Raw genomic sequence first — 288,358 nt, 5'->3', positions numbered from 1 at the left:
CTATTTACAATAGCCAGGAGATGGAAGCAATCTAAATATCCATCAACAGAGGAATGGATAAAGAAGATGTGATACATGTAAACAATGGAATATTACTCAGCCATAAAACAGAATGAAATAATAATTTCATTATTAAGTAAATAAATAAATAAGTAATAAATAAGTAAAGTAATAAATAAATAAATAAGTAAATAAATTAATAAGTAAAAATGAACTTATTTACAAAACAGAAATATTGTCACAGATGTATAAAACAAACTATGGTTACCAAGGTGTGGAGGGAGTGTGGAGGGATAAATTGGGGGATTGGGATTGACATGTACACAATACTATATATAAAATAGATAATAATAAGGACCTACTACACACAGGGAACACTACTCAATACTCTGTAATGACCTATATGGGAAAATGATCTAAAAAACAGTGGATATTTGTATAACTGATTCTCTTTGCTGTACAGCAGAAACTAGCACAATGTTATAAATCAACTATACTCCAAAAAATTAATTAAAAAAATAAAATTAGCTTGTTAATATCTACCAAAAAAATCTGCTTGGGTTTTGATTGAAATTGCATTGAATAAATAGATCAATTTGGCTAGATTTTACATTGATATTATAAAATATTGTCTTTCAATCTATAATCATGGTATATATCTCCATTTACTTAGGTAATTCTAACTTTACCAAAGTAAATTTTTGTCATATTCAATGCAGATATTTTGCATTTCTTTTGTCAAATGTATTCGTATTGTATGTTGACACTATTGTAAATGTAATCATTTCATTAATCTCATTTTCAATTGTTTGATCTAGTATGTAAACATACAATTAATTTTTGTGTGTTAATTTTGTAGTCTGTTGCTACTAAACTTAGGTATTATTTCTAATTATTTCTTTGTATATTCTTTAGGATTTTTTATAAAAACAATGAAGTCATTTGTCCGTAAAAATTTTTACTAATTCTCCTTTCTCATTTTGATATCCTTTATTTCTTTTTGTTGCAATGCCTAAAACTTTCAGAAATATATTGAATGAAAGTAGTGAGGATGGCATTTGTGCATTGATTCTGATCTGAGGAAGGTCACATTAAATATTTCACACTCAAGTATGATAATATCTGTAGGATTTTCAAAAATTCTTTTGAGGAATTTTCTTCTGTCCTTAGTTTTCTGAGCAGTCTTATCAAGAATGGTTTTAAAATTTTTCAAAACTTTTGAGTATCGTTTGAGATAATCATATGGTTTTCTCTTTATTCTAATGTGGTGAATTAAATTGATTGATTTTTGAGTGTTAAAAGAACTTTACCTTCTTAAAATGTATTATTCTTTTATATGTTATTGAATTCTACCTGGTAATATTTTGTTAAGGATTTTCTTCATCTACATTCATGAGAGATATTGGTCTGTGATTTTTTTGTCTTGTAATGTCTTTATCATGATTTGGTATTAGGTTATATTGGTCTCATAAAATGAGTCAGAATGTGTTCTCTCCTCCTCTATTTCTAAAAATATTTGTATTATTTTTTCCTTAAATAATTGATTTAATTTCCCATAAAACCATCTGGGCCTGAAAATTTATTAGTGGGAGTGTTCTTAAATTTAACTTTCTTCTTTAATAAGTATAAGACTATACAGATCTAATGTTTCAATTTTTGTTAAGTTTTATCTTTGGTAAAGGATTTTGAAACAAGATGAATTTGTTGGCATAAAACTATTAATGATCCTTCATTATCCTTTAATGTCTATAGAGTCTTTAGTGATAGGCCATTTTTTTTTTCTCAAGATTTGTAATTTTTATTTTTTTCTTATTTTTTTGATAAACCTTACTAGTAACTTGCCAATTTTATTAATTTTTTTAGAAGAAACTAAATTTTGCCTTTGTCAATTTTCTCCGTTTTCTATAGCATTGATATCTATGCTAATCCTTCCTCCTTTTTAGTTTGTATTTAATTTGCTCATATTTTCTAGTTTTAATAGTTGATAAAAGAATCATTGGATAAAAAGCATTGGGGCTTTTTGCTTTTCAATATTTCCTTTTGCTTTTTATTTCTAATTTAATTATATTTTTGTCAGAGCATATTGTCTTCAGAGATAGAGGATTTCAGTGTTTTGACTCTATCATTAAGACTTTTGTTCATTTTATAGTCTTTATGATGAACAGACCACGTGTATTTAAAAAAAAATATGCATTCTGAAGTTGTTGGATGTAGTGTTCTATAAAATCTATTAGGCCAAGGAGGTTTTAAATGTTCAGATTTTCTATATTCTTGACACTTCTGTTTGGTAACATCTTCAGCTTTGATTGTAGATTTGTCTATTTCTTACAATTTTTTTCAGTGTTTGCTTTATGCATTTGAAGCTCAATTATTTGGGCACATATTTATGACTATTAAGTCTTCTCTATGAATTGATCTCTTTATCTCTTGTATTATTCTTTGTCTTGAGAAATTGCTCATATTAATATAGCTACTCCAGCTTTATTATGCTTACTGGTTGCTTGATGCATCTTTTTTTCAACTTCTTACTTTATCTTATATTTCAAGTTTGTTTCTTTTAGACAACATATAGCTGGCTTTCAGTCTTTCATCCTTTTTGACAATCTCTGCCTGATATGTTTGCCATGTGTACTCTATTTTTTAATCTCTTTGTTTTTTCTCTGTTCCTTCTGTCCTTCTTTCTTTTGGGTTTGTCAAGTATCTTTAAAATTTTTTTGGTATTAATTTTTTTTTCTAATGACTTTTGAGCTGTGCTTCTTTGTATTATTTTGAATGGTTGCCCTAGGGATTAAAATATGCACTTTTAACTCATCACATTCTACTTAAGTTTACCATATATTATTTCTCTCAAAATGTAAGAAGCTAGCAACAGTATAGATCCTTTTACCCTTTACCCCATTCTTCTTGGTAATTTTGTTGTAGATAGTATATTTATATTTATTATCAACTCTAGAATATAGTGTTACAATTTTTCTTTATAAATCACTCATCTTTTGAAATAATTATGAGAAGAAAAATAATCATTTATATTTACTAACATATTTTTCAATTTAACAGTTCTATTTTCCTTCCTGTAGACTTTCTTTCTTTAGCATTTCTTATACAACAAGTCTTCTGCTGACAAATTCACTTCTAGTTTATGTGAAATTGGTGGTTTTTTCACCTTAAAAATTTAGGGGATATTTTTACTGGATATATATCCTGGCAGGACAGTTTCCCCTCTCAGCCTATTATTTTAAATGTCATTTTGTTGTATTTTGGCATTCATAATTTCTGACAGGAAGTTAGCTATACCTATCATGCCATACCTATTATCCCAAATATATCATACATCTTTTTTGCCTAGCTGGACTAAAGATTTTCTTTTTCTGTTTTGCAGAAGTTTGATTTTCTTCCTTTGAAATTTTACTGAATGTTGTTTGCTGATTTTTATCTCTGTAAGTTTATGCTTCTTCACTAAAACTGAGGAATTATTTGGCTGTTATTTGTGCAAATATTTTTTGCCCTGATAATTTTTCTTTTACTGGAAGTACAATTGAGTTATGCTAGAATGATTTGCATTGAATCTCTATTCATTATTGTCAATTTTTTTCTATTCTTTAGATTGGGTAATTTCCATTAATATGTTTTTCACATTTTCTCTTTTTTCTTACTGCATCTCCAATCTGTTACTAAACCCACCCAGTTAATTTCTTATTTCAGACACTGTAGTTTTCAGTTTTATAATTTCCATTTGATTCTTACATATATTTTCCATTTATGTATTAATACATCATTTGTTCATTTCTGTGAGCATATTTTCCTTTATCTCTTGAACATATGCATGACAATTAAATCTTTTCTTTGCTAATTCCAAAACCTTTGTCTCGTCGACTTCAGTTTCTATTTTTCTTTTTTTTGCTTGACTATGGATCCCATTTTCCTGTTCCTTTGCATGTCTAGTTATTTTTCATTGACTCCTGGACATTGTAAATGATACATTTTAGAGATTTTAGATTCTGTATCTTCATCTAAAGATTGTTGGTTTTGCTCTAGCAGAAAACTTGCTTGCCTGGACTGAATCTACACTCTATCTCTCCTTTAGTGCTTGAAAGCTCAGCTCACTTCTGTCACCCTTTTATTTTTTACCTTCTTGTTGGTCATTGTGAATGCAAAGATCAGGGATCAACTAAGGCATTTGGCAGAATTTTACTCAGATTTTAGTGCTCCCCCCTCTATAGTAAACCACTTTCTGTGCTCCCCCATTTCAAATCTCTCTTGCAGACCTGAAATACATCCTTTTACTTCCCAACATATTAAGACTACGTCTTTCTTTCTCCTTAAGTTCCAGCTGCTCCACACCAGGCAGACTGGTTAGTACTTTTAGGTGAAAAGCTGTATAAATATATTTCTTACCCATTGAAGTCCCTCTCATTTGAGATTTAGCTCCTCTCCATTTTTTACCCTGCTTTTGGTTACTCTCCAATGTCTTTAAATAGTAGTCTTTATATATATTTTCCACATTTTATAATTGTTAATTGTGGGTGGATTAGTCTACTACATACTACTCTGTCATTACTGGAAATGGAACCCAGTCTGACTGACTTTTAACTTACAAACTTTAAGAATAATTTTTCACAAATAGCTGAATACTCATCTCAATATTATAAACTTGAATTTTGTGTGTCTGAATATGTGGGTTTGAGAATGTATCTCCGGAGAGGTAAAAGAAAGTTCAGAAAACAGAAAAGGAAATATATGTTGTTAAGAATATTTGCCCAAAATTTTGATTAATAAAATTATTTGTTCCTTTGGGCCCTAGAACATGTCTATCTGTCCCAATATTCTATCCCATGGTAATTTCTTGGGAAAATGATGGACTAGAATTCTGGAAATCTGGATTCTATGGTTGCATCTGCAATTAACTAACTCTATGACATTTGTCAAGTTAAGATACTTGAACCTCAGTTTATATTTTTATAAAAAGAAGGGATTGAACTAAAGAAACTTAAAGTCTCAACTCATATTCACATAAGTTTATCAATCTCATCCTTTGACTCTATCTTTCTGGGTAGGTATCCTAGTGTCATTTAAAAATGTTTCCAGGGCTTCCCTGTTGGCGCAGTGGTTGAGAGTCCGCCTGCCGATGCAGGGGACACAGGTTCGTGCCCCGGTCCGGGAAGATCCCACATGCCATGGAGCAGCTGTACCCGTGAGCCATGGCCACTGAGCCTGCGCGTCCGGAGCCTGTGCTCCGGAACGGTAGAGGCCACAACAGTGAGGCCCGCGTACCGCAAAAAAAAAAAAAAAAAAAAAGTTTCCATTGTACTCTTCTTTGGTGCTGATTGGGTCTTCCCTGCCCATGCCTTGCCTGGCACTCCATCCACCCTCCTTTTTCTGCTGTTTATTTGCAGGACACTAGCTTCTTCTGCGCTCCAACCACTATTCTGAACTGCAGATACTAATTATTTACTTAATCTGGTGTCTGTTCTACTCATGTCTAGAGACCCTGTGTCTTCCCAGATGCCTGTTAACAATACTAGTTAAGATTGCGTGCTAACTGGAGAGCATAACAGCAAACTCTGCTGCTTAAGAATGTGCATTATTATTTTTTAATTTAAAATTTTAAAAATTGAAGTATAATTGACTTATTGTACAATATAATGTTAGTTTCAGGTCACAACATAGTGCATTCAATACCACAAGGATGTGTACTAATTTTTATCATGTAAAAGAGAATATTAGCCTATATCATCTCATCCAAATTTGAGTAAAAATAACATATATGGAATTTCCAACATTTTACTTTAAAAATTAATTATTTTTCTCTTTAATTTGGGATCTGCTGCTACCTATATACAGTTGAATTTAGTTTAAGATATGGTAGAATTCCATGTTTGATTATTTTATTTTTAATATATTGATATTTTATGGTATTCCATAAGAAGAACTATGAATTCCAGGGAGCCCACAACCTAAAAATATCAGGAGTCCCTAGGTAAGAATTGACAATTTTTCAATGGCTTTCTTTAAAAAACGGAGAAAATCTTTTCAATTATATTTTAAAGTTTATCTATACATGTTAGATAGTAATTTTTTTTAAAAAAAGATCTATTTGGTTGACTGTAGGAAATTTAGTAATTGAACTAAACTTTTAGTGATTGAACAGAACTTACAGCTTAATTTCAGCCTCTGATGATTTTTATCATTTTGTTTGTGAATCAAATGTTTCTATATTGATTGTCAATGAGTCCAGTGGACCCTGTTGTTATACTGAGTTGAAAAAATTAAGAATACTGCCCTGATATTTGTATTGCTTATAAGGAATTGAGCTTGCTGAAAACTCCTGCAGAAAAATTAAATTTCTCCCAGATCATATATAGCTACCAGGTTAGTAATGATGCTAAAGTGATTTACCAGAGACCCAGTGGATTTACTTACTTTAAGGATGGAAATTAAAGGAGTAGAGAATTGTTCAGTATACTTACACTTACCTATGTTCAGTATACTTATACTTACCTATGTCCCATTTTTTGTACATGTTATATGTGTGCATATGTTATATATACATACATAAATATGTATGTATTCTGTATACCTTCTATTTTCTACTTCTAGAGAAAGAAATATAATTTAGAGCCAAGATGAAAAGAAACAAAGTCTCCTAGCTGCCAGTCAAGTACCATTTCATAAATTTAATCTCTACTTTTCTAAACATTGGCTTGTTTATCTTTCTTCTACCTGTCAACTGCCATCTGCCCTTTCCATAGCTACAAGCACTTTCTCATATTTTCTGAGCCTTAATTACCTTATTAATATTTTCTAATATTCTGAACTTTTTTCCAGTCTAAACTGTGTTTCCTATCATTTGAAGAAACCATGGCATTGTCAATCTATATTCTGTAGGGCTCAAGGAGGTAAGTAACATGGGTTATTTAGTTCAGCTATTCTAAGTTAACTCACCAAACATGAATGGCTTTTTATTTCCTGTAAATTTACTAAATAATTTTTTGAAACCTTTAAATAAATTTAATGTAATCTTAAAAGGGTTAGTTGTAGATAGTTTCTGTACTTGGTTCTTTCATTTTCTCATTTGCTGTTATTTTTAATCAATCCTTTCTCAATAATTATTTACTCAAATTTATAAATATTTATTCTTCAGGAAAAAATGTCAGTAAAACATTCTATTGGTATTTTGGCTATTTTTATAGAACTAGAGTGAATGGATGAAATTCTGGTGTTTCCTTTTTTGGGTCATAACTCAAATCTCTATATTGTGTTTAATTAATCAATAATTTTATCCCTGTATTAGTTTAAGCATTTAACTATCTACTATATGTCAAATACCTTACTAGATAGAGGATATGAAGATCCATAACACATTCTCAGCTCTCAAATAGAAAAATGTGGACTACCCTGGTGGTGTAGTGGTTAAGAATCTGCCTGCCAATGCAGGGGACACTGGTTCGGTAAGATCCCATATGCCACGGGACAACTAAGCCCATGTGCCACAACTACTGAGCCTGTGCTCTAGAGCCCGTGAGCCACCACTACTGAAGCCCATGCACCAGAGCCCATGCTCCGCAATAAAGAGAAGCCACCGCAACAAGAAGCCTGAGCCCTGCAATGAAGAGTAGCCTCCACTCGCCTCAACTAGAGAGAAAGCCTGCACACAGCAACGAAGACCCAATGCAGCCAAAAATAAATAAATAAATATTTTAAAATGCATGAATAGTTCTATGTACCATGAATAAACATATGTGTTGGTTGGTTGAGTCACTGACTGTTTACACCTGTTTCCTCATCTACTTATTTATAGTTCCCCTTACACTTTTAAGAGTGTCCTTTTTTGGAAAATAAATTACAGAGTCACTATTATATTTGAACTTAAACAACCCTGACTAATTTCTAAATGAAACTTGACTATATAAACTTTTAACAATGTAAATGAAATAGCCAAAATATCTGCCTATAATGTTTGAGTTTATCAATTGAATTATGAATTCATGTTTAAGATTTTCTTATATATAATGTACCAATTTAGATTTTTTTTCATTTTGACATTTTATTAATCAAATTTTTAAACTATCCACATGCATATTTAACATTTATATTTTTATCTTCAGATTTTTTTCAGTCATCTAACATAATTTTTCAAATTGTACAGATAAATTATTTGAGATGCATTATTTTGGGGGGAATTTATGCATGAGGCAGAAATTTTAACTTTTCATATAACAGAGTGACAATTCACCACCTCCATTCACTACATATATATATATATATGTGTGTGTGTGTGTGTATATATATATATATATATATATATATATGATCTTCATGCAACCAACTATTCTAGTGTTATTAAAAGGTAACTTTTTTTAAAGGGTAAAGTTAAGGGCTTTTTTTCTTTTTTAATTGAAGTATAGTTAATTTACAATGTTGTGTTAGTTCAGGTATACAGAAAAGTGATTCAGTGGTACATATCTATCTATCTATATTTTTTCAGATTCCTTTATAGGTTATTACAAGATATTGAATATAGTTACTGTGCCATACAGTAGGTCCTCGTTGTTTATCTATTTTATATATAGTAGTGCGCATCTGTTAATACCAACCTCTTAATTTACCTCCCCCCTTTTCCAATTTGGTAACCATAAGTTTGTTTTCTATGTCTGTGAGCCTATTTCTGTTTTGTAAATAAGTTCATTTGTATCATTTCTTTAGGTTCCACATATAAGTGATATCATATGGTATTTGTCTTTCTCTGTCAAACTTACTTCACTTAGTATGATAATCTTAGTCCATCCTTTTGGGGGCAAATGGCATTATTTCATTCTTTTCTATGATATATATGTATACCACATTTTCTTTATCCATTCATATGTCAATGGACATTTGGTTGTTTCCATGTCTTGACTATTGTAAATAGTGCTGCAATGAAAATTGGGGTGCCTGTATCTTTTCAAATTAGAGTTTTCATCTTTTCTGGATATATGCCCAGGAGCAGAATTGTTGGATCATATGATAACTCTATTTTTAGTTTTTTAAGGAAACTCCAGACTATTCTCTATAGTGACTACACTAATTTACATTCCCACCAGCAGTGCAGGAGGGTTCCCTTTCCTCCACACTCTCTTCAGCATTTATTATTTATAGACTTTTTGATGTTTCTGACCAATGTGAGGTGATACCTCATTGGCCATCTATATGTCTTCTTTGGAGAAATGTCTATTTAGTCTTCAGCCCATTTTTGATTGGGTTCTTTGTTCTTTTGATATTGAACTGTATGAGCTGTTTGTATATTTTGGAAATTAAACCCTTATTGGTCGCATCATTTGCAAATATTTTCTGCCATTCCATAGTTGTTCTTTTCATGTTGTTTATGGTTTCCTTTGCTTGCAAAAGCTTTTAAGTTTGATTAGGTGCCATTTGTTTCTTTTTGCTTTTGTTTCCATTACTCTAGGAGATAGATCCAAAATAATATTTTCCTCTAGGAGTTTTACAGTATCTGGTCTTACATTTAGGTCTTTAATCCATTTTGCATGTTTTTTTTAATATGGTGTTAGAGAATATTCTAATTCCATTCTTTTACATGTAACTGTCCAGTTTTCCCAGCCCATTTATCGAAAAAACTGTCATTTTTCCACTGTATAGTCTTGCCTCCTTTGTTGTAGATTAATTGACCAGAAGTGCATGGGTTTATTTCTGGGTTTTTTATCCTCTTCCATTGATCAATATGTTTTTGTGCCAGTACCATACTGTTTTGATTGCTATAGCTTTGTTGTACCGTATGAAGTCAGGGAGTGTTATTCTTCCAGCTTCGTTCTTTCTCTCAAGATTGTTTTGGCTATTCAGGGTTGTATGTGTTTCCATACAAATTAAAAATTTCTGTTCTAGGTCTGTGAATAATGCCATTGGAAATTTGATAGGGATTGCATTGAATAAGTAGACTGCCTTGGGGAATATGGACATTTTAACAATATTGATTCTTCCCATCCAAGAACATGACATATCTTTCTATCTGTTTGTGTCATCTTTAATTTTTTAATTTCTTTCATTAGTGTCTTATAGTTTTCAGAGTAGAGGTGTTTTGTCTCCTTAGGTAGGTTTATTCCTAGGTATTTTACTCTTTTTTATAGGATGGTAAATGGGACTGTTTACTTAATTCCTCTTTCTGATATTTTGTTGTTACTGTATAGAATTGCAACAGATTTCTGTATATTCATTTTGTATCCTGCAACTTTACTGAATTCTTTGATGAGCTTCAGTAGTTTTTTGGTGGTGTCTTTAGGATTTTCTATGTATAGTATCATGTGATCTTCAAACAGTGATGGTTTTATTTCTTCCTTTCCAATTTGGATTCCTTTCATTTCTTTTTCTTCTCTGATTGCTGTGGCTAGTGCTTCCAAAACTATGTTGAATAAAAGTGGTGAGTGTGAGCATAATTGTTTTGGTTCCTGATCTTAGAGGGAATGCTTTCAGCTTTTCACCATTGAGCATGATTTTGGCTCTAGAATTGTCATATATGGTCCTTATTATGTTGAGGCACATTTCCTCTATACCCATTTTAAAGCATAAATTTAGGAAGTTCCCTGGCTGTCCAATGGTTAGAATTTTGTGCTTTCACTGCCAAGTGCCCAGGTTTGATTCCTGGTCAGGGAACTAAGATCCCACAAGCTACACAGTATGGAAAAAAAAAAAGGTAACTCTGAGGCTTTTGAAACTTCTAATATTTGTACTTGCAAAGTTTTACCCCTCAGGAATAATTAGTAATTCTGAGTTAAATTTCTTTCTCTTCTTTTTTCTCTTAGTCAGCTGGTATATAAACACTCCAAATTAGCATCATTTGAGATATTTCAGACTTGTGTGTTCTTACCAAAGAATACTTTGTCATTTAAAATAAAATCTGAGTGTTACTTAGCAATGAAAGACTTACTAAGGACTTATATACAAACATCAGAAAAATGTGGATGCTATGATGGAGAGGACTGTATGAAATTTTGGGAGAGAGTAATGGAAAGAACTGTCTTAAAATTTCTTCAAAAGACAGAAGAGGAAAAGACAGGAGAGTGTTCCAAGAAGAGAGAAGAACAAGGAAAGTAAGAGAAAAATGGTACTTCAGGGTCTTGCCAATGCCTGGAGCCTAGAAATCATACAAAGAAAAAGTGGGAGACAGGCTCAGTGAGACTCAACCCAGGAGTGGCTTATGGTGATCATGCTTCCAAACCTCAAACTGAGACATATGGTCAGACAACAGATACTTCCTGATTTGTGACTTTATTTACTAGAACATTCTGACAAGGCATAGATTTTTAAGCCAGATTTGATTATTCATTTAACAAATTGCTTTTATTAAAGGGATAAAATCTTTATGATATTAGACTATTGGCTATGTGAGCCATCACTGCCTATCTTATGTGAAGTCATTTGTAAAAGACAAAATGAAAAATCATTTTTCACATTTATAATTTATAGTACTTATCTTAGGAATGTTAGGAGGCTTTTCACCTAACATCCTCTGAGATATGCCAGTCCATAGTCAGCAGTAGAGCATATAAAGAGGAGAGACAAGTAATTTTCAAAAATTCCTGTATGGTGAGTTGGAATTAGGCAACATGAGAAGAACATGCAAAAGAAATATTGGAAATGCCTACTAAAACCTATTTCAAATAGGGACGTGCTCTAAACCTCTGGAAAATGCCAGCAGCTTATACAGAACAACTCAGGATGGGAGCAGTTCTCTTGAGAAAAAGTCTCATAAAATCAATCAGTGAATATATTTACTGGAAGACCACGTGGTTCAGAACTCCAGGGGGTGTTGTGTCAGGAATAGCAGAGAACATTGTCCTTGCCTACAGTACAGAGACAGACTTTCAAGAAATATTTGGCTGAGAAGATTCAGTTTCTTCCTGCATAAGACATTTTAGATCATAAAGGTTAAAGCACTTACTATAAAAAAACAGAAAAAAATCTAAGTACACATTAGAAAAAAAGAGAAATCAATATAATCCCATGACCCAGAGTTATGGGTCATGGATCAAAACCCATATTATTTTGTTCTCCTAAGATTTAAATGTAATGAAGAATTTTCAAACCAATAGTGAAGTCTTGAATCTTTTACCTGTGAGATCCACTAATAAAAATGGATATGAAAAGAAACCAGAAACTTCTTATAAAATGTACCTTTCCCTTATTTAGTACTTAAAGCAAACCTATACAAGTAATAGGGTACTTCTCTACCAATATCTCTACCACTGCCCTGCTTTCTGTCAGGTAAGTTTTGCTTGTGTGTGTGTGTGTGTGTGTGTGTGTGTGTGTGTGTGTGTGTAGATGGGGAGAGTGAAGGCTTGATCTGGAAAGAACAGTCTAGAGGAGAAAGACTAAAGGATGGAATAGGTGGCACAAATGCAGTTGCCTCATAGTAAAATCTGATGCAACTAAAACAGAGCAACTTCATAAGACTTTGGGTACAAGAAGAACTCTTTGGTGCCAGATGAAGAAGCCTCCTCCTGAATCAGGCAGCCACTCTACCTGCCAGAACTTATACCTATTGTCATAAGTTTCATTTTCCTAATCCATGAGGCTCTTCTGTCTCCATTGCTTCACTGCTGCATTTAGGGAATAGAAATATTTCGCGATGTTGCAAAAAATTTTCTATTGGGGTGGTCTTCTCTCAATTACTCTTTTACAAAGCCAGGTACAGTGTGGACCCACAGCAGGCTCCAACATCTCTGCCTACCTCTTCTCACCCAAGAGGGTCTCATTCTAGTCAACAAATGGGGTTATGTTTGGAAACATCTTTCCTCTTTCAAAATATTTTGTCTAAACATTCACCTCTCTTTGTTCATTAGAGAAACAAAAGCCACAAAAACTTACAGGTCTTTCTATCTTTTCCCTGACACATACCTTTCCTAAATCAATGAATGCAGAACCAGTATCAAACTTAAATATGGGGGAAAATGAAAGGGAATATTCAGAAAGACAAAAATAATTAGTAAGTCATTAACTCAAAATATATTTCAGTTACAACTATTGACCCATGTAATTATTTATTTTAGATTTCTAAGCAAATCTTACTGTTGTATTTAGCAGTTTGATGGGTGCCCAAGCAAGTCCTACAAAACTAGGCTTAGAAAATATAGATAAATGTAATATTGGAGCTGTCCACATCCTCAATTTGGACATTGTGAAAGAATGTAATGGAGAGAAACACCAAGTTTCTTCCTCCTGATATGATGGTACCAAGAGCACAAGTGTTGCAGTTAGGAAAACCAACATCCAAATCCCTTTCTACTCATGACTTATGTAAACTTGGATGGATCACTTATTTATGGTTATCATACATTTGGACAGCAATTTTCTTGAAAGAAGGAATCACATTTGATTGTTTTCATCTTTATATCTTAGAGAGAAGCACAGTAATGGTACATTCTTGGTGTGCAATATATGTAGAATAAATGTACATATTTTAACATTTCAGAACTTCAGCTTTCTTTTCAGTATGAAGTGATAATATCAGCTGCTGCAAAGAAGATTCAGTGAACCTCCATATGTAAAGAAGTTTAACAAACGCTGGAAGAGCAGGCATTCAATAGATTATAATTCCTCCCTCCCTTGTTCTCCCCTTCCTTTCTCTCTTTTCTCTCATATTTCACTACTCAGTGGATATTCATAATCTATTAGGTTTTTTTCACAATATGTATAGTATCTGTCTGTTGATTGACCCACAAGAGATAGTCACCATTATCAACAGTATCAGCATAAATAGTATTTGAGGGTCTAATCTGCTAGACATGAATCTGCTGAATTTGTCAACTTCTTTGGAGGAAGAACACCACCCACCCCCTCCCCACCACATCTCCAACAACCTTTTACTTCACTGGTAAATTAACATTATCTGTCTCTCTCCTTCTTTGGAACAAGGACATACTTCCTTTAATGAAAGCTATTTCCCCACTAATGCTTCTAATCTGTAATCTGTCTACATTCAATCATTTGATTTTTTTTCACAACCTAACATTTACCTTTTTATAGTTCCTCAGTTTTGAAAAGTCATCAAAAGAATGTTACTTTGTCAATAAGCATATATGGATTAAGATTTTTATATATGCATTTCCTTTTCTCATAGCAACTGAATTCTAGAAGGGGTGAAATATCAAATAAGCAATGTCCATTTCTATACCTTAGAACAGTGATTATGAACTTTGTTTTACAAATAAAACTTTCCTTTGCCTTCAGATAAATACTAAATATAATTATATTTGTGTAAGGTCAGTTATAAATATAATTCAAAATCATATTTAGCTTGTTATAAAATCAGTTAATAAGACAAATAAGACTTTCTTTGATGAGTACAAAAATTTGCAGGTGGGAGTTATGATGCCAGATTTACAATTTTATATATGTCTCTGCAAATTGTTTATTTCTGTATTTCACTTGGCTCAGAGTTGGAACAATCTTGATTCTCACAGATAAGTAATTTCAAAAGGTACTACTTATGTCTTTGTACTCATCTTGAACTCAGAGATACTCTTCAAGTATTTAAAGCTGAAAAAGCAAATATAAAATCTGCACACAGGGCTTCCCTGGTGGCGCAGTGGTTGGGAGTCTGCCTGCCGATGCAGGGGACACGGGTTTGTGCCCCGGTCTGGGAGGATCCCACATGCTGTGGAGCGGCTGGGTCCGTGAGCCATGGCCGGTGGGTCTGCACGTCCAGAGCCTGTGCTCCACAATGGGAGAGGCCACAACAGTGAGAGGCCCATGTACCGCAAAAAAATAAATAAATAAATCTGCACACAAACCAGTTAATCTGTTTTCATAAACTAACATACTGGTGTCCTCTGATATCTTTTGAGGAAAATTTTGCTATAGCTTTATAAAATATTTAAAAGATACTTAATCTAGAATTGGAAACAAATATTGAAAATAATTTTCTTACAGCATCCTGAAGAAAAATTACACTTAATGTCAACTTAAAACTCATTGCTTAGAAAAAAAAAGTAAAAAACACAATCACATGGAGGCTAAACAATATGTTACTAAAAAACAATGGATCACTGAAGGAATCAAAGAGGAAATCAAAAAGTACCTAGAGACAAATGACAATGAACACACTACAGTCCAAAGCCTTTGGAGTGCTGCAAAAGCAATTCTAAGAGGGAAGTTTATATCAATACAATATTACCTCAGGAAACAAAAATCTCAAATAAACAACCTAACCTTACACCTAAAGCAACTAGAGAAAGAGGAACAAAAAAAAAATCAAAGTTAGTAGAAGGAAAGAAATCATAAAGAACAGCATAGAAATAAATGAAATAGAGATGAAGAAAACAGTAGCAAATATCAATGTAACTAAAAGCTTGTTTTTTGAGAAGATAAACAAAATTGATAAACCTTCAGCCAGACACATCAAGAAAAAAAGGGAGAGGACTCAAATCAATAAAAATAGAAATGAAAAAGGAGAAGTTACAATGACACCACAGAAATACGAAGGATTATAAGAGACTACTACAAACAACTGCATGACAATAAAATGGACAACCTGGAAGAAATGGACAAATTCTTAGAAAGCTATAAACTTCCAAGACTGAACCAGGAAGAAATAGAAAATATGAGCAGACCAATCCCAAGTAATGAAATTGAAACTGTGGTTAAAAATCTTCCAACAAACAAAAGTCCAGGACCAGATGGCTTCACAGGTGAATTCTATCAAACATTTAGAGAAGAGTTAACACCCATCTTTCTCAAACTCTTCCAAAAAATTGCAGAGGAAAGAAAACTCCTAAAATCATTCTATGAAGCCACTATCACCCTGATACCAAAACCAGACAAAGATACCACAAAAAGAAAATTATAAGCCAATAACACTGATGAACATATGAGAAAAATACTCAACAAAATACTAGCAAAACAAATTCAACAATACATTAAAAGCATCATACACCATAATTAAGTGGGATTTATCTCAGGGATGCAAGAATTCTTCAGTATCCACAAAATCAATCAGTTTGATACACCATATTAACAAATTGAACAATAAAAACCATAAGATCATCTCAGTAGATGCAGAAAAAAACTTTTGACAAAATTCAACACTAATTTATGATAAAAAGCTCTCCAGAAAGTGGGAATAAAGAGAACTGAGCATAATAAAGACCATATATGACAAACCCACAGCTAACATCATTCTCAAGGGTGAAAAGCTGAAAGTGTTCTCTCTAAGATCAGGAACAAGGCAAGGATACCCATTGTCACCACTGTTATTCAACATAGTTCTGGAAGTCCTAACCACAGAAATCATAGAAAAAAAAGAAATAAAAGAAATCCAAACTGGAAAAGAGGAAGTAAAACTGTCACTGTTTGCAGATGGCATAATACTATATATAGAAAAATCTAAAAATGTTACCAGAAAACTACTAGAACTCATCAATAAATTCAGTAAAGTTGCAGGATACAAAATTAATGCACAGAAATCTCCTGCATTCCTATACACTAACAATGAAAGATCAGAAAAAGAAATTAAAGAAACAATCCCATTTACCACTGCATCAAAAAAAATACCTAGGATTAAACCTATCTAAGGAGACAAAAGACCTCTACTCTAAAAATTATAAGATACTGATCAAAGAAATCAGAGATTACACAAACTGATGGAAGGTTATATCATATTCTTGGATTGGAAGAATCAATATTGTGAAAATGGCTATACTACCCAAGGCAATCTACAGATTCAATGCAATCCCTATCAAATTACCAATGACATTTTTCACAGAACTAGAACAAAAATAAAAAATGTATATGGAAACACAAAGGACCTTGAATAGCCAAAGGAATCTTGAGAAAGAAAAACAGAGCTGGAGGAATGAGATTCCTTGGCTTCAGACTATACTACAAAGCTACAGTCATCAAAAGAGTATGGTGTTGGCACAAAAACAAAATATAGATCAATGGAACAAGATAAAAAGCCCAGAAAAAAACTCATGCATGTATGGTCAATTAAACTATGACAAAGGAGGCAAGAATATACAATGGAGAAAGGACAATCTCTTCAAAAATGGTGCTGGGAAAACTGGACAGCTACGTGTAAAAGAATGAAATGAGAACACTCTCTAACACCATACACAAAAATAAACTCAAGATGGGTCAAAGACCTAAATGTAAGGGAAGACACTATAAAACTCTTAGAGGAAACAATAGGCAGAACACTCTTTGACATAAATCGCAACAATATCTTTTTTTGATCCACCTCCTAGAGTAATGAAAATAAAACAAAAATAAACAAATGGGACTTAATTAAATTTAAAATCTTCTGCTGAGCAAAGGAAACCATAAACAAAATGAAAAGACGGCCCTCAGAATGGGAGAAAATATTTGCAGACATAGCAACAAAGGATTAATCTCCAAAATATACAAACATCTCATGCAGCTCTATGTCAACAAAACCAACAACCCAATAAAAAAAAAATGGGAAGAAGATCTAAACAGACATTTCTCCAAAGAAGACATACAGATGGCCAAAAATACACGAAAAAATTCTCAGCATCACTAATTGTTAGAGAAATGCATATCAAAACTACAATGTGGTATCAACTCACACCAGTCAGAATGGTCATCATCAAAAACTCTACAAATAATGCTGGAGAGGGTGTGGAGAAAAGGGAACCCTCCTACACTGTTGGTGAGAATGTAAATTGGTACAACCACTATGGAGAACAGTATAGACATTCCTCAAAAAAATAAAAATATAGCTACCATATGATCCAGCAATTCCATTCCTGGGCATATATCCAGAGAAAAACATAATCCAAAAGGATACATGCATCCCAATGTTCATTGCAGCACTATTTATTGTAGTCAAAATATAGTAGCAACCTAGTTGTCCATTGACAGAGGAATGGATAAAGAAGATGTGGTACATACATGCAATGGAATATTACTCAGCTATAAAAAAGAATGAAATAATGCCATTTGCAGCAACATGGCTGGATCTAGAGATTATCATGCTAAGTGAAGTAAGTCAGACAGAGAAAGAAATATATATCATATCACTCATATGTGGAATCTAATTCTTTTCAAAAAAGAAAAGAAACAAATGAACTTATTTAGAAGACAGAAATGGAGTTACAGGTAGTGAAAACACACTTATGGTTACCAAAGGGGAGATGTGGCAGGGGAGCGATAAATCAGAAGCCTGGGATGAACACACACACTGTACTATATATAAGATAGATAACCAAAAAGGACCTACTATATAGCACAGGAAACTCTACTCAGTATTTTATGATAACCTATATGAGAAAAGAATCTGAAAAAGAATGAATATGTGTACATGTATAAGTGTATCACTTTGCTGTACACCTGAAACTAACACAGCATTGTAAATCAACTATGCTCCAATAAAAAATAAAAATAAACACAAGAGAAAAAAATAGGACTCATTGCCTATTCAATGTTATTTACTTCAGATTGTTAAATTGAAACAAATTTTTGAAAAAGAACTGGTCTTCAGTTGTCTTTGGTAGATCTTTATATGCCCATAAAGGTACCATGCAGTTATCATGATAAATAATTGCTATCTCTTATCAGGAATGCACACTGTGACAATTATTTTAAATTTATTCTCAGTTAATCATTTATAAAAGCATTTCAATGTAGATATTTTATTATTCTCAAACTAAATTTGAAGAGAGGATTATTAAATTGCTCCAGATTAAACTACTAGTTTCAAGTTAGAGAGTCTACATGTATTTGAAGTTCACAATTCTGGTCTGCATGACACCAGAATTGTAGCATTTATGAAGCCAAACCCTGTTAAAATGGGAGCCTGTGTTCACTGAACTGATGGCATACGATGTCCTGTTTATCCACTGTTTACTAAAAATGAATGTTTAGTATTTATAAATATAAGAATACAGAAAACACTTCATTATGAAAATCTTTCTTTGGGAGGATGTAGCATTTTTTTTAGGTTATATGACATGGAAAATCTCAAAAGAATAGAAGAACCCCTCCTAGCGTCTGGCTGGGCTATCTCCAAATTTTCAGGGGAGGAGAAAAGCAAGTCTATATCACTGATGGGGAATTAGGAGGTGAATAAGTATAGAAGGATTTTTTTAAAATCTCAAAGCAATAGTATTTGATAAAATTAATATTTCTATTCCTGTTTTCATCCTTTCTGCCACAAATGCCTTTTTAAATAAAACATAAGATGACCTGAGCCATCATTATTTATGGCCTTTAAAATATACTGTGATGATTTAGGGTTTAGTAAAGTTTAAAATGGTAGAGGTCAGTATTTGAACCCAGGTAGTCAGATTCTATAGCTTGTCTTCTCAACTTCTCTACCCAGTTGCCCTCTGTGATGATAAATGTGGTATTCTTAGAGCACTCATTTCTTAAGAGTTATCAGTTCTTCATACTATAAAACACTTTCAGGATTTTCTGGCACTGGAGGTGTCCATGCTGAGGTTAAAAGTTGAATGTTGTAGAGCAGGGGTCCCCAACCCCTGGGCTGTGGACTGGTACCAGTTAGGAACCGGGCTGCAGTTCCTAATATCATCCATATTTTTAATTCTTTTAACATAACAAATCTTTTTGTTTCTGGTGGTTTTTAAGATTTTTATCTTTGTCACTAGTTTTGAGAAATTTGATTATGATAGGACTTGGTGTAGTTCTTATACTTCTTGTTATTGGGGTTCATCAAGTTTGCATCAGATATGGAAAATATTTGACCATTATTTCTTTGAATATTTTAATGTCCCCCCTCCCCTTCAGAGATAGCAATTGCATGATGTTAGGCTGCGAGAAGTTTCCCCACAACTCACTGATTTTTTAAAAATTCTTTTTCATCCTTGTGCTTAATTTTTATAATTTCTACTTCTATATTTTCAAGTTTAGTAATCTTTTTGTCTGCAAAATGGCTAATCTGCTACTCTTTCTATCCAATGCATTTTTCATTTCAGACATTGTAATTTTCTTCTCTAGAAATTTGAGTTTGCCATTTTTATATTTTCCATGTCACTACTTAACTTCTTGAATATATGTAATACAATTATAAGGACACACTTAATGTCCTTGTCTGCAAATCCTAATATCTGTGTCAGTTCTTGGTTGTTTTAGCTGATTGATTTTTCTCTTCTTCATGATTCATATCTTCTTATTTCTTTGCACTTCTGCTGATTTTGACTGGATGCTTAGCATTATGAATTTTACCTTTTAGGTGCTGGATATTTTCATATTGCTATAAATATTCTTGAGCTTTGCTCTGGGATACAGTTAAGTTACTTGTAAACACACTGATTCTTTTTGGTCTTGCTCTTAAAATGTGTTAGGTAGGATAAGAACAGTGATTTATCTAGCTTAATTATTCCCCAATTACTGAGGCAAGACAATTCTGGTACAGTTCCTAATACCCCATATTATGTACTAGGTATATAAATTATAGTCTGGCTGGTGGGAAAAATCACTATTGCTATCCTTCTGTGAGTGTTCAGCACTGTAACTTCTAAGTATTTTGGTTTTCCCCCCACTCATTTGTGTAGCTTTAGAATATACATTAGTTTATTAATATTCTGCTGTAGGCTCAAAAGGACTCTATGGAGACATCTAGAGTTCTCTTTGCAGATTTCTCCTCTGTAGTACTCTGTCCTGCCTACTCTAGCTGCTTTGATCTCTCTGAACCCTCAGGTCCATCTTCTCAACTGTGACCAGGCTCTGACTAGGTTTCCCTTCTCTCTGTTGTAGCTTACTAGCTAGAGGTAGTAAGTTAAATAATTTAAGAATTTGTAGGACTAACTTCATTTGTTCCCAGTCCTTCATTGGGACTGGTTTTCTGTCCTTTGTTGCCTGGTGTTCAATGCTTGACCATTGAATAATGAAACAATTGCTTTATATATTTTATATATTTATATATTTTGTTCAGTTTCAGGTTATTTCAGACAGAATCCAGTCCCAAATACTTTATCTTATCCAGAAACAGATGTCTCTTTTATTGCTTACTTTTGCCAACTCAGAATCAAAAATATATATATTGAAAAGTATGTACCTTTTTGGCTTTTTGCTAATTTGTATATTTACAACATAACCTTTTGGATGTAGAATTTTTATATGTTGGAGCAAGAACTACTATGTCCTCTCCAATGCAGCAATCCCACTGGCTAACACAATTACTAGCAGACAATATTCACTCTATAAATGATAGATTGAATAAATGAATAAATGAACAGATATAAAAAGTCCCAGCTGTACCGGGGGAAAGAGATACAAATAGCATGTTTGTATAATGCACACTAATTTGAAAATTCCTTTCATACAATAAAATTGAGATAGCTGTGAAAAAAGGAATTGAAAAGGAAATGCAAGAAAGACTTTGCAGAAGCAATTAGTTATTGCTTAGAAGTGGGGTTTGGAACCTGGGCTTTCTCAAAATACATAGCGGATGCTGTGGACAAGAATTTTGAAGATTGCCTCCTGGTCATTGTCTATCCCAAAGGGAGAGGCACATACTTTCAAGTGCATCCATTTTTTCATTTCTACCTTAAATCTTACATGTTGAATATTACATGTGCTATATTTAGGGAACCAAAAACTCATTAGCCAAATAATTGTGTACTTAGGGTTTGGTGGGGACTAGACAGGTTAAGTACAAGTCTAACAAGAGCAGAGTGTGCTATATTTAATTGAAAAGCTGGACAAGATTACCTCTAAGGTCCTTCAAGGTCTGTGTTTCTCTTACCTGAGGGATCCAAGGAGAAGTGAGCAGTACTGTAGATCACATTCATTTACTACTTAGTATTTACAGCAGCATAATTTCACACTATTTTTTCCCTTAATTTTATGTTCCTCCAAAGGATTACTTTAAGATATCATTAGTTTAGAAGCATTTCATATTTTAAATGTTGTATTTATTACTTTTTAAATGTTAATTTTCCATGGCTGCAAACAGAGGCCATATTTAAAGATAAACAAAGCTTAGGAGCAAAATCACATTACCAAAATAATAGCTGAACACGTGAAATCTTGTGGTCTATGTTTTATTTCTCTCAATTAATATAGCAGTGTTCCCAGAAGACAAAATGAAACAAACCACAAAAATCATTTCCTTTTTGAAGTTAATTCTTCCATGAAAACCATTATGGGTCAGGACACCCTTGTGTATTTTTATACGTGCCCATCTTGATATATGTCTAATATTTTCTTCTGCCTTAATTCTGTAAACATTCTATCCTCAGTTATTGCTTATTTTGATGCAATCAAATCCATGGCACACCTGTCTCTGTGGATGAAAAGAGAATGAGTCATTTGGGAGGAGGACGGTCACATTAACTCTTGGAAGACACAAAGGATAATTTATGAAATTGTGTTTTTGAGGACATAACATGATGCCCTCATGACTGAAAGGAACTCATGGGTATCCTGAAAGAGGTCATCTCTCCTCATTCTTGCTAAGGATTTGCAGGACCATTAAATGCCAAATTAAACTCTAGAGTTAGGGCTGTAAACTTTAGTAAAATAATTATAAGTAGTTGCAATGAGTAATTGTAAAAACTACCATTCAGATTGTTTATTCTCAGGCTGCTTCTTTGTGGCTGCAAATCAGCCCAGTTGAACACATTTGTACCTTGCTGTTCTGCTTCACTTTTAGAAATGCACTTTTATCTTTAATGTAGATCCCATCTGTGTTTTAGGGACACAAATTCTAAGGAATAAGCAAACCAGTATTACTCCATTGAGTTGTGGTCTTCGATTTTCAGTGAAAACAGCACTGTTCATTTTGTCACTGAGTTCTTTCCCTAGCTGTACTCTGAAAAGGAGAAAAGTAAAAATATGAATGATAAAAGCCAGCCCTCTGATGGACCAGGGCAAAGAGAACACTGTGTCAGGATGGTATTTCATAATGATAAGGAAAAAGCAATTTGCTCATCTAGGTGAGTGCTTTATCCTCTGGGAGTGTGTAACCTGAAGAAGGTAAATTATTTTTTCCTGGTACCACTTAGTATCCAAGAGGAGGTAATTTACCTCATAATGTCAAGACACCCTGCTGCCACGAAAGTGGTTATATCCCTAGCTTGTTACAAGGAGAGTGCTTGGCTCACAGGCGAGCTGATCCCTTCATAAATCAACCAATCCAAGACTGAGATGTTTCAGAGCATAAGAGCAAATGTACAAATGAATAGATGCTTTTTTAGGAGGTAGCTGAAAGTATTTTTTTGGCCCCTCCAGTGGTTGCAATTTAACTGCACAGTTCCCTTGGAAAGAAAGTTGTTGGGTTTTTTTTTTTTTTTTCATTCTAAAATGGTTAAAAAGAAAGTAAGTATTCCTCACTGGTCCATAGGACAGCAGTTCAGTCTTACACATACTTCACAGCTGGATGCTGTGGAGATGACTTCCTCTGCTTGCTTTTCTGAGACCCCACATGTGGAAAAGGGAGGGTTGTTCAGTTGAAGACCCTGAGATAAGCCTGCCTTTTCAGGAAGAGTTATTCAACTCATTGTAAATTGACTGATAACCAGAGAGCATCTTATAGGCAGAACATTATTTGAACTTTTTCTTTATGACTAAGGAAATAAGTTATCATTGGGCTGGGGATTTATTACTTTTGCAACATAATTTGAGACAGAAGTTTAAGGAGAGTAACACTGAGTGTTAATATTCATATTAAGACATCTTTAAACAACTAGTCACATTGCACAAAGCCACTCAGACTGAGTGTCTAAAGCTCAGCTTTGGCACATCTCTCTTTCATAAACTGACAAGATTAAACTTCCATTTTGTTTCAAGGTAGGTATGAAACTCAAGGTGAATTGGATTGCATACAGAGATGGGGTATCATTTCTTCATTCACTGTTTATTTTTTAAATGTTTACTGGGAGCCTACCATGGACTAGTTACTGTGATAAATGCTGGGATTAGAACATAAACAATGCACACACAATCCTAATGCTAACATCCTGAGGCTTCTAGTTCAGTTAGGTATATGGACATTAGGGAGAAAAACACACAAATAATTAGAATTATGATAAGTCCTACAAAGGAAAAGTAGAAGGTGCTTTAAAATATGTACTTGGGGGACTTAATTAATCTGGAAAGTTGGGGGTGTCAAAAAAGCCTCCCTGGGCTTCCCTGGTGGTGCAGTGGTTGAGAGTCCGCCTGCCGACGCAGGGGACACGGGTTCGTACCCTGGTCCGGGAAGATCCCACATGCCGCGGAGCGGCTGGGCCGGTGAGCCATGGCCGCTGAGCCTGTGCGTCCGGAGCCTGTACTCCGCAAAGGGAGAGGCCACAACAGTGAGAGGCCCCGCGTACCGCATAAAAAAAAAAAGCTTCCCTTTTTAAACTGGGCAGTAACAAGGATGAAGTGGGGACTGAAAATTCCTGGTAGAGAAATTTAATTGAGCATAAGGCCAAGTGGGGAACAAGCTTGGAGTAGTTAGAAATTAAAGGGGGGAATGTGATGGAGAAATCTGAATAAGGGAAGAATAGCTGATGATGAGATTTATTGATTTGTTCATTTAATAAACATTTGTATAGCATTTATTCTGTGCCAGGAACAGCTGTGAGTGCTTTACAAATATGTATCCATTTAATCCTTATAATAATCCTATGACATATGTACAATTATTATCCCCATTTTATATGTGTGGAAACTAAGAGACAGAGTTTTATAATGAGATTAGGGAACATATCATTGAGGAACTGAAAAACCATGCAAAACATTAAAATTTTTGTCCTAATAGTAGTAAGAATTTATAGAAGGGTTTTAACCAGAGGAATGTCTTCAACAAAATTTTTATTTTAACTAGATATCTCTGATCAGTACCTGAAGAGAGATTGAGAGATAAGGAGTCTAGCAAGAATGGATGAGAAAATAGGTCAGCAGGCTATTGCAGGACCTCTGGAGAGAGATGAAAGTGCTAAGGTGCTGACAATGCAAAGAGATGGATGGATTCAAGAAATATGTCAGAAATAGAAGGGATAGGAATCAGAAATGGAGTAGACTGTGGCAGTGGGAAGGAAAAGTCAGGAATGATTTTTCATGTTTCTGTCATAAATAGATACAGGACCATTTATTAGGTTAGGGAACACAGGCAAAGAAGCATATTTGGTTAGTGTGGATAGAGAAGGACCTTAAATTTTGTTTCAGCTATAATGAGTTTGAAGTTCCTAGGACATATTTATATGGAGATGTAGAGAAAATATTGATATTTGGACTTGGGAGAATGAAGCTCAGAAGCAAGATCTGAGAAGAAATATGTATTAATTTGGAAGTTATTTGATATTTATTTATCAATTTTTCAATTTGCTTGTTTCTTCTCTAGACTCTAATGTAAATACAAAGAAGTATAAGACAATATTTAAGAAGTACCAATGTAATGATATAGTCCATAAAAGTAGTAGGAATTTTGAGACCACAGAAACTTTATACAGAGATAGCATTGAGGATAGTTACGCTACTTCTGCATCACCTCTGTATTGTTTAAGAAGAAAATATGTAGGAGGAAATGGGGCTGGAGAGAGACAAGGTGATGACCAAAAAATTCCTACTCATCATTTCTTTTTTTTTTAATAGCAGAAATTGTTGGCAACTTATATTCTGACTTCCAAATATTACAACAGAATTGTAAAAGACCTTCATTTCATTCTTATCTTGAACCTCTTGGGGAACACAATCTCTAATATGATTCACCAAACTCCCACTAAAAGCTTTCTCCTAAAACCAATATCCTGAGAAGAGTGATGTATTATTCACCATGCATATTTAACATGTGTTAAATTGTGAGGCATGCTTTTACTGGACCAGATTCCATACTGAAGAGCAGTTTAGGTCCTTTTTTTCACCATGCCAGGCTATGAAATGAGCATCAAATAAATGGATCCGTAGAAAAAGTAATTCCACCTAAATCTGCTTTGTGATAAGCTGTTCCCTTGCAATTTATGGCATCTAATAGCACCATCCGAGAAAAGAGCAAAAGCGTTGAAAGCCACTGTTCTTCCTTAAATCCTACAGTCTACTTGCTTTATAACCTTCTTTTCATTTTTTCCCTCCTGCTTTTCTATATCTTCCATTAATTTTGGCTTTTCCTGTATCTTCCCTCAAGCTTCCTTTTAATTTTCTCCTCCTAGTCCATTAATGGCTGTGTGACATTTTATTGGTGTTGAAGCTGAAGAAATCTGTGTTAAAAAAATGGTGTGTGTATGTGTGTGCATGTGTGTATATATGACTGGGTATCACACATTTATTTAGTAAAAAACAATAATAGACAAACTATATTTCCTCTTATTTAATGAACTCTATTCTTCTAATCAACATGGAATCTGAGGGCAGATTCTCAGGGTCTGGAATATGTGTTCTGTGCTCTGTGAAGTAGGCAGAGGGCTATGTAAGAAGTTAACTATACTTTTGACTCCATCAGGTGACTTTTGGGACCTTTGTTGAGTTCGGCCAAGAAGATCTGCAAAGTTCCATCTAACTCTAACATTCTATGATTCTTTTTCTGAGTAAAGTACTGGTTTGTGATAAAAGTAAAATAAGAAAATCAGCTTCCAGTGGTGGAAGGATGAGCCTTAGAAGAGATGAGGGCTAACCATTCTTCTGAAAGGACATATTTGGAAGTGAGAGTTCCAGATAGAACAAGAAGGACCTCTAACACTCTCTGCAGTCTCACATTATTTTCTAAGTCACTTTTTTCTCTTAATAAACTATAAGCTCCTTGAGAGTAGGGGTTGAAAATAGGAGTTAACCATCTTCATCTTTGATCCCCAGATTATCACAGTGACTGATACATAATACATGATCAATAAATATTTGTTGAATGATCAGAGTCAAGTAAGTAACGCTAAATACATAAAAGTGACAAAGGCCAGAAGGAACTAGAACTTAGTAGATTTTTTAATGAAAGTACAAAAGGTTTGGAGATTAAGGAAGTGCAAAGAGGCGTAGAGCCATAGCTGGGTTAACAAATGACAGACAGAATGATAACTACCTCTCCCTTGTTGATTAATCTCCATCAAGAGCTTTATAATTGGAAAGGGTAAAACAATCACATATTGTTGGGTTTCCAACGATATGAGAACACTTCACTTATTTTGAAGTCTTGAGAAAAGGTACCATTGTTGAAGTACTTGAAGAATCACAGAAAACAGAAGTGCCAGATTTCCGGAGGTGAGAAAATACTAAACAATTACTGTGAAGAAATGAGTGTTAGACATTATGATCTAGATACCAAACTGGACAATTTCAGCAGAATTTTAGAATGGATATTAAGTAAAGCTAGACTGATTTGGTTGCATGCTGGCTTTACCACTTTCCAGCTGTATGTCTTTCAGTAAGTTACATAACTTCTGTGTGCCTCAGTTTCCTCAGCTGTAAAATTGGAGTACCTATCTTACAAGAACGCTGTGAAGATTCAGTTCTCTTAAGCCATGTCAAAGATTGCAGCTGCATACTAAGTGATCTATGAGATTGTTATTATTATTATTCCTATTACTTAAAGGATGTGATATCACCAGGGGATATCTCCAATAAGAATAAAGCATACTTTACAAACCCACTTTCGATTTTTTGGAAAAAGTTTTTAGATTGCTTATGCAAAGTCACTTCAAGGATATGTTTGGATGACAGTAAAGCCCCTTGATAAATCTTTACTGCTCTTCTCATAAAGATAATGATGACATCCATTTGTGAGAGATGTTTAACTAGGAGAATATAATATTAAGAGGGCAGATGAGTTAGTACACTTTCTACTTTTAAAAACTGTACAGAATACTGGAAGAAATTACAGTTAAGATTTTTGCTCATTATAAACAGCTTTATAATAATTGAAATTTCCCTAAGATTATTAACTTTCAGAGTCAAAAGGAACCAAAAAAAAAAACCTTTCAGCCCAAATGTTCATACTATAGCTGAAAAACTAAAGGTAAGAAAGTCCAATGAATTGCCCAAAGGCACACAACTAGTCTGTAGCATAGCTGAGGTTTGAACATTTTTTTTTGGTGCCAAATATGTTTCAGGCTACCTCCTGGTAAGAGGAAAGTTAAGGTATAGATCATATTTGTTTCTCCCTCTAGGGGACTATTTCCTTACCACTCAGTAATACAAAATCAAGCTGCTGTTAATGTCCACTGACTGTACTGGCAAAGGTAGTGAGGTGATCTGTTCTTATTCCAGGGACTGTCTTGCCCATCTTCTCAGCTGAAATGTGACCTGGACTTCAATGTTACTCACTAACAGATTTAGGCAATTTTCTAGAAGCTACATAGAAATTTAAGGTTTGGGGCATGTTTGTGGATCAAGTGTATTTCCCAGACTAAAAAAAAGCACAAGGCTTTGCTGCCTGGGCTAAGAGCTGAAAACTTGTGGTCAGATTTTTTAAATTTAAATGTCTGTAAGTTATGTAAGCTTTCTTTGATCTGATAGAGAGTCCCGCACTCCTTTCTGTCTCTTGAAGTCATTTGAGTTGTGATCCCGGACACAGATCTCCAAAGGTGTTCCACATGGGCATGTCTTCATCTCCAGAAACTCTCCTTCATGTGCAGTATTTATTAATTTAACTGTCTCATGTCAGTTTTCCTATCCTCAACCATTATTCCCAGCAAGCACCATTCCTTTTCACACTATGTGCTACTTCCTTTCTCTATGGGATTCTGAAAATGTCATGGACTGTCTAACTGCAGAATTCAAATGCTTTTGAGGAGAAGGGTGGGTTCTTGTTTCAGTGCTTGTTATTTTGAGGAGGAATAGGGAGTCTTATAGCTAGTAGAGAGGGCCATAAAATAGTGTGATGGCTTCAACTCAGGACTACGACTGTACTTTTCCTTCAATATCTAAAATCAAACACACTTTGCCACAATACAAATTACTTTCCCTCTGAAATTCCATCGATTCTATATGAGGCACTCAAATTTTTAAAATTAGTGTAATGTTGACACCCCTTCTTGGGATAAAATAACCCTGTTTTTTTGTGTTAAGAGTACATTAACTTTCCCACTGCATTGGATGTATTTGTAAATTTCTGTATGTTAACAGCCAATGAATGCTCCTGGGCCCAAGCTGCTTTTCTCTAATCTTAAATTTAGCTCTGGACTACAGAAAATGATGAAAGAATTTTTATCTCACCCTAACTCCACTATATTGACTTATTTAAAAATAAAAAAATAAAAAAATTGAATGCTGATTATGCTTTGGGCGCTGTGTTATTTATCTCTGTATTCCCAGTATCTAAGACAGAGCTCTTGCCCTAGAGGAGTTGACAATATTTCTGTGGTTTTTAGATTTATGAAATCCAATGAAGAAGCTCAACAAGAGCTGGAAGAGTCTGGGAAAGGAAGCCTCATGAATCAACTGAGGACTTCATTGGATTCTCTGGAATTTGGATGCACAGAGGAGATAGGAAAGGTGCTCTAGATAATGAGAACAGCATATACGGAGGCATGGTGAGGCAACTCACAATGGAAGAGGAGTATAAGTTGATTCTAGAGGAAGGTAAGCACAGTATTAATTAATAATAAAAAAGGTAGGTAGGAAAGGCAGATTCAGAATTCTATTTTTAAACAATTTATATGACACTAGGTTTAGTGCTTCAGGAAACTAAACTCATTTTTCTATTCCATATTTCTTGAAAATTGTCTGCTTGCTAAGCTCTTTGCTAGCATTTTGGAATAAAGAGGTAAATGAGATATAGTCCATTCCATTAAGCAACTTGCTGTCTGGTGATCTTAATTCAAGTTCTTTCCAAATGCAGTATCGAGAACCCTCCACTCCCATTCACAGCACTATTTTGGAAAGGTGATGGAAAATGACTTGGAGGAGGCTAGATAAGGGGTAGATTGCAAATGTCCACCTGGTGAGAAAAAATTGCCCCAAGCCTACATCATGTTCAAGCCTGTGCTAAGGATCATATAATAAACAAGACCACCCAAAATATCTTCCATTTTGTTAGCATTTGCACATTCATTCATTTTTATTTAAAATGGCATCCTTAGTGTGTGAAGTATTATGCTAGATTCTGGGGATTCAGAAATGACCAAGATAGACTCATTCCATATCTTCCTTGAGTTTATAATATATCATGACTGGAAGATGTTCAGAGTGTTACAGGAATACATGAGAGAGAGTGACACATAACATAGATTTAGAAGGGCAGGGTAGGGAGAGGTCTGAGAGGGTTCCTGGAGGAACCTCAACTGAGGATAAATTAGAGTTTTCTAGACAAAAAAAAAATAAGGTGAAAATTGTCCTAAACCTAGGGAACAGCATGTAAAAAGATCTGAAGAGAAGGTAAGGTACGTTTGATGGAAATCAGAGAAGTTCATTATAATATGAATAATCTGGCTTTCTTGCTTTTGTCCTCAAGGCTATTTCAATGTAGTGATATATTCAAAAGAAACAGAATGCTAGTATCAAGAAACTTGGAATTATGGTAAGTCAGACAACATATAGCAAAATTCCTAAAAGTCCTTTTTAGACATTGTTCAGGCCCCTTAAATGCAGAACCTGAGGCAGGGATTGGGGTGCATGTGATTCATTCAGGGAGAGTTTTTCAAGAAGAACCAATAAAAGAAAGCAGGAAAACAAAAGAGATAGAGCTGAACAAGGATGTGGTTTCAGATAAGATCTAGCCTTGACCTGATCTACTTGCGGGGAGGGCTACGTAGCATAAACCACACAGAGTTACCTCCCCACTCTTTGAAAAAGAGTTTTTTTTTGTACCTGTCATACCCAGCCATTGGCACAGGTATGATGTTGGAAGCATAAATTTTTTTGTTTTGTTATATATATACAATATATAATAATATAACATATATATATATAATTTTAGCCCTTCCTAGCTTCTTCCTTTGTCTCTGTTTTCTTGACCACACAATAGTGTTCAGAGATAAATAATACAAAAGCTCAGTATTACAAATAGACTTCTTAGAAAGTAGAGAGGAGAAGAAAACAAGGATGCTTATGTTGTGATGTTTATGTCATCCTTGCTGGAGTACAGAGTGTGAGGGGTGAAGCCTAGATAGAAACTAAGACTGGAGAGGTAGGTAAGAAGCCGGGTGATGGGGAACATAGAAAAGCATCCAGCTAGACTTGGGATGAACTGAGTAAAACAGAGTTTCTCAGATGGAGGTCTAAAAATGTGGGCTGCTCTGTCCCAGTCAGAAGCAGAAGACTTGACAGTTTGTGTTGGCCTCTGATTCTTCCAAAGTGAATCATGGATTCCTGAGAGAATCATAAACTTAGTTTTGCAGCTGTCTGGAGGTTAGGGCAAGGGAGAGTATTTTTCTGTCTTGTGATTGGGGTTAGAATGACATACTCCTACAATGATTTTGTAGGGCCATAAAAATAGCAAAACTGCCTGGAATTGTGTCCTCTACATGTCTCCCAAATCTCCCTCACCCCCTCAAACTTGATATTTCAGAAATAAATCACCTTATTTTTGTATTTTGAATTTTGTATTTTGTATTTGAATTTCCATATGTGTTTTATTTTCTAACCACGCCAGTTGTTACTGTCTTTATGGTTTAGAACTTTACTCAAGATAGGGAAGTTCTTCTGTTTGGCCTTAGAGTTGCTTACTTTTTATGATGATTGTTAATTAATAAGACATCTTTCTTTATGGATAGTACATAGAGAACCTAATTATGCTGTTTATACAACTAACTCTTAAAAATTAATAGTGATTTATTCAGTTTCCTGATTTCTGGAGCATGTGGTCAGATATGGATTATGTTTATAAACCACCTTTCAATATTGTTCTTGACCCTTTTGGATGTTATGATGGCAAAAAAAATTTTGAAATGATTCCCACTTCTGAGAAAATAACAAACTAGTGGGAAGAAACAGAACAAAAGCAAGTTAAAATACTCCATATTCAAGAACAAACAAAAAAATCTTACAAACGTGAGATGTGTTATCACAAGACACCCTTAATTATTTGAGGGGCAAATCTTAGTGTTTCATTTCATAAAGCTGAATGACTAAAAGCATGTACACTCAATTTTATAAAATATTTACTACTCAACATTCTTACAAAAGATGATTAATTAGCCCATAATAGTCAAGTGATCTGAAGTTGTTTTGGAAATAGAACAGATATGGTAGATATGTATAGACCATTGGCGTGATATGAACTTGATGTTTGCAATCAGACTACCCAAGCATGGATGGGCACCAGAATCACCCATTTGGCTTTCAAAATAGTTTCCAAGGCTCGCCCATTACTTAGTGAATTACAATTTCTTGGTTTAAGGTTTGCATTTTCAGAAAGCCATACAGGTGATTCTGATGCCCTGTCAGATCTGAGAACCATGCCCTAAGGGCTTATCTCAAAGCTGCTGTATGCCATATCTAAAATACACCTAAGGAGTTTGTAATCCATGCAAGCTTCTGAACTATCTGTTCTCCAAAGCCTTGAGGGATCAGTTCCTCATTGTTTTCTGCATTTCCTTGTCATATAGCTTCCTGGAATCTTAGGAATATGTGGGAAGGGAGGAATTTATGACTAACTCATTCACTAAACCATTTCCAAAACCACCCAGAGGATACCCTATAAATACATCCACTCTGAGGTTATCTCTGAACCCCATTAAATCAATCCAAATCTCATTTCTTCATTGCCTGAAGGGAAAATAACTTGTATCCAGTGTATAGTTGTGGGGTTCATTGAGCAGACCCATTTCTTGGAAAGGCTGACAGCTGCTAGTGGTGATTCCTGAGTCCTGCAACTTCCCTAGGATATGGCTGTAATAAGTCAAAGAGTTCCTGCAGGAATACCAGAAGGGTCGGGAGATCAGTCAGAAATAAGGCAGTTGAGGGTAATTTATCTGGAATGATTATGACCTCTATTTTCACAGGAAAAATAAAAGTGACTTGTTCATGAAAACCTTCTTCCACAAGACACAAAACTTTAAAACTCCTGTTCACAAAGAACAATAAAAGAAGCACCAAGTATGGAATTCTAGTAAAAAAACAAACTGGGAGAAAATATTTGCAACATAAATAAAAGATTGAAGGATGACTAGCCATAATATACTGAGTTCCTGTTTATTAATAAGAAAAAAATAATAACCCTGTGGGAACATAGAGAAAGTGTATGAACAAGTAACTCACAGAAGAAATAACAAATGGCCAAGAAACCGAACATGTTAAGCCGTTTTTGCCGTTTTCATGTTTGTTTTTCATGTTCTGTTTCTTCTTCTTAAAACCTTATTGCCTGAAGATATTCACATGACTCATCCTCTCACTTTCTTCAGGTCTCTGTTTTAATGTCTTCTAGTCAGAGATATCTTCCCTACCCACCCTATATAAAACATCACGCCCCCACATGATTCCCTATCTTCCATTCCCTACTTATTTTGACTCAGAATTTATAACACCTGACACGTGTGTTTCTCTATTTGTGTATTGCTTGTTTCCCTGGAGTAGAATATAAGCTCCATGAGAATTAGGGCCCTGTCTGTCTTATTTACCAGTATATACCCATCTAATGAGTTAGTCTAATAAGAACACTTAGAAGAGGTATTGCATGTTGTATATACTCCAAAAAGAGTTGTTGATTTGATTTTAAAAACTTATCTAACTAATAATCAAGGAAAATAATATTAAAATTACAGTATGATATATTTTTGCTTTATAGTGGCAATTTTTTTAAGATTAATATCTAGGGTTGGTAAGGATATGGTGAACTAGTGCTCCCAGATACTACCAAATTGACCTCCAAAAAAAAGACACCAATTTTAAATTGAATATATCAAATTTAAAATCCACATAACTTTTTAAAAACATTTTTATTGTAGTATAATTATTTTACGATGGTGTGTTAGTTTCTGCTCTATAACAAAGTGAATCAGCTATATGCATACATATATCCTCATATCCCCTCCATCTGGCAACTCCCTCCCACCCTCCCTAACCCATCTCTCTAGGTGGACACAAAGCACCAAGCTGATCTCCCTGTACTATGCAGCTGCTTCCCACTAGCTATTTTACATTTGGTAGTATATATAAGTCCATGCCCCTCTCTTACTTCATCCCAGCTTACCCTTCCCCCTCCCCATGTCCTCAACTCCATTCTCTACATCTACGTCTTTATTCCTGCCCTGCCCCTAGGTTTTTCATAAACTATTTTTTTAGATTCCATATATATGTGTTAGCATATGGTATTTGTTTTTCTCTTTCTGACTTACTTCACTCTGTATGACAGACTCTAGGTCCATCCACCTCACTACAAATAACTCAATTTTGTGTTTTTTTATGGCTGAGTAATATTCCATTGTATATATGTGCCACATCTTCTTTATCCATTCATCTGTCAATGGACACTTAGGTTGCTTCCATGTCCTGGCTATTGTAAATAGAGCTACAATAAGAAAAAACTTAAAAGCAAACTAAATGTGCACCAATGAGAAAATCGTTAAAATTATTACATCCATATAATGATACATCAGGAAGCTATTAAAATAATGAAGTAAAAATTGGGTGGGACAAGATGGCAGAGTAGGAAGATCCAGGGCTCACCTCCTCCCACAGACCCACCAAAATTACAATTACATGTAGACAAACTATCTCCTGAGAATACTCTGCAGACTAGCAGAAAATATTTTACACAACTTACACAACTGAAGGTAAAAAGAAAAACCCATATTGAGATGGGTAGGAGTGGAAGAGATGCAGACTGATCAGGACCCACCCCTTACCCTGTAATGCTGTGACCCGAGCCTGAGGGATATTGCTTGGAGTTTCCCTGTGAAGACCAAGGGCTCCAAACCCCACATTGAGCTTCACAGCCCATGAGACCTACAGTGCAAAGAAGAGCCCCCATAATATCTGGCTTTAAAAACCAGCAAGGCTTAAGTCCAGGAGAGCTAGAGGGCTATAGGAAATCCAGACTCCTCTCTAAAAGGACATGGGCACAACCTCACATGTTCTGAGTCCAGGCACAGAGGCAGCAGTCTGAAATGCACCCAGGACATATGTGAAGAAGGTTCATTGACCATTTTTATTATTATTTATTTATTTTAAAAAATGTTTATTGCAGTATAATTGCCTTACAATATTACATTAGTTTCAAGTGTACAACATTCTAATTCAATATTATTATACATTACAAAATGATCAATACGATATGTCTAATTACCATCTGTCATCATATGATGTTATTAAAATGCTATTGAACATATCCCCTATGCTGTATATTACATCCCTGTGCCTTATTTTTTATCTCAGTGTTTGAACCTGTTAATTTCCTTAACCTATGTATCTCCTCCCCCCAGTCCCCACCCTTCTGGCAACCACCCATTTGTATTTACGAATCTGTTTCTGTCTTGTTATGTTTGTTCATTTGTTCTGTTTTTTAGATTCCACATATAAGTGAGATTATATGGTATTTGTCTTTCTCTGTCTGACTTAGGGCTTTCTATATCCATCCTTCTATGAGATATATATATATATATATATATATATATATATATATATATATATATATATCTCACATATTCTTTTTTGTTGATGGTAATTAATTTTTAGTAAATATAGATATGGAAACTACATGATGTCAGAATATGTAGTGAAGTTAGTAATAATTATTTTACATGAATTTATTTTTTCATCACAAAAGATGTGGAAAATAGTACATACCACATATTCTTTATCCCTTCATCTATTGATGGGCATTTAGGTTGCTTCCATATAGGAGAGCACCCATAAGATTATCAGTTGACTTTTCAGCTGAAACTTTACAAACCAGAAGAGAGTAGCACAACATATTCAAAGTACTGAAGGGAAAAAACTTACAACCAAGAATATTCTATCCAGACAGTCTATCATTTAGAATTGAAGGGGAGATGAAGAGTTCCCCAGATAAGCAAAAGCTAAAGGAGTTTATCATCACTAAATCTACCTTACAAGGAATGTTTGACTTCTTTATTATTTTTATTGATATATGTATATTTTGGCTGTACCTTGTGGCATGTGGGATCTTAGTTCCCCTTGACTTTTTTAAACAGAAAAGAAAACACCATAATTAGAAGTATAAAAAGTATGAAAGAAAAAAATCTCTCCAGCAAAGGCAAAAATACAGTAAATGGATCAACTAGTTAGAATGAAGGTCAAAAAAAGAACTAGTAAAATCATATATATCTACAATAATTAGCTAAGGGATACACAAAATGAAAAATGTAAAAGATAATGTCACAAACATAAAATATAAAGAGGGTGGGATAAAAATATAGTGCTTTTAGAATGTGCTCAGTATTAAGCAAGCACCACCTTAAAATAGGCTCCTATATACATAGTTGGTTATATATGAACCTCATGATATCCACAAAACAAAACAAGACAGTAATAGGTACACAAAAAGTAAAAAGGAAGGAATACAAACATAATACTAAAGTCATCAAATCACAAGGGAAGAGAGAAATAGAAGAAGAAAGGAACAAAAAGTAACTACAAAATAACCAGAAAACAATTAACTAAATGGCAATAAGTACATACCTATATACAATTACTTTAAGTGTAAATGGACTAAGAGGGAAGTTTATAGAAATACAGGCCAACCTTGGGAAACAAACAAACAAAAAAATCTCAAAAAAGAGGTAATCTTTTACCTAAAGGAATTAGAAAAAAAAAAAAAAAAAAAACAAAGTCCAGATTTAGTGGGAGGAAATAAATAATAAAGATTATACTGAAAATAAGAATGAAACAGAGACTCCAAAAAGAAAATAAAAAAGAGCAATGAAACTAAGAGCTGGTTCTTTGAAAAGATAAATAGAATCAATAAACCTTTAGCCAGAATCATAAAAAAAAGAAAAAAGGTATGAGAAGGGACCCAGATAAATAAAATCAGAAATGAAAGTGGGGAAGTTAAACTGACACCACAGAAATACAAAGGGTCATAAGAGATTACTACAAATAATTATATGCCAATAAAGGCACAGCCTAGAAGAAATGGGTGAATTGCTAGAAACGTAAAATCTCCCAAGACTGAATCAGGAAGCGATAGAAAATATGAACAGACAAGTTTCAAGTAATAAAACTGAATTAGTATCAGAAAACTCTCAACAAATAAAAGTCTAGAATCAGATGGCTTCACAGGTGAATTTTACCAAATATTTAGTGAAGATTTAACACCTCTTCTTCTCAAATAGTCAAAAAAAAAAAAAAAATCCAAGTGTAAGGAATGCTTCCAAACTCATTCTACAATGCCTGCATCACCCTGACACCAAAATCATATAGGGCATCACAAATAAAGAAAATCGCCGGACAATCCTCAACAAAATATTAAAAAACCATGTCAACAATACATTAAAAGGATCATACACCATGATCAAATGGAATTTATTCCAGGGATGAATAAATGAATAAATTTATTCCAGGGATGGTTCAATAACTGCTAATCAATCTATGTTATGCAGTTATTAACAAACTGAAGAATAAAAATCATATGATCATCTCAATAGATATAGAACAAGATTTAGACAAAATTCAAGACACATTTATGATAAAAATCTCCACAAAGTGCTTATAGAGGGAACATACCTAACATAATAAAGGTTTATATGACAAGTCCATAGTCAACATCATTCTACAATGAAAAACTGAAAGTATTTCTCCTGAGATCAAGAACAAGAGAAGGATGCCCACTCTCACCCTTTTTTTACAACATATCCATAGCAATCAGACAAGAAAACAAAATAAAAGTCATACAAATTAGAAAGGAAGAAGTAAAACTGTCACTATTTCAGATGATATGACACTAGACATAGAAAACACTATAGACTACACCAAAAAACTATCAGAAATAATATTATAAATAATAATAAATGAATTCAGTAGTTACAGTATACAAAATAAATATACAGAAATCTGTCCAATTTCTGTACTCTAAAAATGAAGTATCAGAAAGAGAAATTCAGAAAACAATTCCATTTACAATTGCAGTAAAAAGAATAAACTATCTAGGAATAAATCTAACCAAGAGGTGAAAGACCTTTACTTTGAAGACTATGTCATTGATGAAAGAAATAGAAGATGACACAAACAAATGGAAAAATATACTGTTCATGGATTGGAAGAATTAATGTTGTTAAAATGACCGTACTACCCAAGGCAATCTGCAGATTCAATGCAATCCCTATCAAATACCAAGGGCATTTTTTACAGAACTAGAAAAAATTACACAAAAATTTGTATGGAAACACAAATGTCCCCAAATAATCAAGACAATCTTGAGAAGAAGAACAAAGCTGGAGATATCACACTCCCTGGTTTCAAACTATACTACAAAGCTACAGTAACCAAAACAGTATGGTACTGGAACAAAAACAGACACACAGCTCAGTGGAACTGGATCGAGAGCCCAGAATACACCCACACTTAGATGGTCAATTAATCTACAAAAAAGAGGCAAGAATATGCAATGGAGAACAGACAACCTTTTCAACAAGTGGTGAAAATTGAACAGCTACATAAAAAAGAATTAATCTGAAATACATTCTTACACTATATACAAAAATAAACCCAAAATAGATTAAAGACTTAAATGTAAGACCTGAACCCATAAAACTCCTACAAGAAAACATAAGCAGTAAGTATGCTCTTTGGCATTGGTCTTAGCAATATTTTTTGGATCTGTCTCCTCAGGCAAGGGAAGCAAAAGCGTAAATAAACAAATGGACTACCTCAGACTAAAAAACTTTTGCACAGGGAAGGAAATCATTAACAAAATTAAAAGGCAACCTACATATGGGAGAAAATATTTGCAAACAATATATTTGATAAGCATAAATATCCAAATTTTCTAAAGAAATCACACAACTCAATATAAAAAAAATCCAGTTAAAAAATGAGCAGAGGACCTGAATAGACATTTCTCTAAAGAAGACATACAGATGGCCAACAGACACATGAAAATATGCTCAACATCACTAATCATCAGGGAACGGCATATCAAAAACACAATGAGATACCACCTCACACCTGTCAGAATGGCTATCATCAAAAAGACAACAAATAAAAATATTGTAGAGGATGTGGAGAAAAGGGAACCCTTGTACACTGTTGGTGGAAATTTAAATTGGTATAGCCACTATGAAAACAATATGAATGTTCTTCAAAAAATTTAAAACGGAATTACCATAGGATCCAGCAATTCTGGGCATGTACTCAAAGAATACAAAAACATCAATTAAAAAATACATATGCACCTCTATGTTGACAGCCACATTATTTATAATAACCAAGATATGGAAGCAATCTATTTGTCTATCAACAGATTAATGAATGGATAAAGAAGTTATTTATATATATATATATATATATATATATATATACACACACACACACAATAGAATATCACTTTGTCATAAAAAGGAGTGAAATCTTGTCATTTGTGACAACATAGCAACATAGATGGACCTAGAGGGTATTAAGCTAAGTGAAATTAGTCAGACAGAGAAAGACAAATACTGTATGACCTCACTTATATTTGGAATCTAAAAAAAAAAAAAAAATGAACCAACACAACAGAAATAGACTTTAGATGCAGAGAGCAAACTTGTTGCTGCCAGAGAGAGAGGGCTGAGGAAGGTTGTGTTAAATAGTTAAAGGGATTAAGAGATAGAAGTTTCCAGATTTAAAATATATGTTACAGATATAATATTGATATAAGGAATAATACTGTAATAATTTTGTATGATGACAAATGGTTACTGGACCTGTATGTTACAAAAGGGTGATCATTTTGTAATGTATTTGATTGTTGGATCACTGTGTTGCACATCTGAAAATAATATAATATTGTTCATCAACTATACTTCAGTAAAAAATAAACAATAAAACTCAACAATAAGAAGAAAACTTATTTTTTTAAAGAAATGCCAAAAGATTTGAACAGATGCTTCACCAAAGAGCATATACAGAGGTCAAATAAGCCCATAAAAAGATGTTCAAAATCATTGACCATTAGTAAAATGCAAATTAAAATCACAATCAAATACTACTATAGGGCTTCCCTGGTGGCGCAGTGGTTGAGAATCTGCCTGCTAATGCAGAGGACACGGGTTCGAACCCTGGTCTGGGAGGATCCCACATGCCGCGGAGCAACTGGGCCCGTGAGTCACAACTACTGAGCCTGCGCCTCTGGAGCCTGTGCTCCGCAACAAGAGAGGCCGCGACAGTGAGAGACCCGCGCGCCGCGATGAAGAGTGGCCCCCGCTTGCCACAACTAGAGAAAGCCCTCGCACAGAAACGAAGACCCAACACAGCCAAAATAAATTTAATTAATTAATAAAAAACTCCTACCCCCCCCCCAAAAAAAACCCTACTATACACCTATGGGAATGGCTGAAATAAAAAACACTATATATAAGAAGTAGCAAAGACACATAGCAACTAGAATGCTCATACATTCTGGTAGGAATGCAAAATGCTCTAGCTATTCTGAAAAATGTTTGGTAATTTAAGTTTATCATACATCATTATATGATCTAGCAAGCCGACTCCTAGAGAAATGAAAACTTATGTTCACACAAAAACCTATGCACAAATGCTTATAGCAGTATCATCAAAAACTAGAAACAATGTAACTGTCCTTCCACAGGTGAATTGATAAAAAAATTGTGGTTTTGTCCATACAGTGGATGCTCAGCAATAGAAAACAAAGAGTTCCTGATTCAGGCAACAAAACGGATGATTTTAAATGCAGCTAAGTGAAGGAACCCAGTCTCAAAGTTTACATATTGTATGATGCCATGTATATGACATTCTGGAAAACACTAAACAATAGAGACAGAGAACAGAAGGTAGTTCTCAGGGGTGTAGTAAGGAGTAAAGTTGACTGCAAAGGGGACAACATGAGGAGATTTTTTTGTGATGAGGGAGCTGTTTTGTGTCCTGATTGTGGTACATCTATGACTCCATACGTTTCTCAAAACTTACAGAAATCTGTACACCAAAAAAAAAGTGAATTGTAAAAACAATTTTTTAAGTAAATTGTACTGTTTTTAAATTAAAGGTAAACTTAAGAATTATATACACAGTACTATCTTTCCTGAAGTGTGAACTTAGAAACTATATAATAATCCATTTTAAATATACAGTACTTTACAGTTTAAAACTCCTTTATGTATCATCAAATCCTGTAATTTAAATTGTACACCTCCATTTGTCTTTCTTTAAAAAGATTAGGAGTCATATGTTGGTATAAAGATAAATGTTTAATAGATGTATTGGGACAAGAAAAGAAACATAATGAGGTAAATCTATATTAATAATGGAAAGTTCTCTGAGAGATATATGTGAAATAGCAAATGCATAAGGTTGATTCTATTTCTGAAGAAATTATATACTTATATGTAATATATGAATGAATTCCTCAAGAAAAATCCAAGAACAATACACACTAAACCATTTACAGCAGTTCCCTCTGGGGAGGAAAAGATTTGGGCAGGGTGACTGTGGAGTGGGTACTGTACTTGAAATTGTTTACTTTATATACTTTCTTATTTTTAATATAATTAGAATGTAAGTATTGCATTACTTATTTGAGATCTAAGATAAAAGGGAAATTGAATCAAACAAGTTAACAGAAAATCTTGAGCTAATGAAGAGTGTCTTCTACAATTTTTATTACCACACTTTCAGGATGTGGGACCAAAAAAGTGGGACTGCCAGTTCTGCTGCATCAAAGAAGGATTACAAGATACAGTCACTTACTAATAACTAAGGGAAATTGCCTCTTCTCACTTTGATGTTTGAGACTTTCACGGCTCTTCATAGGGAATTGCTGGGTCGTTATGCTCTCCTCTTGCCTCTGAATTGCCCTGATCCTTGGTCACTTGAGCATCTCTGTGAATCAGATTTTAATTGCAGTGGAATTTATTTCTTGCCAGAGAAAAGATTCTCCAACATAATTCTAGTCATATGAGGGTAGTGTTAGTAGATTTTTGGGAATAGTCTGAGAAAACAGTCTCTTTTGAAAGAGTTCTAGTTAGAATAGTGTCTAGGGAGAAAACTCATAATAAATACATATTTATTATTTATTACATTCCCATCAGAGTCTCAGCGTATGTGATTTTAGAAGACATGTTTTTCACAAGTTAACCAGCTTGTGAACTCTTATAATAGGGTGACCAACCTTCCCCATTTTCCTGAGATTCAGGAGTATCCTGGGATACAGGACTTTTGGTGAAAAAGCAAGAAAGTCCTCAGTAAATTGGGACAAGTTGGTTACCATATGGGGGAGGAGCAAGACTAACTGATTCAACAATTAATTCAATAAGTATTAATAAATTTTTACACAAAATGTGTAATGTATAGACACTAGAGATTACAGCATATAACAAAATATATGCCTATACAGTTCCCGCCTGTGCAGAGTTTAAAGTCTTGAAAGAATGAAAGAGTAATACTGATTGTGCCACAGGCTTTTCCATTATTATATGTGGTTTAAGTGCTGTTGTCACTCAGCAAGAGAGAGCTACAGTATCTGGGGAAGATTTTTGTGGAAAAGAAAGGACTTGAGCAGATTCTCAAAGATATGACTGAGTTTCCATGAGCTCAGCTCCTTGCATATAGTGGATCCTCAACAGATGTTTGTTGAATTAAACTAACATGAATTTTGGAGTAAACTTTTTATTCATTGATAGAAACCAAAGAGGAGGAGAAAGCCATATGGATTGGAGTCTGGCTTCTGTTGTGGGCAGACACTCAAATGTTACTGTTGTTTATAAGCACTGAAGTCCAGTCCTCTTACTCTCCAATTCAAGAAACAGAATTATATTTATTCATTTACTTAGAGATATTGCACTCTGGGGAACTGATTAAAAATAATTTACATTTGGGTATGTAGCTATTAGGTAGATTGAATATTTATGCACAATAATCATGGCTACCTCTTTCTGAAATGAGAGCCCTGTGTAAACTGATTAATAACCAGAAAGACTTGGGAGAATAGAGAATGCCAAGTTGGAGCCCTTAGTGGATATTTTTCATCAAGCTGTGGTGGTCTGATAATTCACGCTTTGTTCTGTGTGCCAAAACTGTCCAGTGGACAGCGTGTTGATGTCACTGGTCAGGATAAGTATTGTGATGTACAAAACACAGTGTTGAGACTTGGGCAGAGCCTGAATGCCAATTAAGCTTTGCCATCAACTGACTGTGTGGCTTGAGAGAATTCACAACTTCTCTGGCCATAGTTTCCTTATATCTAAAATGCAGGGTTGAACAAAACCATTTATAAGGACAGTTCTAGCAATAATAGTCTGCATTTTTACTCTTTTTTATGCTGGATACCTGCTCATCATTGCTTCTTCATTAAAATACCATGCTTTCTCAAGTTTAATGGCCTTCATGATGTGCTACAGCATAATTTATGCTAAATATACTTTATGATAGTGACTTCTTAATGACATGTTTGGAAATACTTTAATCTCATCAGTAATGTGCCTCCCTTTACACTACAGGGAAGCAGGGAAGGAGTAACGCAGATGAGAATGTTGATTCCAAAAGGCAATCGTTAAGAAGCTATATAAACTGCATTTCAGAATAGTACATCTGTGGGAATGAAGGACAGAGAATTATCTATGATATTTTTCCATTGGTTAAAGGTGTGTTCCGCAGAGCATTGACACCCTTGTTTTTCTGTGTTATGCATGTGTGAAAATCATGTGTGGTCCCACTGCATCCTACCCCAGAGAGGAAGTGAGAGGTACAGTGCACCTGCACCAGCATGAGATGAGGTGTTTGGAGGCTGCCTTAAGAGCTGGTCACTGTGACAGCAGCTGGACCAAGGAGACAACTAGAGGATTGAAGTGATACTTAAGAGGTTGCTGATCCATCTTTTTTTCTGGGAGCTAGATGGGGAGATGTTCATTTTAATCTTCAGAGGGAAGCTCTTCCAAGCAGTATGAAATGGAATGAAGCTACCCAATCCATCCATTAGACTCATATATGAAATTCCACCATGGAATCAGAGAGATCTGGGTTTGATCTAAGGTTCATGAGTACTAGTTTTTTCACCATGGACAAGTCACTTAGATCTATAAAAATGTTATGGGAAGGTGGAGGAGAAACCTTTGGATTTGCATACCTAGCTCCTTCCCCTAACAAATTAATATGTAGTGGCTATAAGTTCCTCATTCTGTAAAAAAAAAAAAAAAAGGGATGGATGTGTGCCAGTATTCAGGATACATAAGAAATAAATTTAAAATCATGTAGACTGCTGAGTTAATTTACACAGTGTAAAAGTTTTCCTGGTTTGTCTAATAGATGAACAAAGTGGATGGGCCTAAAATTTGTTCTGATTGGTGTGTCCTTTGTGAGCAGTAAGGGGTTCAACTGCAAGGGCATGATAAATTATCCTAAGGAAGAGAAAATACTGGCTGCAGAGAATGGTCAGCATGATGTTGCTGTGAGTAGAGACTTCTTGTTGTCCTTGCACTCAAGTTCCCTAACTTGTTCTTATCTTATGCTTGTTTGTCCATTGCCCAGAGGAGCTAGCCAGGCTGGTGCCATTCATTCTTGGACAGGAACAGGCTTTACTACCAACCTGATGCTTACCTCCTACTGTCAGTGTCGTGTGTTTACACTGTGATGAATTGAATGCTGTACTTGTTAACTGATCCAGAGCCAGGAAAACTTTTAGCTTCTCTTACCTGCATCTCTTGGTGAAAAGGAAGCAGGAATTGAGATGAAAGCAAACATACCCTTTCCATAAATGTTTCACTTGTCCTGACACTTGTAACTTGTATATATGTTTCAAGGTAGGAAGCATCAACTAATAAAATAACGTTTGTGAGTCAGAAATCACAGATTAATCCTAGTCTGTTGTCATTGCTGATTCAGATGTTTCTAATAACTGATAGGGTGGTCCAACAGATGTCTGTTTGTATAAGGAGCTTGCTGTAAGAAAACTGCTGCTTTACTAAAACTCTGTTGGACATCAATGAAAATAAGTGTGTGTGTGCTCCAGTGTTTTATAAACTGGAGTAGAAACTGTCATATAGCATTGCAACCAGAAGATTCCAGTTATAAGAAGCAGTGTGCAGCAGGAAGAAGCAAGAGCATGGAAGAGTCAGAGGTGCCCAGCACCTATACTGTTAACACCCTCAGGCTGTTCAGATGGGATTAAATTCAACTGCATATAGTGGAGCACCTAAAATAATAGTTGCTTAAGTAAGATAAAAATTATTTTTCTCTCATGTAGAGGAAACCCCAAAGTAGGCAGCCCAAGGCTGTTAGGGCATCTCGGTGGTCATCAGGGGCACATGTTCCTTCTATCGATCTGCTTTACTAGTCCTTTTGTTTTCACAATGACCTCATGGTCCAAGATGGCTACTGGAGGTCCAGTCATCATATCTTCATTCTAGACAAGAAGCTGGAAGAGGAAATAAAGAAGAAACAAATCCCAGATGTTTATCTTCCTTTTCAGAATGCTTCTGAAAGTCCTACTCACAAAATTCTGCTGATAACCAAAATGCTATCACAGAGCTCTATAAAACTGATTGAGAAATGTCACGTTTTATTGGGTTAGCCAAAAAGTTTGTTCAGATTTTTCTGTAACATCTTACGGAAAAACCCGAATGAACTTTTTGGCCAACCCAATAGCTGGGGTCATTGCTGCTCTAAACACAACCAGAGCCCTCTTAATAAAGAAAAGGCAGAGACTGGATATTTGGAACAAGTTAGTGGTCTCAATCACCCTAAGATCCCCTCCAAAAACACTTAGTATTTATAATTATGGATTACATATTTTTCTGCCCTTTAGCCTCTATTGAAATTATTAATTCTTTGTGGGAAGGATTCCTCCTTAATCCTAACCACAAACTGCCAGGACACGTCCATTGCTCTGTATTCCAGACCATCATTCTCCTAGGATCCAAAAATAGAAGGATTGAGCAAGTTGTGTTGATGTGTTAATACATTTTATGGGTCATCATGTGTGGGGGTTGTGTGTGTCCTTGGGGGACAACTAATTTTCAGGTAGAGTAGAACTTTCTATGTATTATACCATGGCATACAAGTGTGCCATTAATTTGGGTGCTGGGAAAACACAGTAGAGGCTAGGTTAAGTCAAAGAATCAGTCAAGTTACTTCATATATATAAGAAGTTAATGAAAAGATCTCCATAAGCTGAACTAGGCTGAGGAATTCAAATCCAGCAACAACTTTCCTTTGCTCTCTTATGGGCAGCACAGGCTCTTTATTTTGAAGGCTCACCTTCTCTATACACATTAATTCTATTTTTTTCTCTCTCTCTACCACTCCAGTTTCCTTATAAATTCTGTTACCTCATTACTTTAGTAGTACATGACCATCATGGTCACACCCTTTTCTTTCTATATCATGACTTATCATCTTTAGCTTTTTCTTTTGACATTTTTGATGTTCATGGGCATCTTGGTTCATTGTTTTGCACCAGACCACATCACTTTCTTAAGTCAGGTACCCAGACGTGGTTCAATCAACTATGGAAGGGGAAATCTGGCACAAACGCTACAAAAGTTAGCCTCCTGGGCCTATCCCTTTAGCCATCCATGGACTGATGAGTTCTCATAGATACGATTGGTCAAGCTTGGACACTATATTAGACCAAGAAGAAATGCATTAGACAACACAAGACAGTTAAATGGAAATAATTTTGCTAATGCAGACATTGACATGTTGACAGGTATTGCCAAGGAAAACTAAATTGGTCCAAAATCAGTACAGAATTTATGGGGGTTGGGGGAGAAAGTATTTTCCAAAATCAAGAATTCCATTTAGAAATAACATGAATTGACTAAATTAGGAGAGGCCCTTTGAGATGGTGGAGGAGTAAGACATGGAGATCACCTTTCTCCCCACTAATAAGTCAAAAATACATCTACATGTGGAACAACTCCTACAGAGCATCTACTGAATGCTGGCAGGAGAACTCAGACTTCCAAAAAGGCAAGGAAATCCCCAGGTACCTGGCTAGGGCAAAAAAAAAAAAGAAAAAGAAAAAAAAGGAGACAAAGGAATCAGAATGGGACATGTACCTCTAGGAGGGAGTTGTGAAGGAGGAAAAGTTTCCACACACTAGGACGTCTTCTCACTGGTGGGGATGTGGGGGGAGCTTCGGAGCCTCAGAGCAGAGCACAGCAACAGGGGTGTAGAGGGCAAAGCAGAGATTCCTGCACAGAGGATCAGTGCCAATCAGCACTCACCAGCCTGAGATACTTGTCTGCTCACCTGCTGGTGTGGGTGGGAGCTGGGAGATGAGGCTCAGGCTTTGGAGGTCAGACCCCAGGGAGAGGAAGGGTTGGCTGCATGAAGACAGCCTGAAGTGGGCTAGTGTGCAACAGCTAGCCAGGAGGGAGTCTGGGAAAAAGTCTGGACCTGCCAGAGAGGCAAGAGGCCATTGTTTCGGGGTATGCAAGGAGAGGGGCTTCCTGCTCTGTGTGCACACAAATGGCAGAGCACTGCCTAAGCAGGCTCCAGAGACATGTGCAAGCCACAGCTATCATCTCAGACATTGGAGGCAGGCACAGACTGCTACCACTGCCGCCGCTGACACCAAGGGTCCTGTGTGCAAGTGCAGGCCAGTACCCATACCCTCCCGGGAGCCTGTACAGCACGCCACTGCCAGGCTCCCTTGATCCAGGGCCAACTTCCCTGGGAGAACACATGTTGTGCCTCAGGCTGTTACAACTTCACACCGGACTCTGCCACTGCAGGCACTCCCCACATCCCAATTGTGACTACCGTACCCCTCCCTTTCCCCAGCCTGAGTGAGCAAGAAAGCCCTAATCAGCCGCTGCTTTAACCCCTTGTTGTCTGGGCAGGGAACAGATGCCTGAGGGAGGCCTACAAGCAGAGGCAGGATCAAAACCAAAGCTGAACCCCAGGAGCTGTGTGAACAAAGAAGAGAAAAGGAACTCTCTCCATGCAGCCTCAGGAGCAGTGGATTAAATCCCCACAATCAGCTTGGTAAACCCTGCATCAGTGGAATACCTGAATAGACAAGGAGTGTACCCAAAATTGAGGCTGTGGACTTTGGAGACAACTGTGGACTTGGGGTTTGCTTTCTGTGTTTGATTTGTTTTTGGTTTTTATCATAGTTTAGTTTTTAGTGCTTGTTTTCATTTGTGGGTTTGTTTATTGGTTTAGTTGTCTCTTCCTTTCATCTTTTTTCTGAGCGTGTGTGAGTATGTTCCTTTTTGTGATTTTCTCTGTTTAGCTCTGCTTTTACCATTTGTTTTGGGATTCTGTCTGTTCAGTTTTTTTTTTTCTTTTTTTCTTTTCTTCGGTGTCATGTGGCTGACAGGGTCTTGGTGCTCCAGCCATGTGTTGGGCCTGAGCCTCCATGGTGGGACAGCCAAGTACAGAATGTTGGACTGGCAGAGACATCCTGGCCACATGTAATATTAATCAGTGAGAGCTCTCCCAGAGATCTCAGTCTCAACAATAAGACCCAGCTCCGCCCAACAGCCAGTAAGCTCCAGTGCTGGACTCCCCATGCCAAACAACTAGCAAGACAAGAACACAACCCCACCCATTAGCAGAGAGGCTGCCTAAAGTCATACTAAGTTCACAGACACCAAAACACCCCAGAACACACTGCCAGATGCGGCTTTGCCAACCAGAGAGACAAGATGCAGCCCCACCCCCCAGAACACAGGTACTAGTCTCCCCCACCAGGAAGCCTACCCAAGCAACTGAACAAACATCACCCACAGGGGGCAGACACCAGAAGCAAGAGGAACTATGAATCTGCAACCTGTGAAAAGGAGACCCCCAAACACAGTAAGTTAAGCAAAATGAGAAGACAGAGAAAAACACAGCAGATGAAGGAGCAAGGTAAAAACCCACCAGACCAAACAATTGAAGAGGAAATAGGCAGTGTACATGAAAAAGAATTCAGAGTAACGATAGTAAAAATGATACAAAATCTCAGAAATAGAATGGAGAAATTACAAGAAATGTGTAACAAGGACCTAGAAGAACTAAAGAGCAAACAATGATGAACAACACAATAAATTAATTTAAAAATACTATAGAAGGAATCAATAACAAAAAAACTGAGCAGAAGGATGGATAAGTGACCTGGAAGATAAAATAGTGGAAATAACTGCCACAGAGCAGAATAAAGTAAAAAGAATGGAGGACAGTCTCAGAGACCTTTGGGACATTAAAGGTACCAACATTCTAACTATAGGGCTCCCAGAAGAAGAGAAAAAGAAAGGGTCTGAGAAAATATTTGAAGAGATTATAGTTGAAAACTTCCCTAACATGGGAAAGGAAATAGTCAATCAAGTCCAGGAAGTGCAGACAGTCCCATACAGGATAAATCCAAGGAGAAACATGCTAAGGAATATATCAATCAAACTATCAAAAATTAATACAAAGAAAAAATATTAAAAGCAGCAAGGGAAAAGCAACATATACTCTACAAGGGAATCCCCATAAGGTTAACAGCTGATCTTTCAGAAGAAACTCTCCAAGCCTGAAGGGAGTAGCATATGTAAGGGACATATGTAAAGTGATGAAAGGGAAAAATCTACGACTAAGATAACTTTACCCAGCAAGAATCTCATTCAGATTTGATGGAGAAATCAAAAGCTTTACAGACAATCAAAAGCTAAGAGAATTCAGCACCACCAAACCAGCTTTACAACAAATGCTAAAGGAACTTCTCTAGGCAGGAGCACAAGAGAAGGAAAAGACCTACAAAAACAAATCCAAAATAATTAAGAAAATGATAATAAGAAAATACATATCAATAATTACCTTAAATGTAAATGGATTAAATGCTACAACCTAAAGACACAGACTGGCTGAATGGATACAAAAACAAGATCCGTATATGCTGTCTACAAGATACCCACTTCAGACCTAGGGACACATACAGACTGAAAGTGAGAGGATGGAAAAAGATACTCCATGCAAATGGAAATCAAAAGAAAGCTGCAATAGAAATTCTCATATCAGGCAAAATAGACTTTAAAATACAGACTATTACAAGAGACAAAGAAGGCCACTACATAATGATCAAGGGATCAAGCCAAGAAGAAGATATAACAATTGTAAATATTTATGCACCCAACATTGGACCACTTCAATACATAAGGCAAATGCTAACAGCCATAAAAGGGGAAATTGACAGTGACACAGTAATAGTAGGGGACTTTAACACCCCACTTACACCAATGGACAGATCATCCAAAATAAAATAAATAAGGAAACAAAAGCTTTAAATGACACATTAGACTAGATGGACCTAATTGATATTTATAGGATATTCCATCCAAAAACAACAGAATACATGTTCTTCTCAGGTTCACATGGAACATTTTCCAAGATAGTTCATATCTTGGGTCACAAACCAAGTTTTGGTAAATTTAAGAAAATTGAAATCGTATCAAGTGTCTTTTCCGACCACAATGCTATGAGACTAGATATCGATTACAGGAGAAAAGCTGTAAAAAATAGAAACACATGGCTAAGCAATATGCTACTAAACAACCAAGAGGTCACTGAAGAAATCAAAGAGGAAATCAAAAAATACCTAGCAACAAATGACACTGAAAACATGATAACCCAAAGCCTATGGGATGCAGCAAAGCAGTTCTAAGAGGGAAGTTTATAGTAATACAATCCTACCTCAAGAAATGAGAAAAATATCAAATAAACAACAGAAATACAAAGGATTATGAGTGACTACTACAAGCAACTATGCCAATAAAATGGACAACCTGGAAGAAATGCACAAATTCTTAGAAAAGTACAAACTTCCAAGACTGAATCAGGAAGAAATAGAAAATATGAACAGATGAATCACAAGCACTGAAATTGAAACTGTGATTAAAAACGTTCCAATAAACAAAATCCCAGGAACAGATGGTTTCACAGGTAAAGTCTATCGAACATTTAGAGAAGAGCTAACACCTATCCTTCTCAAACTCTTCCAAAATATAGCAGAGCGAGAAACACTCTCAAAGTCATTCTATGAGGCCACCATCACCCTTATATCAAAACCAGACAAACATGTTACAAAAACAGGAAACTGAGGTCAGTATCACTGATGAACAGAGATGCAAAAATCTGCAACAAAATACTAGCAAACAGAATCCAACAGTACATTAAAAGGATCATACACCATGATCAAGTGGGGTTTATACCAGGGGTGAAAGGATTCTTCAATATATGCAAATAAATCTATGAGATACACCACATTAACAAATTGAAGGATAAAAACCATATGATAATTTCAATAGATGCACATAAAGCTTTTGACAATATTCAACACACATTTATGATAAAAACTCTCCAGAAAATGAGCACAGAGTGAACCTACCTCAACATAATAAAGGCCATGTACAACAAACCAACAGCCAACATCATTCTCAATGGTGAAAAAGTGAAACCATTTCCTCTAAGATCAGAAACAAGACAAGGGTGCTCACTCTCACCACTATTATTCAACATAGTTGTGGAATTTTTAGCCATGGTAATCAGAGAAGAAAAAGAAATAAAAGGAATCCAGATCAGAAAAGAAGTAAAACTATCACTGTTTGCAGATGACATGATACTATACATAGAGAATCCTAAAGATGCCACCAGAAAACTACTAGAGCTAATCAATGAATTTAGTAAAGTAGCAGGATAGAAAATTAATACGCAGAAATCTCTTGCATTCCTATGAACTAACAACAAAAATCAGAAAGAGAAATTAAAGAAACACTCCCATTTACCACTGCAAAAAACAGAATAAAATACCTAGGAATGAACTTAACTAACGAGACAAAAGACTTGTATGCAGAAAACTATAAAACACTGATGAAAGAAATCGAAGAGACAGAAACAGATGGAGAGATATTCCATGTTCTTGGATTGGAAGAATCACCATTGCGAAAATGGCTATACTACCCAAAGCAATCTACAGATTCAATGCAATCCCTATCAAACTAACAATGGCATTTTTCACAGAACTAGAACAAGAAATTTTTAAATTTGTATGGAAACACAAAAGACCCTGAATAGCCAAAGCAATCTTGAGAAAGAAAAACAGAGCTGGAGGAATCATGCTCCCTGACTTCAGACTATACTACAAAGCTACAGTAATCAAGGCAGTATTGTACTGGCACAAAAACAGAAATATAGATCAATGGAACAAGATAGAAAGCCCAGAGATAAACCCACGCATGTATGGTCACCTTATCTTTGACAAACGAGGCCAAAATATACAATGGAGAAAAGACAGCCTCTTCAATAAGTGGTGCTGGGAAAACTGGACAGCTACATGTAAAAGAATGAAATTAGAAGATTTCCTAATACCATACACAAAAATAAACTCAAAATGGATTAAAGACCTAAATGTAAAGCCAGACACTATAAAACTCTTAGAGGAAAGCATAGGCAGAACACTCTATGACATAAATCACAGCAAGGTCCTTTTTGATCCATGTCCTGGAGTAATGGAAATAAAAACAAAAATGAACAAATGGGACCTAACGAAACTTAAATGCTTTTGCACAGCAAAGGAAACCATAAACCAGATGAAAAGACAACCCTCAGAATTTTAGAAAATATTTGCAAATGAAGCAACTGACAAAGGATTAATCACCAAAATATAAAAGCTCATGTAGCTCAATATCAAAAAAACCAACAACCCTATCCAAAATGGGTGGAAAACCTAAATAGACATTTCTCCAAAGAAGATATACAGATTGCCAACAAACACATGAAAGGATCCTCAACATCACTACTCATTAGAGAAATGCAAATCAAAACCACAATGAGGTATCACCTCACACCAGTCAGAATGGCCATCATCAAAAAATCTAGAAGCAATAAATGCTAGAGAGGGTGTGGAGAAAAGGGAACCCTCTTGCACTGTGGGTAGGAATATAAATTGATACAGTCACAATGCAGAACTTTATGGAAGGACCTTAAAAATACTAAAAATAGAACTACCATGTAACCCAGCAATCCCACTACTGGGCATATACCCTGAGAAAACCGTAATTCTAAAAGAGACATGTACCACAATATTCACTGCAGCACTATTTACAATAGCCAGGACATGGAAGCAACCTAAATGTCTGTCGACAGATGAATTGATAAAGAAGATGTGGCATATATATACAATGGAATATTACTCAGCCATTAAAAGGAATTAAATTGAGTTATTTGTAATGAGGTGGATGGACCTCGAGTCTGTCATACAGATTGAAGTAAGTCAGAAATGGAAAAGCAAATACCATATGCTAACACATATATATGGAATCTAAAAAGAAAAAGTAGTTCTGATGAACCTAGTGGCAGGACAGGAATAAAGATGCAGATGTAGAGAATGGACTTGAGGACACGGGGAGAGGGAGGGGAAGCTGGGATGAAGTGAGAGAGTAGCATTGACATATATACATTACCAAATGTAAAACAGGTAGATAGTGGGAAGCAGCTGCATAGCACAGGCAGATCAGCTCCTTGCTTTGTGACCACCTAGAGGGGTGGGATAGGGAGTGTGGGAGGGAGACGCAAGAGGGAGGGGATATGGGGATATATGTATACATATAGCTAATTCACTTTGTTATACAGCAGAAACTAACACAACAATGTAAAGAATTTATACTCCAATAAAGATATATATAAAAAAAAAAGGACAGCAAATAGCAAGTGTTGGTGAGAATGTGGAGAAAAGGGAATCCTAGTACACTGTTGGTGGGAATATAAATTGTTACAGCCACTATAGAAAACAGTATAGAGGTTCCTCAGTAAATTAAAAATAGAACTACCATATGACCCAGCAATTCCACTCCTGGGTATATATCTGAAGAAAAAAAAGCACAAGTTTACAAAGATATATGCACCCCAATGTTCAACGTGTTCATTGCAGCATTATTTACAATAGTCAAGTTTTCATCAACAATGAATGAACACAGAAGATGTGAAATATATATGTGTGTGTGTTTGTGTGTGTGTGTATATATATATAATGGAATATTAACCATAAAAAAAGAATGAAATTTTGCCATTTCCAGAAACATTGATGGTCCTGAGGGTATTATACTTAGTGAAATTAGTCAGACAGAGAAAGACAAAAAAAAGAAAAAAAGAAATAACATGTGTTGTGCTCAAAGCCAGTTAAAATATAAACATACCAGGCATAACTGTCTTTTTCTTTAGCGCCCTCCTTTGGAGTTAGAAAATATTTGCTTTAACAAAATCCCTCTCTCCATTCATTATTAGCAATTACTGTATATTTGCCTTATGCAATACATTAAAAAATTTAAAATATTCTATGTATTAATTAATTGATGTGAAATTTAGCAAGTTGTGGTTGTTACACAACAGTTTTGACCTCCCTTCAAGGCAATTACTAGATCTCATAATTCACGTTTTATTCACACATCTAACTCTAATAGTTTATGTGACAACAGGGAGCTTTTTTTGTGCCACATCTTTCATATTTGTGAAGTAATCATGTGAAGATATCCTCGGAAAGGCTATCTACATTCAATGTTTGACTAATATATTTATCATGTGTTCCTTTTAAACTCTGCTGTTCATTCAGTAAATATTTATTGAGTCTTCAGTGAGAGATCACTGGACTGTGCATTTGCAATTTATATCATTTTATGGGATTACTGGGAATTCTAAAATCTGGGCTGCCATGCTATTGCACTCATGGCTTTCTGACTAGATGCCATGAAAAGAAATTCTTCCGGCAAAGTCAAATCCAACTCTCTACATAAGTTACTTTCTGATTTAATGTGCAAAACATACTAAAATGTAAGGTACCATTTTATAAATAATAATAATTTAGAGGGTACCATTTTGTAAACCTAAATTTTAAACTCTCTAAACCCCAATTTCCTTACCTGTAAAATGCGTTGTCCAAAATACCACAGCTAAAATTAGTGGGGTGGGGGTTTGAACCACAGTTTATCTGACTCCAATGTCTAGGTTGTCAACTACTATCAAAACAGTGTGCTTCAAGTATATGTTATTATGCAGATTTTAGTGTCAAAGGAAAGGAGGTGTTAATGTGTATTCAAGATCAGGAATGAATCATTTTGATTGTTTATTGTTCTGGAGCAGAGATAGCTTCAGAACAACATTCTAAGGGTAGGAGAAAAACTAGTTTGGGTGTATTTCTTGGACTGAATTCTTATGCCAATATAGTCAACTTTTTGACACATCCTATTGTAGCAATTATTGTAATCTAATCTTTTCCTCATCTCTTGGAGAAGTAAGAATGAATTTTCATCACAGCCAGACAACTGTGGATGACTAGTACACCACACGGAAACTCACACACTCCTTGTATCAGATTTAGGATGATGCAACACACTATGAGTGATGTTTAAATTGTGATCATATCCTTAATTCCATTATTATTTAATTACATAGACTAGTCTACTTATCTTTCAGTTATAGGCACTGAAAGCAAGCAGTTTGGAGGTGAGCAGCCAAAAATAAGATATTCTTAGACTTTATCCATTTAATAATTTTCAGGTAAATGGTTAGGCTTATGAAGCCTCCAGTTTATAGTTTCAACTTTATGAGGAAAAATTAACTGAGCCCTAAATCTTACCTCTACTGTTTTAACCACTTGCAAAGATAACTAATTACATATTATCTATGAAGTTAAAACCATAATCCATCAAGCTGTTTCATTTGTCTTAAAAGATCACTTTCTTTCCTTAGACCCTTTGCCATATCCAAATGTCAAAGTCTTACCCTTCACTCATTGAATAAACATTTTTTTATTAATGATGAAAGACTAATTTATGCTAGGCATTGTGTTAAATACTGGGCAAATAAAGTCAATTAAAGGAAAAAATATAGCTTTTATCCTCAAGGAGCTTACTGTTTAAGAAGGGGCACTTGGTCTAGAGTCCCTGGGAATTTATTCATGAATACTTGGATAGATATCTGCACATCACTGGAAATTGTGAGAAAAATTTATGATTCTACATTTTTCTAGAAAATAGTTCCAAATTATTTATTAGAATCTCAAAGATATAAGTGTAAATGACTCTCCCAAAAGGTTAAAACAAACATCAGCCTAGTGAGAAGGGAAGACATATAAATAAAAAAGCAATATTGATAAAAGTATGCATTTGTGCTATGAAAGCAGAGAAAGGTCATATAAATGAAATTGTGGGCAATGAAGGAATATATTATAATTGAGCTGAATTTTTAAGACTGAATAACTACACCAGAGGACAGAATAAAATTCTAGGCAAAATTGTGCTTGTAGGTACAATGGCATTAAACAGCACAATGCTTTTGTTTCTCTGAAAATAATTCGGTGTATTTGGGTTGGAGGCTGGGGGAACGGATGAAGAAGCAGGACATGAAGGAGGAGGCTTGAGTATTGACCCCAGAGAGATAAGCAGGAGCCTTTTGTGCAAAGACACCCAGAGTTAGAAATCTCCCTGTTACTTCACACAATATTCAGGATAAATATTGGGTAAAGATAGATGGATTTTAAACTTAGAAGTCTTACTCTGTAGCAAGAAGATAGATGAGGACAAGCTGGATACAAAAAGAAGCCTACTTCGAGGCCTGAATTGAAGCTGTTACTGAGGTTATAACCAGGATGGACCCAAGGAATACAGTATGCTGATGAAGTAGAATCCATAGGCCTTGTTAACTTTCTGAAAAGAGGAATGAGTGAGATCAGGTTAGGATACTCCAATGTCTCAGTGGACTGCAATGTCACTCATGGGGTAGGGATTTCAGAAGGAGAAGCATGTTTGAGAGAAATCAAATGTGGTTCTGAACATACTGAGTTTAGACATCAGTGAGATAACCAAGTGGTTGTATACAGTCGATGGTTAGATGTACAGGTTTAGCATTCAGACAACAGCTAGAACAGGTGACGTAAGTTGGGAGACATAAACATATGGTGGAAGTATGAAGAATGCTGTCACCAGAGGAAGTGCAAGGCATGGTGAGAGAGACGCTTATAGGAACTCTGGTAGGAAACATTATATGGAAGAAAAGGAGGAAGAAATTGAGGATAAAGAAAATGAGAGAGAAGGAAAACCAGAAGAGAATTTAAAGAAAGAAGAACAGAGTGGTTAAAAGTATCAAATGCTTCAGAATGGTAAAGTAGAATTAAGGCTGATAAATACTCTACTGGACTGGCATCCTGATTGGCGTGGACGCAGATTCCCCCCCACTTTGTTTGTTAAGTGAGAAGGAAGCACATCTCTAATATCTTCTGCAAGGATCCATTCCAGATTTTCCTCCCTGGAATGTATCTCTTTCAGCCTCATAACTCCCACATCATGTTATTTAAACCATTACGTTCTACTTTATCTTTTCTAGTATATTTTCTAGTGTATTTCGTTTCCTTCACTAGAATGTAATTTCCAAGATGAGAGAAACCATATATTATTCATCATTGTATCAAAGACAGGATCCTATATAGTTTTGGGCATAAAATTGATTCTTAAAAAATAGTTTCATAATTGAATTAAATTATAGTTTTTATGAATATATCCCATCTCATCTATTTTACTAAATGCTGATGGAATAGCATTTGTTTGAGGAATGATATTTTTGGCCCTTTGCTTCCACAAATCAACTTTGCCATTATTGACTTTTTATTGAAATTATATAGCTGGGGTTTTGGGTAGTACTTAACAAGTGATTCCAAATTCTTGTTTTACAACATGGCACAACTGTGTCAGGTATCGTCATTAATTTTTCAAAAAGATCTTAACATGAAATTCACTCTAAATTTAGAAAACTTGCACACATTTCTGTATTACTTTTGAAGGAGAAGGGAACAGATGTTTTGAAATCTAAAAAATTGCACTATGGAACTTCACAACTCCAAAATGTTTGGGAACCACAGTTTTTAGGTGTTCCTGTCTGCTAAAGGAAAGGACAAATTTGTAATTTACATATGGATCTTGAGATCATAATCTCATTTGTAAGGATTTTTCATTCCTCTCAGTCTTCTTTACAAAATAAGCACAGTCTGGGTGATTCCTGCTTACACATAAAAATGAATTTAATGTCTGTCAGCAACTACTTTGATGTTAATGGGGAATATGAAGACTCTGCAAGTTTGTGGTATTGACCACAGAAAAATAAGAAAACAAATGCGAGTCACAAAAAGCAGAATTTATGGTTTCTTTTCATTTAGAGAATTTCTACGAGACCAATTTTGAAATTTTGTTTTATTTATATTGAGTACTAGATTCCTATAGATCATGCAATAGAACAAAGATTTTAACAGTGTCCAGTTGTTATTATACTTCAAGCCTTCATGGTGCACCTAGTTACTCAGGAGGCAGCACAGTCTGTATGAAACAGAACGGCCCATGAAGTCTGAGGTTAAATCCTGACTCCAGCTGTCACAGGCCTATGAGCCAAGGCTTGTTCAGCAGAGGAAACCCGGGCTTGTACAGTGGAGAAGGGCCAGAATATAAAAATTTGCATCTAAGTCAGCTCTGTGTCTGACCCAGGGCAAATTGCGTATCTTCTCTGAGTTTCAGTTTTCTGTAAATGGGAAAGGACTTGTCTGGTGGCGTAGTGATTAAGAATCCCCATGCCAATGCAGGGGACATGGGTTCGATCCCTGGTCCGGGAAGATCCTTCATGTCATGGAGCAACTAAGCCCATGTTCCACAACTACTGAGCCCGTATGCTACAACTACTGAAGGCTGCACCCCTAAATCTTGTGCTCTGCAAAAGAGAAGCCACCACAATGAGAAGCCCGCGCACCGCAATGAAGAGTAGCCTCCACTCGACGCAACTGGAGAAAGCCTGCACACAGCAGTGAAGACCCAATGCAGCCAAAAATAAATAATAAATAAGTAAATAAGTAAAAAATAAAATAAAATGGGAAAAATTGTGAGACTACCTATCACATAAGATTCTTGTGAAGATTAAATGGAACAATTATGTAAAGCAAATTACATATGCCAGACACATAATAATATCTCCATAAATTACATACCTAAGCATCTCAAAAATTCATTGTTTTTTTTGCCCCTGTAAGATGCAGATGGCAATAGTAGCTGCCTCATGGGGTAGCTGCGAGGATTAAATGAGGTTCTGTGTGTTAGGTACTTTAATACTCTCCAGACTTACAGTAAGTTTTCTTCTCCCTCCGTATAATAGTCTTTAGTTAATTCCACAAATATCTATTAAGAGGTTAATGTGTGCTTCTTAATATATGGATAATTGTATATATCAGCATCTCATAAGTGGAATAAGAGAGACAGGAACCACTGGTGGAACAATCTCTGGCTCTAGAGACAGAAAGCAAGGATTATCATCTTATCTTCACTATCCTTCATTTTTTTAATGAATTTGATTAAGTCGTTTAGCTTTTTTGGTAGCCAACTTCCTTATCTCCTAAACTGGGGTAGTAACAACTGTCCTATCTGACATCAGGGGTATTGATAGGACCAAGATATTGCATGTAAATGTTCTATGTAAAGTGCCAAGTATTACTGATAACAATTTGCTACTACTTCCCAGGATGAAGGGACAGAAGAGAGGAAATTCCTTGGTGCGCTAAGAATTCACTTCTAAGAAGGATCAGATGAGAAATGTCCTGGCAGGAGATTCTTATTCAGATTTCTCCCTCTTAGCTTTTATAGTTGTTATTGCAAAATCCTAAAGGTCAAAATCATCTAAACTCCCAAGGGGATAATTCCATAGAATTTAAAGGTTGAACTTAATGTAATATGGGCAAAGAAGTTTGTTTGTTGCAAGGAATAGTTTCTACAATAATTTTTATACTCCTGGTGCTGCCAAATAAGTTACCATTCCACTCAGGACTAAAACTTAGATGCCCAGCCCAAATCTAGGTATCTTAGAAGCTGATTTAATGCCACCAGACCTACAAGGATTTGCTTCTGTTATTGCCGCACACAGAACACACCTACAGTCAATGTGTGCTTGCCTGGCTTGCAGAGAATTCTCCAGACTAGCAATATGCTTCTTCCTGCTCCCTTATTGGAAATCTGTTTTCTTCAGTCTTTTTCAAACAGTATCTGAAGGCTTAGGCAGCCTTAGAATGGTTCCAATTTAAAACAGGCATTATTGGCTGCTGTAGCCACATTCTGTCCTGTTCTGTGTTTATAATCCAGAAACCTTAAACCTTAAGTCCAAGAAACTGTGTAAGGCGGTCAACAGTAGAGGCGCAAAGTGTCAAGAAGCCCTGGCTCTTAAACAACTGGGAAATGAAGAATTTTCTTCCCAGCATTTTTTAAACTTTCTCCCATGGAGAGAAACAATGTAGTTTTCTGATACAAGATCTTTTTCATGTTGTTTGCTCTAGACAGAATTGTCAAAGTTATGTCTTTTTATAAAAAACACCCATGTACAAATTTGAGAGTTAAAACATAATAATCTCAGAAGTATTTTCCAAAATCTAGAAATTTCAGACAAATATTTATAATTAGTGAAATAACCTTTCTCTGAATTAGAGATATTTTCCAGAGGAATAACAGTGATCATACCAATTGGCAGAACATCAAAGCCCATACATTTCTGAAAGTTAAGTGTCATAATGCTACAACAGAGCGTATGTGTTGATAAAGCAGGCAGACCCTTTGTGGTATGATTTGGACAGAAACCTCATCTACCTCAATGCCTAGATTGCCTGAAGTCACTACTTTGGGAAGCTGGTGGGGAAATGTGAGCCACTATTAGACAAATGGGCATGTAGATCAAGACTCTGATAGATGAGATCATGAAAGGATAAATTTTAATGGGGAAGAAAAACAGAAAAAAATGATTTAAAGCACTATGAAATTCACTAGATTTTCTCATACTTTACATGACAGTATGAGGACTGTGAGATGGGAAGAGGAAAAAGGCAAACCATACTTCCTTCTTTTATGAATTCAACAAATATTTGAGTAAAAACATGTTAGGCTCGAGGAATACATAGTTTTCACCCTCAGAGAGCTTACAGTAGAGGGAAACATAAACGTAAACAGGTAAATTTAATAACTTTTAAGGCAGGCTACAGTAGGAGTAGTATAGGAATGTATAGGAGGACAAGAGGAGGGACACTGAAACACAACAGTTTCCTGGATGAGGTGAATTCTGAACAATGGCATCTTTGTTATCCAGGCAAAGAGAAGAATATTAAAAGCAGAGGAAACAGCATGCTCTCCCTATCACCTCAAGGCTGCATTTCAGAAGGGCTGCAATGAGTTCAATACAATTGCAACAGAGTATTGGGAAGAGACATGACCAGGAACGAGGCTGTTAAGCATTCAAGCTAGAACACTGTGCCCAGCCTTTAAATAACCTCCCCAGGCACTATCCCCATGTTATTGAAAGATTTTCCTGGATTTTGTTTTCCATCTTACTTTTCAAAAGATGAAAGGAGCTCTCTGTTGAGGATATTCTATTTTCCAATTTCTGACCAAATCCTTTAAGCGAAGTGAAAAACAAACTACCCTCTTGAGTGCAAGTGGGTTGTTAGGGATGGAGACAACCTGGGAAATGTTTGTTTCACAGACAGCGTCTCATAATATACCCTTTTAAGAATGGCTTCAAAAGCAGTATTTTTCACTGTGGAAAATGGGGAGCAATTTTGATGCTGCTTCCAATCAAGAAAATTAGAACAAGGAAAGCTTTTAGGGTCTCTGGTTCCATCTCTCTCCACTGATGCATTGTTTATCATAACTTCACAAATGGCCTCATGTGTCTCTATGTTGAGTGGTGGAATCATGGGACTTGGTGCCAACATTGTTCTGTATCTGTGAGCAAATGATTTGACCCCCTTTTTGATCCATTTATGAAATAAAGAATAAGTGAGTGTTTTATAAACAGCTCTCTAGAGTGAAATGACATAAAGCACTCAAAAGACTTTTAACTCAGAGAATGGAACTCAAAATAGTACTTATTATATTATTTTTAAATACATTAAAAAAAACTGATTGGTTGAAAAGAGTGTCATTTTTGATATTTCTTAGGGTTATTAACATGTAGGTATATAATATTTATTATGTTAGTCTACTCACATCTATCTCTTGCTACTATCAGAAATATCATGTTGGGGAAGGGCACTAATAAAAATATTGCATACCAGAGCAATTAATATCAACAGAATCCCCTTCTCTAGAATCAAGCAGACTGATAAGCAGGGTTGGAATAATGCAAAAGGACAATGGGCATTTGTCTTATAACCTTACCTACTTGATCTGTACTTACCTCCTCCATTTGTGGGAAAAGGTACAAATAGGGCCTGCTGCCCCTGGAGATGGGTCCTCCATGTTACCCAGTGTTCATTAAGGAACTCTCATTTTCAGCATCCACCGTAGATTTAATAAATAACATTCTGAACCAGGCCCAGTGCAAAGTGTGTGATTGTTTTCTTAAGGAGGGAGTTCAGGTTAACAGAGCTTATTTCACATGTGTGTAGAAGTAGAAGCGAGGATGAGGAGAAGAGAGCATTTTCAGCAGAGTAGTAGACATTAGCAAAAAGTTGCTGGGAGTTTGAGGAGTCTAAAGATATTATAGAACTAATAGTTTCATCATCTGTTATACTATTATTATTAAGCACTTCCTGTTTATAAATGTATAAACCATCATTATACATTGAAACAATGAAACCATTGTTTCGTTAAGATTTTCTTAATGTCTTGCTGGGCATAGCCAGGGAAGATTAGTAGTAGAATCCTGATGGTGACAAATACTGATGGATGACATCCATTACCTAAATACAGTATACAATCTGAAAGTCAGTCATTGCGTTACACGTTTGGTCATTTTGAGGTGGAATGATTCCTTCATTTAAGAAAGATCCTGGGAAGAATCTAGAATTAGAAGAATGAATCACTGCCTTTGACCAATTTTAATTTTGGTAGGGAAAACAGTCCTCTCCCACATTTTATCCACTATGAATTAAATTGAATAAATTGTCAGTGTGACTGGAAAAACCTGAAACTTACCATTCTTGTCTTATTGCACTGAGTTGGGTTCTACTCATCTTTATAACTATAAACCTTGTGACTTTAGGCAAGACACTTAACTTCTTACTTTCTTAGGTCTGTGATGTGGGACACAGGGAGGGCTTGTACACAGATAATAGAAGGTCTTGGAGAGCCTTTACAAGGTTTTAAGCCTAGGAATGACAAACTTTTGCTTACTTTTAGAAGACTCACTGTCTGTTATGTTGGAGGCTATTACAAAAATTCAAGTAAAAGATGACGAGAGCTCAAACTAAGGTGGTAGCAGGAAACATGGTGAGAAGTGGTCAGATTCTGGATATATTTTGAAGGTGGAGTCTACTAGGTTTCCTTGTCAGATCATCTGTGGGACATAGCTAAAAAAGGAGCCAAAGATACTTCCAAAGTTTATGACCTCAGCAACTAAAATTATTGGTAATAGCAGGTCAGATGGAAAGGTAGCAGGTGAAACAGAACTGGTGTGTGCATGTGTGTGGTGGGTGAGAGGGCAGGGTTGATTTGCAGCTCAGCTTTGATATATTAAATTTGACATATCAACTCATTTTTTTCTTATTTTGGAAGGTAGTCTTAGCCAAATGACCTCAACGCTGTTAAACAGGCAAAGAAGTAATGAAGAGAGTATGGTCACTAGACTCCTACAAATCTGGACTCCAGGGTTAGATCCTCCACATTTTGGCTGTTGGAACTTGGGGAAGACACCTTAATCTAGTGAGTTTCAACTTCAGGATCTATAAAATGAATATAATGATATCTACTAAGATATATAATTTCTTGAGGATAAAATGAAATGCCATAAGTGAAACAACTGGCACATAGTGTATAATTAATAAATATTGTCTATTATTATATTATTATTATTAATACTAAGTATTGTTCCAAGCATAGCTAGTGAGTCATGACTATCAAGATGCTGCTCTGAACTCTGCTCTCAATCTCCCCTCTGGATTTTGGATCCCAGATTAGTGGTTCCTGTGCCTGCCTACCTTCCTGCCTTAATTAGTACACTATGCTGTTCCTCCTCTTTCCATCCATAGAGTTACCTCTATCCTGATTCAATACCCCCTTTTTCCTCAATGAAGACCAGGTCTTAAAGTCCAGATCTTTTTTCTTTTTTACTTGCAGCTATTTAATCCAATACATTGATATTGACTCATACCTGATAGAGAGAAGGCTAGAAGAATAGGGTGAAGCCATATTCCTAATGTTATTCTTTAAGAAAATATGATAGTAAAAGTGGGGCATTTATACCTAGAGAATAAGCTGTGAAGCTAGACCCAGCCCTTCTGGTCTGAAGGAGTAGAGAAAAACCACCAGGGAAAGCAAGAGTAAATTTTAGGAGGTCCACATGAGTGGATTTCTCTCATCTTTTTAAACTAAGTGCTCACCTATTTGAGGATCATGGCCTTATGCAAAAGTCTTAGTTCCAATTTCTTCTTTCTTATAAGACCAAATCAAGTCTGTAGCCAAAACCTGTATGATAAGCTCCCATCCCCTTAATGCTGGGGCTTCCATCAACATCAGACTTCTAGGATTTTTTTTTTTTGGTACCTATGGATTTTTCCATTCTATTTGGAGAATTCAATTAAGAATGTACAGTATACACATGCACATAAACACATTCTTATACATCTATATATAAACTTTATATATGTCATACTTACAGAAAATTCAGCCTCTGTAGATGCTTGGTGGGAAGATTTCTGCATTATTAATCTGCCTTTTGCCTGGAACATCAAAATAAAAGAATTCCTCCTCAAACAAACATTAACATGAATTTGCCACTCACTTGTTTTTTCCTCCTTCATTGTGTAAAGCTTTCTATTGCAACAAACCAAGGAAACTGTGTATTCAAGTGTCATAGTATGCTCCATGTTGAGACCATAAAGAGACATCCATGAGACATGTACAAGAAGTTTTCACCTACCAAAACAGAAAAAAAAGTGATTGAGCGGGAAATAATCAATCCAATTCTATGAGAAAAAATAACAAAAATAGTAACATTTTTCATTTGAGGTTCAGGTTTTCTTTATCTAAATTTTTACAATGACAAGTAAAAAAAGGATTAAATATATTTAAATTGCAGAAAGATGACGATAAATTTAGTCTTTGCATTGGTATACTTTTTACTTTTTATGGATTTAAAATATTACTGGCATGTCTTAGAATGTAGAGTGATGAAAAACAAACAAAAAACAATGGGTCAGTGATAAAATCCAAGAAATCAGAAAATACCTCAAAACAAATAAAAATAAAAACACAATTTTCCAAAACCTATGGGAAGAAGGAATAGCAGTTCTAAGAGGGAAATTCAAAGCAATAGAGGCTTTTGTAGGAAACAAGAAAAATCTCAACTAAACAACCTAAACTACCACCTAAATGAATTATTAAAAGAAGAATAAACAAAACCCAAAGTCAGCAAAAGGAATGAAATAATAAATATTGGAGAGGAACTGGCTGAAATAGAGATTAAAAAAATAGAAAAGATCAATGAAAACAAGATCTGGTTTTTTGAAATGATAAACAAAACTGATAAACCTTTAGCCAGGCTCACCCAGAAGAAAAGAGAGAGAGGACTCAAATAAAATAAGAAATAAAAGAGGAGAAATAACAACCAACCGATGCCACAGAGATACAAAAATATCATAGGAGTATACTATGAACATTTATATGCTAACAAATTGGACAACGTAGAAGAAATGGACAAGTTTCTAGACACATGCTGCCTGCCAAGATGGAGTCAAGAAAAAACTAACAGTCTAAACACACCAATCACTAAAAGTGAAATTGAACCTGTAATGAGAAAGCTCCTTGCAAACAAAAGTCCAGGACCGCATTGCTTCAGAGGGGAATCGTACCAAACATACCTATGCTTCTCAAACTATTCCAAAAAACTGAGGAGGAAGGAAACCTCTCAAATTCATTCTGCAAAGCCGTCATTACCCTGATACAAAAGTCAGACAAAGACACTACAAAAAAAAGAAATTACAGGCCAATAACTTCAATTAATATGGATAAAAAACTCCTTAAAAAATATTAGCAAACTGAATCCAACAATATGTAAAAAGGATCATACACCATGATAAACTTGGATTTATTCCAGGGTCACAAGAATGGTTCAACACATGCAAATCAATCAATGTGATATATCACACTAATTAAACGAAAGACAAAATCACATCGTCATCTCAATAGATGCAGAAAAAACATTTGAAAATTTTAACATTCATTCATGATAAAAACTGTCATCAAAGTGGGTATAAAGGGAACATATCTCAGCATAATGAAGGCCATTTATGACAAACCCACAGCCAACATAAAACTCAATGGTGAAAAGCTGAAAGCCTTCCCACTAAATTCAGGAACAAGAGAAGAATGCCTACTCTCACTGATTCTATTTAACACAGTATTGGAAGTACTAACCACAGCAATCAGACAAGAAAAAGAAAGAAAGTGTATCCAAATTGGAAGGGAAAAAGTAAAACTGTCACTTTTTGCCAATAACATGATACTCTATACAGAAAGCCCTAAACTCTCCACCAAAAAACTGTTAGAACTAATAAATGAATTCAAGGTTGCAGGATACAAGATTAATATACAGAAATCTGTTGCATTTCTAAACACTAATAATGGAATAATGGAAAAGAGAAAGTAAAAAAGAAATTCTATTTAAAGATGTATCAAAAATACCTAGAAATAAACATAACCAAGGAGGTGGAAGAACTATACTCTGAAAATTATAAAACATTGATGAAGGAAATTGAAGATGATTCAAAGAAATGGAAAGATATCCCATCCTCCTGGATTGGAAGACTCAATATTATTAAAATGGTCATACTACTCAAATCAATCTACAGATTTAATGCAATCCTTATCAAAATACCCATGACATTTTTTCACAGAAATGGAACAAATAATCCTAATATTTATAAGGAACCACAAAAGACCCTGAATTGCCAAAGCAATCCTGAAACAAAAGAACAAAGGTGGAGGAATAATCCTCCCAGACTTCAGACTATACTACAAAGCTATGATAATTAAAACAGTATGGTACTGGCATAAAAGCAGACACAAAGATCAATGAAACAGAATAGAAAGCCCAGAAACAGACCCACAAACCTACAGTCAATTAATCTACAAAAAAGGAGGCAAAAATAGACAACGGAAAAAAGACAATCTCTTCAAAAAGTGGTACTAGGAAAAATGGTCAGTCACATATAAAAACAATGAGATTAGAACATTCCCTCACACCATATAAAAAAATAAACTCAAAATGGTTTAGACCTAAATGTAAGACCTGAAACCCTAAAACACCTAGAAGAGAACCTAGGTGGAACACTCTTTGACATAAATTGTAGCTATATATTCTTGGATCTGTCTCCTAAGAAAAAAGAAATAAAAGCAAAAATTTAAAAAAATAGTACCTAATTAAGCCTAAAAGCTTTTGCACGGGAAAGGGAATCATCAACAAAACAAAAAGACAACATACAAAATGGGAGAAAATATTTGCAAATGATGTGACCAACAAGGGGTTAATATCTACAATATACAAACAGCTCATACAATTCAATAACAACAACAACAAAAACAACCCAATGGAAAAGAGGACAGAAAACTTAAATAGACATTTCTCCAAAGAAGATATACAGATGGATAACAGGCACATGAAAAGATGTTTAATGTTACTAATTATTAGAGAAATGAAAATCAAAGACACAATGAGGTATTACCTTACCCTTTCAGAATGGCTATCATCAAAAAGTTTACAAGTAACAAATACTGGGGAGTATGTAGAGAAAAGGGCACTGTTGTACACTGTTGTTGGAAATGTAAACTGATGAAGCCTGTATGGAAAAGAGTATTGAAGTTCCTTAAAAATTGACAAAGAACTACCGTGTGATCCATCAATTACACTTCTCTGTATATATGTGGAAAAAATGAAAACACTAATTCAGGAAGATATGTGAACCCCAATGTTCATAGCAACACTGTTTACAATATTCAAGACATGTAAGCAACCCAAAGGCCCATCAACAGATGATTGGCTTAAGAAGATGTGGTATGTAATATTACTTAACCATAAAAAAAAGAAATTCTGCTATTGACAGCAACATGGATGGACCTAGAGAATATTATGTTTCATTAAATGAGTCAGGCAGAGAGAGACAAATACTGTATGATATCACTTATATGTAGAATCTAAAAAAGAATACAAATGAATACATATGCAAAAAAAATACAGACTTACAGATACAGGAAAAAAACTTGTGGTTACCAAAGGGGAGAAGGATGGGACAGATTAGAGGTATAGGATTAACAGATACAAGCTCATATTTATAAAATAAATAAGGAAAAAGCATATACTGTATAGCACAGGGAATTATAGACATTTTCTTGTAATAACCTATAATGAAGTATAATCTGAGAAAATACTGAATTGATATGCTGTACACCTAAAACTTACATAATATTGTAAATCAACTATACTTCAATAAAAAATTAATAAGGGGAAAATAAAAATAAAAAGAGAATATCAATATTTTAGACAATTTTCTCTTAAAGGAAAGCTAGTTGATGCTGTCCATTTTTCTCTGCACCACTTATTGAAAAGACTGTCATTTCTCAATTGTATATTCTTGCCTCATTTGTCATAAATTAATTGCTCATATAAGTGTGGGTTTATTTCTGGGCTCTTTCTTCTGTTCCATTGATTCATGTGTCTCTTTTTGGGCCTGTACCACACTGTTTTGTTACTGTAGCTTTGTAGTATAGTTTAAAAGTGGGGTGTTTTTTACCTTTGTTCTTCTTTTTCAAGATTGCTTTGGATACTTAAGCTCTTTTCTATTTCCACAAATTGTTGTATTATTTGTTCTAGTTCTGTGAAAAATGCTCTTGGTGTTTTGATAGAGATTGCATTGAATCTGTAGATTGCCCTGAGAAGTACGGCCATTTTAACAATATTAATTTTTCCAATTCATGAGCATGGTATATCTTTCCATTTGTTTATGTTATCTTCAATATCTTTCATCAGTATCTTATAGTTTTCAGAGTAAAGGTCATTCATCTCCTGGTTAGATTTATTCCTACGTATTTTATTCTTTCTGATGCAATTGTAAATGGGATTGTTTTCTTAATTTCTTTTTCTAGTACATCGTTATTAGTGTATAGAAATGTAACAGATTTCTGCATATTAATTTTGTGTCCTGAAACTTTACTGAATTCATTATTTCTATTAGTTTTTTGATGTAATCTATAGGGTTTTCTATATATAGTATTGGGCTGGCCAGAAAGTTCACTCAGGTTTTTTTTGTAACAGTTTACGCACAAACCCGAAAGAAGTTTTTGGCCAGTCCAATATTATGCCATATGAAACGGTGATAGTTTTATTTCTTCCTTACTATTTGGATTCAGTTGATTTGTTGTTGTTGTTGTATGATTTCTATGGCAAGGATTTCCAATACTATCTTTTTTTTCTCAAAAAAAATATTTATTTATAAAAAATACAATGGGATAAGTTTATGCTGAGAAATGCAGCAATAAATACAGTGGAAGAAAACAGAGCAACTCTACATCCATACATTGACACGAACAGGAAGAGCAAACACACCCCCCAGACATCGATGTCTGCAGGCCAGCTTTGTACACACTCCTTTCAAAACACCAATCGGAAAAGATCTTGTCGGCTTAGGTAAGAATGAGTACACATATAATCACAAAGGCACACTGATCAGGACTTTATTTAAAAATTAGCAAACAATACTGTAAACACATTGATATATAAATTTCTAAAATGTTGCATCTTAAATTTAGTTGGCAAAGAACACATTTAGCTATAAGCATGAGTTTAGTCTTCCATGTAGAAACCAATACTAAACTGTAAAAAAAAAAAATACTTACTATTGTTTGAAAATACCAATTAAATTAGAGGATTGTAAAAATGCATAGATCTTTAATAAAAGAATTGACTGTGCAAGAGTACTCCCCTTTCACCATATTCCTTTTTACTTCATATGTGAGTTATTGGTTATGCTGTAGGATTTAACTGTTACAGCACTAAAAGGCAACTATTTAGGGAAGAGGAAGAAAAAGGAAAAAGGAATGTATGTAAGGCAGTATTTCCTTTAGGTACAATAAGCATAATAGTGTTTTAGGAAGACAAGGTAAAAATTACTCAAGGCTAGCTTGGTTCTCACTGAATAAAAACAACAGGCTAAATACTGAGCTCCTCTGTGAATCTAATAATCAATGCCTTGGTCTCTATATTGGTAATCTCTGGGATACTTGGTCATCTTGGTACTCATCATGACATTCATCTGGGTATTCTGCCTGATAATCACTATCACTGATTTTTGACCCATTTGTTCCAGTTCCTTGGCTTCCATTGTGAATGACAGGTTCTGTGGGAGGAGCACAGTATTTGGGATCATATAATTGCTGCCCAAGCCCATATACACTCATTCCTTTCTGGGAAGCGACTTTGTTGGTACTCATCTGTAGAGAAATTGTCGAGTTGTCCACGGGTTGTAATGTTAGCTTCTGATCGTAGATGTCTCTTTGGGTACCCGGTGCTAACATCCCCGCCTGACTGGCTCCTTTGTTGGTGCCCATCTGCAGACTAATCGTGGTCTGATCAAAAGGTTTGTCAGTTTGCATTTTGGGATCATAAAGATGCCTCCTAGTCCCATATGCTGTCATACCTGCTTGGCTGGCACATTTGTTGGTTCCCATCTGCAAACAAATTACACTTTGGCCAGCTTTTAATTTTCCTTCATCAAAACGTCTTGTTTGTTTTTCTGCATACTTAACTCTAATGTCAATGGTTGTATGGAATCCTTTTGTTTTAGCCAGACCTGCTAGGGCCACCACTGTAGTCTGAACCTGGGTCATGTTTCCATTTTCAAAAAGATCATTTGCTTCAAATATGTCATGTGGCTTCATACCATAAGCCTGAATAGCTTTGATAAAGTTGCCAATATTCTCCAACTGAGGCCAGTTTAATGAGGACTCATTGACCTTTTCACTGAGCCCGGCTATAGCTTGTTTATGAGTTTGCAGAGGATTATGCCATCTTTTAAGCCCAGCTGAAAGTTGGTGCCAATGCTCATGCCGGTCACCTCTTCTATCCAATTGCGAAGATCTGCTGCTGCTTGATGATCATACTTGGAAGCAATCTTGAGCCCATAGGAAGGGCCCTTGTTGAAGTGGGTCATGATGATTCGGTCGGCAGGAAGAGGCTGAGCTCTGGTCCGGGGGTTTCTCGTGCTCGGCTTCCCCGCTCCTGGCCCCGAGGCGTGGCCGCACCACAAGATGATCCGAGCTCGCTCTCCTGGGCGGCGCATGAATCGCCTTGACGCGGCGGCGGGTTGCGGGCGGTGCCTCGGCTACCCAGTCGGACGAGGTCCCACAGAGCGTCCCGGTTGGCTCCGGAATCCCTCAGGAACTCTCCAATACTATCCTGAATAAACATGGCAAGAGTGGGTGTTCTTGTCTTGTTCTTGAACTTAGACAAAATGGTTTCAGCTTTTCACCATTGAGTATAATGTTGGCAATGGGTTTTCATACACGGCCTTTTTAATATTATGTTCCCTCTATACCCACATTGTTGAGAATTTTTATCATAAATGGATGTTAAATATTGTCAAAAGTTTTTTCTGCATTTTTTGGGATGATCATGATCACTTGATTTTTTTTTTCAATGTGTTAATGTGATGTATCATTGGTTGATTTGTAGATAATGAACCATTCTTGCATCCCTATGATAAATCCACTTCATCATAGTGTATGATTTTTTAATGTATTGTTCAATTTGGCTAGCTTTTTTCCCTCTTAGTCTTGTGTGATTTCCACTGCTGTGCTTCCAGTTCACTCATCTATTCCTCTTTCTTATCTAATCTACTCTTGATTCCTTCTAGTATAGTTTTAATTTCACTTACTGTACTATTCAGTGCTGTTTGGTTCATCTTTATAGTTTCTAACTCTTTGTTGAACTTCCCACAGTGTTCAGCCATTCTTCTCCCCAGTTCTTTGAGCATCTTTGTAATCTTATCTTGAACTCTTTATTGGGTAGATTGCTTATCTCCACTTCACTTAGTTCTTCTTCTGGAGTTTTATCTTATTCCTTCATCTGGATCACATTCCTTTGTTTTATTTTGCCTAATTCAGTGGTTTTATGTCTATGAAATTAGTAGATTGGTTACATTGCCTGATCCTGCAAAAGTGGTCTTATGTAGGCAATGTCCTATGGAGCCCAGCAGCACACTCTCCTCTGCTAACCAGAGCTATATGCTCTAGGATAACCTCTATGTGGGCTGCATGGGTCCTTCTGTTATGGTAGAGCTGACTGCTGTGGGCATGCTAATAAGCATGGCTGACTCCCGGCCTGGTTTGTTGCCAGGCTCTGCCTAGTGTGGAGGCTCCAACCAGTGGTGGGTGGGGCTGAGTCTTGTTGTCTGGCTGCATAACCCAGGTAGTCCCAGTCCTAGTGCCAGCCCACTGGTGTGGGTTACAGGATAGCAGGCTGCAGGGCCAGGGGTCCCAGAGCTGGTGTTGCCTACTGGTGGGTAGGCCAGTGCCTGGGCTTGTGCTGGCCCACTGCTGGGTGGAACTGGTACCTGACATGGCCGGCTGAAGGCCCCAGGGTGTGCTGTAGCTAGGGTCTGCTGCTGGTGGGTAGGGAACATACCAGGGGGTACCAGGACTAGAGCCCACCCACTGCCGGCTGAGACCAGATCCTAGGTCTATTGCCTGCTCACTGGTGGGTGGAGCCGGGTCCTGGGTTCTTTCACTCTGGGGCCCAAGATTGTGAGCCAGCTGGTGTGTGAGGTTGGATCCTGGGTTAATCTTGGCCCACTGGTGGGTGGGGTCAAATCCCAGGGTGGCTGGCTCTGGGGCTGTGGTGGTCCCAGCACCACCACCAGTCCCAGGACTGGTGTCCACATGTTGGTGGGCAGATCTATGGCCCAGGGTTTCTGGCTTTGGGGCCCTGGGGCTCCTGGAGCTGGTATTGCCCTGCTGGTTGGTGGGGCCAGGTCCAGGGCCCTCTGTTGTATGGTGTTGTGTCTCAGGAGACTGGGGTGCTCAGTGGAGGTCTATGGAAGCCTGACTTCTGGTTGGGAGAGCTGTGTATCCATGTAGTTAGCTGCTTGGCTTCGGGGTTCCAAGGACTGTTCCTTACTGGCTGGTACCTACTGACTGGCAGGGCTGGACTGCAGCGCTAATAAGCTAGAGGGAGGACTCCAAAATGGTGTTCACCAGCATGGTAGAATGCGTTCCCTAAAATTGCTGCTGCCTGCATCTATGTTCTGAGCATGAGTCCTAGTTGCCTTGTCCCTCTCCAGAATACTCTCCAAGATCAGCAAGTGAGTCTGACCCAGGCACTTTTCAAATTATTTCTTCTGCCCTCGGTCTTGGAGCATGTGAGATTTTGTGTGTGACTTTTAAGAGCAGAGTCCTGGTTTTCTACAGTGCTGGGCCTCTCCTGAAAGTAAGTCCCACTGGCCGTAAAACCAAATGTTCTGGGTGCTCTTCTTCTTAGTACAGGACCCCCAGGCTGGGTAGTCCAAAGTGATATTTGGACTCCTCACTACTTGGGGAGATCCTCTGCAATTGTGATTATTCACCCATTTGTAGGTTGCCTACACAGGGGTATGGGTCTTGACTATACCAAGTCTCTGCTCATCCTACCTGACTCATTGTGGTTCCTTCTTTATATCTTTAGTTGTAGATGTTTTCTGCTAGTCTTCAGGTCATTCTCATCAATAGTCACTCTATAAATATTTGTAATTTGGTTGTCCCCATGGGAGGAGGTGAGTTCAGGGTCTTCCTACTCTCTCACCTTGGCCAACCAATTTCAACTAAAAAAAAAAAAAGAATGTGTCTCAGCCTCTCCTACCACTTCAGTGTGGGTTATTTTCTTGCTTACTGGTGTGTAGGAGTTGATCAGCTAGTTTTAGTATTTTTTCAGAGGTAATTGCTCCATATGTAGCTATAGGTTCTGTATGTCCCTGGGATGAGTTAAGTTCAGGATCCTCCTGCATCACCATCTTGAACTGGAACTAGCTTTGTTTTTAATCCCTGAATATTTGAGAGTTGAGTTTAAAAAGTGGAATTTCTATGTCTTTAACATTACCTTCTATATCCTGAAAACTTATCTTATTTTTCTATAAATGATTTTTTAAAAAATTATCTTTCTCCTGAACTCTTTTGCATATTCAATTTTACTCTAATAATTTTTTAGTTTCACAAGGAAGAAGCATCCATGTGTGATTACATATTCTTTAGGATTCATTGAGCAATTTTGCTGTCAGAAATTAACATGGCAAAATAATGCATTTCTATTTGTTTCTTCATTGTGTATGATTAGACAGGCATGAAATGTTTCATGAAAAAACCCAGTATTTATGTAAAATTATTATTTACTGGACATTCCCTTGAACAATTACTGTTTTCCTCCTCTGATAAAGTTTCTCTTTCAAGATTATTTTGTTAAAAGGTAGAGACTGCTCTCTGTTGAGCCTTGTGTTACCCCAGGTAAAGCAATCTAATCTATATGTTGGAAGACTGCTAATTTTTCTCTTTTTTTGAGTGGACTTTTTTTGTTTGTTTGTTTGTTTGTTTGCAGTACACGGGCCTCTCACTGCTGTGGCCTCTACTGTTGCGGAGCACAGTCTCCAGACGCGCAGGCTCAGCGGCCGTGGCTCACGGGCCCAGCCGCTCCGCGGCATGTGGGATCTTCCCGGACCGGGGCCCGAACCCGTGTCCCCGGCATCTGCAGGCGCATTCCCAACCACTGCGCCACCAGGGAAGCCCTTGAGTGGACTTTTAAGGGCACTGGATTTTGATTTGATTCTACAAGTTATTCATAAATCAACAAGCAGAGCACATTGAAACCAGAGTTTATACGTTGTAAAGTATTACATTTCATAAATCCCTGCTTTTTACGTGCATTAAAGTAATTGTTGGGAAAGGATACACACCTATATCATGATGAAAAATAAAGTGAATTATGAGAAAAAAATCACAGATGCAACTCAGTAACATGCTGATGAAGTTGTTCGTTTGAAATATATCTTCATCCTATATTTGACTATTTTTTTGGAATAGTCAGAACATACACACTTGCCAAGATTTCTTAGGTGTTCTTATGACAACTCAAATTAACATGTTTGAAATGGAATCTAGAAAAAATATGGACTCTTAAATGCAAGACCCAATTGAAATCTCAGTTTTATATATATATATATATATATATATATATATTTTAATATATATATATAAATATGTGTGTGTATATATACACACACACACACACACACACACACACACACACACACACACACACACACACACATATATGCTAGCTTTGATTTGGTTGGTTAATAGATTTGAAGCCTCAGCTTAACTGAGAATATTAACAGGTGCAGCTCAAAGAGCAGTCATGAGAATTAATAAGACCCAATATGTAGAATGGCACAGTACTGGTAATGTTTGCATTAAACATGTGTTTCCTATATTTGACCAAGTTGTTCATCAATTCCCAGTGGAAACGAATTTGAATTAATCCCAGAGTGGGGAATACACCTTAAAATCTCCCTTCTCCTCACTCTTCTATATCATTTGATTCACAGAGATTTTTTTCCTGCCTCATGCTATTTCTTTTTTTTTTTTCATTAGAGTATAGTTGCTTTACAATGTTGTGTTAGTTTCTACTGTACAGCAAAGTGAATCAGTTATACATATACATATATCCACTCTTTTTTAGATTTCCTTCTATTTAGATCACCACAGAGCATTGAGCAGAGTTCCCTGTGCTATATAGAAGGTTCTCATTAGTTATCTGTTTTATATATAGTAGTGCATATCTGTCAATCTCAATCTCCCAGTTCATCCCATCCCCCCTTCCTGCCTCATATTATTTCTTGATTTAGTCTTCTTTTCTCCATCTCCAATGTCACTAAAGAGATTACTTCCAATTGAACATTTCACTAATCTTTAACTGGTTTCCCACATCTGCTTTTATTACTTCCTTCTACGTATCCATTTTGGGGGGTTTATTTTGCTCTTATTTTTCTAATTTCCAAAGATGAATGCTTAACTCAATAAATATTAGCCATTTTTCTTTTCTAATATAAGCTTTAAGTCTGTAAAAATTATCTCTATTTCTTTAATCATATGACACATGTTTTAATATAGTGTCTATTGAGTTCTAAATACTTTCTAATTTTCATTGTGATTTCCTCTAGACGTATGAATTATTTGGATGTATATTTCTTAATTTCCAAACATACAGAGTTTATTTAGCCACCTTTTTATCAGTATTTCCAGCTTAATGTTATTGATATCAGAGAAAAATCTCTATTGTCCCTTTTAGAAATATGCCTTGTTGTATTGTCCAGTCTGCAGTCTGTTTTTGTAAATGTTCTATGTAGGCTAGACAAAACAAATGTATATCCTGCTGTTCTGTGGTTTAGTGTTTTATGTTGTATTTATGTTGTGTTCATTAAATTAGCTTATTATTTTATTCAAATATTTTATACCTTACTGATTATCTGCTTAATCTACAAATTTTTAGGCACATATAAATTACATTCTCAACACATATAGACCAAAAACTCACAGAACAAGGGAAATAAATATGTGTGTAAAAAACTTACACTGTTCTAAGTGACCAAATTATTTACATAGTTAATTGTTGGTGAGTTGAACTTATAATTTGTATCAAGTTCTCATCTACATCTACATCTATGAATACCTTGCCTCAAAGTCCATTTAACCTAATATTTACAAAGCTTTTGAACAGTTTTCTTTTGGTTATTATTTGACTAAAATATAATTTTTATTCTTTTACTTTTAACCTTTCTGTATCCTTATCCTTTTTTCTTATCTTTTAAATCATTTTTTCATAGAGTTTATACCTAGGATTGATTTTTATATTATTTAATCTGTATTTTTGTTTTGTTTTTAAACTGGGGAATTTAAGTTATCTATATTTGTTGTGATAGTGATTATTTTGGTTTGTAGGAACCAACTCATTGTATGCTTTCTACTTGTTCTGTCCTTTCTATGTTATATTTCCTTTCCTCACTAGTTTTCCTTTGGACTGATTCTTTTTTCCTATTTTCCTCTACTAGTTTGGAAGTGTTACACCATTTTTATTCTGTAAGAGTCTAGGCTAGAAATTATTACATGAATCTTAACTTTTCAAAAACTAAAATTAATGTCCTACTTGCTTTTCAAACAGTATAAGAATTCAGAAAACTTCAATTCCATTTAAACCTACTCCCAAATTATATACTATTGTTTAATGTTTTATTTTCATCTTTTTAAAAACCAAATAAGATATTATTATTGACTCGATAAACATTGATTTACCTTTATCTGTACAATTAATAATTTATTTGTTCACTATTCCTTCTTGTATCACAGACATTGTATTTGATATCACTTTTTGCATAAATTACATCATTGAAAACTTATTTTAATGAGTCTGCTTTAACAAGCTCTATGCTGTTATATTTGTCTGAAAATGTCTTTATTTTGCCCTTACTTTTGAAAGATATTTTCACTGTGTATAACCTTTTAAAATAATTTTTATTAAAATATGACATACATGCAGATGATTAATAATTCATGAGTATTCAGTTTGGTGAATTACCACAAACTGAACACTCCAGAGTAACCACTACTCAGATTAAGACAGAAAACATTTGGAGCTCCCTAATGACCTTCCTCTCCCCATCCTTCCTAGAGGTAACTTCTATCTCGATATGTAAAACCATGGATTAGTGTCACCTGCTTTCAAATTTTATATAAATAATTTTACATACTATGTATTCTTTGGTTTCTACCTTATTTTGTATAATATTATGTTGGTGAGATTCATCCATATATGTAACAATAGTTTGGTCATTTTCATTGTTTATGGTGTTCCACTGTATGGATATACTAGAAATTACTTATCCTTTCTATGGTTGATGGATATTTGTATTGTTCTAGCTTGAGGCTATTCCAAATAATACTAAGTGACATGCCTACATATATCCTTCTATGTACATATACTGATATGTTAGCTATGTACCTAGGAGTGGAATTGTTTGGGAATAAAGTATGTGCATGTTCTGAAATTTAATAGATTCTGCAGAACAGCTTTCCAAAGTGTTTGCACCAGTCTGTACTCCTACCAGCAACACATGACAGTTTCACATCCTTGCCAACATTTGGAATTATCAGTCTCTTTAATTTTTGGTATTCTGATGGGTATGTAGTAGTATCAAATTGTGGTTTTAATTTGCATTTCTCTGATGGCTAATCTGTTTTTTTTTTTTTTGAAGAAAAATCATTTACTTTGCTTCTGTCAACCAGTTAAGGTTGGAACAGATTGTTTCAGTTTAATTAAAAATTAAAATTGTTTCCAAGCTGGGCTTCAGGGTTTGTATTTATTTATAATTTTCCCCTATTCTTAGAGTGTAGACCTTTGGGAGTTCAAACGGACAGTTTGAGGTGTTTATCAGGCCCCCCACTCCTTCTGGCCCTGAGCTCTATTTTGCCCCAGCCCTATAAGACCACTCAAAGCTCTGCTCAGTTTCTCAGTCTTTAATCATCTAAAGTCAGCAAATGCCTCAGAGAGAAAAGTGACAGTGGATGTCAAGATCAATTCCCTGTGCTTGGTCCCTCAATCCCTTGGTGCCTGGGTAGGTCTTTGATACCTTCAAACAGATTATTGTTTTACTTTGTATTTGTTTAGCCTTTCTAGTTGTTTCTAGAAGAAGTATTTACTTACAAGAAGCTGATTTGCAGTTACCAGAAACATCTAGTTAAATATTTTAATTGTTATTTTTTTCAACATATTGAAGATTTTATTTCACTATAATATCCCTTCCATTGTGTTGCTATTGATAAGTCAATTCTCAGTCTATTATCCTTTTAAAAAGTGTATTTTTGTATGATTTTAATATATATCTTTATGTTTGGTGTTCAGATGAGTGCCTAAATATAGACTTGTTTTTATCCTACTAGAAAATTATTAAACTTCTAGTATTTGTGAATTGGTGTCTTCTATAAGAGTTGGAAAATTCTCAGCAATTATTGCTTCAAATATAGCTTCTGTCCTATTATTTTTCTGGGAGTCTGGATTGATATATATTAGGCTTTCTTATTCTATCCCTTATGTATGTTATCTCTCTTGGTTTCCATGTATTTGCCTCTTTTGTTACAATGAAGATTTCTTTTTCTGATATATTTTCCAGTTCACAAATTCTTTACTTCTGTCTAAGTTGTTGTAACAACCATCCATTGATTATTTTAAATATTAGTTATTGATTTCTTTATTGAATTGTTACTTGATACTTTAATTTTTTCTGTCATTTTAGTTTCCTGTTCCCTGCATTGATATTTAAGTTTTTTTAAATTACCTTAAATATAGTAAACAACTATTCTATATTATCTGCCAGTCTGTTACAACTCTTTGTTATTTTGGCTGGTCTTCACTCATGATGGCTTGTTTTATTTAGTGTCTAGTAATTTATTTTTACCATACTTTTACTGTGAGCTGCACATTTTCATCATATGTTTTTGTGGGAATTCTTTGATGTGTAGGATAAAGGCAATTTACTTCAATGCAGATTTGTTCTACTTCTCTAGCAGCTAGAGGCACTACCTGTGTGGGATCATTTTAACTAAAATCACAACTTAAGGTATTTTGCTTTACCCAGGCATGGGAATTTGACGTGCAAATCCATGAGAAAGTCAGCTTACGTTACATTTCACAGGGGTGTTTTCCCCCTTCACTCAGTGCCATGGTTGAAAGAGGCAGTTTTCCTTAACAAGAGAGGGGCTAGGAGGAAATGAGTTTAGGTACCAGCTTCATGAGGGTAGAGTCTCTTGTTATCTTCTTTACTATGGTTGGATTTGCCCTGTCTTATTTTGCCTGTACCCAAAAAGAATGAAGAACGAAGCTCAAGTTCTGCAGGTTTAGCTGAACCCAGGCCAAAAACTTGTTTCTATGTCCCTTTATCTATCTGGGTTCTTGACTTCATGTGAATTTGACTTCAATGTTGCATATATTCTTTCTAGTTCATTTGATGGCTTTATATTTTATCTAGAACTTTTAAAAACTTGAAGTATAGTTGCTGTACAATTTTATATGTTACAGCTGTATAATATAGTGATTCACAATTTTTAAAGATTTTACTCCGTTTATAGTTATTATAAAATGTTGACTATATTCCCTGTGTTGTACAATAAATCACTGTAACTTATTTTATACCTAATAGTTTGTACCTCTTAATCCCCTACCCTTATATTTCCCCTCTCCCCTTCCCTCTCCCCACTGGTAACCACTGGAAAGTTTTCTTGGTTACCAACTCTATCATAACTGGAAGTGGAAAGTCCCTCCAAACTAGTTTCCACTGGCAGCCATATGATCTGTTTTGTTTTGTTTTTTAATTTGTCATGCTACATCAAAGATGAAAACCCTTTAACAGATTTCTGTTTCCCTTAGGATGAAGTTAAAATGTTTTCTTGGCCTACAAAGTGCTGCATGATCTACTTTCTTAATGCTCCAATATCATCTCATGCCATGTTATTCCTTGACATTCTGTTATTTAGTCAAACTGTTCTTTTTACAGTTCCTTGCATATGTTGTTCAGATGGCTGGTGATTTTGATTGTGATTTTTAATCTCTGAATTTAAGAACTTCTGTTTTCCTTTTGCTAGGTGCTGGTTATGTGATCATGGTAAAGTAAGAGATGGGCCACTAAGTGTGGTGTCCCTCAGCTTGACTCCTAGGAGTGTGTGATTCCTACTCCTCCAAGAGCTCTGTGCTGCCCTTCCCACCCCTGTGTCCCTGCGGAGCTGTAACCTGTGAGCTAATGTTGCTGCTGCCCATTGCTCAGCTCAAGTCAGGAAGGGCAAGGAGCCAACTGGTCTACCAGCTTTGAACATAGTGATCAAGGTAATAATCCTGTTTTCCTAGGGCTTCCTTCTGCTCACTCTCTCTTGGTGCTAATGTGAAGAAGAAAGTGGATCCTGGAACAACCTCAATCTCACTCATTTCCCCCATATAGTTTAGACTATAATTGCCTATTTTCTGAGTGAATAAGATTGCTTTTATTTATTTAGAAATTTCTCAAATATCATCTGTGATGATTAATTTTGTGTGTCAACCTGGTTACACCCAGATATTTGGTTGAATATTATTCTAGAATTTTTTGTGAAGGTATTTTTCAGATGAGATTATGAGTAAAGAATATTACCCTCCATGATATGAGCGGGTCTCATCTAATCAGCTGAAGGCCTTGATGGAAAAAGACTGTATTCCCCAAAGAAAAGGGAGTTCCCCCAGCAGACTGCCTTTGAATTAAACTGCAGCATCTACTTCCTGTGTCTCTAGTCTACTGGCCTAATCTGCAAATTTTGGACTTGCCAGCCTCCACAATTACATGATTGTGATTATATAATTATAATATATATAATTATGTTATTATATAATTCCTTATAATAAGTCTCTCTCTCTCTCTCTATCTCTCTCTCTCTCTCTCTCATATATATATATATATATATATATATATATATATATATATATATCATTGTCATTGCCAAGACCAATAAAAATGCCTCGGTCCTCCTTTGTAAATAATTAAATCTATGTTTCACAGGAATGCATTCCATGTCATTAATACTTCCGTCATTTTTGATTTTTTTTTTTTTTTTTTTGTGGTATGCAGGCCTCTCACTGTTGTGGCCTCTCCCATTGCGGAGCACAGGCTCTGGACGCGCAGGCTCAGTGGCCATGGCTCATGGGCCCAGCCGCTCCGCGGCATGTGGGATCTTCCCAGACCGGGGCATGAACCTGTGTCCCCTGCATTGGCAGGCAGATTCTCAACCACTGCACCACCAGGGAAGCCCTTTGATGATTTTTATTCCTTCTGGATTCACAGCTTTGCAAGTCCTCTCAATTTGGGATTGCATACTGATTTTTCTCCATTTGGTAGTATCTTCTTGTGAAAGCTAGACTGGAAGAGTATGAAAACTCTGCTTAACTTTCCATATACACTTTGAATATAATGTGTCTGTGGCAATATTCACTTGTCTTTTCAGACTAGCCACAAATCAGATTGCCACTTTCAATGATATATTACAAAAACCATTGCACAGTACTCAGACAGCCGTTTTATTCCTGCCCTGATCAAATACAAAATGACTGTCAGATTTTCTAGCCTGCTCCAAACTTGAAATGTGATAGACAAGAACATAGTGGACTTTTATCAAATTGCTATACTGGCGACAGCATGATTTTTCTTCCAAGGGAAAGAGTGATTCTTTTTCCATTTGCTTTAGTGGAGCTATCAAAGGGTAAATTAGCACAAGATTCTCTTGCTAAGATTGAATGATAAATGGTAAGAAAAACATTTGGACTATGTACAGGTAGATTATGAAATAAAAAATATGCCCCTGCTCTGTTTTTTTTAAAAGAGGAATGCCTAGAAGACAGGGTGTCTTTTGCAAATAAAATAATAATTAAAAGGAAATGTTTTATTGAAATTGAGGAAAAAGTAAAAGAAATTAATTCAACAAACATTTATTAAGTGGTTTCCAAGTGCTAGGCATCATTCTAAGTACCTAAAGATAGTAAAATCTGGTATCTGTCCTTAAAAAAGCTTATGGCCCATTAGAGGAGACATGACACTCAGTTTCACTTCACTTGGTATGTGAATTTGATATTGCACTTGGACATGTAAATGAAAAATGAGGAAACATAGCAGAAAGAGTGATTATCTTTATTTAATGAGGAAGGGTCCAGAAAGATGTTCTTGATGATGTTATATCTGAGCTACAATGAAAAGGCTGAACTGGGGTTCATCAAATTCCTATGGTGAGGATATGTTGTAGTTGAACAAGGATTTCAGGCAAAATGATATGTGCAGAGGCTCAGAATTATGAAAGAGTCTGGTACACTTATTTGTTCAGAAACAGGTTGGTACTTTTAGAGTATAGAGCCCCAAGGGGACCCGGTTAGAGAGGCAAAATACTCACTGGTGACACAGGATGGAGAGGTCAGGTCATGATGAGTTTTGTTTCAAGATAGAAGCTTAGATTTTATTTTTAGGACTATGATTCACATCTTGGATGCACATTAATAATCTGAGGGAGCTTTTAAAAAGTCTATATCCCATTTCCAAAGATTTTTATTTAATTTTATGAGATGGGGCATTGGCACCAGTATTCTTTAAAAGTATTTATTTGTTTGTCTTATTTTGTTTTGCTTTTGTTTTAGTGAGCAGCCAGGGTTGAGAACCACTACTTTAGAAGTTGGTTAGTCAATAAAGAGTAGGAAAATATACACACATACATGTATCTTCAACAGTTCATTCTGGCCATAAAGTTGAAGAGAAAATTTGGATTTGGGGGTCATGTCTTAAAATAAAAGGAATAACTCTATCACTAGCTGCTAATCCCTGCCCATTCACTTCATGCCTCATTCAATGTACTAGCATTTTCACTATGGACAGACACTTACCCTCTCTGAGCCTCAGTTTCTACATCTGTAGAACTGGGAATCAAGTAACATCCATCTAACAGCATTGTTAAACAGTTATATACGTGAGAGCTATGGTTAGGTGTGAATCATCCTGGGTAGAAGCAGTCTACAAGTTGAAATGACAATGTTCTTGACTGTCCAACATCTATACACCCAGACAATCATGAGAGTTCCACCTTCATTCTACAAGTTTTACTGCTCCTAAGAGAGATCAGTATAGAGAGGTGGTTCCTCTTCTTCCACTAGACCCTGTTATTTCTGGGGGCAACTCCTGGAACTGCTATAGCCACTTTGCTATTGAGAAGAAAATGCTTATTCTGTATACTTGAAGACAGTGTTGAGGATGAAATGACTAACCCTGGAGCCCACATTACTTCTGGGTTCATTGTTATGTGAGATAACACATTTCCTTATTGTTTTGTCAATTTGGTTTGGGCTTCTTGCAACAAAAAGATGTACAAACTATGGATCAAAAAATCAGAGCACTCATGGAGCAGATACTTAACTTGTTGAAAGCAGACTTAATTTTATCTTCAGTTTGAACAGTTTGGACTAAATGAAAACAGGCCAAAGAGGTATGCTTTAAATGTGATTTAAACTTACTAAGAATGGAAAATTAATTCCAGTTAGATGGGAGAAGTTCCAGGACTATAATGGGGCATTAAGGACACATGGGGGAAACTGTGAAATCCATTTAATCCTAGGTCCCTGGAGGCAATATGGCTTTACTTTCCTGTGTATCCTTGGAATACCAGCCTCCAAGGAAATCATATGATACAATGCAAAACACAACTCTAGGGGATCACCGATACACTTTCATTTAATTACTTTCTAACTGTGGGACCTCTGAAAGGTTATTTAACCTCTCTGAGACTCATTTTCCTTAAATGTAGCATAAAGAAAATATTACCTACGTCAAAGAGTCTGCTGTGAATATTAAATGAAATATTATAAAGCACTTAGTACATTACATGGTAAATAATAATAATGATGGTAATGATAATGATAACAAAACAACAGCAGCAACATTGGTGAGCATATCCATTTGTTGAGTATTTAAATAGAGAGACAGGAACCATGTATGGCAGTGGTGACTAACACAAGACTTGTTCCAGACTAAAGTTAGTAACTGGAGTTATGTCTAAACACACTCAATCCCCAGAAAATATGGTAGGGAGCATGAGCTGTCTTCTTCTTTCTTTAAAAATTGTAAATAGCTTAAGTATAGGATCATCTCTTTATTCAGTGTAGAGTTTTTACAGGGAGCTTCAGCAATCCACTAGTTACATAAAAAACAGAAATTTCAGTAAGTAACATGATAACCTCACATAGGAAAAATTTGGTACAAAATTAAAATGCATGGATGATTACCCTTCGACTTGAATTTTGGCCTCTTTCCTTAGACTAACAGCCTGAATTTCAGGAATTAAGGAGTTATCTTGTAGTAATTAATGTCCCACATGCTTCAAAGATGTTCAGACTCTGAGAATTCAGATAGAAAAATGAGATTTTTCTGGGAAAACAGAACATAATTTTCTTTAGAGTAAAATGGCAAAACTGTACAATTTGGAAGGATGTTAGGGCAGATGAAAGAAATATAAAATATGAATACTCTTTGGAGTAAGAAAAGATGTTTAGAAACACGTACTATTACTTAGGAATTAGGCTAGATGACAAATCTTTCAGGAAGAGATGCAACTGAGCTTTAAATCAAAACCAATCAAAGTTTCAAGAACAGAAAAGGCTGGAATGAGGGGTTTTGATGGACCGTTAAAAGGAAAAGATGAAAGTAGCAGATTTAAGGAATGAGTTTCTTCCTTTCAGGATTGTTTCCAGGCTTCTTTTTCATTGTCATCAGAAATCTAATCTGATCAAAATCCTTACTCAATTTAACTCCTGGGTCATGCTACTCAGCCAACTGTATAAAAATCTTCAAATTATGTTAAATTGTCCTCGGAGTCCTGCCTCTGCCTAGCTGTGTGCATGGCAGTGCATAAACTCTATCCCGCTTTTGCTGAATGTACTTTAACGCTGCTCTTTAGGATAAAGAATCTCATTGTGTAAAACAAACAAAAAAAATGAATCTGGTATTTTGTCTTCACATAGAAAGCAAATATAAAAATAGAAGATTAAGAAAATATATATTTGGCAAAATGTATTATGATTATATTACAGGTGGTTTTGGAGGGGGTTGTTTTGTTTCTTTGGCCACAACACGTGGCATGTGAGATCTTAGTCCCCCACCAGGGGTTGAACCCGCACCCCCTGCACTGGAAGCATGGAGTCTTAATCACTGGACCGCCAGGGGAGTTCCTATTACAGGTGTTTTTTTACTGCTATAATTTAAAATATCTTGTCCTTGTTGGAATAAAGTTCAGGCATTATTAAGTAGAACAATTATACCTTTTAGATCAATAACATTTTCAACTGCCTATAGGAAAGATGCTGTGATTAAGATGAATATCTACTGAAAGACTGTATCAAAAGAAGCCTGTGTGACTTAGCTAGTGTGTCAAAAATTGTATGTATTTCATGGACTCATAAGTAATACAAATCATACATTCCTATAATCCCCAAAATTATATATCTAGTTCAACTCCATCAGTTTACTAATGAAGAAAAAGACCCAGAGAATAAAGAAACTGCTCAAACAGGATCATACAGATCTTGAGTGAATCAGTGGCCCACATCTTCTCTTTTTTTGACCTCACAGTCACTTTTTTATTTTATTTTATTTTTCTTAACATTTTTATTGGAGTATAATTGCTTTACAGTGGTGTGTTAGTTTCTGCTTTATAACAAAGTGAATCAGTTATACATATACATATATCCTCATATCTCTTCCCTCTTGCATCTCTCTCCCTCCCACCCTCCCTATGCCACCCTTCTAGCTGGTCACAAAGCACCGAGCTGATCTCCCTGTGTTATGCGACTGCTACCCACTAGCTATCTATTTTACATTTGGTAGTGTATATTTGTCCATATATACACTACCACTCTCTCACTTTGTCCCAGCTTACCCTTCTCCCTCCCCGTGTCCTCAAGTCCACTCTCTAGTAGGTCTGCGTCTTTATTCCCATCTTGTCCCTAGGTTCTTCATGACCATTTGTTTTTCTTTTTTAGATTCCATATATACGTGTTAGCATATGATATTTGTTTTTCTCTTTCTGACTTACTTCACTCTGTATGACAGACTCTAGGTCTATCCACCTCACTACAAATAACTCAATTTCATTTCTTTTTATTGGCCCACATCATCTAATGCTTAAAAACCATTCCAAAATAAATTCTACACTAATTATACAAATATGCTTGATATTTGCTAGAATCAAGCTGGGCATTTAGATTAAGAGTTAATTTTATTTCATTAAATTCATCTTTACCTAATAGAATGTTTTATGTAAATTTGGAACTGGTGATTATGAGGTGAGACAGTGGAATCAAAACTTAGATGAGTGTCTGAAATCTCTTCAGTAGTTCTTAATCTTTTATTGAACTCAGCTAAGTTTAATATACACAAAGTCAAAGTTACCTTTTCTAGGATTTTACCATCAGAGAATTATTATTTTGTGAGGTATTGGACTGTTCTCCAAAAATGGAAATATCTTTGGGAGGTATGAAGTGGAATCTCAGTAAGTTATTTACAACTTAGTGTGATTCTTTTTAATGATTCATCTCTCCACTCCCATCCCAACATCAAGCATAAGCTAAAATTATCTTTTTCTTTTGGGAAAGAGTTTGGATAGTAATGTGGCCAGTAGGAATGGATTGTAGATTATTGAAAATTGTCAAGTGATGGCATATTTGGGTCATTGCAAAGAGCAGTCAATTACAGAGTAGATGGGGGAAATTGGGGCATATGGACATGAGGAGAGAACTTCAGGTAGAGGAGAGGAAGAGCTTGGGCTCCTTGACAGCTCTCTAGAAACGGTCCTTAATCTCCTCAGTCTAATAAATTAGACTCCAATATTCCTTTTAAGCCAAACTAGTGAATAGTTGTCCAACACTAAAACATTCCAGTATTATCGCTAATGTTCCTAGGCTTAGTATGAGCTGTGGCAAAACCCTGGTGGGTTGAACAGAAAAGCATTTTCAAGAGGTCAGGCAAGGTCTTTGAGATGAAGGGGCTCCTTCAGGGAATTGAGTAAGGAGTCAAGGCAGCTTATTTCATTCTACCTGCCCTCTGGCAGGTTCAAGGGAAACTGATGTGGCCGATGGCACTGTAATCCTTTCCCCTCTGAAACTGAACCTCAAGACAAGAATCAGGTGTCCTGATGTTCACGTGAGGATATCTTCATCTAGTCTGTTCCATGAAGAAGGGGAAGAGGGCTATGAGGTACATGCTCTCTCCCCTGGTTTCCATTTTCAAACCACTTTTCAGCCTCCTCCCCGAAATGTCCTTCTCTGGGGCTGCCCACAATCCCTTCAGTTTCCTCTAAACGCACCAAGCTTTTTTCTTCCTCAGGGCCTTAAACCCACTGGCTCCCCAGGTAAATTACTCTTTCTCCAGCCCTTTGCATGACTTGCTTTTTTTAAGTTGAAATATCATTTTTTCCTGACTGCCCTATTATAGAAAATGTTTTCTCCTTATTTTCTTTCTCCGCCCCTTTTTAATTATTTAAGTGCCTCAAAGGAAGTAAATCTGGGCTCTAATTGTTTATTCTCTGGCCTCTTCTCACTAGAATGTGAGCTGCCTGTAAGGCAGGCTGTGCCTTGTTTTCTATTTTTGTCTTACCTACCACAGGACTGAATTTCTTAAAGCACGGATACTGTGCTGGTTTTAGTGAGAGTTAAGTGGTGTAGTTCTCAAGTCTGGAAAGGGTCAGGCTGACGCTATGTGGGGAAGATGGAGAGCGGGGTTTGTAGACTTGCCTTGACAAACGGGCAGGCAGGCGGGAAGCCCCTTCGGCATGAGGTGGAGGGAGCAGCAAGAAGGGCTGCAGCAGGAGGAAACAGCATTTTCCTCAGGAAAGAGCTTGATCTCTTCTCCAAAACTGGTACAAGCTTTGGGGTGAGGCTCTAGAATTTTGCACTCTGTGAAGGGAGAAAATTTAATCTGGAAAACCTGAAGGAAACATGGTTTAATCAGATGCTACCTCCTGATTACTATGTCCATAAAAAACAAACAAGCAGCCTTGTATAGCCTGTGTGAAACCTGAAATTTAAGAATTGCTATCTCAAGACTGGAATCTCCTTGAAGGAAGGAATTCTGCCTTATTCATCTCTATAGTGTAAAGCCCTAGACAAAAAAAAAAAAAAAAAAAAGTGATCCATCATTTTAAAAATACTAACTGCTAATTGTCCCTAAATACTACTGCTAATTCTAAATTAAATACTAACTGCTCCCTCCAGCATGAGAAGTCTGCCTATAGCTAGAGTAATAACCCAAGGGAGAACATGTTGTCTAAATTTAGTTAAAACTGGCATGACTATTCCTAAGGTGATAGCCACTTCTAGCTTCCTACTTTCCTTTTCCTTCCATCTCCCAGACATTGGAATTGAATAATCCTGGGGAACAAAGGTGGCGACAGGGCAGGAAACAGTTTACCAAGTGTTTCCTGTATAACAAACCCAGATCTACATGCATTTCTTCCAGTATCTATCTAAGAATTACATGAAATAGTCTACAAAGTTGTTATTATTTTTACTGTTAGATCTAGGACTAAATTGAGTTGTAGAGTGCTTATGTAACTCACTTACAATCACAAAGCTAGGAAGTGGCAAGGCTGAAATTTGACATGACTTAATAGTTTGACTTAGAAACAAGTTCTACTTCCATTACAAGACACTTAAGTAAAATACTCTGAGAAACTGAAGAAATCACTCATGCTAGTAGTACCCCTGGCCTCCCTTCATAATGGCTTCCCCTTTAAAAAGGAAGGATAGGTTTAAAAGAGTGATACTTAGAACAAAGAAGGACTCTCCAATAGCAGAATCTCAGGCAGAGTTAAAAAGAACACAGTTTGTTGTACAGGTAGCTCACATCCTAGCAAGAGGAGGCCAGAGAATAAACAACAACAACAAAAATACATTAGAACCTGGAATTAATTCCTTTAAGGGATTTAAATAATAAAATGGGGGCAGAGAAAGAAAATAAAGAGAAAACAGTTTCTAAATAGATCCAACAGGGAAAAAGATATCTGTACTATACCAATTTGGGGGAGGAGAATGCTTCTGTGCTTATAAAGTGGCATTCACATGATTTTCCTATGGGCCATCCTCAAACTTCATCATTTCTTTTCAACCACTCTTATTTTACATTGTATTTCCCTTGGTTATCCAATATTTCCAGTATCTAGTAGTTTTTGCAGCATTCAGGATATGTTAGTATCCAGTTTCTTGAAATGCTATTAAATAGCATTAGTTTTTCTTCTGCAAGTACAAACCTTGACTGAAGCTCCAAGTTTGTTTTGACCATATGACTGCCCGTGATAAGCATGCCAGATGTTGTCCCAATCTTTGTTTGCTCTTTAAGGATCAGAGTGACAACCTGACAATTAATCCAGGTTGGCAAAGCCCAGGTCAAAGTGTTTTGTTTGAAACTCAACTTGGCCATAAAATGTAAGTCAAACTGAGTTTCCAAAAAAATCGGGGCACAAAGATAGAGACATACTCCTTTAAATTCAGTTATGAAAAGCATCTCTTGGAAGTCAGTCCACAGTATTACCATAAGTTCCACAATGCACCACATCCTGTTATAACAGTGACAGATCCTAAAATCTAAATATTTTCACTTCTAGGTCCATTATCTCTGTCATTTCCACAAAGGTCCTCTGAGATAAGTGTTGCTGTACCATTTACTTTTTTTTTTAACTTATACTGGCATTTTTTTTAAAAATTTTTAACATCTTTATTGGAGTATAATTGCTTTACAATGGTGTGTTAGTTTCTGCTTTATAACAAAGTGAATCAGTTATACATATACATATGTCCCCATATCTCTTCCCTCTTGTGTCTCCCTCCCTCCTACCCTCCCTATCCAACCCCTCTAGGTGGTCACAAAGCACAGAGCTGATCTGCCTGTGCTATGCGGCTGCTTCCCACTAGCTATCTATCTTACGTTTGGTAGTGCATATATGTCCATGCCACTCTCTCACTTTGTCACAGCTTACCCTTCCCCCTCCCCATATCCTCAAGTCCATGCTCTAGTAGGTCTGTGTCTTTATTCCAGTCTTACCCTTAGGTTCTTCATGACATTTTTCTTTTTTCTTAGATTCCATATATTATGTGTTAGCATACGGTATTTGTCTTTCTCTTTCTGACTTACTTCACTCTGTATGACAGACTCTAGGTCCATCTACCTCACTACAAATAACTCAATTTCGTTTCTTTTTATGGCTGAGTAATATTCCATTGTATATATGTGCCACATCTTCTTTATCCATTCATCCAATGATGGACACTTAGGTTGCTTCCATGTCCTGGCTATTGTAAATAGAGCTGCAATGAACATTTTGGTACATGACTCTTTTTGAATTATGGTTTTCTCAGGGTATATGCCCAGTAGTGGGATTGCTGGGTCATATGGTAGATCTATTTGTAGTTTTTTTTTTTTTTTTTAAGATGTTGGGGGTAGGAGTCTACTAATTAATTTATTTATTTTTGCTGTGTTGGGTCTTCGTTTCTGTGCAAGGGCTTTCTGTAGTTGCAGCAAGCAGGGGCCACTCTTCATCGCAGTGTACGGGCCTCTCACTATCGCGGCCTCTCTTGTTGTGGAGCACAGGCTCCAGATGCGCAGGCTCAGTAGTTGTAGCTCATGGGCCTAGTTGCTCTGTGGCATGTGGGATCTTCCCAGACCAGGACTCGAACCCGTGTCCCCTGCATTAGCAGGCAGATTCTCAACCACTGCGCCACCAGGGAAGCACTGTATTTGTAGTTTTTTAAGGGACCTCCATACTGTTCTCCATAGTGGCTGTATCAATTTACATTTACAGTGCAAGAGTGTTCCCTTTTCTCCACACCCTCTCCAGCGTTTATTGTTTCTAGATTTTTTGATGATGGCCATTCTGACTGGTGTGAGATGATATCTCATTGTAGTTTTGATTTGCATTTCTCTAATGATTAATGATGTTGAGCATTCTTTCATGTGTTTGTTGGCAGTCTGTATATCTTCTTTGGAGAAATGTCTATTTAGGTCTTCTGCCTATTTTTGGATTGGGTTGTTTGTTTTTTTGTTATTGAGCTGCATGAGCTGCTTGTAAATTTTGGAGATTAATCCTTTGTCAGTTGCTTCATTTGCAAATATTTTCTCCCATTCTGAGGGTTGTCTTTTGGTCTTGTTTATGGTTTCCTTTGCTGTGAAAAAGCTTTGAAGTTTCATTAGGTCCCATTTGTTTATTTTTATTTTTATTTCCATTTCTCTAGGAGGTGGGTCAAAAAGGATCTTGCTGTGATTTATGTCATAGAGTGTTCTGCCTATGTTTTCCTCTAAGAGTTTGAACTGAGGTAAACAAGAGGAAGTCACAGCTAAGTTCCAAAACTAGGACTATTATGAATCTATGTTCTCTGGAGCATGAGAGCATGTTGGCAGAGAACAGAGATGCTGGAATCACAGAGCTGCACTTGAATCATGCCTCCATTAAGTATTAGTCAGACAGTAGGTAAGTTCCTTAACTATTTTATGCTTTGGATAAAATAAGGATAATAGTTATACCTATTTTAAAGGATTATATGAGGATTAAAAAACATGATCTATGGAGTTATTAATTATTATTACTAGTCTGTCTCCAGATTCATCATTCTTTCCAGTTCCTTTCAGCTGCAACTAAACAGTCCTGCCACAGTAAGTAACTTCAGTCCAGCTGCTGACAAGGGACTATCTCGCCATTTCCCAGAATGCCTAGTGCAGACATCTTTATTGTTACCACAGACAGCATTGACAAGGAACAGCACTGTTTTTTTCCAAAACTATATCCCAAAATAAGAATGGTATTTGGTTCTGCCTTTAAGCTTAGATGAATGTGAACACAACTTTGAGTCCTGATGCCTGTAAAACCAAGGTATTAGATTCTTACTACCTGCAAAGAAAGGTATATGCCTTAAGCATGTAAGCCCCCCTATATGGTTCCTTTAGGATTCTTCCAGAGGAGTAAATCCTCAATCACAGGCAACTGTGGTCCCTGTGCATACAGAAAAAGAAAATTAGGTTTCTTTATAAGAGTTGCCATGAGACATGATAAGTCATGGTCATGGGGATGCTAGACTGCAGGGACTAGATCTGAAGCAGTGTCTGGAGAAGTGGTGGAACTGGGAGAGGAAGGGCTTGGTCCCCAAGCCAGCCCTGAATAATGAAGAGGGAGACATTTTTAAGGCACCTGCACCAAGGCCAGGTGTGGAGAGCTGGGAACTGGGGGGCTAGGTTGGTGGTAGAGTCAAGACCTGATCATTCAGATGATACTTTTGCAAGATCGGGTAGCCGTCTTTTAGACTATGTACTGCCCCTGTCTCAAACACAATTCTCATACAGAGAAGTCCCAGGGTAGTCAGACTTCCAGGACTCTGTGTGGGCTGCTTCCAAAGCCACGAGGAATGCAGCAGGCTTGCCAAGAGATGAGCTGCCCCTGCCTGAAAGCAGAGGAAAACAGTTCTTTTTATTTTTTCCTTCTCCCATAGCAAAATGAAAGTATACCCAAGGCCATGGAGACCTGTTCTGCAGGACAACATGACCTTACATGTTCAAGTCTGGGCCAGGAAATAAGGCAGAATCTGCCACTTAAGCTATATATCCCATTCGGGAAAATATTTTCTATTCAGGTTTCTAGAAAATGCCATGTTGCACACTTGTGTATTTTTTTAGGCTTCTCCTTGTTTAAGATTTGATTAATGCAAACATTTGGATATGAGATGATTTGTCAATAAACACATGTAGAGTTAGGTTTAATTCCTCTCCTTAATTCCATTTTTATGTCAGAGTCAAAACTAAAGATAGTTAAAGCATTCTAGAAAATTTAGAAAATCAGTATTTAGATTCATGTAATGACTTTTGTCAAATGTTGACTTTGGTGATAGTGAGGCTCCATCTATGTCAAAATGAATTTTAATAGAGCATGACTAAATTAAAATTTGACTAAAGTGAATAATTCTATAAAAAATTCTATAAAAAATCTATAAAAATTCTATTAAAAACTATCATTTTATTTTTTTATAAATGGTAACATAAGATAAAGAGGTGAGAGGATTCCAAATACTAAAAATAGGCCATTTCAGCCTTTTATTTTGCATGTCAACAATGTTCTATAAATAATGTTGATAGAAATAATATAATCCTTCCTTTGGAAATTGTTCTAAATATGAAGACTGTCATGTTGGTCTTAATTTATTTTTAAGTGGAAACTTTACAAATAAAACATCATTCACATGCCAATGGAGCCAGGTTATTGCTGACATTATGAACTATCCTGAAATAATTAAATTGCTAGCGGGCATCTCTGCCCCACTGTATGCAGGAGTTTTACCTAAGCACACTGGTAGACAAGCATGATTTCTGCATGGGTTACTAATGCAGCAACTGGAGTGGACATGTGAGAAAAGATGGAAACTAGAAACACTGGAATGTGAAAAACACCACTAAAGCAGCCAAACATGCTGACAGCAAACCCAAAATGACTTTGTTGCCAGTTTTTGCTAAATTACACCTCTTTCTAAAGACATCCTACATCAATCAGTATTCACATTCAACAAGTGATTCCCATGGCCAATATGAGCCAAGAAAAGTATGTCAGGCATTCTTACACATTTTATCACATGTAATTCCCACCACAAATCTTTAGAGTAGGCTTTATTCCCATTGTAACTCAACTGAGGATTGGGTTTGCTCTCTCACTTTGGAGTCATGTAATTTTGTACATGCCAACTGACCTTAGACAAGGATTTGTTTTGTTTTGTTTTGTTTTCCTTACTGCTTTGTACCATAAAGTCCCAGTCAGATACAAGCAGTGGTTCACAACCTAGGGTGATTTTACCTCACAAGAAACAATCAACAGTGTCTGAAGATTTTTTTGTTTTGTTTTGGTCGCACCACACGGCATGTGAGATCTTAGTTCCCCCACCAAGGATGGAACCCACGTCCCCTGCAGTGGAAGCATGGAGTCTTAACCAGTGGAACGCCAGGGAAATCCCTGAAGACATTTTTCACGATTACAACGAGGAGAGAGCTATTGGCATCTAGTGGGTAAGGCCAAGCGTGCTGTTGGACAACCCGTAATGCACAGGGAAGCCCCCTGCAACAAAGAACTACCTGGCCCCAAATGTCTACAGTGCTGAGACTAAGAAACCCTGGACAAAAAGAAGAAATTGGGAGACTAAGTCATGAAATAGTAAGTGTTGAATTGGCAGTAGCTCATGGTAAAAAGAACAGAAACATTTTTAAACTGCATCTCTCTCTCAACTCATCCATTCTTTGACAATCCAAAGATATTTTTTGGAGGGAGCACTGACGCAGAGTTCCATTTATTCAATATTTATTAAACCTTGATTGTATGCTAAATACTATCCATGAGGACATAAAAATAAATAAGCCATTATTGCTGTCCTTAGGAAGTTCAAACTCAAGTGAAAGTAGGCTGACTAAAAATCCAATTATTTTTATGTAATGTAAGTGCTGTAATAGAGGAAGGGAAGTCAAGGAACCCTGTCTGGGGCAAGCAGAAAAGGCTCTTAGTTATGAAAATTAAAAAAAAAATTTTTGAATATTTGGGAATTTTGACTACAAGTTGAGACTTATTGTATGCTGGCAGAATAACAGTCTATCGCATTTTCAATATGCTTAGTTATTATGTACTTTCTAATATGCTTTTAAAACCTCAGATTTCATTTCAAATTCATTCATATGGGCTTATGTTTTATCAAGTATGGACAAACCAAAAGTTGTTCTCTACTATCTTTGTGAATAGGGTCATAAGTTGATAGTCTTTTTCTGTGGAAAATGGCCACTCTAATGCCAACCCACACTCTTCAAATTCTTAGAATTTTGATAATGCATTCACTACAGTCCTTTTTAATGAAAATCAAGAGTGATGGTCTGTTTATTAAAATTTTTTATTTCCTTAGCAATTTTTACATCTAGATAATTTTTATAACACTTATTGTCTAAGTTGAAACACCCAGAAAATAGATCAGCATCTCTTGAGTGTTATTTGAGAATAAATATGTGTTGAGTAAACCAATGAGCAATTCACACAATATCTGTTATGTGATAGACGTTATGCTAGGTATTGGGGCTATGAAGACAATCAAGGGAAAGAGACAAGTGAAAGAATGAATATGATCAATTTGCTGTGTGCAATCCCCATTCCTCCCCTTCATCCACTTAATCACCAATCATGTTGATTCCGCTCAATACCTTTTGAATCTGTGCACATCTCTTTAACTTCACTGCCACTACCCCAGTCAAAGCCACCAACATCCTTCTTTGGTGTTTTGCAATAGCTTCTTTTCTTTTTTTTAATTAAATTTTATTGGAGTATAGTTGCTGTACAATGTAGTGTTAGTTTCTGCTGTACAGCAAAGTGAATCAGCTATACATATACACATATCCCTTCTTTTTTGAATTTCCTTCCCATTTAGGTCACCACAGAGCACAGAGTAGAGTTCTGCCAACATTCTCTCTGGCTTCAGAATAAGGAATGGCCCAGTTGGAGGGAGGGAATAATCTCTTAAAATACAATTCTGATCACTTCACCTCTCTGCTTAAAACACTTCAGTGACTATGTAGGCCTTTTGTGAGAAATTAACTCTTAGAAAACAGATCAATGCTTTGCAAGAAGTCAAAGTGTTATCAAAATAACCAGAGATAGATAATTCATATTTCCTTATGAATTTATACATCTCATTTATCTCTTCAAATCTGTTGCCATATTTTTCAAAGTACTCAATAATTTCTGATAGAATACATTTTTTCTTTTAGTGTTCAACCTTTTTGTCTTTGAATCTTCTTTCTTTTTTTCCTAATTAGGTTAGCTATGGTCATATATTTTAATGTGTGTACCTTTAAACACATCATATATGTTTTAGTGATCCTATTGTTTTCCTCTTTTCTTTTCTTATTGAAGTATAGTTGATTTAAAATATTAGATTAGTTTTAGGTGTACAACATATTGATTCAGTATAATTATAGACTATACTTTATTTAAAGTTATTATAGTATATTGACTATATTTCCTGTGCTGTACAATATATCATTGCAACTTATTTATTCTATACGTAGTAGTTTGTACCTCTTATTCCCCTAGCCCGAACATCCTCTCACCCCCACCTCCCTCTCACCACTGGTAACCACTAGTTTGTCCTCTATATCTGTGAATCTGTTTCTGTTTTGTTATATTCATTCATTGCTTATTTTTTAGATTCCACATATAAGTGATAACATACAGAATTTGTCTTACTCTGTCTGACTTACTTTGCTTAGCATAATATCCTCCAGGCCAATCCACATTGTTGCAAATGGCAGCATTTCATTTTTTATGGCTGAGTAATATTCCATGGTGTGTGTGTGTGTGTGTGTGTGTGTGTGTGTGTGTGTCTGTGTGTGTATGTGTGTGTGTCTGTGTGTATCACATCTTCTTTATCCATTCGTCTGTTGATGGACACTTAGGCTGCTTCCATATCATGCCAATTGTAAATAATTCTGCTATTACATTGGGTTGCATGTATCTTTTTGAATTGTTGTTTTCATTTTCCTCAAATATATACCCATGAGTGGAATTGTTGGATCATATGGTAGTTTTGTTTTTAGTTTTTTGAGGAACCTTGACACTGTTTTACATAGTGACTGCACCAATTTACATTCCAACAGGAATTAAAAGGTTCCCTTTTCTCCACATTCTCAACAACAATTTATTTTTTATTTTTTTGATAATAGTCATTATGTGACTATATCATTCTGTGGTGGTGTGAGGTGATATCTCATTGTGGTTTTGATTTGCATGTCTCTAATGATTAGGGATGTTGAACATCTTTTCATGCGCCTATTGACTGTCTCTGTGTCTTCTTTGGAAAAATGTCTATTCAAGTCTTTGGCTTATTTTTTAATCAGGTTGTTTTTTTGATATTGAGTTTTATGAGCTGTTTACATATTTTGGATATTAACCCCTTATCAGTCACATCTTTTGAGAATATTTTCACCTCTGCAGTATGTTGTCTTTCCATTTTCCCAATGGTTTCCTTTGCTGTACAAAAGCTTTTAAGTTTAATTAGGTCTTACTTGTTTATTTTTGCTTTTGTTTCCTTTGCCTTAGGAGACAGGTCTAAAAAAAATTGCTATGATTTATGTCAGTGTTCTGCCTATGTTTTCTTCTAGGAATTTTATGGTTTCCAGTCTTACATGTAGGGCTTTTATCCATTTTGAGTCTATTTTTTGTATATGGTGTGAGAAAATATTCTAATTTCATTCTTTTACGTGTAGCTGTCCAGTTTTCCCAGTACCTCTTATTGAATTGACTGTCTTTTTCCATTGTATATTCTTGCTTCCTTTGTCATAGATTAATTGACCATAAATATGTGGGCTTACTTCTGGGCTCTCTATTCTGTTCCGCTGATCTATATATCTGTTTTTGTGTCAAATGTACTGTTTTGATTATTGAAGCTTTGCAGTATAGTCTGAATTCAGGGAGCATGATACTTCCAGTTTTATTCTTTTTTCTCAAGATTTCTTTGGCTATTTGGGGTCTTTTGTAGTTCCATATCAATTTTAAGAGTACTTGTTCTATTTCTGTGAAAAGTGTCATAGATACTTTGATAGGGATTGCATTAAATCTATAGATTACTTTGAGTAATATGTACATTTAAAAATATTAATTCTTCCAATCCATGAACATGAGATATTTTTCCATTTCTTTGTATCACCTTCAATTTCCTTTATCAGTGTCATATAATGTTGAAAGTATAGGTCTTTCACCTCTGTGATTAAGTTCATTCCTAGGTATTTTATTCTTTTTGATGTGGTTTTCAATGGGATTGTTTTTACCATTTTCCCTTTTGGATTGTTCATTATTAATGTAGAGAAAAACAACAGATTTCTGTATATTAATCGTTGATTACTAATAAATGAATTCAGCAACTTTACTGAATTCATTTATTAGTTCTAATAGTTTTTTGATGGAGGCATTAGGGTTTTTTATATATAGTACCATGTCATCTGCAAATAGTGACAGATTTACTTCTCTTCCAGTTTGGATTTGGAAAAACTTTTATCTTTTCACCATTGAGTAAGATGTTAGCTGCAAGTTTGTCATAAATACCTTTATTTTGTTTAGATATGTTCTCTCTATACCAACTTTCATGAGAGTTTTTATCATGAAAGAATGTTAAATTTTGTCAAATGCTTTCTGTGCTTCTGAGATGATCATGTTATTTTTATCTTTTCTTTTATTGATGTGGTGTATCACATTGACTGATTTGCAGATATGAACCATTCTTGGATCCCTGGAATAAATCCCACTTGATCATGGTGTGTGATCCTTTTAATATATTGTTGAATTAGATTTGCTTATATGTTGTTGAAGATTTTTGCCTCTATATTCATCAGAGATATTGGCCTGTAATTTTCTCTTTTTTGTAGTGTCTTTGACTGGTTTCAGTATCAGGGTAATGGTGTCCTTGTAGGATGAATTTGGGAGTGTTCTCTCCTCTTCAAGTTTTTAGAATAGTTTGAGAAGCTTAGGTATTAGGTCTTCTTTGTATGTTTGGCAGAATTCCCCTGTTAAGCCATCTGGTCCTGGACTTTTGCTTGCTGGGAGTTTTTGATTACCAACTCAGTTTCACTACTAGTATTTGGTCTATTCAGATTGTCTATTTCTTCCTAGTCCATCTGGGAAGACTGTATGTTTCTACAAATTTATCCATGTCTTCTAGGTGGTCCAATTTGTTTTTATGTAACTGTTCATATTTCTATTTTTGTGGTATCAGTTGTAATTTCTCCTCTTTTATTTCTTACTTTGCTTATTTGGGTCCTCTCTCTTTTTTCCTTAATGAGCCTGGCTAAAGGCTTATCAATTTTGTTTATCTTTTCAAAAAACATCTCTTGATTTTATGGACCTTTTCTATCATTTTTTAATGTCTATTTTATGTATTTATTTTCTGATCTTTGTTGTTTTCTTCCTACTTCTGATTTTTGGGTTTGTTTGTTCTTCTTTTTTCTAATTCCTTTAGATGGTACAATAGGGTGTTTATTTGTGATTTTTCTCGTTTCTTGAGGTAGGCCTGTATCACTAAAAATGTTACTCTTAGAAGTGCTTTTCCTACATCCCTTAGATTTGGGAAAGTTGTGTTTTTCATTTTCATTTCTCTTGCGGTATTTTCTGATTTTCTCTTTGATTTCTTCATTGGTCACGGGTTTTTTAATGGCATGTTATTTACTCTCTTCATGATTATATTTTCCCATTTCCCCCCCCCCCCCCGCCCAATACTAGTTTCATACCCTTGTGGTCAGAACAAAATGCTGTATATAATTTCTGTCCTTTTAAATTTGTTGAGACTTCTTTTGTGCCATAGCACGTGGTCTAACATGGATAGAATTTTATGTGCACTTGAAAAGAATGTGTATTCTGCTGTTTTGGGGTGGAATGTTCTGTAGATACCTGTTAAGTTCAACTGGTCTAATTTGTCATAAGATCACTTTCCTTATTGGTATTCTGTCTGAATGATCTGTCCATTGATGTTAAGTGGGGTATTAAAGTCCTCTACTATTATGTCTTATTGTCAATTTCTACCTTTATGTCTGTTAGTATTTCCTTTATATATTTAGGTGCTCCTATTTTAGGTGTATATATGTTAACAAATATTATATACTGCTCTTGTATTGATCTCTTTATCATTATATAATGCCCTTCTTTGTCTTACAGACTTTGTTTTAAAGTCTACTTTTTCTGATATGAGGATTGCTACCCCAGCTTTCTTGTCATTTACATTTGCATGAAATATTTTTCCATCCTCTCGCTTTCAGTCTCTGTGTGTCTTTAGCTCTGATTGAGTTCCTTGTAAGCAACATAGAAGCATATAGACTGGCCTTGTTTTGGTTTTTTTTTTTTTAACCTAATTAGCCACCCTATGTCTTTTGATTGGAGCATTTATTCTGTTGACATTTAAAGTGATTGTTAGGTATGTACTTTATGCCATTTTGTTACTTGTTTTCTGCTAGTTTTAGTAGTTCTTCTCTGTTCTTTTCTTCTTCTTTTAGTTTCTTCCCTTGTGGTTTGATAATTTTCTTTTGTGGTATTCTCGTGTTTCATTCTCTCTAGTTTCTCTATATCTATTGTAGATTTTTGATTTGTGATTACTATTGTGTTCATATATGTTTACATATAACTATATCTACTTATTTTAAATTGATCGTCATTTATGCTAAAACACATTCTAAAAGATATACATGTTTTTAGTTCCCTCCCACACATTTTGTATTTTTGATGTCATATTTTACATCTTCATGTTTATCCCTTAAATGTTTATTTTAGCTAGAGTTGATTTTACTCTTTTAATCCTATACTAGCTTATTTAATTGGTGGATTGACAGCATTTACTGTATATTTACCTTTACTAGGTAGATTTTTCCTTTTCTATAAATCTTGTTTCTTGATGTAACCTTTACTTTTAAATTTAGAGACGAGCTTTTAACATTTCTTTTAGGATAGGTTAATTACTAATGAACTCTTAGTTTTTGCTTTTCTGAGGTGTTCTGTATCTCTCCTTCAATTCTGCTGTGTAGACTATCTCAGGTTGCAGATTTTTTCCCTTTTAGCAATTTAATATATCATGCCACTCCCTTCTGGCCTGCAAAGTTTCTGCAAAAATGTCTGCTGCTAGCCTTGTATGTAACTATTTGGTTTCTCTTGCTGCCTTTAGAATTCTCTGTTTATCTTTTACTTTTAATTATGATATGTCTTGAAAAGGGTCTCTTTGAAGTCTTCTCTTTTTATTGGAGTATAGTTGCTTTACAATGTTGTGTTAGTTTCTGCTGTAAAGCGAAGTGAATCAGCAATATGTACACGTATATCCCTTCCCTCCTGGACCTCCCTCCCACACACTCACATCACACCCATCTAGGTTATTACAGAGCACCAATCTGAGCTCCCTGTGCTATACAGCAGATTCCCACTAGCTGTCTATTTTACACATGGTAGTTTATATATGTCAATCCTAATCTCCCAATTCATCCCACCTTCCTCTTCCCCCACTGTGGCCACATGTCTGTTCTCTATGTCTGTGTCTCTATTACTGCCCTGCAAATAGGTTCATCTGTAACATTTTTCTAGATTCCACATATATGCATTAATATACTGTATTTCTTTTGCTCTTTCTGACTTATTTCACTCTGTATGACAGACTCTAGGTCCACCCACATCTCTACAAATGACCAAATTTCGTTCCTTTTTATGGCTGAGTAATATTTCATTGTTTATATGTATCACATCTTCTTTATCCATTCATCTGTAGATGGACATTTAGGTTGTTTCTATGTCCTAGCTATTGTAAATAGTACTGCATTGAACACTGGGGTACATGTGTCCTTTTGAATTATGGTTTTCTCAAGGTATACGCTCAGTAGTAGGATTGCTGGGTTATGTGGTAGTCCTATTTTAAGTTTTTTTTTTTTTTTTTTTTTTTTTTGCGGTACGCGGGCCTCTCACTGTTGTGGTTTCTCCCGTTCTGGAGCACAGGCTCTGGACGCGCAGGCTCAGCAGCCATGGCTCACGGGCCCAGCTGCTCCATGGCATGTGGAATCTTCCCGGACCGGGGCACGAACCCGTGTCCCCTGCATCAGCAGGCGGACTCTCAACCACTGCGCCACCAGGGAAGCCCCTATTTTAAGTTTTTTAAGGAACCTCCATACTGTTCTCCATAGTGGCTGTATCAGTTTACATTCCAACCAACAATGCATGAGGGTTCCCTTTTCTCCACACCCTCTCCAGCATTTATTGTTTGTAGGTTTTTTATGATGGCCATTCTGACCAGTGTGAGGTGATACCTCATTGCAGTTTTGATTTGCATTTGTCTAATATTAGTGATGTTGAGCATCTTTCATGTGTTTTTTGGTCATCTATATGTCATCTTTGGAAAAATGTGTTTTTAGGTCTTCTGCCCATTTTTGGATTGGGTTGTTTGTTTTTTTGATATTGAGCTGCATGAGCTGTTTGTATATTTTGGAGATTAATCTATTATCAGTTGCTTCATTTGCAAATATTTTCTCCCACTCTGAGGGTTGTCTTTTCATCATGCTTATGGTTTCCTTTGCTGTGCAGAAGATTTTAAGTTTACTTAGGTTCAATTTGTTTATTATTGTTTTAATTTTCATTACTCTAGGAGGTGGGTCAAAAAGATCTTGCTGTGATTTATGTCAAAGAGTGTCTTTCCTATGTTTTCCTCTAAGAGTTTCATAGTGTCCGGTCTTACCTTTAGGTCTTTAATCCATTTTGAGTTTGTTTTTTGTGTATGGTGTTAGGGAGTGTTCTAATTTCATTCTCTTACATGTAGCTGTCCAGTTTTCCCAGCAGCACTTACTGAAGAGGCTATCTTTGCACCATTTTATATTCTGGTGTCCTTTGTCATAAATTAGGTGACTGTAGGAGTGTAAGTTTATCACTGGGCTTTCTATCCTGTTCCATTAATCTATATATCTGTTTTTGTGCCAACAATACTGTCTTGATTTCTGTACCTTTGTAGTATGGACTGAAATCAGGGAGCCTGATTCCTCCAGATCCATATTTGCTTCCCAAGATTGCTTTTGCTATTCGAAGTCTTTTGTGTTTCCATACAAATTGTAAAATTTTTTGTTCTAGTTCTGTGAAAAAAATGCCATTGGTAATTTGATAGGGATTGCATTGAATCTGTAGATTGTTTTGGGTACTATAGTCATTTTCACAGTATTGATTCTTCCAATCCAAGAACATGGTATATCTCTCCATCTGTTTCTGTCATCTTTGATTTTGTATCAGTATCTTACAGTTTTCTGCGTATAGGTATTTTACTTCCTTAGGTAGATTTATTCATAGGTATTTTATTCTTTTTGTTGCAATGGTAAATGGGATCGTTTCCTTAATTTCTTTCTGATCTTTCACTGTTAGTGCATAGAAATGCAAGATATTTCTATGTATTAATTTTGTATCCTGCAACTTTATTAAATTCATTAATTAGTTCTGGTAGTTTTTGGTGGCATCTTTAGGATTTTCTATGTATACTATCATGTCATCTGCAAACAGTGTCAGTTTTACTTCTTCTTTGCCAGTTTGGATTCCTTTTATTTCTTTTTCTTCTCTGATTGCCATGGCTAGGACTTCCAAAATTATGTTGAATAATAGTGGTGAGAGTGGGCACCCTTGTCTTGTTCCTGATATTAGAGGAAACACTTTCAGTTTTTCACCACTGAGAATAATGTTTGCTGTGGGTTTGTCATGTATGGCCTTTATTGTGTAGAGGTGGATTCCGTCTATGCCCACTTTCTGGAGAGTTTTTATTATAAATTGTTGTTGAATTTTATTAAAAGCTTTATCTATTGAGATGATCATATGATTTTTATTGATTCGTTAATATTGTGTATCACATTGTTTGATTTGTGTATATTGAAGAAACTTTGCATCCCTGTGATAAATCCCACTTAATCATGGTGTATTACCATTTTTATTTTTATTTATTTATTTTTTTGTGTTACACGGGCCTCTCACTGTTGTGGCCTCTCCCTTTGCAGAGCACAGGCTCCAGATGCACAGGCTCAGCGGCCATGGATCACAGGCCTAGCTGCTCCACGGCATGTGGGATCTCCCCGGACCAGGGCACGAACCCGTGTCCCCTGCATTGGCAGGCGGACTCTCAACCACTGTGCCACCAGGGAAGCCCAAACCGTTTTAATATGTTTTCTGGATTCAGTTTTCTAGTATTTTTTTGAGGATTTTTGCATCTATGTTCATCAGTGATATTGGTCTGTAATTTTCTTTTGTTGTGATATCTTTGTCTGGTTTTGGTATCAGGGTGATGTTGGCCTTGTAGAATGAGTTTGGGAGTGCTCCTGCCTCTGTAGTTTTTTGGAAGAGCTTGAGAAGGATAGGTGTTAGCTCTTCTCTAAATGTTTGATAGAATTCACCTGTAAAGTCATCTGGTCCAGGACTTTTGTTTGTTGGAAAATTTTAACCACAGTTTCAATTTCATTACTTGTGATTGGTCTGCTCATATTTTCTATTTCTTCCTGGTTTCGTCTTGGAAGTTTGTACTTTTCTAAGAATTTGTCCATTTCTTCCAGGTTGTCCTTTTTCTTGGCATACCATTGCTTGTAGTAGTCTCTATGATCTTTTGTATTTCTGTGGTGTCAATTGTAACTTCTCCTTTTCATTTCTAATTTTATTGATTTGAGCCCTCTTCCTTTTTTTCTTGATGAGTCTGGCTAAAGGTTTATCAATTTTGTGTATCTGCTGAAAGAACCAGCTTTTAGTTTTATTGATCTTTGCTATTGTTTTCTTTGTTTTTATTTCTGCTCTGATCTTTATGATTTCTTTCCTTCTACTAACTTTGGGATTGTTTGTTCTTCTTTCTCTAGTTCCTTTAGGTGTAAGATTAGATTGTTCGTTTGAGATTTTTCTTGTTTCTTGAGGTAGAACTGTATTGCTTAGACTTCCCTCTTAGAACCCCTTTACTGTATTCCATAGGTTCTGGGTTGTCATATTTTCATTGTCATTTGTTTCTAGGTATTTTTTTTATTTCCTCTTTGACTTCTTCAGTGATCTCTTGGTTATTTAGTAACATACTGTTTAGCTTCCATGTGTTTGTGTTTTTTCCTTTTTTTTCCCCTGTAATTGATTTCTAATCTCATAGTGTTGTGGTTCGAAAAGATGTTTGATATGATTTCAGATTTCTTACATTTTCCAAGGCTTGATTTGTGACCCAAGATATGAGCTATCCTGGAGAATGTTCCATGTGTACTTGAGAAGAATGTGTAGTCTGCAACTTTCAGATGAAATGTCCTATAAATATCAATGAAGTCTATCTGGTCTATTCTGTCATTTAAAGCTTTTGTTTCCTTATGTATTTTCTGTCAGGATGATCTGTCCATTGGTGTAAGTGGAGTGTTAAAGCTCCTCACTATTATAGTGTTACTGTCAATTTCCCCTTTTCTGGCTGTTAGCATTTGTTTTATGTATTGATTTGCTCCTATGGTTGGTGCATAAATATTTACAATTGTTATATCTTCTTCTTGGATTGATCACTTGATCATTATGTACTGCCCTTCCTTGTCTCTTGTGAGAGTTTTTATTTCAAAGTCTATTTTATCTGACATGAATATTGCTACTCCAGCTTTTTTTTGATTTCCATCTGCATGGAATATCTTTTCCATCCTCTCACTTTCAGTGTGTATGTGTTCCTTGGTCCTAAGTGGATGTCTTGTAGATAACATATATATGGGTCTTATTTTGTATCCATTCAGCCAGTCTGTGTCTTTTGGTTGGAGTGTTTAATCCATTTTCATTTAAGGTAATTATCCTAATTACCTATTACCATTTTCTTAATTGTTTTGGGTTTGTTTTTAGAGGTCTTTTTCTTCTCTTGTGTTTCTTGCCTAGAGAAGTTCTTTTAGAATTTGTTGTAAAGCTGGTCTGGTGGTGTTGAATTCTCTTAGATTTTGCTTGTCTGTAAAGCTTTTGATTTCTCTGTCAAATCTGAATGAGAGCCTTGCTGGGGAGAGTAATGTTTGTTGTAGGTTTTTCCCCTTCATCACTTTAAATATATCCTGCCACTCCCTTCTGGCATGCAGAGTTTTATCTGAAAGAGCAGCTAATAACCTTATGTGGATTCCCTTGTATGTTATTTGTTTCTTTTCCCTTGCTGCTTTTAATATTTTTATTTAATTTTTGTTAATTTGATTAATATTGTCTCAGTGTGTTTCGCTTGGGTTTATCCTGTATGGGACTCTCTGTGCTTCCTGGGCTTGATTGGCTATTTCCTTTCTGATGTTAGGGAAATTTTTGACTATAAAGTCTTCAAATATTTTCTCAGACCATTTTTCTTTCTCTTCTTCTTCTGGGACCCCTATAATTCAAATATTGGTGCAATTAATGTTGTCCCAGAGGTCTCTGCTGCTGTTTTCATTTCTTTTCATTCTTTTTCCTTTATTCTGTTCCTTGGCAGTTATTTCTACCATCTTCTCTTCCAGCTCACTTATTCTTTCTTCTGCTTCAATTATTCTGCTATTGATTCTAGTGTATTTTTCATTTTAGTTATTGTGTTCTCTATCACTGTTTGTTTGTTCTTGAGTTATTCTAAGTCCTTGTTAAACATTTCTTGTATTTTCTCGATCTTGGGCCTCCATTCAATTTCTGGGATTTTTGATCATCTTTACTACTATTATTCTGAATTCTTTTTCAGGTAGGTTGCCTATTTCCTCTTCATTTATTTGGTCTTATAGGTTTTTACCTTGTTCCTTCATCTGTAACATCTTTTTTTTTTGTTGTCTCATTTTTTTTGATAGGTGGGGCTGTGTTCATGTCTTACTGGTTGTTTGGCCTGAAGTGTCCAGCACTGGAGTTTGCAGGCAGTGAGGTGGAGCCAGGTCTTGGTGCTAAGTTGAGGACCTCTGCGAGACCTCACTCCAATGAATATTCCCTGGGGTCTGAGGTTCTCTGTTAGTCCAGTGGTTTGGACTTCGAGCTCCCACCACAGGACTTCAGTCCCAAATGCCAGCCTTGGAAACAAGATACCACAAACTGCCCAGCACGGAAAAAAATAAAAGAGCAGAAGAATAACAAAGAATAAACAGTAAAGTAAAATTAGGAAAATAAAAAATATATTGGAGAAAATAAAAATATAAATGAAACAGCAACAACAAGGCAAGACAGAACTGAAACATTAAAAAAAAAAAAGGCTGGAAAAGGCCCTGGGGGGCAGGCTTGTGGGGGGAGGGCTTAGCCAGGGACAGGTACTAAGCTCAAGACCTGCACAGCTGGAAAAGGCCCTGGGGGGGTTGTGTGGTGAGGGGCATGACTTATGCTCAGTGCCAATGGAGGGGACCTGGAGGGCAGAGGTTCATGCCTGGGACCCCAGCAGACTCACTGGGGTCTGAGTGGGCAGGGGAAATGCTAGTCACATTCTCCTCCAATCCCTCAATCCTCTGAAGGTTTCTCCCCATCCCCGCTGATCCCCACTCTGTGCATGGGTCCCTCCAAGTGTGGGAACCCTTCTCCCCAACCACTTCCCCTCAGGGGCACTGGTGTGGCTGGAGGGGACCCCAGAGGGCTGAGATTTAGGCCTGGGACACCAGCAGGCTTGCTGGGGCCCATGCGGGCAAGGGAGACACTAGCCTCATTCCCCTCCAATCCTCCAAATATCTCTCCCCATCTCTGCTAATCCCCACTCTGTGGGTGGGCCCCTCTGATCATGGGAACCCCTCCCCTCCCCCAGATGCTCCTCAGGGTGCTAGTCCTGTTCTGCCTCCACTTTTCCTCTCCCACTTCTGCCCCTCCACATCCTACCTGGTCACACAGTGATTCTTCTCATCCCATTAGGTGTTGGATGTCCCCCACCTGTGCCTGGTAGGTGTCCTAGTTTTTAGGAGATGTGAACTCCATGTCCTCCTACTCTGCCTTGACTCCTCTGGATTCTTTTTGTTTGGGACTCTTGGATATCTGTCTCCTCCTTCAGGTTTAGGAAGTTTTCAGCCACAATTTCATCATATACATTTTTGACCCTTTTCTTCTCTCATCTATTTCTGGGACCCCCTATAATGTGAATGTTAGTATGCTTGATTTTGTCTCTGAGGTCATATAAACTATTATCATTTTTTAAAATTTGTTTTCCTTTTTGCTCTTCTTATTGAGTGATTTCCATTATTCTATCTTCCAGATCACTTATGCTTTCTTATGTATCATCAAATCTGCTGTTCATTCCTTCTAGTGGTTTTTCATTTCAGTTATTGTATTCTTCAGCTCTGACTTTTTATTTGTTTTAATATTTTCTGGTTCCTTGTTAAAATTCTCACTGTGTTTATCTATTCTTTTCCTTAGTTCCATTAGCATTCTTATTATTAATGCCTTGAACTCTTTATCTGGTAGATTATTTATTTGTTTTATTAGTTGTATTTTCCTCCATTTTCTCATCTTGCTTAACTTTCTCTCTGTCTACGACATTAGGTGAAACAGTTACCCTGGTCTAGATGGGTATCCTTGTGTGAAAGTGTCCTTATGCAGTCTATATGTGCCTAGTGTCTTTGGTGGGAGAGCTGGATCTGAAGTGAGCATGGGCCACATATGCCCCCAGGGTGTGTTAGCAGGTATCACCTTGAAGTGAGCTGGGGCTATTCCTATGCTCAGTGGCTGTCACCACCTTAGGGTCACAAAGTGCTGGAGCAGAAGCCCTGGAGGTCATGTCTGAGCTAGTTCTAGTCCATCTAAGTGTGCTCTCTTCCCCATCCCATCAGTGGTAACTTCGCCCCAGAGGGGAGCAGCACTGAAGCGAGAGAGGCCAGAGTGGTTGCTCGGTATGGGCCAGGGTGTGTGCTAAGGCAGAACTGTCACACCAGTTAGTGCTCCAGACTGCTCCCAATCTGTCATCTCCATGAATGCATGTAATGGCTGCCCTCATCCAGTTTGGAGGCTGTGCCAGGTCCAAGTCGGCTCCATACCCCTCAATGGCACACTCTCCTTGGCAATGGCAGCATTTGCACTAGTGTGAAGCTGTGCAGGAGTTAGATGTGCCAGAGTGGGTGCTTGGCTTGGCCTGGGTGCCCTGGGGCAGTCACAGGAAACCAGCAAGAGTTCCAGGCATTTAAATCTGCTTCTGCCACCTTGTTTGGGGAGTAAGCAAGTATCTATACATGGAGTCACACACTTTTCTTACAACTCCACTGTCAGTCCTACTGGCTTTCAAACCAGTTAAGGGTAGTCATCCTCCTGGCATCAATCCCCAGGGTTGGGGCACCCAATATGTAGTTCAAATCACTCACTCCCCAGGGAGGATCTGCAATCCCATGTAATCCCCCTCATTCTCTGTGTCCCCCCCAACAGGGACACAGGTCCCAACCTGATCGCTTCTCTTTCCTTCCTACCTGATTCCATGTAGCTCTTTTTTACAGCTTTGATTGTATGAGTCTTTCTGCCAGTGTCCAGTCTGTTTTCAGTGACAATTATTTCACACATAGATGTATTTTTTATCTGTTCATGAGGGAAAGTGAGCTCAACATTCTCCTACTCCTTGGAGATCTTGATCTCTGAGGTTATTTTTCTCTTTTCTAACTCATTAGTTTCTAAGAGTCTATCATTATTTCTTTTCTTCTAATTGTATAGATTCATTTCTTTGCTCTTTTCTGGCTTCATTAGTTAAATACTTATATCATTAAAAATTATGTAAACATACAATGTTTAAAGCTATGAATTTTCTTCTGGTCATAGATTTAATTTTATTTACTAGATATTTTTAATTGCAAAATTAGACTTTATTAAAAGTAAAAACTTCAGTTCTATGAAAGCACTAAGAGAATAAAAAGATAAACCACAGACTGTGAGAAATTATTTGCAAAATACATATCTGGTAAAGGACTGGTATCAAAAATACACAAAGAACTCTTAAAACTCAATGATAGGAAAATAAACAATCTAATTTTTAAAAATGGGCAAAATACATGAACAGACACCACCCTAAAGAAAATAGACAATGTCAAAGAAGCATATGAAAAGATTTTCAATACCATATGTCACCAGGGAATTGCAAGCTAGCTATATGTATACCATTTTGTTATTCACCTCTGTGAAATAAAAACTTCTGTCAATTAATGTATAAATATCTATATAATAATAAATACAAAGTATATTACAAATAAACATAAACAAATAAATATATAAGAACAAATAATACATTTATTAGAACCACAATTTTGCACTAATTGAAACAACTCATAAATACAATATTTAGATATTGGTTGTTAATTTATAACAATTGTGTGCATGCCTTAAAAAAAGGAAAAGCCAAGAGAAATAAAATGGTAGAGATACTCTCAGAACAAAATTTCTTCATATATGATGTTGTCCTCTGTGCCATCAAGAGGGTTGGTGAGACATCATTTATTGAGTTATTTACTAGATTTTTATCTATAGTATATTCATTATTAGTGTCTCTTAAATATTCTGAAATTTTAGTTTTTTTTTTAATTTTCTTTGAAATTCTTATTTAGGAGAGATTATAAAAATTGAATTGATGGAAATTTTTTGTTTTTATATTTTTCTTTGGAATTATTTTCTAATTTTATTGAATTTGGGTCAGATAATTTCTAGTTTGGTGAATGTATTGAGGTTTTTTGTGCCTTAAGTTTGGTCAGTTTTTATGGAATATTCCACGGGCCCTTACCCATCAGTCTGATGAGAAGATGGTCTATTCTCTTAAGACACTTTAAGTCATGGTGATGAAGAGAAGCTATAATAGTTGTAAAGTTATGAGAGGATTGTAAAAAGTGATTACTATCAAAGGAATTTCAACATTTACAATTTCTGAGTGGAACAATATCAGACGAGACCAAGTTTTAATCTATAACCACAGGATTGGTTAGTAACAGACAAGATTATGAGAAGATACTATAGTCAGATACGTGAGCCTCAAGGAGTAATTGAATTATATCATGAAACCATCATTGAGGAATTAGGAGAATGCTGACTACACCTCTGACCTTCCCCTTTATAAAATATAAGACAATATGCAGCCCTCATGGAAGAGGCCTTCAGAGGAATTGTACCTTCTGGGAACAGCTATGATTTAGTTAGGTCAAGGAGGTTTAGGAAAAGTTCTTTTAAAATAGTGAGTTGGGCTTCCCTGGTGGTGCAGCGGTTGAGAATCCGCCTGCCGATGCAGGGGACATGGGTTCGTGCCCCAGTCCGGTAAGATCCCACGAGGCGCAGAGCAGCTGGGCCTGTGAGCCATGGCCGCTGAGCCCACGCATCCGGAGCCTGTGCTCCAGAACAGGAGAGGCCACAACAGTGAGAGGCCTGCGTACCGCAAAAATAAATAAATAAATAAATAAAATAGTGAGTATATAGGTAGGATTGACCTTATATCCAAATTTGGACCCAGCCTAAAATCTGTTGCCTGGCTTAATTATTGTTACTTTTTACTCTCCAAAGTGTCTTAGTTTGGAAGATAAATTATACAGTCACCCCAGAAAAAAGGAACATTGTTTTTGAAATCCATACAAAATCATAAAGGATTCAATGTACATATTGGGAAAGGACAAACATGGAAATAATGATCAAGGGACAGGAAGCACAGAATGGTTAGGGAATAAAAACTTTATCTCCAATTTTAAAGAGAAAATAAGAGCCAACAGACAGTAACTCCTTAAATACTCTCCCACCAAACTCACACAGTTATGGAATCCACACTGGCATCCTTCCTCTTTCTTGACCATTAAATAAAGAGGTATTGCCTTCCTGTCCAAGGGTAAGCTCTTCCTCTGTACTCCTGCATGCCCTCTTATTTCCACAGATAACTTGGTTTCTTGCTTTAGTGATCTCTCTCATCTCTTCAACTTGAGGCTTAACAGCATTTAAATATGTTTAAATGTCTCCTATCTTAATAATAATATCCTCTTTCCAATATGATAAACTTCTAGCTACTAAAGTGTAGTTTTCTACACCTGTTTTCACTTCTTCTTCAGCTTCCTTGCACTCATCAACCCTCTGTAATCTGGGCTCAGCTTCTTCAGCTCCATTGAAACTACAACTATCAAGGTCACTAATGATTTTCTTCTTGCTAAACCCAAAGTCACTTTTACATTCAAATGCCACATGACCACATATTGAAAGTGATAACCACTCCTCCCCACTTCTTGAAACCATCTCTTCTCTTAGAAACAGCATGTCCTGACTCTCTTACACTCCTTATTAGAGTTTTCTTTTAACCTTCTTTTTTACTGTCCACTCTTTTCAGTATTGGCACCATTAGGATTCTGTTCAGGTACCTCTTACTTTCTTACTCTTTCTGGTTATTCTTATTCATGTCAATTGTTTAAACTGTTATATATAAGCTGATGACTCTAAAGTCTCTATCTCCCACCCAAATCCTACTCTTTCCTCTTGAAGTCCAGATCATTATTTACAGCTGCTTACTGAACATTATCTTTCATTTGACTTTCCTATAAATACCTCAAATCAGCACGTCTGCAAATAAAATCATTATCTTGTCCTCAAACATGCTATTTCCCATGTTCCTCATCTAGGTAAATGGCAGTGCCATCCACCCAGTTGCTCAAGCTGGAAACATGGAAATTATTCTGACTGTTCCACCTCTCCCCACCCCCAATATCCAGTTAACTACAAAGGACTTTTAATTCAATTCACTTTGCAAAATTCATCTCTTGTCTCTATTTCCACCAACACTATTCTACCTTCTAGTTGCTCTGCCTCCTTCTAGCTTGATTTCCAAATGCTCTCACCCTGCCATTTGCCCACACACAGACATACTCACCTACAACCCATTCTTCACATTGTGTCAAGTGATCCATCTAAATGTGAATATGATCAATTGATCCTCTTCCTTTAAAAAATTTTATGTCTCCTCATGGCCGTGAGGAGAACTTCAAATTCTTATAATTAGTTTGTTGGATGGTCTCAATTTGGAGGCACATAACCTTGAAATGGTTTTAATTTTCTCCATTCACTGCTGGTGGTAAATATCAACACTTCCTGCTCAGGAGCAGGGTCTTTCATGACATATTGGGCAGATTCTTTAACCCCAGGTAATTTTTGTCTATTAAAAGTCTATCAAGTTTAGCAAACTAAGTGTCCATCGACAGATGAATGGATAAAGAAGATGTGGCACATATATACAATGGAAAATTACTCAGCCATAAAAAGAAAGGAAATTGAGTTATTTGTAGTGAGGTGGATGGACCTAGAGACTGCCATACAGAATGAAGTAAGTCAGAAAGAGAAAAACAAATACCGTATGCTAACACATATATATGGAATCTAAAAAAAAAAAGGTTCTGAAGAACCTAGGGGCAGGACAGGAATAAAGATGCAGATGTAGAGAATGGACTTGAGGACATGGGGAGGGGGAAGGGTAAGCTGGGACGAAGTGAGAGAGTGGCATGGACATATATACACTACCAAATATAAAATAGATAGCTAGTGAGAAGCAGCCGCATAGCACAGGGAGGTCAGTTCGTTGCTTTGTGACCACCTAGAAGGGTGGGAGGGAGACGCAAGAGGGAGGGGATATGGGGATATATGTGTACATATAGATGATTCACTTTGTTATACAGCAGAAACTAACACAACAATGTAAAGCAAATATACTACAATAAAGATATTAAAAAAAAAAAAAGAAAAAGGACACAGTATGGAGTGGTAAACCCATAGAAGGCTTAAAAGATATTGATGATTCTTGATCTCTTGAGTTACGTCATGTGTTTGCTTTAGGGTTGTTGTTTTTTTTAACATATGTATTAAACTAAAAAGTCTATCAAGTTTAAAACTCAAATCTCCTAGTGAAGATTAATCTGATCTCCTCTGTTCCTCTTGTTAGTCAGTTGGGTGGAGTTGGAGGAGGGAGGCTCTTGCACTCTCAGCTTGGGTGAGACCAGAAGAAGCATGACCTGCCTCTGGGATATTTCCTTTCCCTCTCTCTCTTTTTTTTTTTTGTGGTACGCAGGCCTCTCACTGTTGTGGTCTCTCCCGTTGCGGAGCACAGGCTCTGGACGCTCTGGCTCAGCGGCCATGGCTCACGGGCCCAGCCTCTCCGCGGCATGTGGGATCCTCCCGGACCGGGGTACGAAACCGTGTCCCCTGCAGCGGCAGGCAGACTCTCAACCACTGCGCCACCAGGGAAGCCCTTCCTCTCTTTTTAAAGCTCTAACTCCCAAGCTATGCAAGGCAGAGTAAGGGCAGACAACATTTGTCCTTCCCTAAATCATGTTGGGGGCTGTTGCAGTCCTCTCTCTGTTGGTTGTTGCAGTCTCTCTGGCTAACACCGACTTAGCCCTTCTTCATTTTCTGGTTTCTACTTTTCTGTTAAATTTTAACAGAAAAGAGGAGCTATTTCATCCTTCAGTTTAGGTAGGAGTCAGTCACAGGGATAATATGTGTCTACAGAATAGGCCTCTTTAAGGTGTGGACAGACTCCTCCAGAACACCACCTCAATGACAGGTACGTCTTGAGGACAGCCACACTGTATCAGGGAGGTTGTGGTGCCATGAAAATATGACGCTCAGATCTCTTGCTTCAGGTAGCATAATTGACTGGTGGCCTCAGCTGCTGCTCTTCTGGGTGGCATGCTAGGACCATGCTTCCCATGGGTTCTTCCTAGCTAATAGATGAGTGTAGTCAAAGAACTAATGAAGGACTATTCCTGCAAAACACAGACTCTTTTAGCGTGTGGCTTTGCTTGGGAACTTCCACCTGGCTGAAATTTTCATAGAACTGGGCTGTGGTCTGAGACTCTTATTACTCAGTTCCTTTCACTTTCTCAAAACCTCCTTGTCTTCACAGCTTTAAGACCTGTACCATGGCCTAAAGGCTCTCCCTGCCTTCTCTGGTGTTGTCCCCTTAATTCTTAATTGACATCTCCTTCACTAAATCAAATCTCATCTTGATACCTGCTTCTCACAGGAACTGAACTAACACAAGTGGAGCCTGGAGTGATCCAAGAAAAAGGCAGTAAGATGGCAATTTGGGACTGGCTTGCTCATTGCCCAGGGAGGATGCCAACCTGAGTGGTGTATATAGTGCATGGGTAGTCTCTGGCACAAGGTGTCCTCTCAGATGCTAAAGATTTCACAAATCATGACCTGGAGAAACTCCCCCATGGAGGGGGGCATCACTGCAGGTACACAGTTCAAGTTTTTGAAAAATTTGGGAGGTGCAATGTCTGGGGGACAGAGAAGTTGGTCAGTGACTGCTAAACTATAGTGATGTCTTATGCAAGGATAATGAAAAACTGAGGACCTTTAACAAGCATTTAAAGGCTATGTGTGAGAGCCAGAGGGCTTCTTTAAAACCTTATCTCCTGCAGTGGGAAAGCTGACACAGTTGAGTAGCTGACCAGCGATCTGAATTTTGAAGTTGGAGCTCCTAAGATGTAAAAAATGGTGAGAAAGCTTGGAAAAGGGTGAGAAAGCTTGGAAAAGGTTGAGAAAACTTGGGACCCTGAAAAATGGTATGAGGGCATCGAGAAGTACGACAATGAGTATGAGAATGTTGGCTCTGTACACACACCACAGCCCCCTTGCCAATCCTCAGAGCTTGTAGCAGGTAGCTACCCTTCCCTAGTAAGAGCTAACACTTTCCCCTATACTGGAAGATGCAGCAGAGACTTCTTCCCAACAATGCAAGAGGCACCCTCCCCACATAAGAGCTACTCCTACTTTATCTCCTGTGATCCAGACTGATAACCAGTTGAAGATATGCTGGATCTGATAAGAGAAGGAAGAGACTATATACTAGGAGGAGCCACAAAAACTGGCTAGCCTGTACCACTACTGTATTCTGAGGGTATTTGATCAAGGGTGATGGAATGAAAGAGTGGATAAGCAAGAATTCATTGACTTGGGGGAAATTTCTCAAGACACTGGATTTAACACCACCCTGGCAAGGACCCTAGGGGATGAGGCAAATTCACTACTAGGGTGGCTATTGGAAACCTAGAGAAATTGATGGCCCAGTTTGAGTAAAGTGCAAATGCCTGAGTCCTGGAAGACAGCAGAGGAAGGAATAAAGGGGCTGAGGGATGTGGACATGCCAGCATGGATATATTCTGTGAGGGCAGAAGAGCCAGCAGAATTCTGTTTTGCAGGAAGGTCCAGAGGACACACCATTCACCAAGGCCATCAGGAATGTACTGATGACAAGGACAGCAGTTTAGTGGGAGCTCTCCTCTGCAGGCCAGTGCTACAGAGCTGACAGAGCTGGCCTTGTTAGTGTCCATGGGGATGACGGAACCTTGAGGTATTAGATGTTAGGTGGCAGCCCTTAGCACTTAACTGCCAGAAGCCAGGAGACCATAATTACCATAATAACTGGCAGGTAGAGAGGGAAGTCAGGAGGGCTTGATCTTCAGGGAGTTTTGTAGATGGTTAATTGAGCATACCGTTCCCAGGAGCAAAATGGACAGCAGCCAAAAAGGGAGCCATAAAAACCTACAGCCAGAAAAAGGAAGAACGGAGGAGCATGAGGCTGAAGACAGCTATCCCAATACAAAGTCAAAATTCCGTGCTCAGTTCCCAGACCTAAGCCAAATTTCAGATGCTGATTGATATAGTTCATCCTGGGAGGGATGGCACCTCAAGATGCAGAGCTCATGGTCCCTGTCATGTCTCCATTTAAGTCATAGGCTGGCCTCTGCAGAAACAAGACGGATCCTGGGACAGACTGCAGTGTGCCCCAAGCTCAGCTGCCTGGTAAACCTGATCAGTGACTATGAGCTCATCAGACAGGACAAGGAGAAGGTGGCTAGTGCAGTGAAGACACATGCATTCCAGGTCCAATGAATCTCTTCCCACCCGCCTGGACTGTCCTTCTTGCCCCCTTTCCCTCACTGGTGCCCGTCTCTGCCCACCTTCTCACTTTCTCTCCCCTTTATCCTTACAGTAAGTCTCCTATGCATCCAATCTTGTCTTGAGTCCGCTTTTAGGAGGGTCCAAACTAACACAGGAGCCTTTGGTATTAGTCTATGAGGAAAAAAGCCAGAAAGAGAAACTCCATCAGGGCTTGTTTTTCTTGAGGAATTTTTTTCTCTTGGATATTTTCCCCAAATCTCTGATAAACAATCTCAAGTAATGTGTTGTTTGTCCCCAAGCTATCCCTATACTCTCAGACTAGGAATTCTATTTCCTAAGGCTACTCCCGTCCACAGCAGAGCTATAAATTTTAACTACAGCAGGGCTTGAAGAATGAGAGCCCAACTCAGTTCTCCCAGGCCAGAGGCCTTCAGTTTATGCTCAGGGCTCCCATTCCAAATCAGCTGTAACTGGTGATCATTAAAGTGAAAGGAAAACTGCTGATCTTAGTCTGTGTGGTCTCCCCCTCCCTCCCTTTACTCTTATTCTTCATAGTATTGTAGGTGGCCCATGCGGGAGCCACAAGCCCTGTTCCACATGTGGCCCACCCGAGGCGAATCATCGTGTGGTTCTGATAAGGTTTCAGGATCCACCCTGCCCAGGGCTTTTTTGATCTGACAGGTCTGATGGAACTACCTAAATGTTGGAGTCCTCCCTCTGCAAATAACCTTTGCTTTGAGCTGAAATTAACAATCACTTCCACCAAGTACACCCTCACTTGTAAGCAAGGAATCACCTGGCCAGTATTGACTACCTACATCACAGTATTCCCTGAGGCTCTGAGAGCATGGATTTATACAAATATTCATATCCTTCCTCACCTGCAGGTAGCTCTGTACCATGTTAACTTGCTGTGTGAGGTGCTTGCCACTTTGGTGTGCCTTTTTTGTTCATTGAGTCACTATTTACAGTAGCCAGAACATGGAAGCAACCTAAGTGTCCATCGACAGATGGATAAAGAAGATGTGGCACATATATACAATGGAATATTACTCAGCCATAAAAAGAAATGAAATTGAGTTATTTGTAGTGAGGTGGATGGACCTGGAGTCTGTCATACAGAGTGAAGTCAGAGAGAGAAAAACAAATACCGTATGTTAACACATATATATGGAATCTAAAAAAAAAAGGTTCTGAAGAACCTAGGGGCAGGACAGGAGTAAAAACGCAGATGTAGAGAATGGACCTGAGGACATGGGGAGGGGGAAGGGTAAGCTGAGATGAAGTGAGAGAGTGACATTGACATATATACACTACCAAATGTAAAATGTAGCTAGTGGGAAGCAGCTGCATAGCACAGGGAGATCAACTTGTTGCTTTGTGACCACCTACAGGGGTGGGATAGGGAAGGTGGGAAGGAGATGCAAGAGGGAGGGGATATGGGGATGTATGTATACGTATAGCTGATTCACTTTGTTATACAGTAGCAACTAACACAACAATGTAAAGCAATTATACTCCAATAAAGATGTTAAAAAATAAAATAAAAATTAAAAAAAAAAATAGAAAGGTGTATTGCCGAACACTCATTTCTTGAGATGCTAATAATTGTTCTGCAAAAAGCGTTCCATGGGGCTTCCCTGGTGGCGCAGTGGTTGAGAGTCCGCCTGCCGATGCAGGGGACACGGGTTCATGCCCCGGTCTGGGAAGATCCCACATGCCGCGGAGCGGCTGGGCCCGTGAACCATGGCCGCTGAGCCTGCATGTCCGGAGCCTGTGCTCCGCAACGGGAGAGGCCACAACAGTGAGAGGCCCGCGTACCGCAAAAAAAAAAAAAAGGGTTCCATGGTGTTAAATTAATTAAACCTGAAGGCCATTAGATTGAGGTGGCTCTAACATCATGGTGACCTATGCAAGCAAACCAAATCTAAGCCTGTAACGGCCTGAAGATTAAGGAGCTGATACCTAAGGACAGCCGATCACAAACAGCCAACTGGGATTTAAGCCATAGATAATCAATAATTTGTTTTTTACTTCTTCACTTTATAAGTCTTTCTTCTAGCTCCTATTGGAGTACTCCTAACCACTTCAGCTTGGAGCTGCCTGTTATAAATTGATTTTCCTCAAATAAACTCTTAAGGTGTTCAATATGCCTCAGTTTATCTTTTAACAATGGTTAAAGAAATTTTGAAAATGCTGGACTAAAAAATATGTAAAGGAATACAAAAAAAATGAAAATGTTTTGACTTCAGAATTTCTGATGTCTTTAAAATGACCAAGAATATTGTGACTTTTCAGGAGGGAATAAAATAGTTAACATTTGCCAAAATTATTTACCACAACACCCCCAGAATCCATCCTGACCTTTGCAGGGTAACTTTCCACAGGTAATGCCTCAGGGCCTGACATGTGCAAAATTCAAGGTGGAGTGATGAAAAGGATGTAGGCTGCTGTCCTCTGTCTAATGAGTAAAGCCTTGGGGTCCCAGTCTCAAGTGGAATAGGCCTGATCCCTGCTGCTCCTCCCGTGGAGCTGCCTGCAGCCGGAGCCATTAAGACTGGAAACAATTTGATTTTTCTTTATGTATCTTTATTGGAGTAAAACTGCTTCATAGTGCTGTGTTAGTTTCTGTTGTACAACAAAGTGAATCAGCCATATGCATACACATGTCCCCATATCCCCTCCCTCTTGAGCCTCCCTGCCATCCTCCCCATCCCACCCCTCTAGGTCGTCGCAAAGCACAGAGCTGGTCTCCCTGTGCTATGCGACTGCTTCCTACTAGCTATCTATTTTACCCTTTTTTATGGCTGAGTAATATTCCATTGTATATATGTGCCACATCTTCTTTTCCATTCATCTGTCAATGGACATTTAGGTTGCTAAGACTGGAAAAAATTGATTTTAATGTCCTGGATGCATCTCTGGCAACATGAGGGTTTAAATCTAGGCCCTGCCTTCAACTTTAAGTGTTGCCAGATCCAGACTATGAGGTGTACAGTTAATGGTTTTAGTTTCTTTTTCCCAGGTTCAACTGAGTCTCATCAGAAGACAAACTCATGGTGGCTGAGAAAAACAGCTGGGCTTGAATTCATTTGGTAATGTTTGAATTCATTTGGTAATGAAGGGGAGCGGATTGTGTCCCTGGATATCTCCTTTGACAACACTAAAACTTCCAAGCTTTGGCTAAATAAAAGGTTCCTGTTTACCTGACACACCATAACAGTCATGAGTCCACACTGCCCTTTGGTTTGAAGGCCTCCTAAGTTGTGGTTTGTCTTTAAACCTGTTGCACATCCCCATCCAATGCTTAGCAAACTCCTCCAGGATGCATATATGTTCAGAGGCTTCCTGATATGTGCTGCAGCCTAAACATAACCTGAATTGCTTCAGAAGGAACCCTTTTGCCAACTCCTTTCTGGAGGAGAGGAGTGTGTCATTGCCACATAGATGAGCATGACAGACTCAAGTAGAGAAAACTGCCTAAATCAAATGGAAAAGACTTAAGTGCTTGGCTGATACAGCAAATCCTAGGATTAGAGAGGAATACCCTTGTGGGGATGTTTGTTGGTTTTCTGACAATCTTGAGGCTCCATCTGGCTTCGGGGGACTGTCCTCAAATGTAAAGGCACTTGCTGCTGCACAGTGGAATATTCCAGTTGTTACAGGTAATTTCTTTAAAAATCTCCTTGAATTTTCTTCATTTAACATGGAGAATTTACTTCAATTTATATTTTTATTTATGGCTTTATTACTCTCTTCCATTAAGAATCTGAGGGCATGGATTTATTCCAAGAACATGAGTTTTTTTCCAGATACACAGACTTGTTTTCCATCCTTACATTGCTTCTTCTGCATCAGTGTCCCAAAGTGAATACATTGACACTCCTATAACAAGAGGACATCAGGACTTTCCACTTTGCCATTTTTTTTTTCCTGGAGAAGTGTCAGATGTCGATAATATTAATTCATATATCAAGACCTCAAGATGGAGGCCATCCCAGTGACCCAGCCCAGATCACAAATCTAAACCTACATCAGCCTGCACTTATGGGAAACACTTGTCAAGGAAACCTAACAACACAAATTGCAATCCTCCAACTCAACTTTAGCTACTTTACCTTTCCCTAGAAAATAGGACCCGCTTGCCTTGACCTTGACCTTCCAGCCAGTTATGCCCTGTTTCTATGTTGCTGCTTCTAACTCTTGTTAAAACTCACTTTTGCCCCAAATCCCTTGGGCAGAATGCTCCACTGCTTGTGAGCAATGTACTTCCCCAACCCATGGACTGTTTCCATTGAATAAAGGACATCAAACTTTGACTAAACTGTTTTAGTTTTGTCAAAATTTGACAGTTTATATGAGGAGGACTTTGTTGAGGTATCACAGGCAGGCAGGGAGAGGGTCTGTGAGAGGAGGGTTAAGGGGAAATGAGGACAGACTTAATGGGCATGTAAAGAACAACTAGAAGACGTCAGGAAACCCTGTGTGCCTGACCCTCTAAACTACCGGATTTAGTTACATGCATTCACCCTGTGGCTTAACTTCATGGATCTTGACAATACCCTTTTCTTAAGGGAAATGTTGGCACGTCTGGCTTGTAAAAGACAAGAACACTCTAGCTGAATGCATTTGCCAGAATTTTTCTCTTATTGTCTAAAGGAGATAAAATGAAGATCACAATTTTGTAGGAGAAAAAAAATCAAGAAATGAAATAAAGTTGGGGGCACAGACCCTAATGGCACCGTCCTGGGAGCCTGAGTGGAGCAGCTGCCAATGGAACAGCCCAAGTAAGGAGGCTCACCCCTTGGCACGGAAGGGAGGGTGGCAGTTGGGGCGTGCTGGAAGGAACCTACAGCTATCTAGATGAGTCCTTTCACCTCTCAGCTCTTTTCTAATCAGTTTACAGGAGGGGAACGTTAGGATTATGTGCTGGAAAGCCATTCTCATTCCTTAGTATGATGTTCTCATATCCACGAACTCAGAAGTTTTCTACAATTCTCCTTATCTATAGCAATAGAATAAACCGCTCCCTTCTCTGTACTGCATCTTGTAGTTTTTATGCATTGATCTATTGTCACGATTACTACTCTATATGATCACTTGCCTGCCTTCTGTATAAAACTAGTTCTGGAGGTGCAGGGAGCAGGCCACACTCACCTCACTGCCTCAGTGCCCAGCATGGTGTGAGGTGTAAGAGCTCCGTTGATGTTTGTTAGACTTCATTGAATTGAAGATGGGAGTGGAGAGGGGAGAGACAGGTATAAAACTGACTTTCTTTTCATGCTCAGAAGGAAATTAGGGACAGAGCTCTTAGAATCATTAAGCTTCATTTTCCCACCTGCAGCCAGAAATCTGTTAACTCTGTTTGCACAGACATGCAAGCATTAACCACACGCTCTATCTCCTGTATAGCTCAGATCGAAAACCAAGGCTCTATCTCCATAGTTTACAGCCTGAACAAGCCAATCTTGGTTTGTACCACCCACCAGCTGCTTCTTGTCCTTGTCAGACAGAAAAATAGATACATGACCTATAGCTGTCACAAATTACAGTGCTCATGCTACCCAGAATAGTACAAGCTGTTCTTTCTTTTCTCAACAGTCAATCAACCTAGATGTGGAAAACCCATTAGGGCATCTTTACTGTGCTTCTCCTATCTCTCTCATCCTCTCATAGCATCCCTGCAAGACGGCCTCTGGGCCGAGCTATTTCTTTTTCTAAGTTAATTAAGGTAGGGGACAGCCACTGCTATTGATGGGAGGTGATTACACACAGCAGATTTTACCATTACTCTCTCCCACTTAAACTATTCCATCTTCAGTTTTCCAGGGCTCAGTTTCATCTAGCACTCCTAATTAGAGCCAGCTCCTACTTATTCAACTCATCAGGTATTTATAAAGCATCTACCAGGAGCGTAAGTTGTGTCTGTAACCATGGATAGGAAAAGGACAAATTTAAACGTCATCTATGCTTGATCTTCAACATGCTCACTACTGATAGGTATAAGGCAGGCAGCTCAAGACCATGGCAGGAGGGGTAGCTGGGGAAGGTTTCCATCACCTTGTTACTGTTGGTGGTATTTAAGCAGAGATTTGAGTCAGTCAATCATTTGTTCGACCAGCAGCCATTAAGTGCTCACTGTTGACAGAAGTCCCTGTATTGTCCACTGTTTTACTCCCATGTCCAGTAAAATGGCTGGATGAGAATTCAGAATTGGTGGTGGTTGAGGAATAAGGTTAGAGATCATTCTCTGTCAAAGTTTAAACTTTCTGGCTCTCCTGACAGAACTAGGAAAAGCTGATTATTTACGAACTAATCCTTTCTGCCTAAAAGAGGAAATTAAAGTTATTTCAAGAAAGACAATAGGAGTTATTGTTTCCCTCCTGGGCCTCATTTAGTCATTTAAAAATATTTTTTAGTGAGTTAAAAAATCTGAAGACAGTTTCAAAGACATCAAATTATCTGTATCCATAAAGTGCAACTCCCTACTTGCTTAAAGGAAAATTTTCTTTTTGATCTCTTGAATTTTGAGGAAAGAAGATGCAGGGGCGTATATCCTCATTTTATATATATATATATATATATATATATATATATATATATATATATCCTCAGAAGTTTGGGGACCTCTCACCTGGACCTCTTCCTGAAGGCAGGCAGGGCAAGCATCCTAGGAGTGCTTTACCACATGCGCACAGAAGGGCAATGGCACCCTCTAGTGGCTGACATTTTTCAGGACGCTTTCTGCTGCTCTCCTTGCCTGGTAAATTAAAAGACAATTTGTTCTTCTTTGCCTAACTTCGCTGCGGATGGACAGGAGCAACTTGACCAGCGTCTGAAGATTGCTTCAACACTCTTCCTTTTGGAGATAGTCTCTTCTTTTATTGTTATGGAAAATGCATGCATAAAGTACCAGCCTTGGCATCAAAAGATCTGGGATTAGAATCATGGTCTCAAGCCAGAAAAATGTTAGCTCCTTTTTTCTCTAAACCTCAATATGAGCGCTGATGTGAAGATTAAAATAAGCAAATGCGTAAGATATCACATGAAGCACACCCAGAGAAAAACAGTACACATTAAACAGGTATTCTCCAAGGGCTCACCTATTTGTTCTTACTCTGGGTATCAGAAATTTGACTTTAATAGTCAGATAGGATCCAAATATATAAAAATGACCAGAGGGGCATAGGGATTCTTAATAAATCTTTTAGTCATCTTTATTTAGTATGGAGTTAAATGCTCTGCTAAGAGAATTAAACACAGCTTGGCCTGTATACTCATTAGAACCTTCTGTGTATCTCTTTCAGCAGTTGCAGAACTCAGGCTCCAAGTTCTTCCTACTGTAGAGCTAGGGTTTGTTTTAACCCATATGATAAGGGAATGGAAGAGAATTCTAATTGGGTAAGCAGCTAAACCACTCTTTGTATGTTAGCTTCATATTTTTGGACCTTTGGGACCAACCAAAGTAAGTATTTTGTTTTTGTGATCTCGGGACACGGCAGTGCAGAGCGGGAGTTGTCGCTGTGATGGGGGGCTCTGCAGACTTCTGCTGTCACAGTCCCCCTCAGGAGTAGTGTTCTCCATGGGCTGTGATAGCAAGTGGAATGGGGACTGAAGTGGGAGCTGAGATACATCCTTCCATTTGTGCAACACTGTTACACCCACTGTGCAACACCATTAAACACTCGCAAACCACCCTCTGTCCAGAGAAGCCACCACAGCTCTACGAATCGCAGGCATTTTAACTCCCAACACCTTCACTGCTTCCACAGCACTGTAGTTTTCAGACCTGTATTTAAGTCCTGACTCTACCACATTAATATGAGGTACCGTTAATGCTGCATGGTTTTGGGCAAATTAAGTGATTTAACTGAGCTTGAATGTTCTCATCTTTGATAAAACAATAATATCTCCTTCATAGGGTTATCTGAAGATTACATGAGACAGCAGGGAGAGATGTAGCACAGAATCTGGCATTGATGTGTGTTTCCTAGATGACAACTGCTGCTGACTAATCTTACTAAATCTTCTACAAATAATAAGGATTCATAAATTATAAAATCTCAAACTATAAAATAAAAATGTTATCATTTAAAAATCTTTATAATTTTAGATTTTCTTCATGTTATATTTGAACACATTTACTTGCAAAACTCAAATATCAAGCAGAGTCCCACACATTATTGGGGAAGATAATATGATGGAGAAAATTGTGTGTGACCCTGATATAAGTCGAGGCCATAATTGCATTCCCTCTTCAGACAGTCTTCAGGGCCCCTTCTCAAAGGCCATGGTTATAAGCAGGACTATTAGAGGTCACCAGGGACCTTGGAAAAGCTACGGAGCCAGCACAGTGCTCTGGGCTGCCAGGCAGCCTGCTTCAGAAGCTGGAAGACATGCTGGTCCTCAAGCCAGGCCAGCTAACTGAAGAACCACAGCATCACTCTTCCTCAGCCAGAGAGTGATGCTGGAGGGTGACCTGGATATATGGCTCATACTGGCCCCTGAGTAACCAAGCGCATCTTGTTCTGAAATACTGGCTCAAGTCAGTCAATTTCATGAAGAAACAAGTTGATGAGATCTTTCTCTCTCTCTCTCTCTCTCTCTCTCTCTCCTTCCCTCTTCCCTCCCTCCCTCCCTCCCTTCCTTCCTTCCTTCCTTCCTTCCTTCCTTCCTTCCTTCTTTCCTTTATCTGTTCTCCTCTTAACCTATAATTCTGAGGCAAGCGTTATGTTACTTTTATTATAATTTCTTGATAGAAATGGGCAGAGAGGGGGATACAGAATCTTCCCACTAATCACCAGGCAGCTTGGCATCTGTCACCAGCTTCTAGCAGATATTTAGAAAGCCCTGAGACTGGTGCCAGTTTCATGACATGGTAAGGACAAAATAGCCCATTTCAAGGAAATTATGGGGAAAGGATGGGGGAAAGGAGAGAAAGATTCAGCTGGAAGCCTGCATGTATAAGCTGTAATCAGAGAGAGTATATAGAGGGATGTGATTGACCCAGTTCATTTCCTGCAGGTATGTCAAGAGCAAAGGTGTGCAGAGAACGTCACCAGGTGGACTCTGACCCAGCCAGTTCTGATGTTCCCAGCATCTCCTCACCAACCCGCCATTCGTGAGATGATGGCAATGTGAGATGAAGAAAGACAGGGCTCAGCTTCTAGAAATGAGGGTAAGAATCAGACCCCAGAGAGATAACTGGGGAAGAATGTTGCTTTCACTGATTGAAGATCTTGCTGCGGTTTCCGATGCCACTCAGAATAAAAGCCTCTGCCATCTCTGGCTTCAAGGCCAGCAACCAGGCCAGCACTTGTTTCCTGTCTGCCCTCATCTTCTCTTGCTTTCCCCTCCATCCCTCTGTGCCAACCCCACTCCCCTCCTCACTGTTTCCCAAACACACCAGACACGCTCCTGTCTCAGCGTCTTTGCTCTCAGGTTCGCCCACGAGAATGTTCTCCTCACACATCTGCTAAATCCCCTCCCTTGCCTCCTTCTGGTCTTTTCTCATGAGACCTTTTCCAGCCACTCTACTTATTTATTAATTTTTAACATCTTTATTGGAGTATAATTACTTTACAGTGGTATGTTAGATTCTGCTGTATAACAAAGTGAATCAGCTATATGTATACATATATCCCCATATCCCCTCCCTCTTGCGTCTCCCTCCCACCCTCCCTATCCCACCCCTCTAGCTGGACACAAATCACCAATCTGCTCTCCCTGTGCTATGCGGCTGCTTCCCACTAGCTATCTATTTTACATTTGGTAGTATATATATGCCCATGCCACTCTCTCACTTTGTCCCAGCTTACCCTTCAATTGCAACTCCCTCACCTCTTTATTTTTCTTCATAGCACATGTCACCCTTTTACACAATGTGTGCTTCACTTATTTATTCTGCTTCTAGTCTACTATGCCTTTCTGAACGTAGGTTCCATGAGGAGGCAGAGGTTTCCTGTGCACTTCACCATCCAGAGTGGTGCCTCGTACACGTGAGCGCCCAGTGCATATTTGTTCCACAGGAAATTAATGTTGGACTTGCCGTTCTCAGCACCGTGTCTTGGGTGGGGCACAGAAACTCAAGGGACTCAAGAGTCCTGAGCACAAGGGGCTCACACAGGAGTGTCGAGGTGGGGCTTCTGATCCAGTGGGGTTTCTGTGTGCCAATGTGTTTAAGACTCAGCAGTAGAGGCCTTCGGTCTGTGGGGGGGGTAACTTTGAGGAATAGTCATAAGATTGGGGGTGCCAATAATTAAGCCCCTGCCATTGGGACCCCAGGGGTATGAGAAAACAAAGCCCAGAATGAAACTCTTGTCTCTATCAGGAAGAGCAGCCATATATTGAAGGTAAATTATGTGTGAAGTTTGGAGGGGAAACTTCAGATCCAGATGAACCAAGGCCTACAGACGAGAAGGGGGCATGTGGGCCTTGATGTGCCTCTGGACCACTCCCCTCCCCCAACTACCTGGCAAAGGTCAGCACACATCTTAGCCTGGTCTTTATTGGCCCAGGTGCATATCCTGAGGCTTGTCCTGGGATTATTTTACAGGTATCTCAAAAGTGAGTCGGGCCACCTAAATGTCCTTCAACAGATAAATGGATAAAGAAGATGTGGTATGTTTATACAGTGGAATATTACTCAGCCATAAAAAAGAATGAAACAATGCCATTTGCAGCAACATGGATGAACCTAGAGATTATCATACTAAGAGAAGTAAGTCAGACAAAGAAAGCCAAATATCATATGACATCACTTACATGTGGAATCTAAAATAACAATACAAATGAACTTATTTACAAAACAGAAATAGACCCACAGACATAGAAAACACATGGTTACCAAAAGGGAAAGGGGGAAGAGGGATAAGTTAGGAGTTTGGAATTAACATATACACACTACTATATGTAAAATGGATAACCAACAAGGACCTACTGTATAGCACAGGGAAATATACTCAATATTTTTAATAAACTATAAGGGAAAAGAATCTGAAAAAATAGATATATATGTATGTATAACTGAATCACTTTACTGTACACCTGAAACTAACACAACATTGTAAATCAACTCTACTTCAATTTTTGAAAAAGTGATTTGGGTGTCTGGGAAGACGAGGGGTAAAAGATGTCTGAGGATTGTATCACCCAATGTCTGACAGAGATGCTCAATTGTAAGATCCTCAAAGATGAAGTGCTTCTTGCACATATCCTTATTTAATCCTCACGTTGACCTCATGAGGAAGGCATTGTTAAACAGCTGAGGAAAATGAGCCTCAGAAAAGTTCAACGTTAGTCCAAGCTCACACGGGGGGTGGTAAGTGGCAGCATGGAGTCTCCCTCCAGATCTGTCTCTGAAGCTCTGTGTGTTTCTCTGAACCACACTGCCACACATTGGCACCAGCAGGCTGGGGCCATCCTGCCCGGTTCCTCACACATCCTGTCGCCAGCCTGCCTGAACTGTGTCAGTGTGACCTCCCAGGTCTGGATAGAATACCTTGTGGTTTGGTTAGCAGCCAGGCATAATGGGAACAAAAAAGGCCCAAGTTGGATGTAATGTACAACATGGTAATTATAGTTAATAATACTGCATTGTATATTCGAAAGTTGCTAAGAGAGTGGATCTTGAAAGTTCTTGTCACAAGAAAAAAATTGTAACTGTGGTGATGGATGTTAATTAGACTTATCGTGGTGATCACTTCACAATATACACAAATATAGAATTATTATATTGTATACCTGAAACTAACATAATGTTACATGTCAATTATATCTCAATTTTTTAAAAAAGAGAATGAGGGGTTTCCCTGGTGGCGCAGTGGTTGAGAGTCTGCCTGCCAACGCAGGGGACATGGGTTTGAGCCCTGGTCTGGGAGGATCCCACGTGCTGCGGAGCAACTGGGCCAGTGAGCCACAGCTACTGAGCCTGCGTGTCTGGAGCCTGTGCTCTGCAACAGGAGAGGCCGCAATAGTAAGAAGTCCACGCACCGCGATGAAGAGTGGCCCCCGCTCACCGCAGCTGGAGAAAGCCCTCGCACAGAAATGAAGACCCAACACAGCCAAAAATAAATAAATTAATTTAAAAAAAAAAAAAGAGAGAGAGAATGAAAGAAATTCTGAGAGGTAAAAGTCAAAGTCACAGGATTCCATGGACCCACAGATAACCACCTTCCAGGTGGTAATTACCTGGTTGGTGGTAATTACCACCAACCAGTCAAAGACTGGGTTGATATTTGCTCTCTTCCCATTAGTTGTCAATGAGATTTTGGTAGAAGAGTCTCAATTATTCCAAGCAAATGGAAACCCTTAAGGGGTAGAATGCCATCACTGACTTTCTGTTCAGGGTAGCTGTCTTGCTCTGTGGAGAAATTTTTAAAAACTTTAGAGACATCACTTTTTTTTGGCACCTCACGTTAATCTCAGGATGTCAAGTGTACAGCAAGGATTACTCCCCTCATCTGATGATAAAGGAAACCAAGGTGGCAGAGATAAAGCCTGCTTCCCTCTGCCCCTTTCTCCCTGGCAATTCTGATTGCACGGTGTCACCCAGGCAGACTTCTTCTCAACTCTAATCTCTCTTCTGGTGTGGATGAAAGGTGATACCCAGAAGGTTGGGACCAGAATACAGTCCTCAAAAAGTGGGGAAACAAAGAGCACAAGTCAAGGCAGATTTGTGTGTTCTCTCTCTCAGTCTATGGGTAGATCCCTATGGTGGCCAGACAGAGAGAGCCTCACAGCATTAGAGATCTGTGTCCCTCACTAGACCGCACTGCTGACCGAGCCAGCAGGAGGTTACTGGGGGTCTCATGTCAAAGTGTTTGGCCAGCAATTCTTAAACAGGTCTCCCTCAGGAGTTTTCTCTGCCTAAAGCCTGTTCTATTTTTCTTCTCCGGAGGTATAACAAGCCCCGTTGGGGTATCAAGTGGCAACAAACACATTCATCCAACAAATGTATTCATTCAGAAAATATTTTTTGAGCACCCAGTATGTGCTGGGAACACTGAAAGTGCCTGTGACATAAATCCTTGGGTTATGGTTCTCGAAGAGTTATGCAAAGTCTTCTTTGGCGGCAATAGCATCATGAATATGGTGAAGTAGGCCACGTGAGGGAAAAATTAGTCATTGCTGCTCTTTGATGCATTTTGTAAAGGCTGCCCTTGGCTCCTGCATTCTCCACAGCCTTCTATTACATTTCTGCTGTGCCTTAAGCCAGGGACACTGCTATGATATTCTTGGTTGTAAAGTGTCTAATTGAATGGCCCCATATTCTGGATTTTTTCTTGGACCCACCTACATCTAAAGTTACCAATTCTGGGTCTCATTCTCTAGAGGTCTAGGTAAATTCATTCAGTTTGATGATCATAATTGGTTAATGTATCACCCTTATTAAAATTACATTTCAGAGGAACATACTATACCTCTACTTAAAGGAATACCAACTGGTGGGCAATTTGAAGGACCTAGTTGCGTCATGAGGTATGTCGGTCCAGGATATATGTGTAACTCTCAACACTTATTTAGTTTAATGAAGTAAGCAGCCACCTGTGGAAACAGCCCTGTTTCTGGAGGGTACACACTTGAGGTTAAACCACCAAGTACAAGTAACCCAGAATCTCCTTGATTTCAAGAAGATCTTAACCATCTCCTCTGCAGACTCAAAAACAGATACTATTTCTCAAATTTCCAAAGATCCGTAGAAAACCAAGTAGCATTTTAGAATCCTGACACAATCTATAGTTACAAAGAATACCGTCCTTGGCACTGTACATTGGGAGTGGAGTGGACGCGGTCAGTGCTTCTACAGATGCCAGCAGACCTCTTTACAGCGCATCTCCTCCTGACATCTGTGTGCTTTTGCTTCTAAATGCCTGTACGTGACGTGTTCTCTGGAGGGGCTGCCCTTGGGCCACTGAAGGTTTATATTATATATTAAATGCCTGGGAGTTTGCATCCCCCTGGGCCAGCCCTTAAGCAAAGGACTGATGGGCCAGGGCATGAAAGTCCAGAGGCAGAACTTCAGAATTCCTCTGCAGGGCCAGGCTGAAGTTACCCTTAGCAGGGTTTTGCCTGCATCAGACAGTTGTGTGGATTTCTTCTTCCCTGTCCTGCTTTCCCCAACTCTTCGGCAGTTGGTCCTGGGCCTGGAAGCATTGCTTCATTCCAAGTCTGCTTCTGGGGAACGTTCTTTAAGACAGGCTACATAAAGACAAGCAGCGTGCCAAGCCACAGATGTACTTCCAATACCGCTGTTCCCAGAGGGTAAAAGGAGCAATGCTTCAGCCTAATGCAGGCTTGTCTGAAATGTATGCTACTTCCAACCAGAAGCCTCTCTGACCTGAAATAAAGCACTCCACTTCCCCCCTACACTCTGATGCTCCTCCTGGGGGCTTTCATGGCATCGATCAGGCGACATGACTGACTCCTGTGTCTGACTAAGAACTCCTTGAGGGCAGAAACTGTGTCCTGACTGTTGTTTGAATTTTAAGTGAAATGACTGAATAAACCCCTATTGCTGACACCCACAACATCCCAGGTGCTGCACCGGGCATGGAGATGCATAAAAATCACTGGAATGAAAGTATCAATAGCATTAGATACTTCTCTTGTAAAGCACAGGTCAAAGCACACTGAATATAGTATTATTTTAATTTATGATAATGCATTTGATATTAGTATATTTGCAATTTTCATGATATATTGTAAAATACTAGCAGGCTGCAGGCCTGGCGCCTGCTTGGAGGAGGAGGAGGAACGAGTTACAGTCAGCTGCAGAGAGGCTACAATTAACGTCCAGATTCTCTAACAATAGGTAGTAGTGGATTGCTGGAAAAATCGTTATTCTCCCATAATGCCACAACCTCAGCCCAGATTGCTTAGAGAATAAAGTTGTTTTTTTCTAAATGTGCTGATCCTGTAACATATTAAATGATATTTCCAAGCACAGACAATACTTCAGGACTTCTGATTTGTCCTGAAGGATGGATGTTCAAAACGCTCTAGCCTTTGACCACTCCTCACACCAAGGTTATCTTTATAAAGCCTACCAAACTCTTAAGCCATCAGCCAGATGTCATCGGTTTAAGAGAGAAAAACTCAAACATATTCCAGGTGGTAATTAGAGACCTGAGTTAGGAGTTTGTGAGGAAAAGTAACTGGGCTCCAGAATGGACAGCATCAGGGAGAAGCAACAAACTATGACAGTCTGTTCCTCCTTATTAATGAGGCTAAACGCTGAGTGAACTAATGACACAGCCGAGGATTAACAGTATCCTCTTAGTCAATCGTGAAAGACGACTGAATCACATCTTTGAGAAAACTCAATAGGCTAGACCCATAAATGAATTAATAAGAAAAAAGCTGGCATATGATCAATTCATTACTGCCTACTACTTCTTGAGCCAAAGGATAACTATCTTATTAAACAAAAGTATGAAGTGAATGAGTCATGTTGCTTACCCTCCAAGAAGGAGGTAGAAATCAATCAGGAACGCCAAGATTTCCTTACATGTGTTTGGTATGTCCTCTAAGAAATGAGATGAAACCACAAACCCTAGCAGGTAAACTAAACCTAACACAAATGAGTCCAGGCTTCATTTCCTACTTTGTGGATGCTGAAGAATTTCTTCCCAAGTGTTGTATAGCTCTCTAGGATGAACAAGTTAAAATAGGCCTCATGGAACTACTGATTATAAGTCAGTTCTGTATTCTGTTTCTAGTACTGCTATTGGCACTGGTACACAGCACATTGCAATGAATATAATAGGTTTTAAATAAAAGTTCTATGAGTGGAATTTAATATGGTACCTGCCTTAAACCATCTTATGATATTATTTTAAAATGATAACAAAATTATTACAGTGAAAAGTAACAAATGTGCCTTGAAATTTTCCTAAATATTGTTCATATATGATTCCTTTTTTTCAAGGATGGCAAATATGTGGCATGAGGGCCAACTTCCCATGTGCATGGCAAGCATTGTTAATTGTCTCTACATCTCTCTTTCCTCCTTTTCTCCACAGGGGCCTCAGATTCCTTCTCAGCACAATGCTCCAGACACTGTATATCAACCAATCAGAGAAACATGAGTTGAAACTTAAATGTCATAAGATTTTATGAGGTTTAAGAGGGAGAGATTTAAGACAGGGTAGAAAAAGGAATTTGAGAGCCATATCCTTTCTCCACAGTTGCTAACATTAACTGAATGCTTATATGTGCCAAGTATGATTTTCTGAGTCTAAGAGGTATTAACCCATTTCATCCTCACAGAAATTTTATGTAGGAGATGATGTTAGCTTTTTTTTTAATCTATGGAATTTGGATAATGAGACCCAGAAAGGTTAAACAACTTAGTGAAAAATGCACAGCTGGTAATTGTCAGAGCTGGGATTCAAGCCCATGTTTTCTGGCTCTAGATCCTATACTCTGAGCTACTAGACTGAAAAGAACTCAGTAGAAGAGGTAGAAAACATATAGAGACTAGGAAAAAAGGTTGAAATCATTGAAATGAAAAAAGAAAGAAAAGGACAAGTGAGAAAAGAAACAAATAAAATCCAGATTTGTAAGCATAATGTTTTTTTCTAAGATCATTACTATGCTTTGAAAAATGTCTTTGATCATATATATATACACATATATGTGTGTATATATATACATAACATGCATATATTATATATGTGTTATATGTTTATAGACTAAATATAATGACAAACTATATATATGTATAGTGTGTACATATATTCTTCTACATATTAATAGTAGCGACGATATGACATGTTAACATTTTTTGAAATATAAGGTAACACTGAAATTTGACCTTTTACAACTAGTCTGAGAGTACATTTTCTGAGGAAAAGTGAAAGGTAAATGTCAGATGACTGAATCACAAAATACTGGAAAGGTTAAGGCAAAAGCAGAGCATTGCCATAGTACTTTTAGTCTCAGACATGATAATTAGTAAACTTAATTTATTCTGAGTCTGTTCTTGTGGTGCTATGAAAGTCTATTTTCATGAACAATGATGAGGACAAAAAGGCAGGGCAGTGAAGTTCAAGACTCACTTCTCAAATGTCATCATCAAGGCTTCCTCTAATGATTTAGGAAAAAAAGTAATGTTCTGTGCATTTACTAGAGGACATGCCTGTCTGCCTACTTTTTACACACTGTTCCTACAGTTTATCAGTGGACAATGGCTTCCAGAGTGGGCATTAGAAAAAGAAGAAAGGTAAAGCATTCTGAGATTCTGGACATACCTATTTTCTCTTGGTTTTTACTTCAGTGTCTTTGATAACATTATACTTAGAGAGTACTATGACTATGATGGATCTGAAAAATGAATTTTTAGTACTGTGACTTATGTAATCTCCTTAGTATGTAGAACTCCCCTTACCATTGACTATGTGGGCTATTTGATCTGTCATTTTCAAAGAGTTTGAAAAACATGAATCAATATCCCTATGATTCACTTACACTGGATAAATTATCTATCAAGTGGCACTAATATAAAAAAGGCCTATCATACAGTTGGTCAGTGTCTCTAGCTATTTACTCAGTTGTACAAAATTTCTACAAAAATTGATTCCAAAATGAAAGCTTTTGTGACTTGTGAATAGGTGTTATCATATTCATCCTGGAGAAGTATTTTTAAAAGTTTCCATAGAAACATTTACAGTTGTTCCTGTAAATAGAGTAAAGAAGAAACTTCAAGCAATCATTCTAGTGATTCAAGAAAAACAATACATTTGCCTTAATTACCGGGGTCTTTCATAGAGTTTGTGGTGTATCTCTAACCTCAGCTAGTCACACATAAAAGTAAAGACTCAGGATATAAGTCAATGTTGTGTATGGTAACAGATGTTTGGCTGAATTTTCAACTTCTGCCAGTGGTAGGGTGTTGAGCTGTGCTCCTACACAGCCTCTGGTTAACTTTCTCAGGTAAGTTTCCAGAGTACAACACAGAGGTCTGGGTCAGGAACTCACATCCGTTTTTGTTCTCCAGTGATTCAACCTGCACCCTCTGCACTGAAGGGCAGAGACTCTAACTACAGTGTAGGACCTCCCACCTAGCACCACTCAACAGAGCTGCGGGGACAGCTGCCATGGCTTTCATAAACCCTGCCTGGCACACAATGACGACAGACGGTTTCAGAGTGAAGAAGGAAGCTGTTTCTGCTTGTTAGAATCAGAATAGATGCAGGCCATATTTAGAATGTGGCACTTAGAGAAAACCCTTGGCCCAAAGCTGGAAATTGGTCCTGACAGTGATTCTATTGGGGCACTCGTAGGTCAGGCTGCCTATTTGGCAAATACTACTGTATAGTCTCTCCATTTTAAGTAAAATTTTAGTTTTTGGTTTTCTTTTACTATTCACATAGTGATAAGATTAATACTGGAATAGTGCTGGATGGGTGGCAGAGATTGTCCAAATAAAGTCAATCTGTTCTCACCAAGTCACAGCCACTGAATTCACTATTTCTCCCTTAGTGTCCCACACTCATGCCCAACTCTTGGCCTTGCTCACACTATCCCCACCTCTTAATATAAATCTCCATCTTTTATTCTTTTTTGTATCTGCAATGATTCTGAAGCCAAGTATTCTTTTTACCCCTAGCCTTTCTTGATTAACATGATTGCGTATCTCTGGACTGGGTATAGAATGGAATTTTGGCTTTTCAGATACAGCCCATTTTTCCTCACCTAGAGGTTGAAATATAAGCTTCACAATGAGACAACCACACTCCAAAATAGCTGTTCAAGATCCCAGGTAACTGTGAGGCCTCTGCTGAGAGGCAGGCCTAGGTTTTGTTCCTGGTTCTGACACTTGTTCTATGTGCAAGTTACTTAGCCACTAAAAGTCTCTGTTTTCTCATTTCTAAAATGAGGATAGTAACAATAGTTACCTCATATAGATGTTGTAAGCATTAAGTTAGATTAAATTATATACAGCATGGAAAGCATTTATCACAGTGCATGGCACATGGTAAGTGCTCAATAAACACTTCTTATAGTTGTATTAAGTCTTATTTCTTTACTTTGTTGCAGATTCCTTGAGGTCAGACACATTTTTTATTCCTTTTAATCCCTGGCAAAGTTTTAAGCAGACTAGATTCTGGTGATTCATTTTATATTCCTAGTAAAATCATATTGAATTTGTGTTATTTCTCAGTCTCAGAGTAATGAGAACAGCAGAGAGTCAAACTAGGCAGCGATGTACAAAACCAGGGGCTTCATTTTGTTCTTTGGTGGATGGTCTGCCATGAGGAGTGGGCAGGGCTTGGCGCCTCAGGGAGTAGCTGTATGGTCAGAGTGCCAGATATCATTGTTCTGTCCTCCTTATGGTACCCAAACTTCCAGAAAGCACCAAACCACAGAGGAGAAATATGAGAGACAGCAGTTTGGATAAACACATTTAAATTTCTTAACCACCTAATTTTAAAAGATTAAGCTTACTGCAACATGAATACAGGATTTAAAGCCAGTGGTCTTGAGATATTTGAAGGATCATTGTGCTTTGACAATCCTTTGCCAATATGCCTTGAATTAAGTTCTTGCTGGAATTTTTAAAGCCTTTCTTAAAATATGCTTGAGTTGTCTTTTCATCTTCCAATTAAAAGGAAATTAGAAGAGATGCCAATTCAGCTGCACTTCAAGGAAAATGTGTTGACTTCAGGACATTTAATTTTGAACAATAACAGGTGGCCCTTGATGGCAGTGTCTTTTACTGAGGAACTCATTGTCATGCCTGTTGCATTTCCTAAAACTTACATCTTGTCAAGTCAACCCAACTTAAAAGACACTGAGACGTCTAAATACCTTTTCCAGAATCTTCTGGAGTCAAGCCCATTTGCTGTCATAGTGGCTTGGAGGCCAGTCTCTTGCATGGCATGACACACAAGATTTATGCATTTAGATTGTTTTAATTTGCAGATAGTGCATTTGGTTTTGAGGTTGATTTTTAAAATTTCTGATTCAAATGTTGTCACAAAACATTTGAAAACAGACCTTTTCTGTATCACTAAATAATTTCTCAATAAGTAATAACCAAACACAAAATCACAAATCTCAGCTATATTTTCTGATCTGGTTACATAAAGGCTTTTTGATGTAAACTAAATCAAAGTTGGGGCTAAATAGATTCTCTGTAACCATTTTATCTTTTTTTTTTTTTTTTTTTTTGCGGTACGTGGGCCTCTCACTGTTGCGGCCTCTCCCGTTGCAGAGCACAGGCTCCAGACGTGCAGGCTCGGTGGCCATGACTCACGGGCCCAGCCGCTCCGTGGCACGTGGAATCTTCCTGGACTGGGGCACGAACCCGTGTCCCCTGCATGGGCAGGCGGACTCTCAACCACTGCGCCACCAGGGAAGCCCCTGTGACCATTTTATCTTTAAAATGAAATTTAAAATTTGCTTGAATTTAAAGCAGCACTTCCAGTCAATGCTCAGCATCATCCAAATGTTGACAGTCTTTGGGTAGCTGAATAGTGAACCTTCATTTCTTTCTTTTAGTTGTTTTAGATATGGCCTCATATCATCAGTAAGTAATAGCAACCTCTTGGTAAATGCTCATGAATTCAGATTCCTGTTTTATATATTTTGAGAGGAGGGTAGGACATACTAAGTATTTGCAAGTTCCCTCAACACGTTTTTTGCTTTACATTTGAGGCCAAACATAGGAATTCACCTGTAAAGCCCCTTGGAAATGGCACAAAAATTGTGCTATAATTGAAGCAAATAACGATAATTGTTTGTGGCTTTCATACTTCTCCAATAAAGTGTTCTTATTTGGCCAATAATTTTTCAATAAAATAAAAAATTGTACATTGTACAATAAAAAGTATAATATAAAGAGCTTTTGAGTATCTGTATTGGCTGCAAAAGAAAATAGGACAAGTATTTCACATGCACATGTGCAAACACACACACACACACACACACACACACACACACACAGAACTGAACTATGTTTCCAGAGTTCAGTGAAGGAAACACTTTTTCACTGGTAAGTGTAACATTTTCAAAGAGATGAATCAGAAAATTTAGGAAAGATTTAACCCCATTTTGCAGATATTATCAATCATATTCTGTGGGGGCTAAGAAGGGTAGATGATTAAACAGTATTCTCTAAATGGCAAGAGATTATTTTTTTCTAGATTTCAAGTCTGGAAGTCACCAGCAAGGGATCCATAGAGCAGGCAAGAAGGTACCTGATATCTCCATCAGGGAAATACCACAATATGGTGTGTCTGCCCTGCCAGCTAAAATGATTCCCAGGCAAACACTACATGGCAATCACATCATCACAATAGTTGTACCCAAGAAAGCAGTTTACACAACAAGCACCAAACAACTGGGAATAATTTTCATCATAATCTGCAACCTTTAGCCTGAATAATGAAATTTAATCATCAAAAATATTAAATAGTGGAGTTCCAAATAATAGGATGACCCAAGTTATCTTTGAACATTTTCTTCTCTAAAAGCTGGTCATATTGCCAGTTAAAAAAATAAATCAGAAAATAACATGGCTTCAAGTGGACAAATAAATATGAATTTTAAAGAAAGACTTTGCATTATCTATTGCTTTCCTCTTGATTTGGTTTCATTGATAATTTCTCCCCAAGTTTTCTAATAAGTTCTGCCAAGTCTTCTGAATTTTGAGTTTTTTCTTCAAGAAGTTCATAGCGGAGACTTGAGATGTCCTGTTTAATTTCCTTCAGCTCCCCTTTGCAAAACAAGAGTGATAAGAAGTCAATTGTAAATACGTAATGCAGAGAAACTAGTGATTCTGGGATAGATTGAAATGAGCCTTAATGCCACACACACCTGTATTTTGAATCCCTTCAAAGGAAATCACTTTTTAATGGGGGCAGGTTTCTATTTTCTCAGCTCAGTATTTTGGTTAGTGAAAAGATTATAGAGAAAACTTACAACGTCGTCCTCCTGAAGTCAGTGGAAGGGAAACACTGGTGGCAAATGTTACAGGGTTTGGGGGCAATGGACCCTTACTATTCCCAACCACTTCCTTCTCCCTCCAAGCCCCCCACGGATATAACACTGTTCGCTCTCCTCGGGTATCAGGTGTGCGGAGGCGGAGGGTAGACTGTAGTAGTTACTTCATTTTATATAAGGGACTTGGGCACCCATGGATTTTGGTATCCACACAGGTCCTGGAAACAACCTCCCATGAATACCAAGAGATGACTGTAGTTACATATCTAGCAAGTGTCATCTGCCCCCAACTGCGGAGACATAGCCTATTTCCCCAGTGTGTAGCAATACTGATGGTTGGCGAGATCCTGTCTTCTCCTGTTGAAGCTCACCCTTCCCACGCCCATCTCTCCAGCTCTCCCTCAGCTCTGCCTCAGGACCCAGGTCCTGGCTTATGCTCAGGGGCTGACTTGTCCCTGTGTTCAACTCACCTTCATTCACTTCATCACTCTCCTTATCTATCTGGGCTTGTAATACATATCTTTTAATGAGCCTCTTCATTATTTTCTAGACAGAGAAAAGAGAAATCCATCTTAGTTTTACGTTCATGATAAATCACTCATTTGGAATAAGTGTCTGATTTTTTCTCTCTTTAGTAAGCACTTCAGAAATGATAGCTATGAAAGATTAAGATGATTTATCTGGTAGGGGATGCATACTATCTCCAGATATTAAAAGTAATTTTCACATCACCAGGACTAATGACTGAAAAGTTAATTCTTGAGAAAAGAATAAGTTCAGAGCAAACATCTAATCCTTCATTGCTTGTATTTTACTTGAAAGTGTTAGAACAAGACACAGCCTTAACAGCTGGGCAGGTCAGAGGTGTGCACTTCTGCACGTGGAAATGGAAAGTTAAGCAAATGTGCCCTCATTTATGGCTTTTCCCCTCCATTACAAAGAAATGGAGCCAGTTTTGATTTTATACTTGTTAATAATTTAGGAATGGCTAGCTTCAATGTAATAATATTTCTCTAGCACTTGAGCTTCCACCATGAGGATATTGCTTTTACTATGTACTTTTCATAAAAAGTAAGAGACTCAGCAAGTATGCAGGAAGTCCTGGGTGGATATATAGCTAAACCAAATCTTGCTACCTAAACCTTAAACTAAATGATAGTCAAATCCCACTTTCAAGAACTTATCCTAATGATGTAATTAAGTACATGGACAAGTATGTTCATCGTAGTCTACTTACAATAGTGAAAAAAAAAAACCCTTAAATGTCCATCAATAGAGGATTATTTATTTGTACAAAGGAATATAGTACATCCATTAAAATTAATATGAATATATGTTTTGTGAAGTGAAAAACTATTATTCATTATATAAGTCTTGTTAACTCATTTATATAATATTACATATACATTTCTATAATAATATTAAACTATATGTAAAATTATATACATACATATAATCATCTGGAAGAATATTCACGAACAGTAAGTAGTCTTTACTTCTCAGTGGTGGGGTTTTTTACTCCCTTCTTTATGTTTTTTGTAAGATAGACTTTTTTTTTTTTTTTTTGTCTGTGTTCATGTATTGGAAGACTTTATATAGTTAGGACAACAATTCTACTCAAATCGATCTATAGATTCAACACAGTCACAGTTTTGGAATACACAATCAATTCTAAAATTTATATGGAAAGGCAAAGAAACAGAATAACCCAAACAACTTGGAAAAGAACAACAATGGAGAATTCACATTAGTAAGATAGGCTTTTTACAATAAACGTGTAGGCTCTAAGTTCCATGATGGCAAGACTTCATCTATTTCGTTCGCTTCTATATCTCTAGTACTTAGAAAGTGCATGGTACATGGTAGTTACTCAATAAATATTTTTTTGAATTAGTGTATTATTTTGATATTGAGAAAAATATCATAACAGTTCATTTTCACTTAACTAATCACATAGTTTGAGTTTCTAAATATTACAAATAACTAGTCTTATTTCTTTAAAAATTAATGCTTACCTGATATTGTCTTGGAGGATTACTGAAACTGTTTAACTGGAAATCTTCTGAACTTCTTAAGCTTGATTGTTTACTATGTCCAAACTGTATTTTGAAAAGAATTAGAAATTGATTATCATTTAATTTTTTTTCAATGTGATGATATTTATCTCATTGTTATATATGTGAACTAAGTCTCATATATATAAATAATCTTTTCTATATGTATAGTGCCATTTTAACTTAATTTGCTTAATATTCTGTCTTCCAAGACAAATCATAGACACTTTAGGTGTGTTCAGCCTCTCAGTGTCTATTAGAGGTTGTCTGAGGACACTCTTAGACTTTGTGGCTATCAATCATTTTGTCATGAGAGTCATGTTTTAACATTCCCACAGATACACCCTTGGTGGAGGAAGAGGCAAACAAGTTGAGAAAATAACGGTGGTGATCTCAGAAGTCCATTGATGAGGGATCCACAGTCCAGCATGATTGACTACACCATCCACACCTGCAGTAGAGACTGTGCTAAGACTCCTGAAGAAACACCAGGGCAAGACTTTGTTGTAGGATAGGATTCAGGTGCCAAGAAAGCACTAATAAACCATTTGAATTTTAGGATATATATAGTATCCTATCTGGGCAGCACTTTTCAAATAATACATTTGCTTGAATAGGAAAATAACAAGGAAAGTAATCTGCAAGAGAGGTGGTAAAGTACCATATTAACATGATAAGAGGATGATTAAAAACCTCTTTAAGGCATTTTCTAAAGGGAAAAAATTGGTTTTACAAAGAAATAAGTAGGAGAAATTGAGCAAAACACAGAATCTCCAAATATACATTTTTGGGGGTGCAAAACTCTTTTCCAGGGGAGAAGAAACTTCAAGACTATCTACTAAGACAACCATGATTTATATTTCCCAATGACATCTAAGTTGCTACAGGTAAAGCTCGATGAGACTCAATTAAAATCCTTGACTTCAATGCATTGATGCTTTAAATGGCCACATGCTGAATTCAAGCAGCTATGCACACATTCATCCATTAAACAGGTATGTGTGAGTGACCTCTATATATAAGGTGCTGTGCTATGTTCTGAGTATTTAATGAATAACATAAATAACTATGATCTAGCTGAGTTATAATAATGGGAAAAGTATGGCAAGGCTGACAAGATTCATATTCATTGTGAAGATATTGTTTAGATAGCATCCTTTTCCATGTAGTTATTTGCCTTTTATTTCACCCTCTCTAATAATGTCAGCAAAATGTCCGTATTTTTTTTAACTTTATATTAACTTTTAAAAAATTAAGATAAAATTGTACAATTGACCAAATTAACCAGAGGCAGCTTGGGTTCTGTAGAAGAGCACTTGACAGAAACCTGAAAACTCAAATCTGGCTCTGCCACAAGTTAGCTGTGGGATAATAGGTGAGAAGCTGAAACCCTACAATCTCTTCTGACAGGGAAGGGAATGCCCTAGTTGACCTCTACAGTCCTTCAAGTCCTACTAATTTATGAATTCGTGAAACAAATGCAAACTTCAACATATTTTAATGTTTATTTTCAAATTACATAATCATTTATTTTTATAATATTATAAAATATAATGATATTTAATATATTAGATATGATTCCTGGATTTCAAACTATGATTTATGCTTTAAAGACATCATTAAACATGATGACCAGAGTCATCACTTCCATCCCCCAGTTTTTATGATAAAGCATGGAGGGTGAGGACAGGTTCATAATCAGAGCGAAAGGATCCAGGCAAAGGGAATCTTTGTGTGCATCACGTCCATCTCTTCATGAATGCACAGCCTCATGGTGGCAAATCATTAATTTGATGTCTCCTTCTTTTGTTAGAGGCCACTAACACATCCAAATGGTGTTCATGGAAAAAAAGAAAGTGAAAAATTATACTTCTTTGAGAGTTTTTTAGAGATGAATGTGTGGACCTTAATACTCGTGCCGGTCATTCCAAATTAAGGCAGCTCCACAACCCACCATGCCTATGGCAATCATCCTTTTTTGTAAATTTAATATTATATGAACACTATGCAGGCTTTTTTTCATTTGCTCTTTTCTAATTTAAGGTTTGTTATTCCCAATTCCTGAAACACTCTTTTCCTGGCTCTTTGCCTGTCTGACTTGCTTTGTCTGATCCTCTGGAGTTTAGCTCAACACATAAGCTCCTCAAATGGCTTTCTCTGCCTACCCCATGAAAATAGATCTTGAGCAAGCTAGGCCTTTTGTACCCTTCAAAACATGCTTCACAATTGCTAATTACTTTATTCACTGGCTTGTTTACATGGTTATTGTCTAAATCCTCCTGGGCTCTACAGAAGGAGGGACTTTGTTTAGTTTATCTCAGTGCCTTAAGAGCCATCGCTGTCCCGCAGATGGTAAGTGCTCAAAAGTTGTTGGTTGGTGAATGAATGAAGGGAGAAGTGCTTTCGGGTCACTAATAGAGTTCACCTGGTTTCTGAACAACTTGCTATACAAGACGTGTACAATACAGGTTCATGAACCAATTGGCTGCAGCTCAACCACACGTGAAAGATAAATCTGAAACATGGTTTTAAGGTCTGAGGCAGATGACTTACAAATTAATACCCTGGATGACACAGAAGAGGTAACAGTACCAGGAAAGCCAGAAAACAGTTTTCTGTTCATTTGAGAATGGGTATAATTGTAGATTTTCCAGATTGTAGATCTTGACGTGTCAATGACTACAGCTACAGTGTGTCATACAGTTTTATAACACACAGCTCCTCTTTGCACGCACCCAATGGGTAGAGTCTGGGATTTCTCAACTGCAACATTTTTGACACTTTGGGCTGGGTAATTCTTTATTGTGGGGGGCTTCCAGTACATTGTACAATGTTTGCCAGCACCCATGGCCTTGATACCCTAGATGCCAATAACAGTTCCCTTCTCTAGTTGTGACAACCAAAAAAGTCTCCAGGTATTACAAATGCACCCTGGACTGCTGGTAGTGTGGAATCAAAATTACCTCTCAGTGGGAACCACTAGTATAGTTAAATGGTATATGACTAAACAGTTACAAATTAATTTGGATCACTTTTATGTGAAGAGTTCTGCTCTAAATCTGAAGTATGAATTTGGATGCAAATATAACATTTATTTAGCAAAAATTTCTAAACAGTTTCTGATCTATAGTAGGTATTCAACAAATACATGTTTAAAAATTTAATAACACAAAGGAGTAATATGTAAGAAGAAACTTACCCAATGGTGCAAAGAAGCATTATTACCACTTGGTGGCAGAAAATTCTAATTTATATTTGTTTTGATGTACAGCTACTAAAATAGACTGGGAAGTCAAGGGAATTCAGTTGGCAATATGAATAGCATTTAAACCTTAGTGATTTGGACATTTATAGATGGCACTGACGCATAATGTGATGGGAGTGGGAAAGGGGAGCTTGTTGAGTAGAAGCAGGAAGGACTGGGTGTAATAAGCTTTCTTCCTGTGTAATGCAAATACACACTCTGATTCTGAATAAAGCACTGCCTGTCCTTTTTTTCCCCCATACCTTCTACCGCATTTCCTGCATTCTTTATGTTTCTTTTCTTTTTTAATTCTAGTAATTAGTTTGATATTAGCATTTCTTACCTTGCTGCAGCTTCATTGTAGGATTAGAGTGAGGAACACTAAATAACTTGTTTGTTATTCATTAAGAATAACAAGTAAGCCTCAGGCTTGGGAATTTTTTATGTTGTTGGACATAGTACTAGGAGTCAGTCTCCCATTCCCCACGTTGAGGGGTCTGAGGCAGGGATCAAAGCAATGAACTGAAAATGTAGAGGAAATATGATCAGTCAGCAGGGGGTGCACATATGACATGAAACCATGTGGTACAGTGCTTGTAAAAGCTCTTGCTTGAAATCAAACAGATATGGATTTGAATTCTGGCTCTGTCATGTGTCTGAAGTGGGACGTTGAGCAAGTCATTTCACCTCTGTTAACCAAAGGTTTCTCATGTATAAAATAGGGAAAATAATATTACCTACCTTCTAGAGTTAATATGAGGATTAAAGAGATAAGGTGTGTAGCTTGACATAGTAGATGTTGTACAAGTGTCAACAGCTATTATTATTGTACAGAAGGATAATTATCTACTATGTGGCTTTAGGCCTATTTCATGGTTAGTTTTAATCTGCTCTATTTCTTTTGGAGACACTTTGCTGAATATTGCTTTTTACTGATGTGCTCATGTCCATGACTAAGTCATCCAGGGAATGAAATACTCAGTGATTCCCATACCCAGATAAGCATTAGAATCTCCTAAGTACTTATTAAAATGCACATTTCCAGGCCCAATGGCCAGAGATTTTAACTCTATAGACCTGGAGAAGAGGATGGGTAATTTGTACAAATTCATCTGTTGAAGTGACCCTGGTGATAGTAACAAATTGGAACCACTACATTATATAACTGGTTCATCAGATGATTAAAAAGAAAGCCCCTGACCTAATTAGAAGCTAAAGGACATAGTTCCTGGGTATGTAACTGCTAAAACAAAAAAATCTCCACATCTCATTCAATCCAGTACAGAATGGACCCCAAATCCTAAAATAACATCTACGCTCCATACTTGCCTATGGTCCATGGCATATAAAACCTGCTCTGAAACTGACTACTTGAAGGGGATCTGTTCTAGAGCTAGAACAGAGCAAATATTCAAGAAGTTATTTGGCATTTTCAGGTTTACACATGTAATACAGTATGGCAGAGACTGAATATTAATGTATGCTGTCCTTTCAGACTATATGTCCGAAAAGCTAATGCTAACCACCAAAGTCAGTGATACTCGGAGCTGAAGGAGATGATTAAAGATAATAAATAGATATGCTAAAAAGTATTTTTATATGGCTCATCTGACTGATCTATATAGTGTCCGTGGAGCAGATGTGAAGGAAGCAGATGTGAAGGAAGGTTTGTGCGACCTAACCACTTTAACTTTCAAGGAGCCAAGAAAGAAGACCCCAGCAAAATAGAAACTTAACTGTGCCATTTTAGACATAGACTTTATGAAAAAGAATGAACAAAAGCCATGCAAATGGGTTAGGGAAAACACACAGCAACAGGCAAAACTGATTGGAACTATAAATAGTTGCTTTAAAAAACATTTTCTCAGGAATATAGTTAATGTATCAAGCAAAAGCAAGCTATGTGAAATATGCCTCAGTTTTGTTCACCACAAGCTTAAATGGTAAGGGAAAATAGACACTTGTGTTGATTTGGTCCTCTAGGAATCAAATGCCAAGACAAAGTGAGAAATATGAGATGTATTCAGAATTATGCCTGTGAAAGATAATGGGAAGTGGCAGCAGAAGGCATAAAAAGCTCCCAGACCGTGAGGCACGGCTCACCTGGGAAAGAGGGAAAGGTAGTAAGATTGTCTGGGAAAGTCAGCCAGCCCAACGGGGAGCTGCGGTGCAGAATGCCCCAAGAGAGGTCCTGTGTTGGCTTGAACTATCTGGGACCTAAAGAGCATGGCCATGGCGGGAAAGCTGAGGGGATCCCAAAGATGCTGCAGCCGGAGGCTGTCAGCTGACCGAACTCCTTGAAGCAGGCTCTCTCTCGAAAGAAAACATGAGCCATACATTCCCATGGCTGCCACAATAAACAGTCTCTCAAAAGGGTCTCTAGAAGGTTCAGCTGACATTGGAATCAACATTTCATCGATCTACCACTGTGATCAGATACCAGAGGCTTCGTATTGCTGTTAAAGAATTTGCTTTCGCCTGGGATTGAAATATGTGCTATCGGAAAGTGTAGAGTAATCCAAGCTATGTTTAAAAAATATAAAATGTATTTTCCAGATGATTAAAACAAATTTTAAGTTTCCACATTTTTTGAGAAACTCTAAAGAAAATAAAATTATTTGATTTGAAAGACACTATAGTTTCTATCATAAAGAAAAAAGCCATGTTGATCCCCCTTGAATTTTTCTCATATTTGTCCAACGCTTTATTGTTATCATGCATTCATCATACTTTCAGCACAAGTAATTTCTTACTGGAAAACTATAAAATCCAACTCACACTGACCTATTTTTGAAAAATTTTTATTGAGTTATTCATAACCAAATAACAAAAAGCTGCTTCTTTATAACAAGTACTTCACTATTTGTATAATAGTGTTTGTGATTTACGAAGCATCAACTGAATCCTCTCAACGATTTTGTGTGATGGGCTGTACAACTTGATCATTCCTATCTTGTAGATGAGGAAATTAAGGTTCAGAGAAGTCAAACGAATTGCTAAAGGGGCAGAGATAAGATGAGATCCCAATCTTCTGACTACTTGGTTCAATGATCTGGCTATATCAATACTATATCAATACATAAGAGTATTCCTATTTTGTTGGAGGAGGTAACATACTTGGCTTAAAAGCAAAACAAAATAGCATCCCTCCTTGGCATTTGTGTCCCATGGGGTGGCCCTGTAGCAGAGTTCTGTCTAATGAGATATAATAACAGAAATTGTTGGGAGGCATCTCTGAGGGTGATTCAGCTAGGAGCCCACTTTTCCTTTGCCCCATTCCTTCTTCATGCCTGAAAAGTGGGTGTGATGTCTGGAGGTGAAGGTGTCATCTTGCATCTGACTATGACAAAAAAATCCAGGAGAATCAGAGAGACTCACTCCTGGCAACAGTCCTGTACTGCCAACTCTGGAGAGTTAAATGAGAGAGGGAAAAACAACTGTCTTGTTGAAAACACCATGATATGTGCAACTGAATGCTAGTCCCACCGGATACACTGCCTTCTCCTAATGAATTCACTCAAAATTTCCCTCAGCAACATGCATTTATTGTATCCCTACTATGTGCCTGCTGCCAGAATGAAGCAAAAGTCCTCAGCATCAGGGATTTTGCCGCTCCAAATTACGGAGCTGATGCAGCTCCAGGGTACATTGCTCATTATAAACTGGGCTGACGACAGGAGCCATTAAATTCTCAGGGTGCCTTTTTGTGACAGCTTCTCGATTACTGACAAATAATGCAGCTCTGTTAGGTGTGCATAATCTCCACCTGAGCTGCCGAGAATTAAGTTAATTATATCTCCATCAGGTCCCTATTGTTTCAATTTTCCCTTCTTTACATCACAATTTCTATATTCCATCACCCATAAGTACCCCAGTATACTTGTTTACTATCTGTCTTAAACAGCCATGTAATTCTTTTTGCTGATTAACAGGACACAGGCTTATTTTTACTTCTCAATAACAGATTCTTTGAGCATTGTTAAATTGTTAATTCTTTAATGTGTCTACTGTTTCTTGAAATTGCTTCTGAACATCTGTCCTTTTCTCTGAGTAGAAAGCCTGAACCTACTCGTGGTTTCATATTTTCAAATGTGATCTTACCTGTCTTTTGTCAAGTGATAATTTTGAAAGGTCTTCATGACTTCCCAGAATTCCAAATTTCTTTTCTTCATTTCTCTTTTAAAGATAGAGAGTAAAATAGGTACAATCACTAATTTTACATTGGGAATTATAAAACGAATTTCACTCTTTCTTTATTCCATATTCTAAAAGCCATCTGGTCCAATTCTCCAGCAAGTTTCAATGAGAGAAACATATTCTTATTCAGGTCTTCCCTTTGGTGAGTACTTGGACATTTCCTTTTGGAGACTGAATTGTCTTGGGTTGCAGCTCTAATCACACCTGTAAACTACACACTTAATAACATTAAGTAAAGTGAGGGAAATTTTTGCCACTCAACACACTGAGTTCTGTAAGTTATACATTTGGGAGAGCACCAAAGATGGCATATTTTTCCAAAATTCCTATACAAAATAATGATAATACATTTAAAGAGGGCTTTAGAATTCTCAAAGCACTTTTACATATTTATCTGATTTGATTTTCATGATGTAGATGCAATTTTTATTCCCATATTACAGTTGAGGAAATTGGAGCTCTGGGAGCTTAACTTGAGAATCTCACATAGTAAGTAGCAAATCATTCAATAATAGAATCTTATAGCTGCAAGGAACTTTTACAATCATTTGGCTCAGTCGCTCACCAGTGTAGGAAAACCTATAAATTCCTAATGTTGGTTAGCCAACATTTATTGATTACCTGCAAAGATGGGGAGCTCACTATTTCACAGGACAGCCCACCACTCTGTTGGGCAGATCTTGTTGTTACAAATTTTATTTACATAGAACTAAAAATGAACTATTTGCAACTTTTGCCCATTGCCTCTCTTCCTATTTTTGAAGAGAAAATTAAATGTGCTTCCTCATTAAAATTGGGAATTGGAAGCAGCCAGCTCCTTCACGTCCCCATAATATGACACCATATCCACACCTGTTCCCTTCCTGGCCCTCCTCCTCTGGAGGCATCTAGTCCCTCAGTGCTCCTTCTGGATATAGAGTTCTGTCCCCTGCAGAGTTCCCTGCTGAGAGTAACCTCCCCACCCCCATGCATTCCACACAGCATTCCACATGCTCCACACATTTCTAAACCCACTGTGATTGTTCTACTCCTTCATCTAAGCAGTAGACCTCTTCTCTTTCATGGCTTCTTAAGATGGTACTGCCTCATGGGATTACTGTTTCCAATTAGTCTCCTTAGATATTTCTTTCTTGAACTACTTAACGCCAAACCTGGTCTCCCATATTACATGTGATCAATTGATTTCTGAACTTTTCAATGTACGACTTACTTGTCTGTCAGATTCCCCCAAGTCATAATCAGCTAGCTGTATAAATTGAACATGCAAAAAATGGAAGCTGTATAAATTGAAGTATATAAATATACCTAGCTGTATAAATTGAAGGTGAAGTGAGGGACATGTAGCCACAATAGCAAAAATGGGGCCCAGAATAGCTCTCCCTTTCAGTACCCACTCCAGATAATGTAGTACATTATTTTATTTATATTTCATGAATTTTTCTTATATTTTTAAGCAGAAATGCCCAGTGTTCTCCTAATAAACAGACACAAGCCAAAGGACTGCTCTGAGCTAAGTGACTACATTTGGGAATGGATGGACATGTCATCACAGACTGCTTCTTTATAAAGGGATGTGGCACAGTGGTTATAATGGTTTCAGCATTTAAAAATATAATTTTAAATTATCAAGTCAAATCACCTTGTTCATTTCCACATCCTCCTGGAAACCTTTTGTATGGCCCTGGAACAGCTCAGAAATCCATTTTTTAAGCCTCAGTAGGAGATAAAACAGGGACTTTGGACTTGGCACCAGGTTGAAGGGAACAGGAAGAGTTCTTCCTTCCTCAAAGTAGGAAAACCAAAGTTTGGCCCTTGCAAATTTCCACTCCACATCAGCATCATCCTATACAAATACATATGACAGTTCAGCAAGGAAATGCGTAAAAAGAATTACTGGGATGCTTCTAACATTGCGTGACTAGATGGAAGTAATGGTGCCTACAACACTCTCAGGCCCCAAAGACCACTCCAAGATTTTTTCAAAAATGTTAAGGTACTATTCACACACTCTTTCCTAAATCTGCCTAAAATTTTATCAGGCTTATAGATCTATAGATCTCAAAACTTGCATGTGTTTATAAATACATTGAAAGATATAAATGCATTTTCCTACATTTGAGAAAACACTATGAAAAATTATTCACTTTTTTATTCTGCAACAGATCACTACTTTGATTAATTTGGGAGACAGACCAAGATTTCTGGAATAAAGATGTACACTATCACTCTGAGTTTGAGAAAGGGTCAATTCTGAACATCACTCAAAACAAGATTTGGAGAATAGTGGTATTCGGAAGCAATAACTTTTAAAATAAAGTATAAATTCATGCTGATATAGTATTTCTAAAGAGTTTGTAAATAATAATAACAAATCATACATCATTTCTCATCCTTACGCCTTACTATCCCACCACACCCATAGATATTGTGTTTGGAAGCAAAACATTAAAATTTTCTAGATTCCTTGTATATAAAGTATACAAAAATATAGATATTCTCTACAGTATATATAGTATATAAAGAAGTATGTAAAAAAGGGAAAGAACAGATGGAAAGCAGTCTATACTGTCACCACCAATGCTGAGTTGATCCCTGGAATAGTTAAAACATGCAGCACATAGTATACAAATGTATAGAGATTATACCTCAATTTCCTGGAATGAACTGTTGATCATTGCAATTAACATATTTAGCAAAACAATAACCATTGTAACATTATAGACTCCATAAAGAACATAACCGATGTTTTCAATGAATTTGTGATTATAGTTGATGACCACTGATTTCACTTCAGAAAGTCCAAATATAGCCCAAAACAGTGTCTTAAAACTCTCTTCCACTCTGGTGAAAAAGAAGGAGAGAAAGGAAATGATAAAGTGTACAAATAAACAAAAATGGTACCATAATAAAAGTGAGTTGATTTAGTGTCTTTGAAAATTATTAGATATTCATGAGAAAACTCTTTACTTCCCTGAGCCTCATTTTTCTTTTCTATAAAATGGGTACAATAATTATTTATTTCTAGGATTGTTGCAAGGATGAGGAAATATTGTGTATATGAAGCACATAGCTCACTATCTGGAACATAATAAGCACTCAGTAAATGCTAGCATAATTACATAACCACAGATATTAACATTTAAATAATCCATAGTTGTGGCAATGGAAGTGTTAAATGTATTACTTAATAAAAGATAATGCTATCTGTTAGAGTCCTTTTGGGTTTCCTGCTCATCTATACTTCCACTAATTTCCAATAAAAAGATTACAATATTATGTGTCTTAAAGGTGTCTTAAGGAAAATATGACAATATAAATAAGTCGATGTTACCAAAATCACTGACATGTCTTACATAGGAATTTCAATGCTTTAAGCATAATTATTGACCTTAAACTAAGCCCCTCTGCTTAGCCCAGGTGGTTTAATTTCTCTCATAAACTGAACTTTACAGGAATATGGGTAATAGGTTATGCTTCAGTCAATACTTATTGTAACACTGAATACCTAACATTTGAATAATGTATTCCAAACACACTTTATAAAAAACATGTGTCTATGGTGAACATAAGTTAAAACTCTTGTCACTATTGATAAATTGGATTGTCTCAGTGATAAGATCCAACAAATTGAATTAGGAAGCAGCTGTTCTCATAGTCAGCATCCCAGGAGTCTGTAGTAAGCAGAAGGACACAGCAGTGAAGAGCACAGATGTTATAGTGGACAAGGGACTATGTCCTGGCTTTTCTATCTATTAGCAGCTACGCAGTGTTCAGCACATCATTTAACTTTTCTGAACTTCAGTCTCCTTTTTTTCTTCTGAAACAGAGATAATAAAATGATGTGTGTGAGGTAGTTCCTAGCCTTAAAAATGTTAGCTATAATTACTTAATATTACAGAGGTTGCCTACATTATTGAGTTCTTCCAACCCATTTTAAAATCCTCTCATTTTGCTAAAGAGTAACTGGAGATGAAGTCTTTACCAAAACATTATTTATGCCATGGACGCATATGAACACTGTTAAGCTAACATTTATTTAATCGATGATCTCCATGATCAAAATATCTGAAAGCACATACGTTGTGAAGGCTTCGTTTTGCTTTGCACCAATGTAGTAGGAATAGAGGTTGAACATTCCAATCATAAAGGCCACAAACACCATGATGAATATGACCATGAACTTGAAGATGTCTTTCACTGTTCTTCCAAGTGATATCTGCAGAGGTCCAAAGCTTTCATTTGCTGGTAAAATGTAGGCTATTCTGGAGAAACTTAAAACTACAGCAATTGCATAAAGACCTTCAGATATAATTTGAGGATCAGAGGGGTCCCACTTTATCCTGGCTAGGAGAAAGGAAAGACAAGAGTTATGGTGAGTTTATTTAAGTTTTTTACTTAGGTAACTTCTTTTCTGGGGTAGAAATAAAATTACATTAGCAATCCAGTTCCTGACGGAAGTCTTTTATCTTAAAGGGCTTCTTTAAGTGTCAGGTGTATTTGAACTTCTGAATTTACTGAGAAAATTATGCCCCTGGTTTGCTGGAAGTTTTCCATAGGGTATAGCATAATGGTTAAGAGTACACATATATATGGAATCTAAAAAAAAAAAAATGGTCATGAAGAACCTAGGGGCAAGACAGGAATAAAGACGCAGACCTACTAGAGAATGGACTTGAGGACACGGGAAAGGCGAAGGGTAAGCTGGGACAAAGTGAGAGAGTGGTAGTGTATATATGGACATGTATACACTACCAAATGTAAAATAGATAGCTAGTGGGAAGCAGCCGCATAGCACAGGGAGATCAGCTCAGTGCTTTGTGACCAGCTAGAAGGGTGGGATAGGGAGTGTGGGAGGCAGGGAGACGCAAGAGGGAGGGGATATGGTGATATATGTATATGTATAACTGATTCACTTTGTTATGAAGCAGAAACTAACACACCACTGTAAAGCAATTATACTCCAATAAAAATGTTAAAAAAAAAAAGAGTACAAACTGTGGACTCAGCATATGTAAAAATTCCAATACCTACCTGTCTATCTATCTATCTATCTATCTAAAGTCAGCTGGAAGAACTGGTACAAATTACTTATCTTAGTTTTATTTTCCCCTCTTTAAAAATGAGATAATACTGCTTCTACCTCTGTCATCTGTTGTGAGAATCCAGTAAGTCAACATACATTCAGTGTTTAGAAACTGCTTGGCACTAACTAAATGATAGCATTTACTATTTAATCTTAAACTATAATAAAAGAAAAGAAGGCCCTAAATACATGATATCATTATTTAATTTTAAACTGTAATTACACTATAATGTAATTTGGGGCTTTTGGAGTTATTTAAACTTACTAAAGTAATTTATATTGGTCACTCAAGTCTATTTTTATCATAAAAATGTAGTAATTATTCACTTATGAGTTCTTCTGGCATTATTACATCAGGTCATCAAAAACCTAATTAAGAAACCATTATGAAGAAAAGCAGTGTGTAGGAAAGAGGAAAAATATAATTATAAATTTGTATTTGCTTATTTGCTGAGAAGTGGAATCAGGAAAGGGTACAGTAAACTAATAAAAGCACTTTCTTTTTTTATAGCACTTTGAATATAAGTACAATATATAAATAGATAGTTCTGACTTTAAAATTCCATATAATAAAAATTTTTGTTATAAAATAACGGCTACATTCCCTGTGCTGTACAATATATAGAAGCCTTACATTATGCACTAAAAGTTGTTAATTAAATATTAAAAGAAATATTAAAAAGAAATAATAAAAAAGAAATCCCTATGTGATATAGCCAGTAAAACCCATAGAGATGTCAATTGACTGTTAACTGACATCTTAACAGAGGATTTGAAATAAGTATTCAAAGAGAATCTGTTTTCCCCACTCTAGGTTTCTACAAGGAGAGATTTTCCCTAAGTAAATAACTGAATCTATTTCTATCACTTAGTCACTTTCCTCCTGGGGAGGTGGAATGACTTATCTGATTACTAAACTGGGGTGGAAACTGAGCATACTTGGTTCAGCTCTGCCCTCTTTTTTCTTGAGAATTTTCCTCTGTTCTTCCATGGGGGAATCTCACATGATCAGACACTTGCTGCCATACCCCTCTTTGAGGAAGACTGCCCTGTCCATATATCTGCCTAAGCCTGAGGTTCAATATTACTGAGCCGGCTGGCTAATAAACTCAGAATTATGTCATCCACCCTGAACTTTGTCATTATTAGAGGTGATGATCTGGCCTCCGTGTTCGCTTTTGGTTTTATCTCTTATCTAGTTTCAAAGACTGGGTGAGAAAAAGTGGTGTTATTTATTGGGGGCCCTCTAGAGCCTCCAATGATTCCTTTGCTTTCAAATAGTTTATATGCCTTAAATGGAAATAGTACTTAAATGTATACTATTTTTAATGGACAAGAGGAAAAAAATAAATCCAAGACATAATACAGGCATTCTCAATGAAGTTTGGTGGTTAGCCAATTAATCCCAGAGATAAAGTGAGATGATTCTTGTGATTAAAAGAGGTTTCCAGCCAGAAGAAATATCAAGGGAAGAGGTAGAAAGCATGCTTCTTCAGATACAGATACTCTAAAGAAGCTGGAAACTGACCAACAATTTTATGAGAGCTGAGTAGTAATCAAACTGTTACTGATGTGTACTTTTATAAGAAAATTCTGCATTTTATAAACTTACATTGACTGTGTCCTATAAACTCACCCAAATTGTAGTATTTCACATTGTCTCCCAATGTGACTTTTGTCAAATCCTTCAAAGTATCATTTGCATCAATAATGCTCTGGGCTTTGGAAGCATGCCAAAATGCCATGAATCTTGCAATGAATGATGCTGCAAAGATTGCCAACATTCCAAAATCAAGCATATTCCACAACTCAAACAAGTACTCCTTGGGGCCTTGAGTCCAAATTTCTTTACATTCAGTCCATATCATGCCTGTATTAGAAAGAGGTTAAAATATCAATCCAACTTCATTCCAGCCTTAGCTCTTCAATAAAACAATAAGTTTGAAAGATCTCAGGCTGATATTCAAAACCCTTCAAAATTTGGCCTCATCCCACCCATCCAGCCATAATTATCTTGTCCCCACAAATCCTAGAGTCCAACAATATCAGTGCATTACCTTATAGCAATGTGACAAATTTCATCAAGGGCATTCAATGTTTGATTCAATGGATCAAACATGATTTGATCCATTAATTCTATACATAAAAATACATTAATAAGATGTTCAGTGTAGGGTTCTTTATAACAATCAAACCATACAAACACACCCACATTCACACACTCAAAATAGAAGTAACCATGGGACTTCTACATATGGGATATTATGCAGCCATTTCATATGATATTTTAATTACCATGGGATAGTGGCCACAGGAATGTACCTCCCAGACCTCCAACTACAGGAATTTAATTGGCCATGGGCCTCAGCTACAGCATTCTGAAAACTACTGCCACTTTTGCCCTAAGGCCATGCTTCCCATGGGCTGCTCCCCAGTAGTGACTGAGGGCAGTCCTTCTTCAGAGACATGGGACTCCTTTGATGGCTGACTTTGGCTCCAGGATTTCCTGACGGCCTTGTTAAACTTTCTTTAGACTGGATGGAGATCTAGGATACTTCTACCCTACTTTCCTTCCCTCAAGATAAGACTTGCATCCCCGTCTTACAGCCCTTGCAGCTCTCTTCAGTTCTCTCCCATTTTCTCTCACGTGGAATTTCCTTAATAAAATTGTTGTACATTAAATCCTGTCTTGCATATGCTTCTTGGAGGACCTGGACTAATACACATTGGAAAATGTTTATGTCATAAACATTCAAGCATGCTAAGTAAAAAATGTTATATATTGTATGACTTTATGTTTCAAACAAGCATAGTAAAAGACTAGAAATAATTACAGGAACATATTAATAGTAGTTGTCTCTTGATGGTGGAATTATTAATAATGTTGCATATTCACTCCAAAACTTAATGTGGTACTCAGGAAGGAGCATAGGTTTTGGAATCAGACTGCCGCAGATTTGAGACTTTGCTCTTCCACTTATTAGCTGTGTAATCCTTGGCAACTTATTTAAACTTTCTAAAACTCAATTTGGAAAATGGGGATGATAGTAGTTTGTACCTACTTCACAGGTTTGTTATGAGACTTAAATAACACATGTAAAATGCTCAGCACAGTGCCTGGCACTTGAAAAAATAACTAACATTGATTGAGCATTTACTATTTAAAATTTCCTATGTCTGGCACATTTTCTTTTTTCATCTGAAAAATCGTGCTTTATTAAAAAGAAGTTACTTTACCCCTATTATCTTTAGATCCCTATGCTCTGATGTCCCACCTCCTCCTAGAGCCATCTGGAGAAATACAAGCCAAACTCCAACAATCCATCAAAGGCTACCACCATCAACAAGTCTCCATGGTCCCCTAGCTGAAATTAATCTTCTCCCCTTTCTCCTAACAAGCACCTTCCCCAAGTCCCCACATTTGTCATGAACCTTTATCACAACCTGCCATGTGAATGACTGTAGAGCCCTTCAGGGGTTTACAAAAGCCATGGTCTCCACTCTTCCAACAGCTTACTATGTGCTTTTCTCAAAATGATCATTCACTGTAGCACACAACTTACTTATTTGGAATTATTCAAAATTCAGAGGAGACTAGAATTGAATTCATATATACTTTAGTGGATCAGATTTAAAACAGGACACACTACACGTGTACACTCATGAACACATACGTGCACGCACACGACTATGAGCAGGGGTGAAAAAATCTGAGGGCAGCCTTTTTTTGTGGTCCCTGGATTCCTGCCAGCTTCCTCAATAGGACAAAAGGGTAGTTTAGAGTAACTGAAGAATAGGAATGAAAGGGCAGTTTAAATTCATATCATTTAGTTGTTTTCAAAACTTCTCTCCTTCTTCCTCCCACTTCTCCATCTTCTCTCTCTTTAAGATGTACAGTTTTTGGTAAAAAATGATATCTCACCAAAGCTTAAAAAATAAAATAGATAGAGCGAACTCTTCTGTTTGAAGGAAGAGTTCCCGTCTTATTTCCCCTGTGGACCCCCAGGAGCTGCCAAGCATAGATTGAAATCCCCCATCTAGTCCAACTTCTCCAGCAAGCAGGGGACTTCTCCACAGGGTTGAGCCTCTTCTTGAATTCGTCCTGAATGACTACTTCTGAAGATGGCTCATCCCATTGTTGACTTTTTAGGAAGCATCCCTTCACTGTGGACCTGTTAGTGCTAATTCTGCCCTTGAGAGAAGAGAATGAATCTGCTCTCTCTGTCTTTAAATTTCTTAAAGCAAAACAGAATAAAACAAAGCACAAACACCTGTGCACTCATTAAATCTATGCTTCTACAGCAGAGGCAGGTTTCCCACAAAGCTAATAAAATTTAACCTCCAAGATGTCTTATCTACCCAGGCTCCTCCTAGGGCTCTGTTTTGTCTTCTTTTTCTCTAAATGGGGCCCTCCAAATAACTAAACTTCAGGTTCCACAATCCCAGGGTTCTGCCCTACCTCCACCCTCCAGAGTAAGCTTCCACAGTTCCCACAAGTGCTCTTCCCTGGAAGAGCCACTCCCTTTTCTGGTTGCTTTCAATTTGGGATGCTCCCTAGTTTGCCAATTGCCTGCAGATGGGATGTGGCCAGAGTGTGGAGCAGGAATGTAATTACGGCCCTTGCCTGGAGTCCTCTCCTTCTGTTGAAGGGTCAACCCAGCATTGCATTTGCTTCCTCAGCAGCTCACACTGGATGTTAAGTTAAAAAGTGCTCCTTAGGTGAAGCGTCATCAAGCGTGTCTCCCCCCTCCCTGTGTTCCTGCTACACTTCTCATTGGTTTCAGCTTGCCCTTCAGCCTTGTCAAGATCTCCTGGAATGTCAATTCCATCATCCAGCCTTTCAACATTTTGTCTACTAAAAATTATATAAATTTGCTTTCTGTGACCAATAATGTCAGTCTTTTCCCTCAAGCCAACTAGCATCTTGACCTAACTAGTCCACTTCTTATTAATATTTCCAGAAAGTACAGCAACTGTCTTTCAAGAATAACTTCAAAAAGAAAAATAAATACCAGTGTCAGAAATTGAACCAGGAGTCTAACATATGCTACAAAGTATCAGCTGTCCATTCTGAGTTGTTCCTTGTCTTCCCTTTAAATGAATGTTGTGAGATCATCTCTGAATCTCAACTGTAAAGGTTATCCAGCCAGTTGTTCCAAGGAAATGGCTTTTATTCATAAAATTAAAAGTTAACATTCTTGGTTTAGGTTTCCAAGTGAAAAAGGAAAAACTTCCAATGTTTATATTAAAATATTAGTATGAGGAGAGTCAATTAGTTTTGATAAAGAATAAAATGTGCATTCATTGTATTTAATCCTCTTACATAAAATTTAATGTTTTCAAAGTTTAATCTTGAACTGAAGTGTCATATCTTGCTTAATATGTTTTCAGTAGGAAATAGCACTTCCATATAAAACACATGAACTCTTAATGAAGAGTTTAATAGTAATCATAGTTATCTGAAATTTATTAAACATTTCCTATGTGCCAAGTGCTGTAATATGTACTTTAAACATACTAACATAAAACAAAACCTATAACATATAGGCTCTTAGCTTGAGGTAAAGGCAATGTCCAAATGATTATTCTTATTTTAAATCAAATATTCAAAATGAAATGTAATTTATTTCTTATAGCATTATGTTATAAGGTAAATATCAATTAAATTCGAAAAGAAAAAGTGGAAAATCAAACTCTTCTTTATCTAAGGTTTACTTTAGTGATGCAATTCACATGTTAAGACACTATATTTCTCCTTGGAACATTTCCAGGAAATGAAGAGATTCAGAAGTTTTGAGTAACTCTCAATGCTGTTGAATTACCTCATATGCATTTAAAACGATCATATGGTAATTTGTATAGTGCTTTGTAGTATTTCAATGGATCATCCTATCAGCCCCAGTATGAGGAAGCCAAGAAGACAGCCCCTGCCCTAGAAGTGATATAAAACTGACTGCAGATGCTTCTCCAGATCACTGGAAGAGAACCAAGCTTATAGGCTACCAATGGTTTTGTATGAAGATTCCTTGGGCCTTCTTCTCTTGACACTCTCCACATTACACCCTAGGTGACTTCATGCATAGTCAGGGCCTTATGAAGATTGCTGAAACTTTATCCACAGCCTGGCTTCTCCCAGGGGTTGCATTTTAGCGGACATCTTCAACTGGAAATCCCATGGGCACTTCAAAGTCAATCACAACCCAAACTTACCTACCAGCTTTTCATTCTCCCAGTCTCAAGCATGATCTTCCCTCTATATTCTTCTTCCTAGAGACTTGCAGTCACCACCTAGTAATCCAAGGCAGAATCCACAGTTCTCCCTTTCCATGTACAATACATCACCAAGTTATTTGAAGCGTATCTTTTAAGAAGCTCTCAACTCCTTTCCCCACGCCCTGACTTCTGGCACCATGTTCCTCACAGGGATCACTTCAATTGTCTCTCAGCCTCCACACTCACTCCTCCCCAAAGCCACCCTCTACCTCACAACCACTGTGATCTTTCTAAAATGTGATGGATCACATCACCAACAGCTGAAAATCATCCTCTGGCCATGTCACCACCCTTATCTCCCATCACCCACATCCATAAGTGAACCTGCATTATAGCCGGACCTAACACATGACTTTGCAAATGAGGTGCCAGCTGTCGACCTTTGCAACCCCTGGGAGAAGCCAGGCTGTGGATAAAGTTTCAGCGATCTTCATAAGGCCCTGACTATGCATGAAGTCACACCTTTGCATCTAACATTTTGCATCCATACCTCGTAGTGTCCTTACTCCCCATAAACACTCTGTAGGATTAACATGTCCTTATCTTCAAAGTCTCAGATTGAACATATTGTTCAGGGAGGCCTCCTTCGCCCTATCCATACCCCACCCCATTCAGATTTAGATGCCCAATCCATGTGTGTTCATAACACCCTAATAGCTCCTCAGTTACAGTATGTGTCACATAGGTTTTCTTTATTGATTTACTTATTGACCTGTCCCCTCCCCCCAGACCTAACTTCCTTGACTATAAAGACTGCATTTCATTCACTTCAGTATCCTCATTATCTAATGAGGGCACTTTGTTAGACAGCTATTAGGTAGGTAATAGCTACTGACTTTATTCATTCATAAATATCCAATTGAAATATCTTTCATTTGCATTATATTTAATGACAAGCCATATGGATGAGTGATTCTAAAGATAAATAGCATAGTAATTAAGACCACATTCCCTCTGTATCACTTAACATCTGGGAGATCTAAAGCAAATTACTTAATCTTCACATTAATGCTGTAGTGTAGACATTATTATATGACAGATTGGACCACTAAGGCACAAACAGAGTGTGTGATATGATGTATGTAAAGTGATTTGAACAGTTCTTGGTACATAACAAATGTTCAATAGATGTGAGTGGCTACTACCTTCAGTTCCTATTAAATTGCAACATAAAATCATGTGGTTATTTTTAAACTTGAAGTCACAGCTCTCCTAAAACATGAATGGCAGTTTTTCGTCACTGGCAAGGTTTGATTCATACTATCCTGTTCATTTTCTTCCTGAGTTTTTCTTAGAAATCTAAAGAGCATGTGACATGTGAGAAGACTGTGGTACTGATAATGAACCCAAGATAACTGTGCTTTAAAAACAACAACAAAAAAACATGCTATGTGGAGCATTGTATCATGCTGTATACATCTGTATAACTGATGTGTGAGGGAATCAGTGTCATTCAGTCCTACTGCTAAGGCTGTAAAAATAAGTGATGACAGAAAAATCAGTCTTTACCTATTACCCAGGAAATAATGAGCATCTCCATCCATGAGAAGCAGGAGGTTTTCATCCTGAACAGCTGTTTTGCATTATCTGTGCTGGTTTCATTAGGAAGGAGTTTGGTGCCTTCAAATCTGTCAGCTGCATTCATGACTAGTAGCCCCAGAAAAATGGTGAAGGAGGCTGCATGTGCTACAAACTTCATGAATGGGCCACGCATTATCTTCCCCATCTGCCACAACACACACCAAAAGAAAATCTTAGCTTTGTTCTGTACATTTTGCAAAACACACATGCGTATACACAAGAATAAATATCTGTGCACTCCAATCTTCTCCTAAGATAATTATGTACCTTTATATAACTAATAATAGAAAAATAATTCCTTATGCTGATATAAAATTTTGGTCATGTTGCTCAGCTACATATGCTGATATTCTGGATTGATAGTTAAATAAATTAATTTCTATTAAATGTTATTTAAGTTCTTAAGATATTACTGACAAAATATTTTATGAATATAATAATGACAAAAGGCAGAGCATAGTATCACCATTACTCATAAAAAGAAAACTAATTTAGTGGGTGTGAAGTATTGAGGAAGCAGCAATGAAAATATTAACCTGAATCTGCTTTACAGTGTATACACCCTTGGTTGATGTTTGTCTGCTTGTTGTCCTCATGTGCATTTCACTGACATGGGTGCAAATCAGGCTTCAAGTGATGCTGTAAATGGAGTAAGAGTCAGGAGTACCAAGAAGAGAACTCCCAGCCCAGGACAGGACAGCAAGGCAGTTCCCATCACGTACTGGAAAGATGTCCTGGAATGACACTGGATTGAAAAAAGTCCAAGTGTCTTTTTTTTTTTTTAACGTCTCTAAATCTTTAAATATGGGATAGGAGCAAAAGGTTAAAACATTTGGTCTCGCGTTGGGAAGGGAGTTTTGAGGAAGAATGGGTGAATTCACTGGAGTTGGCCCAGGCGACAGAAACCAAGTAGGGAGTGGGTCTCAGGTGCAGAGGCTGGAAACAGGGACTCAATGTGAGCAGTTTGTAAGGGTGGCTGTAGGGTCTTCAAACCGTTTTTTATATTTGCAGAAGCCTATTGGAAATCACTTTATATTTGCTGTTCATAGGCTTCGGGAAAAGGTTTAAAAAAAAGTTTTGTGGGGTTTTTTGGCTAGAATTGCATCAGTGTGGTAAGAAATGCAGATTGGCAATTACATACCTCTCTGGTCACATAACCAACACATTTTAGGTTCAGGTTCCAGTTTCATTCCCTCATTAGCTGAGTAGCAATGAGTGAATTTCCTAAATTATGTGAAAGTCAGATTCTTCATATGAAATACGGAGACAATAAAAGTTCTTGTGCATCTATAGTACAGGAATCATTTCCATCTGAGATGCACGAATCCTAGCTGGGGCAGAGGGATGGTGTGTGCCCAGGATGTGTCTCAAGGGCTCTGTGTATCCCCTGTAATGGTTAACAAAACTCAAATACAAGTATGCAAGAATTTTTTCTTAGGAGAGGGCCAATAGCTTTCGACAGCTTTTCAAACGAGTTTATTATTACAGAAAAATGTAAAAATTAATAATAATACCACCAACACTTGGCCAGTACTTTTATGTACTGTTTTAAGTGCTTTACCCTGTTAATTCCATGATATAATTACAATACAAAGCGGTATATGCTGCTGAAATGCCCATTTTATGGATGAAGAAACTGAGGAAGTGAGGTCCAGAAACTAGCTTAAAGGTCACACAGCTTATAAGTGGTAGAGCTGGAATCTGAACCCAGGCATACTTGTTTGAGTTAATGTTTCTATTTGGTTTACAAAACAAGTTCATATTTTCTCATTGAAGTACATATATATGTAAATTCTTAGAGAACAAACGGTTCTAAGATTTTAAAAAGCTAAATGCTATAATGGAAGGAATGCAATCAATGTTCTCTGTCCCTACACACTTTATCTGTCTATATGGTTTTCAAAATCATAAAAGTTAGAGCTAGGATGAATCACATAGTTTAGTCCCTTCTCTCTTGATATTTAGAATCTTAGGTCAGGCAGAATATCAGGGTGTGTATGTGCGTGCATGCATGCATGTGTGTGTGTGTGTATGTGTGTGTGTGTGTGTGTGTTTATCTAGATCAATAGATCAACTGCTCTATCTATCTAGTTTTAAGCCAATGGATCTATACAGTTAGATATATTGCAGGCCCAATCCAAGGTTACTTTGTAAAAGGTTGCTGTAAAAACGTTGTCCAAAAACCATACTTCCATAAGTAAATGCTCATTAGATTGAATCAAAGAGTACTTTCTGTGTTTTTTTAAGATCTTGTTTAAATAGAACTCTCAAATAAAGTTAAAACAAATGGGAGAGAAAGTAGGCTTGATTTTTCTCTTGCCTATTGTCCTTAGCAATGTTTTCTAAAAAAATATGGACTATTAAAAACTGAACATTAATGCGACTTTAATTTCTTTTTCTATGGTGTGCCACATATACAATTTTAATTCTACATTTGCTTTATATGCAATTTATTGTAATCATGGCTATTTAATCATGTTTTATATAAGATTTAATCAAGTGTGCAAGATTTATTTAATCATTTATTGCAAGGTTCAAAATCTTCCTGGTGAAAAGAGCTATTATTATAAATATTAAACCAATTTTTTAAAGTTCTCAGTTTATTTGACTGTTGTGGAAAACTGGGATTGGGGCATTGACTATTAGTAGTAAAATCTATGGAAAACTTATTTATTCCCTGTTTTGTTCAGGAGAGAATCAGAGGCGGCCTTCAAAATACAGAATTACGAAAAACTCAAGAGAGCACAAATTAAAATAGGAGAAGGAGAAGAGAAAAGGCTGGAGACATAAAACGAGGTGAGAATAAAGCTACCCACATTAGAGTGTGCCTCAAGCTTGAGAGGTCTGGAACTTGAGTTCAGCTGTCTGGACACATCTAAAGTCAACGTTCAGTTATTCAGGGCATGGTATCTGATCTGCCCCTCACTCCTGACCTGCCTCACCTTCCTTCTTCCCTGGGTTCCTGGTTCTTACACAATATGACTCCTTTCTTTTATTCAGAAGGGAGAGAAGAGAATCAAACCAAGTACTTTTGTTGCTTAGTAAATATATACTACCAAACGTAAAATACATAGCTAGTGGGAAGCAGCCGCATAGCACAGGGAGATCAGCTCGGTGCTTTGTGACCACCTAGAGGGGTGGGATAGGGAGGGTGGGAGGGAGACACAAGAGGGAGGATATATGGGAATATATGTATAGCTGATTCACTTTGTTATAAAGCAGAAACTAACACACCATTGTAAAGCAATTATACACCAATAAAGATGTTTAAAAAATAATAATACATAAATAAAATTAAAAAAAACAAACACATAAACAAAAAGATGGTTGACAGGAAACTAAAGTGGTGTGTTTGGATAATCATATCTTCTATTTCTTATTACAAATCACTGAGAGTTGTGTTTCTCTTTAAACTAAAGGAGATTCTGGTACCACTCAATGGACTTTAGGAACTGAAATGAGTTATTCATTTTAGTAAAATTTGTCATCTATATATTCTGTGACGTAAACAGATTTCTAAAAAATAACTGTAAAGAAAAATTGAACAAGGTGAAAAACTGATGTACCTGGAAAAATGACTGAAAGTAAGCACTGAAAGAAATACCTGCTTTTAAATATTATATCATACTCTTTTTAAGTATTTACTGATGATCAAATAACTATCAAATACCAATAGTAGCAGAAAATGTTGAAGATAGCTTAAGCCAAAATGATTTGAAATCACAGCATGACCTATTTTTACTATAATGAGTATAAAACACATTTGGGTTATGGTGGAAAAAGAGAACAAGTAAGGACAAAAAGAATTTCTTAAAGAAAAGAGCAGACTTGAGGAAAGAAAACCAAACTTTAAATAGAAACAAGGACTCTGTCAAGGTGCATATGCCTGCAATTTGATCTCGCTTAATTTTCATGGATGCTTTGGAATTTTTTAATATTTTAAATAATATTTTAAATAAAAGCATCAATATAGCTTGAGCAATCTCCCCCGTTTAAAAAAATCAATTCTCTAAACTGTAAATAATATTTATGTATATTACCAAAGGGAAAAATGTAAAATAGATTTTATCATCATGCTTCAAACATTAAATAACAGTAAAATAGATTTTACATATGAAAAAAAATACAGTGTCTTTGACAGTGTCCTTTTAATTTGATTATTTGCCTCAGGGTTCATAAACGAGGGTGGAAAACATACCAGAAAGAAACATGGCCAGGAAAGAAGAAATAGTGAAGGAAATCAGGTTAATTAGGATTCAATCAAAATTTAAGAAATGTGCAACTCTAAGGACTGCCAAAACTAGTCTGTCAAAACACCAAACACTCTGGAAGGCATTATGCTTTTGAACTCACTGGATATGGGGAGGCACAATTATTCACCTTAGAAGAGATATTGTAATTTAACTGATCACAGAGTAATAACAAGGATAATTCTGAACCCCCCCGACTTTTTTCCCCCCCACTTTTAATTCAGGTTAAATCTCTGAAGTAGAAGCAGAACAGAGACTACATACATAGATGTAGCTTATGTTCTAGTAAGGAGAATTAATTCTTTTTTCAAAGTGGAATCTGTCATTCCTATGAAAAAGGGAAGAAAAGAAAAATCTTAACTTTCTAGAAAAAATCCATGCTATAAATTTCTAATTCTAGTAAATATCACTATTTTCATTTTATTTTCCTCCTTTATAATTTATTTATAAATATATAAGGCCAACTTTTGGCCTTATATATTTAAGGGAAAAACATTTATAATGACAGATTTTACCCTCAGGAGAAAATGCCAAGTTTCCAGCAGTTCCTATCATCATCAATGGAAGTAATTATGAAGTTCCCACTATGTAAGGCTTTGCACCAGCTTCCTACCATAAGCCACTTAATAACATTCCTATAAGGTTAAAGCACCAAATATATGACTAAGTAATAATAAGAAGAAAATATGTAGGTAATGGTGATATATGTCTTTGCACCCACATGTTACAAATATTTGAAAATGAGTCATGCCCAGATTTAACAACAGCAAGTGATTCAACTGGCATATCGACATGGCACATAAATAGATGGTCCAGCAGACATTTCAGCCACATAGCTTTAGAGTTATTTCAGTCTGACTCTAAGAGTTGAAACTTTGACAATTCCAGAAATGTGGCTTCAAAAACATGCAGAATAAGACTGTTGGCAATGCAGGGCAGACAAATCTCTATGCCTGTTAACAGAATGACAGGTCAACATTTTCCAAACTTCTTCTGTCACACTAATGAAAGGCTAGGTCCATCTGAACAAATTAATTTCATCAAATCCTGGGCAGAGTTTGCCAAAAACAAAAAACCCCAAAAAACAGGCTATCTTTGTTGTCAGGTTACAATGTATTCTGTCCTTAAAACAAATAGTCTTCATTGAAACAAGCATTATAGTAATATTTACACAATTGCCCTTTATTTATATTAAGATTTATCTGGTCATATTCGCTAAAATAAATACAAAACAAAAACTTTCATCTCAAATTTTGCCAGAGGAGAAATAACAAAAGAAAACATGTTCTTTTAGGGTGTTATTTGAGATATCTGCTCAATGCATACCTCATCAAAAATGTAAAAATATATGCATAGGTGTAACTAGAGAGAAGACAAATAGGAAATATACTGAGTTTTTCTTTCGCATATTCACAGTGGTAATATTACAGGTGAATTTTCTCTTTCCATTGCTTTCATTATTTCTTATAGCAAATATATGTTATTTTTATAATATTAAAAACAATAAGATTATTTAAACCCAACTCTGACTTCCCTGAAATTTTTATTTGGGAAATAGAATTTTCTTTGCTTAACTGGCTCTGATATATAAACCAGATACACTACTAGGATATAACAGAGGTGCAGGCTTCACAGACATACCTTGCTGCATGGAGCAAACCAGTAAATGAGAGCCAGGAAAGGCAGTCCGATGGCAACGGCGAGGACCACAAGAAACTTGACTGCCGTGGTCTGCTGCCGCAAACCGGAAAGGTTCTCATACCATATGGACAGAAGCTGCTGTTGACAGTTTGGATGAGCTACAAACTAGCAGGGGAGTGACAAAACATTTAACAGCTTGCTTAAAGATTCAGCATAAACTCTTTTCTTGCATTCTAATATTATGTTCTGTTCTTGCCCATGATAAATATTGTTAGAATTAAAGAACAAATGTAAAATATCTAGCGGGCAGGTATTAAGCAAGATGGCAGGGGGTTCTAATTGTATTACATAAATTCAAAGATTCCAACTTTTGCTTTATGACTAATGGGTTTTCTTTCAAAGCACAAACAAATTTTGGAAATTTAATATTGGAAAATGATTCATCAATATTTTACAAAAGGACTTTTATGATTATATGTTTTTTCCATCTAGAAGGAGTGATATAAAGATCCTGCTAGATCAGATGTCTAAATACTTTTTTTTTAAAGTATATGACCTTTTCTGCACTGACCTAAAAATGCTAAACTTATTTTATACTAGGCTCCCATTTGCATATGGGTCTTTTTCTGGACTGCCTATTCTATTCTACTGGTATTTCTTTTTATTCCTGCACCATAAACTCTTTCAATTAAGAAAACTTTATAATTAAATTTCACTCTTAATTTTTCAGAATTTTTTATTCTTACATATTTATTGCTTACAAATGAACCCTACATATGACAGAGAGCTGCATTATTTAATATACAAAAAGCAACAACTCAAAATAACAATTGGTAAAGAATATTAAAAATTAGACAAAGGACAGGTTATATAAAGGAACTAAAAATGTTTCTTAAGGATGGTTAACCTGGAAGATAATTAAATCAAGATACAATGTTTGTCTTCTCAGAATGGTAAGGTTTAATAATACCCATTATGTAGCACAGGGGGATCGGCTCGGTGCTTTGCGATGACCTAGAGGGGTGGGATAGGGAGGATAGGAGGGAGGCTCAAGAGGGAGGGGATATGGGGACATGTGTATGCATATGGCTGATTCTCTTTGTTGTGCAACAGAAACTAACACAGTATTGTGAAGTAATTATACTCCAATAAAGATCTATTTTTAAAAAATAAAAAAATAATAATACCCATTATGAGTGGAAGAAATAATCCCTCTCACATACTGTTGACATGTGTAAACTGGTGTACATTTTTTGAAGGGAAATTTAGCAAATGTTTTGAAATGACAAAAAAAAAAAGAAAATAATAAACACCCTTAAATAGTAAACTGACTAAATGAACATAACAATATAAACATAACTATATGCAGCCTTTGAAAAGATTAAGTGGATGTTTATTTACTGATATGTGAAGATGTCCAAAGTATAAATTTATGGAGAGAAATATAATATTGATTAACCACTCTCCGTTAAGAATTGAGAAGATAGAAAGAGGGAATGTCTATATTGTTTGAAAGCTTACCATAAGTCTGTGTTACTTTTATTAGAAAACCTACCTTTAAAAACTGTTTTTTTTAAGATATCTTACATAACCTAAGAAAGCAGTCAAGGATAGGGGGCACCACATGAAGACAGAAATAAAAATACTCCACAAATAAAGATGAAGGAGATTCAAATGCTCTAAAGAAGGAATAGAAGTCATTGGTCTGGAATTGGAATATATTAACAAATGGGAAAACCGAGTTGGGTCTTAAATAATGATGTTCCTATCCTATAACAAATGCCTTGTAGTTTGAACACACAAAGTCATTTTTGTATCATTAGTTAAGTAAAAGAAAGTGTCAATCACTGCATAAACAAGTCTAGGTTTTAAAGACTGGCATTAGTGTAGGTTAAATGCCTCACAACCAGGCACTTAGAATTGTTAGAGAACCTACCTAGTGCAATTAATTAGAAAAAACCAGCTCAATCTAATTATGCCAACCCTTCATCCTGATTTAGCACCAATAAAAACTGAAATAATGTAAAAGGGGCTTCAGGCCTGACCTTACTTTTTTTACGTCATATTTAATGGCAAGTTTTAAACGGCTGAGATTTGGACGACCGTGATCTCCACCACTGTGGTGTATTTCAACATCCCCGTTCAGAATGGCCTCTACTTCTTCGGTATTTCTGCACAAATCGAGGAGTCCAACAACAAAATCTTTGCACTGCATTGACAGTTTTTTGTAGTCATTCTAGGAAAGACAAAGCAAAACAAAAAACAATAATGTAGAAGTAGCAAATTTTACTATGTTATGCTGCAGAATTTATCAGTGATTTGATGGTCTGTAGAGGAAAAAAACTCTATTTTTAGGTTTACTATTCTTTTAACATCTTCAATTGCTGTTCTGCTGAGCGATCTCTGAAATATCTTAGCACAATAAAGATTTTCTTTATATTCTGAAAGAGGAAATTTGTCTAAAACATAACCAAAGTTATCAAAAAGTACTGCACTGTGCCAACTCATCTGCTGATTCAGGAGAAATATAAAGTAAGCAACATTTCCCACAGCATGCTCATACTATTTTGCATACATATATCTCTTATGTTCATAACTTCATCAGCTAGGCACATAATATATATTTGCTAGACAAAAGCAAACATATATCACTTATCTGTTTACTAAATTGTTACCGAGGAATTTTATGTACCAAACACAGGGTCAAAAGACAAGATCTAATATAAAGTCTGCAAATTGAGATTCTTCTTTGGAGAAAAGGAAATTTAATGAAAATGCTTTCACTGTAATTTACTGCTGATGAACTAATGGTATTTTGGGAGGATTTAGAGAGTACAGATCTTATTTAAACACCAAAAACTCATTTTGAACTTACATACACCATGCATTCATATCTTCATTCAGGTCTTTGATATTTCCTTCCTCTTTATTCTCTTACATTGAAATAAGGCCATTTATAACCCAATGTTAATAAAGAAAACCTATTAGCTAGAACTTGTTGCATTCCAAGTGGATCATATCATTTAATCTTCACAGTTGCCTTGATCACTTAGGTTAAATAATATGTTCAAGATCATGCAGTCACCAAGTATCAAAATGAGGCTTTAAACGTAACCCTGTTTTGCTCTAAACCCTTTGCCTGTAAGAATTATGCCACTCTGTCTTTTTGTAGAATGCTTCTCTATTTTGATCTATGAAGAACTGGGAGGCAAGCCAGGGAAATACTAGTCCCATTTTACACATCAAAAAACTAAGGTCCCGGGCTTCCCTGGTGGCGCAGTGGTTGAGAGTCCGCCTGCCCATGCAGGGGACACGGGTTCGTGCCCCAGTCCGTGAAGATCCCACATGTCGCGGAGTGGCTGGGCCCATGATCCATGGCCGCTGAGCCTGCACGTCCGGAGCCTGTGCTCCACAACAGGAGAGGCCACAACAGTGAGAGGCCCACGTACCGAAAAACAAAACAAAACAAAACAAAACAAAACAAAACTAAGGTCCCTTGAGGTCACTGCCTCCATGGCAGAGTTTACTCTTAAAGCCAGCTTTGTAGGTTCAGAATTAGTTGTCTCCTCCATCTTGAAGCCACCATTGTGTTGTAGGATAAAAAGATTCCTTGCAGGGGGAGTTAAGATAGCAGAGGAGTAGGAGGACATGCAGTTCATCTCTCCCCATGATGCATCAGGAATACATCTACAGATGCAACAATTCTCACAGAATACCAGCTGAACACTAGCAGAAGACCTTCAACACCAGAAGGGACTATAAAGGTCCCTGAATAACTGGGTAGGATGAAAAAAAGGAGGGAGAAGGAGGAGGAGAGGAAGTGGGATGGGACATGCACCTCGGGGCAAGGGAGCTGAAGCAGAGGAGAGATTCCCGAATTCAGGGAAACCCCCACTCCAACAGGGAAATCAATTGGGACAGAAGGGAAAAGCATTTGAGGCTGTCAGAAGAGGGTGAAGCAGCCGATCTACGGCAGATGGGACAGAGTGAGAAATATACAGGTGGTCTGTACCACAACCCTATGTGCCCCAGACTGGGATGTGTGTTCACAGGTGTTCAAGGGGGCTGGGAGCTGGACTGTGGGGATTGGAGAATAGACCTGGAGTGAGAACTGCTGTTGGCTGTGGGGAGACAAACTGAGGGGACGGAAGAGAGGAAATCTGCAGCAGGGAATGCCTATGGAGGAAGACTGGACTGCCATGGAAACAGGGCGCTATTGCAGGGGGAGGAGCCGCTACTGTAACCTCTCTCTCCCCACACACCGGCACCAATAAAAGAAGCCTTCTCACGGCTGGCCCTCACATGCCTTATGCTGAGCACAAGAAAAGGCCCTCACTTGGGCCATATCTCTTGTGCCCATGGCCACCAGCTTCCCTGTGCATTTGGTGCCACCAGGGGTCCTGTGATCCAAGCAGCCATACCACCTCTGCACCCCGTCCTCACAGGGGAAGACCCAAGAGCTCCAAGGCAGCCTCAGGACCAGACTCCTGTGGGTGGGCCACAGGAGAGAGGTGGGGATAAAACCAAAGCTGAACCTCAGGAACAGGGTGACTAAGGAAGAAGATCAAAAATCTTTCCATCAGCTGTTCAAGCTGCAGATTAAATCCCCGTGATCAGCTAGGTAGACCCTGTGTCTATGGAATATCTGAGTAGACAATGAGTGTTCCCACAAATGAAAACAGTCTAGCTCTGGCAGCTGTGGACTTTGGGGGCAAGCACACACAGGAATTGGGCCCAATCAGAGTCTGAGTGGTTCCCACAGGGCCCCCAGCAAGTCCAGAGACCAGCCCAGAGGCAGAGGAGGGCCTCTTGGAGAGGCAGAGGTGGGCTGTGTCTCACTGCATGTGCAAGGACACTTACAGTGGAGACCCCAGGGAAACATAATTATTACTAAGAATTTTATCATGTTTTCATTCATTCTGTTGTTGGTTCTGGCTTTTTTGTTTGGTTCTTTTTCTTTCTTTTTTTGTTTGTTTGTTGTTATTGTTTTAGTTTTATTTTTTTTAATTTAGTCTTTTGGGATCTTCATGTTTTATAACTTTCTTAAATATATATTTCTATTTTTACTTTGCTTTCCTGTTGTTCTGTGTTCTTTTCCCTTATTTTTATTCTTCTTCTTTTTCCTTAATATATTATTTATTTTAAAAATATTTCCATTTCTACTTTGCTTTTCTGTTGTCTTGTGTTTTTTCCCTTTTATTTTATTATTACTTTTTTAATCCTTTTTATCGGTTCTGTTTCCTTACTTTATTCTTCAGTTGGCACACTGCTTTGGTTTTGTGGTTTTGTTAGTTTTGATCCTAATTGTTTGATTTCGCCTTTGAGTTCCTCTATTTGTCTGGTTGTTCTTTGTTTTTTGTTTTATTTGGTTCTATTTTTATTTCTTTTGTATGTGTGTGTGTTTCCTTGCTGTTTTTGTTTGATTTTACTTTTTACCATTTGTCTGGGGTTTTGTTAGTCTTTCTTTTTTTAAATCCCCTTTATTGTGGGAATGAGTGACTTGCGGGGTCTTGGTTCCTCGACTGGAAGTTGGGTCTGAGGCTTTGGGGTGGGAGCAGTGAGTCCAGGAAGCTGGACCACTAGAGAATTCCTGGCCCCAGGGAAGATTAATTGCCAAGAGCTCTCACGGAGGCCTCTATCTGAATCCAAGACCTTGTTCCACCCAAATGCCAGCAGTTCCCAGTGCTGTATGCTTCACACAAAACAACAAAAAAGACAGGAACACAAACCCACCCATCAGCACACAGACTACCTAAAGTCATACTAAAGTCACAGACACCCCAAAACACACCACCTGACATAGCCCTGCTCAGCAGAGGGAAGGACTCAGCTCCACCCACCAGAACACAGGTACCAGTCCCTCCCATCAGGAAGCCTACACAAGCCACTGGACCAACCTCTCCACTGCGGGAAGAGAAAAGCAGGAAGAGGAACTATGAACCTGAAGCCTAGGGAAAGGAGACCTCAAATACTGTAAATCAGACAAAATGAGAAGACAGAGAAATATCTTGCAGGCAAAGGAGCAAGATAAAAACCCACAAGATCAAAAAAATGAAGAAGAAATCAGCAAACTACCTGAAAAAGAACTCAGAGTAATGATAGTAAAGATGATCTTGGAAATAGAATAGAGAAAATACAAGAAATGTTTAACAAGGACCTAGAAGAACTAAAGAGCAAACAAACAGTAATGAACAACACAATAGCTAAAATTAAAAATACTCTAGAAGGAATCAATAGCATAACTGAGGCAGGAGAATGGATAAATGAGCTGTAAGATAGAATGGTGGAAATAACTGCCGCAGAGCAGAATAAAGAAATGGAATGAAAAGAATGGAGGACAGTCTCAGAGACTTCTGGGACAACGTTAAGTGAACCATCATTCAAATTATAGGCATCCCAGAAAAAGAGAAAAAGAAAGGGTCTGAGAAAATATTTGAAGAGATTTTAGTTGAAAACTTACCTAACATGGGAAAGGAAATAGTCAATCAAGTTCAGGAAGTGCAGAGAGTCTCATACAGGATAAACCCAAGGAGAAACATGCCAAGACTCATATTGATCAAACTAACAAAAATTAAACACAAAGAAAAAATATTAAAAGCAGCAAGGGAAAAGCAAGAAATAACATACAAGGGAATCCCCATAAGGTTAACAGCTGATCTTTCAGCAGAAACTCCGCAAGCCAGGAGGGAGTGGCAAGATATATTTAAAGTGATGAAGGGGAAAAAACTACAACAAAAATTACTCTACCCAGCAAGGATCTCATTCAGATTTGACAGAGAAATCAAGAGCTTCACAGACAAGCAAAAGTTAAGAGAATTCAGCACCACCAAACCAGCTTTACAACAAATGCTAAAAGAACTTCTCTAGGAAGGAAATAAAAGACAAGAAAAAGACCTATAAAAACAAACTCAAAACAATTAAGAAAATGGTAATAGAAACATACATATCAAATATTACCTTAAATGTAAATGGATTAAAGGCTCCAACCAAAAGACACAGACTGGCTGAATGGATACAAAAACAAGACCTGCATATATGCAGTCTACAAGAAACCCACTTCAGATCTAGGGACACATACAGACTGAAAGTGAGGGGATGGAAAAAGATATTCCATGCAAATGGAAATCAAAAGCAAGTTGGAGTAGCAAGATTCATATCAGAAAAACTGACTCTAAAATAAAGACTATTTTAAGAGACAAGGAAGGACACTACATAATGATCGAGAGATCAATCCAAGAAGAAGATATAACAATTGTAAATATTTATTCATCCAACATAGGAGCACCTCAATACATAAGGGAAATGCTAACAACCATAAAAGGGGAAATCAATACAACCAAAAGGGGAAATCAACAGTAAGGCAATAATAGTAGTGGACTTTAACATCCCACTTACACCAACAGACAGATCAACCCAAATGAAAATAAATAAGGAAACACAAGTTTTTTTTATTTTGTTTTTTTTTCTTTTTGCTGTACGCGGGCCTCTCACTGTTGTGGCCTCTCCCGTTGCGGAGCACAGGCTCCAGACACGCAGACCCAGCGGCCATGGCTCACGGGCGCAGCTGCTCTGTGGCATGTGGGATCTTCCCGGACTGGGGCACGAACCCATGTCTCCTGCATCAGCAGGCGGACTCTCAACCACTGTGCCACCAGGGAAGCCCAAGGAAACACAAGTTTTAAATGACACATTAAACCCACAGCCAACATCATTCTCAATGGTGAAAAACTGAAACCATTTCCACTAAGATCAGGAACAAGACAAGGGTGCCCACTATCACTGCTATTATTCAACATAGTTTTGGAAGCTTTAGCCACAGCAATCAGAGAAGAAAAAGAAATAAAAGGAATCCAAATCAGAAAAGAAGTAAAACTGTCACTGTTTGCAGATGACATGATACTATACATAGAGAATCCTGAAGATGCTATCAGAAAACTACTAGAGCTAATCAATGAATTTGTTAAAGTAGCAGGATACAAAATTAATGCACAGAAATCTCTTGCATACCTATACACTAACAACAAAAAAATCAGAAAGAGAAATTAAGGAAACACTCCCATTTACCATTGCAACAACAAAAAAATTAAAATATCTAGGAATGAACCTACCTAAGGAGGCAAAAGACCTGTATGCAGAAAACTATAAGACACTGATGAAAGAAATCAAAGATGATACAAACAGATGGAGAGATATACCATGTTCTTGGATTGGAAGAGTCAACATTGTGAAAATGACTATACTACCCGAAGCAATCAACAAATTCAATACAATCCCTATCAAACTACCAATGGCATTTTTCACAGAACTACAACAAGAAATTTTTAAATTTGTATGGAAACAGAAAAGACCCTGAAGAGCCAAAGCAATCTTGAGAAAGAAAAATGGAGCTGGAGGAATCAGGCTCCCTGACTTCAGACTATACTACAAAGCTACAGTAATCAAGACATTATGGTACTGTCACCAAAACAGAAATATAGATCAATGGAACAGGATAGAAAGCCCATAGATAAACCCATGCACTTATGGTCACCTTACCTTTGACAAAGGAGGCAAGAATAAACAATGGAGAAAAGACAGCCTCTTCAATAAGTGATGCTGGGAAAACTGGACAGCTACATGTAAAAGAATGAAATTAGAACACTTCCTAACACCATACACAAAAATAAACTCAAAATGGATTAAAGACCTAAATGTAAGGCAAGACACTATAAAACTCTTAGAGAAAAACATAGGCATAACACTCTATGACATAAATCACAGCAAGATCCTGTTTGATGCACTTCCTAGAGTAATGGAAATAAAACCAAAAATAAACAAATGGGACCTAATGAAACCTAAAAGCTATTGCACAGCAAAGGAAACCATAAACAAGATGAAAAGACAACCCTCAGAATGTGAGAAAATACTTTCAAATGAAGTAACTGACAAAGGATTAATCTTCAAAATATACAAGCAGCTCATGCAGTTCAATATCAAAAAAACACACAACCCAATCCAAAAATAGGCAGAAAACCTAAATAGACATTTCTCCAAAGAAGACATACAGATGGACAACAAACGCATGAAATGATGCTCAACATCACTAATCATTAGAGAAATGCAAATCAAAACTACAATGAGGTATCTCCTCACACCAGTCAGAATGGCCATCGTCAAAAAATCTGGAAACAATAAATGCTGGAGAGGGTGTGGAGAAAAGGGAACCCTCTTGCACTGTTGGTGGGAATGTAAATTGATACAGCCACTATGGGAACCGTATGGAGGTTCCTTAAGAAACTAAAAATAGAACTAACATATGACCCAGCAATCCCACTACTGGGCATATACCCTGAGAAAACCATAATTCAAAAAGTGTCATGTACCACAATGTTCACTGCAGCACTATTTACAATAGCCAGGACATGGAAACAACCTAAGTGTCCATTGACAAATGAATGGATAAAGAATATGTGGCACATATATACAACGGAATATTACTCAGCCATAAAAAGAAACAAAATTGAGTTATTTGTAATGAGGTGGGTGGACCTAGAGTCTGTCATACAGAGTGAAGTAAGTCAGAAAAAGAAAAACAAATACCATATGTTAATGCGTATATATGGAATCTTAAAAAAAACGGTACTGATGAAACTAGTGGCAGGGCAGGAATAAAGACACAGACGTAGAGAACAGACTTGAGAACACGGTCAGGGGGAAGTGGAAGCTGGGATGAAGTGAGAGAGTAGTATTGATATATATACACTACCAAAAGTAAAATGGACGGTTCGGGGTAAGCTGCTGCTTAGCACAGGGAGATCAGCTCGGTGTTTTGTGACGACCTAGAGTGATGGGATAGGGAGGGTGGTAGGGAGTCTCCAGCAGGAGAGGATATGGGGATATATGTATACATATAGCTGATTTACTTTGTTGTACAGCAGAAACTAACACAACATTGTAAAGCAATTATACTCCAATAAAGATGTTAAAAAAAAAAAAGATTCCTTGCAGGGATCAAGAGAGAAAGATGTTGGAGGAATATAAGAGGCTCTGGATGTGAATCAATAGGTAATATTTGCGGAGCGGCTAAATGGAAAACAGCTTCAACCTGGGTATTTGCAAAGCACCTTCCTGGGCTCCTCCCCGTAAATCATGCCAAGTTTCACTTTGCTAACTGTAGGTTCAAACAGATTCTATAAAAGAAAATTAATAAAACAAATTCTGTCTTAACTGAGAATGGCTCAAACTACTTCTAAACAGGTATCTGGTCAGATAGTATAAATAAGGTCACAAGGAAACAGCTCTACCCCTGTCATGAAATAGTCAATTAAGGTCATGGGGAAGAACTTTGAGGTGTGGAAGCATCAATACATATGCTGTCCATGCCCACTATTCCATATTATAGTGGTTAGGAGCTTGGGCTTTTAAGGTTAGATATACCTGTAATCAAATCCCAGCTCTTCTGTTTTTTAGCCATGTGATCTTAGGTAGCTTCAAATCACTCTATGAGGTAGGTGTTATTATTATTTTCATTTTACAGATAAGAAAACTAAGGTTTAGTGAGAGTAATTGTTAAAGAAATCACACATTGCAAAGCACATAGCAAGCATTTGATAAAACATAATTATTTTATTTATATCATCAAAGGCAAGATCTGAAAACAGGCCATTTCTTGACATTTGTAAGTACCTATGGAGTTTAATGCATCTAGACTTTCTTGTTTATAGTGCTCAATTCTAGATGTATCTTTAGTCCTTTTGGAGATAAAAATGTAAGACTGAAAACCAGTACTCTCTCGAATTCCAAAAAAGCTCAGGTGAAATTAGATATTCAAAGGAGGGTATGACCCTTCAAGTGTAGAGTAACATTTTTAGTAGAAACCACATGGACTGAAAAAGTAAAGTACAGGAGCTCTGTGCTGTTTCATATCTTGACTTAAAAAATTGTTTCCAATTCACTGCTAATTCTCAAGACATATTCCAAGCAAAAACAAAACAAAACAAAAACCAACAATTAAAAAATAAAATAAAGAATAAGACTGCTTTTAGAATTGCATGTTTTTTTTACCTTGGGAATCCATTTACAAATATTTTCATATTTTAAGTTTTCTCAAATTGAAATGTAAACTCACTTAAAATGAGATGTTGGCAGTTCATTAGCCAGACACAGCACTGTGATTTTGGTTTTTTGAAAAAGTGAAGCTGACGGTTGATTTAATTCGGCCTTTGGCTCACACACCCACACCATACATTAATAAATTAGAAGTGGGTGCTTGCCTATTAACCTTTGAGTTATAAAGAGATGACTGATAGTGGGTTAATAGAACAGAGTTTAGAGATTAATAGACATGAAATACCCTGTTAAAAGCACCCTGTCAAAGGGTCATCTTAGTTGGATTTTACATAGTAGAAGATATGTTATGGTGTGTAATTTTAATGTCTGGATCTATACATAGAATAACATTTGCTTTATAGAAATCAAGAGAGTGGGGGAAAATGCATGCCTTAATTCTCACTAATCATCCCTGTGGGCTTTGGAGAAGAGCAGACCTGGATTTGAAACTAGGTGCAAACACTTACTAGCTGCATGACTTTGGGCAAATTACTTAATCCCTTAAAGCCTCAAAATTCTCATGTGTAAAACAGGGGTAATGTAAGTACCTACTTCCTAGGGTTATTATGAAGATTATATGAGATAACAAATGCCACTTCCAGGCCCAGGGTTGGGATGAATCAATGGCAATTGTTATTGTTGTTGTTTTCATCATTTCATAAACAATATCCAAGTAGTCTCAGTACCTAGGCACAAAATTGTGCTAAAAAATAATAAAGCCATTATGGGATTCCTGGGGGTAAAAGATATTTCCACATACTGAGGTATGGGTAAGTCATTCTAGCTTATACATGAGTTAACTTGAATTTTATGCCAACTAAAATTGCCTGTTTGTGGCCTGTCAAACATACATTTTACACCTGCTTTAATTATTAAGTAAAGGGCACATTGACCAGAAGTAAAGAATATCCATGTTAAAAGTAACGATTAAATGCCTCTCTTCCTGGGAGGCCAATGCTGGTTCTCCTTCGATGATAAGACTCCCTTTCCAGGTGCCAAGGCCATACTGACTTGCTGTGTACATGTTAATCTGTTTTGTTTTGTTTTTTCAAACCTTGAAGGAACATATCCCTGACTTGTTTAATGTTCTTTGTTCTGACAAGATATAAAACTGTGCTGAAAACCATGCTTTTTCAGGTCAGTTCCTCAGAGTTATCTGAGAGGCTGTCTTCCAGGATATAGTCCTCAAATAAAACTCTTTTCTATTCCTATTGTAGATTGTTTATGGATTATTTTCATCAACATTGGGTATCACTTGAATGTACTGAAAATAAAATGATTATTTATTCATTCATTCTTTCAACAAATATTCTACAAATGTTCAGCAAGCAATCAGCAACTAGTGCTGTGATAGATACAGCAGTCTTACTAAGATGGGAGTTTGGTAAAATGAGATTATGTTCCTAAAGAGTAAAGAAAGTACAGAGTATCATTATCTATCTAGTGATCGAGTTAACCAGTCCTGCTTCTTGGGACCATAAGTAACTCTAAGACTTTTCAGAATAATTGTCACTCAATGGCACATTGATCATTGAACCCTGTCACAGCTGATGTGAGGATGATTAACAAGCATTTTTACAGCACCTAATATGTGGGGTTGTGAAGGACAAAAAAGGTAATCAGACACTACTCTAAAGAAAAAGTAAAAAGAGATGAGATACATTTTCAAACAAGAATTGAAGACAGACATTTTCCTAGGTTTGTCAGATGCTATTTGCTTTTATTTTGATTTTTGCCACAGCAGTGGATACTTATTTAACTTAATAGAGTGTTTGATAAACAGGTTTTATCCTTTCCTTCGCATAGAAATTCTCAGGTCCCATTGAAGCCAGGAAGATTGAAGAGCAGCAATGAAGGTAAACAGGTGCTTCAGGGGCTGAGGTCTCTCAGGGTATACACTGTTGCACGTAACTTCCATCCCTAACTGTTGACTTGCCTTAGATCTAAAATTTTGCCAGAATGGATTTTTCCTGCCCATCTATTTAACTGATCGGAAATTCAAAGGCAAGAACAAACAGACTCATACACTTAACTGCATTTGTTCATGTATCTGTCTCTCTTGAATAGAATCAAATATCCTTCAGAACAAAGACTGTATCTTACTCACCTTTGAGTTTCCAGAACAGTGGGTGGCACACAGCAGGTAACCAAAACTTTTGTTGTGTCATATAAAGAAAGGAGCATGACTGGGTATAAAACATACCTGTGTTTGAATTTTTGGTCTGCTACTTAACAACTATGATCTTGAAAGGCTACTTTATTTTCTGGCCTTTTGATAATTTCTCCTAATTATGGAGAACTTAAACGCTGCTATATCATAAAGTTAGAGTGTAAATCACTTAGAATGATTCATGAAGCTCAACAATGGTCCATTTCCTCCTTCCCCTTTGGTCTGGATCCCTGCCCTGTGCTTCTGTAGGCTATTTAGCATGCAAGTGACACCTTTGTCACCCTGCTAAGGTCTGATAACAGTCACACTGCCTTTCTGCTAACAAAAACTGCTTTTCAACTCAGTCAGTTTCTTAGAGGGTATTTCTTTTTCAAAAATGCCAGGAATTTTTGAACATTTTGAACGCCAGAACATAGCAACAGTTTAAAAATGGACACAGCAGAGTGTCTTCCCTTTCCTCAAAGTCAGTGGCAGAGGCATCTGGAGGGCCATGTGCCTGTTTAGATACACACCCCGCAGGAAGACATGAAGGATCTGGAAAAGCTTCAGAAAAGTTACTTATCTAGAATGACAGGGAAGAGGGCAAACTCTGATGTATAGAGGGGGTAATTTTAGGGTAATTAAAGGAAATCCTTTTTATTACCACAAACAACCTAAAATATAAATATATTCAAAAAAGGGTTTAGAGACATAAGTCATAGGTACATATTGATATACTAAAAGGAAGTTCTGAATTTGGGAGAATGAATTTGCTGAAAAAGCACCCCTGGTACTGATCTCCTTGTCTTTATGATAATTCTTAGTCTTGAGTCAAGGAGAAAAACCAGGAGTTATGCTCTGCTTCACCAGGATCAAAAACAGTCAAAATTCTGTGTGTGTTTTTTTAATCGATTTGGTGTTTGTTGCCAAAATTAGGTTTAGCCCCAGTTTTAAGTTTAAGGTGGCTGAGGTCTCTTGCTACCAAAGCAAAAACTTATTTATAAAAATTCAGTACAGGGCTCCCCTGGTGGCGCAGTGGTTGAGAATCCGCCTGCCAATGCAGAGGACACGGGTTCAAGCCCTGTCTCGGGAAGATCCCACATGCCGCGGAGCAACTAAGTCCGTGCGCCACAACCACTTGCCTGCACTCTAGAGCCCGTGAGCCACAACTACTGAACCCACGAGCTACAACTACTGAAGCCCACACGCCTAGAGCCCGTGCTCTACAAAAGAAGCCTCTGCAATGAGAAGCCCGCGCACCACAACAAAGAGTAGCCCCTGCTCGCCGCAACTAGAGGAAGCCCGCGCACAGCAACGAAGACTCAACACAGCCAAAAATAAATAAACAAATAAATTTATTAAAAAAAAATTCAGTATAAAAATTAAACTTGAATGGGTGAAAACTTTTAAATCTGGTTTCTCCCTCATTCACTTTGAAGACCTGAAATCCCTCAGACCTATGGGTTTTCTTCTTATTCCTGTGGTTCCATCTAATTGTTAGATTTCTCTGCTGTGCTCTGGTTGTCACCCCCACACGGAGCCAGCTGCAGACCTGATGATACGGGTAATGAGTGCAATTTGTTCGGTTTAGAAGATTCAAGGTGCAAGACTACAATTGCCTGAGGAATTCAGTAGCAACCACTCTGGCCTCTTTTGTTAAAGGACTATGGGTTAATTATGGAAAAGGAGAATTTAGGAGGAGCTTAAAGAAGCTATATATTGGAGTTTACAAAATCTTTGTGAAAGTTCTCATTCTCTAACTCTCATAAAATAGATTAGTTGCCTTCAAACAGAGATATGTTTTTTTGTTTTTGTTGTTTGTTTGTTTTTTTGCGGTACGCAGGCCCCTCACTGTTGTGGCCTCTCCTGTTGCGGAGCACAGGCTCCGGACGCACAGGCTCAGTGGCCATGGCTCACGGGTCCAGCCGCTCCGCGGCATGTGGGATCTTCCCGGACCGGGGCACGAACCCGTGTCGCCTGCATTGGCAGGCAGACTCTCAACCACTGCGCCACCAGGGAAGCCCCAAACAGAGATATGTGAAGACTTTCCAAGCGGCCAGAGAACACTGATAGTTTTAAGGGAATACATTTCCAGATCTTCAACTTTCCTAAAACTGATTTCCTTGAAAATAGATCTTTCACCCCTTTACAAAATAATTCCCCACTCTCACTCACCCATGTAGCAAACAATGGAGAATTCCCCTTTAATAATTAACCCAAGTACCATAGACCTGAGGGGCTTCCTGTATTTTCCTGCCCTAATACACATTCCTGTTGAAGATGAAGTTTAATGATAGAAATACAACATGCTGGTTCATGTTGGGATGTTCTAAATTTAGATGTATGGTGCAGTGTAGTGATAGGAACAATGATAATTTTTGCTTAATGTACTTTGCCTCTTCATTCTTCAACAACTGTCAAAGAATGCATCCTTCTTGAATAAGAGGATGGCAAAGAAGGTATCAGTAGGAAATACTGAATACAAAAATCACTTCATGTACTTAAATGTGATTCTTTTAAATTATTAATACTCAGCTTTTGGATGTATTATTAGCTTAAAGGAAAGACATCTCAAATGGGCAAGGCAGAAAACGTTAGGAGGATGATTCCTTTTAATGTGATTTGGAATGGTTTCCAGGACTCAAAATTTTCATAGGATATTGGCTAAAACACATGGATAAAACTTTTATGTGATTTTTTTCAGATTCATTGTGGATAATTCAGTAAGGCAGTTATCAAATCACATCAAGAAATAGTTATTCCAACTACAGTCAGCTCTTTTAATTTTATTACATAAAATAATTTATATTTAATTTTATTAATTTATATATCCTATTAACAAAAACTAAAGTAATATGATAGCTGACAAATCAAGTTATTTTAGCAGGCTATAACTTTTTCTTTCACTAAATACATAACAAAAGTATGGACAGGATTAATCCCATTAAAAATTCATTTCCAATAAGACCTGTGTCATATATTTAAAATTTACTTTTCAAAATTTGTACATATTTGTTATTTTGAAAAATTATATTCAACTTATGTAGTTTTGATCAAATATACTGCTAATATGTGTTATATAATATATATCATATATATATAATATATATGTAATTGGGTGATCTATAAAGGACTATACACAATAAAAAGCTATTACATCAGAAATCATATTTGTGGAGGAAATTGGACTGAAAATACAAGCTCAAGGAGCAAAGGAAAGATGTAGCTATTCTGAATGTTAAAAAGGAGGTTGTTTACTTATTTTTAAAATAGGTGATGTTATGCATAAAATCACAGCACTTAAAGGCCCCTAGATACATCTGAAGAAGCACTAAGAGTTCTATTTTTAAATGTCAATATTTACACTATGCAGAAATTATATCTTTTAAAAATATTTAAACTTAAAAATAAAAATATTTAGATGCCAATTTTAAAATGTGCACATGAGCACAGAATTTTTCAAATGTCTTTCAGGTGAAAAAGAAGCAAAAGAATTTGAAGACCATGAGCAGAAAGGATTGCCTGTGGCCAGTACAATCTCTCAGGTCCCTGTGAGGCATCCCAGGCCTCAGGTGGTCCAGACTCTGCAATCTTTGTTCCCTGAGACTCTAAGGGACTTGACTACTAAAAATACAAATAGAAGGATATGTGCTGGCGTGTTTGCAGTATCAGTGTTTATTTCTTGGTGGCAAAATAGAAATGATTTTTAAACTTTTCTTCATTTTTATATTATTATTTTCTAACATGACCATATACTCTGAACAAAGCAGAGGTTAGGAGCACCCATCCTCTGCGCAGTTGAAAACCTGCATGTAACTTTCCAGTTGACCCTCGGTATCCACAGTTCCACATTCATGGATTCAACCAACCTGGGATTGTGTAGTACTGTAGTCTATATTTAGTGAAAATAATCCACATATAAGTGAACCCGCACTCTTCAAACCCATTTTGTTCAAGGATCAACTGTATCCTTTTAAAGTAAGAAAAGAGAAGCTACTTTTGAAGAGTAGAGCAGCAGACTTAGCAAGAAATCTCACCAGAGACACCAATCTCTTTAGCCCTGTCAGGTCCCATCCTGTTGTAAACTGAGGCTGGGCTGCTGGGAAAAGGTTTAGCATCACAACACCGTGGATGGTGGTGGATGGAGGATGTGTTTTCCCTGAGTTTACACACAAAGGCAATGGCAGCTCATCCTCGTAGGAGGCTGTTCTTGCCTCTGTGGACCCAACTAGGCTGGAGAATGAAATATTTGTTTTAGAGTGTTCTGTCTGGTGAGAAAGAAAACCTTGTGCTTTTTTATTTTGTATCTGCCAAAGACTTTTTAAAAAAAGTCAAGAACTGGCCTTTTTCCTTGTGTAATACAAGAACTTTTGGAGTCAAATTTCTAATTAGAAAAACTGCTGATTGTCGAGCTCTAGGATATACTTTTAAAAACATTTTTCTGAACTGCTATCCTCTTTTAACAGTAAACTAATGTAATATTTGCGAAGAATTTTTAAAAGATATTAGGGATAAAATACTATTAAAGAGATATGTGTTTTCAGAGAGATTTGTTTTTTCTTTGCCTTCAAACCTTCACAGAGGCAGGGCATTAAGCAGACAGTAAGCCTGAGTAGAGGCTCTAGGTAGCTGCTAAAGAGAGTGGAACTACACAGAGAAAGTATGAATGGAGGGAAAGTGCCTGATCCATGTACCTTGCACCACCTGAGCAGAAACAATGTGTGGTGAACAAATAAAGGAACGTCCAGATCCTTAAATCCTCTTAATCCTAAAGGGGCTCTTACATTATGCAATGCATTTAGGGACAGTGAAAAATTCACATTCTGGTTAGATGTGATTCTTCTCACCTTTGGCCCACCTGCCCGCCCCCTCACTCTACAAGGTCATGCCTTATATTATAGTTCCTACACACAGGTCTTTCCTCTCCTATTAGATTACAAACTAATTGAGGGCAGGATTACTGACTGAATTGTCTTTGTGTTCGTGCTACATCTCCATCCTCCCTTCTCAACTCTCCCCAGTACAATATTTGGTACAAACATGGGCTCAAAAGATGTAAGCAAGTGAACGAATGAATTAAGAATGTAATATTCTTCTGTGGTCTAGAGAAGTGTGTAAACAAAGATACAATTGCAGAAACAGAGATGTTGAAACCTAAGCAGTGAACTTTCAAAAAAATTAAATACAAATTTTAAAATAATATTAATCAGATTTTGAAGAAACTTCTCTAATTGAAGATTGCATAGCTCTCTGACTCACTGAGTCATGGGAGTAAAGTGAGAAGTAGGAAAGACTGAGACAGGATTGTAAGCGATCATTTGCTTGTCCTGTACCCTCAGCTGCCAGGTAGCTAAAGGAAAAGCAGCATCCTCCATCCTGGGGGCCATTGAAAGGTTCCAGTCACCATTTACCTCCCCCTCCCTGCCTGGATGGATAGGACCCAAGGATAGATGGACACATGACATACCATGCTGGGTTTAACAGTGTTCCTTCAATGACAGAGGCACCAAGAAACTGCACAGGAGAGACCCCCAAAGTGTGGAATGTAGAGACATGCTTTCTCATAGCATAGAGAACAGAGAAAATAAAACCAATATTTATCTTTGTGTAATACTGTATTTGATGAATCAGGCCTGATTCCAAGCAGTGTATAGCTGAGTAATGGAGAAAACCTCACCCTAAATAACAGTAATGTACAGCAGAACGTGATGAACACTGTAAGACAGGTCAGATAACCTGTGGAGGGAATTTAAAGGTGTATGTGTGTAGGTGTGTGACCTTAGACTAGGAATCTGAACTTTCACCCTTTCCAGATGTAGCACAAACCATGGGGAAAATGGCAGCATCTGATATGGTATCTCTCCACTTACCTTTTATTCAGAGACTGCTCAAACTTCCCTTGAAGCGACTACTTCTTCCATATCTACAAGCTTTTGTTTTGGATGTTACTTTGGCCTAAAATATCTTCTCCCTCATTCTCTGCCTTCCAAAATGCTACTCATTCTGCCATATACAGCTGAAACACCATTTTACATGTAACTTCCCCGACACCTAATGTGAATTAAATACTGCTTTCTCTGAACCGCTACAGCACACAGCTTATAGCCCTACCTAGTAGTTTCATTTCTCTTTATACCATATTTATGCATGCATGCATCTGTCTCTCAAGTCAAACTACAACTTTCTTTATCATATTCATCTTTCTGACCTCAACAGCAGCTATCACCATGCTCTGAATATAGAAACAGTGTTTTACAGGAGACAGAATCTGGGTTTTAGAGATCAGCATCCATGGATTCTGATCCCAGCTCTGTCATTTTACCAGTTGTGGATCTTGGGCCTTACTTAATCTTTCTATGCCTCCATTTCTGCATCTGAAAAGGAATTAAGATCTTCTCAAGGTTGTGATAAGAATTAGACATAATAAATGCAAAATGTCTAGTGTATAGTAGATCATCTCCAAATGGCAGTGATCACAACTTTTACTCTATATAATAATGATCTTGTTGGAAAAAAAAACACATAAAATTGCCTACTGTCTACGATACCTAACAGAGTGTGAGTACCTAGTGGAAGCTTGTAAATATACCTTGACTTCGACTCTTAAAGACCTACCTTGAACTCTTTCTCAATGTTGGCCAGCACTGCCAGCTCATTGCTAAGCTCTAAAGCTGTCATGACTGGATCTTCACTAGACAATGACAGGTAAGCTGGGCTTGCCAGGCCTTTGTAGGCATTAATTCTAGATCTGGAATGGCTGAAGGAGTCATGCTTCTGTTTCTGGTTGCATTCGCTGCACTTGCAGAAATAGTCATGAGGCCGTTCAATCCGAGCACCCTTCCGCAAGAGGGTGTGCACAATTTCATATTCCTGGCAGTGGGCGGCCAGAACGATTGGAGTCACATCATGGGAGAACCGTGTTCCGTCTTCATCATAGGCATAAAAATCATCTTGCTGGAGTTCAGACTGACTGGGGCTGGTTGCTAACCGCTTGCCTTCAGCAAAAGCTGGATGACTGAGAATGGCTTCCACAATCCGAACATAACCTTTACTAATAGCTAAAAGTAAGGCATCCCCAACACGAGACAGATTTTCTTTCTTGAGAAGAAGTTCTGTAATTTCCAGATGTTCATTGGCCACCGCCAGCTGCAGGGCATTCTGGCCCATGTAATCCACACAGTTAACATTGAGTGAGAGGCATTCTTCTAACATCTTCCTTACCACTGGGATGTTGCCATATTCAGCTGCATCTAAAAAGCGTTCCTCCTCAATAGACAGGTTTGTTGAGTGATCATTAAACATGTATGCTGGTCCTCGGTTAGCTAACCTTCTCCCCTTCTCACGGAGAACTGTCTGCCGCCGGTGGGTCAGTCTATTGTCGGTGCCCCGGCTGTAATAAAATAGAAAGATTGTGAACAAATCATATTAAGAGCATCTTAGTGTGTAAAATGACCTACCATTCATCTAATGCAATCCTCAAGTATATTAGATGTTGTCTCATCATCTCTAGACCAGCTATAATACAAATGAAGATGCATTTATTTGTTAATGGATTCCAAGAAGTCCTCTTTTTAGAAAGCCAAGCACTTTGCAGATTTTGACATTTTAATTTGGGGTGGAGATTCTGGCAATTCCCATAGTCTCTCTGTGCCATGCACACAGAGATTAATGTGTGTTTTTCAATCGCAGATATTATAGATATAAGAAAGACCCAAAATGTCACCGTTATGACATAGAGTGTAAAAATATAAAAAATAAGTAGGAAAATAGCAAATCCATTCAAGTCAACATATATTTATTGAGTCCCTCCTATGCCAGGGCCAGGCATTATATAAGGTCTGGAAAAAAGCAATGGTAAAAAAAAAAAAAAATTAGCACATTACCTTGTTATCAGCTGTTTAATTGTCATGATAAACTTATAGCAGGGGCATCTAACCTACCTTCTGGGAGAAAGTGACATGCTGAAAATGGAAGGATAGCAGGAGTCAGGTGACAGTGTGTTTGGGGAGAGTGTGATGAGGTCAGGTATAGGTAGAGAGCTTTCTCCAGCAGAGGGATCAACTGCCATAGCGTAGGTTTCATTAACAAGGACAATTAATGGATTGGACTCTGGTAGGCATTGTTCTAAAAATCACTGGTAACTTGAGAAAGTTGTGATCCAGGTGGTAAGTGGGAAGGAATGAGTCTGTGATGGAGACCGTGGTCAAAGAGGAGGCCAGCCTTCAATGTCAGCTTTCGTTCTGTGATAAGAAACAGTGATTCCTCCTCTGATCGAAATGCTACAATGAGGATTTTTTTCCCTAGTGATTCATAACTTTATGTCTTAAGGTGTTTTTGAGTTTGAAGGGCTGAAGCTTTGTCACTATCACTAACTGGAAACCCAAAAAGGACAAATTCCTGCAGAATACAGAAGAGCCAGGTTAAAGGGGAGCCTGAAAAGAAGAAGAAAGGTGTGATTGATGATTAACGTCATAGATGCTTCTTCTCTTTATAAATGTTCTAAAAGCCATCCCTCTTCAAAGACTGTCACAAACTTCTCCATATAAAGAGAATTTAAATAGATCCAAAGACCCCATAAGCCATCTTCCCCTCCGATGTGGCCAGGCTAAGAGAAACTAATTTTCTTTCCATACTAACCCTTATGCATCTTTATACCAAAGCTCCAGGCAATGTTGACAATGGCAGTGTGATGCCCAAAGAAGTTAGCAAAATGTCAGCAACTTAGAAATAGATTGTGGCTCTCCAAGGAGCTTCAAGAGTCTGCTGCCATATTCACAAAACTTTTTCATAGACTTTCGTTCAGCAGTGAACCCTTTAGCCAGCCATGGCCTCTTCAAAACTAACCAGGCTGATGTTTTACTGACAACTACGTAAATTTTTTAAAAATGACATTAAGGGCCATAGCCAAACATATGCTATAATACTAGTAATTTTTAAGATAGATCTTTAGATAATGTGTCCATAGCTTTTATTAAGTAATAAGAGAATGATTTATATATCTATTTTGCTTTCTATAGCTATTGTTTTGTTTCCGATTCCATTTTAAATTGTACCCAAGTTATGCATGTGCGTGTTTACAGACTCTAAAAGCTTGTTACAAAAAACAGCAGTCCCTTATTCTTCACCTTCTCCATATCCTGATCCCCAGAGGAAATACATTTCAACTATTTTAGCTGGTTATTTTATAATTTAAATCCTTACATCCATATAACTTCATAACATTGCTATTTCTTGCTTTTTCAGATTTGGTATTATCTACAGACTTCCCATTATGAAAGTTGAGTATTTAGTTCACTTTCACAATCTCCCACCTTACCTTCACATCCTTCTCTCTCTCTCTCTCATACACACACACACACACACACACACACACACACACACACGCTTCATGGTCCCTTATCATTCCAGTATAGTTATATCATAACTTTTGTTAGGTAGCTATTTACATTATGACAATGCAGGTGCTAGCTATAGCTATGACAAGTAGTATATACTATACTGTGGTGTCTTTTCTGGTACAGCTTCCCTGTGTCCTGCAACCCAGTCTTTAAAAATCATCTTTCTGTATTCATATGCTTAATGTTCTACGTATTTATGAAATTCAACAAAATTAATCTCCTTCAGTATAAATCTTCTTTTAATACATTCAACATACTATGTGTTTTTTTTCAATTTTAGCTTCTTGAAGAATCTCCCTGTCACCTTCTGATCTGCTCATCTGGACCAGTTGCTATCACCAGTTGGTGAATATTTGTTGTCTTTGAATCTTCCTTTTAGCATCATTCCAAGGATTCTGTTTGCTTTGCTCTTGTGTTGGGTTCCTTACTGTCTGTATCCCAGATCTTCCTCTTTTTTAGTTTACTCCCTGGAGGATGGAGTACATCCTCCAGGAGCTGACTGAGAAAGCAGGCATAGGAAATAAATTTCTTGAAATGTTGCATGTCTAAAAATGACTTTGTCTTACCTCCAAACTTGATTGGTAGCTTGGCTGGGTAGAGAATTCTAGGATGACAATAATTTTGAAAGTCTGGTTCTGTTAGATTCTAGTTTTTGTTAGTTGTTATCAAGGAGTATGATTCTAGAAATTCTCTTTCTCTCTGGTGCCCTACAGTTACTTGATCTTTGTTATTGAAGGGAATCTCTTTACCTCTATAGTTCTAGGCACTCAGTAAAACTTTTAATGTGGAAAAACATGTCCTTCTTTTCTGAAGAATATTTTTGATTTATTTCTCTGATAGTTTTGATTCTTGCTTACAGTGTTCCTTGTTTCTGGAACTCCTTTGTTTTGGATGTTGGACATTCTGGAATATCCTTTTACTTTTTTATCTTTTCTCTTCTATTTTCCAATGGTTTATCTTTTTGCATTGTACTCTGAAATATTTCTTCAACTTTATCCTCTAATATCTTTTGAAAATTTTTTTCTGCTATTACATTTTTAATTTTTAAGAACATCTTTTATTCTTCAAATGTTTCTGTTTATAAGATCTTTTCTGCTTTCAAAGACACAGTATCTTATCTAATTCTGGGGACATCAGTGATAAAAACTCTAACACAGATCAGAACACTTCAGAGAATTTATTCCTAAGTCACTTTTCTTATGTTTGTTTTTATATTTTATATTTTTATGTTTGTTTAATACTTTATATTAAAGTTATTCCTCAGGGCTTTCCTGGTGGCGCAGTGGTTGAGAGTCCGCCTGCCGATGCAGGGGACACGGGTTCATGCCCCAGTCTGGGAAGATCCCACCTGCCGTGGAGCGGCTGAGCCCGTGAGCCATGGCCTCTGAGCCTGCGCGTCCGGAGCCTGTGCTCTGCAACGGGAGAGGCCACAACAGTGAGAGGCCCGTGTATTGCAAAAAAAAAAAAGTTTTTCCTCAAATAACTAGTGATCCTTAGGAGATATTCTTTTCCATTTAAAAAACTAAATATTATTTCTAATGTCTTTACAAAGAGCATATAATTTTCTCCTACAAGAATCAGCCAGCGTCTAATGTTGATTTTGGCAAAAGGTGACTCTTGACATAGAAGCGAGTTTCTAGAAGAGCAGCATTATTTCTGAGTTAACAGGATGGATGAAGTGAAAGAGATAAGAAGTCACCAAGATTTGTTGCATGAGCAACCATCCATCATTTCCTTCTGAAATTCTGAACCTTCTTCCCTTTTTCAGTCACTTTTCTGACTTCTAATAACCTCGTTAGCCTTTCACTTCCTCTCTTGTCTTCTGTATAAATTACTTTCCATACTTCCTGTTGTAGACAAGAGGAAGTTCAAAGATTAGAGGGAGGGGACGTATCTGTTGAACATGGTTAATGCTTTGAAAATGAAAACCTGTAAAATTAAAGGAGAAAAGAGCTAGGATCAGGGGATTTATAAAAGTGAGATGAAAGTACTGGTAGCACAAGAAAGGTTTTTGTGTAACTAAAAAAAAAGGACACAAAATAATGCCAAATACCAAAAGACGAAGGATCAAGCCTCTTTTTTGTTCTTTTTTTCCCCGTAAGATTGAGAGAAATAATTATACCAGCCTAATTTACAGGATTACTTCTAGGGTCAATTGAAATTATGAATGTGGAAAGCACTTAAATTTGGATTTCATCATTTTTACAGACATAGGAATATGCGTTTATATGAAGAAGAAGGACCCTGACTTTATAATTTTTCAGCTGTCATTCAATTAGAAAACCCACGAAAAGCCAAGGACTGTGATGGTAATTGATATAAGTGGTTTTTGTCTTTTTATAGAAAGAAAAATTATGATTAGCAACTTTACTCATATTTCAATTTTTTTTTGTTTTTTTTTTTTTTTTTTTTTTTGGTACACGGGCCTCTCACTGTTGTGGCCTCTCCAGTTGTGGAGCACAGGTTCTGGACGCGCAGGCTCAGTGGCCATGGCTCATGGGCCCAGCCGCTCCGCGGCATGAGGGATCCTCCCGGACTGGGGCACGAACCCGTGTCCCCTGCATCAGCAGGCGGACTCTCAACCACTGCGCCACCAAGGAAGCCCCTCATATCTCAATTTTTAACCTAGTTTCCAAAGTTTTATTTGTTCATATAACACCTCTAAATTTACATTGAGGTAGAATAAGACTGAGTTGTGACATTTTTTAATTCTAAACTTTTAAAATAATGATTTATGATTTTAATGTTATTAATTTGAATAATGGCAAGTTCTATACTGGCAAGGCACTAATCCTAAGGATATATCCTATTTCCTTCTAAACTATTATGCTTTCATACCTATAACTTCCATCTTTTTGAAGAACAGGAAAGACATTTCCAGGGAAAATGTTTTCTTCAGTTTCAAATCTTTTCCTGTCTCTATCACAAATTTTAATCATTTGCAGTTACATAAATTTCAGATATGTTTTTATTAAAAGGCCTGGATCATCATCATCTCTTTAGCACTCTGTCAATGAGAAAGCCAGATAAAGAATGTTTACAGAGGTGTTTAAGATTGTTTTAGGAAGAAAACTCTTAAATGTACAATGAAGGCAGTACTCCTTGCATGGGTAGTGAGATAAAGGGAAAGTGCTTGCACGTTGACAAAATGCATCCATTACTGTCTCCTTATCATTCCCAACTGCAGTCTAAAGAAGCAACAAAAGGCTTCATGTATAGTATTTTGTCATAAGTGGTGCTGCTTAATCCTTGTTGAAACTCAAAAGCAAAATGTGTAAAACAGCTTTTTAAATGACAAACATTTGAAGCCTTTCAAGAAAGATACTAGATGTTGCCAGATTATAGAATGGATTTTATAAGGCTATATTATAGAATTGTACATTAATTGCAAGTGTAACCTAGAAAAATTGTCTACTAGAAAGAGGAACAATAGCCCAAAGCACTATGTCAACAAAAGACACATTTTCGTTCCAGTTAAAGGGCACACTTTTGCAAAGTGGGCTCTTCTATTTAAGAAAAATATTTATTAAGATTGTTTTCTTCATCCTTTTAGTTATATTTAGCATGGCTGAATGTTCAGTAACCTACATATTCATGACTGTATTTTTGTAATTTGCTTTATCACAGTACATAAATACCAGTTCTAGGAAGAATGTATCTAGCCACTGCCCCCATGGTACTCAAATATTGATTAGGTCATGAAAACAAGTTTTTACATACCTCATTTTCCTTATTCTTTTTGCTGGCAGAATAGTGCCTGTTGCCCCAGATAGTGAGAGGTGGAATAATCCATCTCTACTGAAAGTGCCAGCAATGTGAATTAGCTTTTGAGTCAAATGGACTGTGTGCTTGAGGCCAGAGCATGTGCAGTAATTTCCTCTACATCCTGTTCAAATATGATGCACTTTTATCAAATAGAACTGCTCCTATACAAACTAAGCTCTATATTAAGTATCCAGCTTCACTTTTATTTTTTGCTTCAAAAATCCTTGAAATATTTAAATAAAGCACAATTCTACTAAAGCAGAAGTGTTGAAACATAAATGGCATGTAACTATTCCAGGCAGCATGGAAGAGCCACAGGAGTAGACTTTTAGATGTATCCTAGGAAGGTGAAAATTAAGAAAATTCTAGAATGTATATTTTATTACATGCACAATTATCCATGGGAAAAATTACATGCACAATTATCCATGGGAAAAATTAGACGTAGATATTTAGAGATTAACAACAAACACAACTAGCAATTTTGCTTACTACTTTAGGAGGATAAATGATAAAAGTAATTTTATTCTAATTTTATAACAATGAGATTGTTTTTACTCTACTTAATCTCTAGCCACACATTCCTGGTCCTTCCTCTGGGGTTGAGGGAGCAACACACAATCAGAGTGGTTTTCCTTTTTCCCACGAGAGCAAGGACTACTTTGTCTTATTCACCACTGGATTCCCAGCACTTAGTAGAAAGGCACACTGCAAGTGCTCTGTACATAACTTCAAATGCATGAGTCCCTCTTGTCAAAGGAATAAAAATCAAAGACTGGGCTTCCCTGGTGGCACAGTGGTTGAGAGTCCGCCTGCCAATGCAAGGGACACGGGTTCATGCCCCGGTCTGGGAAAATCCCACATGCCACGGAGCGGCTGGGCCCGTGAGCCATGGCCTCTGAGCCTGCGCGTCCGGAGCCTGTGCTCTGCAACGGGAAAGGCCACAACAGTGAGAGGCCCACATACCGCAAAAAAAAAAAAAAAAAAAAAATCAAAGCCTGTTTGCCCTCTATTAAGCCAATAGCAAATCACCACGACATACAACCCTACAAAAAAAAAAAAAAAAAGGAACACAACATGAAGGTTTAACCACAATGTGTCCTGGAGTACATATAATAGTTTGCATTCATTTCAAATAAGCATCAAGCTCAATAGCGAATGAAGAAAATTGAAAGGCATATTTTTTAAATGGCATCCTTGTGACTTGTCTTTGATCCAGAAGTGGAGATTTTCTTGTCCTTAAAGGTAAAACTAATATTCTCTCACCTCTATTGCTCTGTCTATCCTTGACACTGCGCATAGAGCATAACCACCCACCTTCACACCCATCTTCACAATGCATTACCAAATCCCTTTAACCTCCAGATATTTTTCAAAGTAACAGTTCTTTATTTTGATTCAGTTAGCTTCGATTTTCCCCATGGACTCCCCTCATTTCATCAAATACTAACGTTCTATTTGATCAGTCACACTACATAACAACACTGCCTTATTACTTTGAGAAGCAAAATGATAGAAACCTGAACTGTCTGTCGCTTTCAGTTGGGAACCAGCAAAAGTGTGACTGAAAAATGTCTTGTGCATGTTATATATTTTTGTTTGTTTATTTTTATCACCAGTTGGCATCTCACTTGTACAAAGTAGAAACCAAACTATATGAGAAAATGAAAACATGAGTAAATAATGGAACAGTTATAGAAACTTTACTTTTTGTAAAACAACTAAGTCTGAAATGTCATTGTTTCTTTTCAGCCTTCAGCTTGTGGTTTATTTCATGTGTCATGTCATCCTTCTTTGAAATGCTCTTTTGTAGATCTCTGGGCACATGCATTTATTTTGATCTATTTTGACAGAGTACTCTTGGAAATATAAAAAAGTTTATGTCTAATACAAGCAAGATATACCCCAATTATCTCATCAAAGAAACAGGTTTAAACCTTTTGCTTCTATTATCAACAGCCATCATAGTCCTGTGTATTATACAAGCATATTATCCTGTTCAACAATAACTTCTGTATAAGACAGATTCCAGGCAGAAAAAAGACAAAATACCTAAATTAGGCAATCTGACAACTTTAATGAAGAGACTCTAGGAATGTGTTGGCAGAAGTTTGTGAAATCCAGCATGGTGCCCTACAGTACCCGGTCTAGGACAGTGTAGGCTTCAGCCTGAAGGGGCAAAAGGAAGAAGAAGTTACAAGCAGTTAAACAGGGTAACTGTAAGGCAAGGGCCACTTGACAGCATTTCTGACCTTTGGTTGAGGGTAACAGCCAACCCACCAGGAGAGAGCCAGTGGAATTGATACCCTGACCTCACTCTCCTGCCCTCTGATATGATGGAGGGGCTCTCCCATGGGCTGTACCCAACCCAAGGGCTGGGGACAAAGGAGCCCACTGATACCGTCTACACAGTCTGCATTGATGCCAACCTGCCAGGCAGAGGAGAGTGTGCAAAGGGTGGAGAGTGGACCATGAGAGCGAAGCCAACAACACCCAACACATACTCTCTAGGTGAATTTGACTTTGCCATGATTATATCCTTCAGAAATCACTGACGAAAACATATGCATAGAGAAAATGATGTGTTTAATCTTTTATTATGAGTCACTGATGCATCATCAGTTCTCACCTTTCTGAGCTTAATTTTCCCTCTATAATCTATCTGTCAGGAAAGATACCCACATTCAATTTCAGGCAGTCCATTATTTTAAAAAATGAGCCTTTAACCAAGAATCATCCATCCAATTTAGGCTTAGGAGGAACAACTCTGATTCTGAGGATGAGAAAATGGGTAATGTGATATAGAAACATTCAGAATTGTTTAGATTGTGTGTTCAGCACAGGCTGAAGCTGCTGACTGCTGGAGATAACAGTGCTAGACTGCAATAATAGATCTGGAACATGCTCTCAATCTCTACCTCCAGGGCTAGATCCAACCACTCATAATGTGGGTTTAAGTCTATATGCACCTGGAATGTATAAGAGAGTACAACTATAGAGAAAGATGACTAAAGGATGCAGCACATAGTTTAATTTATTTAGAAAACAAAATTATGGAATGCCTTTCTTTGCTGCTGATTCAGCACAATTTTAGATACCACTATCGCACCTCACATCCACCATCAGGATCTTAACAGATCACTCACTCATCAGTTCAAATATTTGCACTTCCAGGCACTATGCTAGGCACATGGGGGACACAGCAAGGAAAGACACTTAAGGCATGGCAGAAAAAAGAGAAAAGTAAACAGAAGATTAGAGGGTGATGCATGTTATTAAAGAAAAGGTATGATGTGCCATATAAATGAATAACAAGGAGTTTTCAACTCAACCTGTTGGTCAGGGAAAGCCTTCTGAAGACATTTCCCTTCTTGTAAGAAAGAAGGAAAAGTTAGCAGAAGGGATGGAAGAGGAGAAAAACACTCCAGGCAAAGAGAACCATACTTGTTTGTATAAGTCAGTAGTCTAGAGAAAATGGAAAGATGTCCATTATGGTGGGAATGTACAGGAGTTCCCTCCCCCAAGGGACTTCTTATTCCCGGCTCAGGTTAACTGAAAATTGAGGGCTCAGGGTTTAGAAGCTGAGGTCTGGGTTCCATTGTTGACCTCAGTTCAACACATAGCATTTATACCTTAGGGCAGAAAGGTGAAAATTTAGGTAACTCCCAACCAGCTAAGGATTCCATTTTAGGAGATTCAAGCTTCAGAACTCAACTATTGGGTCTCCAGCTCAAGGGGTTTTGTTCTGAGGCATTTGGAGCTTACATAATTCAAGTTCACAAGTTTAGGAAAATTAAGAACAAATTTATGGTTCCTGAGAACTGAGTCTTTAGGGATCTGGACTTGAGGCAACTCTGGGGAGCTATGCCAAATACTGGGAAGAACATTGCTTTGAAGAAAGAAGAACTTTGTTGGGAATCTGGACTCTGTCATTTACTAGCTATATCATCTCTCTGAGCATCAGATTCCTTAGCTATTAAATGGGTGGATGGGGGGTGGGGAATAGTAGTTACTTTGCAGGGTTACTATGAAATTGGTGACTCATGACATTCAGCTTAAGGCAGTTCGACGCCTCATCTCTTATGGACTTCAAACCCTTCTTAACTATAATTGTTCAAAGCTTTCCAGTTTGAAGATGTTCTGTTTAATAAACAAGGTGGAAGGTAAGCAGTCATTAAATGGCTTTCCTTTCCCCAATGCAATCTCTTAAATTTGTACCATGTGCCTAAAATAACAGATTGACCGTTCCTTGTTTTTCTCCTTGCTCTGTATGTAAACATGGCTAACAAGCCATTTTCATTGCCTGAGTTTTTTTTTTTGTTTAATCTTTAAAATATTCTGTACTTCATTCTTGCTCACACTGTTCTTAAACTATGTTCTATTCTTTTATCTTCATCCCTTGATTGTGTATTTCCCTTACCCTTCTCGTATACATGAGCTCTTTTTTTTTTTTTTAAGATTTTTTTGATGTGGACCATTTTTAAAGTCTTTATTGAATTCGTACAATATTGCTTCTGTTTTACGTTTTGGTTTTTTGGCTGTGAGGCATATGGGATCTTAGTTCCCCAACCAGGGATCGAACCCTCACCCTCTGCATTGGAAGGTGAAGTCTTAACCACTGGGCTGCCAGGGAAGTCCCCCTTACATGTGCTCTTAAAACCCAAATCCGTCTTCAATTTCTAGTGCCAAGCACAAGCCAGGCACAAAATGTCTATGAATCTACAAGTGAATGAATAAGTAATAGAAAGAAAAAAGGATGAAAAGAAAAATTAATGCAGAGCATTCTGTTTTGTCACATTTTTAGGAGTTTCCCAACCCATTTTATTCCATATCAAGAACTTATGTTTTACTATACAATTAGAATATCATTTATCATCAATGATCAAATGTATAACAACCATACTACACAAGCTTCCTGTGCTGTCAGAGAGTCAAATTTTGAAAAGTGTATCCTTTATTTACCAAGTAAGGGTGACTCTTCATAATGTCCCTGCATTATTCAGGCAGTTGAGGGGAAGGTAGACAGACTACTCTGTAGGTGTAACCACATCTGCTTCACTTCCTACAAAATGACAGTGTATTCATTTAGGATTTCTCCTACCCAGAAGGATGTAATCTAATTAACAACACATCAGGTTTTAGCTCATGAATCTGTGGGATAAAATAATTTTATGTCTGAATATTAGAATGGTCACAAGGCTAAATCAACCAATATTTATATACTCACTTGATACAGCTAAGATCTTCCAATAATCCACAATGCTCTCTTTTAAATAGGCTGGTTCCTTTGAAATATAGGGCAAAGTGTTAGAAATCATCATAAATAGTAAATGTTGCCTCAATGACTTTCAAAACTAATCTATATAACTTTGTCCTTTATACCATTCCTAGTACAGCAACGTCAGACTTTGTAAAGCTACACATTTTTTTCCTCATCCTGTGACCAAATTAGTAAATTTTCATCAAATGCTTCAGATTCACAGTGGTTTAAAGCACAAATGCTTGAGTAACCCAACATGGATTCAGGTTCTGATGTGCCCATTTTTTGACTCCCTGGCTTCCTCCAAAATAAGGATAATAATGACCCTATTTCACAGAATTTGTGGGAGGATTATAATAATGTATGTATTTTATTTGGAAATATCAGTTATAGCCCTTGCATAATACTAAGTGCTCTGCAAGTCTTAAGGAAGCTTAACAATCTTATGTAGTTTGTACTTATTATTCTCATTGAGGTAAAGATAATGTAAAGCGTTTACTACTTGATAATAATAAGTGCTCAATAAATAGTCTTAATTTTTATTACTATTCTACTGTATTTTAAAATAATTTTTACTTGTAATAAATTCAAATATACTTGTCCACCCTCAGTGAGAATGAAACATGGCAACTTGCTAGAGTTTGATTTTGAGCATGCCAATTGTGTCAAGTAAAGTTGTAAGTTCACTATATAGTTACTATAATTTTTCTAGCTTTATAAATAAAATTTTATAAAATTTATATAAATAAAATTAAAACACATGTGCAATGTTGGTAGGAATGTAAATTGGTGCAGCTGCTATGGAAAACAGTATGGAAGTTCCTCAAAAAATTAAAAATAGAACTACCATATGATTCAGTAATCCCATTTGGGTATGTATTCAAAGAAAATGAAATCACTATTTCAAAAAGATACCTGCGTCCCCCCATGTTCATTGCAACATTATTTACAACAGCCAAGACATGGGAACAACTTTAGTATCCATAGATGGATGAATGGATAAATAAAATGTGATGTATATTTATACAATGAAACATTATTCAGCTGTTAAAAAAAAAAGGAAACCCTGCTATTTGCAAAAACATGGGTGGGCACCAAGGGCATTATGCTAAGTAAAATAAGTCAGACAGAGAAAAAAAAAAAAACACTGTACAATCTCACTTATATGTGGCATCTAAACAAAGCACAACAAAACAACAAAAAACCTGAACTCATACACACAGAGAACAGATGGGTGGTTGCCAGAGGCAGCGGGTAGGGAGTGGGGTCAAAATGGGTGAAGGGCGCCAAAGGTACAAACTACCAGTTATAAGATAATTGAAAGTTGCTAAGGGAGTGGATCTTGAGAGTCATCATCGGGCTTCCCTGGTGGCGCAGTGGTTGAGAGTCTGCCTGCCCATGCAGGGGACACGGGTTCAGTGCCCCGGTCCGGGAAGATCCCACATGCCGCGGAGTGGCTGGGCCCGTGAGCCATGGCCACTGAGCCTGTGCATCCGGAGCCTGTGCTCCTCAACGGGACAGGCCACAACAGTGAGAGGCCCACGTACCGCAAAAAAAATATCATCACAAGAAAAAAATATCTGTAACTATATGTGGTGATGGATGTTAACTAAACTTATTGTGGTGATTATTTTGCAATACATACGAATGTAAAATCATTAAGTTGTACAGCTACAATTAATACAATGTTATGTCAATTATCTCTCAACAAAAAACAAAATAATATAAATACAATTATTGGAAAAACACTTATGAACATATATTTTATATTAATTTGACTAGAACTGGGAGGATGAGAACCGACAACTACTGGGGTTTATTATGTGTCAGTCACTTTATAGATGTTATTTTATTTAATTTTCACTGCAGTTGGTAAAGTTGGCTTTGTTACTTCCACTTTACACATGAAGAAATGTTCGGTGATCAGTAGGGATCAGAAATGGTATGCATAGGGAAAAGTGTTGTTTCTGTTGTTGTTATATTTTTAATACAGCTGAAAAAAAAAAGCTAAGACTGAGTACATTAAGAAAATGTTTATGAATTCTCTACAGTACCTAGAACTAGTTATGATCTATAGAACACTCCTTGAGTTCATACTAGTAAACAAATAGTAAAGCAAGATTGTAAACTTAGCTTTGCAGATATTGTATCTCATTTTTTAAATCTTATTTTTATTACTGTGAAACATACATGCTGAAAAGAGCTACGATTTAAGTTTAGTAATAAAATTAACACCATTTACCAACCCTGCCCCCCATCTGTCCTCTAAGAATTAGATCACTGATAACTTTGGAAACCTCTGTGTGCCCATTTTGAATTAGTACTATCTCCCCCTGAACTCCAACAAGTGACCGCTACACCACCACCTAGCTTTTGGGTTAAACGTCCTCAACTTTATTGCTATAGCTTTTCCATCTTTATATGCCCTAAATAATATAGATCAGTTTGGAAAAATTAAGTACTTAGCACAAACCTGGAAGAATAAGGAAAAGGAAATATTGCCACTGTTACACTATTGGGGGAAGGCTCCTATGATATGACAAGAAGAGCAGAGTCTGTGGTTCACTGTCTGGCTCCAGCTTCCCTGACAGTTGACAAGGGCCCCTGTAGGTTAGGCAGTGGTGGATCGCCTGGAGTCCTAGGAAACACGGGGCTCACCAGAGCTGCAGCATCTAGCCAGACATCTGGCAAGGCATCTGGCCAGCCTTCTGCTGCTCGTGACAATACTACAGTTATTCTGTAGGAGTAGGTCAAGGCAAATCACCTCAGAGAGGAGAGGGGCTTGCCCTTTTCCTACTTATTCCATAAGTCCTCTAGACGTAGGTTATCAGCCAAGTCTTCACTTCATCTCTGCTTTTGTCTGTATCTTTAAAAACCAATTTCACAAGAACAAAACACTGAATTACACTGGAAGTTACGTAGCGAAACTAGCTGTACTAGATGTAAAGCTACTAGTTATGCTGAGCCAAGGATGGAATGTGTCTATCTCCATTTTCAGCTATATTCAACTTTTAGAGGCATGGTCAATGAGCTTCTAGTTAAAATGGGACTTTCAAGACAACTTGAGCTATAAAAGTTATATGACTTCTCTAAAGTAAGGGGAAAAGGAAAAAACAAACTCAGTGAAACCAGTAAAGTAATTGCTTTGATACAACACAAAGCAAACCTAGCTGACTAACTTCTGGAGGCTTTGGTATCACGTGAACAAAAAATAAGGGTCTACGATTCTACAGAGAAGTTATTCTTAACTTACAATTCTTCTTTTATGGTAATAATGAGCTTCAGTTTCTATAGTTATAACTCAAACCATTTTTTATTAACTGCATTATATTGCTCTGCTAGAACGTTTATAATTGAGAATCCTGCCCAAGGGTTACAGTCTCTCTAAGCATCCTATTCTATGATTATTATTGCCATCAGTCACTTAGTGAATGTAAGTTACTTAAATGTCTGAATGTATGGGATACATTTCTGCATCACTTTCACTTCACCTACCAAGGCAATAATAGTAGGATCACAGACTGAAAGTATCAGAACAGCACTTAGAAATTGTCTTTTTCAACTTTCTTACTTTTCACGTATCTGCCTTAAATTTTTCTATAAGAGGGAATATATATAAATTATTTTAAAAAATTATATAGTTACCTTCTATATGAGAAAATTGAGGCCCAAAGTAACTTGCCCAATGTTAAATAGCTTCTTATAACCCTGAACTGTTGACTCATTTTCACTCCAAGATGCTATTACCTTAAAATAAATTAGTTATTTAAAGGAAATTAGTTTCTGGTCCTGTTAAGAGGAACTTTCTTATGATAAAGATCAAATTTAACAAACAACTATTGTTCCTCAGATATTTCCATAGCTGGTGCTAAATTTATTCCCATATAGATTGTGGCCAGGTCAAAGCAGGAAAGGCCAAAGAGTTGGCTGAGTCTATAATCTTCATTTCTTCGCTGAAGCCCAGAGTAGTAATAAAATCCATGAGTAAATTCACTCATTGATGTTACTGTGGCACTGAGCCAACTGGGTCACTCCAATGTTTACCACCAATTCAACTCAGAGAAAAGCATCAGTTTTCCTCTCTGGTCTTCTATTTTCTTGCTTTTAAAGCAATCTCTAAGGACCATTACAGTTAATACTAATTTGATTCTCTTTATTTTAAATAAGTCGAATATTTATCTTCATTTTCAACAGCTTTGAGGATACAGACTAAGCAGAATAACCTGAAATCAGGTGAAAACTGAGGGAAAACATTCAACAATATGATGTTTTCTCCCAAACTGCTTCTCTTATCTTGGTCCCCATCTCAGTTAATGGCACTCCAATCTTCTAGTTACTCAAGAAAAAAAAAATCCCGGTGTTATGCTCCCATCCTAGCCCAGGCCTTTTCGTCTAGATTATTGCTATAGTTTCGATCCTGCTTCCGTGCCTCTTTGCAATCACCACCATCCAAGAAAGACTATTCTTACCACATAGCAAAGTAATACTTTTAAAATGTTAGTTAGATTGTATCACCTCTCATCTCAAAACCCTACAAAGGCTCCCTGTCTCAAAACAAAAGCAGAGTCCTTACCATGACCTATAAGGAAGGCCCAGCACAATCTGACTTTGTATTGGTTCTCCGTATCCACCCTGTATTGGAACCCAACCCCACTCAATCCTTTTTCTGCAGCCACACTGACCTCCTTGTTCTTCCTTTATGTACCAAGTGTGCTGGCGCTTTTGCACTTCTACCCTCTGCCTGGAAACTCTGCCCCTGGTATCTGAGTACACACCCCCAGTTTCTTCAGGTCTTCACCTTCTCATTGAGGCCTTACCTGGCTACTATTTAAAGGTAAAATCCTAATCTCTAACATTCCCTGCTTTTTTTCATCTTACCACATATCACAACATCTATGTTTTAATTATTTATCTTGTTTACTGTCTGCCTCTCTCACAAGAATGTAGATTCTATAAAGGTATAGGGTCTTTTTCCTAATGTATTCTCAATGCACCTAGTAAATTCTCAGTAGATGTCTGCTGAATGGATGAAAGCATGAGTAGATATAACCTGGATTGACTGCCTATAAGAAATTGTTTGGTGTAGCTTCAGTGACAGCATTATATAGAAGGGTTTTTTTTTTTTTAGGAAATCAATGCAATCTATAAAGCTCTAGCAGATTAGAAACAAAAAAGATAGAAAACACAAATTATCAATGTCAAGAATGAAAAACATGACATCATTACAGATTCTACAGATTTAAAAGGATAATAGACTATTATGAACTACCTTATGCCTATAAATTTGACAACCTGGAATAGCAAAGGATTTTAGATATGATACCAAAATAATGATATATGAATTTTAAAAAAATGGTAAACTAGTCTTCATCAAGATGAAGAACTTTCACTTTTTGAAAGACAATGTTAAGAGAATTAAAAGGAAAGCCACTGACTGGGAGAAAATGCTTGCAAATTACCTACCTAATAAAGGACTTGCATCCAGAATATATAAAGAACTTTCAAAATTCAATAATAAAAATTCAATTAAAAAGGCAAGAAAGAATCCAATAAAACAAAGAACTCACTTAAAAATAAGCAAAGATTTGACAGATTTGAAATCATCAAAAAATAAATATCAATGACAAATAAGCATAGGAAAAAATGCTCAATATTATTAGCCATTAAAGGAATGCAAAGGATAACCTTTATAAGATACAATTGCATATGTATTAGGATGGCTAAAATTAAAGAGAATGATCATACCATGTTTTGGTAAGGATGCAGGACAACTGGAACTATTTTCTGTTCCTTTTTTTTGTTGTACAAGATTCCTAGTTCAATTGTACCCTCTCTGTCAGTATTTCAAAGCTCAGATAGGTTAGTGGATTGTTGCTATTTTGGTGGTGGGAGATGAGATTGTATATCCTCCAAATTTCTGGTTATCTATTGTCTTCCAGGACAGACAATAGATAACCAGAAATTTGAAGTGAAGCTTCTTTTTCACTTCTTTTATCTTTCACTACCTAATAACCAAAGGGGGCTTTTCACATCATTTTTACCTTTCCCGCAGATGGTACACATTTTGAAGAATGCTCTTTGAAACCATACATTCCCTATAGTCCTTTACCTATAGTTCAGGCTCTGATCTACCAGGGTACTTTTTTAGTATTTTTCAGACTTAGGGTCGGCTTAGTATTTCTGACAGTAGTTATAGATCAATGAGAGAGTATTCACTAGCCTTCTTCTTCTCTCTTCCCTGTAGTTTTTCTTGGTTTGTCCTTGCTTGCACCAAAGCAAGCCAGGGTAGAGGAGGAGAGTCAGGAAGATGAGATCTCGCACTAGGATTTAGTAGGTTTTTTTCCTTTTTCTTATTACTGTTATTTTGAAGTTTGATCATTCTCTGTTTTCAAGTTATACCATGGGCATGGTTTCTGTGAAATTTTATTTACCCTTTCTTGTTCCTTACTGTTTGTAAGATATATTAGAAAACTAGAAGCTAGGCAGTGGCCCTTGTCTTCCATTACCTGGAATTTTCTGTTCTTTTGTCTTTATTCTGAAATATTTTAAATCAACAGTACCAGAAATAAACATAGATTCCACTAATCTTTGGAGACTAACTCTGTGATAAAACCAATTTCAATCTTCAGTAGAGAGTAGAAAATCAAACGTTCCATATTTCCCCTTAGGTTAGACAGTTGTTCACTTCACAAATACTTATCTCTGGCTGAAATTGAAACAGAACAAATTGAAAAAGACCATACCTATTCATTTGACATAAAAATGTATCTAATCACTACTTGAATACTCTGCTCTGCTTGCAATGATTATTTGTCATGTATATATAAATAGAAAAAAAAAGTTGTTTAAAATTTTTCTGATTATTAAAAGATTAAAAGTGGATACAGTGATTCCACATGAAATTTTCTGCCCCTCCCATGTCAAAATTTGAGGAAAACATTCTTTCCTCTCTCACTTCTGTGCCCCTGTATTCCTTTGTGGTTCTAAAATTATAATGGCTAATTTGGAAGCTATCTCTCTAAGCTAGACAGGCTCTGTCCTTGCCAAAGTCAACGTGAGATTACTCAGTGATAGCCAGCTGCCTGCCTCCAATTGGTTCATTAGCACTTCTCCAATCTAAAAGTAGACTCTCATTTGTATTACTTTTTATCTTTACTGTAGTCTTACTTTTACAAATTTGGGACTGTGGGCTCGTCAAGGGACTCAGGTGAATTTACCAAGAGATGGGAACTTCAGTGTCTGCCAGACCTTTTTTTATCCTTTAGATCTGAATATATTTAAGTCAAAAAGTAATTCTACCATATTGTAAGAGCTTTGATTTCAAGACTGGGTCTTTCATTTCAATATTCCCCATTTCCCAAAACAGTGAGTAGCAAGAAGTATGATATGTGAGTATAGTGTTATAAATATGACCTTTATAAAATACAGCAAAATTTGATAACAATGGTTATCTATGGGTGGGTGGTAGAATTTCCTATAGTTCACTTGCAATATTTTTTAAATTTTTTATTTGTTAATAGCAGATTCATAACTATAATCACATTTTTGCCTGATTATTATTTATTTATTTTTTTAATAAAAATTGATTATACTGAAGGTTTACAATATGATGATTTGATATATGTATACATAGCAAAATCATTACTACAGTCAAGCTAATTAACATATCCATTTATTCACATAGTTACCTTTTTTGTGAGGGTAAGGGACCTGAAATTACTCTCTTAGCAAATTTTCCATATTCAATACAGAATTATTAACTATAATTATCATGCTGTATATGAGATGTCTAGCCTGTTCATCTTACATAACTGTAACTTTGTACCTTTTGACCAACATCTCCCCATTTCTCCCCGCTCCCTGTCCCTGGTAACCTCCATTTTACTCTATGCCTCTGTGTATTCAACTTTGTTAGATTCCACATATGAAGTGACATCAGCCTGAAATACTTTTTAAATAATTTCTTTTTCTTTGATTTAAAATGAACACACCTGCTTCATTCACTTTCCAATTATTGCTCACTTTCTATCCCTTAGAAATATAAAGTAAAAGTCTAGTGCCCAATTTTGTTAGCCACTCACTTTATATAACCATGAAAGAAACAATTAAACAAAATGAAATTAAACATCTCAAAGTAATAACATTTTTGGAACAAAGACATAATGGTCATTAGTCTGGAAAAGTAGTGGAAAGGCAATGTGGTAGAGCATTTCGGCTTTGGAGTCAGATGGAATTTGACTTGCATCCCAGGTTTGTGACCTATTAAATGTGTGATCCTGAATTGGTAACTTAATCCCTTTTAGCTTCAGTTTCACCAGGGGAGTAAGAATACCAACATTGCAGGGGTTTTTTAGTAAGTAGGAAAAAAATTTAAATAATCCACAGCAAAGATGCTTAGTCTTAGAATTTTTAGGATTTGATGATTGATTAAATGGAAAGGACAAGATAAAGGGAAGAGAGAGGGATGACACTAATATTTCTGGTTTGGATGAATACATCTGAGCTGAAACCTAAACAACGAGAATGAATTAGCCAGGTACAGGTGCAGTAAGGGAGAAGAGAATGTTCTAGAAAGAGGAAGTACATGCACAAGGGGCAGATGATGAGCATGCACATAACATGACCTTGGAACTCAAGGTAGTTTAGTTACACTTGAGGGTCAAGTGTAACAGGATAGCTAGAGATTAGGATGGAAGGAAAATGGCATCCCAACCAAGAAAGACTTTTTGAGACATAATGCTGTGTTTGGACTTAATCCCAAGGGTGATGTGGAGACACTGAAAGCTTCTAAATTAGATTTAGAGTGGACAGAAGCAAGGGACAGGAGGCAGGATGACCAGTTAGGAGACTATGGCTAAAAGTTGGGTGTAAGACAATGGTGACCTAAAGTAAGGTAGCAGGAATGGGGACTAAGGAACACATCAGGAAAGCCTTTCCTGATCCCCTAGGATAGGAGCAGCTACTTCTCTTCTGTGCTCCATAGCCCTTTGTGCTCACTACCTACATTGTAGGGTGCTTATCACAATGTATTTTCATCACACAGTAGAATGTAAGTTCCAAGAGGACAAGAACCATTTTTTCCCCAGGCCCTCATACAATTTCTGGGACGTGGAGAGTGTTTAATATATATCAATATTAATGAAAAAGCGTAAATATGAATCTCTCTTCCTCCCATTCTGCAGCTTTCCTTTGAACAATGACTACTCATGGGGATAATGCAGACACCTCTAAATAATGGAATTGTTTCCTCCAATGGAGAGAGGACCACTATCATCCCCATAAAAGTTTTGAGTGCTAACTTCCATGTGAAATTGTATTAAACACTGAACATAAGTTAACTATGGTATATTTTCTGTCCTTAGAAGTTTATCTATGATATATACTTTTTAACTTTCAAAAAAATATTATATATCTTAGTTTCCCTTTCTCCTCTTAAAGTCAACATCAATAACCACAGTTATTTTTTACTGAATGGATTTTTCCAGATGTGTTATTCCTAAATTGTCTTTTGTTTGTATATAAAAATTCTTTCTAGAATGTTCTGATATCAAAAGATGATTTTATTAGATAGGCTTATCTCCCAAAGTATAGGAAATGTACATTTTTTAATTAGGTCACGTTTCTAATGAGTTACACTATTTCACGGTACACACAAAGGCTGAAGGGATGAAAAAGGTCACAATTTCAAAACATATTGTATAGGTACAAGGTTGTGTAGTATTTTATACATCATTGTACTTAAACTGGGGAAGGAAATATGACTAGCAATATAAGAGCACAGCATCAAAATACTGGTGAGTCAATCCTGATGTGTTTTAACTTTATGCATTTTTCATAATTCTCTTATTCAATCCACTCTTCCAATTAAGCTGTTAACTACTAGTCCGATTAGGGTCAGAACAGGAGGCATTTACTGTATTTTCAACAGGTTAATGTGGGAAAGAAGAGGCAAGAAGAGGGCACTGGATGTTTGGTTTAAAAAAGTTACCCCCAGGTAGCAAAAGTTTTCAAAAGTTTTGAATAGACTTATTATCTCCATCCTCTCGACCTTATACTCTCCTCAACTTATTCTAATCAGGATTTTGTATTTAACTGCTGAATTAAACACTTTTCACCAAGGTGGTTATTGACTTCTACTGTGAAAATTCAAAGTCAATTCATCTATACTCATCCTGCTTGTTGTTCCGGCATCAAAGACACAAGCAAGTATTTCACCTTCTTAAAAGATTTATTTTCTCTAGGTTCCTGAGATACCAAATTCCCATGTTCTTCTCCTATCATACTAGCTTCTCCTTTTCAGCCCCCCCTCCTCTGCACCTCTGGGAGGAGGCTGTGAAGGAGGAAAAGTTTCCACACACTAGGAAGCCCCTTCACTGGCAGAGATGGGGGTTGGGCAGGGGAGGGAAGGTTTGGAGCCATGGAGGAGAGCACAGCAACAGGGGTGCAGAGGGCAAAGCAGAGAAATTCCTGCACAGAGGATCAGTGCCAACCAGCATTCACCAGCCCAAGAGGCTTGTCTGCTCACCCACAGGGGCAGGTGAGGGCTGGGAGCTGAGGCTCCAGCTTCGGAGGTCAGATCCCAGGGAAAGGACTGGGGTTGGCTGCAAGAACACAGCCTGAAGGGGTGCTAGTGCACCACAGTTAGCCAGGAAGGAGTCCAGGAAAAAGTCTGGACCTGCCTAAGAGGCAAGAGACCATTATTTTGGGGTCCGTGAAGAGAGGGGACTCCTTCCCCATCTGCCCACAGAAGGCAGAATACTGCCTAAACAAGCTTCAGAGATGGACACAAGCCACGGCTATCAGCTTGGACCCCAGAGATGGGCATGAAACGCTAACGCTGATGCTGCAGCCACCAAGAATCCTGTGTGAAAGCACAGGTCACTATCCACACCTCCCCTCCAGGAGCCTGTGAGGCACGCCACTGCCAGGGTCCCATGATCCAGGGACAACTTCCCCGGGAGAACACACAGCGTGCCTCAGACTGTTGCAACATCTCGCTGGCCTCTGCCACCACAGGCTCACCCTGCATTCCAATTATAACTACTGTACCCCTCCTTCCCCGCCCCCAGCCTTAATGAGCCAGAGCCTGCTAATCAGCCGCTGCTTTAACCCCAGCCTGTCTGGATGGGAACAGATGGCTGAGGGTGACCTACATGCAGAGGTGAGACAAAAACCAAAGCTGAACTCCAGAAGCTGTGAGAATAAAGAAGAGAAAGGGAAATTTCTCCATGCAGCCTCAGGAACAGCAGATTAAATCCCCACAATCAACTTAATGTACGCTGCATCTGTGGAATACCTGAACAGACAACAAAGCATCCCAAAACTGAGGCAGTGGACTTTGGGAGCAATTGCACACTTGGGGTCTACAATTGTCTACAGTTGTCTACAGTTGTCTGGAACTGATTTGTTTCGGATTTTTATCTTAGTTTAGTGTTTAGCGCTTGTTATCATTGGTGGATTTGTTTATTGGTTTGGTTGGTCTCTTTTTGTTATTATTATTATTTTTTTTAGTAATTAAAAAATTTTTTTAATTTATTATTTTTTTCTTTCTTTTTTTCTCCCTTTACTTATGAGTCGTGTGGCTGACAGGGTCTTGGTATTCCAGCCTGGTGTCAGGCCTGAGCCTCTGAGGTGGGAGAGCTGAGTTCAGGACATTGGACCACCAGAGACTTCCTGACCCCACATAATATCAATTGGCGAAGCTCTCCCAGAGATCTCCATGTCAACACTGAGACCCAACTCCACCCAACAACCAGCAAGCTCCAGTGTTGGACGCCCCATGCCAAACAAGTAGCAAGACAGGAACACAACCCCACCCATTAGCAGAGAGGCTGCCTAAAATCATAATAAGTTCACAGACACCCCAAAACACACTACCAGACACAACCCTGCCCACCAGAAAGACAAGATCCAGCCCCACCCACCAGAACACAGGCACCCGTACCCTCCACTAGGAAGCCTACACAACCCACTGAACCAACCTTACTCACTTAGGGCAGACACCAAAAACAATGGGAACTATGAACCTACAGCCTGAGAAAAGGAGACCTTAAACGCAGTAAGTTAAGTAAAATGAGAAGACAGAGAAATATTCAGCAGATGAAGGAGCAAGGTAAAAACCCACCAGACCAAACAAATGAATTGGAAATAGGCAATCTACCTGAAAAACAAGAATTCAGAGTAATGATAGTAAAGATGATCTAAAATATTGGAAATAGAATGGAGAAAATACAAGAAAAGTTTAACAAGGACCTGAAAGAACTAAAGAGCAAACAAACAATGATGAACAACACAATAAATGAAATTAAAAACTCTCTAGAAGGTATCAATAGCAGAACAACTGAGGCAGAAAAATGGATAAGTGATAAGATAAAGGTAAAATAGTGGAAATAACTACTGCAAAGCAGAATAAAGAAAAAAGAATGAAAAAACTTGAGGACAGTCTCAGAGACCTCTGGGACAACATTAAATGCACCAATATTCGAATTATATGGGTCCCAGAAGAAGAAGAGAAAAAAAAAAGGGTCTGAGAAAATATTTGAAGAGATTATAGTGGAAAACTTCCCTAATATGGGAAAGAAAATAGTCAACCAAATCCAGGAAGTGCATAGAGTCCCATCAGGATAAATCCAAGGAGAAACATGCCAAGACACATATTAATCAAACTATCAACAATTAATCACAAAGAAAAAAAATTAAAAGCAGCAAGGGAAAAGCAACAAATAAATACAAACATACAAGGGAATCCCCATAAGGTTAACAGCTGATCTTTCAGCAGAAACTCTGCAAGCCAGAAGAGAGTGGCAGGATATATTTAAAGTGATGAAAGGGAAAAACCTACAATGAACATTACTCCACCCAGCAACGATCTCATACAGATTAAAGGAGAAATTAAAACCTTTACAGACACGCAAAAGTTAAGAGAATTCAGCACCACCAAACCAGCCTTACAACAAATGCTAAAGGAACTTCTCTAGGCAGGAAACACAATAGAAGGAAATGACCTACAATAACAAACCCAAAACAATTAAGAAAATGGTAATAGGAATATACATAGAGATAATTACCTTAAATGTAAATGGATTAAGTGCTCCAACCAAAAGACACAGACTGGCTGAATGGATACAGAAACAAGACCCATATATATACTGTCTACAAGAGACCCACTTCACACCTAGGGGCACATACAGACTGAAAGTGAGGGGATGGAGAAAGATACTCCATGCAAATGGAAATCAAAAGAAAGCTGGAGTAGCAATTCTCATATCAGACAAAATAGACTTTAAAATAAAGGCTATTATAAGAGACAAAGAAGGACATTACATAATGATCAAGGGATCATTCCACGAAGAAGATATAGCAACTGTAAATATTTAGGCACCCAACATAGCAGCACCTCAATTCATAAGGCAAATACTAACAGCCATAAAAGGGGAAATCAACAGTACCACAATCATAGTAGGGGACCTTAACACCCCACTTTCACCAATGGACAGATAATCCGAAATGAAAATACATAAGGAAACACAAACTTTAAATGATACATTAAACAAGATGGACTTAATTGATATCTATAGGACATTCCATCCAAAAACAACAGAATTCACTTCCTTCTCAAGTGCTCATGGAACATTCTCCAGGATAGGTCATACCTTTGGTCACAAATCAAGTCCTGGTAAATTTATGACAATGAAAACATGACAACCAAAACCTATGGGATGCAACAAAAGCAGTTCTAAGATGGAAGTTTATAGCAATACAATCCTACATCAAGAAACAAGAATCATCTCAAGTAAACAACCTAACCTTACACCTAAAGCAATTAGAGAAAGAAGAACAAAGAAACCCCAAAGTGAGCAGAAGGAAAGAAATCATAAAGATCAGATCAGATATAAATGAAAAAGAAATGAAAGAAACAATAGCAAAGATCAATAAAACTAAAAGCTGGTTCTTTGAGAAGATAAACAAAATTGATAAACCATTAGCTAGACTCATCAAGGAAAAAAGGGAGAAGACTCAGATCAACAGAATTAGAAATGAAAAAGTAGAAGTAACAACTGACAGTGCAGAAATACAAAGGATCATGAGAGACCACTACAAGCAACTATATGCCAATAAAATGGACAACCTGGAAGAGATGGGCATATTCTTAGAAAAGCACAACCTTCAGACACTGAGCCAGGAAGAAATAGAAAATATACACAGATCAGTCACAAACACTGAAATTGAAACTGTTATTAAAATCTTCCAAGAATCAAAAGCCCAGGACAAGATGGCTTCACAGGTAAATTCTATCAAACATTTAGAGAAGAGCTAACACCTATCCTTCTCAAACTCTTCCAAAATATAGCAGTGGGAGGAACACTCCCAAACTCACTCTACGAGGCCACCATCACCCTGATACCAAAACCAAAGATGTCATAAAAAGGAAAACTACAGGCCAATATCACTGAATCCAAACAGTAAATACTAGAGAGGGTGTGGAGAAAAGGGAATCCTCTTGCACTGTTGGTGGGAATGTAAAGTGATACAGCCACTATGGAGAACAGTATGGAGGTTCCTTAAAAAGCTTAAAATAGAACTACCAGATGATGCAGCAATCCCACTACTGGGCATATACCCTGAGCAAACCATAATTCAAAAAGAAGCATGTTCCACAGTGTTCATTGCAGCACTATTTACAATAGCCAGGACATGGAAGCAATCTAAGTGCCCAACAACAGATGAATGGATAAAGAAGATGTGGCACATATATACAGTGCAATATTACTCAGCCATAAAAAGAAACAAAATTCAGTTATTTGTAGTGAGATGGATGGACCTAGAGTCTGTCATACAGAGTGAAGTAAGTTGGAAAGAGAAAAACAGATACCACATGCTAACACATATATGGAATCTAAAAAAAAAAAAAAGGGTTCTGATGAACCTGTGGGCAAGACAGGAATAAAGACTCGGATGTAGAGAATGGACTTGAGGACACAGGGAGGGGGAAGTTTAGGGTAAGTGTATGCTGGGACAAAGTGAGAGAGTAGAATTGACATATATACACTACCAAATGTAAAATAGATAGCTAGTGGGAAGCAGCTGCATAGCACAGGGAGACTAGCTTGGTGCTTTGTGACCACCTAGAGGGGTGGGGTAGGGAGGGTGGGAGGGAGTTGCAAGAGGGAGGGGATATGGGGATATATGTATACATAGCTGATTCACTTTGTTATACAGCAGAAACCAACACAACATTGTAACATAATTATACTCCAATAAAAATGTTAAAAAAATTAAAAAAAAAACAGTATAGTATTTGAATTAAAAAAAAAAAAAGACTCATAGATCAATGGAACAGAACAGAGGCTCCAGAAATAAACCCACAGTATACAGTCATGAAATTTTTGACAAAGCTGCCAAGAACACATAATGGGGGGAAGAACAGTCTCTTTAATAAATGGTGTTGGGAAAATTGGACTACTGTCTTACATGCAAATAATGAAACTGGACCCTTATCTTATGACACAAAAATCAACTCAAAATGGTTAAAGACTTAATCATAAGACCTGAGAAATAAAGTCCTAAAAAGACACATAGGGGAAATGCTCCCTGACATTTGCTTTGGCAAGAACTCTTTAGATCTGACAACAAAAGAGCAGGTAACAATAGCAAAAATAAACAAATAGGACTATGTCAAACAAAGAACTTTCTGTATGGTAAACAGTTAACAAAATGAAAAGGCAACCTACAGAATGGTACAAAATATTTGAGTGATCTATTTGATAAGAGTATAACATCCAAAAAATATAAGGAATTCTTACAGCTAAATAGAAGGGGAAAAAACAATCTGATTAAAAAATGGTCAAAGGGGCTTCCCTGATGGCGCAGTGGTTGAGAGTCCACCTGCCGATGCAGGGGACACGGGTTTGTACCCTGGTCCGGGAAGATCCCACATGCTGCGGAGCGGCTGGGCCCATGAGCCATGGCCACTGAGCCTGCGCGTCCAGAGCCTGTGCTCTGCAACGGGAGAGGCCACAACAGTGAGAGGCCCGCATACCACACACACACAAAAAAAAGGTCAAAGGACCTGAGTAGACATTTTCCCACAGAAAACATACAAATGGCCAACAGGTATATGAAAAGATGCTTAACATCATTACTCATCAGGGAAAGGCAAATCAAAACCATAATAAGATATCACCTCACACCTGTCAGGATGGCTATTACTAAAAAGTCAGAAGTTTACAAAGTTCTCAAGGATGTGAAGAAAAGGGAACTCTTGTACATTGCTGATGGGAATGAAAATTGGTACAGCCATAGGAAATTCAGTATGAAGGTTCCTCAAAAAATTAAAAGTAGAAAAACCCTATGATCCAGCAATCCCACTTCTGGATATATATCCAAAGAATATAAAATCAATATCTTGAATAGATATCTGCATTCCCATGTTCATTACAGCATTATTCAAAATAACCAAAATATGGAAACAAACTAAATGTCCATTGACAGACAAATGAATAAAGACATATATATATATATATATATATAGAGAGAGAGAGAGAGAGAGAGAGAGAGAGAGAGAGAGAGAGGAATAGTATTCACACTTAATAAAGAACAGAATCTTGTCATTTGCAACAATGTGGATAAACTTTGAGGGCATTATCCTAAGTGAAATAATTCAGACACAAAAAGACAAAATCCATGTTCCCACTTATATGTGGAACATATTATTTTAAAAAGCTGAATGCATAGTTAGAGAGAGTGGAATGTTGATTTACCAGAGGCTGGAGAGTGGATAAAAATGGGAGATTACAAAAAAAAAAAAGAAAAGGAAGAAAGAAAATAGATTGTTGCCAGGGACTGGGGGGAGGGAGTCATGGGAGTTATTTTCTAAAGGATACAGAAATTCAGTTTTGCAAGATCAAAAGACTTCTGGAATGTTTGGTGGTTGCACTACAATATGAATGTACTTAATACCACTCAACTGTACACTTTAAAATGTTAAAGACAGTAAGTTTTATGTTATATGTATTTTACCACAGCAAAAAATTTAGTTTTCTGAAAAAGAAATTATGTGAGGATAATAAATCAGCTATAAGGAAAAATAATTATATTACTTACATTTCATATAATAATACCATATAACTAAAAAACTTATATGTGAAAAAATATTTCCATGAGTTTTATTTAGTTTACTAAATAAAAACAAACCCAAGAAAATAGCAAAAAAGGACAATAAAAAGGAATTTAATATTTATCAGATATTATGTTAATAAACTTTGATGAAATAGAAGAGACCATAATGAAAAGAAAGTTTTAAATGTTTATAATAAAATAAACTCAGTAAAAAGAAAGTGGTAGAAAGAAAAACCCTATACTGAATAAAACAGCAAAGGGTTAGTTACTATATTTTGAAAAGAGCTTATATAAAATTTTGAGGAGAATAATAATGACTATAATAAATACATAGACAATATTCATCACAGAAATACAATTCATACATTATAAAATACTACAAACCAAGCAAATTTTGAAAAACAGTCAATCAACTAATAAATAAAAGCAAATTAAAACTAAAATGAGGTATTATTTTTCATATACTAAATTAGAAATAAAAAGAATGATATCACCAAAAGTATACGACTGAAGTGAAATTTGTATCGTCTCTTTTTACTGATGACACAGAAATTGGAAAAATCTTTTTGGAAAATAATTTAATAATATGGTCTAAGAATCATGAACATATATTAAGTTTTTGTGCTTTAGAATTCTCCTTCTTGGAATTTAGTCTAAAAAAAAAGTCTAAAGGAAAAAAATATGCTGTGTTGGATGGTTTTCAAAACACTATGCATAAGAACAAAAATTTAGAATCAACTTACAAGTGTCCAACAATAAGGAAATAATTAATCATATAATAATTAATTCTTTAATAAAAAAGTTCCTCAGCAGAATTTTATGTGACTTTCAACATAACTATTATAAAAAATATATATTATACATGTGAAAAAATTGGTATAATACTAATTACAGTTAGAAAGTTCAGAGTTATATACTATGGTGGAAAATGATACATATATATGCATAGGTACATGAAGGTAACTAAAAGAATTATATTTTGATTTGTTAGAGTTCAGATGCATTGATACTTTTTTCTTAATTTTAATTTGATTTCTATTAATGCTGTTATGAAAATATTTGTGCAACTAATGATAATAATTTTTATAACCCTAAAACACAGAGTAGTGTTTTTAAGCAACAAAAACAAAAATTACTTTCAATTGCTAAATTTATAATATATGCCATAAGCACTAATTAAAAAATGACAAAGGGCAGTTGAATACTATATTATTGTTTATATAAATGTTTCTTAGAGACTTTATAAGGTGATACATCATAAAACACAAACAGATTAACTAAAAATGTATGTGATACATGCAGAGCAGGTGGTATAAACTTTCAAAATTTAGAAAAATATATTTGGACCAAATGTAGTACTTTTTAATATTCCATGTTGATGTTTCATTTTTATTTAAAAAATAATACACAGGCTAAATTATGTGTTCACTAGGTTCACTTAACATTGTTGTGGGATAAGAGATGATTCCTACATTTTATTGGATTGTAATATTAAAAAGAAATTGAACCATGTGATTTAAAAATGAAATACTTAATTTTTGGTGCTGCATTAGCCAAAGTTAAAACAATCATTTTCATTAAGAGCAGTTATATGACTATAAATATGTAAGTATTTAGGACAAAGTAGTCAGGTTCTCTAGTCTAGTTTTCTTGGAGAAAATGCTTCTGTACTTTAGTAATCAGAAAATAGCTTCTCGATATAAGAACATATTTTCAAGTCAACATACTTCTATAAAAAATAGTTCAATTTTAAACGTCCTAGAAATGAGTATTTAACATTTAATCAGTAGATACATTCAGTGAAACTACTAAATGAAATAAAAGGACTAACTGAATATCATGAATTGGCACTCATTAAGCATGACAAACTTTAAAGCATTAGAGTAAACTATATTTATGGCTAATTTAGGGTGACAATCTTAATAAAAAAATTTTTATAAACAGTTCATCAAAAAGAAAGCCTAAAATATGTTAGATTTGACCATTTAAACTATTTTTCTTTGGGGAGCATAACTTCTCATACTGAAAAATGAGTAATGTTATTTAAATTGCTCTCCTGAGAAATAACATTTAGAAAAACCTGACATTTTCAAACCTAAGTTAAATTGCTTTTCACTACTTCCTCATATAGTCATGTCTGCAATTTTTTTCTGTAGTTATAAATAATTTTAAAATCACCTTTTCCCCCAAGATATTGTCTCTACCAATTATTGACTCAAAAAAGCTCCTAAAATCCAATTATTCACAGATAAGTCTAGAGTTTCTACATATTTTATGTGTGAGGCAATGATTGTCCTTTGCTCTAAACTATAACTCCAAGGATGCTAGAACAGCAAAGAGCCTTGGAAGACAGAAATGGTGTCCTTCTCCAGAGCACAACGGCAGTCATGGTTATTGTCCATTTCAAAAGATTTAGGTTCCCTAAGCGCAGAGTTTCTCTCTTGTAATGCAACTCACTGTGAGTACAGCACCATCTCGACCTCTCATGTCTCCCTGTGGAAACTGCAGCTTGGGGAACCAATCCGAAAATGTGAATACTCTGGCCACTGTTACTGCTAGGGTAATAAACTGTCCTTTATCTCAGACCCAAGAGGTTTGTGTCTTCTACCAGTATCCATGCAGCTATGAGAGGCTACATTGTAAGTCTGCAAGTGAAGTAAAATCTCAGACCCTTCGCAGTACTAGACATCAGTAAGATCATGCAATTTACTTACAATTTATAAAATATTTGCAGGACTTAGCTGGTTTTGATTGTCTTTAACTAAAGGAAGCCAGGGCCACTCACTGCACATTTTCCAATGTGCAGCTAGCTACCCCTTGCTGTAAGAGACAAAAGAAATAGATGATAAAGAGAAATCAACATAACCCATATTTGAAACACAACATGACCTATATTTGAAAAAATAATAATAAAGCTGCATGAGGCAGAATTTTCCAAAATTACTTGGCTCTAAATATTTTTGTCACCTTCTGTCTTGGTGGTTTATATATCAAGAACAAAAATGGTCCAGGAAACATTTGGACGAAATAATAAAACTTTAGTCAATACATTCTGGCACAAAACAGAAACTGAGGCAGTGAGCCAGAAACTTCAAGTTTTGCTTTTGAGACTTCTTCTCTTCTTTCCATTTAGGTTTGTTTATTTGTTGCCCCAAACAAAAAGAGAGCAGTGGTCAATACTCCAACCACAAATTCTAAAAGAAATTGTCTTAGCTATCAGATTACTCAATTTTTAAAAATTCTGTCTAATTGCTTATGTCTCAAACTGCATATTTCCTCTACAATTCCTACATTATTATGTTGTATTAGTACTGAGTATTTATCTTTCCCCAATAAATGAGGGTCAGGTCTAATTCTGAGTTCTAGGCAGTGCCTAGAAAAACATATGTGTAAACGTTATTGCATGAACAAGAATGATAGTTACAAATATTGTTGGACTTTATCCAGTGTGGTTTTCTGCTTCAAGTGGCAGAAATGAAATGAAAATATCAGGACTGGGAAATCATTTTTTCCCCTGAAAATGGAGAAGAAACTAAGTTGTATTCAGTTAATGTGAAAAGAGAAGATTCCTTAAAGTCTGTTTTTGCAGAAAACAGGAAGTAGGGTATTAATGGGAAGTAAGATAAGAGCTATGGGGTGGAGTAATAAAAAAACGAGGCAGTTAGCCCCTTCTTTCCATGCCTGGCTCAGCAGCTGGTGCTCAAGACCATGAACCTGAGCTAGTCTTGACCAGTACAATTACTCTAGCCTGTGAAGTTAGGAATTGAAACAGGCCTGGTACAGAAACCAAATTTCCCCTGAGGTATACTCTTCCCTATAACCTATTCCACATTTGCCAACCCTGATACAGCCTTTTTTTGTTCTTGTTTCTCCCCAACTAGGCTTTGTAATCCTCTCCTTGAATCTTTTTTAGATTTGGTATCTCATTTCAATTGGATGAATAAAAAATAATTAAGGTACTTCCCTGGTGGCACAGTGGTTAAGAATCTGCCTGCCAATGCAGGGGACAGGGGTTCGAGCCCTGGTCTGGGAAGATCCCACATGCCGCAGAGCAACTAAGCCCATGCGCCACAACTGCTGAGCCTGCACTCTAGAGTCCGTGAGTCACAACTACTGAGCCCACATGCCACAACTACTGAAGCAGGCACGCCTAGAGCCCATGCTCCGCAACAAGAGAAGCCACGGCAATGAGAAGCCCGAGCGCTGCAACGAAGAGTAGCCCCCGTTGGCAGCGACTAGCGAAAGCCAGCATGCAGCAACGAAGACCCAATGCAGCCAAAAATAAAATAAATAAATACATAAATTAAAAAAATAATAATTAAGATGATACCATAGGATGAATCTAAATGTCTCACTACCAGTTGACTCCTGCTGCCTTGCCCACCTGTTAGAACAGATCCTTTTGGATGCCGATGTTCACCTAAACCAAGTAATTTTGGTCCCATGCCTTTGGACATTGTAATCGAGACTTCTAATCAAAACTTTAGAGTCAACCTAGACCGTGTTCCTAATAGTTTCCGGCTTTCTTCCCTTCTCAAACAGCTCTCCTGCTGAGATCTCAGCATACATTGTATCAAGTCCGCTAAGAATTATAAAATATTCTATCATATATGTATCAAAAAGTTCCTTTATTGTATTCATGTCTTCTTTGGCTCCCATAGTTAGTTCTAGAAGAGTAAATACACCCATACTTCATTCTCTCCACAGAAATTCACTTAACATTTGTCATGTTCCAAATGCGAAGCCCATAGTAAAAGGATGTACACAAAGGAAAATAAGACACTTGCAAACAAGAAGTATTTTGTAAACTTCTGCTCTGTCCTGGAAGCTGTTGTAAGTGTTCATACTTTAGTGGGAAAAATGTTCATGTGAGCATTTTTCATATTTGCTTTAAATGCTACACTAGAAGTTTATATAATAAATATGAAAATACAGAAACAGACACACTGAACTCAGCCTGAGTTGGAGCTGAATTCACAGGGAGGTGATTTTAAAGTACATTGATAAGATGGAAAGAGGTTCGCTAAGTGAAGAGGAAGGAAGACAGCTTGTATCTCAGGCAGACAGACCAGTATATGCAATGGAAAGGATGTATGAGACCATGTACTGTCATTTCAACAGGAAGAACTGAAAGTGGAAATTGTTCCTTTTTACTTTCTTTTTTATTATTATTGAGGGGTCAGTTTCAGAGAAGCTGTACAAAAAAAGTTTTGATTTGCATATATTCATGTTTTTAAACTTTCATTTGTATTTATTTTACGCTTAACATATTAACTAGACACCTAAGTTTAACTGAAAGTTGAGCAACAATGGAAAGTTAACCTATTAAGAGAATAAGCAACAGCCTGAGTATGCTGGAATCCTTCATGTTTCCCATGCCTGTATGACTCTAAGTATGACATATATATGGATTGGGTATATGGGGGTCTTCCTGGCTACAAGGAGAGAAACTGACCTCTACAGTAACCTCTGTGCCCTGGTCAATTTCAGCTGGTAGCTGCCCAGGGCCAGGCAACAAGAAAGACAAGTTATTTGTCTCACTGCATCCTTTTTTGGTCTCACCCAAACAGTGATGAAAAATTTAAAACCAAAATGAAATACAACCAATCAAAAAAATTACTTACTAAAAATTAAAGAAATGTATTTTAATCTCCAAGCTCAGATAGCAGCTGGCCCAGCTATCAGAATTGGATATTCCCTCAAGAGATCCCAGTCCTATTTCTTTACCCTAGGTGTGGGCACTAGCCCTGCTCTGTTGCCTCACTGTCCTAAGTTTGTCTTGTTCTCTGTACTTCAGTCTTAAAACAGGCCACAAAGATTCTATTCCACATATTTAGCTGCTTTAGGCTGCATTAGTGTTTACCTCCCCTCATTTCCTACTGCTTATGATTTTCAGTGCTAGCACAGTGTGACCTGATATTCACTGAGCCCTCACTGTGACAAGCCCTGTGCTAGGCTGTAGAGATACCACAGAGGACAGGAGAGTTCAGGCTTTCGAATTCTTTCTCTGTGACTGGTTATGGACGTGGAGTGTGTATTCACTAGGTGATACAACTGACTCTCTTGTTGGTGATATCAGCTTTCTTCACCTATTCTTCAAAGCAGGATGCTTTATGCTTGGTGTCAACTGGTCATGGAACATATGGGCGGCTCCATCTTATTTCTTCCATTCCAAATACCTCTCTCTTCAAAATTGCCATATTGCATCCTACTCTTTCACCATGCCGAAAGGGACCTCCCTTTTATTCTATTATTTTAAAAAGGCTTCCTCTTGGCTCCCCTAGCTACCTTTTCCTGTCTAGGAAGTTCCTGTGTGCTCAGTGTATTTGCTCATTGGGAAGGGGTTGAGTTGACGTTTTTTTGTTCATAGTCACTGATGTGAATGAATCACTGGCTTTCCCCCATCCTGTATGAGTACCACTGAGCATGTGACAAGACCTAACAGCACACAAAGCTATAGATAAACATATTACATCCTTTTGGAAGAACGGATGGTGGAAAGCTATTTTCAGATAAACATGGGAACATTATGGAATAAGATGCAAACTTTTAATGTAAAACAGATGTCAAAGAATATTTGTGCTTCCAGTGGGCTGTACCAGATTTCTATGAGAACCAGCCTTTTTTTTTCCTGTGGTTGGGGATATAAAATGTTGAAAATTTTGTATAAATAAAATTTTATTCATAAAACTTTGAGGAGCACTATCCCAGTTATTCCCTAGAGAGTGGTTTTCCATGAAATTATCTTTATATATTTTAACAGAGTAAATAAAACTTAATAATCGTAATATCATGAATGTACCTTTAAGTAAAGGTGAACTGTTTTTTACCAGGGAGTTAACAGAATTTCTTGATAATTTGAAGGTATTTTTATTACAGTGATTTTTCAAGATTTATTTCTCTAAAAGCATCAGTTCACTCTTTTTTACAGTTTTTTTCAAAGCAACATCTAGCCATCTTGTGGAAAAGTAACATCTGTAAGTCCAAGTTGAGAAATAAAAATTAAAACCTATATGCCACCAAGATATAATAACATTCTTTTTTTTTTTTTGATCAATAGAGTGGTAGGTTTCATTATAGTGGTATATTAGCAAGCAAAATTTATTCAACCTCTAATTAAGGTTTCATGGAAACTGACCTTTTATTCATTCTAAATCTTTAAAAATTGTCAGTCTGGGAGTTAGATCTGATCTATAGTCATTTTGGACCATTTGATGTTTTAAAAACCAGGACATTTCACATATAAAATCTAACTTCTGGCTTCTCTTTAAAAACCAGATGATTTAGGAACACAGACCTCTAGTGCCTCATGGTAGCAATTGACCAGGGCTAAGTGGAGACTGCCATTTTTACATAGGGCATCTTCTCAAGGTCACTACATCCCCAACATCCCCAGCCTTTACTTGCTTTATTTCTTTTCATGACTTGCCTAGACATTTGAGTTGGCAAGATTGATTCATTCAACCAGCCTTCCATGCCTCAGATATTTTTAGATATTGTATATGACACACTGTTCTGCAGCTAGCAAGTAATAACTAAGCCCTAGCCCCTGCCCTTGAATATCCAAAAGTCCCATACAGCAGATGCAGGAATGAATCACTGAACTATGGTATTGTAAAAGGAATGAAAGAGATCTGCTCAGAACACGACAAGAGCTCTGAGGTGAAGCAATTCCATCCTGGGGTGGAGAGGACTGTTCAGGGAAGGAGGCTTTGAAGGGGTGTGCCTGATAAAAAAGGAGATAAGGGTAATTTAGGCAGAGTGAATAGTCTAAAGAAAGGCACAGCAGTCAAAAGTATCAGTACATTTATTGTGACAGCACAAGAATTGGGAAGAAGGTGAGGAGAGATGATGTTGGAGAAGGAGGGAGGAAGTCAGTCTGTAGAAGCCAGTATATCGAGTTGTCCCATAGTAAGGTCTCAGATTGCATTTGATTGGCATCAACAAACTAATCCACATAAGGGAACATTACAGTTTACACCCACGTCTTATAGCATGAACATTTTTGTTAATTATGTTAGATTTAAAATCTTTCTAAAATGCATTGCATACATCTCCCCTTTCTTAAATTATGTTCAGAATGCTCAATTTAAGTTTCTTTTGATGACTCAAGGATAGCATTATAAATGTCAACGATTAAACCATGCTGCCAATAAAATATCAATGCTATAAGTGGGACTTTTCCTCCTACACTAATAATATTCTATTTGAGTAACTCATCTTTTTTGATATAAATCTGTTAGGCAAATTGAAAGTAATTGACAGAAAAGTAAGAAGTCTCAAGTGCTGTCTCCCCCTTCTCATTTGTTGTTTCTGATACACCATAGGCTAAAAGTAAAGGATCAAACTCATTACAAATACATTCAATATGTCTTTCATTTAGGTTCAGATGAGCACTCATAAATGATATGCATGAGCTTCATGCCAACTCTTTTATTTACTCAGAACGACCACCCCCTTTTTTTTCTTTTAACTTTCATGCAGACTCTTGAGTACATTCGAAATCAGTGGCTCTCACCCCTTTATCCTTCCACTCTACATCTGAGCTGGTGGATATCAAAAGGGAGAGAAGCTTCCTTGGACTGGATATAGATGGTACAGCCTGGGTTATACAGAAGCCTCACTCCTCTCTCTCTTCCACTCAGGAAAACATATGAAAAGGCATGTCAATACCAGGGGGTTCTAGGGATTACCTTAAGTCCCTTAAAATTTAATTAAAAAAAAAAAAGCAAATTCCTTTGAGATGTTGGTCCTTTAACTCTCGTTATTACTGAGTTGCTTGGGGCACACCTCACAAATGTCTAAGATATACCATAACACCACAAAAATATGGCCTCAGTTGCCAAGATGAGTGAAGTGAACCTGTGGTGACATAAACATCTTGAGATGTAAAATTCCAAATCTGCTTGGACTATGAGTGGTTCCTAATTCTGATTTCTCTTTCTCCTCTAACCCTCCTGAAAATGGATAGGTCAGGTCATGGAAGAGGAAGAAAAGTAAGAAATTTAAAAATAAAGAACTGAAAAAGGAAAAGGTACAAAGAGGAAGGGAAGAAACCAGGGGAGATCACCCAATTTCAAGGGACTTGTTAGGATGTGAATGAGCCGTCATATATTTAGTAATGGTCATTTTGGGGCACTCCCTAAATTCAAGAAGCTATGACTTCATCCTGAGGCCCAAAATGTTGCCAGGGTAAATCCCTTTGCAAATCATGTGTTTTAAAATTCTTTCTCTGTTCTCTTTCCTTTTTACTCCTTTCATGAAAATGCTTCTTTCTGTACAACCTGAAATTTTAGAATAAGTGGCTTAAATTTTGTCCCAGATATTCCTACCAAAAATTCTAGTTTGCATAATAAAATAATGCAATTCATACCCGTATGTAGGCAGCTACCTACTATTTTGAGTTGAAATGTAGTAAGAAATGTGCCTTTGTCCTTGTTTTTGACTCTTTGGATTATGATATTGGAAGTGGGTATTAAAAATATCTTACTTGAGGGTAGAGAGTAAGAATTTAGAATATAGATTCTGGAGTCAGACTGCTTGGGTTTGAATCCCAGGTCTGACAATTACCTGTGTGTGACTTTGGGAAAGTTACTTTAGACATGTCGGCTTATATTTCCTAATCTATACAGGGATAACAGTGGGTGGAGGTGTGGTCTCTGGGAGAGGTAAATTTGGTGCAGTTGGAGCCTTCAAGGTATGCTGTGTGACCATGGGTGTAGCGGGGGGAGTAGGTGTGGGTCCTGAAAGAGAGGCAAGGAGAGGATGGGCTGGGATGTGCTGAGCATCTGAGGTGGCTCAGAGGAAAAATAAAAATAGGCTGTGCCTTCTGGGTATTTATGATAAAAGACTCCACTTGAAAAGGTCAAGTGAAAAGGTCACATCGATGTGAAAAGGTCACATCGATAATAACTTCATAAAAAAATCTATGTAAACAAAAAAACCACCTTTTTGTGTACACATTCAGTCTTATGACAACAAAGCAACATGTAAAACTTGCTTAAACCTGAGATTATCTTTCCAAGGAAACAAAAGAAAATTTAAAAATAAATAGGAACAAAATTAAAGAAGGTCAATTCCAAATAAGATCCTACATGTTCTGTTGATTCTCCCACTGAGTGGCACGATTCAAGTCATCATTATGAGAGAATTTTATTTTAAACGTGTCATCTTAGACTGCAAGGATGTCCAATAAACCCTACCTCATAGGGTTATAGTGAGGTTTAAATGAACTAAGAGGTGTAAAATGCTTAAGACAATGCCTCCCCCATAGTATGTTTTTCATTAAAGTGCCCTCAGCCAGGAATCTGGAAAACTAGCCTGTGTAAAGGTGTTGGAACAGCACTGTCCAATATGGTAGCCTCTAGCCACACGTAGCAATTTAAGTTTTAATTCAAATTAACTAAAATTAAATAAAGCTAAAAATTCAGTTTCTCAGTTGCACTAATCACATTTCAAGACCTCAATACCAGTGGCTGACATATTGGACAGGGCAGATATAGAACTCTTCCACCACTGCAGAAAGTTCTATTCCACAGTGCTGTGTTAGAAACTGATAATAATAATAGTAGTACAACAGAGACTGGAATGGAATAAGAGAATGGAATGGAATAAGGACAAGAACACGTTGAGTCAAGCAGTCGTTAAACATGGAGTGAGGGTTTCATCTGGACCAGATGCTGTATGAAATGCGGAGGATACTATGATGCCTCTGTTCGTCCAAATGTGCCTACAGGAGGGGGCGGATGTACCAGGAAAATTAATTGTAAGGAGAATGGAAGGGTGATTAGACTTTTGGTAGGAAAACATTACAGAATTTTAAAGCTGATAATTGGTTATCTTCATAAGTAAAATCTCAACTCCATAAGCCAGCATCATGTATGTCTCGTTCACCTTTTAAATTTCTTGTTCCTAGTACACAGTCCACTGCATAACAGGTGTTCACCATACATTTGTTGAATTAATGAATTTTAAAAGTCAAATATGAATGGAGGGAGGTTGGTGAAGATGAGATATATGGAAATGAAGCTGGAGGGAGGAGGAGAGAGGACAGGATGGGAGGAGAGACAGATTCTGGCATAACTGAGTAAGCGTAAGCGAAGCACAGCCTAGGAGGAGGTGAGCGTGGAGAAGATGGAGAGCGAAGGTGAGAGTAGATCAGGCCTCTTCACGCTTTTGCCTAGGGATGCCCTGTTAAGTTCATATTAAGTATTTACCTTCTTTACTCCACTTTCTACTTGTACATTTAGAGTAAGGAAAAGGTGGCCTGGCCTGAGAATAGAGGGCAAACATAAACTGTTTACTGAATGGAGCTATAGAAATGGAGAATGTCTATCCATGCTCACACTGCCAGGGTCCAAGGAACTCCCCTGCACCCAGCACCCCCATCAGGAATCTAATGTGAGGGAAGTTGAGTGGTTCCACTCTGCTAATACCCTCTGCTGTTAATTTGTTTTCAAACTTGGCAGGCCTACAGGCAGCCTACAATTTCTTCTCAGTAATGTTGCATAATTGTTCAATATTAGAAACAATGTTTCAAACATTCCTGTATGTATATTCTGGGGCACATGGGTAAAATTTTCTGTTCGGTAGTAGCTCTCAAAATATAGCATGTATTAGAATCACCTGCAGAGCTTGTTAAAACACAGGCTACTGCACTTATAAGTGGAATCAAAAAACAAAAACGAAAACCAAATTCATAGCGACAGAGAACAGACGGGTGGTTGCCACTGGAGGGGGGTGAGGGGTGGGCAAATGGGTGAAGTGGATCAAAAGGCACCAACTTCCAGTTCTAAAATAAATAGGTCCTGGGGATGTGATGTACAGCACGGTGACTATAGTCAATAATACTGTATTATATTTTTGAAAGTTGCTAAAAAAAATAGATTTTTAAGAAAAAAAGATTTGTAACTGTAGTGATGGATGTTAACTAGACTTACTGTGATCTTTTTGCAATATATATACTTATCAAATCATGTTGTACACTTGAAACTAATATAATATTATATGTCAATTATAACAATAAAATAAATATTTTTAAAAACAAAAGCTTGAGAAACACTAGGGTTTAAATTTTGCAACTCAACGTAAATTAATAAAATTAAAACAATAATTTTGTAAAAAATTTCCACACATCAAAACTCCTTTCAGGCTTTAGTAAATCTCAGTTGACACATTATTCAATTGTTTATTCAAAACATATTGATTGATTGTCTGCTTTGAGAGAGGTGCCATTCTAGGTACTAGGAATATAGTAGAAAGGGTCTCCAAGTCTCACATTCACTGAGATTATACACTAGTGAAGATACAAGGGGAAAAAAGTCAAACAGCATGAGTTCAGATAATGCAGAGACAAATACTGGTTAATCAGAGACTTCTCTCTTGACTCTAACCCCATATTTCTCACAGCAAAGGATACTGTCCCCTTTCTCACTGTCCAGGAATAGAAGCAGTGGCTATTTCCCTTCTTCCAAGTAAAGACACCACCAAATTCTCAATTCCTACTTGACTCCAATTCCTGACACCAGCCTACAGCTCCTTTCATAATTGGTCAATGAATCCACAAATGTTTATTGAGCATCTACTATTTCCTCAGGATGAGGCTCTTGTCCGGGCAGAAAAGGGAAGAGAAAAGTAAGAACCCAGAGAACATTTAATAAACGAAGCAGCCTAATGTTGATGTGCACTCAGCAAGTCTTTACTCAACACCTCCCACATAACTAAGTACTGAAGGGTGAGAGGAACACAGTGGGGAGGAAGCCACAATTCTTTCCTTCACATAGGACAAACCTTCTGGCAAGGCAAGTCAAGGCAATACTTCATTCAATCAAAGACACCCATTTCTTTTACATTTTAAGATCTTTAAAATTGGACTTTATCTTACAATGGTGATGCTTTCAACTGGGTGAAACCATAACGATAGCACAAAATAGCATCATGCCCTGAGAGCTGTGTAGAGTCTATGGCAATTAGAACAACGGTCCAAAGTCAGGCTGCACATTAAAAAAACAAAAATAAAAACCACACGGGCTGCTGGACTCCACCCTCAGTTTCTGATTCAGTCAGTCTGGAGTAAGGCCTGATGATCTGGATTCCTAACAAGTTGCAGAGTGATGCTGGGCATGCACTTTGAGAAGCCCTGCTCTAGGGTTTCTGTCTTTAAACTGGAGCACCCCTACCCATGGAGCACACAACAACTTTGCAAAAGGTGCAAGGACAGAAATAGTTTTACTGAAATCTATTTTCAAATCCTCCATATCTATATGTACTCTTTTCTAAAACTTCCCTTAGATTTCCCTCGGAATACTCTTGTAGTCAATTAGTCATATTGATTCATCATTCCCACCGCTCATTCCACAATCTCCCCTCTCTCACTTTGCAAAGGAAAAGCACAACTCTCATTCATTCTTGGCATTGCCCTAAGGTGTAAAGGCTTCTTGAACATTAAATAAATGTCCCCAAGTTCAAACTAAGCCTTTTTTAATTAGGGCAACGAAAGAGTCCCCATTCATCTTTTTAGAAGATGCATTTCTAGTCGTTAGTAAAGAAAAAATAAACTGTAATAGTACTGATCAAAATATATGAAGTTTTGATCAAAAAAAAATCTGAAAACTGGAGCCAAAATGTCTAGAATCCAATCCTGAACCCAAGACTTAACTAACTGTGAAATCTTGAGAGAGTTACTTAATCTCTCTGTGCCTCAAATTCCTCATCTGTAACGTGCAGATGATAAGTTCCTTTTATGATTATTGTAAGCATTAAATGATATACATAAAAACTGTAAATTAAATTAAAATTATATATGTTAATATACGTAAAAAATGTTTAGAATTGTACCTGGCACATAGGAAATGCTGTCTGTGTTAGCTATTATTGTTGTTGTTGTAATTATTAATTGTAATAATAACTCAGAATAACTTTTTTAATTTAAAAATTTTACATAGATTTTCTTTTGTTTCAGGAAACTTTTATAGGATCATCAATAAAAAGCCTTCAAAAAATATGTTGTGACATGATAGTTAAGTTATGTAAAAGTATGATTTCAAGTAAAAGGAAGTAACAATTTTTAATTAAAGAACCTATATATTTTTAAATTAATGGTGATAAAAATACAATTTTAAAAGTAATGGATCCATTTTAATTATAAACATTAATTTCACAATATACTGGCAATTACATATGATGAAAACTTTCAGATGTTAACATTCTTTTAGGGTAACCAACCTGAACAACATTAAGACCACTGCTTTAGGTATATGCCAAAGAGTGAAATTGTTGGGTTATATGGTATTCTCATCTTCACCTTTACTAAGTTTTGCCAAATTCTTTTTCTAACAAGGTTGCTTCCCTTTGATGTATACTCCTACACGCTGGGTATAGGGTTTCATTGATCTACATCATCATAGGTACTTAATATTATCGAGCTCATTTACTTTTTGCCAATTTAGTGGATGTCAAATGGTATCTCTTTGTGATTGTTCTGGCATTTTCCAGATTATTAATATGACTAAGGATGATTATTGGTCATTTGTGTTTCTGCTGCTGTGAGAAAGCTGTGTATGTCTTTGCCCATTTTTTAGAGAATTTATATATTGTCATGTATATTATATGCTGTCAGTAGCTTTTTCCAGTCTGTAATCTTGTCTTCCTTTTCCATTTATGGTATCTTTTGGTAAGCAGAGTTTCTTAATTTTTATAGATTAAATTTATTAATTTTATGATTTATGTTTTGTGATTTTTTTGTGTGCCATAAGAATCTTTTTCTACCCCAAGTCATTAAAATTTTTAGAAGAAAACAAAGACAGATGTTTTGCTTCTAAAAATTCATCTGTAGCGGATTTTTGTTGTAGGACGTGAGGTAGAGATCCAATTTCTGCTTTTTTACCCCCATATGGATATCCAATTTCTCTATCACTATTTAATGAAAAATCAGCTTTCTCCTCATTGATCTGCCCAGCCACCTCTTTCATATAAATTTAATTCAATCAATTAGTCTATTATCACAGCAATGTCATACCAGCTTAATTATTAAAACCTTAATATGTATTCTGATATTTGATAAGTCCCTCCAGATGATTCTTCTTCAGGACATTGGCTATAATTTGGTTATTTGCACATATGTATAAATATTAGAATCAACTTGTCAATCTTCTGGAAAGAAAAAATCTTGCAATTTTCATTGAAATTACAGTTAATTTATAGATTAATTTGGGAAAAAAGCTGACATCATTAAAATATCAAGTTTTAATATGTGTGAAGATGGTTTAGTATATTTGCATTTACATGAACAACCTTTTATCTTTCAGTATAATTTTAAATTTTATTCCATTAAAGCATACACATTTTTGGCTAGATTTATTACTGATGTCTTAAGTATTGTTTTTTTCAGTGAATAGTAATTTTTGTAATTTCTAACAGCCCATTGCTAATATAAATGAATGTAGTTGATTTTATATGTTGATCTTAGAACAATGTGTTAAACTCTCTTATTATTTGTAATATGTGTCTGCAGAATTTGGGGGCTTTACTATGCAGACAATCTTATGCTAATAATGGCAGGGGTTTTTTGTTGTTGTTATTTCAGCTTTATTGTGGTATAACTGACATATAAAATTATAGGATATTTAAAGTGTACACCGTGATGATTTGATATACATATGTATTGTGAAGGGATTCCCCTCATCTAGTTAATTAACATATCCAATTAACATATCCATATGTGAATATTTACATATTTATCTTTACTTTATTTTGATGAGAATATTTAAATTCTATTTTCTTAGCAAATTTCAATTATACAATACAATGTTATCAACTATAGTCACCATGTTACACTGGATTCTCAGACTCAGACTTTTTTCATCTTATAGCTGAAAGTTTGTACCCTTTAACCAACCTCTGCCTATTTCCCCACCCTCTATCCTCTGGCAACCTCTTTTCTACTCTGTTTCTATAAATTTGATTTTTTTTTTTAGAGTCTACATATAAGTGATACCAGTACAATATTTGTCTTTCCCTGACTTATTTTACTTAGCATAGTGCCCTCAAGGTCCTCTTGTTGCAAATGACAGGATTTCTTTCTTTATCCTGCTAAATAATATTCCATTAAACATATACACCACATCTTCATTATCCATTCATTCATTGATGAACACGTAGGTTGATTTGGCTGTTATAAATAATGCTACAATACTTATATAATAATGGCAGTTTTATTTCTTCCTTTATAAGCCTATCATTTTTATTTCTTTCTCTTTTCTTCTGTGCTTATTAAGGTTCCAGGACACAGTATAGAAGCAGTGATGTGGTTATCAATGTCTTGCTCTTGAATTTTAAAAGAAATGTGTCAGAATATTTTCATGTAAATGTGGGGATATTCCTATTTTATTGAGCTTTGTTATGAATTAATACTGAAATTCATCAAATGCTTTTTCACTTCTCATTGAGATGATCATATATCTTATCTTTTCTCCTTCAATTTATTGATCTGATGAATTAAATAGATTATTTACTTAGAATTAAACCGCTGGGTTTGGTTTACTAATATTTTGTTTAGAAAGTTTTACATTTATGCTGATGAATCAAATTGTCATAACTTTCTTTCCTTATACTCGTTTTGGACTGTGTATCATGGTTACAGTGGTTTCCCTATAAGAGTTTGTGTGAGATTGAAGTGATCTATCCTTAGGAAATTTGTTTTATTTATAAAACTCTCTGAGCGTGTCTTTTATGAGAAGATTTTTATATAATCTTCTTGAGTCAATTTTGATATGTTCTATTATTCTAAAAATTGAACATTGTGCCTTAAATTTTCAAATTGTTGGCATAAATTTGGCCTATTATCATACCTTTTCAACCTCTGATAACTGTTATTATGTTCTATCATTCCATATTATCACTTTTTACAATCTTTCAGGTACCTGTGAATATATCTATTTTTCATGCTTAATATTGTTTATCTGTGAATTCTCTTTTCTGGATAAGTCTCACCAGCCTTTTCTACTTTCTTAGTTTTTGAAAATAATAAACTTCTGGATTTGTTGATCTCCACTATTTTATTGTTTTTCAATTTTATTCCATGTCCTTATTTTTCAGGTATCTCTCATATTTAAATGAAAAATAACTAGATTAATTTTATTCATTAGCTAAGTGTTCAATTATGAAAAGAGAGAGCACAGAAGAGAATAAACACACAAAAAAATAACATTATCAAAATAAAAATATTTGCTAGCTTTTGTTTCCTCTAATTTAAACATTTAAGGTTAAGCACCAATCCTACTGCCACTATTACAATTTGCTATTTTCATTGTAGTTTATTTCAAAGTATTTTAAAATTTTTATTATGATTTCTTCTTTGCTCCATGAAGTGTGCATGTATGAGTGTGTGTGTATATATATATATTATATATATATATATATATATTTATATATATACATTTTCAAGTTGATGGCAACAGTTTATTTTTGTTACTCATCTCTAATTCAAATGTATCATGATCAGATAGTCTTTCTATGAGATATATATTCTTTAGTAATATTTATATGTGTTAGACCATAAAGTTATCTCAACAAATTTTAATGTTTCACATGTGCTTGAGAAATAGTGGATATTATTTAAACAGCCAGGTCCCATATATGTCCAATAAATAATATTTGATAATTTTACTTTCAAGTTTTCCTTATTTAAATGTTTTTATTTGCTCAACCTATCAAAAATTGAGATTTCTCACTATGATGACAGATTCGTCAGTGTTGTTCTTACAGTTCCTTTGATTTTCACTTTTATATTTTTAAGGCTACATTATGATGGGTATGCAAATTTTTAACTTCAATACCTGCAAGGTGAATTATATCTTTTATTATTTTGTTGTTGCCTCTATTTCCCTACTAATGATTTTTGTTTTAAAACATTTGTTTCGTTTGATGTTATTATACCTACCAATATTTCTCTTTGTGTTGCCAGATACATCTTTGTTCCTGTCTTGATTCCCAGTGTTCCATGTCCTTATTTTTCAGGTATGTCTCATATTTAAATGAAAAATAACTAGATTAAGAAAAATCTATTCTCTAAATCTCTGGGAATTTTTCCTGGTGAATTTAGTCAGTTTATATTTATTATCTTAACAGATACATATGAACTTGTTTCTACCATCTTACTTTTGCTTTGAATTTATCCTATTCTTCTTTTCTAGGTGGCTTTTTTCTTGTTTTTTTTTTTTTTTCCAGTTCTCTGTCCATTCATTTTCCTCTTTCTTTTTATTTTCCCTCTCCGATTTGTACCGTTATATACTCTATTTTTATTCTTGTATGGACTTCCTTTGAAATTTTACAATGTAGTTAATTTAAGCCCCACCCCTTCCCAAGCAACATAAGGACTCTAGAATTTTTTAAGTCTGAAAATTCTCTTCCAGTTTACATGAAACTGTTCAGTACTTTAGTTCTGTCCTTTTTTAAAAACACAAATTAGACATAACTATATTATAGGAGAATGATTATTTAATGTTATCTACGTGTTTATCAATTTCATTGCTCTCATTCCTTTAATATCACAGACCATCCTCCTAGGATAAGTTTCCATCTTTCTGAAGTACGGTATATCCTTTACAAGTTATTTTCATGTAAGTGTGTTGGTAATAAATTCTTCTTATATTTTTTCCCTGAAAATGTCTTTATTTTAAACTCTTTCTTGAAAGGGGCTGTTTCTGAGTACAGAATATTAATATGATTTTGGATATATAATTCTCTTATCTTCTGCTTTCCATTCTTACTGTTGAGATGTTTGCTGGAAGAAAATTCTCTTTCTTTGGTACATAATCTGTATTTTTCTCTCTGGCTGCTTATAAGATCTTTTTAAATAAATTTTTTATAATGTAGTTGCAGTTCCTTGTATCTAGGTGTGAATTTCTTTTTATTTATCTTATTTCATATGTGTTGTGGCTCCTTTCTCTGTAGCTTCATATCTTTCATCAATTCTGCAAAAAACTTAGCCATTATTTTTCTAATTGTTTCTTAACTACATTCCCTTTCTTCTTTGCTTATGGTTCTTTGAATATATGTAAACTGGTCTTTCCAATTCTAGCCTTTATATCTCTTAACCTCTCTCACATTTAACATTTCTTATCTTTCTGTATTACATTTTGAGAAACTTTTTAATATCTATATCCCAAATTATAAATTCTCTTACTAGCTGCACTTAATCTTCCATGAATAACTCTGGTCCATTGATACTTTTCTTTCAATAGTTTTTTTTTTTTTTTTTTCCTGAAAGCTGTATTGTTGTCTTGTCATTTTTTTCAATACACTTGCTCAGAGAAAGACAAATATCGTATGATATCACTTATATGTGAAATCTAAAAAAAGGTTATAAATGAATTTATCTACAAAACAGAAACAGAGTTACAGATACAGAAAATAAACTTATGGTTACCACGGGGCAAAGGGGGAAGGATAAACTGGAAGATTGGGATTGATCAATACACACTATTATATATAAAATAGATTATTAATAAGGACCTACTATATAGCACAGGGAACTCTACTGAATACTCTTTAATGGCCTATATGGGAAAAGAATCTTAAAAAAGTCAATATATGTATACATATAACAGATTCATTTTTCTGTACACCTACTTCAAACTAACACAACACTGTAAATCAACTATATCCCAATAAAATTTTTTTAGAAATATGCTTGCTCATTTTTGATAGTTTTCTTGTGCTTGTTCTCTTTTGGGATTCCATCTTTATGTCTTTATACAGTTCAAACAAAGTAATTTTATGTTCTTAACTTTAATCCTTATATTGAAGTCTTTAAGGATTTTATACCTTGCTTGCTATTTCTGTTGACTCCCACTCAGGATGGCTGTTTTCTTGTGTATCTAAGGTAAATTAAATATATACTCACAATTAAAGATTACCAATTTGTAGAGAACCCAGAGGACCAGGATTAATTGAGGATTACCAGGTCCAAGGCAGAGTCTCCTAACCACGATGCTGACATTAGCACCTTATTTATGGAATTCCACCTTTCAAGAGAGTTCACTGCTACTCTGATAGAAGCCTATGACTTGTGCATGTTCGTGTTTGCATACAGGGGTTGGGTTAAGATTTCCCTTGCTTCCTACAAGCACAGAAATATAAATTATATTTTATGCAGAATCTAGTTGTTTTGAAACAGGATGACCATCAAGATTATCTATTCCACTGGAGGCAGAATTTCAAGAAAGTTTTACAAAACCTCATAATATTCAGAAAAAGAAATCCAGTTAAGTGATAATAAGCTTCTTCAATAGCAAAATTTTCACCCTTTTGGAAAATTTTACCCCATAAAATCTTGGATGATTTAAAAAGGACAAACTTCCTCTATATTTTCTGAAAATACAGATAATTCAAATCAGAAAGAAGGTCAACATTAAGATAAAAATAAAATTTAAATAAATTACTTTCTCCTCTAATTTAAATATAAAATTATTGCATCATGTTTTGATTTAAGAAACAAACTGGAAAGGTAGTTTTTCTCATAAAACAACATGTTACTCTCTTGACATCTTATCAAGCATATCTCCTATCTCATCACTTATGCTCCTAAAATATATCAAGAATAGCATCTTGTGTATAGCAGGTATTTGATGAGAATTTGCTGAATTAAAATATACTATTTTTCAATTTATCTGATAATAACTAATCATTGGATCTTAGGTAGAAAAATGAATTTCTTTTTTTTTTTGGGGGGGGGGGGGTACGTGGGCCTCTCACTGCCGTGGCCTCTCCCGTTGTGGAGCACAGGCTCTGGACGCGCAGGCCCAGTGGCCATGGCTCACGGGACCAGCCGCTCCGCGGCATGCGGGATCCTCCCGGACCGGGGCATGAACCCGCGTCCCCTGCATCAGCAGGTGGACCCTCAACCACTGCGCCACCAGGGAAGCCGGAAAAATGATTTTCAGTCTCACATTTTTGCATGGATGAATACACTGTAATGGTTTTCTTGATTGAAATTAGGTTTAGTTCCTAACTCTGGTTTTCATAGTGAATCTAAAGTAGCTGAAACAATAAGTTTCTAAACCTGACTACATATTAGAATCAACTAGGGAAATTTTTTTAAAAATATTATTCCTAGGCCATAACCCCCAGAAATACTGATTTATTTGAACTCTCGTAATTATTAGGGAATCTATATTTTTAAAAATTATCCAGGTAATTCTAATATATAGCCAGATTCTCAACCCACTGATAAAAACATTTTTTAATCCCCATCATCTGGTGTACATGTTTAGACAAGAGGCTGCTGATTTTTTCTGTGTTTACATCAGTCGATGTGCAACACTATTCCTTTAATAATATCTCACTGCAATTTTCTAGTGAGGGTATATCAAATTCTTGCATGTAAGAAAGTGAGGATAATGCCTAAGTCTGAGCATAAGGTGGATTGCAATACAATTTGAGAATAATTGATCTAATTTCTAGAAGACAGATTACCATGAAAATCAACTAAATGTGTAAGTTTTGCCCTGCACAATGTGATCCAAATCAAAGTTACAATATCATTAACATGTAATTTTAAAATCATTTTTACTTAACCATTCTTTTCTCACTTTCTCAATTTTAAGTTGGATTATTTCATATAAGTATTTAAGACTTCTCGGGATGTAATGAGCTTTGGTCACAGGAAGTTCAGTTTTCACAAACTTTTTCAACTTAATTTAAATAAAAAGACAAGAACCTTTCCTGTTGCCATTTTAGTAAAAACAAAAAAGACTAATCTCCATGAGTGTTCTATCAACACAATATAAAAAAATAAATGGTTTATATTTATATTTTCTTGTTTGCAGGATTATTTAAAAATATTTGACAAGCACAATTTTAGGGATCAAGCAGATATATCACAAAGCTCTTAGAATTCATTAAATGACCTAAGCTGCAAGAATACAAAACTCCAATACTGTAGTATTTCTGAAAAGGCTAAGATGAAAACATGGTATCCTAAAGGCAAAGTCTCACAAAACTGTATGAAGCCCAAAGAGAAAAGAATTTTAGAGATAAGGCCAATCTACTGGCCTTCCACTTTGTATAAGGAAGACATTGTATTCATCCAGCAAACATTTATTGAGTCCCTACCAAATGCTAGTTTATAGACTGTATCCCCGCCCTCAAGGAGCTGCCATTCCAGTGAGGGGAAGAAGTTCAGACAGTGAGGGTCAAATGCAAACAAACAAAACAGTCAAATAGGAGTTTAAGTACAGGCTCAGATTTTTGAGAGCCATAAATTCTTAGACAATTCTTAACCTTTCTGAACTTGCTTCCTCATTTACAAGTAGAAACAATATTACCCATCACACAAGTTTGCTGTGATGATCAAATAAGCTAATATAAATAAGGCAAAAGACTGGCATAGTCTTATCTGTGTCTTAAAGTCAGAGAATAAAGTTCAAATTCCGGACAGATAATAAAGTGTATTGTCTCCCTTGTAATCTTTCATATCTCACCTCCTCTTTCATTTACCCTGACTCTAGCACACCAAACACCAAATTTCATTGATTCTAGGATACATAATTCTCCCACTTTAACTTCTCTGGAATAGAACATGTCTTATCAGTGCTGCCAGTTGGTGTCAGTCATTATCATGACAGTTTACCTTTAGCAGTGCATGTACAAGCATTAAAAGCAATGGCTCCAAAGTTTCAGAATGGATGACAGTGGCTTGAAAATAAATCCTGGAAACAGTAGCTAAGGATTCCTTTCAAGCCTAAGAAACAAATACATGTGTGTATGTGCATATGTGTATTGGGGAGAGTGGATCGTACATGGGGAACGATGGCGAATCAGATTTGTTCAGCAACATTCAGGAATTGCTAAGTCAAAATAGTCTAGCTCTATGTAATTGCAAAGTCAGTTTAACTGCCTAGCACCGAAAGCTTTTGGTCTATCATGGTTCTTTGGATTCTTTAAAGAAATGCTGCATCACCAATGTCTTCTTGGCACAAAGGACAAGACCGTGTGGAGAAACATAGATATCAAATATTTTGAGTTGAAAATGACTCAGGAAAGTTCATCTCTGAATATGAAGAAGCTTTAGGAATACCTTAACTAAATTTATTTTGTTTAGACTTTTTTTTTCCATATGTGTGTAAGAGTTATATGTGACCCAAACCTACACTTAATTAAGTATAAAGATCTATTTCAATAGCTATAATATAAAAATCTAAGGTATAATATAATTGATACAGTACTTTTTTTCTTGTTTTTCAAAGGCATATAAAACATCAGGACAGGTTAAAATTGATACAACCTTGGACTCTATGAAATACTGTAACAGTGATTCCCAAATACGGTGCTAAGCACATCAAAGGAGCTAAACAAATATTTGTTGAAAGAAATTAATGTTTTCTTCAAGACGAAATACAGTGTCTGGCCCTGAATGCCCCTCCAAGAAAAGGGGTCCTGCAGAAAACATTTTACTGGGGAGAAGAGAAGATTCTTACAGTGCCCAGGAATCAGCTTTTCATAGCAACTACTGCCACCCTTCAACCTATTCAATGCAAAATTCTGTTTCAGAGAGTTTAACATAGTAATAATAAAAATAAGTTTTATCTCTAACAGTTTAAACTGCCTAAAAGAATCTTTAAAAGAGTTTTAGAAATCATGTCATTTCCAAATCTTATTATAATTCTCAAGATAATCTTGTTAGTAATTCCCATGAAGAGAACTCTTCCCAGTTTTGTGCAAGGGTTTTGTGCTGACCCATACATGTCAGGACAAAATGTTCTTTGTGCTGCAACCAGAGTTTCTGTAACTGAAACGTGAAATCTGCCTTGAAAAGGCAATCAATCTTAACATAACTATCCATGCTGTAATTGATTTCTAGCAATATATACTTTCAGATATGTAAAATGCTTTACAAAGTACGCAAATCCTGCAATGAAATCCAGTTTCACACTACCATTTGAGTCAGGTCAGTTTTTCTAATACAACCTGTTTCATAGCAAAGAAGCAATTTCATCCACATGATAGAAATCAAGAGTAAAAGAAAGCTTCCTCTTTTGTAATCTTAAAAGAGTCATGATCAGCTTGTGGACCATTGCTAAAATTAGTAAGTACTTTACAGATTACTTAGTTTTGATGCATTCACAGTCTTCCTTTGGTGACAAAGATTGACAGTTTTTCAAAATCTAGTTTCACTGTGTCTAGATAAGTGATAGGATCTTTCTTTCTTTCCTTTCTTTCTTCTCATTTCTGTCAACTACTGGCTGTGTAATCCCTGGCAAATCACTTAACCTCTCTTTGCTGTGGTATATTTTTACTTTTTTCTTTCTTATTAAAACATCAGTAAAACAGAGATTTGCTGGGAGTATTAAATGAGGTACATATAAAGCACTTAGAGGGCCTAGCACATAGAAATCCCTAATAAATCTAGTTGTTATTTTTATTATTATGTGACAAAATCATATAAGTCAACAAAGATGAATGAATAAACAGATTAATCAATTAGTGGAATATAAAGCTTGATCTTCACGGATGACTAAGATTTCAATAGAAAGAAGAGGTAGAAGTGAAACACACATATTACTGCTATTATAACCTTTCTTCCTGTCTTCTTCCCTCACCAGAGAATAACTTAGATAAAAGGAGCACAGCTCAGGAATGTTGGTGCCGTAGATCAGAGCCAACCTGTGGCTTCTCAAGTACCTATGAAAAGATAGAGGAGAAGGAAGTGAGTGTGCTCTCCAAGAGGACACCCATCACGTATCCAGCTGTGCCGGGCACAGGCATGATTATATGGGATGCCTGGAGATTAGGGGACTCTGTGCAACCTGCCAGCCCTTCTGTTTATGCGTTCCAGCCTGCGTTACCTAAAATGTATTGGTTTTTGTCCACTTGACAACAACTTTCCAGCTGTGTAACTTTCTAAATATTGCTCAATGTTTCTAAACTTCAGCATGGTCATTTATAAAATAGACATTAAAAATATCCAGGTGGCTGCTCCGAAGAGCAAATTACATTTGTATGACAACTAGAAGAGGACATGCTACAGAGTAGGTATTCAAAAAATGTTAGTCCCCCAAAATATACACAAATACTTTAGATTAGTCCTCTACAGAAACAGCAACTCGCCCTGACCTGTAAATAACTCTAGTCAGTACCCCTGCTCCTCTTTGTTATGGCTGAGTTACCTGAATTAGGGTGAGAAGAGTTAGACTGCAACTAACGTGTTGTTTCGGTATTTGTGACATTCATTTCTATATGCTGCTCCAAAAGGACATTCTATAAGAAATGTGATTCAATCCATTCCAATATCTTAAGGGTCTTAAACAGCATACCAAGTTTTAGATGCCAAAGTTTAATTGAAATTTGACATAGAGATGAGCACTTCATGTCCTGAAAGCCAGCAGAAGCTTCCTAAACAAAGAGCAATCACAAACGGTAATTTTATCCAACTGGTTCCAATTACATTCAGCATTTTTTATGAAAGAGGGAGAAAAACAAGAATGGACTCAAGAAAATGTTTTCCTTTTATGATTTACTCTCTAAGAGGCAAAGATGAATTGCCTTATGAAGTCAACTTACCTCTTGTAACTCAAGGAACATAACTGTCTAGAGAAAAAAAGTTATGCAATGTCTTCCTAGAGGTAAACAAACATTATGTTACGGAATAAATGTGGGCATTTCAGCACATCTGGAAATAACTCCACAACCTACGGTGTTGGACCTCTAAAAAAGATGTTTCATGATAATAAATTGTTATCAGCAGATGTTGATTACTTCAAGCCAGGGGAGGTTTAGAAACAAAATAGATGGTTTCTGTCATGCAGAACACAGAACTTCAAAGTGGTCAATTGAAAGACAGATCAGCTAGGTGGTTTGTGACCACCTAGAGGAGTAGGATAGGGAGGGTGGGTGGGAGGGAGACACAAGAGGGAAGAGATATGGGAACATATGTATATGTATAACTGAGTCACTTTGTTGTAAAGCAGAAACTAACACACCATTGTATAGCAATTATACTCCAATAAAGATGTTAAGAAAAAAAATAGATGAATGGATAAAGAATATGTGGTATATAAAAAAAAAAAAAAAAGAGACACACCATTAATCCAAATGGCAGCTGGAGGAGTTGTTGATTCCTAAATGAAGAAGGGAAATCGGATCCAAAGGTGATTTTTACACTTGTTTTTCTCCGGCTAGCACAGCAGCTTCCAAACTGCATACCCTTAACCAAGGTCCAAGTCTTTGCTTTATGGTTATAGATGCTATTTCTTTCAAAGGACATAATAGATACTAGGATTCCCTCTGAATTCTAAACCACTACATATGTTTGTGATATCATAAGAAATCATGATATCACACATACTCTATTTGATTGATTTTATTTTTCATTTGATAAATGTGTTCTTATAAGGAAATGAGTCCTTGATTTTACTTGGAAATCCCTTATACTGCTGCTGAGTGGCTGTGTTCTAAGGTAACTGCCCCTATGGGTCAGAGAGTGAAGCCATACCTGTGTGGGTAGGTGGTAGGATCTCTGCTTAAAAGAGTAGACATACCTAATGTCAATGATCCAGGAAAGAAGGAGATCCTAGGAAAAGAAATGGAGTTTGAGAGGCACATCTTACTCTGGATAAAGGGAGGAGGGTGGTATTCCTTTGTCCATCTGGGCTAAGACTGACTTTTTTTTTTTTTAACTTTTTTTAAGATTTTTATTGGAGTATAGTTGATTTATAATGTCGTGCTAGTTTCAGGTGTACAGCAAGGTGAATCAGTTATACATATACATATATCTACTCTTCTTCTTTAAGATTCTTTTCCCATGTAGGCCATTAGAGAGTATTGAGTAGAGTTCCCTGTGCTATACAGCAGATTATTATTAGTTATCTATTTTATATATAGTAGTGTGTATATGTTAGTCCCAATCTCCCAATTTATGGAACACTGACTATTAAGGGCTAGATTGTCTGTGGATGGTCTGAGGAGGAGAGGGAAGAATACTCTCTGCCAGCTGGATAAAACTTGGGGTTAGGCAGGGGTCAGTCCTTAGGAGACTCCACAAATGAGCTGAAAGACAGTTATAGCCAGCCAGGAGTTTTTCTCTGTATGTTAATTATCTTTGGTTATTCCTAAGCATTTGACAAGTACTGATAAAGATACAGCCTCATCTCAGGTGAGCAGAAGGAACTTGAAGGGGAGAGTCTGGGGCTAGAGCTAAAAGGCGAGCAGCATGGTAGTGGCATAGTAATTAGTGACAGATCCCCCAGAAGAAGGTGAATCTAAGTGGACAGGCAGCCGGAATATAAGATCTGGGTATCTCCTTCTATGTGGACATTCACTCTCTGTCTTCCTTAAAGGACTCAGATGTTATTTTATGAAAAGAGCTGGCACCACGTTATTCCTTATTAGAATAAATACTGATGAGAGGATAATGCCTTTGTTGAGGAATAAATTAATTTACACCTTCTCTTTGCTAGATTCTATGCCAAGAGTAGACAAATGAAGGACTAGAGGCATACAGTCTGGTAGAAAGAGATTTGTGAGCAAAAAGTAAAACGGATGTTTGAATAGACATATTTATCAGACATAGGGAGGCAAAAATAATGGAGGGATAACAAGCACATAAAAATGTAATGTGATTCATAGGCTTGAGTCCATACTCTAACGTCAGTCCTAAACTTTTTCAAGGGATTCGTGTACTCTATCAGCAGTTAATGTCAGAAAACATTTTCTATCCTGCAGTCTGAATTTTTCATTCCCTTTTAATACATAAATAAATTCAAGCATATTTTATTTTGCCTGGAGAAAAGAAGGCTATGTTGGGGAAATCTATTTATCTGTGGTCTCTGACCTTAGGTTACCTCTCTTAAATCAAGAGTTCAAAGTCTGGGTCCTAGAGCTCATAGATGGGTTTCATCCAAAACCATCCTGAGGTCAATAAAAATTTAAAAAGATCCATGACCCATTAAAACATTTTTTAAAAGGTCACTTTTGTTTCATAATATGAATTAAAGTATACAATTAAGAATCTCTTTGGGTTTCTCCTGAGACCATGATTTAATGACCCTTGGAATCCCTTTTTGTCCATATCCATGTTTAAAGAGATACTACCAGCAATGGAGCACTGACTTTGTATTAAAAACTACATTAATAACTAGAGAGTAAACAATGCTTCATGTAAAAGAAAAACCATAGTTCTTATAAGTTACACATCAAAATACACTGGGTATCAATACACTGGGTATCAAAATACACTATGAGTATGTTTTCTTATTCTAAATTTTAAAACTCACTCATTTGAATCTCTTATATTTTGGTTCATTTTTATATTTCTTATCTTTAGTGTTCTTCAATTTCAATATAATACATTTAAATGGGTTTATTTTTCTGTATCACACTAGTATTCTTGTACTTCATAAACATGAGAATGAATCACTTCTGGAAAATTATCATCCATTATCTATTCAAATGTTGCCTCTCCCTCATTCTCTCTATTTTCTCCTTCTGGAACTCCTACTTTCGTGTTTCTTAGCTCAATAATGTTTATATTTTCCATTTATTTATGTCTCTGCATTCTAGGTATTATCATTGATTATACTATGGCTAATCTGCATTTTTAATCTTTCCATTGAGTTTTCATTTCAAAATTATATTTTTCACTTACAGGTTTTCTATTTGTTTTTTAAAAATAAGTCATTCTTTGTTAGGGTTTAACTTCTTTTTATACTGTCAACATTTTATACATACCCATTTTATATATTCTCTTTCATGTTGCTATATTATCTCAAGTTATTAAGGATCCAATACTGCTGTTATGTCTCATGTTAACTCTCCCTCATGGACTGTACTGGCTGCTAACTTTTGTTCTTAGTTGATTGTTTCCTTGTGTGTTTCGTTATGTATTATAGTGAGCATATCTTTAGCAGGGATTGCTGTTTTCCTGAAAATCCTTGGCAGTCTAGATAGTTGGTACTACACTTTCAGAATGCCTTTCTGTTTTACTCTTCTAGGAGCCGGAGTATTTTTCAACTTGAAGATTTCTAGGTCAGTTAGGTAGTGTAAAAAACAAAAGCAAAAATAGAGTCACATGATGTTCAGGCCCAAAGAATGAAATTCTTAGGGGAAGGTTCCTTTTCCTCTTACTAACAAAGTTTCTTGTTCTCACTCCGTGCTGATGGCATATTATGCTAGTCTAACTTTTCACTAAAATAAGGGTCCTGGTTTTATGCAGCGGACAGGGATGTCTCAGTTCCAACACTGCCTCATCTGGAACCAAGGCCTTAGCTTTTCTCCATCTCACATGGACATTAGACTCCAACCTCCTGGTCACCCAGATCCATAATCACTGGGGTAACCACAGCATCGTTTCTCAGGGTATACTCTGTCTTTTAACTTCTTTGCTTTTGGCAAATGGTAATCCCTTTTATTTTTTGCAAAATTGGGTACCACGTTAAAATCATTTAGATTATTTTATCCAGTACTGCTAGGTGTTTGTAACCGTAATTTTTTTTAGAATATCTCAGTCTATTGTTTTGCCAGAGCTTTAGTTTACAGTTTGTTTCATTATTCATAATTAGTCTTTTCCAAGCAGAAATTTCAGTTGGACTATTTCAGATCTTGAGAATTTAGAAACACTTAACATTTTTTATGTCCAGAATTCTTCTCCATGTTCAGAAGGGATGGACTAGAGACATTTTTAAGTTCTAAATGAAGGAACTCTCTAACTCCTGGGATCCTCCTTGGACATGGACATTTCTTGCTAACCATGATTACAAACTGATCAAAATATATTGTATTAATTGATTTCCAATTAGAAGTTGAAAAAAGGGAGAATTTGAATCTTTTTCTTCTAAGCACCACTTCAAAATGTTACTTCTTACACTTAAGTTCTGAGAATACTTAATTTCTCTCAAACAAGATAATTTGCCAAAATTTTCAGTAGTAAAAGCCTCATAAATATATATATAAATCATTCTACATAAGTGAACTATGACAATATTTTAGCAAGAGTCATAGAACTTATCCCACAGAATTGATAATTTGCAAAAATCTGTTATCTTACAAGGGAAAAAATCTCAGTGATTTAAGATAATGGCAGTACCCATATCTAAAGTATACTAGTGATTGCCACTTTCACAAATATTATGCCTCTCACTCTAGGAAAATATACAAACAATTGTTTAAATTGCAAGTCAAAAGCATATAGAAGCTCCTATTTGTACTCTCTAACAGAGGGAAATAATTTTTTTATTTTTATTTATTTATTTATTTTTTTTTTGCGGTACGTGGGCCTCTCACTGATGTGGCCTTTCCCGTTGCAGAGCACAGGCTCCGGACGCGCAGGCTTAGTGGCCATGGCTCATGGGCCTACCCGGACTGGGGCATGAACCCGTGTCCCCTGCATTGGCAGGCAGACTTTCAACCACTGCGCCGCCAGGGAAGCCCAGGAGGGAAATAATTTTCTTTCATTCTTTCTCATACATCACAGGTGTGAAATACTATTGTTTACTGGTTAAAATTTTTCAGTTACTTGATTATTTAACTGGAAAAAATTAAAACCTTGCCAGAGTAAATAGTGATGAAAAGTAACTAAGAACCTTTTGGAAATAATAGACTTGGACAAGACCAAAGTCTTACTTAGAAACATGGCTCACTCTTAAATTTACTATCATACCTCTGACATGACAGGGGGTGCTCAATAAGAATTGAAGCACATTAAAATATTTCTGTTCATCTCTCTACTGCCAAGGCCTATCCATTAAGAGTGATCTAGGATTCCTGAACGAAGGGAGAAAAATACTTATTCTCTAAATAGTAGATGATGTAAAAACTAGATAAATCAATAAGGCAGTAAACCACATTTGAAGAAAGCATTGGGGAAACTTTTCAGGACAACTTGCAATTATTGTTTTATTTAGTCTGTCTCACTACTAACATATAGCCACAAGTGTTTAAAATCAAATTATTTTCCCCACACAGTAACAAGTGACTATAGAATGATTAGGTGATAAAGAGAGAAAAAAAAAGATTTTGTCTATGGAGCAGTCTAATTTTTAAAAAGCAATATAGCTTTTATAAGTTGCTTAACTTACCCACAGGTAACATTACCAAACATAACCCTCAGGCTTAAGGGTAGATCTTAAGTCTAAGTCAATGAAAAAGTCCATCTATGTTTCAAAGATACCCTTAAAGCAAATTTGAAAGTAGCTGCGTTCAGAATATCCAGAAATTATTTATTTATTTTTATTTTTTCTTGGCATATATCTCCTCGCTACTCAAAGTATGCTCCACAGACCAGCAGCCTCTACATCTTCTCAGAGATTGTTAGAAAGGCAGAAATTTGGGCTGCACTTAGACCCTACTGAATCAGAATCTGCACTTTAACAAGCTCCATAAGTAATTCATATGCCATTAAAATTTGAGAAGTTCTGTAGTAAAAGACACAGAAATATTTTCTAATTTAACGTCAAGTACAAGATTTCTTTTGAGGGTGATGTCCTGGAATAACATAGTGGTGATGGTCCCCAACTCTGTGCATATACTAAACACCACTGAACTGTACAACTTAAATAGATATATTTTATGAAATGTGAAATATATCTTAATTTTTTAAAAAAGAAAAAAGTAAGTAACAGTAAATGCTTTCAAACCATACAGCACGTAGATGAATGGAACCAGTTCCAATTTTTTTTTCTTTTATCTAGGGGAAAAATTAGATGCACCATTTCCCGGGGCTCAGTTCTTATTGGGAAAGGGATCTACAGCAAGCCTTGACTCTGGGCAGCCCTGACCAATGATCTGAAGGTGCACCCATCCATCCTGCCCCCCATCCCCCGAGAGTGAGACACACACACACACACACACACACACACACACACACACACACACACACACCCCTCTACAGCTGCTAACAGAACTGCTACTGAGAACTGCTTTCCTCGGGAAACCGCATGCAGATGGATGTGACATGTCAAGAAACCATACTGCCCAATCAACTAAAGGAGCAAAGAGGCAGACACACTATCTGCCAGCTGCACTTGTGGTCCCAGGCGTGTGGGGGAGGGGAGACTTCCTCATTCCGTCCTCTGCTTTTCCCTGCCACCCATCCCCCGCCAAAAAAGAAACTCCAGATTCTTAAATAATATCTCGTAGTCACTCAGGGTCCACAGCAGACGACCTTCTTCAGCTTCTACAATTATCAATTTCCGGCCCGCACCTGTAACAGGCTCGCCTCCCCCGTACGCCCTTGGTAAAAGTTTCGCGCTATGGGTGGGAAAGCCTAGAGGTTCTATTTCTCCTATTTAACTCGGAGAACCGGAGGCTGGGGAGAGGATGCCTGGGGTAAGTGCACCCCCTCCCACGCGCCCCTTTGAACTTTGCTGCCGTCTGGTAGCTGAGGACCTGTGCGCGCCCCCTTAAGGGCAACGGTGGGGAGTGTTTAGAGGGCGGGCGCGCGGGTTCTCGAGTTCCCCTGGCAGAAGCGCCGAGCTGCGCCCAGGACCGAGAGTTCTGGTCATCCCTCCCACAGATGCTAAGAGTCACTGGGGACGCAAATTTGAATCAGTCCCCTGCCCAGACCATGCCTTTGGCGCAGCGACACAGGGTCTCTTTGAGGGCTCCCGATTACTTGGGACTAAAGAAACCGACATACACCTATCACCTGTAGTGGCGTCGGTACCCCACGGTCTCACTCTCTCGGGCAAACCTACCCGTGCGTGCTCGCCCGGAGCAAACCTTAGATCCGCGCGCGCCCTCCTCTCACTCGGGTCTCAGCCCGGCTCGCGCGGCCCTGGGAAGGCAGACGCGTGCGGAGACGCGCGCGGAGCCCCGGGTCTTCTCCGGCGAGCGCACACCTCCCGCCTGCAGCGCCCCCGGCCTGCCCGCAGCGCCCGCACTCACAAGCAAGGGTAGTAGCCGTAGGGAGGCAGGGGGGGCTGCGGCCAGCCGTCATCTCCCACCTCCGAGTCCATGAGCAGATAGTCTTGGCTCTCGTTGCGCCGCGCGCGGGCCCGGGTAGCCACCCCGGGAGAGCCTCCCCTCCCGGGCCCGAATGCTGAGCTCTGGTTCATGGCGGGAACGCCCGACTGGCCGGGATCCAGCTCCTGGGGGAGGCGCCTCGGCAGTTCCAGCGGGGACCCGGTGCGGAGGGGTCCGCGTCACCTGCCGGACTGGCCCGCGGCAGACTGGTGCTCAGGGGGTGAGGGTGAGGCGAGGAGGGCAGACGCCCTGAGAGATGAGCTCCGCGAGCGGCTCACCCGCTGGCCCGGGGAGAAGTCACCACGCAGCGGGTCGCAAAGGGGACCTTTTCTGGGGTGCGTCCGGGGAGGCGGCTGGGGCTCCCGGACCGAGCGAGCGCAGGCGGGGCGGCGGGTGGCAGCGGAACCTGAGAGCTGAGAGCAAGGGAGAAAGAGCTGAAGAGTTACTATGTCAACCGAGACTCTTCAGCCGTCGGCTCCCGCCTTCTTCCCCCGCATCCTCCGTCATGATTCCACCTTTAAAGGGATCGGAACGACGTTCCAGAAAAAGCCTGTCGTGTAGCCACAACTTTCAGGGCCAAGATGAACCTAAAGTAGGTGGAGCCACACATGCACTTTTTTTTTGGGGGGGGGGGGCCTAAGAGTTTGCTTATTTAGAAACCATACAAATTAAGAACTTTCTAGGAAGCTTCTCTTAAGTAAGACTCAAAGAACTCTTTTTTAAAAGAGACAGAAGCCTCTCCTTTCTCCTGTCTGCCTTCATTTCTTAGGACATTTTCTCTCCCACTCTCAACCCCCGAAGTTATAACTCTTCACTTTAAAATGAACAACATTCTGTGTTCCCAATGCCAAATGTTCCCAGTTCCTGAGCAAATCAACAAAAATAGGCATTTTCCGATGATACCAATAGAGGCCACCAACCTGCTTACTTCAGAGAAAAACTTTCCTTCCATCATTGCAAATGCCAGAATTATCTCTCTGCCAGATGTTTCCCACATTTCCGAACTGTTTTTAATTTTAAGACAGTTTTAAATTCAGATTTAATCTTCATACATGTGCAAAGTAAAAGAAACTCAACAAGGATGAATCACTATCTGTAGTAGTTCAAGTAGTTGTCATTTAGGAATCCATTCGTTCAACAAATATTTAGTTGATCCCAATTGTGTGCCAAGCACCATTTTAGGATTCAGAGGCAAACTAGCCAGACAAGGTGCCTGTCTGCCTTCCTGGAAGAGAAGGAGACAGAGATTAAACGAGCAAACGAGAAAGTATCAGAGAAAAAGGCTACAATAAAAATAAGACAGGTTGATGTGATAGTAACTGGAGACTGACTACTTAAGATTATTAGGAGGTTAAAAGAGACCTTTCCAGGCAGGTGCTAGTTAAGTGGAGATGGACAGGGCAAGGAGCCAGACATGAAAAGATCAGAAACTGGTTGCAATAGGATTGAAGAAAGCCAGACAGTCTGAAATTCTGTTGACAATGGTACTTTTGCTTCCCATAAATAAGTGGACAATAAAATGGATGTTGGAAGTGTGAAAGCAGTGAACTTGATGGAGGAGAAAAGAGGTCACAAATTTAGTGTTTTTGACTCTGCCAGTACACTAAGAACTAAAGCTCAGAGAGGACAGGAACTGTTGTATTCTGAGGGCCTGGGTCTGTATTTGTCACTGGTATGTGGAATGAGTGAATGAACAGATGGATGGACGCAGTACAGAAAAGATAGGAAAACAGTCTTGGCCACTAAAAGAACATTTACCCTGAAAAACTAATCACCATCATTGTGAAGTACATTATTCGTGATTTAAGAATCTCCTCCTTGGGGCTTCCCTGGTGGCGCAGTGGTTGAGAATCTACCTGCCAATGCAGGGGACACGAGTTCGAGCCCTGGTCTGGGAAGATCCCACATGCCGCGGAGCAACTAAGCCCGTGAGCCACAACTACTGAGCCTGCGCTCTGGAGCCTGTGCTCCGCAATGGGAGAGGCCGTGACAGTGAGAGGCCCGCACACCGCGATGAAGAGTGGCCCCAGCCCTCCGCAACTGGAGAAAGCCCTCTCACAGAAACGAAGACCCAACACAGCCAAAAATAAATAAATAAATTTATTTTTTTAAAAAGAGTCTCCTTTGATTTCCCATCATGTGGAGTCATGGTTTAAAATTCTTACTTTTGCCTAATAATTATACATAGTGAAATTTGTCTGTGGCAGTTGCCATCTGTAAGAACTCAGTAGCTTTGATGCTTGAATGAGTTAGTTAATAAATGTTTAATTTAAATAGTGCCAAAGTAATCTGTTTGGGAACATCAAGTATAGTAAACAATTTAGTGGGGAAGGTAATATTCAAATGTTTTTTGACATTTCAAATTCTATGAGTTAAAGAAAAGTTAGAAAAGACCAGTGGTGTTAGTTGAAGTGTTTCATGAAGTGTTTCATTTCAAAAAATGAAGTTTTTCATTCTCAGGTAGCAGCCTTCACACTGAAAAAATTATTACAGTAAACTTATAATGTGATATCAATTTATCACTTTGCAAGATAAGACATGCTTTTCTCTGTTTCTTAAATATAGTTAGTACAGGACCAATAAATCCTAGGGACATTTTCCCAAGAGGGAGAAAGTGGTGTACAAAGGATTAGAGGATTCTGAAAGAGTTTAATGATATGAGGAAGTGGAAACAGCATTAGATTGGAAGGCTGAAAGCCTTGTTCTAACCATTCCCCTAACTGAAGCTGTACGATTTGAGAGAGGACATCTAATCTCTCTATGCCTCCTTTACTAATCAGTAAGCAGATATATAATTACTAAGTACTCCTCAATCTCTAATTTTCTTCATTTTATGCTTATCTATGAAGTTTCATCTCTTCAATTATGTTAAAAAAAAACAGTGAAACAAAGACAACCCAGACAGTTAATATATTTTTTAATCAAGTGAGGCATTGCTGAGTAGATCTGGAGTAATGAAGAAAATTGGTGAATGAAGTTAAAAAAGTAAAAAATAGTTGGATGAGTAAAGAAAGTATAGTTTTCACAAGCTAAAAAAAATTGCCATGAAATTTTGTTATGTTTATGTAGTATGTTTATGTTATTAAGAAAAAAAAAGAACACCAAGTTGTAGGTCCAAGATATGGAGATGAAGGTAGGCTGTGTGTCTCTATGTGGAAAGGGAGGGATGCCATTAAGAGATGACTTTTACCTCATTATACATACCTGCAGTTTGTTTGATTGATTGATTTTGATATCACACAGTATTTTGAAAGTCAAGAAAAAGAATTGCCCTCTAGAAGGTCTCAGGCTAAGAGCCCAAAGGGAAAGAAAATGATATTGCTACTGGCAGCAGGGACAAAAGGTTGAGAAACATTATTAGTTGCCAAATTACTCAAGAAGAAGGTGTTACGTTGAAGACTTTGGGCAGCTGCAGTTTATGAGGTGCTATTGTTGATGGGAAGACACTGACACAACAGCTTTTCTGGGAAATGCAGTTTGGGGTTAGTTGGCCAACAGCTACAAACAACAGTTTAGTCAGAAAATCGTGTGGATAATTCAAAGCATGGAGACCCAGAGCCCTGAATTCTAATGCATGTAGAATCCACAGGGAAAAAAGCAAAAACACCCTAGAAGCTTCAGAAGGCTTGATCGTCTATAAATAAATGACCTCTGTAAATTCTGGCCTGAGTGAAATAGTTGCAGGTGATATCAGATCTTTGAACCTCAATTGCTTAATTTTTTAAGTAAAGGGGTTTTAATAATTACATTTAAACCTCTACTGCAGATATTAAAATTTTACTATGTTAAATATTAGAAACAGTAAAATTAAAGTAGCAACCTATTTTAATATTTTGTTTGATTTGAGCTTAACATAACTATCCAAAATTCTAACATTATTGTATGGGTATTTTTTTAAGCACTTGTGATTACCATGGTCTCAGAACAAATCATGTTCGACTGAATTAATCTCTCTTTTAATAGAATTATTAGAATACTTTCAGTAAACTATTGGCCAAGGGAATCGTATAATATATTTGTCAGCAAGATTGAAAAATATGGACTGAGTAATGGAGGAATGATTTGTAAGTAGTCAGAAGACTGTTAAGAAGACTGCTGATCTGTGGATTAGTGTCACCCAGGCCTAGTAGATGGAGACATATCAAAAATGGATGGAATTACTTTATAAGTAGTTAGTTTCCTATCACTCAACACATTCAAATGCAGCCTAGACCTCAGTTTTTTACATATGCTATAAAATAAATGAATGTATTTGTGGCAAATTAAATGATCTCTAAGATCCTTTAAGAAAAAGGCTGAAATTCGAAAACTTATTATCATCTCAGTGGATCCAAAATGCACAATTGATAAAACTCAATATCTTTTCCTGATTTATTATTTTTTTCAAAAAAGCTTAGTAAAAAGGCATGTCTTTAACATGGTGACGAAGATCTATTTCACATAAAACCAACATGGAGAAATACCAGAGATGCTTTCATCAATGTAAGGAATAAGATAAAGATGTTACAATCATTACTAATAATTATTAGCTAAGAACTTCTATAATAAGCTAAATAAAACATGATAAATAAGAGGGAAAAGTTTGAAAAAGAACATAAAGCTATTAGTTTACAGGTGATATAATTACCTACTGTAAAAATTTCAAGATTTTTAGCTGAAAATTATTAGAACTGCAGAGTAAGAAATGTGTTTGGAACATTGTTGTATTACAAAGGCAAGCATAGAAATTTCAGTAGTTTTTCCTATCTACTAGCAATAGCCAAGGATCAAGCATCAAGGATTTGATCCTTGATGTTAAGACTGAGATTTATAGGCCTTTGGGGCTCAAATAATTTCACAGTTTTATAGTTTACTGTTTGGGGATGAAAACCAACAGCCTCTTCAACCTTACAGGTCTCTGCATTTCAGGACTCTCTATTCTCTTTCAATTTTGCTTGCAAACTTTCCAATACTATGTAGAGATCATCTCTTTCTTATATTAAATTGCCAAATGCAGCCAACAGCAACCAACATTTGCTATGAACATTAGTTTTTTTCAATTCTTCTTTACAATTAAAACCTCATTAGGTACATTGTCTGTCTTCCAAGTAATTGAAGGTGACAGGTTTTGCCATTTTTTCCTACCACATAACACCAGTAACTCTTGAACTGCCCTCTTTCCTGCATTTGATAACAGATTCCTTGTCTGTCATCACCTGGCATCTGAGAAAATGCCACATATTTTAGTTTAGTTTGTTTGTTTGTCTTGTTTTGTTTACAGAATCACCCCGCTTCTAATTATAATTTTGGTGACAGAAATAAAAAGGGTTACTTCTGTTAGAGGAGGTCATGAAGAGGACATGACCCCCAGTTGACCCTCAAGCTGCACCTGAGCAATCAGAGACTCCTACACCCTCCCCTGTCCTTGCAATGTATGGAAATACTCACAGTGGGACCTGTTTCAAGGACACAGCCTTGAGAGACCATGTGTTGTTGAGATCATCTGGACTGTATACATGACTGGGCCCAGTTAAGATCTATATATAAACTTTTAAGATTCCGGCAGGTGGATGCAGAGATCTACTCATCTCTTGCAGCTGCCCAAGACAAGCCTTGGTTATTAATCCTGCCACATACCAATCTGGAGTGGTCTGCTCTTCCTTCAGTCTCTCCTTGCCTTCTGTGTATGGGGGGCCAGTTTCAGATTTCACTGGAGAAACTCCTGAGTTTTCGAACTTCATAGTGACAAAATATTTAATTTGTTAGAAAATATGGTCATACCACACAAAGCACCCCCCTATTAATAATTTTCCAATTTCCTTCAATACCCAAACTTTATAGAAAGTACCTAGTTCTCAATACATTTTTGGACACTATCTCTAAGTGATAAATTAATATTTACATATCAAACTAAAAACAACAGTTTTAACAAAATTATGTGCATTTCATTGAGTTATATTTCAAATACAATTGGTGGAACATCGAAAATCACAAATACGTAGAAGTAGGAAGTTTTATTGAGAACCTCCTGCTGTGGGAAGATGGTAGCTTGATGTGTTACTTCTTTCTTTTAAAATTTTCATTTTGAAATAATTTCAAATAAAAACTTACAGAAAAGTTTATAGAAAGTAGAAGGAACTGACATATACCCTTCATCCAAATTCACTAATTGTTATATTTTTATTTATATTCCATACTTGGTATATCATCATCTCTATACACAGATAACATTTTTTCTAACCTATTGGATAGTAAGCTGAAGACCTCATTCCCTTCTATCCCGAAATACCTCAATGTGAATTTTCTAAGAACAAGGATATTCAGGTACAGCTATCAATTTAACATTATACAATTCTCTTATATAATCTCCAGAACTTAATCTGATTTTGCAAATTGTTCCAAGATTGTCCTTTTGGCAGTTTTCTTTTTTTGGTCTAGGTCCCAGTCCAGGTTCATACATTGGATTCACATGCCATGTCTCTTTGGTCTCCTTTCATCTGGAACAGTTTCTCAGCTTGTCTTCACCCTGAAGTTGGTATTTTGAAAGTACAGGTCAGTTATTTTGTGAAATGCCCCCCAATTTCGGTTCATCTGACACTTCTTCATCATTAGATTGATGGGTAGGAATACCACAAAAGTGATATTATGCTCTCCTTGGTGCAGCACATCAGGAAGCATATGATATCATTTTGTCCATTATTGGTGATGTTAACCTTGATCACTTGGTTAAGATGGTATTCTCCTGGATTCTACTGTGAAGTTATTATTTTCCCTTTGTGATTAATAAGTAATTTATAGGGTGATAACATTGGGTCTATGAAAATAAATACCTTGTTCCTTACCAAACTTTATACCCACTAGTTTTAGCATCCATTGATGATTCTTGTCTGAATTAATTATTACTATGATGGTTACAAAATAATGATATCTCTAATACCATCATTCCTTCCATATTCATTTGTTGGCATTCTACTGTAAGAAGGATGTTTTCTTTCCTTACCATTCATTCATTTCCGTAAACTCATGGGTATGTATTTTATTAAAAGTGTTATAATCCATTATTGTCATTATTTATTTTAATCCTTGAATGGCCCTTGATTAGGCCCTTTTTATTTGGCCTCTTTAAAATTACTCCATGTGTTTATAGAGAGTCAGTTTTTTGGTTTTTTTTTAAATAAGCGCACAGTACTCCATTATGTAAATCAGGGGTTGACAAACTGCGAACCCCCTGGCAAAATCTGATCCTACCGTCTATCTGTTTTTGTAAATGAAGTTTTATTGACACACAGCCATGCACATTTGCTTATACACTGTTTATGACTTCTACAACCACAGAGGTAAGTAGTTGAAACAGAGACAGTATGAGCCAAAAATTACTATCTGGCCCTTTAAGAAAAATTGGCTCTCACTTGGTGAAAGTTATTCATAATTTGTTCAAATAATATCCAGTGTATTGATATTAAGACTGTATCTGAGATTTGTAATTATTAATGATGCCATAATGAATAACTATACATAAGTATTTTCATATTGTTGGAGGTACATTTTTAGGGTAAATTCCTAGAAGCAGGATCAAAAGCAAACGCAGTTTCTTGAATCTAAAAAACTGTGCCTCACTAAACTTTGATAAAATATAGGCAATTATATGTTTAAATACTTTTTTCTGTCCCATCCTCTCCTCTCCTCTCCTGTGACTCCAAATACACATATGTCCCACTCAATATTGTCCCACAGATCCCTGAAGTTTATTTTCTTTCAATCTTTTTCTTATTCTTCTTCAGATAAGATATATTCTATTAGTCTATCTTTAAGTTCTCTGCTCTTTTCCTCTGTCATCTCAATTCTGCTATTAAAACCATCCAATGATTTTAAAACTTCAGATATTTTGTTATTCTATTGTATTTCCATCAATATTTCTTTTTACTTCACTGCACACAGTTACAGCAGCTCCTTTTAAATCCTTGCCTACTAATTCCAGCATCTGGATCATCTCTATTCATTATCTTTTCCCTTAAAAATGGGTCACATTTTCCTGGTTCATTATTTGTTAATCAATTTTGATTGTATCCTGGAAAGTGCGAATATTATGTTTTGGAGACTCTGGAAAAAGTCTGATATTTTTGTTTTGAAAGCAATTTATTTGATCAAAATTAAATTGCAAACAATTTCTCCTGGCTGGCAACTCAAATCTCAATTCAATTCTTTTATATGTGGTTGTTACTTTGAATCTGCTCCGTGTATGCATAGCTCAAGGGCCAGGCAAAGACTTGGCTAGAGTTCCCTCACATAATTTGAAAATTACCCCACACTGGCTCTCTACTTCAGGGCTCTCCCCTGACTTCCCAGCGGCTGAGATTGCCCTGAATTCTATTCTGTGTTCCACAGTCTTGGAGGTTTACCCACCTTACTTGGTGGCTGTTTTGGCCTTTTCTCAGATAAAAGCTGTACAAGGGGAAAACTTGCTGTGTGTGATCCTCTTCTTTCAAATTTTCACTCTCCTCAAAAAAATCCTGAGTTATTCATTCACTCTGAAGTGCCTTTGTATATTTTTGTATTTTGTCCAGAGTTAATAGTTGTTACATACGGGAGGTTTGAGTCTGATAGGAATTTCATTTGCAGTATAGAAGTAGGCACATCATAGCTTAACTGCTAAAAACCAAAGACGAGGAGACAATCTTGAAAGAAGCCAGTGGAAAATGATATGTTATACACAGGGAAACAACAGTTCAGTTAAACAGTGATTTCTCCCTAGAGGGCCAGAAGGCAGTGGTACAACTTCTTTAAATCTTATCAAATCTGGGATTTGAGACAGTTAGATTGTATGGGTGTAGAGGAAGTTACCCTTTCTAGTACCTGAATGACTTTATTTTTATACTGAAATATCTGGTCCATTTTGGAGTTTATTGTCGTGTATGGTATGAGATATGGATTTACTTTTATATTCTTCCACATGGCTATCCACTTATTGCAGCACCATTTAGTAAAAACTTCACTAGTGTCCCAGTGATTTTAGATACCATCTTTATCATATATCAAATTTTCCTGTGTACTTGGGTCTATTTCCAGACGTGCTATTCTATTCCATTAATGTTTGTTTATTCATATGCAAGTTACAAACTATTTTAACTACAGAGGATTTATAGTATATTTTAATATATCATAAGACTAGTTCATTCTCTTAGCTTTTCTTTTCTTTGTTTTCCTAGCTATTCCTGTATGCTTATTTTTCCATATGAACTTTGGTATCAACTTTTCTGACTCCAGAAAAAAATATTTGTTGATATTTTTATTGGGATCACATTACAATTATAAATTAATTTAAGCAAAACTGACATCTTTATGACTCTAAGTTATATTCAAATACAAGGAAAGCCTTTTTATTTGCTCGTATCTATTTTTGTGTCTTGTAGAATTGTTTTAAAGTTTTCTTCATATAATTTTTACACATTTCTTTCTAAACACAATCCCATTTTAAAATTTTATCAACCTATTTGGAATATGTTTTATCTTCCATTACACTATTTAAACAGTTATTTTTGCTTACATGAAGTCCACTGATTTCTAGGTTAATTTTATATCCTGATACTTTACTGAATTCTTTTATTGTTTCAGTTTATCACTAATTCTTTCACATTTTCTAGGAATATCACCATATCATTTGAACTAGAGATAGATTTTCTATTTTTTTACAATTTCTATTACTCTAGTTGTTTCCTGTTATCTAATTACATTGGTTAACACCACAAGTACATTGTCAGTAGTAATGTAGATTAAATACAAATACATACAAATGTGTGCTTGTGTGTGCGCATGTGCACATGCTAAAGAAATGTCCACTAATTTCTATTTTCTTGAGTTTTTGCATTTTTTTAAGAAGAGGCTTTCCAAATAACTATGGAGATAATCATATGACTTTTATCCTGAGATGTATTAATGTGGTCCATTATATTAATGGATATCTTAATACTGAACAATTCTTGCAGTACCAGAATAAATTCCACTTGATCATTATATATTATGTTCTAAATATGGTGCAGAATTTTGCTTGCTAATATTTTATTTAGGATTTTTACACCAATATTCACAAGAGATATTGATCTGTAACATTATTTTTGTGCTATAAAAGTAGATGTTTTGAAAAGCAATCAGAGTGTCAACAAAGACAATGTTTATCTGAGGTATTATTGGTGCTAAAAGAGACTGTTACTTCATACGAAGCAGATATTGGTTAACAAATAAATTAGTTTTTTGGTGATTAGGACGTAGTGTCTTGAACATTTTGTAGCCTAACATGTTAGCTTATAGCCATATAGATAGTTACAAATAAGTTTTTTACTATGTTTTAGTAACATTTTAGGAAATTGGTTGAGAGTTTGCCATTGACATAGATGCGTTATAGTTTTTTTCCATTAAAATAATGATAAATTGGCTCCCATTCGTGTTTTTGCATATAATGTCATTTTTCCATGGGCATATTACTGATGTTAAGCAGAAATTGCTTATATAACAATTCTCAACTATAAAGCCTCAAAATGTATAAAGCAAAAACTAATAGACCTACAAATAGAAATAAATCCACAATCTCAGAGATTTTAACATGCCTCTTCTGATGTTTGACGTGGGAAATCTTTCTTTATTGAAAGATATGAGTTGAACACAATTGGCAAACTTGACCTAATAGTCATATATAGAGCAATGAACTGGAGCAGGGGCCAGCAAACTGGGCCAAATTCTGCCTGTGACCTGTTTTTGAATGAAATTTGAGCTAAAAATGGTTTTTGCACTTTAAAAGAATTGTGAAAAAATAAAGAAAAATTTGTTACGAAGACCATATGTGGCCCACAGAGCCTAAAATATTTACTATTTGGCTCTTCAGAGAAAAAAATTGCTAACCCCTGCACAGACTGTAGAACATACCCTTTATAAACATACCTGAAATATTAAAATATTGGTCAAAGAGGAGCTCATAATGTTTTTTTTAATAAATGATAAAATATCCTGCTGCATCTACTTGTGATATATTCACAAAACTCTGTTTCATTTTCCTCTTTCTGAGCATGTAAGAAAGTAACACTTGTCAGATTCTTCTGTACTTAAGGGCCATGTAACTGACTATGAGGGGGTTCTAAACATTTCTATACATTAATTGACACTATTCCAATTGATATATGGGGCCTATGCCCCCTCCCCTTGAATTGGGAAAAACTTTAATGACTCACTTATAACCATTAGACTGCAGCAAAAACAATGATGAGTAACTTCCAAGGCAAGGTAAGAAAAGGCCTTTCTGTTTCCACTTAACTCTCTTGGGTCACTTGCCTTTGGAGTGACCCTACGTGAAGTCCAGATACCTTGAGACCTTCATGCTGTGAAGAACACAGACCACGTAGAAGGGCTAGAGGCAGGTATTCTGGCTGAAAGTCCCAGATGACAACCAGCATCAACACCCAGACATATGCATGGAGACAGCCATGATTTCAGTCCTGAGCCTTGAAGTGACTCCCAGCCACCAAGTTTTACCAACTGAGGCCCCAGACTTTGTGGAACAGAGACAAGCTATTCCTGATGTACCCTGTGGGAATACCTGACCCACAGAATCTGTAAACGTAATAAAATGGTGATTTCATGCTACTAAGTTTTGGGGTAGTTTGTTATGCAGCTTCAGTAACTAGAACACTAACCAATGGAACAGAGGTGGGAATTATGTATGACACTTCAATACCTAACCATAAATCCCTCTTACTCTTAAATTCTCGTCCATAGTGACTCTCTCAGAGCAGGAGTTTTGGTTGACATATGTTAAGATGGAAGGAGCCTGGGTTTTTCAGTGACTACCTGGAGACTGGCCCATGAGATCTACTTGACCCACATTAGACTCATACATGAGTGAAAAATAAATCTTCACTATGCTGAGACACTGATTTTTGGATTAATAGCCCATCCTATCTTACTAGCACAACTACATTTCATAGTTTAAGAGATGAAGCTAAGGCAACATTTAGAGGATAATTCAGCTTTAAATTCATATATGACAAAAGGAGAGTGATGAAAAATTAATGATTGAAGCACCCATCCGAAGGTGTAATAAAAACAGAAGCAAAATGATCCCAAAGAAAGTAGAAGGAAATAAATGAGATCAGAAAATAAAGGGAAAAAATTCAATGTAAATATAAAATAAAAAGTCCAATCTTTTTAAAGTTAATAAAATTGATAAACATAATGCAAGACTTATCAAGAAAGGAGAGAAAGGGCAAAAAAAGAAATTCCAGAATTGTAAAAGGGAATATCACTGTACCTCCTACAGACACTAATGGAAAAAAATATTATTAACAAAGTTATAACCATATGAAAGCTACAAAATCCTTGAAAAATACAACTTATCAAAACTAACACAAGGGGCTTCCCTGGTGGCACAGTGGTTGAGAGTCTGCCTGCTGATGCAGGGGACACGGGTTCGTGCCCTGGTCCAGGAAGATGACACATGCCGCGGAGCGGCTGGGCCCATGAGCCATGGCCGCTGAGCCTGCGCGTCCGGAGCCTGTGCTCTGCAACGGGAGAGGCCACAAGAGTGAGAGGCCCGCGTACCGCAGAAAACAAAATGAAACAAAACAAAACAAAAAAAACTAACACAAGAAGAAATAGGAACTCTTACTAGTCCTATAGTATTAAAGAATTGAATCAGCATTTAAAACTGTCCCATAAAGAAAACAGTACCAAATGACTTCATAGGAAAATTCTACCAAACATTTCAAGAAACAATGAGTCCAATCTGAAACCAACTTATACACAGGGTACTTTCCAATTACTTTCATAGGACCAACATAGTCTTAATATCAAAACAAACTGGGCTATGTAAGAAAGAAAATTACAGGCCAATCTCACTTATTATGCATTGTATCTCCAGAAGTCCATCCAGAAGCCCAAACACATATAAGCAAACCAAAAACATAAATACATAAATATCATGTACATCATGAACAAATTGACTTTATCCTAAGAATGTAAGGAGGATTTAATATTAAAAAATCAAACAAGCTATTTGGTGTATTAGTAATTTAAAGGAAAACACTCAAGAGATCATTCATCTCTTAATTCCTGTTTTTTTTTTTTTAACTCTAAATGAATAATTAGGGGTGTGAGTAAAGATTACCTAAGATAATGTCAATTTTTTTTTTTTTTTTTTTTTGTGGTACGTGGGCCTCTCACTTTTGTGGCCTTTCCCATTGCGGAGCACAGGCTCCGGATGCACAGGCTCAGCGGCCATGGCTCACGGGCCCAGCCGCTCCGCAGCATGTGGGATCTTCCCAGACTGGGGCACGAACCCATGTCCCCTGCATCGGCAGGTGGACTCTCAACCACTGCGCTGCCAGGGAAGCCTGATAATGTCAATTTTTCATCCATTTTTCTGTCTATGCCCTTTGCCATGTACCTTTGTAATTTCTCCTGCTAAAGAGGCAGAGTCAATTTTCTCATCCTTTGATTCTGAGGTTGGCTGTATTACTTGCTTTGGCAAGGAAGTATTAGCAGATATGATCACTTCAGAGACTGGCCAATGTGGTTCTGCATTTCCACTTCCTTTCTTGGTTCTTCTTCAAACATGCCAAGAGCACTTCTGCCTTCCAGCCTTTGGCCATCCTGCTCCCTCCATCTGAAATGCTTCTTCTTGTAGATACGTACACAGCTGACTCCTTGCCTTCATTCATGTTTCTGCTTAATTGTTACCTCATCAGAGAAGACCTCCCTGAATATCGAAGTTAAAAATGTGTATCCAATGAAAAAGAAATTCAGAACATCACTCTCTATCCTGTTTTCCCAATTTTCTTTATAGCTAATGCTAATTTGTTCATTGGCTGTCTCCCTGACTGGATTATGAGATCCTTGAGTACAGGGACTTTTCTACTTTACTGATGAATTCTTAATGCCCAGATAATAATGCCTGGCATGTTATTAGTACTCAAGGATTATTTGCCACATTAAAAATATGCCTTGGGTCTTATCAATTCAGCCACTTTACCCTTTATTAATTTAGCAAAATATAAGGCACCCTGGAACTTGACACTTGTTGGTGACAAGGGTGATGAAGTGAGGCAAGACTTAGAAGTTGCTGAAAGATGGAATAGTTAACTTAAAACATGGTTAAGAGAGTGCATAACCAGAAAGTACTTAACCATGGAAAGTACACACCTGCCATTAGTCTTTACAGCTATTCTACACACTGAAAGAATCACAAACTGATGTTCATAAAAAGCCATATGAAGAAATAGAGATAGACATATTTTAGATAAATTGAAGAAAATTTCAAGGAAGAATTTGAAAGATATACTGAGTAAGAAACCTAAGCATGGATGAAACATTAATGAATAATGATCACAGTGTGCAAGGAAGAAATGAAGAAAGTATCTTCACTCAAATAAACTTTATATGTGCAGGGAAAAACTACAGAAACATCTAGACACAAATACTCAATATACAGTGACCTATGAAACCCAGAAATTAAAGAAAGGGAAATGTATAAAACTGTTTAATTTTCTTCAGTTACAACCAAAATATTTAGATGTTGAGAATGTACTTGTTTGCATAATTGAATATGTTGTTCAGTAACTAGGCAGATGATAAAGGATTTGTGGTTATAATGTGGTAACAGTGTGTAACAAAATGCAGTTGGAAAGACAAATATAGATGCTCAACAAAAGTTGAATTCTGAGCATTACTTTCAAGGAAGTGACTCAATATGTACAGCAGTCGTGTTCATACCACATAGATGCTTTCATAACATTAATGGAATGACTAAATGTTCAAAAAGGAAAAAAAAAAGCAGCTATGCACAACAGGATGAATAGCTTGCCTAACAGAACCTAAATTAGTCTAAGTTATTTTTAGTCTGTGATTCTGCCCTAGAAGCCCCCTGGGAATTGGAGGGAAATATGGAGAGAGAAAATTTGTTTTTTCCCAGCTGAATGATACCAAAATATTCCTGAAATACATTTTAAAAGGCTTTATGTTCCAAAGATAACTCAGTTTCTGTCAGTTACTGAGAAAATAAAAAGGTGGAAAGTTTATTTTTATAACACAACATTTCCTCCAGTGGGCCCTCTCCAGGGTGATTACTGCCTCCTGCTATATGTAGTGGAAATAGACAGGGATGTAAACTCTGTGAGTATATTAAACATCTGTAAGTTAGACTAAGAACCTGGTTTTGTTCAGTTTTGGAAAAATTCTTTTAAATTTTATTTGTCTGGATATCCCTGATCACCCTCTCAAATCCAAGATTCAAGCTTCAGGAAAGCCAATCACTGGGAAGCCCCCACACTTTTGTGAATTTTACCTTCTGAAACTCTATCAGGTTCTCACGGTAAATATGGAAGAAACCCCCCCAGTGCTTCCTGCAGAGGAAGTGGAAAGGAAACCATTTTTTAAATATTCCAGAGCATTCTTTTCTTCTTAATAAGGTCTGACCTCAGGAGAAACTAGTTAAGCAGAGTTTAATCTGCTGGTGATTTATCAGAGCCTAACTGACCTGGGGGAAGGGAAATACTTGACTCCAGTTGGATCTAGTCTTCCATGTGGAAAAAAGGAAATACTCAACTCCAACCTCCTCTAGCCTCTATATGGGAGATGACTGGAGTGAACTGGAATATGGTATCCCTGTCTCACCTGAGTGGGTGGATGGAAAGCCTAAGAAGTGAGGAGAACTGAGAAGCCTGTGTGAAGTTCACATTCCAGAGGTAAAGGCTCACTAAAAGACTCAGACCTAATGACAGGACTGTAGAACACTTCCCCTCCTCCCCCACATCTCACCACTACATTGCTGACGGCTTACTTACAACCATTCTACTTACCCAGTACACTATGTCCAGCTATGAAGAAAAAAAATTGCAAGACATACTAACAGACAATAAAAAAGTTTAAAGGGACAGAGCAAGCATCAGAACCAGACTCAGATATGACAGGGATATTGGAATTATCAGACCAGGAAATAAATATGCTTACTATGCTAAGGGCTCTAATGGATAAATATAAGGCAATATTGATACTGAACAGGACCATGTGGGGCTCCTGGGTACAAAAGCCTTTCTGTGTCCCCCATTTCTTGATTACAGAAAAGAGTCTTCATTCAGCCTCCATGGCCATCCCTGAGTTCCAAGAAGTAGGTTCAAACCATTGCTAATTAGGAAAGGAAGGGAATGTGGAAACAAGGAAACAGTCAAGGGAAACAATAGTGCAGCCTTGGGGCAAGGTCCTGGTTCCCCATCAAGGGATATACATAACAATATCTTAGAGCTGTTTTGTAGATACTGAAACCCCCATCAGGTGGGTGAAATTAACAGTATGCTCCCCTCAAGCACGATGATGCTGACTCCCATTTACCTCACAACCAGCCAATCAAAATAATATCCACAAGCTGATAGTGCCCTCTTTGAACCATTCCTATAAAACTTTTCACTATCCCCTCCAGGTTGGGACATACAGTTTTGAGGGCATTAGTCTGTTGTGGCCCCCTTTGCCTGGCAAAGCAATAAAATTATTATTTTCTACTTCACCCAAAACTCTTTCTCTGAGATTTAATTCAGTGGTACAGAGGCCAGATTCAGCTTCAATATGGCAACATAAGCAGAGAGATAGAAATTCTAAGAAAGAACCAGAAAGAAATGCTAGAGATCAAAAACACCAGAGTAGAAATTAAGAATGCCTTTGATGGGCTTATTAGTAAACTGAAAACAGCAGAGGAAAGAATCTCTGTGCTTAAACATATCTCAGTAGGAACCTCCAAAAAATGAAAAGCAAAGAGAAAAGAGACTGAAAAAAGTCAGAACAGAATATGCAAGAACTATGGGACAATTACAAAAAGTGTAACATATGTGGTATTGGAATATCAGAAGAAAAAGAAGAAATATCTAAAAGAATAACAACTGAAAATTTCCCCAAATTAATGTCAGACATCAAACTACATATTCAGGAATTGCAGAGAACAACAAGTAAGATAAATGCAAACAAATAAACAAAAACCCCAACATCTAGTCATATGATTTTTGTATTACAGAAAATCAAAGATAAATTAAAAATACAGAAAGGAGCCAGAGGAAAAACTACCTTATCTATAGAGGAACAAAGATAAAAACTATATCCAGCTCCTCAGAAATCATGCAAGCAAGAAAAGAGTGGAGTGAAATATGGAAAGTATTGAGAGAAGAAAAATACCAATCTAGAATTCTGTACCCTGTGTAATTATCCTTCAAGAGCAAAGGAGAATGAAGAGTTTATATACACAATGGAATTTTACTCAGCCATAAAAGAAATGAAATTGAGCTATTTGTAATGAGGTGGATGGACCTAGAGTCTGTCATACAGAGTGAAGTAAGTCAGAAAGAGAAAGACAAATACCATATGCTAACATATATGGAAGTTAAGGGGAAAAAAATGTCATGAAGAACTTAGGGGTAAGACAGGAATAAAGACACAGACCTACTAGAGAATGGACTTGAGGATATGGGGAGGGGGAAGGGTAAGCTGTGACAAAGTGAGAGAGTGGCATGGACATATGTACACTACCAAATGTAAAATAGATAGCTAGTGGGAAGCAGCTGCATAGCACAAGGAGATCAGCTAGGTGGTTTGTGACCACCTAGAGGGGTGGGATAGGTAGGGTGGGAGGGAGGGAGACGCAGAGGGAAAAGATATGGGAACATATGTATGTGTATAACTGATTCACTTTGTTATAAAGCAGAAACTAACACATCATTGTAGAGCAATTATACTCCAATAAAGATGTAAAAAAAAAAAAAAAGCGAAGGAGAATGAAGAGTTTCTCAAACAAAAATTGAGGGAATTTTTTAGCAGTAGAATTGCCTTGTAAGAAATGTTTAAAAAGAGGGTGTGGATTAGAAATAAACTACAAGAAAATAACTGTAAAACATGGACACATGGAGGCTAAACAATATGTTACTAAACAACCAATGGATCACTGAAGAAATCAAAGAGGAAATCAAAAAATACCTAGAGACAAATGAAAATAAAAGCACACCAATCCAAAACCTATGGGACATAGCAAAAGTAATTCTAAGATGGAAGTTCATAGCAATACAATCTTACCACATAAAACAAGAAAAAATCCCAAATGAGCAACCTAACCTTACACCTAAAGCAACTAGAGAAAGAAGAACAAACAAAACCCAAAGTTAGTAGAAGGAAAGAAATCATAAAGATCAGAACAGAAATAAATGAAATAGAAACAAAGAAAATAATAAAAATGATCAATGAAACTAAAAGCTGTTTCTTTGAAAAGATAAATGAAATTGATAAACCTTTAGCCAAACTCATCAAGAAAAAAAGGGAGAGGGCTCAAATCAATAAAATTAGAAATGAAAAAGAAGTTACAATGGACACCACAGAAATACAAAGGATTATAAGAGACTACTACAGGCAACTATATGGAATAAAATGGACAACCTAGAAGAAATGGACAAATTCTTAGAAAGGTACAATCTCCCAAAACTGAACCAGGAAGAAACAGAAAATATGAACAGACCAATCACAAGCACTGAAATTAAAATTGTGATTTAAAATCTTCCAACAAACAAAAGCCCAGGACCAGATGGCTTCACTGGCAAATTATATCAAATATTTAGAGAAGGGTTTATTGATGAGAAAAACTGGAAGAATAGCATAAAAGATCTTCTACAACTAAAAATATAAAGAACCACAATGAGACAGTAAGAGGGGCAGAGATACATATAGTCAAGACCCATACCCCCTGTGGGCAACCCACAAATGGGAGGATAATTACAATTATAGAGGTTCTGCCCAAGGAGCAAGGGGTCCAACCTGCACACTGGGTTCACCAGCCTAGGGGTCCTGCACCAGAAAGATGAACGTCCAAAACATTTAACATTGAAGCCCATTGGTGCTTCCTTTCAGGAGAGCCAGAGGACTGTGGGGGACAGAGACTCTACTCTTAGTGGGCACACACAAAATCTCACATGATCTAGGAAGAAGAAATAATTTGAAAGGAGCCTGGGTCAGACCCACCTACTGATATTGGAGAGTCTCCCAGAGAGTCAAGAGACAACTGGAGCTCACCATGGGGACATTGACACTGATCAACCATTTGGGTGAGCTTGTTCTACCACGTGGACCCTGGTGCTGACAAGTACCATTTTGGAATCTTCCTGATAGCTTATTAGCATTGAGACCCAGCACCATCCACCAGCCTGTCTATTACTTGGATGCCCACCAGTACTGTGACACCACAGTTCAAGCAACTAGCTGGGCAGAGACACGGTCCTACCCACCAACAGGGCTACTGCCTTCAGAACCCATGGACCCACAGCAACCCTGGGACACTGCCCTGTCCACCAGAAGGCCCAGAACCTAGCCCCACACACCAGCACACTGGCACTAGTGCATGAGACCCCCCAGGGCCCTGCAGTCAGAGACCCCCAGACTCTGCTCTGCACAGCAGTGCACTGACACTAGCCTCAGGATCAGCCTCACCCACCAGACAGTATGCACCAGTTTGGGGACACCGCAGACCCTGCAGCCAACTGTGTTAGGGGCTGCCCTTTCCCACCAGCAGGTTGAAACTGGATCACCAGGTCCACAACCACCCACTCCATAACCCAGCTTTGTCCCAGTAGGCCAGCACTAGCCCTGAGAACACCCAGGGCCCCACAGCGAGCAACCTCATAACCTGGACCTTCCCATCAGTGGCCAGCAGTCTCTGCACAAGACAAGGCCTGGCAACCAACCAGACTGGGGGCCGGCCATGCCAGCCAGACCACCAACAGTCAGCCTCACAAAACAGGAGGAAATATGCAGCACAAGTAGAGGGCACTCCTAGAGCATATAGCCCTGGTGACCAGAAGGGAGTGCACTGGTGGGACACATAGAATATCTCCTACAAAAGGCCACTTCTCCAAGATCATGAAACATAACAAACTTACCAAATACATAGAAATTACAAACAACAATTTAGGCAAAATGAGGCAAGAGATGAATATGTTCCAAACAAAAGAATAAGACAGCCCCAAAAGAAGAGCTAAGTAGAGTTAAGTGTTTCTACTCCAAAAAGAGTTCGAGGTTAGGATCATAAAGATGTTCAAAGAACTAAAGAGAAGATTAGATGAACAGAGTGAGAAATTAGAAGAACCAAACAGGTGAAGAATACAATAACTGAAATGAAAAATACACTAGAAGGAAATGACAGCTGTCTAAGTGACGTACAGACTGAAAGTGAGGGGATAGAAAATGATATTTCATTCAAATGTAAATGACAAGAAAGCATAGGTAGCAATACTCATATCTGACAATGTAAACTTTAAAACAAAGTCTATAACAAAAGACAAAGAAGGGCATTATATAATGATAAAGGAATTAATACAAAAAGATGATATAACATTTGTTAACATATATGCACCTATTATAGGAGCTCCTAAATATATAAAGCAAATATTAACAGACATAAAGGGAGAAACTGACAATAATAAAATAATAGTAGAGGACTTCAACACCCCATTTACATCAATGGGCAGATCATTCAGGCAGAAAATTAATAAGAAAAGAATGGTCTTAAATGACATGTTAGACCAGTTGGACTTAACAGATATCTACAGGACATTCCACCCCAAAACAGGAAAATGCACATTCTTTTCAAGTGCACATAGAACATTCTCCCAGATAGATCACATGCTGGGCTGCAAAACAAGCCTCAACAAATTTAAGAGGACAGAAATTATTTAAACATCTTTTCCAACCACAATGGTATGAAATGGTATGAAACGGTAGAAATTAATTACTGAAAGAAAAATGGGGAAAACACAAATGTGTGGAGACTAAATACCACGCTACTAAAAAAAAAAAAAAAGGGTCAATAAAGAAATCAAAGAGAAAATCAGAAAATACCTCAAAACAAATGAAAATAAAAACATAACTTTCCAAAATCATTGGGATGCACAAAAGCAATTCTAAGAGGGAAGTTCATAGCAATACAAGCCTACGTCAAGAAACAAGGAAAATCTCAAATAAACACTCTATCCTACCATGTAAAGGAATTAGAAAAAGAGTAACAAACACAGTCAGCAGAAGTAAGGAAATAATGCATATTGAAGCAGAAATAGATAAAATAGAGCCCCCCTGAAAGAAAGAAAGAAAGAAAGAAAGATAAAGAAAGAAAGAAAGAAAGAAAGAAAGAAAGAAAGAAAGAAAGAAAGAAAGGAAGAAAGAAAGAAAGAAAGAAAGAAAGAAAGAAAGAAAGAAAGAAAGAAAGAAAGAAAGAAAGAAAGGGATTAAGGAAACCAAGAACTAGTTTTTAGAAAAGAAAAACAAAATTGATAAGCATCTGTCCAGACTCATCAAGAAAAAAAGAGAGGATTCAAATTAACAAAATAAGAAATGAAATAAAAGAAATTACAACTGATACCACAGAGATACAAAAACTCATGAGAGAATACTAAAAATAGTTATAGGTCAACAAATTGGACAATCTAGAAAAGATGGATAAATTCCTATAAAACTAAAATCTTCAAAACTGAGTCAGGAAAAAATAGATAATATGAACAGACCAATCACCAGTAGTGAAACAAATCAGTAATTTTTAAAATTCCAGCAAGCAAAAGCCCAGGACTGCACAGCTTCAAAGGAGAATTCTACTAAACATACGAAGAAGAGGTAATACCTATTCTTCCCAAACTATTCCAAAAAATTGAAGAGGAGGGAACACTCCCAAATTCATTCTATGAGGCTACAGTTACCCTGATACCAAAAAAACAGACAAAGGCACTACAAAAAAAGAATATTATAAGGGCAATATCTCTGATGAACATAGATGCAAAAATCTTCAATGGATTATTAGCAAATTCTATTCAACAACCTATAGAAAGGATCATACACCATGATCTAGTAAGATTTATTCCAGGGATGCAGAGTAGTTCAATATCTGCAAATGAATAAACGTGATACACCACATTAACAAAGGAGGGATAAAAATCACATGATTATCTCAATAGACACGGAAAAAGCATTTAACAAAATTCAACATCCATTCATGATAAAAAACTATCATCAGAGTGGCTATAAAGGGAACATATGTCAACATAATAAAGGCCATTTATGACAAACCCACAGCCAACTTCATACTCAACAGTGAAAAGTTGAAAGGCTTCCCGATAAATTCAAGAACAAGACAAAGATGCTCACTCTCACCAATTCTGTTTAACATAGTATTGAAAGTTTTAGCCCCAGCAATCAGATAATAAAAAGAAATAAAAGACATCCAAATTAGAAGGGAAGAAGTAAAACTATCAGTATTTGCAGATGACATGATACTATATACAGAAAACCCTAAAGTTGCCACTAAAAAATGATTAGAACTAATAAATGAATTTAGTAAACTGCAGGATACAAAATTACTATACAGAAATCTGCTGCTTTTCTATACACTAATAATGAACTATCAGAAAGAGAAAGTAAGAAAAAAATCCCATTTAGAATTACGACAAAAAGAATAAAATACCTAGGAATAAACTTAACCACAGAGTGAAAGACCTATACTCTGAAAATTATAAACATTGATGAAGGAAACTGGAAGCGATGCAAATAAATGGAAAGATATCCTGTGCTCATGGAAGAATTAATATTTTTTAAATGTACATACTGCCCAAATCAATCACAGATTTAATGCATCCCTATCAAAATATTCATGACATTTTTCACAGAACTAGAAGAAATAATTCTAAAATTTATATGGCACCACAAAAGTCCCTGAGTAACCAAAGCAAACTTGAGAAAAAAGAACAAAGCTGGATGTATCTAGCTTCCTGGCTTCAGACTATAAAGCTACGCAATCAAACCCATATGGTACTGACATAGAAACAAACACAAAGGTCACTATATCAGAACAGAGATCCCAGAAATGAATCCATGCACTTATGGTCAAATAAACTATGACAAGAATGCAAAAATATACAATGGGGAAAAACAGTCTCTTCAATAAGTGGTGCTTGGAAAACTTGACAGTTACATGTAAAAAAGTGAAATTAGAACATTTTCTGACACCATATACAAAAGTAAGCTCAAAATGGGTTAAAGACATAAACGTAAGACCAGGAACCATAAAACTCTTAGAAGAAAACATAGGCAGAACACTCTTTGTCATAAGTCATAGCAATATTTTCTGATCTGTCTTCTCAGACAAAGGAAACAAAAGTAAAAATAAACAAAAGGATCATAGTTAAACTTAAATCCTTTTGCACACCAGAGGAAATGATTGATAAAATGAAAAGACAACCTACTGAATGGGAGAAAATTTTTGGAAATGTTATGTCTGATAGGGGTTAATATCCACAATATGTAAAGAGTTCATACAACTCCATTTTCAAAAAAACCAAACAATTTGATTTAAAAATGTGCAGAAAACTCACAGATATAGAGAACAAACATGGTTATCATTAGGGAGAGAGATGGGGGAGGAAAAATATAGGCATAGGGGATTAAGAGGTACAAACTACTAAGTAAAAGTACGCTACGGGGATATACTGTATACCTGGGGGAATATAGCCAATATTTTATAATAACTATAAATAGAGTATAATGTTTAAAAATTGTGAATGTCTATATTGTACACCTATAACTTGCAGAATATTGTACAGCAACTATGAATCAATAAAAAATAATCATCATGAAAAAGATATTCAACCTTGCTAATTATCAGGGAAATGCAAATCAAAACCACAATGAGATATCACCTCATACCTGTCAGAATGGCTATCATCAAAAAGAACAAATAACAAATGTTGGAGAGGATGCTGAGAAAAGTGAACCCTCGTACACTGTTGGTGGGAATGTAAATTGATGCAGCCACTATGGAAAACAGTACGGAGGTTTCTCAAAGAACTAAAAATAGAACTACCATAGAGTTCAGCAATTCCACTCCTTGGTATATATCTGAAGAAAACAAAAACAAAAATTTGAAAAGAAACATGCACCCCAATGTTCATCACAGTGTTATTTACAATGGCCAAGGTAAGGAAGTAACCTAGGTGTCCATCTATAGATAAATGGATAAAGAAGAAATTATATATATATATATATATACACAGATATATATATGTATGTATATATAAAATTGAATACTACTTAGTCATTTTTTAAAAGATGAAATTTTGTTATTTGCAACAACGTGGATGGACCTAGAGGGTATTAAGCTTAGTGAAATAAGTCAGACGGTGAAAGACAATACTGTATGTTATCACTTTTATGGTATCTAAAAAATATAAGAAAGGAATGAATATAACAAAACAGAAGCAGACTCACAGAGCAAAAACTAGTAGGTACCAGTGGGGAGAGGGATGGGGAGGGGCAAAATAGAGGTAGGGAATTAAAAATACAAAATACTATGTATAAAATAAGATACAAGGATATATTGTACAGCACAGAGTATATAACCAATATTTTATAATAACTTTAAAGAGAGTATATTCTATAAAAACATTGACTCTCTACATTGTACACCGAAACTAATATAATATTGTAAGTCAATTATATTTTAATATAAAAAAGAAAAGAAAAATAAAATGTAAGAGAGAACATCACTGCTGATCCCATGGACATTAAAAGAATAATAAAAAAATACTATGAACTTTTTTTCTGACAGTATTATGTAATTTTTTAGAATGTGTAGATGGAGTATTGCTTGTATGTTACCATACAGCTCACATGTATTTTTGTCTATTCTTTATTATCTTAGTAATTTCATGGTATGTAGGTACTATAACCAAGCTATAGCCTATAAGAAACATGCAACATAATTTATTTACATCCATTATTCCACATTTATATTTTCTATCCAGTTTTATATGTGTCATATAACATTCAAAAGGAATTTTTTTCTTGATTAAGGATAAAAAATGAAAACTCCACAATTTTGTTAACTGAAAAATGCCAATCATTTTGCAGTGTTTTATTATATTGGGTGTCTTGTCTTTCTTGGGCTTTTAGTTAACTAATGTATGAACACATTAGATACTTTTGGGTTTTAGTTGGGATTCTACATAGCTTGCATTTTAAATCTTTGAGTCCTTGTTTTTTTCTATTAACCCATAGCATTATTTTAGTAAATGTTATATTATCAACCTAAAAAAAAAAAAAAAACTACTGTAAATAACTCTATGCCCATGAATTTGATAATGTAGATAACCTTGAAAGACACAATTTTCCAAAATTCATACGAGAAGAAATAGATAGTATGTATAGGCCTATATCTAATAAAGAAATTTAATAAGTAATAAGTAACCTTCCTAAACAAAATATACAGGCCAAGATAGGTCACTGTTGAATTCTATCAAACACTTCATAAATGAATTATACCAATTCTCTATAATCTCTTTCAGAAGATTGTAGAAAAAACCAAAGATATTTCAAGAAAAAAAAACTACAGAGCAAACTCTCATGAACATAGATACAAAAAAATCCTCAAAATATTACCAACTTGATTTCAACAATATATGAAAAGAATTATACACTAGGACTAAGTGGGATTTATCCAGGGTATCCAAGACTGGTTCAACATTCAAAATCATTAGTGTAATTTCAACACATAAACTGGCTAACAAAGAAATAATTTTTGATCATATTAATAGATGCAGAAGCATTTGAGAAAAACCAATATCCATTCAGGATAAAAACTTTCAGTAAACTAGGAATAGAGGGAAACTTTCTCAACTTGTTAAAGAATATCTACAAAAAAACCTACAGCTAACATCATACTTAATGGTAGAAAAATATTACATCTTTCCCACTAAGATCAGGAACAAGACAAGGATATCCCCTCTCACCATGCGTTTCAACATCACTTTGAGGTCCCAGTTAATGCAATAAAACAACAAAAGGAAATAAAAGGTATAAAGATGAGAAATAAAACTGTCTTTGTTTTCAGATGACATGGTTGTCTATGAAGAAAATCTCAAAGAACTGACCATAAAACTTGTAGTTAATAAACAATTAGAGCAAGGTTACAGGATACAAGGTTAATATACAAAAATCAATTGCTTTCCTGTATACCAGCAATGAACAAGTGAAATTTGAAGTTAAGAAACTAATACCATTTACAATAGCACACCTCAAAAAAATACTTAGATATAAATCTAACAAAATATGTACAAGATTTATATGAGGAAAACTACAAAGCACTGACTAAAGATATCAAAGAACTAAATAAATGGAGAAATACTCCATGCTCATGGATAGGAAGACTCAATAGTGTCAAAATGTCATTTCTTCCCAACTTGATCTATAAATTCAATGCAATCCCAATGAAAAACTCAGCAAGCTATTTTATGGTTATCAACAAACATTCTAAAGTTTATATAGAGAGGCAAAAACTCAGAATAACCAAATCAATATTGAAGGATAAGAACAAAGTTCGAGGACTGATATTATCCAACTTCAAAACTTACTATAAAGCTGTAACAATCAAGACAGTATGGTAATCATGAGAGAATTGACAAATAGATCAATGGAACAGAATAGGGAGTCTAGAAATAGATTTATATTAATGTAGTCAGTTGATCTTTGACAAAGGGGCAAAAGCAATGGAGAAAAGAAGTTCTTCTCAACAGATGCTGCTGGAACAACTAGACATCTGCATGAAAAAAGATAATAAATCTAAACAAAAATTTTCATTCTGCATGAAAATTAAATGAATCACAGACCTAAATCTAAAATACAAACCTATAAAACTCATAGAAAATAGCACGAGAAAATCTAGATGACCTTGAGTTTGGTGATGAATTTTTAGATATAACATCAATGTCATGATCTATGATAGAAAAAATTGATATGCTGGACTTCATGAAAATTTAAAATCTCTGCTCTGCAAAAGAATAAAAAGACAAGCCACAAACTGGGGGAAAATATTTGTAAAAGACATATTTGATAAAGGACTGTTATCCGAAAAACTCGAAGAACTGTTTTTTTTTGTTTTGTTTTTTTAAAATTTTTTGCAGTACGCAGACCTCTCACAGCTGTGGCCTCTCCCATTGCGGAGCACAGGATCCAGACGCGCAGGCTCAGCGGCCATGGCTCACGGGCCTAGCCGCTCCGCGGCATGTGGGATCCTCCCGGACCGGGGCACGAAGCCGTGTCCCCTGCATCGGCAGGCGGACTCCCAACCACTGCACCACCAGCACCACCAGGGAAGCCCAACTCGAAGAACTTTTAAACAAATAGCCCAATTTAAAAATGACCCTGGGGCTTCCCTGGTGGCGCAGTGGTTGAGAGTCCGCCTGCCGATGCAGGGGACACGGGTTCGTGCCCCGGTCCGGGAAGATCCCACATGCCGCGAAGCGGCTGGGCCCGTGAGCCATGGCCGCTGAGCCTGCGCGTCCGGAGCCTGTGCTCCGCAACGGGAAAGGCCACAACAGTGAGAGGCCCGCGAGGCCACACAGTGAGAGGCCCGCGTACCACAAAAAAAAAAAAAAAAAATGACCCAAAGACCTTAACAGACAGACACCTCACCCAAGAATATATACAAATGGAAAATAAGCATTTGCCTCTGAAAAGGTACTCCACATCATATGTCATCAAGGAAATGCAAATTTAAAAACATTTTACCATGTGATACAGCAATCCTCCTCCTTGGCATTTACCCAAAGAAGTTGAAAAATTATGTTCACACAAAAACCTGTACGTGCATGTTTTTTCATAATTATCAAAACTTAGAAGCAATCAAGATGTACTTCAGTAAGTGAATGGATAAATAAACTGTGGTACCTTCAGACAATAGTATATTATTGTTTCACCTTGCGTTCACTACGGGGACAAAATCAGGGAATCTCCTTATCTCCATTTAGCCAATCTGAGTCTAGTGCTCTCCAAACTGGTCAACATAGCTTGCACTATCCACCTATTTTTTTCTAGTATCTATCCTTGCCGAAGAACAAATTTGATAGTGTCCAGGCATTTCAAATTGGACTCTGCCACCTGATATAGATTTCCTTTGACTTAATCCAATAGCCAGGCAGGCAGATTGCAATTAGTTGATTCTTTATACATTAAGAACAACCTGGCACCATTTTCCTCTGAAGAAGATGGTGTAACCAGGAGGATCTAGGGCCTTCAAGGTGTACCCAGAACGTGGAGTTTAGTAGTAAGGCCACTGAGGTAGGGCAGAGAATACCTGTGTTCTTTGTCATTATCTGGTACACATACTTGGCAGATTATAGGCCATTAAAATAGGAATAAATGAATGGGTTTTATGACTTTGTTTAAGTCTCTTTCATCTTTTGGAGCCTTCTCTCTCTCCACTACAAAATTAAAATGTTGGATTACTTTATTTCTAAGAGCCTTATAACTCTAAAATGGTATGATCTAAGCTAAGAATGTTTTCCAGAAGTCATTCTTACCTTTATATTGCCCTTTTGAGCAAAATGAAATTGATAATTAAACCAACTACCAAACAAAAATGTTTAATACCTAATTTTCCTTTACATATACACTGTAAGAGGAAATTCAGTGGTCTAACCTACCTTAACAACAGCCTCAAATTCCCATTTTACTAATACAGAAATGTCACAGAAATTTTCCAACAAATTTTCATTTTGTAGTCCTCTAGCTTAGGTTTTTCTTATCCATTCTTTTCATAACTAAATCTTAGCATGATGATATATGTTAAGATTTGAGATGGAAAAGATTTAAGGATGGCCCTGAGTGGCTCATAGGCAGGGATGAGTGTCTGGTGAGGTGACTCCTCTATCAGTAACAGAAGATGATGGAGAAGATGCTGTAATGGTACTTTCAAGTCACCAGGGGGAACCATCCAGGGTAGATCTAAGCACATCACAAATGCTTTCTAATCCCATCTTACCTTTCTGCATCACCCACAACTACCTTGAGGGCTTAACATTCACTTGTTTCCAGTGCAGTGTTCTAAGCTGCTCACAGTTCTGTGTTCCTCTTCTAGTTGTAGTCCCTCACTTCCATTCTTACCAGGTTTGACCTAGGATCCCACTGTTTACCCAAATGACCTAGAGTTCCAGGAGAGTAAAGGTCATAAGTATGAGCTATCTCAGTTCAGCTAATTATCTGATCTAAGTGATTGTCTCTCTTTGCCTTCACTCCAGCTCTTTCTCCTAAGACTTGTTTTTCACACTTTGCAACTTTTCTCCTGGGTGAGGGAATGACCCACCAGTATTTCTCTCATATTCCAGTCTTCACTGTCAGTCACTTTGATAATGTATGGGACACATACATTTAAAGAAACATACTATTATGTAAATATCTCAGGTTAGATATTGGACAAATCAGTACTCTATTAGATAAAGCTTCTTGACTCTAAAATATAGATTTAAAATAGCAATTTGCCTATGTTTTCCTCTAAGAGTTTTACAGTGTCTGGCCTGACATTTAGGTCCTTAATCCATTTTGAGTTATTTTTGTGTATGGTGTTAGGGAGTGTTCTAATTTCGTTCTTTTACATGTAGCTGTCCAGTTTTCCCAGCACCACTTATTGAAGAGGCTGTCTTTGCTCCACTGTATATTCTGGCTTCCTTTGTCATAGATTAGGTGACCATAGATGCATGGGTTTATCTCTGGGCTTTCTATCCTATTCCATTGATCTATATTTCTGTTTTTGTGCCAGTACCATACTGTCTTGATTACTGCAGCCCTGTAGTACAGTCTGAAGTCAGGGAGCCTGATTCCGCCAGCTCCGTTTTTTTTTTTTTTTTGTCTTTTTTTTTTTTTCTAAAGATTGCTTTTGCTGCAGAAACTAACACACCATTGTAAAGCAATTATACCCCAATAAAGATGTTAAAAAAAAAAAAAGATTGCTTTTGCTATTCGAGGTCTTTTTTGTTTCCATACAAATTGTAACATTTCTTTTTTTTTTTTTACATCTTTATTGGAGTATAATTGCTTTACAATGGTGAGTTAGTTCCTGCTTTATAACAAAGTGAATCAGTTATACATATACATATGTCCCCATATCTCTTCTCTCTTTCGTCTCCCTCCCTCCCATCTTCCCTATCCCACCCCTCTAGTTGGTCACAAAGCACCGAGTTGATATCCCTGTGCTATGCCGCTGCTTCCCACTGGCTATCTATTTTACGTTTGGTACGGTATATATGTCCATGCCACTCTCTCACTTTGTCACAGCTTACACTTCCCCCTCCCCATATCCTCAAGTCCATTCTCTTGTAGGTCTGTGTCTTTATTCCTGTCTTACCCCTAGGTTCTTCATGACATTTTTATTTTTCTTAGATTCCATATATATGTGTGTTAGCATACGGTATTTGTCTTTCTCTTTCTGACTTACTTCACTCTGTATGAGAGACTCTAGGTCCATCACCTCACTATAAATAACTCAATTTCATTTCCTTTTATGGCTAAGTAATATTCCATTGTATATATGTGCCACATCTTATTTATCCATTCATCCGATGATGGACACTTGGGTTGTTTCCATCTTCTGGCTATTGTAAATAGAGCTGCAACGAACATTTTGGTACATGACTCATTTTGAATTACGGTTTTCTCAGGGTATATGCCCAGTAATGGGACTGCTGGGTCATATGGTAGTTCTATTTTTGTTTTTTAAGGAACCTCCATACTGTTCTCCATAGTGGCTGTACCAATTCACATTCCCACCAGCAGTGCAAGAGTGTTCCCTTTTCTGCACACCCTCTCCAGCATTTATTGTTTCTACATTTTTTGATGATGTTCATTCCGACCGGTGTGAGATGATATCTCATTGTAGTTTTGATTTGCATTTCTCTAATGATTAATGATGTTGAACATTCTTTCGTGTGTTTGTTGGCAGTCTGTATATCTTCTTTGGAGAAATGTCTATTTAGGTCTTCTGTCCATTTTTGGATTGGGTTGTTTGTTTTTCTTATTATTGAGTTACATGAGCTGCTTGTACATTTTGGAGATTAATCCTTTGTCAGTTGCTTCATTTCCAAATATTTTCCCCCTTTCTGACGGTTGTCTTTTCGTCTTGTTTATGGTTTCCTTTGCTGTGCAGAAGCTTTTAAGTTTCATTAGGTCCCATTTGTTTATTTTTGTTTTTATTTCCATTTCTCTAGGAGGTGGGTCAGAAAGGATCTTGCTCTGATTTATGTCATAGAGTGTTATGCCTATGTTTTCCTCTAAGAGTTTGATAGTTTCTGGCCTTACATTTAGGTCTTTAATCCATTTTGAGCTTATTTTTGTGTATGGGTCTTATTTTTGTGAGGGTTCTAATCTCGTACTTTTAAATGTACCTGTCCAGTTTTCCCAGCACCACTTAATGAAGAGGCTGTTCTTTCTCCACTGTACATTCCTGCCTCCTTTATCAAAGATAAGTGTGTGGGTTTATCTCTGGGCTTTCTATCCTGTTCCTTTGATTTATATTTCTGTTCTTGTGCCAGTACCATACTGTCTTGATTACTATAGCTTGTAGTATTGTCTGAAGTCAGGGAGCCTGATTCCTTCAGCTCCGTTTTTCGTTCTCAAGACTGCTTTGGCAATTTGGGGTCTTTTGAGTTTCCATAAAAATGGTGAAATTTTTTGTTCTAGTTCTGTGAAAAATGCCAGTGGTAGTTTGATAGGAATTGCATTGAATCTGTAGATTGCTTTGCGTAGTAGAGTCATTTTCACAATGTTGATTCTTCCTATCCAAGAACATGGTATATCTCTCCACCTACTTGTATCATCTTTAATTTCTTTCATCAGTGTCTTATAATTTTCTGCATACAGGTCTTTTGTCTCCTTAGGTAGGTTTATTCCCAGATATTTTATTATTTTTGTTGCAATGGTAAATGGAAATGTTTTCTTGATTTCAATTTCAGATTTTTCATCATTAGTGTATAGGAGTGCCAGATATTTCTGTGCATTAATTTTGTATCCTGCTACTTTAACAAATTCATTGATTAGCTCTAGTAGTTTTCTGGTAGCATCTTTAGGATTCTCTATGTATAGTATCATGTCATCTGCAAACAGTGACAGCTTTACTACTTCTTTTCCGATTTGGATTCCTTTTATTTCTTTTTCTTCTCTGACTGCTGTGGCTAAAATTTCCAAAACCATGTTGAATAAGAGTGGTGAGAGTGGGCAACCTTGTCTTGTTCCTGATCTTTGTGGAAATGCTTTCAGTTTTTCACCATTGAGGACGATGTTGGCTGTGGGCTTGTCATATATGGCCTTTATTATGTTGAGGAAAGTTCCCTCTATGCCTACTTTCTGCAGGGTTTTTATCATAAATGGGTGCTGAATTTTGTCAAAGCTTTCTCTGCATCTATTGAGATGATCATATGGTTTTTCTCCTTCATTTTGTTAATATGATGTATCACATTCATTGGTTTGCATATATTGAAGAATCCTTGCATTCCTGGAATAAACCCCACCTGATCATGGTGTATGATCCTTTTAATGTGCTGTTGGACTCCGTTTGCTAGTATTTTGTTGAGGATTTTTGCATCTATGCTCATCAGTGATATTGGCCTGTGTTTTCTTTCTTTGTGACATCCTTGTCTGGTATTGGTATCAGGGTGATGGTGGCCTCGTAGAATGATATTGGGAGTGTTCCTCCCTCTGCCAAATTTTGGAATAGTTTGAGAACGATAGGTGTTAGCTCTTCTCTAAATGTTTGATAGAATTTGCCTGTGAAGCCATCTGGTCCTGGGCTTTTGTCTGTTGGAAGATTTTTAATCACAGTGTCAATTTCAGTGCTTGTGATTGGTCTGTTCATATTTTCTATTTCTTCCTGATTCAGTCTTGGCACGTTGTGCATTTCTAAGAATTTGTCCATTTCTTCCAGATTGTCCATTTTATTGGCATAGAGTTGCTTGCAGTAATCTCTCATGATCTTTTGTATTTCTGCAGTGTCAGTTGTTACTTCTCCTTTTTCGTTTCTAATTCTATTGACTTGAGTCTTCTCCCTATTTTTCATGGTGAGTCTGGCTAATGGTTTATCAATTTTGTTTATCTTCTCAAAGAACCAGCTTTTAGTTTTATTTATCTTTGCTATCGTTTCCTGCATTTCTTTTTCATTTATTTCTGATCTGATCTTTATGATTTCTTTTCTTCTGCTAACTTTGGGGTTTCTTTTTGTTCTTCTTTCTCTAATTGCTTTAGGTGCAAGGTTAGGTTGTTTATTCGAGATGTTTCCTGTTCCTTAAGGTAGGATTGTATTGCTATAAACTTCCCCCTTAGAAGTGCTTTTGCTGCATTCCATAGGTTTTGGGTCGTTGTTTCTCCATTGTCATTTGTGTCTAGGTATTTTTTGATTTCCACTTTAATTTCTTCAGTGATCACTTCGTTATTAAGTAGTATATTGTTTAGACTCCATGTGTTTGTATTTTTTACAGATCTTTTCCTGTAATTGATATGTAGTCTCATAGCATTGTGGTCAGAAAAGATACTTGATACAATTTCAATTTTCTTAAATTTACCAAGGCTTGATTTGTGACCCAAGATATGATCTATCCTGGAGAATGTTGCATGAGCACTTGAGAAAACTGTGTATTCTGTTGTTTTTGGATGGAATATCCTGTAAATATCAACTAAGTCCTTCTTGTTTAATGTATCATTTAAAGCTTGTGTTTCCTTATTTATTTTCATTTTGGATGATCTGTCCATGGGTGAAAGTGGGGTGTTAAAGTTCCCTACTATAAATGTGTTACTGTCGATTTCCCCTTTCATGGCTGTTAGTATTTGCCTTATGTACTGAGGTGCCCCTAAGTTGGGTGCATAAATATTTACAATTGTTATAGATTCTTATTGGATCAATCCCTTGATCATTATGTAGTATCCTTCTTTGTCTCTTCTAATAGTCTTTATTTTAAAGTCTACTTTGTCTGATATGAGAATTGCTACTCCAGTTTTCTTTTGGTTTCCATTTGCATGGAATATCTTTTTCCATCCCTTCAGTTTCAGTCTGTATGTGTCTCTAGGTCTGAAGTGGGTATCTTGTAGACAGCATATATATGGGTCTTGTTTTTGTATCCATTCAGCCAGTCTGTGTCTTTTGGTGGGAGCATTTAATCCATTTACATTTAAGGTAATTATCGATATGTATGTTCCTATTCCCATTTTCTTAATTCTTTTGGGTTTGTTATTGTAGTTCTTTTCCTTCTCTTGTGTTTCTTGCCTAGAGAAGGTCCTTTAGCATTTGTTCTAAAGCTAGTTTGCTGGTGCTGAACTCTCTCAGCTTTTGTTTGTCTGTAAATGTTTTAATTTCTCCATCAAATCCGAATGAGATCCTTGCTGGGTAGAGTAATCTTGCTTGTAGGTTTTTCTCTTTCATCACTTTAAATATGTCCTGCCAGTCCCTTCTGGCTTGCAGAGTTTCTGCTGAAAGATCAGCTGTTGACCTTATGGGGATTCCCTTGTGTGTTATTTGTTGTTTTTCCCTTGCTGCTTTTAATATGCTTTCTTTATATTTAATTTTTGATCATTTGATTAATATGTTTCTTGGCGTGTTTCTCATTGGATTTACTCTGTATTGGACTCTTTGTGCTTCCTGGACTTCATTAACTATTTCCTTTCCCATATTAGGGAAGTTTTCAACTATAATCTCTTCAAATATTTTCTCAGTCCCTTTCTTTTTGTCTTCTTCTTCTGGAAACCCTATGATTCGAATGTTGGTAAGTTTAATGTTGTCCCAGAGGTCTCTGAGACTGTCCTCAGTTCTTTTCATTATTTTTTTTTTTTATTCTGCTCTGCAGTAGTTATTTCCACTATTTTATCTTCCAGGTCACTTATCCATTCTTCTGCCTCAGTTATTCTGCTATTGATCCCTTCTAGAGTACTTTTAATTTCATTTATTGTGTGGTTCATCGTTGCTTGTTTCATCTTTATTTCTTCTAGGTCCTTGTTAACTGTTTGTTTCATTTTGCCCATTCTATTTCCAAGATTTCGGATCATCCTTACTATCATTATTCTGAATTCTTTTTCAGGTAGACTGCCTATTTCCTCTTCATTTGTTAGGTCTGGTGGGTTTTTATCTTGCTCATTCATCTGCTGTGTGTTTTTCTGTCTTCTCATTTTGCTTATCTTACTGTGCTTGGGGTCTCCTTTTTGAAGGCTGCAGGTTCATAGTTCCCATTGTTTTTGGTGTCTGTCCCCAGTGGCTAAAGTTGGTTCAGTGGGTTGTGTAGGCTTCCTGGTTGAGGGGACTAGTACCTGTGTTCTGGTGGATGAGGCTGGATCTTGTCTTTCTGGTGGGCAGGTCCAGGTATGGTGGTGTGTTTTGGGGTGTCTGTGGACTTATTATGATTTTTAGGCAGCCTCTCTGCTAATGGGTGGGGTTGTGTTCCTGTCTTGTTAGTTGTTTGGCATAGAGTGTCCAGCACTGTAGCTTGCTGATCGTTGAGTGAAGCCAGTTGTTGGTGTTGAGATGGAGATCCCTGGGAGACTTTCGCCGTTTGATATTATGTGAAGTTGGGAGGTCTCTTGTGGACCAGTGTCCTGAAGTGTCTCTCCCACCTCAGAGGCACAGCACCGACTCCTGGCTGGAGCACCAAGAGCGTTTCACCCACACAGCTCACAATAAAAGGGAGAAAAAAGAGAAAGAAAGAAAGAAAGAAAGAAAGAAAGAAAGAAAGAAAGGAAGGAAGAAAGAAAGAAAGAAAGAGGATAAAAGGAAATAAAATAAAGTAAGATAAAATAAAATAAAGTTATTAAAATAAAAAATCATTATTAAGAAAAAGAAATTTTTTAATTAAAAAAAGAAAAAAAACAGACAGATAGAACCCTAGGACAAATGGTGAAAGCAAAGCTATACAGACAAAATCTCACACAGAAGCATACGCATACACACTCACAAAAAGAAGAAAAGGGGGAAAAATAATAAATCTTGCTCTCAAAGTCCACCTCCTCAATTTGGAATGATTCGTTGTCTATTCAGGTATTCCACAGATGCAGGGTACATCAAGTTGATTGTGGAGTTTTAATCCGCTGCTCCTGAGGCTGCTGGGAGAGATTTCCCTTTCTCTTCTTTGTTCGCACAGCTCCTGGGGCTCAGCTTTGGATTTGGCCCCGCCTCTGCGTGTAGGTCGCTGGAGGGCATCTGTTCTTCGCTAAGACAGGACGGGGTTAAAGGAGCCGCTGCTCCGGGGACTCTGGCTCACTCAGGCCGGGGTGGAGGGAGGGGCACGGAGTGCGGGGCGGGCCTGCGACGGCAGAAGCCGGTGTGACGTTGCACCAGCGTGAGGCGCGCTGTGCATTCTCCCAGGGAAGTTGTCCCTGGATCCTGGGACCCTGGCAGTGGCGGGCTGCACAGACTCCCCGGAAGGGGGGTGTGGATAGTGACCTGTGCTCGCACACAGGCTTCTTGGTGGTGGCAGCAGCAGCCTTAGTGTCTCATGACCGCCTCTGGGGTCCGCGCTTTTAGCCGTGGCTCGTGCCCGTCTCTGGAGCTCCTTTAAGCAGCGCTCTTAATCCCCTCTCCTCGCGCACCAGGAAACAAAGAGGGAAGAAAAAGTCTCTTGCCTCTCCAAATTGTAAAATTTCTTGTTCTAGTTCTGTGAAAAATACCATTGGTAATTTGATAGGGATTGCATTGAATCTGTAGATTGCTTTGGGTAGTATAGACATTTTCACAATGTTGATTCTTCAAATTCAAGAACATGGTATATCTCTCCATCTGTTTGTGTAATCTTTGATTTCTTTCATCAGTATTTTACAGTTTTCTGCATACAGGAAAACATAGGCAGAACACTCTTTGACATAAATCACAGCAAGATCTTTTTTGACACACCTCGTAGAGTAATGAGAATAAAAACATAAATAAATAAATGGGACCTAATTAAACTTAAAATCTTTTGCACAGCAAACGCAACCATAAGCAAGACAAAAAGACAACCCTCAGAATGGGAGAAAATATTTACAAACAAAGCAACTAACAAGGAATTAATCTCCAAAATATACAAACAGTTCGTACTCAATATTAAAACAACACACAACCCAATCAAAAAATGGGCAGAAAATCTAAATAGACATTTCTCCAAAGAAGACATACAGATAGCCAACAAACACATGAAAAAATGCTCAATATCACTAATTATTAGATAAATGCAAATCAAAACTACAATGAGATATCACCTCACACTGGTCAGAATGGCTATCATCAAAAAATCTACAAACAGGGGACCTTGAAGATGGCGAAAGAGTAAGACGGGGAGATCACCTTCCTCCCCACAGATACACCTAAAATACATCTACACGTGGAACAACTACAGAACACCTACTGAAGGCTGGCAGAAGACCTCAGACCTCCCAAAAGGCAAGAAACTCCCCACGTACCTGGGTAGGGCAAAAGAAAAAAAAAAAAAAACAGAGACAAAAGAATAGGGATGGCACCTGCACCAGTGGGAGAGAGCTGTGACGGAGGAAAAGTTTCCACACTCTAGGAAGCCCCTTCTCGGGCGGAGACTACGGGAGGCGGAGGGGGGAGATTTAGAGCCGCGGAGGAGTGCACAGCAACGGGTGCAGAGGGCAAAGCGGGGAGATTCCCGCACAGAGGATCGATGCCGACTGGCAGGGCTGCGAGCTGAGGCTCGGGTTTCGGTTTCAGTCGGAGCGCAGGGAGAGGACTGGGGTTGGCGCCTTGAACATAGCCTGAAGGGGTTAGTGCACCACGGCTAGCCGGGAGGGAGTCCGGGGAAAAGTCTGCACCTGCCAAAGAGGCAAGAGACTTTTTCTTCCCTCTTTGTTTCCTGGTGCGCGAGGAGAGGGGTTTAAGAGCGCTGCTTAAAGGAACAGCAGAGACGGGCGCGAGCCGCGGCTAAAATCGCAGACCCCAGAGACGGGCGCGAGCCGCGGCTAAAAGCACGGACCCCAGAGACGGGCGGGAGACGCTAAGGCTGCTGCTGCCGCCACCAAGGGGACTGTGTGCGAGCACAGGTCACTCTCCACACCCCTGTTCCGCGGAGCCTGTGCAGCCCGCCACTGCCAGGTTCCCGGGATCCAGGGACAACTTCCCCGGGAGAATGCATGGCGGGCCTCAGGCTGGTGCAACGTCACGCCGGCCTCTGCCGCCTCAGGCCCGCCCCGCACGCAGTGCCCCTCCCTCCCCGCCGGCCTGAGTGCGCCAGAGCCCCCGAGTCAGCGGCTCCTTTAACCCCGTCCTGTCTGAGCAAAAAACAGACGCCCTCCAGCGACCTACATGCAGAGGCAGGGCCAAATCCAAAGCTGAGCCCCTGTGAGCTGTGAGAACAAAGAAGACAAAGGGAAATCTCTCCCAGCTGCCTCAGAAGCAGCGGATTAAAGCTCCACAATCAACTTGATGTACTCTGCATCTGTGGAATACCTGAATAGACAAGGAATCATCCCAAATTGAGGAGGTGGGCTTCGAGGGCAAGATCTATGATTTTTTTCCCTTTTCTTCTTTTTGTGAATGTGTATGTGTATGCTTCTGTGTGAGATCTTGTCTGTAATAGTCTTGCTTCCACCGTTTATCCTAGGGTTCTATCCGTCCATGGTTTTTCTAAAAATTTTTTTTTCTTACTAATTAATTTTAATTTTAATAACTTTATTATACTTTACCTTCCTTCTTTCTTTCTTTCTTTCCTTCCTTCCTTCCCTCCCTCTTTTAGACAATGAATCATCCCAAATTGAGGAGGTGGTCTCTGAGAGCAAGATTTATGATTTTTCCCCCTTTACCTCTTTTCGTGAGGGTGTATGTGTATGCTTCTGTGTAAGACTTTGTCTGTATAGCTTTGCTTCCAACATTTGTCCTAAGGTTCTATCCGTCCCTTTTTTTTTCCTAAATATTTTTAATTCAATAACTTTATTATACTTTATTTTATTTTACTGTATCTTTTCTTTCTGTCTTTTTTCCTTCTTTCCTCCTTCCTTCCTTCCTCCCTCCCTCCCTCCCTCCTTTCTTTCCTTCTTGCCTTCTTTCCTTCTTTGCTTCCTTCTTTCTTTCTTTCTCCCTTCCTCCCTCCCTCCCTTCCTTCCTTCCTTCCTTCCTGCCTTCCTGCCCTCCTTTCCTTCTTTCTTTCCTCATACTTCTACTAATTCTCTCTAATTTTTCTCCCTTTTATTCTGAGCCATGTGGATGAAAGGCTCTTGATGCCCCAGCCAGGAGTCAGGGCTCTGCCTCTGAGGTAGGAGAGCCAACTTCAGGACACTGGTCAACAAGAGACCTCTCAGCTCCACGTAATATCAAATGGCAAAAATCTCCCAGAGTCCTCCATCTTAACACCAGCACCCAGCTTCACACAAAGACCAGCAAGCCACAGTGCTGGACAACCTATGCCAAACAACTAGCAAAACAGGAACACAACCCCACCCATTAGCAGAGAGGCTGCCTAAAATCATAATAAGGCCACAGACACCCCGAAACACACCACCAGACATGAACCTGCCCACGAGAGAGACAAGATCCAGCCTCATCCACCACAACACAGGCACTAGTCCCCTCCACCAAGAAGCCTACACAACCCACTGAACCAACTTTAGCCACTGGGGACAGACGTCAAAAACAGCAGGAACTACGAACCTGCAGCCTGCAAAAAGGAGACCCCAAACA

The 288,358-nt window shown here is 37.0% G+C and overlaps 1 protein-coding gene and 1 pseudogene across 1 annotated transcript; both read right to left on the bottom strand.

Moving 5' to 3' along the window:
• Positions 1 to 70,120: 70,120 nt before the first annotated feature.
• LOC132429011 (calponin-3 pseudogene) lies at positions 70,121 to 71,095 on the bottom strand (annotated as a pseudogene).
• Positions 71,096 to 138,254: 67,159 nt separating this feature from the next.
• TRPC6 (transient receptor potential cation channel subfamily C member 6) lies at positions 138,255 to 249,035 on the bottom strand. The gene is made up of 13 exons (XM_060017218.1): positions 248,797 to 249,035; positions 186,994 to 187,768; positions 169,192 to 169,377; positions 167,142 to 167,306; positions 161,179 to 161,395; positions 155,033 to 155,266; positions 152,393 to 152,657; positions 150,959 to 151,154; positions 149,953 to 150,156; positions 148,218 to 148,292; positions 140,834 to 140,917; positions 139,289 to 139,364; positions 138,255 to 138,591 (listed from the first exon to the last, which is right to left on the bottom strand). The coding sequence occupies exons 1-13, from the start codon at positions 248,964 to 248,966 to the stop codon at positions 138,440 to 138,442; spliced, it is 2,799 nt and encodes a 932-aa protein (XP_059873201.1). The 5' UTR covers positions 248,967 to 249,035; the 3' UTR covers positions 138,255 to 138,439.
• Positions 249,036 to 288,358: the final 39,323 nt, after the last annotated feature.

Source organism: Delphinus delphis, chromosome 8 (genome assembly GCF_949987515.2).
Source record: "Delphinus delphis chromosome 8, mDelDel1.2, whole genome shotgun sequence".
Classification (NCBI taxonomy): Eukaryota; Metazoa; Chordata; class Mammalia; order Artiodactyla; family Delphinidae; genus Delphinus; species Delphinus delphis.
Note: the sequence above shows the minus strand (reverse complement) of the source record. Positions and strands in the feature narration are given on the sequence as shown.

What these genes read in the sequence shown, in the direction of transcription:
- TRPC6 (XM_060017218.1), bottom strand. Translation starts at nt 248,966, where the DNA reads ATGAACCAGAGCTCAGCATTCGGGCCCGGGAGGGGAGGCTCTCCCGGG. An exon ending in TGTGAAATACTACAATTTGG is followed by an intron (nt 152,658 to 155,032) that starts GTGAGTTTATAG and finishes CCTTTCTCCTAG; the next exon opens with CCAGGATAAAGTGGGACCCC. An exon ending in AGGATGTGGAAATGAACAAG is followed by an intron (nt 148,293 to 149,952) that starts GTGATTTGACTT and finishes TATCTTTAAAAG; the next exon opens with AGAAATGAAGAAAAGAAATT.